At 39.4% G+C, this 288358-nt stretch overlaps 2 protein-coding genes across 6 annotated transcripts; one reads left to right on the top strand and one right to left on the bottom strand.

The window, feature by feature from the left end:
• Positions 1 to 59253: 59253 nt before the first annotated feature.
• Positions 59254 to 219777, bottom strand: LOC149205184 (putative sugar phosphate/phosphate translocator At3g17430). 5 transcript variants are annotated; one of them, XM_089394934.1, is made up of 12 exons: positions 219302 to 219777; positions 215914 to 216062; positions 215351 to 215708; positions 172127 to 172234; positions 91118 to 91149; positions 90961 to 91011; positions 90587 to 90648; positions 90184 to 90445; positions 88724 to 88989; positions 88515 to 88621; positions 59705 to 59837; positions 59254 to 59493 (listed from the first exon to the last, which is right to left on the bottom strand). In XM_089394934.1, exons 3-12 carry the CDS (start codon positions 215435 to 215437, stop codon positions 59372 to 59374), a joined length of 1230 nt encoding a protein of 409 aa, XP_089251060.1. In that variant the 5' UTR covers positions 215438 to 215708; positions 215914 to 216062; positions 219302 to 219777; the 3' UTR covers positions 59254 to 59371. The 5 variants fall into 5 exon arrangements, with proteins under 5 accessions (XP_089251060.1, XP_089251061.1, XP_089251059.1 ...); XM_089394935.1 differs by having other exon boundaries at positions 215914 to 216056; XM_089394933.1 differs by lacking the exon at positions 215914 to 216062.
• On the top strand, positions 134007 to 135347 carry LOC149205185 (uncharacterized). The gene is made up of 2 exons (XM_089393426.1): positions 134007 to 134554; positions 134679 to 135347. Exons 1-2 carry the CDS (start codon positions 134427 to 134429, stop codon positions 135172 to 135174), a joined length of 624 nt encoding a protein of 207 aa, XP_089249552.1. The 5' UTR covers positions 134007 to 134426; the 3' UTR covers positions 135175 to 135347.
• Positions 219778 to 288358: the final 68581 nt, after the last annotated feature.

The following is a 288358-nucleotide window of genomic DNA, read 5'->3' as shown; positions in this document are numbered from 1 at the left end:
AAATAGTCAGACCATCAAATATCTATCATTGAGATGGGCGGTAAGCTTGGTGATCAAGTTATTTCTATTTTGATTGACCCTGGATCTAATTATAGCTATGTTAGTCCTGACTTGGTGGATAAGTGTGGTTTGAGCAAGGAATTGCATGCAGAATCTTGGTTAGTTTATTGGCTACAAGTACAAAGAATCAAGTTCATCATTGGGTAAGAGCTTGTGCATTTGATTTGAATGGTATGCCTACCGCAACACATTTGAATGTATTGTCGTTGGGGTCATAGAGTACGTTGTTGGGCATGGATTGGTTGTATCTTCATAGAACCATGGTAGATTGTTATCAAAATTCCATTGAGTATGTTGATGACAATGGGGAACCAAGAGTATTATAGGGAAAGAAGAAAACCACATCAGTTAGGATGGTCACAACTATGTAGGCAAAGCATAGTCACAGGAAAGGGTGTATGTTATTTGCAATGCACATTTCTAGTGAAAAAGGTAAGGAAGTTGAGGATGCAGATGTTTTGAAAAGATACCAAGTTCTACAATAGTTCAAGGATGCATTTCCTGAGGACATTTCAAAGTTTTCACCTCATAGGGAGGTAGACTTTTCTATTGAGTTAATGTCAGGGACAGCTCCAACATCAAAAGCACCTTACAGGATGAGCACACCTGAGTTGGTTAAGTTGAAGTTGCATTTGAAGGAAATGTTGGACAAAGAATATATTATACCAAGAGTATCACCTTAGGGCACACTGGTATTATTTGTGAAGAAGAAAGATGGAACTCTCATATTTTTCATTGACTATAAGAAGTTGAACAAACTGACTATCAAGAATAGGCACTCATTACTGAGGATTGATGACTTGTTCGATCAGTTGAAGGGAGTAGCAGTGTTATCAAACATTGATTTGATATCCAGATATCACCATGCACGCATCAAAGAGGAGGACATTTACAAGACATCTTTTCAGACCAGGTATGGGCATTATGAGTTTGTTGTTGTTCCATTTGGTTTGACTAATGCTCCAGCTACATTTATGTGCTTGATTAATAGTGTGTTGCATCCATATTTGGATAGGTTTGTTATTATGTTCATTGATGACATATTGGTATATTCTAAAAATGAGGAAGAGAATGTTGAACATTTAGCAGCAGTGTTGAGGTTGTTGAGAGAGAATCAGTTGTATGCTAAGCTCAGCAAGTGTAGTTTCTTTCAGACTGAGGTACACTACTTGGGACATGTTGTCTCCAAGGAGGGCATTGCAGTAGATCCAAAAAATATAAGGGCCATCATGGAGTGGGTAGATACTAAGAATGTAGATGAGATGAGTTTTTTCATGGGGTTGGCAGGTTATTATAGGAGGTTCATCGGGAACTTCTCACAGATCACTTATCCTATTACATCATTGTGGAGGAAAGGTAAGAAGTTTGAATGGAAAGAGGTGTGTGAGGCTAGTGTTGAGCAGCTTAAGCAGTTGTTGACACATGCACCAATGCTACAGATTGCAGATTCAGACAAAGAATTTGTAGTATGCATAGATACTTACAAGAGGGGATTTGGTGGAGTCCCTATGCAGGATGGACAAGTGGTATGCTATGAGTCACGAAAACTAAACAAACACGAGCAAAACTACCCGACACATGATTTAGAGTTAGCATTGATCATACATGCATTTAATATGTGGAGGCATTATCTTCTTGGCAAGAGGTTTGTGCTGATGAGTGATCACATTGGGTTGAGGTATTTGTTTGACAAGCCGGCTGAACGCCAGGTAGGCTAGATGGTTGGCCATGATCAATGAGTTTGACTTCGATATCAAGTACATCAAAGGTAAAGAGAACAGGGTGGTAGATTCTCTCAGTAGGTAGATAAAGGTAAATCAATAAGCAGCTATGAGCTCCTATTGGATAGACTTACAAGATATGATCTTTTGGGTAGGTCAGCAGGATGTTAGGTATATGGAGTTTGTGCACAGGTTGCAGCAGAGTACAGGTATAGGTACAGGTAGTAGTACAGGTACTTGTATAGGTACAGGTAGTAGTACAGGCACAGGTATAGGTACATGTGAAGATGCACAGGATGTGGATTAAGTCTTGTAATGGATGGATTGGTCAGATTCAGAGACAACATATATGTGTCAGATAGCAGTGAGCTCAAGAAGGTGATCTTTAGGGAGTTTCATTTGAAACCATATTTAGGTCACCCAAGTTATCAAAAGACATTGACTGCAATGAAGAAATTTTATTATTGGCCGAACCTGAAAAAGGATGTAGCAGAGTATGTGGCTAAGTGTTTTTATTGTCATCATGTGAAAGCAGAGTGTAAGCATCCAGGTGGACTACTACACCCGATTGTGATTCCAGAGTGGAAATGTGAGGTCATTTCCATGGAATTTATCACAGATTTGTTGAGGAAAGTGAGATAGCATGATTCCATCATGGTTGTTGTGGACAGGTTGATAAAGGTTTCACACTTCATTCCAGTGAATTCTACATTCTCAGCTAGCAATGTAGCATAGGTATTCATCAGAGATGTGGTTAGATTGCATGGTTTTCCAAAGAAGATTGTATTAGACAAGGATGTGAAGTTCACTTCCAAGTTTTCGAAGGAGTTATTTGCATGTTTTGGCACAGAGTTGGCCTTCAATACATCTTATCATCCACAGACAAATGGACAGATAGAGAGGGTCAAAAGGATATTGGAGGACATGTTGATGATGTTGGTGATGCATGAGCAGTGAAAGTGGTAAGAGTATCTTCCACTGGTAGAGTTCACTTATAACAATGGGTACCAGGAATATTTGAAGATGGGATTATTTGAGGCATTATTTGGTCATAGTTGCAATACTCACATCAGTTGGAGCGATCCAGTTAATAAGGTGTTGATTGAACCAGACATGTTGGTAGACATGGAACAGGAAATGCAGGTTATAAATAAGAATCTAAAGGAAGCACAGGATAGGAAGAAGAACTATGCATATTAGAACAAGTTGTTCAAGGATTTCCAGGTTAGGTAATAGGTGTACTTGTGCATCAAACCAAAGAAGAGCTCCTTATGGATTGGATCATGTGCCAAGTTGGCACCATGTTTTTGTGGACCCTTCAGTATTATCGAGAGGATTGGGCTAGTAGCCTATCGACTTGTATTGCCTCCGAAAGTGAAATTCCATGATGTTTCCCACGTTTCATTGCTTAAGAAGTATGTTAAAGATGTTGGGGACATCATAGTACTCCCCGCCCAGATTGTTAATCCTCAAGGAATTTCAACTCAGGATGTTTGAGCACTTGTTCACCTTCCTAGGTGACATCTTCCGCAAGTAAATCCTTCCACTTTACCAAGTACTCCTTAGTTGTACTATTCTACAAATTATTCTCCCTTGTTTATAAGATCTTTTCTGGAACCAAGATCAACTCTCCTTCCTCGTCCAATGGTGGGAATTATGTGGAAGTAAAAACATGTTTCCCTAAGGCATTTTTAAGGTACGATAGATGAAATATGTTATGAATTTTAAATCCTTCAGTAAGCTCAAGTTCATAGGCCACTTCTCCCACTCATCTCAAAATTTTAAATGGCCCATAAAACCTGGGCTTCAGCTTTTTCGCCCATTTTTTTTAGTGATGACTATCTATGTTGCTGAAGACAAACATACACCATATCTCTCGCTTCAAAGTTGCACTCCACCTTGTGCTTGTCTGCATACAATTTATGTTGAATCTGATCCATGTGTAAATTGTCCTTGAGGACTTTTAAATAATATTGCCTCTCTTAAATCCAGTCCCTGGCCAAAGGTGCCCAACTATCACCAAATATATTTTCTGAAATGTTGGGGCATTCTACTCATATAATTATTTGAAGAAATTCATGCTAATGGACATGTGGAAAGTGGTATTGTAACAATGCTCTCCCAGATGCAACCATTTTACCCATGCCTTTTGTTGGTCGATTACATAATTCCTAAGATGGCCTTCCAACCACTTGTTGACTCTCTTGGTCTGCCCATCAGCCTATGGGTAGTATTTGGTACTCGGAGTTAGCTCAATCCCCACAAGTTTGAAAATCTCCTGCCATAACCCACCCACGAACCTATTGTCTCTGTCACTGACAATGGTCTTCGACTACCCATGTAATTTGAAGACCTCCCTGAAAAACAGCTCGGCCACCTTTGACGTTTAATACTTCGAGGATATGGAAAATAAATGAGAAAATTGTGTGAGTTGATCTACCACCACATATATGCAATCTTTGAACTATGCCAGACGTAAGCCAGTGATAAAGTCCATGCAAAACACTCTCCCACTTTTGCTCTAGGATAGGGAGTGGTTTGAGTAAGCCTGTTGGATGAGTGTTCTCTGCCTTTTTCTTCTAGCAAGTGTTATACTCCCTCACAAACCTCAAAACATTCATCTTGACGCCTTTCCAAGTGAACCTCTCCCTAATCTTCTTGTATGTATTTACATACCATAGTTTTCCTACTAAAGGTGAGTTGTGAGCTACCTGCATAATTTTATCTTTCAGTTTTTATTTGGACACCAAATAGATCCAATCTGTATAGTAAATAATGTCATTCATAACCTAGTACCTGTCATCATGAATCAATCCCTCCAGAATCTGACAATAAAATTTATTCTTTGAATACTCCACCGACAACATGACATCCAATATTTTGTAATCTCTATGAGTGAGAAGGTGGGTGGTATCCTTGAAAGAGTATTGGCCACTATGTTATTCTTTCCCTTGGAATACTCCTTCTTGAAGTCATAATCCTGAAACTTACTAATCCACTTTTGTTTCCTCTCACTAAGATCCTTCTACTCCATGAGGAACCTCAAGCTGTTATGGTCAGTTTCTTCTTTAAATATGTTCCCCACCAGGTACTGCCTAAATTTGGCCAATGCATTCATTATGGCCAACATCTCCTTATCATAGATCAAATAATGCAATTCATAATCTCTTAGCTTGCAAATTTCGAATTTTATGGGATGTTTATTCTGCATAAGAACCGCTCGTATCCCTATCCCTGAAGCATTGCATTCCAACACAAATGGTTGGGTGAAATATGGTATTACAAGCACAAAGCACATACTCATCACTTCCTTCACTCTCTTGAATGTTTCATGTTCTTTCTCTAACCATTTTAAGGTTCCCTTCTTAGTGAGGTTTGTAAGAGGAGTTTTTAGTTGTGAGAACCGCTTAACAAACTTATTCTAATAAGTGGAGAGACCAAGGAAGCTCTTTAGTTTTGTAACGTTCTTTAGGTTATGCCACTCAATGATTGCCCAAATTTTCTCCTGGTGTACTTGGACCCCATCATGTCCAATCACATGCTCTAAGTAGAGCATTGTTTTCATGCCAACTTCACACTTGTAATATTTCACATATAAATCCTCCTCCAGAATCTCCAACACCTCATCCAAGTGCCTCAAGTGGTCTTCCTATGCCTTGTTTTAGACCAATATGTCATCGAAGAAAACCAGCAAGTACTTCTACAATTGCTATTGAACACATGGTTCATATGGATTGGAAAGGTGCAGGAGCGTTGGTTAGCCGAAATGGCATAACCAAAAACTCGTAGTGCCCATAGTGGCACCTAAAAGTTGTCTTCGAGATGTCTTACTCCCGAACCCGAATCTGATGATAGCCAAAACGAAGATCAATCTTCAAAAAATATTTTTCCCTTTTCAATTCATCCATCAACTCATCGATACTAGGAATAGGATACTAGTTCTTGATTGTCCTCTTATTGAGATTTTGTTATTTTATGCACATGTGCAAGGTGACATCCTTATTCTTAGCTATCACTACCGAAAAAGAGAACAAACTAAAGCTAGGTCGAATATGGTCCAACTTTAATAGCTCCTTTATGGCCTTCTATATATCATCTTTGTATACCTTGGGATGCCAATAAGGATTTGTTATCACCACCTAAATGTGATATGAGTCTTGTCGTGGTTGCTATGATTGCTTGTTGTCTATAATAAGGCACTCGACTACCCACTCAACATTGTCTCACCTCAATATTGCCTCCATGTAATTGGATGATACTAGCTTCGGCGGATACTGATACATGGCCCTAAACACTACCCTTTTGCCATCTATTGGGTCTTTGAATTCCATTCCCATGTTCCTCTGGTCCGTGATGTATGTCCCGATGTAGTAAAGCCACTTACAACCCAACACTACATTAGTGTTTAGTACATCCACCACAAAGAATTCTTTTGTCATTGTATAGTGCCCCATGGTGAGTTGTAGTTTGGGGATGTATCTACTATAGTCCATCTGATTTTTTCTTGGTATTACAACTAAAAACCATCAAACTCCTCAATAGGAATTTCTCTTTGTTCCACCATGTTTGTATCTATGAAATTGTGGGAAGCCCCACTATTAATCAATATTGTCGCCTTGAGCCTGGCTAGAACCCCTCTCACTCTAAAAGTGTGATATATATGGAATTCTAACATAGAGGCAATAGTAGGAGTGTTTCCCTTTTCATGTGAGGACTCACCTCCAACTGTTTGGTGCATTTTTCCTTGTACGTGTCCATGTATTAGCTCCTCATCCCCGTCATCATTGTCACTCTCTAAGTACACCTCAATATAGTTAGCCTTTCTCACCTTGTCCTTAACAGCACACTTGTGCTTGGGTGCTCATGCTGCCTAGCAATTGAAACGGGTTTTCTTATTTCAAATCTCCTTACGAGGCTCCTCATCCATCTTCGACTTCTCGATCCACTCCTTCTAAAAGGGCTTGACTTCTTTACCTTTTCGAAAGAAAGAAGGTTTAGGAGTGAATTTATTTTTAGAGGAAGCATCCTGCAAGTCCCTAGTCTTGTTGATTGTCACATGAAGAGTGGTGGGTACAAAGCCTTTGACCCATCCACATAGACGTTCTGTCAACCCCTCTACAAATAGCATCATCAATCTGGCATATGAGATGTTTATAACCATGACCACTAGTCTCTGAAACTCAAAAAGATAAACCTTCGGACTACCTATCTGCTTGAGTTGTGCCAACTCTCTAAAATGAAGCTTTACGTCATTCTTTTAAAACTTCTCAATGAGTCTCTAAGTGAACTCAGTGTATGAGGTGATGCTCATGTGACCCATATTCACCAACCCATGAAACCATCGCTCGTGGACCTCACCATCCAAGTATAATTTGGCTAGTTTAATAGCCTCCTCGTGTGTCATCTCATGCAACTGGAAATAGGTATCCATATTTTGAACCCACAATTGAGCTGGGCACTTGGATGATCCATCAAAGGGATTGTCAACTTCCCCAACGTTTTTTTCAACTCTTAATTCTACCTCATAGTCCTCTGAAATGGTTTAGGTCTATTATTCAACTAAAGGTGGCAGAAATCAGGGAAACTTATGGCACTCTAGAACTCTCATCCCAATGCTCTATACTCCATGTAATTTGCATAAGGAATTGTTTGACTAGGTTTGTCTCTCAAATCCTCTATTGTCTCATGCAAAAACTGAGGTATATTGGGTCTGGGTGTTTTACTAAATGAGTGTGAATGGTTTTTTTTTGGCATTATGAGCGTGACTACCCTCTGTATTTTTGGACTGTTCTCCATTCATAAGTTCCTTTCCAGTGGAAATCCCTTTTTTTTTCATTCCTTACATCAGGTCTAGCATCTCCTTTTGTCCCTTAGCCAAGTCATTTATAGCTCTAAAAAATTTGTTAAAGGTTCGTTCCTCATTGTCCCCCATATCTAGCCCTTCTATTTTAGGTGTTTGCTCTATCTCTTTTCCCTTTTTTGGTGTCTCTTCCCTTTCAGTGTTTGGGATATCTTATTTGTAAGTGGAGTGGGTTCTCTGTAGATACACCTCCTTCTATAAATAATCCTTGTAAAAGGACTTTCCTCTGTCATGTAACCATTTTCAAGTTTCCCTCATACCACACAGTTGTCTAAGAACATGCTCTGATACCATTGTAAGATTCCCACTTTAAAAAAAATCCTCAATCTTTTAATGAAATTCTGAGTTTATAATTAAATATTTCGTTGGTGTCTTTTTTCAAACAATTTTACTACACACTGTTGTAGGTGATAAATATTCAATGACGCCAAAATATGCGCACAGTGATATACATATATAAAGAAACCACCCTATAACCGGGACTAATATTTCATTTAGACTCAAAAATAAGTGCTAGTCATGGCATATATTATCAAAAGGGAGGCTTTTCAGTACATTGAGATCAAAACCATCGAATAGAAAACCAAGAAATTGCAAATATGTAACAACAGTTCACTCTTCAAGTCTTAAATAGCTTGGAATTCATAGAACATACAGAGAGAGAGAGAACTTGGGATAACTACATGGATATACTTGTAGTTTTTTATTCTGCTATAAGAGGTGTCAGGCTTCAGTTAGTTTTTGTTCCACTACAGGAAGAGTTTTCTTCCCTTTATCAGTAGTTACCCTTGACTAAAATCACACCAACAACAAATCGCACTTCCCATAGTCACAAATAGACTCAAAAGCTCGACCCACTCAAAATAATATACAACCACACACTTAGTCTCTATAATGGCTTCTAGACTAAGATAAACTCATCCTAGTGAGGCAAAAATCGACCCAGAATACCAATAGACCAACCAATGGAAAATATTAGGGAACGCATCCCCTTTCTTTTCAGAAAAAACTCGTCCATATGGTGGGAAACCTGAACACCAATAAAGAGGAAAACTTGTGCTCAATATTCTTCAGAGACTCGGCCTCTTTGGGTGTAACTACGACCTCTTACAACCACAAAATATGTAAGCTTTGAATCGGTTGAAGGAAGAAAGGTAACTTGTCCTCCAAAATAGGGAAACTTATGCTAACAAACTCTTGAACTCATCCCTGCTCCTTGTCCTTCAAACACAACTTTTACTCCAAAGAATTCGACCAACAAAAAGAAGAAAAACTTGTTTTTCATCATCACAAAGCATAGCTTTAGTTTGGACTTGGATCTTTGGCTCCCATACATTTGTCTTCAACCTAAAATATGTTAAATGAAGAACAATAAATCAAATATCAACCGATAATACCTCTTCCAACTCAAAATCTCATGCAAATCTTGTACTCCATTAAAGTGTAGTGGTGAAATTTGTGTGATTTCACTATTTTGACCAATTAGAGTGTATAGTTTCAACACTCAAACCAGCTATGTTGGCTATGATTTCCAAACCCTAAGCTTTTCCTCAAGAAAACCCTCCAATATCTCTTTTCTCCAAAACTCAAAATGCATGAATGAGGAGAGTCTCCTCATTTTCCTTCTTTTATAGACTTATTACCACTTTTTCCACCATTTTACCATTTTAACTTTTATAAAATCACTTTATAAAGTTAAAGTGACTTTTCACTTGCCTATGAAATGTCCTATTTTCACCTCTTAGACTTTTATAATGTTTCCATAGGCAAATTAAGTCCCCCTTAATAAATATTTTCCCGCTTTGGCCTTTGGGAACCACATTAGGCTAGAAGACTCTATCATAAGCTTCATAAGTGGTCTGGGACATCACATTCTCACCTTAAATTTCTACTGCAATTGGAACTCCCTTTTCCCATTTCCTTTCCAAAGCCTCTCCTTGCATGAAGGATGGTTTTAGTTCAATTCCCTAAGCCATGTATATGGGAGCATGTATGTGTATTTTCGTTGCATGTATAAAATTATTGGCCTCTACATCTATTTTCTAGTGGATTTTCTTTGGGATTCTTTTTGTTTCATTATCTAGTGTCTTACTTTTTGGATGGATAATTATGCCCTACTTATGTGTTATTATTTTCAGCATTCATTGGAATATTATTGGCTTGTATTTCGTGCAAATTCCCCCTGACCTTTAGCACAAATTGATATGTCTCTTCCACTTTATGTAACATATGTAAACTAATTTCAACTTGAATAATAAACTTTAATCCATTCAAATTCGCCAATATTGGTTCATCTTTACCTTCACATATCCCTAAAATGATAACCTCATAAAATTATGTATACAATGATTTATGCTCTTTGTCTCAAGGTTTGCAGCGACTTGAACAATTTTTGAGTGTATATTATAACCAAAATATTTTCTCTCAATGTCAAGATCATCTTACTATGGTCTTAACCCTCTAAATCTTAGTCCTCTCACACTATGCAATGTTGAAAAAGGTAACTAGGTTCGGTCTTCATAATGACAGGTAATTATGATTTTTTGTAAAAGATGTCAAGAAGAAAAATAAAATTAATGTAATGCTTCCATCATGGGTTTCATGAGCAAGACATTTTATTTTTATTTAAGGCTCCCATTGTGAGCTCTTAGGGATTTTTCAATCTAGTCATAAAATTCTAAAGTCATTGTCATATATTGAAGGCATGTTACACTTTGTAAAAGGTCAAATTTATTTTGTAATTCACCCTCCAATACCTTGTCACTAGCCCTCACTCAAGTCATCCTACAATGAAAGGATAATTCGGGAAGGATGAAGTCAGCCTACCCCTTGTGATCATGTCATCCTAACTATCATGAACCAACCAATATATATAGTAATGCTTGGCCTCATTTGGAGGACATCAATTAGGTGAAGAAAGTCTCTAACATCAAGTGCGCAAATCATCTTAGAAGAAGCATTAAAGTCAATCAGGGAAGAAGGATAACGAAGGAAAGAGTCATCATTGTGGACTGTTTTTGGGCCAGTGTATCCTCACATGTGCGAAGATTGCAGGTCCGATGTTAGAAAGGATGGATCGAAGATTGCAGTCACATAAAGGTGATGTTGTTTGGGTGAAGGAATTCGTTGAAGGAAGCCAAGTAAGAGAGAGAAAAGAGTCTCACTCTTGAGGAGACTATTCAAGAAGAAAAATTAATCTAGTGTTTCTGTTGTGAAGAAGGGAGTTGCAGACCCACAAGGAAAGACAAAAATTTTGAAGGAATCCCAAAAGAGGAAGAGGAAGAGCAACGTTGATCTAAGGGTGAAGAGGAGGCTTGTGACTTGGTCTTGGAAGGCCTCATAAAATTATTATATACAATGATTTATGTTGTTTGTCTCAAGGTTTGTAGCGACTTGAACAATTTTTTAGTGTATATTATAACCAAAAGATTTTCTCTCACTGTCAAGATCATCTTACTATGGTCTTAACCCTCTAAATCTTAATCCTCTCACACTATGCAATGTTGAAAAGTGTCACTAGGTTCGATATTCATAATGACAAGTAATTATGATTCTATGTAAAATATGTAAAGAAGAAAAATAAAATTATTTTAATGCATGCATCATGGGTTTCATGAGCAAGAGATTTTAGTTTTAGCTAAAGCTCCCATTGTGAGCTCTTAGGGATTTTTTCGTCTAGTCATAAAATTCTAAAGAAATTGTCATATATTGAAGGCATGTTACACTTTGTAAAAGGTCAAATTTGTTTTGTAAGTCACCCTCCAAGACCTCGTCACTAGCCCTCACTCAAGTCAGCCTACAATGAAAGGATAATTGAGAAGGATGAAGTTGGCCTACCCCTTTTGATTATGTCGGCCTAACTGTCATGAACCAGCTACTATATAGCAGTGCTCAGCCTCATTTGGAGGACATCAATTTGATGAAGAAAGTCTCTAACATCAAGTCAGCGAGGGAAGAAGGAAGGATATCGAAGGAAAAAGTCTGTTGGGTTGTGTTATATTCTTTCCACGACTAGCCCCAGTAGTTAAGCCAGGGGGTTAGAGGGGGGGCGGAGCCCCCCCTTCATTGTGCCAAGTGCAACGGAGGGGTCACAGGGGGGGTGGGAAACCCCCCCTGTCAGGGAGTTTGAGGGGGGTAGTAGCCCCCCTCTACGTGGGTTTGGGGCAACACCCCATGAAAAAAATTGGACCCTATATTAGGTGGGTGGACCTACCTATGGTTTTGTGCATGGTTTTCGCACATGGTTTTGGGCGCGATGGTTTTCAGTCCATGGTGTTTTGTAGATCCAGTCAAGGGAACTGCAATTATGTTCTAATCCAGGGTTAACGAATTGGGGTTTATAGATGCTTCGGCATGTATATATATGTATTTTAACATTGAAAGGAAAATAATGAAAAATCAATCTAGTAGTCTTGGTTTTTGGATCCAGGGGAAAATCTCTGTGTATGTTTGTTTTATGTGTTATGCTCTTACCATTGTTTATTTTATGTTTTTAGAATTTGTATGCAGGCAATTTCTATATGGGGTTAAAACCTACATTTGGTATCAAAGTTGTTTTGGCTTCAAGGGCATGCATTTGCTACTGAGGGGTTTTGCTCAGTCTTGTGGTAGACCCAGTTCAGTGGGAGATCTGTGGGATTGATTCTTGTGGTGAAATAAGATGGTGAGTAGTGGAAAGATAGAGATCGATAAATTTAATGGTTAGAGTTTTTAGTTGTGGAAACTCAATATGGAGAATGTACTAGTGGATCGCAGTAGTCCGGGTACTAAACCAATGGCAATGTCCGATGAAGACTGGAAGAAGTTGGATCGGAAGGAAAAAGGCACAATACGATTATGTGTCTTAGATTCAGTATTGCTGAATGTATCAAGGAAGCTATGGCGAAGGCTTTGTGGGACAAGTTAGGGAATTTGTACCAATCTAAGTCTTTGATGAATAAATTGTTCCTACGAGAAAAGCTGTATAACCTAAGGATGAAAGATGGAGTCTTGGTGACAGAGCATCTGAACACATTTAATACTGTGGTAAGACAGTTGTTATTTGTTGATATTAAAATTTCAGATGAAGATAAGTGCATCAGTTTGTTGTGTTCTCTACCAGATTCGTGGGATAGTCTGGTTGTTGCAATAGGTAGCAATGCAACTGCCTTGCAGTTTGATGAAATAGTCTCATCCTTGCTGACAGAGGAGATGAGATGGAAAAATATGGAGAGCCAGAATGGTGATGCCTTTTCTGTATGAGGACGATCCCAGAACAGAAACAAAAATAAGTCCTCTAATGGGAGATCTAAATCTAGAGGGAGATCTAAATCTCCAGGAAAACATATAAAGGTGTGCTGGAAATGCGGAAAGGAACGGAACTACAAAAGGGATTGTAAATCTAAAGCTCCTGAGAAAGGAAAGGGATCTTATGATGCTCCTTCTGCAGAGGTGAAAACCACCACAGATGAAGGTGGGGATGTGTACTTGGCTTCTTCTTCAAGTACACATGTAGATCATGAGGCATGGTTGATTGACTCAAGTGCATCCTTTCACTTCACTCTCCCTAGAGAGTGGTTTTGAGAGTATGAGAAATATGATGGTGGTGATGTCTTCTTGGGGGATGATAGGAAGGCTAGAAAGGTCGCGGAAAAGTCAAGTTGAATTTGCAAGGTGGAAGGATTAGAACACTTCTAGGTGTTCTGCATATTCTTGCATTAGCCTCGGATTTTTGTAAGCAAGCTAGATGATGCGGGTGTAAAAACAGTGTTCAAGAAAGATTCATGCAAGATGGTTCGGGGAGCACTATTATTGATGCGGGGAGTTCGGATAGTAAATTTTAAAAGTGCATCTTTATTGGGTATAAGTATGGTTTAAAAGGTTATAAGCTTTGGAACCCAGTAACAAGGAAGGTTGTGTTTACCGAGATGTGGTGTTTAGAGAGGTGAAATATGTTATTAAACATGAATTCCTACCAAAGGAACCTAAGAAGATAGAGTTTGAGCTAAAGGAGGAAGAATCAGACTCTACAACAGAAGAGGAATCAAAAGATGAAGAGCCATAAGCTTTGGTTGTGAGAAGATCAGTTCGAGAAAGAAGGCAGCCAGAAAGGTATAGTCGATCTACTTTCTATCCAAATTTTTCTTTAATTATTACTGATGATGATCCCAGAACTGTGAAGGAAGCAGTAGATTCAGAGGATGGAAAACTCTGGAAAGAAGCCATGGTTGATGAAATGGCATCTTTGCACAAAAATGAGGCTTGGGATATGGTGGAGTTGTCGGCTGGAAGGAAACCCATTGGTAGAAAATGGGTGTTCAAGAAGAAGATGGATGCAGAAGGAAAGGTGGAGAAATACAAAGCTAGGTTGGTAGCAAAAGGTTATTCCCAGATTCTAGGAATTGATTTTGGTGATATTTTTTCTCCTGTTACCAAGGTAGATTCTATTAGATTACTTTTATTTGTTGCTGCTACTTTTGATTTTGAGGTAAAACAGATGGATGTGAAGACAGCATTTCTTCACGAGGATCTAGAAGAAGAGATCTATATGAAGCAACTTGAAGGATTTACGGTGAAGGGTAAGAAATCACTGGTATGCAAGTTAAAAAGGTCTTTGTATGGGTTAAAACAATCACCAAGGACGTGGTATCAGAAATTTGATACATCTATATGGGGACTTGGCTTCACCAGAAATCACTGTGTGTATTTTAAATTAATTGGTGACCATGTTATTTATCTGGTCTTGTATGTGGATGATATGTTGCTCGTTTGAAATGACAAAGAAATTATCCAGGATTTGAATACCCAATTGTCCTCAAAATTATACATGAAAGATCTTTGTGCTACAAACTATATTTTGGGCATGGAAATTAAGCAGGATCGGGCAAAGAGGAAGCTTTGGTTTTGTGAAGAAGAAGTATGTTGAAACAATATTGTAGAGGTTTAATATGCAGGATAGCAAACCGGTGAAGGTTCCTATTCCTGTAGGTGTAAAGTTATCTGTTGAATAGTGTCCCAAGGCATAAGAAGAGGAAGAGGACATGTCCTGTGTTCCATATGCAAGTGCAGTCAGTAGTCTGATGTATGCAATGGTATGTACTAAACCATAAATTGCACATGCAATGAGAGTATCGAGCAGGTTTATGTCAAAACCACGGAAGGAGCATTGGATAGTAGTGAAGCGATTTTTCAGGTATTTGCATGGCACTAGTGATTATGGTTTGTGCTACCAAGGAAGACCATGATTGGATAGAGTTTCGGACATTCGTGGTTTTGTTGATGCAGACTAGGCTGGAGATTTGAATCAAAGAAGATCTACAAGTGGGTATGTGTTTAACCTATTTGGAGGTGCAGTCAGTTGGATGAGTAAGAGACAATCTATAGGGGAACTGTGAACTACAGAGGCAGAATACATGGCAGCCACTCATGCAAGCAAGGAAGCAGTTTGGTTGCAGAGATTGTGTTCACGTATGGAGTTAGTACAGCGAGCTATAAGGATAGACTGTGACAACCAAAGTGCAATTTTCTTGGAAAAGAACCTTTCTTATCAATCAAATACAAATCACATTGATGTTCAGTATCAAAGTAGAAGACAAAAAGGTGGTGTTGGAATGACAAAGAAATTATCCAGGATTTTAATACCCAATTATCCTCCAAATTATACATGAAAGATCTTTGTGCTACAAACTATATTTTGGGCATTCAAAATTAAGCGAGATCGGGCAAAGAGGAAGCTTTGGTTTTGTGTCAGGTGCAGCGAGGGTGTCACAGGGGGAGGCAACCACCCCTATTGGGGGGTTTGAGGGGGGCGGTAGCCCCCCTCTACGGGGTCTGGGGCAGCAACCCATGAAAAAAAAATTGGACCCTATATTAAGTGGGCGGACCTACCTATGGTTTTGTTCATGGTTTTGGGCGCAGTGGTTTTCAATCCATGGTATTTTGTAGATCTGATCAAGGGAACTACGATTATGTTCTAATCCAAGGTTAATGGATTGGGGTTTATGGATGCTTCGGCATTCATATATATGTATTGTAACATTGAAAGAAAAATAATGAAAAATCAATCTGGTAGTCCCGGTTTTGAGATCCAGGGGAGAATCTTTGTGTCTGTTTTTTAATGTGTTATGCTCTCGCCATTGTTTATTTTATGTTTTCAAAATTTGTATGCAGGTAATTTCTATACGGGGTTAAAAGCTACAGAGTCATCATTGTGGATTGTTTTTGGGCCAATTTATCCTCACACATGCGAAGATTGCAGATTCAAAGTTGGAAAGGATAGATGAAGATTGCAGTCACATAAAGGTGATCTTGTTTGGGTGAACAACTTCGCTGAAGGAAGCCGAGTAAGAGAGAGAAAAGAGTCTCCCTCTTGAGGAGACTATTCAAGAATAAAAATTAATCTAGGGTTTCTGTTGTGAAGAATGGAGTTTTAGAACTACAACGAAAGACCAAAATTCTGAAGGAAGTTGAGAAGAGGAAGAGGAAGAGCAGTGTTGATCTAAGGGTGAAGAGTAGGCTTGTGACTTGGTATTGGAAGGGATCTAGTGTCAAGGGTTTTTGTCATGGTCTTGGTATTCGCCAATTGAAGATTCTATAAGAATAATCTGTATGGTTTTTCCTATCAAAGAGTGAGAGGTTTTGGCCCTGGCTGACAGCCTAAAAATCATCTCTCTTATCTCTTTATTGTTCATGAATTGGTAATTGTCTTGATGAAAAGAACACAATAATAACATAATCAAGAGAAGATCATAATCAAGAAGCAAAAGACACACAATAAATCACCATAGTAGATAAATTGCCTAACTATTGATGCCCTGGATTTCTCAACATGGTATCAGAGCTAAGGTGACAAAGTCGAGGAGGGGCATCTAATCAAAGGGACACACAAAGATCAAGTTTCAAGAAAGGGATCAAAGAGAGTCGAAGATTATCAAATCTAAATTTCAAGATCTACATCATACTGAAACCCTAGATCGAAGAAATCTACTTCAGCCAAAGTATTGGAATCATCATCAAGGAGGAAGTAGAAAGAAAGACCAAAACCCTAGAAGCATTCCTGAGATCATCACTCAACCATCATCTAAGGAGTGAAATATTTTTCAAAGATTAAAGAAGGCTAAATCGAAGAACATTGTCATTATCTTCAAAAGGGTTTGTAAAGAAAGCTCTCTCATTAAAGAGAAGCTTTGCCCTTTGAAGAACTTCATCAAAGTGATCTCTCTACCAAAGGGGAAAAGGATTACTCTTGTGGAAAGAATCTATCAAGGAGTATTCTTCTATTATCTATATCACTATCAAGTTAAAGGAGGAAGCAAGTGGAGAAAGAAGCATCTACACAATTAAGTATATTTATGACTTCATTTGAATCTATCAAAATGTCTTTTTGCAAGAAGAGCAACAAATAGGTTGGGGCTTCAAATTTCCTTGCATGGAAGAAAAGAACAGATCTAAGCCTTATTGAGAATCAAGTCAAGGAACACATCAAGGGGTCAATAACCCAACCTCTTAAAGAAGATGCTCAAGCACTTGTTACATGAAAGGGGAAGTGAGAGCCCAGAGGATTCTCATAGAATCCATCAAGGAATCCCTCATCCCATATGTATCAAAATTAAACACTTCAAAAGAAATATATGACAAATTGGTAGAGTTTTTTTTTCCGTAAGTATTGCAGGAGAAGTTATATCTCTAAGGAAGAATTCTACAAGTTGAAGATTTCAAAGGAAGAAGGAATGGCCTCATATTTCATAAAGATTTCAGAAATAAGAGATCAATTTCAAGATCTGGGTGAAATAATGTCTGACAGAGAAATTACCAATGTAGTATTAAATTCACTACCAGAGAAATGGGGCAACTTCACTTCAATTACTTATGGGAAGAAAGAAACCACTCCTTTCTAGGATCTATGGTCATTATGAAAGATTGAGGAAACCGGTTTGAAGGAAAAAAACCGACGTAGGATTAAATGAAAAAAGTCAAGCATATGCTGCTATGAAAAAGAGAAAAGGAAAATTTGGTAAATTTGGTCCTCAAAAAAAGAAGAACATGGCTAAGATTCAATGTTATGGATGTCAAAGATATGGGAACTATAGAAGAGAATGTCCTAAACTTAAAATGTACAAAAACAAGATAAATAAGAAAGAAGCTCATGTTACCAAAGAAGTGGAAGAACGTTAGATGAAGAAGTTGAGGAAGGAGGAAGTGAGAGATCTCTACTATGACCAAGATAATCTCCTCCACCAAAAATACTCTTCAGTTGTGTAAATTATAGCTATCTAGATAGGAAGCATTGGAAATAAGATAGGATAAGTCATATTAGAAAATGACATCATGGTAGAAGCATTAGAAGTAAGAGCTCATCACATCACCATAGGTAATATGAAGGAGGAACAAAATATATGGTAGTCAACTATGAAGGATATAGCTCTTGGAAACCTCATTGAAAGCTCAAATGACACTTATGGATAAAGGAAGAAGTCATCTAGGACAAGGCTCATCATACATCAATCAAAAGGGTAACATCTGCAAAATAAGATATGAAATATCCTCAAGATCCTCTAATGGGATCTTCATTGAAAGGTTCATTGATCATGAGGGGAAGCAAGTGTTTCATCAAGAATTCCAATCTTGTGGAATTCATTGGATGATGGTATGATGACATAACAATGAACTAGATCAAAGGGAATGAAGCTCCTTCATTCAAAGGAAGTTGTTGCAGGAAGTATGGATGACCCAAAGAAAGGATGAGGTATGTATGGTTACATTTGATATTATGGAAGTCATGTCATATGGTTGCAAGTAACATGAATCACTGCTCTATCTTAAGAGCATGAAAAAAAGAAAGGATCTCCTCCCTAAAAGGTATGCAAGAAGGCATGAGTCACATATTCACTAGATTAAATCAACATAATATGTCCTCATATGAAGTATGAGGTGGTTGACTACAATTGAGGAACTATGATTGGAAGCTCCGAGGAATGAAATGTGTGAACAAAGGAAGGAAGATATAGTGGAATATGAAACAATGGTAAAGGAAATAAACATTCAAAATAACAAGAATATTTTGACTATGATATCTCCCAGAAAGACATGAAGGCTTTGATGAAAGTCTTGGAAAGATGGAGACCCTTGAGAATACATATATTTAGGAGATGCGTCAACATGTATGCAGGATGTTGATGCCTACAAGGAGATGTCATGATGAAAGACCATCACAAAGGTAATTGTGATTTAAGTATTCATTTCTTATTTTTGAACAAGTATTTGGATGGGCTTATGCAGGACTATCAAAGGAAGAATTGTGGATGTCTTCCCAGAGGACCATGTAGAAGGATGTAATATCCTTCCAAAGAATATAGCATGAAGAAGGCAGCATGACATGAAGCAAGGCCAAATGTAGACTGATGGATCGGTTTCTGATGAAAGGAATGGTGGCATGACTAACTCGTGAATGAAAGTGATGGATGGTTTGTGCTCTACGGAGAAGTCCCAAAAAATGAAGACTTTGTAACAAATAAGAAATTCATGACATTGAAGGAAAAATCTCTTCAAGCAGTTGGTTGTGTTTTCATCTCCACCTGAGGAGTTGTTGTAGGTCCCTAATTAAGAGGGAGCCTAGAAGCAAGTTTCTTATTTGGAATAAAATTGGAAATTCCTAATCCAAGAGGGAGCTTAGCTACATTTCTTCTGTAGGAATGAGTACATTCCTTTATTGGAATAGATATATCCTTCCTAAATTGAGAGGGAGAGGTAGAAACATCATTCTAGTTTTCACTTGGGAAGACAGCAGGGAGGATTGGGTAATAATTTGGCATCTAATGCTCTTTGAGGATGAGATAGGGCATCCAAGATAAGAGTATTTGTTGTGGAGGTAAATCCCCTCTGCGGACAGAGGCGATCCCTACTAGTCCAAACAAGGTCTAGCAACAATCAAACAGCGCTAACACGCAGGTTCCTAATTACAAATAAAAGACCAATGATGAAGGCCTACCTGGATTCCAATGCTAATACTTGTAGAAGAGTTGATGCTCCCGTTCCTTTGCCCTGGCTGGTCACAATCCTCACGATCCTCGTGCACAGACACCTGCACATGCAAAGAATGATACAAAGACAAGCATAAAATCCAGTAGATGTAACTATATATCAGTCAGAAAGGATATAACTCAAATACCATCATAAAGACAATAAGAGTGGAACCATAATGATAGTCGTCTATTATTAATAAACAAAGAAGAATACAACCATAGTTCTGACGTCAAATTCTTCTCAAGAGGGTCCAGCCAGCAAGTCTCTCAAGCATTCACCCTTGAAGGTAAACCTCCCAAGACAAAAGCTCTCTCTCACACAAGTTTACACAAGAAAGAAACACTTCACAACCTTCCTCAAGCTCTCTAGCAATCCCACACTTGTCACACCAACTATCTATCAAGCTCACACACTAGCAGCAACACTCCAAGCACTATCAATTCCCAACTAGCAGCTCATAGCAATGGTGGAGGCTTAAATAGGAGAAGGAGTCTCCATAAATGGTGGGAGGATGAGCTTATCTCCAAAGAAGGTGGCTTAAATGACGAAACAGACATGCCAGAGAGGGGAGGGCGACATTTACAAGGCCAACAACCAGGTCTGGAGTCAGCTGGAAGGTCGGCTGTTAGAACAAAATCGCCCAGACTGGATCAGCGCGGGTTCATAACTGCACTGGAGCGTTGTCATCGCTACTGAATAACAAAGAAAGTCATATCAGCGCGATAAAATATAGATAACAGACGCGCTGTCTCATGAAATTCGACCAGCGCGGGAATCACGTGTACTTCCGCGCTAGCAGTGCATTAGGTCTGTTTTGCAGCGCTCATCAGCGTGCTTATTTTGACAACAGTCGCGATGATAGCAAAAACTTCGGCAAAGTGGGTCATTTGGCAACATTAGAGAGCATGAGCCTGGAGGATTTGGACTCATGACACAGTAGAAAGAGTGGTAGGAAGACAATGACAAATTACTGTGTAACAGATGGCCCCTAAAGCATGAAGCCCGAGAGAGTGGGAGGGGTGAAATGCTTTACGAAACTGGCTACACTGGAAAACCACCAGGAAGAACCTGCACGTATGTACAACTGATATCTCTGATAATCAATTACATGTAGTCTAGGCATGGGCGCAGCCATCCAAAAGACATACGAAAGAGGTCTGTGGTATGGACGGAGCCACCCAGCTAAAGAGACCACGATGATAATAAAGGTATGGCCGCAGCCATCCATGAAGACTCAGGTATGGATGCAGCGATCCATCAATGAGTCATGTAATGATCATAATAACCCACAAAATCTTAGCCTGGATTTCAATAGACAAGACCCAGGGTCTTGCGCTCCATCTCGACCCGAAAAAAGTACAAGTCTAAGCATGTGAATATATGAGTTGAATTCGAACATGCATGAACATCGTCTGATTACCAGTCAATGATGAAAACTGTTAACAGACGCGAGAGGTACCACCAATAATGACAATGGCCCTCAAGGTACTATAGGTACAATCTACGGCATGCGAATGAGTGAACTGGCGTCGAACACCCGTAGAATCATTCGATCGGAGGCCAATGATGAAAACCCCTCGTCAAACATGAAGAACCTGCCATTGAGGCATGCAGGCTCCAAGGCACCTGAAGGGAGTCCCTAGGTCAACTTCCTGGATAATGAGCTGAAGTCGACAGGAAGTGACCTTGATCAAAGGTGGGCCATAATGTTTCCCACATCATCGACACAAGACAGATAAGGATAAGATATTTTGTGTGAGGTATCAGAGCGAGGTTGAGTATTATTGCAGAGGTCAACTTCTCTTGAACATATCGGCGGCACAATAGTGGACTTGGCAGTATTGATATTCAAATGATCAAGGGTCATGGTGACAAGTCAATGAGCAGATGAAAAGTCAAACAGGATAACTCAAACCCACGGAAGCCAGTGTAAAACAAGATGAGAGGTTCCCACCCAGACACGAATGCATACAAGTGCCATGTTCAAGAGCGACATACTGCCGACACGACAATGATTATGATGCCATTTTCCCCACCATTTCCGGCGAGTACCCCGATTATTTTTTGATGACAAGCTTGACGGGGATAGCATATGCTTGGAAAGCGTCATTTTGACAGAATCCGATGTCATTAAGTTTTAACGAGTCTGACGAAGGAAGAACTCAGCTTCTTTTCCTGTTTAGAGAGTCTGAAAAGACAGCAGAAAAGTAAACTCCAGGGGGGTCCTTTTCCGTAAAGTTGTGTCTCTCGAGCCCGAAAAAGTATAAAAGCGGTTAGAAGCACGTCGTTTTGGAGCCGGTAACGAGTTCGAAACGACAAAAAACCCGGCAATCTTTTTGAGTTTAAACGGTCGGAAAAAGAGCTTTAAAGGTGACCGCCTCTCACTTTTTTTTAACGAGTCGAGAGGGAGACTCGGCTATCTTTTCTTATTTCACGTCGAAAAAGAGCTTAAAGACAACGTTTCGGGACCAAGTGTGTGTAGAACCATCGTAATCCCACCGGCATGAAAATTTGCACAAGAAACACCACACGCGTAAACCTGTTCGAAATAATATGGACCACATGCATAAAAACATAGTAAAACTATATTGGCACCAAGCACATGGTAAAAATTATCAAAAAATCCCACATTTATGAAAAATAATATTTAATTATGAAATTTTACCATAAATAGAGGGGTAAATAAAGTTTTTTACCATTGTTACCATTTGGAGCTTTGGAGGACGTCTGGAGTTGTGAGGTTGACGAGCCGAATTCCACTCCGTACGCGCATCAACCATCCTGCAGTCTGTTCCAGGTAGATTCACCCTCCTCTACACTCCGTTTTGAAGTATTTTAGCTGCATTTTAACGGTGGGGAGTGATAGTTTGGGCAGATTTTTTGAAATTCAATCCACTCTCGGTCAGCGCGGATGTCCTTATCGGGTCCGCGCTGATCGAAAAATATTTACACTGACCACCCCCGCATCAGCGCGGAAGAGTGATGTACTTCCGCGCTGACCCAGAAAAAATATCAAAGGGCGCCATGATCAACGCGACTATTTTGAAAACAGTCGCGCTGACGCCGCGCAACAAGTTTTTTAACAAATTGAACGTATGAAACTTTATGGACAGGGCCCTAATGAATTTTTTTGATCATGCAGGGTAAAATGGCATTCGTTTGGCAGGAGCAAGCTCATGATAACAAGGACATAGCGGCATTTTCCGATGCTGGGTGCCGTAATGCAATGCGGGCGTGCAGGTTGCTCAAATTCTTCCTAACTCCACGCCTGCGAGCACAGCCTGACCTTCTTGAATTCTTGATCAGAGCCTGGAATCCCACTGATGGGAAATGTGTGATCTGAGGTCGAGACATTGATTTTGACTATACAGATATCTATTTTTTGACCAGGTTATCACGTCGAGGTGAGATGCCCATTCTGGAGGGGCAGCGACCCGGAGGTGATACTCTGGATATGTTGATGGCCCAGGTGTGCCCACAGGCACGCAACTCGTGGAGTGGGAAAGTAGCTATTCCTACGGTGGAGGACATCGTCCTTCGAACTATACGCTTCATGGTGACTTGGGCAGCAGGCTCCCTGGCCAATCACGAGGCCTCGAAGGCCCATCTCCGATTGGCTCTCGAATGCTTGAATCCTACCAGATTCAACTGGGCAGCGGCAGTAACAACCAGTATGAAGAGACAGCTGACCAACTGTCGACGTGGTGAGTCGAAGTATTTTGGCTATGGGTCGATTTTAGTCCCGCTCATGCTGGAGCGGGTATCGGCATTACAGCTGCAGGACATGGTCATGGATCCACCTAGAGGCCCCCGAGAGACGAGGGCCACATGATGGGGCCATGTCATGCCACGAGGAGGTGGCGGTCAACCAGTAGCATGGGGAGTGTACTTCCGAGAGTGACTGGATAGGCAGACTATTTTTGTGGAGGACTGGCCATATGCTGGCATAGACTTCCGTCGAGACCCAGACATGCCGTTGCCTGCTGGAGAGCAGTGGGACGATGGTGGTAAGCCACTTGATCTCTTTTTTGATTTTTTATTTTTGTAATGTTTTTTATTTTTTATGTACATGTCTTAACGATGAATGCTATGGTATGCAGATGTTGTAGGAATTTACAGGGTAAGTTTCACAGAAAGAATACCAAAAGGACACCGCTCACAACCAGATCTCAAATCAATACACCAGTATTTTTGACGTGGTTAAAACCCTCAGAGTGCAAGGAGGGAAACAGTCCACGGCCTGTCCCAACGTGGGTACTACAGGCAATTTATTAATCAAAGAATGAAAATTTACATAAGCTTCTCTCATGCACGGATTACCTGAACAATGACCCTCCATGCGCTTTAAATAGAACTCATGGACCAATCGGGTGTCAAGCCACGGATCAAGTGTCGGTAATACCGAGGTGAGAGTGAACCGTCGGATCACTACATATCGTGACCGTCGGATTGTAAGTTACAAAATGTACAACGGTAAAGAAACACACTTTACCTAACTCTAACCTAACTCTATACTAGACCAAGTTGAACTTAACTATATCCTATGTGTCGGAATATCCTAACATCCCCCCTTAAGAACAACTTGGGATAGGATTGAAGGATTTACAAATATGACACAATAGGAGAAGGAGGCACTAGAGCCTATCCCCCCTTAGTGACAACTTCCTGAACTCCAAGCATATATCGAAGTTTAGTGAACTTCACCTCTGTGAGAGCCTTTGTGAAGATGTCTGCAACCTGATCATCTGTTGGACAATATTGGACTTCAAGAACATGGTCATGAATGAGCTTTCTGATGAAGTGCATGTGTAGTTCAATGTGTTTGCTGCGCTGATGCTGGACTGGATCTTTGCATAGCTGAATGGCACTTTGATTATCACACCAAAGTGTGGTTGGATGTTGCTGCTCAAAGCCAAACTCTGATAGGATCTGACGAAGCCACAAGGCTTCCTTACTAGCTTCCACGGCACCACGATACTCTGCTTCTGCTGACGAAAGAGAAATGGCAGCCTGTTTCTTACAAGCCCATGTAATAGGTCCTGAACCAAGAGTGAAGACATAACCGGCAGTAGACTTCCGATCATCAGGGTCACCAGCCCAATCAGAATCAGTGAAACCAACTAACAGAGGAGCTGCTTTGGCACTGTAATGAATCCCAAACTGTATTGTACCTCGAACATAACGTAGTATTCTTTTAGCTGCTTTCCAATGACTTTCACGGGGGTTTTGCATAAAACGAGCAACAAGGCCAACAGCAAAGGAAAGATCAGGACGAGTATGGGTTAAATACAAGAGTTTTCTGACAAGTTGACGGTATAGGGTAGCATCAACTTCAGGAGAAGTACAAGAGACTGAAAGTTTGACTCCAGACTGAAAGGGAGAAGGGGCTGGCTTACAGTCTTCCATGTGAAAATGACGAAGAATATCACAAGCATACTTGGACTGGGAAAGGAAAATACCCTCTTGGGATTGCAAGACTTGAAGACCGAGAAAATAGTGTAAATGTCCTAAGTCTGTCATTTCAAATTTCTTTTTAAGGCTGGACTTCACATGGTTTATAAGGTTGGGATCACTACCAGTAAGAATAAGATCATCAACATAAAGAACAAGGATGATAAGAGAGTTGCCCACTTTCTTGGTGTAGACAGTATTGTCAGAATGACACCTAGAAAAGCCAGATTCTAAAAGAAAGTTATCCATTTTGGCATACCAAGCCCAAGGAGCTTGCTTGAGGCCATAAAGGGATTTCTTAAGTCGACAAACAAGGCTGGAGTCTGTTTGTATGAAGCCAATGGGTTGTTCCATATAGATTTCTTCCTGCAAGTCCCCATGCAAGAAGGCAGATTTAACATCCATCTGATGGACTTCCCATTTTAAAGAGGCGACAAGGGAAAGAACAAGGCGGATAGAGTTCATTTTGGCAACAGGGGAGAAGGTTTCAGTGTAGTCAATGCCTTCAACCTGTGAAAAGCCCTTAGCAACGAGACGAGCTTTATGTTTATCAACTTTCCCATCTGGTCCATACTTGGTTCTGTAAACCCATTTACATCTAACAAGTTTGCGTCCCTTTGGTAGAGGAACAAGATCCCATGTATCATTTGTCATTAATGAATGATATTCTTCATTCATAGCTGCTTCCCAATGTGGATGGCCTGAAGCTTCTGCAAAAGTGTCAGGATCATGATTTACTGGAGCTTGAGCCAGTAAAGAAGAGGCTCTTTCAAACTGAGAACGTGTACGTCGTTGATCTGTAGGATCACCGGCAAGATCACCTGCTGCATCCCGAGTAGCACGGACCCATCTTGGAAGTTGAGGATCCTGAGAAGGTGGGGGAGGATTATCATCCTCGCTTTCATCATCTGAAGAAGAAAGGTTTTCAAAAGTAGAAGAGATAGGAAGAGGTGGCACATCCGCCGGACTAGGCTCGCAGGCCGATTTATTTTCATCAAATTTTACATCTCTTCTAATGATAACATTTTTGGACTTAAATGGAATAAGTCTATAACCTTTTACATCTTCAGAATATCCAACAAAAGTACATTTCTCACTCTTAGGTTCTAAAGCTTTATGCTTTTCATCTGGAATATGGGCCCATGCTTCACTTCCAAACACACGAAAGTGACTTACATCTGGTTTAATGGAACTCCAAGCTTCTTCTGGAGTGATATTCTCTAGAACCTTAGTAGGAGTGCGATTGATTATATAATTTGCACAATTAATTGCTTCGGCCCAAAAACTAAGACTGAGTCCTTTAGATTGCAGCATACAATTAGCCATTTCCTTTAAGGTGCGATTTTTCCTTTCAGCTACACCATTTTGTTGTGGAGTGTATGGAACAGTATGTTGCATTTGAATTCCATTTTCGGTGCAAAAGTTGATGAATGTGTTTTTAACATATTCTCCACCATTATCAGTTCTTAGCTTAAGAATTTGATGTCCAGATTGTTTTTCAACAAAGGCTTTGAAGGCCAAAAAAGTGTTAAATACTTCGCTCTTGAGTTTTAAGAAGTATACCCAAGTGCGTCTGGAGAAATCATCAATGAAAGTTAAGAAGTACTTGCAGCCAGAGAATGAAGCAACAGGAAGAGGACCACATAAATCACTGTGCACAAGCTGTAAAGGGGCTGAGGCGTGCCAAGAGGCACGTTTGTCAAAACTGTCCCGATGATGTTTTCCGAGTACACATCCGGAACAAACACCATCTCTGCAAGATACCATAGGAAGACCTGTCACCATATTTTCTTTACATAGATGCTGAAGGGAGCGATAGTTTAAGTGACCAAATCGCTCATGCCAAAGTTTGCTCACTTCATCATTATGAGCAACAAATACTGAGGGAAGATTGGATGACCCAAAGTTGTGAAACTTATACAACCTTTTGGAATCATCAGCAAGACCAGTAGCTAGAATCTGTTTAGGATCTTTTAGATCCTTGATTACAACATCATGAGGTGAAAATTCAACAATTTTACCTTCACCTGAGTGAGTTATCTGATAGACAGATAGAAGGTTGCAGGATAAGGTTGGAACACATAATACATCATTAAACTGACCATTGTCTAGATGAACAGTTCCAGTCCCTACAACATTAAGAGATCTATCATCACCAATATATATATTTTTGGTGTTACAATCATTTAAAGAAGAAAACATGGCTTGGTTTTTGGCCATGTGACAAGAGGCTCCAGAATCAATGAGCCACTCATGAGAATGAGAAGAAGAAGAAGATACATTTAATGCATAACCAGACTGAGATGATTGACAATGAGATGCAGAAAGTGCCATTCCGGAAGTTGAAGTTGAAGTAGGCTCCACATGGATGTTATGTTTCTTCATTGTGGCTTCCAAGGCTTCCATCTTCTTAAAGCATTTAGATTCTAAGTGGCCATCTCGATTACAAAAGTTACAATGTCTATCAGTCTTCTTCCATTTGTTTTTATTGGTCTTATCATTTTGCTGAAATGATCTTTCATTTTGAGGCTGAGATGGTTTAGGACCATTCTTTTGAGGATATGACTTCTTAGGATTCTTTGAATTTGGTTGCTGCTGGGTGGCTAATGCTTTCGTGGAAGAGTTTCCAAGATTAAGAAGACCAAGGTGTAAGAGTTTTTCTTGTTCTCTTATTAAGGAATCACAAAAGGAGTCAAAGGAAGGGGCCTTGTAGTCTTGTCCTTGACAAATGAAAGCTTCCCTTGTAGAATGGAAAGTGGAAACAAATACAGAGTAGGCTGGTCCCAACTTAGTAAGGATGGAATAAATAAGGTTACCATCTTCTTTCTTAACTTTAACGCCTTCCAAGAGATATCTAAGGGTCTTGAATTTGGACAAGAAATCTTCAATGCAAGAAAAATTATTAGGATCCAAAGTAAGCAGCTCATTTTCAAGTTGATGGGCTCTAATTTCATTTTTAATCCCAAAAACTTTAGCAAGTTTTTCTAATGCTTCATGAGGAGTCTCAAGTCCTGCAATGTGGAATCTAAGATCAGGAGAAATAGACATCCCTATCAAACCACGTGCTTGATCTTGTCTATTTTCCCATTTTGCCGCCTTGTCTTCATCTTTTGGTTTCTTCTCTTGGTTTGTGGCTATTCTGAAGAGACCTTTACTTCTAAGTAAATCTTCCATGTATTCTACCCATTGGAAGTAGTTAGTGCTGTCAAGAATGACTTGGCATGGACTTTCCATTTTAAAAAAAACTGAAGCTGAAGACGCTGAAAGTAAGTGTTCCAACGGATAGATCTCGAAAAAATAGGCAGTTTTAAAAAAAAAGGCTCTGAAAAAGGCTTCCGGATGAAGAAGTTATGGCTTTTTGAAAAAAAATTGTTGACGTTGCCGGCAAAGTGCGCGAATGTGCGGGAATGAAAAAATCCGCCCCCACAAAATGGAGACTTGAACCCAAGACCTCTACTCTCTTAAAATAGCTTTGAACCAATTGATCTATACAAAAAATTTGAGAGAGAGAGAGAGAGAGAGAAGGGGGGGGGGCCTTGGTTTGCGTGCTTGCCTTGAGAAAGCTCTTTTTCCCTACAAAACACAAAACACAAAACCCAACATGAATATGCAAAGAAAAACGAACCTTGCGGCTCGAAGTTACCTTTAGCCAAAAACCTAGAAATTTTTTTAAAAAAAATCTCAAAGTTAGCTTTAGCCAAAAAACTAAATATTTTTCTCAATGTTTCTGATTTTCCGAGATCACACTAAGGTGCAGGGAAAAGAGCATACGCATGAGAAAAATCCTTCCTTTCTGTTTCTGATTTGCCCAGATCGCACAGAGTCGCAGGGCAAAGAGCATACGCAGAAATGAAAGGTATAGATCCGGTTAAAAAAAAAGGCTAAATAAACTGAGACCGAAATAAGCAGAGAGAAAATAACAGTAAACTGCAAAAGAAACACTGTATACCTCCCGATCTGAAAAATGACGCAGCTAGGGCTACCGGAAACCTTTTCGCGTGAAACGAAAGGGGTTCCTCACTGGAACAGATGCTCCGAACGCAACAGAGCAGTCCTCTCGGCCCGAAAGCAGTCAGAAACAGCAGATCTAGGAAACGACAGCCGCATGCAGTTCTACCGGCTTCATATTTGGATCACCAACGGACGCGGCCCTCAAATAGCTCTGATACCATGTAGGAATTTACAGGGTAAGTTCCACAGAAAGAATACCAAAAGGACACCGCTCACAACCAGATCTCAAATCAATACACCAGTATTTTTGACGTGATTAAAACCCTCAGAGTGCAAGGAGGGAAACAGTCCACGGCCTGTCCCAACGTGGGTACTACAGGCAATTTATTAATCAAAGAATGAAAATTTACATAAGCTTCTCTCATGCACGGATTACCCGAACAATGACCCTCCATGAGCTTTAAATAGAACTCATGGACCAATCGGGTGTCAAGCCATGGATCAAGTGTCGGTAATACCGAGGTGAGAGTGAACCGTCGGATCACTACATATCGTGACCGTCGGATTGTAAGTTACAAAATGTACAATGGTAAAGAAACACACTTTACCTAACTCTATACTAGACCAAGTTGAACTTAACTATATCCTATGTGTCGGAATATCCTAACAGATGTAGGACCGACGAGACCCCTCGGCTTGGCCCCAGAGGCGCGGAGGGATGCACAGGGCATTGGAGCTCTGGCCCTGGCTCCTCTAGGAGTCGATACGATGGAGACCATGATACGTAACCTCGAGGGCTTACTGTCAGGGATTCCAGATTACCAGGGGATAGAGGAGGTCCCCATAGCATCTCAGATCCATACAGTGGGGGTAGAACCTAGGATGCACCGCCTTTTGAGGTGGGTGGCACGAGCAGCTGCAGATTATAGAGAGCATAACCCACCACAGTAGATATCTAGGTCATTATTTCCTACTGATGGTTTTTTGAGAGACATGTGTCTCAGATGTACCGGGAACACAGGCCTTATCTAGACATATACACTTATTTTTTGAGCACCTTGGTGCGCCACACATATATATATATATATATATATATATATATATATATATATATATATATATATATATATATATATATATATACTATGGTTTATTATTGTGCTTTTATGTGCTTGCTTGAATGATGTTTTGATTATAAATTACGCAAATGTCTATCTAATACATGATTAGCCAATGCATCAGATAATGTGTTTAATCGTCGTGGAATATGTTGATATGTGATAAAGTCAAAATTCCTTTCTAACAATTTAACACGTAAGTACAACCTTAAAATGTGACGGTCTCTGACGGAATATCGCCCATTGAGCTGATGGACGACAAGTTGAGAGTCTAGGTTAACAACCAATGTACGAATATTGAGATTAATCGCCTCGGCTAATAATTCAATAACAGCACTATATTCAGTGACATTGTTTGTAGTACAACCTAAACACACACCCTGAAGATCTATCAACTCACCGTGAGGACCGTAGATCACCCATGCCGCAGAGGACAAATTGCGAGTGCCACGGCAGGCACCATCAGCGAAACCAACATAAGGTGCACTTGACATCTGCACAAGAAGCAAAAACACAATAAGGGACAATCACGCCTACACACCAAGCCAAAAACATGAAAACACACACACACACACACACACACACGCATGTACAAATCGAAGTGCATGAATCATGCATAGTACTTTTTCAAGTACAGCCCATTGCGGGGCTTATCAAGAGGATTACCTTCGTAGTCAACTAGCTCATATGCCCCTTTCTGCAACACTCTCTTTACAATATAAGGGCCTAGCCACATGGGCTCGAGTTTGCCTGCCCCCAGCTTGTCATTTGCTTGGTCGTATAGCAGGACTAGATCTCCCTCAACAAAGGAACGAGGATGGATGGTATGGTCAAAGTGAGTTTTAACTCTCTTCTTTTGAGCTTCGATAGCTAGAGAGGCTAGGCGACGGGTCTCGTCCAACTGTTCTAGGAAAAGAAGCCATTCCTCTACCGGAGTAGTGTTGGGAAGCAACTCGACGGCTATTTTTAACGAAGGTATTTCGCATTCTATAGGAAGGGTAGCCTCCAGTCCGTAAACTAGTTGAAATGGAGAGAAACTGGTGGCGTCCTTCACAGAGGTTCGGTAGGCCCACAAGGTGGGAAACAACATCAGATGCCAATTAGACTTATGCATGTCAACAGTACGTTGAAGCATCGTAACCAAGATCTTTTTAACAGCTTCAACCTGGCCATTGGACTGAGGATAGTACGGGGTCGAACTATCATGTCGTAAGCCTAGTTGGGTTGTCAGTTCGATCATCATGTGATTACGAAAATGTTTCCAGTGATCCGTGACGATGGCCTGCGAAACTCTGAACCGTGTAATAACACGATTGAACAAAAACTGTGTCGTTGTGTGACCGTCTTCAGTTAATGTGGGCATCGCCTCGGCCCATTTTGTAAAGTAATCGACGGCAACGATAATAAACCCATGCCCCCCGGCCGAGCGAGGCTTACAGGTCGTATAATCAATGCCCCATTTTGCAAAAGGGCCAACGGTCACTATAGGGTGCAGCGGAGCTGGTGGCGCACGCATCTTCCGCTGGTATATCTGGCATGCATGACACGAACGGATGGCAAGTATGCAATCCTTAAAAATGGAGGGCCAGAAATAACCAACGCGAAGGATTTTTTGAGCTGTGGCATATCCGGACATGTGACCACCACAGGCGCCAAAGTGGCAGTCATTCAGGACTCTCTCAGCTTCCTCGAGGGTTAGACATCGGCGGAGGACGGAGTCAACGCCGAGACGGTACAGGGTGTCCCCGATGATACGATAGGGTTGAGATTGATGACGGATCCGCCGCCGAGCATCTTTGGATACAGCGGGGCGGAAAGAGGACATCTGCAAATATACAATAATATCCCCGTACCAAGGATCGAGGGTGCTGATCAAAAAAAGAGTTTCGTCCGGGATATGATCCTCTGAGTGAGGAGGTGCAGAAGGAGATGGCAAAGAACAAAGTAACTCAGCAAAGACCAGGGACTTCTTAGACTTGGCAGCAGTAAATTCCAAGTCAAACTCTTGGAGGATGACGATCCACTTTGAGTATTTGCCCCCCAGCAACTGACGTGACAAAATGTACGTCATCGGGTTGCAGTCAGAAATCACGGTCGTGGTGCGCAACAAGATATAATGCCGGAAGCGTTGGACGGCACAAACGGCGGCCAATGCCAACTTCTCGATGTAAGCGTATCGAGTTTCCGTATCCAAGAGGTTGCGGCTGAGGTAATATATGATGTGCTCATTGCCATCATCATCGTCTTGCACGAGAACCATGTCGATAGTGGTATCGGCGGCGGCCATATACAGAGTATAATCACGGTGGTAATTCGAAGGTCGCAATAATGGAGCAGAAACAAAGAGACCCTTGAGGCGCTCGAAAGACTCCTGAGCGATATCATCCCAATGAAAGGGTGTATCTCGCTTCAATAACTGTGTAAAACCTTTAGCCACCTCAACATAGTTCGGAACGAATCGTCTTAGGAAAATTGCTTTGCCCTGCAAGCTCTGCAAATGTTGCAAAGAAGTAGGGGGAGGAAGATTCAGAATAGCCTCGACTTTGAGGGGATCCAGACGGATGCCCTCTTGGGAGACGATAAACCCGAGTAGTCAGCCTGATTCAACGCAGAAGACACATTTATGAGGATTGAGCCTGATACGGTAGTGTCGACAGCGAAGAAAGATTTCACGAAGATGGGAAGGATGGTCCTTATGTTTGACTGAATGAGCTGGAAGATCATCCAGATACGGCTGTACAATGTGACGGATGTCATGAAAAGCATAGGACATTGCACGCTGGAAGGTAGCACCGGCATTCTTCAAACCGAAAGGGAGCTTCTTGTAGGCAAAAGTGCCCCAAGGACAGATAAAGGCTGTCTTATGCTGATCAGTGGGCGCAATATTGATCTGGTTATACCCAGAAAAACCGTCCATAAACGAGTAGATTTCGCTTCCGGCACACTCATCAATAAGCTGATCGATGAAGGGTGTGGGGAAGTTATCCTTAGGACAGGCGCGGTTAATGTCATGGTAATCAACACAGACTCGAATGGTGCCCTGCTTTTTGTTCACAGGGACTATATTAGAAACCCAATCCGTAAGTGGAATGGGGTAAATGAAACCAGCCTTGAGAAGCTTTTCGACTTCTGCTTTAATGGTTGCAGCCTTTCGGTGGTGCACGGGGCGTAGGCGTTGACGAACGGGCTTAGCACTCGGATACGTAGGTATCTCATGCACCACTATGCTAGGGTCAATGCTGGGCATCTCTTCGTAGGACCAAGAGAAGACATCACGAAATTCGTGAAAAAGATCGTGTAGAGTTGAACTTTCTCTGGAGTGCAAGTGACTCCAATGTGAATGTGCTCGACAATCCCTGGTTTCACAGAGATGTCGATGGGTTGGGTCTGCGTAATGTTTCCCATATTTCCTTCAGAATACACTTGATAAATTTGAATAGGTGTTTGAAGGGGCTGGAATGGGATACAAGAAGCAAACCGTTCGAGACAGGCGATCATTTCCTGATGGGCAGGGAGGAACGAGGAACGGTGGTGATAATCAGACCAAGGAGGTTCCTCAAGAGACATGGTCTCTATAATGGCTTCATCGGAAGGAAATATTTCCTTTAATGGATCTGAAGTAGCATCATCTCCAAGCCAAGGGGAATGAACATACGAGTCAGGAATGCTGCTCGAAGGAGCAGGTTCGGGAGGGGGAGCCGATGCAGCAACGATTTCGACATAGTTGAGCTCGGCGGGACTCAACGACATCATATCGCCCCAAGATTCTATCTGATCGGTGGGAGGAAGGACCCACGGATCAGAGCACACGGAAATCATGTTAATAGGAGCGAGATTAGGAGGTGGGAGGGGAAAGACACCCATCAAGGCGGGATCTTTAAAGAGTCCGGCTCCCACACTCTCACACGATTTGGAGGTATGCTCCACGAAAGGCACATTGCCTTCGGAAGAGGAGGCGAAGAAGGAGAGCTGGTCCACAGTGACAATCTTCCCCTGATGAGGGAAACGAATGACACGGAAAAGAGAGGAGGCCATGGCTTGCATGGCGTATGTCCAGCTACGTCCGAGGAGGAGGTTGTAGGTAAGATTGGCATCGACAACTTCGACCTCCACTTCTACCGTCTTCCCTTCCAAAGAGATGGGCAACCGTTGGAGGATACCATAAGGACGGGACTCTCTTCCGTCAAAGGCTTCCAATGTCGTAGGAGACTGACTCAGCGTCGGAGAACCAATAGCTTTCCAACAGGCAACAGACATGATGCAAGTTGAGGCACCTTCATCAATGACTGTACGATGAATCGTTTTAGTATTGATAATGACCTGTATGAGGAAAGCGACTTGGTGAGGCAGTCTCAGCGTATGGCCCTCGAGGTCAAAAGAAATCAGATCCGAGTCAGCCAGGTCTATGCCACCGATGGCCGATAGCAAGGACTTCCTCTGGGAGGGGCAACTCTGGAGCACTTCTAGAGCGGACATAGCAGACGGGGCCAGAGCTAAGTCCTCAACAATGTTGTAGTGCTGGGCGGCACGAGCATTAGGGTTGTAAGAAGACTTCCAGAGTACACCTTTTGGAGGGGGTCGGATAGTCGTCTCAGTGCTAGGTCTCTCGATGTGGAGCGGACCAGAACTGGACGGAGGAGCGCTATAGGGGACCTCAGGCTTTTTCCCGGCATGAGATGGATATTCTTTTGCTCGAGTAGTGACATGGACGGGAATCGTCCCAGCCATAAATACTTGAGAGCCGAATGAAGAATAGGGTTGCGATGGATCTGCCACTATTTGAGTTTGTTGCGAAGTGAAAGGTTCTTTAAGCACAGCAGGGGTCCCAGGAGCACCTTTCAACAATCGACTAACTTCGGACCGCCTGGGGCAGTCCTTGGTATAGTGATCCTCGTCACAGATAAGACAAGGATACTTAGGTTTACGTTTGGCTCCTTCCTCGGGTGGAGGTTTAGAGGAGTCCTGTCTGGGTTGTTCAGATTTATTCTTGGCTTTCCCTTTCTTTTTCCCTTTCGAGGATTTATCCGCCGTGGTGGACTGGACGGCATTAACCTCGGAAGTGTTTCCAGAATTAGATTGACCCTGGGAAGTGTTTTCGCTAGAAGCATGCGGATTTTGCTTCCCAGGGTTCGCGGATGATTTCTTTGAAGATGCGTTTAAAGAGCCAATAACACCGGAAACAGATGGTTTTGGCGGAGCTTTGGATGTTTCGGGTCTCGGGGCGTCTGGAAAATAATCATATAAAGTACCTGACTGAGAATAGACTAAGTCGACGTACTGAGCACGCGCGATAGATTTCTCTTCAGTCACACAAGCTCCCATGGCAATGTCTTGCGCAATCACAGGGACAAAGGAGGTCGTGAACCAATCGGTTAGGAGCTGATCAGGAATCCAGAATTTGATCAAGCGACGACGCCGTCTCCATTCATGTATATGATTGGATATATGCGTGGTCGTGTCATGTTTGAGAGACGTAAGGAGATGTGTCCCTGTCTCATACCGAATGGGTAACTGAAAATGAGTTAGGAAAGCCATAGCCAACGAGTTGAAATCTTGAAATGTTCTGTGATTCAACTCAATATACCACTTAGCGGCCGAGCCGGTGAGATTCCTTTGGAAGAGGCGGAGCCGGATGGAGTCATCAAGCCATGAGTTGGATGAACACCAAAGGTGATAGGTCATGACGTGGGCTTGAGGGTCCTCGCCAGCTTTGCCATCGAATTTCGGGAAATCACCGGGTATCTTAGTCGGAACTGGTGGCCAATATGGATTATGAAGAATGGGATCATTTGTCAACTTTGACACATCTAGCAGTTCCAATGTCGCTAAGAAGGGTAACTGAGGATTAAAGGACATTTGTGGCCATGGAAGAGAGGTAGTACCAGGGTTCCAACCAAGTGGTGGTTGCCCCCATGGACTTTGTCCGGATGGGCCTGGCCCATAAGGGTTCTGCCCATAGGGATTTTGCCCATAGGGGTTTTGTCCATAAGCAGACAGCTGACCCTGGATCTGCCCCCCAGCACCCCATGGATTAGCAACTTGACTTGCAGGTGCAACATACTGTTGCTGATAATTCTGATAAGGGGTGACCTGCATTTGTTGATAATTTTGATAAGGGGTAAACTGAGTTTGCCCCTGGGGTTGCTGGTAACCATACGGTTGCTGAGCTCCATACTGAGCCTGGTAAGAAGGCTGCGCTTGGTAAGAAGGTTGGGATTGTAACCCACCTTGCATCTGATAACCAATTTGAGTTTGGGGCCCAGAAGGATGTCCTTGAACAAGTTGAGCTTGGACCATCTGGCCGGAAGGTTGTCCTGGTTGGGTTTGGGACGGACCCGTTTGCCCAGAAGGATGAGCTTGCTGGGTACCAGGTTGTCCTTGTGCAACCAAGGGTTGTCCTTGCGGAACAGATGGTTGAGCGGGCTGGACGGTTGGTTGACCTTGAGGTTGGCCAGCTTGTCCAGAAGGATGACTAGGCTGGGCAGTAGGTTGGCCCTACTATACGTAAGGCTGCCCCCCTTGCCCAGAAGGGTACCCCTGTTGGACTCCCGGTTGACCTTGTTGAATATAAGTTTGTCCTGCTTGTCCAGAGGGATAACCTTGCTGGACACTAGGTTGACCTTGTTGGATGTAAGGTTGTCCTGGTTTCCCAGACGGGTAACCTTGCTGGGTACCAGGTTGCCCCGGATAACCAGAAGGTTGATTCAGATAAGTAAAAGATGGACCACCAGCGGTCGAAGGTTGTCCTTGATAGGGTTGTCCTTGTGGGCCCCCAGGCTGTCCTAGGTAAGACTGGCCGTAATATTGCTGCCCTTGGGGGGTTGCATATAAGACGGCTGGCCTTGGTTAGGCAGTCCTTGAAGCTGTGCAGGCATTGCTTGGCCCCCATGGAAAGTGGTGGCATCCCAAGCAACGGATAATGGTACCGAAACCTCAACAATAGGTTGAGTAGGCAAGGGTCCAGAACGATAAAGGAACTGACCAGTAGAATTGTAATAATAGAAAGGACCTTGCGCGTTCGGATCCTGAACAGCTTGTCCATACCGATCATACGGCCCCCCTCCTAGAACGGGAGTAGAAGAGGGTGGTGCACTTTGTGCAGGGTGAACAACTTTGGGTGTGTGTGCCGGCTGGCCGCTACTCACTTGACCGTGAGGGGGACCAGCACCAGTGTCCAAAGCTGAAGACGATGTAGCGGCACTAATAACCGGAGTTGAATGTGCTACACAAACAGTTGGATTTGTCGGAACTGAAGTGACAGGTGTAGTGTGGACTTGTGAAACAAAAGATCCCGTGGTGGGAGTGATGTGGGGGTCCCACATACTCGAAGCAGGGGTCCTGGCACTTACCCTATCCCTCAACGACTAGTAGCGTGGGGGGAGCGGAGAAGTAGCTGGAATGGGAGTGTCGATATTCGACAAAACAGGTGTCTCACTCACTCTAGGAGATGTCTCATCCATGTGAGAGGTAGACATTGGAGACGAAACACCAGGGGGGGTAAAAGGAATATCGTCCTCTTCAGGCTCCCAGATGGGGTTCCAATGAATTTCGTAATCCTCGTCGTCTGGGGCACGAGAGTTGATCGGTTGGATACTCGGGATAACAGGAAGAGTATCACTCACAACCGGTACCTCAGGAGCAACGGAAGACGGAGACCCTTGATCACTTGGAACGGGAGTCGACGGTTCAGCCAGGATGACAAACTTCAAACAAGACCTAAGGGAATCTAACGATAAAGGACCCTACTCAAACTAACGCACACAAGATCTAACCAGGTAATGTTAATCGTGGCCAAATAAATTTTAAGATGCAAGGACACAACTTGACCTTTTCATGTTTTAAGAGTCGAGAAAAGGACAAAAAGGTGACTCTAGTCGCCTTCGAATGTTTTGTGAGCCCGAAGTGACAAACTGCTCAAGTGAGCCTTTTCTTTTAAGGAGTCCGAAAAGGATCAAAAGTGACTACTCTGGAGAGACTAGGCAAAGGGTTTACCAAACAAATCCGTAAAACTGCATATACACCTTGGCAGTCATATGAAAACCAAGGACTTCCCGTACGGCAATCAATCTTCCTGAATGCTGTGTTCGGTGCGTTACGGCTTGTAAGGCGGCAGACACAGCTTCCTGTGGATAAAGGATGATAACCTAGTGGGGTCTCCCCTATATACACGACGGTACGTGGGAGCTCAAGTCCGTGCTAGACCACTATCGAGTCACAAAAGGAGGAATCACCCAACCGTAATGTGAAACAACAGTGACTAGGTTTAACGACGCTGGAGCACGTCTCTAGCCTAGACCTCTAAATAGTGAGCGTTATGTTCCAATGCGTTTTTAAGTTCATTCAGTTCATTTTATGGTTGATCTTTGATTAGGTTCCGATTTCCAGGTCCTACCGTATGAAATTTCTCAAAAAATGCCTAAATGCAAACTATATGCCAAAATATGTCATTCCATTCGATGAATGCTAATTACAAGAGAGTTAGAAGGCTTTCATAAAAACGAGATGATCACAAAACAACAAACAGCTTCTCTAATGCAGCTAATGGAAATTCACAATCTTTTCTTTGAGATCACTAATCATTAATCAAAACGAAAAGCTTCTAGTTCTCATTAACCAATACAAAGCAAAAGAGATTTTTTTTGTTGATGGAAAAGTGCATTAAACAAACTTTTGGGAAATAATAACAAACAAATGTGAAAAGAACCGGTTGACCCCAAACAACTATGATCCGTGTCCGGGTAGTGAGAAGTAATCGAAACAATGTGAAGACTGGTTCAATAACAATCACCTAAACAACCAAGCAAAAGCAAGCAAAGAGGAGGGTTTCACAAAACCACAAGCAAGCAGCAAACGAACCTTTGTAAGCGAGTAACCAAGCAAAACTGATCCAAAGAAATTGGGATGAGAAAACTAGGTCACAAGACACAAAAAGTAAGATTCGCTCAACAATACTTCACAAGAAAGTGCTTCAATCCTCAAACAATGAAAATCAAGTCATAAACCAAGTGAAAACAGCAGGGGATAGCAAGACCAACAGGCTCAGGAGGCAGAATTGAAGAAATCCAATTCTACAGGTATCAGCGTGGGTGATACACAGCAACAAAGCGCTAATCAGAAACCATGCGTAGCAACAAAGCGCTGTCAACGCGCAAGTACATGGCCTAACCGCGCTGGTCCGATTTCCAGAACCATTGCGACTGTTCAGTGTATAAGCGCGATGATCAAGAAGTCAAAGAAACAGTTATGCGGTGGCAGCACGACTGTTTTATTATAAATCACGCTGAAGCTAAAAAATGGGCACAATCGAGCCAAAAACTCCCAAACCAAGACAATCAGTCTTTAAACAATCAAGGCATTTCCCAGACCGAACCAGGAAATTCGAAAACAGAGAACTAATCCCCAAACTTTGAAAAGAGAGCAAAAATCAAACTCAAGGAAAAATGACCACAAAAGGACAAAAGCCAGCTCCAAGCTATTCAGTTCATAAACCAAACCGGAGATGGACTGAAGTGGCTTTGATCTACTTCGCTAATGCAGAGCAATAGCGTTTCGAAGGCTATCTGGGCGTGCTTCAGGCTCCGTCTAAAGTTTACAAATCAAACAACAAGGTAAAAAACTCCCCAGCGGAGTCGCCAAATTGTTGTGGAGGTAAATCCCATCTGCGGACAGAGGCGATCCCTACTAGTCCAAACAAGGTCTAGCAACAATCAATCAACGCTAACACGCAGGTTCCTAATTACAAATAAAAGACCAATGATGAAGGCCTACCTGGATTCCAACGATAATACTTTGTATAAGAGTTGATGCTCCCGTTCCTTTGCCCTGGCTGGTCACAATCCTCACGATCCTTGTGCACGGACACCTGCACATGCAAAGAATGATACAAACACAAGTATAAAATCCAGTAGATGTAACTATATATCAGTCAGAAAGGATATAACTCAAATACCATCATAAATACAATAAGAGATGAACCATAATGATAGTCGTCTATTATTAATAAACAAAGAAGAATACAACCATAGTTCTGACGTCAAATTCTTCTCAAGAGGGTCCAACCAGCAAGTCTCTCAAGCATTCACCCTTGAAGGTAAATCTCCCAAGACAAAAGCTCTCTCTCACACAAGTTTACACAAGAAAGAAACACTTCACAACCTTCCTCAAGCTCTCTAGCAATCCCACACTTGTCACACCAACTACCTATCAAGCTCACACACTAGCAGCAACACTCCAAGCACTATCAATTCCCAACTAGCAGCTCATAGCAATGGTGGAGGCTTAAATAGGAGAAGTAGTCTCCATAAATGGTGGGAGGATGAGCTTATCTCCAAGGAAGGTGGCTTAAATGACGAAACAGACATGCCAAAGAGGGGAGGACGACATTTACAAGGCCAACAACCAGGTCTGGAGTCAGCTGGAAGGCCGGCTGTTAGAACAAACTCGCCCAGACTGGATCAGCGCGGGTTCATAACTGCACTCGAGCGCTGTCATCGCTGCTGAATAACAAAGAAATTCATATCAACGCGATAAAATATAGATAACAGACGCGTTGTCTCATGAAATTCGACCAGCGGGGGAATCACGTGTACTTCCGCGTTGGCAGCGCATTAGGTCTGTTTTGCAGCGCTCATCAACGCGCTTATTCTGACAACAGTCGCGATGATAGCAAAAACTTTGGCAAAGTGGGTCATTTGGCAACATTAGAGAGCATGAGCCTGGAGGATTTGGACTCATGACACAGTAGAAAGAGTGGTAGGAAGACAGTGACAAATTACTGTGTAACAGTATTCATAGAGGACCAATATTCTTTGAGGATTGGGAATCCAAGATAAGAATAGTCCTGATGGAAAGCACCCTAAGAACCCGGTTGGGGTATGTTCTGGGAGAGACAATGATGAGAGTATCTATAAATCATTGGCCTCACCAGCATTGAGCTCAGATCTTGTGGAGAGATAGAGTTGTTACTCAAGGCCTTTCTATGTGACAATGTTGGTTGATATGATGTTATACATATGAGTTACCAATATGATTCTTCTTATGAGAAATTCTTCAAATTGAGAATGACCAAGTACCATTATGAATACCTCCCTAGTTAAGAGGGAGTGTTGAAAAGTATAACTAGGTTCATTCTTCATAATGACAGGTAATTATGATTTTATGTAAAATATGTAAAGAAGAAAAATAAAATTATTGTAATGCTTACATCATCGTTTTCATGAGCAAGATATTTTATTTTTAATTAAGGCTCCCATTGTGAGCTCTTAGGGATTTTGACATCTAGTCATAAAATTTTAAAGAGTCATCGTCATATATTGAAGGCATGTTGCACTTTGTAAAAGGTCAAATTTGTTTTGTAACTCACCCTCCAATACCTTGTCACTAGCCCTCACTCAAGTCACCCTACAATGAAAGCATAATTCGAGAAGGATGAAGTCGGCCTACCCCTTGTGATCATGTCATCATAATTGTCATGAACCAACCATTATATATAGCAGTGATCAACCTCATTTGGAGGACATCAATTCGATCAAGCAAGTCTCTAACATCAAGTGTGCAAATCATCCTAGAAGGAGCCTTAAATGAATACCTCCCTAGTTAAGAGGGAGTGTTGAAAAGTATAACTAGGTTCATTCTTCATAATGACAGGTAATTATGATTTTATGTAAAATATGTAAAGAAGAAAAATAAAATTATTGTAATGCTTACATCATCGTTTTCATGAGCAAGATATTTTATTTTTAATTAAGGCTCCCATTGTGAGCTCTTAGGGATTTTGACATCTAGTCATAAAATTTTAAAGAGTCATCGTCATATATTGAAGGCATGTTGCACTTTGTAAAAGGTCAAATTTGTTTTGTAACTCACCCTCCAATACCTTGTCACTAGCCCTCACTCAAGTCACCCTACAATGAAAGCATAATTCGAGAAGGATGAAGTCGGCCTACCCCTTGTGATCATGTCATCATAATTGTCATGAACCAACCATTATATATAGCAGTGATCAACCTCATTTGGAGGACATCAATTCGATCAAGCAAGTCTCTAACATCAAGTGTGCAAATCATCCTAGAAGGAGCCTTAAATTCAGTGAGGGAAGAAGGAAGGGTAGTGAAGGAAAGAGTCATCATTGTGGATTGTTTTTGGTCCAGTTTATCCTCACACGTGCAAAGATTGCAGGTCCAAAGTTGGAAAGGATAGATAGAAGATTGTAGTCACATAAAGGTGATAATGTTTGGGTGAAGAACTTCGTTGAAGGAAGCCGAGTAAGAGAGAGAAAAGAGTCTCCCTCTTGAGGAGACTATTCAAGAAGCAAAATTGATCTAGGGTTTCTATTATGAAGAAGGGATTTGCATACCTACAAGGAAAGACCAACATTTTGAAGGAAGGTGAAAAGAGGAAGAGGAAGAGCAGCATTGATCTAAGGGTGAAGAGGAGTCTTGTGAATTGATCTTTGAAGGGCTCTAGTGTCAAGGGTCTTTGTCTTGGTCTTGGTATTCGTTAATGGAAGGTTCTATAAGAAGAATTTGTTTGGGTTTTACTCTCAAAGAGTGAGAGGTTCTGGCCCTGGTTGACAACCTACACATTGTGTCTCTTGTCTATTTATTGTTTATGAATTGGTAATTGTCATGATGAAAAGAGCACAATAATAACATAAGCAAGAGAACATCATAATCAAGAAGCAAAAGACACTCACAAGAAATTGTCATAGTAGAGAAATCGCCTAACTATTGATGCCCTATATTTCTCAACATGCAGAATCCCACCAAATGGTAGTATCCCTTCAACTTGCTTGCAATTTCATCATATGCCTTCCATCTTCTCAAATCAAAGTATCTTTCCATCTCACTAAGTCTGTCAATTCCTATGCCTTGAAGGTTCCACCAAAGCAAAAGGCTTTCAACATTTACAATTTCTTACTCTTCAACAATCTCACATCGGCCATGTGACATCTCTTTCCACTTTTCTTCTTAATTTAATTCACTCATTTCCACATCCAGTTTCTTTATTTTCCATATTTTGAGCGTCTTCTTTACTTTTGTGGTTATTTTTTTGTTATTATTTTTCTACTTCTTTGTCTCATTTATTCTCAAATACAACTTTTTCCATCCTCTAGGCCCCTCCTCTCAACTTAGTTCTCTCTCCACAAGAGATCAAACCTTCCCTTATTATCAAACTTGTACATATCCATATTAACCATGGATCTAGAAAGAGCCAAAAGGGATCAAATCTCTTGAGGTGCAAACCTCATTTAAAGTGCAAAACTTGAATAAAAAGTTTGCACCTTGACAAATTTGATCCCTTTGGAAGCTTGATAGATCTGTAATTAAGATTTGTGTGTGTGTCAACGAAGAGTAATTTCCATTTTTTAATTTGCATTTTTTAATGTATAAAATGGATTCAAGGTCTTCAAAATTTACTTGGGCATAAAACACTGAGACTGCTTAAAATGATTAAAAAAAAATGCTCTTTGTAATGTATATATAGTATTTTTATACTTTTAAGTACTTTATTTTTTAGAAGAATGTAACTAATGTCAATCTTCACAATTGTGATTGAGTCATGATGTAATGTATTTGTCAAAAGAAAGAAAAATGAATTTTATTCTTAAAAAATTTGACTTATTAAAGCATGGGTTTCATGCTTGGGTCAATTGTTTTTAGGTCAAAGCCTCCATTGTAGGCTTCTAAGGTTTATTTAAAGTGTTTGTGGCCATGTCATAAAGTAGTAGACCCTTCTTGGGCATTTTCAATCAGGAAACAAAATTATTTTTATCTAAATTAGGTCTTCTAGGCCTCCTCCACCAAGTCAGCCTAACTGAGGGGCAGAATCTCCTATATAAAGGCATTAACTCAACCTTATTTGGAGTACTCATTCATCAAGTTCAATCTGCAATTTCTAGGAAAAGAAAATTTGTGAAATTCAAGAGAAGAAAAGGAACGGGCTAGAAAAGAAGGAGGTCTCTATCAAGCATGAGAAGTCGAAATTTTCTCTCTTGCTTGTTGAGAATTAAATAGGGAAATGTGTATGTTAATTTTATTAACTTGATAATTATTTGTGTTACCATTTTACTTATTATCTTATATCTTTCTTATTCCAATATTCAATACATAAAACAACTACCAAAACAGTAAGAACAATGACACAATATATAGGTTGCAAGCCAAGGCCAAAACACCTCCTCTTAAGGGGAAAACCTGAAAATCTCTTCTTATCTTTTAGATCTTTCAATTGATGAATACCATGACCTAGACTCAGACAAATACCCTCGAAGATCAATTCTTCCTTGGCCTCCTTCTGAAATATCTTCGACCTTCCAGTAGATCTGAAATTCTGCTCCCCAACAACTGCTGCTACTCCTCTAGGAGACTTCGATCTCTCTCTAACTGCCTTCCCCTTGACCTCGCTTGCCTTTACTTGAGTCCTAGGGCTAGTAAGATTCCCTAAGAGACCTATGCTTGCCTTCCCTCTCTCTTGCTTCAAAAATCGAACCTTCAAAAATCGAACCTCCTTAGCAATTAGCACTTTTAAATCTTTTCAGAGCATTAGTTAATATTCAATTATTATTAATGTTTATGCAATAATAATAGTAAATAAAAGAACACAATAGACACAAGAATTTTAGGTGGAAAACCCCCTCCGGGTCAAAAACCACTGAACGTTTTTCTAATAAATTCTTTAATCTTCAGCCCCAACTGAAACGAAAGCAACAACTTCCTAGAATTATAGAAAAGCATTCTTCTCTAGCTCCCACTGGAAGGATGCCCCAACGCCCTGGTTTCTTCAATAGTCAACTGAATGTATGCCCCAACATCCTAGACCAACCTACCACCCTAAAGTGTTCACACGCTCCAACGTGTATGCAACTTCATGCACCTGCCTAGCACCTCTCTGCCACCCTATAATAACCAGAAACGAGACAAGAGTGTGGACTCCCGTACCAGGGACAATGATCCACGATACAATATGATTTACAATGATTTGTTTGTACTTGACTGAACACCAATCACACTATGACCCGCAACCCAACCATGACATCATCCCAACGGAGAATCCTATACCTCCCAATAATGCATTTTTTACTCTAGGCAAATTGACTCTTTTACAATAATGACTCTTCCAATGATGACACTTTTACAAATGACTCTTTTACAACTTTACAATGATGACTCTTTGCCTTGAAACTTCTTCACAATATACGGATGGTTTCCATGTCTTCAAAAGATGTCATGCTGCAATGCTTCCCTTGATTTGATCATTCTTCTCTTGAATTCTTGCTTGAATTTGTACTTGAATCTTCTTCTACTTGCATGCAAAATTTGCCAAGCGAAACCAATCACAAAACAAAACAAAATACCCTTCAACTTACCTCTGCCTAAAAAACACATGTAAGTGCATAATAATGAATAAATTAAAATTAAAATTACAATGTGTACCTGAAGTGTGCTTGTCACTTTTGTTGTTGACTTGTTGCAGCAGTAGACAAAGACTCCCACACTTGACATAGGCCTGGACTCTATGCAAGACTATATCCAAAATTGACCTATAGATATAAACAATAAAAATTGATGACAAACAAGTAGCATGAACTTACAACATCATATATATTTAGCAGACTCGGTGTAGCGTCAAGAATATGTAGCATCAAAAATGTGGTATCAAAACTAACTGACATATAGAGACATAGAGATATAACTGAAACACGGTATATACTTACGTTATCCTGCAAAAACATATGTCAAAGATGATACTCAAAATTCAAATGTAAACACTAATCATACATACCTTTTTGTAGGAGACTTACCCTTGACTGTTGATGTGTGGTCCTTACTGTAGCGATCCTTGAATGCATGCTTTTTCTTGCCTTCTAGGAGCTTGATATTGAATCTGTTGTATCTATGTAATTTTGGATATCCAGGGTTTGAAATTCCATCCTATGGTAGCCATTTGAGTCCTCTTTCTAACCCCACAGGTCTGATCAAGATTAGATTCTTCAAGAAAGAGCTATTCTCAATCTCCCACGATGGCTTGATTATAGACTAGATCAGTAGAGGGAACTTGTAAGAAGTGCCACGTGTCACTGTTATGACCTTTGACCCTGAAAACACTACTCAACAAACTACAATCTGTCCTATTTCTGTGACTATTTACAAAATTTGAATCCAATGCTCAGAGAGAAAGTTATGACGATTTTCCCAATGTGACATGCTTGACAGGGAATTCGGGAGCCTGTAAAAACCCTAACTTCCTCGAGTCATATCTCCGAACATGTAGCGAACCAAGATTTGAAATTCGTTCACGAGGTTCATCAATATTTCTGCTCAAATCGGTTTTAGTTTCAGCATCTGAAGCATCGCAGGAAAAAAATTATAGTGAAAATTCCATGATGCCCTGTTTGAAGCCACAAAATCCCATCCTAGAGGAGGATATGAGGGTGATTATTTATATGAATGTCTTGAGTTGAGAGGGTCCTCAACAAGTGAACATTGGAGGGATTTTAGGAGAAAAAAGAATTTATTAATTATTGACTATTCAATGACCACAACTAATTATGAGTGCCATGCCACAACCCCATAGGGATTTAGCCCACTAACTGGGGTTACTAACTTCAAACGCAAATAACTCTCGAACCGTGAAGAACTGGGAGGTATAAAATATATATCAATGGAAACATATCAATGAGTAGAATCCATCGAGAAGATCTTTTATGCAAAATAATATGAGTATTAAAGTCAAAATTCCCTTGCAATATCGGGGTAGCCCCTAGTGCTACTTGGGTTGACATCAATGGCAACCCCTGATCAACAACTTCCATCTTTGAGCCTTATAGATGATGATCCAATGCATTTCACTGGATAGATTTTTTTGTCTCCAATTTCCACAGAGTATGCGTATTTTCCTTTTGACAAGGTTTTCAATTGGTGGGAGTGACCAGTCATGTGCCTTGATGTGCTACTATCAATTACCCATATGTCTTCGTCTTGGAATGTCCCATAGAGAGCCGATAAGAATCCTTCATCACTTTCTTTGAGTGATACCTTCTTTGAAGAGAATATCAGACTCCGTACTTCCTTGATACCTTTCTTGAGATGGTTTGCAATCTTTGTTATGACCTTCTTCATTGTAGCGAAGATCTTCATGATGCCCTTAGAGAACCAAATCTCTGATACCATGTTCAGAATTCAATAGGGGAATGTGTATGTTAATTCTCTTAACTTGATAATTGTTTGTGTTGCCTTTTTACTTATTATCTTTGATATTTCTTATCACAATATGCAATACATCAAACAACTACCAAAATAGTAAGAACAATGACAAATTATATAGGCTGCAAGGCAGGGCCAAAACCCCTCCTCTTGAGGGGAAAACCCAAAAAAATCTTCTTATCTTTCAGATCTTTCAATTGATGAATACCATGCCCTAGACTCAGAAAAATACCCTCCATGATCAATTCTTCCTCGTCCTCCTGCTGAAATATCTTCGACCGCCCAATAGATCCGAAATTCTGCTCCCCGACAACAACTGCTACTCCTATAGGAGACTTCGATCTCCCCCTAAATGCCTTCCCCTTGAACTTGCTTGACTTTACTTGAGTCCTAGGGCTAGTAAGATGCCCCAAGATACCTTCGCTTGCCTTCCCTCTCTCTTGCTTCAAAAATCGAACCTCGAACTAGCCCAGTGCAGAAACCCTAACTTCGCACTTCCAGAAGAATGTAGAGAGACCCAACCAGTTCGACTTTCTTCGTCCTTCTTTTCTTCGTAATTCCTTCTTTGACCTCTTTCTTTTGCCTTCTTCGCATGAGAGATGATTGAATGAAAAAAATGATCCAAATGGAGGACGAGTTCCTCTTATATATAATCTCCTTAAAGTGTGGATGTGGCTCTTCATGTAGGTCGACTTGACAGCTCATTATGCCAACTTGATCTTGGAGGTATTTTGACAGTTTCAAGACAAAATAAATTTTTCTTTTACAATTTACGATGTACCCATAAGGTCATCCATATATGACAATGACTGTTATACCTAGGACAAACCCTAGAATCACTCAATGGGTGCTTGACCTATAAAATAAAATAACTTGAGCTTCAAACCCATGCTTCAATAATAATAATAATTTCTTTTTCACTTTACATTTACAAGAATACATTTCATACTAATGAAGACTGAACCTAGTTACACATTTTTCAACATCTCTCCCACATGTGAAGTTGTTGAACTGTTGGAAGGGTCGAAGTTACAGTACTATAGCTGGTTCGAAATTTAGGATTCGCTAGATGCCGAAATTCTAGATTTGTTGGATGCTGAAATTCTAGATTTGTTGGGTGCTGAAATTCTAGGTTGTTGTTGAGCTAAATTTGTTGGACAAGAAAAAACTATTGAAATTTGTTGAATCATATTGGGAGGTTGATTTGGTGGAGAAGCCAAAACCCCTCTTGAGGGGAAAACCCAAAAAAATCTTCTTATCTTTCAAATCTTTCAATTGATGAATACCATGCCCTAGACTCAGACAAATACCCTCCAAGATCAAGTCTTCCTCGTCCTCCTGTTGAAATATCTTCGACCTCCCAGTAGATCCGAAATTCTGCTCCCCAACATCTACTGCTACTCCTTTAGGAGACTTTGATCTCCCTCTAACTGCCTTCCCCTTGAACTTGCTTGTCTTTACTTGAGTCCTAGGGCTAGTAAGATTCGCTAAGAGACGTTCGCTTGCCTTCCCTCGCTCTTGCTTCAAAAATCGAACCTCGAACTAGCCCAATGCAGAAACCCTAACTTCGCACTTCCAGAAGAATGTAGAGAGACCCAACCATTTCGACTTTCTTCGTCCTTCTTTTCTTCATACTTCCTTCTTCGACCTCTTTCTTCTGCCTTCTTCGCATGAGAGATGAGTGAATGGAAAAAATGACCCAAATGGATGACGAGTTCCTCTTATATATAAGCTCCTTAAAGGGTGGATGTGGCTCTTCATGTAGGTCGACTTGACAGCTCATTAGGCTAACTTGATCTTGGAGGTATTTTGACACTATCAAGACAAAATAAATTTTTCTTTTACAATTTACAATGTGCCCATAAAGTCTTCCATATATGACAATGACTCTTATACTTAGGACAAACCCTAGAAGCACTCAATGGGTGCTTGAACTATAAAATAAAAAAACTTGAGCATGAAACCCATGCTTCAATAATAATAATAATTTCTTTTTCACTTTACATTTGTAAGAATACATTTCATACTAATGAATATTGAACCTAGTTACACTTTTTTCAACATCTATCCCACGTGTGAAGTTGTTGAACTGTTGGAAGGGTCGAAGTTACAGTACTATAGATGGTTCGAAATTTAGGATTTGCTGGGTGCCAGAATTCTAGATTCGTTGGATGCTGAAATTCTAGGTGGTTGTTGAGCTAAAGTTGTTTGACAAGAAAAAACTATTGAAATTTGTTGAATCGTATTGGGAGGTCGATTTGTTGGAGAAGGAAGGTATTTTGGTGAAAGTCTTAATTTATCTCAACTTGAATTTGTTAGTGGAAGAGTTTCACTGGGTTTTCCCCTATATAGGGGTTTTAGCCCTGGCAGAGTGCCTACGTCTGGTGTCTTTGATCTTCGTGTTTTGCTTTTGATAATTGTTTGATGAAACAAAGATAAAAGAAGAACATCATAAATTTAATAAGAACTCAAATATATCACAAGTAATTATCAACATAAGAAAATGTTTATGCCTTTCTAAGTTTCTAACATGGTTTCAGAGCTAAGGTGGAGAAGAATGCAAACGCAGATTGAAGAGCTATTGAAAAGAGAGATACAAGAAAAAGGTTTTCAAAGAAGGCCACAAGGAGTAGGAGATAACAATATGACCAAATCAATGATGGGAGAAAACAAACTAGGAGGAGCCTCCAACTACAGGACCTAGAAAAAGAGAATAAATCTTATTCTCGCTAAGCATAAAGTTTTGGACCTTGTTCAAGGAAAAGTCAAGAAGCCTACAGATGAAGCAGAGAAATATAAGTTTAGAGAAATTGAAATATTGACCATGAATCTAATATTATATGGAGTAAAGGATAACCTAATTCCATACATATCCAACATAAACTCTGATCAAGAAATGTATGAGGCTCTATCCAAATTATTCACCATCAAGAACATTGGTCAAATATCAAGCCTCAAGAATGAACTAAGGAAAATAAAGATGACAAGAGACGATATTGTATAATCATACTTTGTAAGGATGTCTAGAATAAGAGATGAACTCCAATTTGTTCTAAGGTCTTGGTCTATCTCAACTTGAATTTGCTAGTGGAAGAGTTTGACTGGATTTTCCCCTATAGAGAGATTTTAGCCTTGGTAGAGTGCCTACATCTGATGTCTTTGATCTTCGGGTTTTTCTTTTGATAATTTCTTTATGAAACAAAGATAAAAGAAGAACATAAGAAAGTTAATAAGAACTCAAATATATCACAAGTAATTATCAACATAAGCAAATATTTATGCCTTTCAGATTTTCTAACATGGATTCGGAGCTAAGGTGGAGAAGAATAAAAGGGCAGACTGAAGATCTATTGAAAAGAGAGATATAAGAAAAAGGTTTTCAAGGAAGGTCACAAAGAGTATGAGATAACAATATGACAAACTCAATAAAGGGAGAAAACAAACTAGGAGGAGCCTCCAACTATGGGGCTTGGAAAAAGATGATATATCTTATTCTTGCTAAGCAAAAAGTTTTGGACCTTGTTCAAGGAAAAGTCAAGAAGCCTATTGATGAAGCAAAGAAAGAGAAGTTTAGAGAAATCGAAATATTAGCCATGAATCTAATAGTAGATGGAGTAAAAAATAACTTGATTCCATACATATCCAACATAGACTCCGCTCAAGAAATGTGTGAGGCTCTCTCCTAATTATTCACCATCAAGAACAATGGTCAAATAGCAAGCCTCAAGAATGAACTAAGGACAATAAAGATGACAAAAGACGACATTGTATCACCATACTTTGTAAGGATATCTAGAATAAGAGATGAACTCCAAGCAATAGAGAAAGTTGTACCAGAAAAGAAGTTCGTAAATGTTGTTTTTCTAGGACTACGAAAATCTTGGAGTGCTTTTGCATCAAGAATTAGCAATTGGAAGGATACTCCAATCGAACAATTGTGGAATGCATGCAGTCAAGAAGAAGCCAGAATATCATTAGTAAACAACAAGGAGGATGAAGAAGAAAACACCTCTAATGTTGATTATGCTCATCACAAGAGGAAGGGAACCTTCAAGAAGTTCAAAGGACCAAAGAAGAAAATTGACATATCCAAGATTAAATGCTACAACTGTCATAAGATGGGTCATTACAAAAATCAATGTCCTAAGAATACAAAAAATAAGAAGAGAGATAGGGAACAAGCAAATATCATCGATGAAGCTCCACCTAAGAAGAACAAGACTGAAGTATCGGAAGTCAGACTTATACTACTAAGTCCTCTCTTACATATCCTTAGTCTTCTATTCTAAGTTTTGTATTATTTTCCTTTATGTTTTGATTTCTAGAGTTTGTAGGTATAACATGTCTTGTTAGAACATTTTTGAAATATTTTGATAAGTTGTAGGTATCCCTCAAAAGGATTGGATCAAGAAGGAGTTTTCACCATTTTACCAAAAGATAAGTATCTTGTTCCTTGTCTCCTCTTTTATGTTTTCTTTCTCTCTCATATCAAGATTTGTTTGTATTATATGCTAATAACCTTTTATATTTTCCTTGGTTAGGAAAGCTTGTTCAATGCTCAGAGGTTATGAAAGAGACTTCAAAAAATAGACTTGAAGCATGGAAGAAGTTTTGTTGCAAAGGAAACCTGTCAAGAGTTGATGTCTTACAAGGTTTGTTAAAGAACAATTTAAGGTATGTCTTAAACTACAAGCTTTGTTACAAAAAAAGGTATGTTCATTCTCTTTTGAAACTGCTTTACATTACTAACATCGTTATGTCTAGCGTTTTTAATCTTAAATATTCTTGTTAGGGTAATTAATCATTAGATTGATTTTTCTACCCTTGTTATATTGTCATTTTGATCATTCTCGTGAAACCCTAACTTTAGGGTTCACTGTAAAACTCTAGCCTCTTGATGCTAAGGGTATATCAATGTTAATTATGAAAACCCTAATCTTCTTAAAGGGTTTATTGATTGTCTATAACATATGATGGAATCATATTCTTTTGAAATTTAGGGTTTTGATAATGTCGTGGTAAAAACCCTAGATCCTTAGGGTTTGGTGATTTAGGGTTTATGAACAAAACCCTTGTAATAGCTATAATAAGATCCTAGGAATGAAGCCCTAGGTGTATGTTTGTATGTCTGATCAAAACCCTACTCTGGTCAAAATTGGTGTATATCTAATCTTGATATATTAATGTTTGTGTCTTGAGTTTATTTAGTAGGCATGGATATTGATGTGAAATGCTAATGTGTCCTAGATATGTATATGTGAGTGTGTTATCTTAATGTTTTAGTTTATGTAATCTAGGGTTTGTAACAAAACCCTCGTAGAGATTGATATTCTAGGACATCATGATATTGTTTCGATTATTGATATGATTTAGCTTCAATGATAAAATCTAGGGGTTTGCAACAAACCCTCGTAAAGTCTAACTTGTAATTCTAAAATCATATTGTTGAAACCTTAGATATGATTGAATACGTAGTGTTGACATCTAAGGCTTTGTCTCTCAAAGACGGAGTCTAGGGTTTATGACAAAACCCTAGCAATAAATTGAAGTATAGTATATGAAAAGATGTGATCTTTGTCAATTATAAACCTCACTAGGTTTAGGTATTTCATGTCTAATTTTTTGATGCTTCCATTGTAATGACTTGATTTTGATATAGTAAACTTCATACTTCTATATATTTGTATTTGGTTGTACTTGCTATTAAAGTTTTGCAAGTACATAATCTTCAAGATGTTGGAGATGTTCGTAATTGAAAATGATGAGCATGATGAAAGGAAGTTATAAGAATAATGATGATGATGATAACCTTGATGCCATAAGAAATAAATGAAGTCTTAAAAGGATGAAGTTTCTCCAATATCCCTAAATCGAGAGGGAGCTTAGATAGAAGAAACGATATATCTCCCCAGTTGAGAGGGAGGGCATATTATGACAATGAATACCTTGAAGTAAGAATGAAACCAAATAAATGAAAGTACTACAAATGAATATTCGTAATTCATGAAGTTGCAATCAAAAGACCTAAGAAGTACTAAGGTTGTTTTTGGTGTTGTTGAAGAAGTGAAAGAAGAAAGCTTCCGACAAGATGTATTTGGATAACTTGATGATGATATAAGTGGCATCTAAATGATTGCAGAGCCGGAAGATTTGTGTTTACTTGAATATGTCTTTAAAGATTTATTATTGATTGGGGTTGTGATTGTGCAGGATCTCTCCATAAAAGGTTGAAGGTTTAAGGCATGCTTGGATTGGTGGATATATTTCATTTAGTTGATTAGGAGAGATGAAGCATTTTATGGCAAGATGCTTGGGAGGACATTTAGTTGGCTTATGTGTTAATGTCTAGATCCCGAAGTAAGTAGGGTGGCATTGGTCATGGAGCTCTAACCTTGGATACGCACCTAGATCCTTGGGTTGGTGGTAGAGCTTAAAAGCTTGATGGTACCTAGAGTGGCTAAAGCTTGAGTCCATCTTAGTCCCACCCGATTAGAGTACCCTGGTCAAGTATCAAATTTGTAGCATTGTGTGCTATGACTCTTCATAGAGCATATCATTTTCAAATCTTCCATATACCTTTGTATATATGTAATTATGAATACATCTTTGGTAACAGGGAGTGTTGAAGAATGTATCTAGTGTCGGTCTTCATAATTGTACTTGAGTCATGATGTGATGTATTTGTTAAAGGATTAAAATATATATATATATAATTATTATTATTAAATAAACTGACTTATTAAAACATGGGTTTCATGTTTGGGTCAATTGTTTTTAGGTCAACACTGCCATTATAGGCTTCTAGGGTTATGTCAAGTGTTTGTGTCCATGTCATAATGTATTAGACTCTTCTTGGTCATTGTCAATCAAGAAACAAATTTTCTTTATGTAAATTAGGTCTTCTAGTCCTCCACCAAGTCGGCATCAAACTAGACAAGTTGGCCTAACTGAGGGGTAGAATCTCCTATATAAAAGCAACAACTCGACCTCATTTGGAGTATTCATTCATCAAGTTCGATCTACAATATCTGGGAAAAGAAAAGGTGTGAAATTCAAGGGAAGAAGAGAAAAGGGCTAGCGAAAAAAGAGGTCTCTATCACGCACAAGAAGTCGAAACTCTCTCTCTCACACACGTGTGACGTTGTTGAACTTTTGGAAGGATCGAAGTTACAATAATATAGCTAGGCCGAAATTCTGGATTTGTTAGGAGCCAAAATCCTGGGTTGTTTCTGGGTTGAAGTTGTTGGAGAAGAAGAGACTACTATAATTTGTCGAATCGTATTGGAAGGTTGACTTGGTGGAGGAAGGTATTTTGGTCTATGGTCTTCGTCTATCTCAACTTGAATTTGCTAGTGGAAAAGTCTCAACTTGAATTTGCTAGTGGAAGAGTTTCACTGGATTTTCCCATATAAATGGGGTTTATCCTTAGCAAAGTGCCTACATCTGGTGTCTTTGATCTTCGTGTTTTGCTTTTAATAATTGCTTGATGAAACAAAGATAAAAGAACATGAGAAAATTTATAAGAACCCAAAGATATTACAAGTAATTATCAACATAAGAAAATATTTGTCTTTGTGATTTTCTAACATATTTCTCTATAAAGTTGATACATGACTATGTTTTTCATATTGGCATTGAAATATTTTTTGGTTGAGTGAGGAATATTTTTACCACTGAAGGTGAGAGTATTGACTTCTATAATGATTTTAACTAAACAAACCAAACACCTATATTCATTTTTGTTTTTTTATTATATAACATTTTTTATTTAAAAAATATTTTATTTTTATTTTAAAAGGTAAACATTTAACTCCAAATTGAGTTAGGTTGTGAGGAATATTTTACCACTGAAAGTGAGGAGATTGACTTTATAATGCTTTTAACTAAACAAACCAAACCCATATATTCATCTATTCATTTTTGTTTTTTTATTCTATAACATTTTTTATTTAAAAAATATTTTATTTTTATTTTAAAAGGGAAACGTTTAACTCCAAATTGAGTAGGAACTAAATTACACATCTCCATCATATTAGGCTGTTTTGTTTTTTTATTATATAACAATTTTTATTTAAAAAATATTTTATTTTATTTTAAAAGGGAAACATTTAACTCCAAATTGATTATGAACGGAATTACACATCTCCATCATATTAGGCTATAGAGTGAGTCTCTCATCTCAATGATGCAATCTAATCATCCTGTCCCAATTCTCACCAAACTCATACACGCATGTCCTACAAGTGAATTGTAAAATTGAGCCATTGCTAATCACATCCAGCAATGTGAATTGTAAAATTGAGCCATTGCTAATCACATCCAGCAATGATGCAAACTGATCATCCTGTCCCAATTCTCACCAAACTCATACATGCATGCCCTACAAGTGAATTGTAAAATTGAGCCATTGCTAATCACATCCATCACACATGTATTCAGCCCACACCTCAAAACACCGCACAAGTATTTAGAACAATATCACTTTTCGTTAGTAACGCTCATAACAGAAGTAAAACACCACACAAGTATTGAGAACAATATCACTTTATCACTTTTCATTAGTAATGCACTTTTCATTAGTAATGCTAATAACAAAAGTATGTAATTTACAATCTTGCAGCTCTTAGTTCTCTTCCTCAAATGGAGTCTCTATTCACTCAACTCTACACTTTGCCTAGCTACTTTCAATGAAGTAATTCTACTCCCTCCTAGGATTTATTCAAATGACTCTTCACATTCCAACTCTTTGACTTCTTTTCTGCCTCTTCATATTTGTGCCTGATCATTCACCTTCCTTTGTATGCATATTCTTCTCCCTTGTGCACCAACCCATCTGCTCCACATTCCTGTCATTGTGTCTGCTCCTTAACACAAGAGTCTACACAATGCTATATGTCCCTATGTTGTGTCCATTTGACTTTTCTCTCAGCACACTTTCATTTCCCATGCTTGTCTTTTCAACTTGCCCCAAGCAGTTTTCTCTTTGTAGCGTCTTCTTTTCACATGACTTTTGTTGTTGTCTAAGCATCTCCTCTCAACTGATGATCCAAAATAGATCAGAATTAACTCTCCTGCAAACTTTGTAAAGTGGTTAAATTAATTAACTCTCCTGCAAATTTTGTAAAGTGGTTAAATTAATTAACTCTCCTGCAAACTTTGTAAAGTGGTTAAATCTCGGCAAGGTTTGACGTCAATGGTTCAATTTGAAAACCAAATTCCAAAGCTCTCATTTTAACCAAAATTCCGACACATCGTTTTGAATATACTCACCACTACTTAGACATTGCTAATTAGCTACACCTCAATTTCAGCCTTATTCTAATTCCTTGGACCATGAAATTGTTAATTGAATTACATTCCTTAATACCAGCTTTGTCTCGACATTATGCACGCTCTTTGAGCCCATACACATTTAACACACTTACAGCCATGCACAAGAGAGTTTATGGATATGTGTATCTTTAATGGATGTAATGACCATATTGGTATCGTGGAACGGTAGTTACAGCCATATGTTAGTCATGTAGCTGTGTGCGCTGAATTCAATAGCTAGAGATATTCATCATTAATTATCAATTAATTACCGCAGCACTAAAATTCCATTGCAGGCACAATATATTAGTAGCCACAGCACTAATACTCACTTTAGCGATTAACGCGAGGTAATGAATCTCTCTAATTAGATCGGTGGTGTGCCATATTTGTTTGAAATGCTCTGCAATAGCATGCTACAGCCATGTAATCCTCAATCCATGTGCTATCTACAGCCAAACAATTCAACTTCAACCCATATGCTGCCTGCTTACCAACGGCCCTATGCTTGGACATATCTATATTTACTCAATCAATGCTTTTTATTGTGAATGGGCAGAGGGATGGTTGTTAATAAAGAGCCGAGTTTTGCACATTCAATATTCAACTGACATAACAGATTTATAATTGATTTTTTTGCTGGATTGGTTCTTGAAGAAATCCAGAGTGTCCTGGTTGGTTGAGCATTGGCCTTGGAACTGCTATACAAATACACCACGTATTGAAACCGAGAGACTTCGGTTTATCTAACTGGCACTAAAAACAAGTAAATAGAACATTGAAACCAAATATGAACAGAGAACAAGAAACAAGATCTCAGCTTGTTTGTGAATGGCAGAGACATTGTAGTTTTAACAAACACAAGTGTTTTGAGCAACATCACTTCTCATTAATGTCAATAACCTAAGTACATAAGTTATTAGAGCTGCCAGTGCCTGGTCCTTGGTATACTCTACACTCATCTCTACTCTCTGAGTAGCTATTTTCTAAATAGACTCTACTCTCTCCTAACCATCTATTCAAATGGCTCTTCACATTCCAACTCTTTCCTTTCCTGTTATCACTTGGACTTCATTTTGCATGCACAATGAAGTCCCAGTTCTCACCGAACTCTTACACACAATTACACACAACAACCTAAAAGTGAATTGTCAAACAGAGACAATGCTAATCGCATCCATTGCACATGTTTTCAACGCGCACCTCAGAACATGCACACGAGTGTTTAGAGCAATATCACTTTCCATTGATGTACCAAAGTATATAGTTTACAATCTTAGAGCGCTCAGCGCTTGGTCCTTGTAAGACTCGATTCACTCAACTGTACACTAACTACTTGTTAATCGAACTAACTCTACTCGCTCTCCTAACTGGGTCCTTGGAAGACTCGATTCACTCAACTGTACACTAACTACTTGTTAATCGAACTAACTCTACTCGCTCTCCTAACTATTTATTCAAATGGCTCTTCGCATTTGAATTCTTTGACGACTTCATTGTCTATTTGACTTTCTTTGACTTCCTTATTGTCTCTATGACTTTCAATCGTAAAGAACATGCTTATATTACTCTATATCCAATCATGATAGATTGTTGGATGGGCAAGTGCAATTTATAACATTATTGCATTCTATACGTGCAACCCGAAACTTATGAGTCCCTCGGCTGGACAGAGATTTTTTTCCTTGAATTGTAATACAAGGTGAAACAACACAAACTTATAAGAAGAAAGGACATTTCATAAACTTAGCGAGAGGTTAGACAGACAACATGAGACCTGTTTATTATGGAGTATGTCTGCTCACTATCCACATACCTTAAGAGAATTTAGTGGTGAATAGTGATTAGACGAGATAATCCTTTCCTTTAGGTCTATATGCTATGATTATAGTAATGTATTTCACATATGTGTGTTTGACCTTTGGTGGGATTGTAGAGAATTAATTCATGAGCATTGACTACCTCATCTTATCTCAATATATGGTCCAGGAAATGAAGCTAACCAATCAAAGGCTGTGCTAATCAATCCAGTTTAGTGTTGTTATTATTATTATTATTAAGGCTTAATATCTAATTAAGACATGCACTAGATGTACATCAATTGGATCCTCTGGGCAATCAAAAGAATTAAATCGGTGATGGAATGGTGCACCAAAGGACTGCCAGAAATTTCAAATTTGCAGTTGTAGCAACAACAACTCTAATTAAGTTATGATATACCGATCAAACCATTTTTCGTTTGAAAGAACATATTATGCTTAAAACCAGTGAAAAAAATGTAATTCATACTCAGTTGCTTAACAGAAAAGAAATAAGGGAGTGACAAAGCATCTTTTATTACTGCTATAATGGCAAATGTTAAAATGAGGCAATGAAGCTTATCAAACGAGTGTATATAATATTAAATATTCAATGAAATGAATGCACCATGCTTGGAGGGTATAACACATCAACACAATGAGTGGCACTATGATCCGCATCATTCATGAGATAATCAAAATTTCTAAAAGCAGCTCAAATATATAATTCTGTACCGTATTTGTCAGTAATCCATAAGCAATATCTAAAGCTCAAGCTTACCAGAAAGTCACCAATTTTCTATTTCCAAATGAATTATATAAACCATTGAATTGGTAAGGTTGCAAGAGCTTACATGAGATTGATGTAAGCTTATACAAAGAGGCAATATCAATGTTACGATATTGGCATAAGCACAGATACAAGCAATGAGCTAACTACAGGATAAAAAGTGCTTCCTGGATAATATCCGGTAGGATAATGCCAGAAGTAAATACAGTTTGTCTTGTCTGGGTCATCTGCAAAAAATCATAAAGCTCTATCACATGGAAAAATGGAATGATCATGGATATATGATCTGCTTTGTATGCTCATTTGTGAGCACTGATCAGAATAAACAAAATGAGTGGAGGTATATCAGCCATGGGAATTTGGTTTGGGAAAATGTAAATACTGGGATTTTTAAATGAAGAGGAAATTAACCCCCAAGATTACTGGTTTGAGTCCGACCTATATGTGAAAGTCTAGAAGAAGGAACTAATGGAGCTTCTTCATCCACCTCAGGGGCTGCTGAATTGAGAACACTTCCATTGTTTCCATTGTCATCATAAACATCCGATGACTTCTTGTCAAACTTCCAATCCTGCAAAATGAGAAAAAGATAACATCAAACTTTGCATACATCCACAAGGCTAATTCCAATTTACAAAAATCATATTCACAGTTTTCCTCAATGCTAACCTTTCCTCTTTATTTTAATGATTTAGAACACGAACATATAATAAATTGTTCTTGGAAAGCAGATTCTGCATTCTCAGTAAAGATTAGAAATGAATGTGGTTTGAGATAGGAATTTGTTTATTCAATGATTATTTATGGCCATTGGATCTTTCTCTTGGGATGAGTTCATCTTGCAAATTGGATAAGAGAAGAGCATCAATACCTAACCATAGCTTTCTAGTAGACAAATCTGATAGTATTGTTTTCAATGATAATTTTATTATATCTCACTGTCCTGTAGTCTCCCGATCATTGGCCAGCATCTCCATTTCCAACAAATTAGATGCATTGCAAGAAAGCATTCCTAGTGTACTTAATTTGTGACCAGATACATGGATTCTCGCATCCCAATCCAACTGAGACTCCAACAATTTTATATTACCTGGTCATCCCTCTATCCCTCCCTTAAATGACACTCTGACCCCACCTTCCGTTGAATCACTCAGTTTGACCCCATTCAGGGCAATGCCCTACATTAATTTACTTTTCCACCAGTTTGCTCAATTTCCAGAAAACATGACAGATTGGTTTCTTCTTAGGTTATTGCGCAATTCCTGTGTCTTATCTAAAAGGTCAATTGGAATTTGGGACTCTTTGAATCTGGCGATTCTTGATTAGATACTCAATTGGACTCTAGGGCCTCAATCAAATCCCAGAAACCAGGCCTCATTATTTGAGGCCTTCCCAGCCTATGCTATACATTAGAATCACCCTGTCTTTCCTACAGTAAATCGCTTCCCGAATCCCCTTCTACTACTAACCCAGAAATCCTCTTGAACACTCTAGCAAATCTGAAAAATCTTTAGTAATTTAACTGCTTGCGACAAATACAAATTTATTACTAGAAACAAATCTAGATTGAATGCCAAATTCAATCACATGGCAAGAACACAATAAAATGTAAAGTTCAATTGCAATTACAAAGCAAGAAACTGTATCCAACTGATTTTGCATGGGGGAATATTACCAAGAGTATCACACGTAATTAATACAATTTACATTCAAGATAAAGACCACAGGTAAAATGGTTCTCTAGTGCTAGTATAAATCATGTTGAACACACAACAAACTTTCTCACTTAATTCCGTATATCATGGCAGCATGCTAATTGTTACAGCATAAATCATTCTCTCTTGAGTCTTGACAGCATTAACGAGAAGCCAAGTATAAATTTCTTTCAAATTGGAGACAGAGGATGCTTGTTCAATTGGTTCAGGCTTCATTAGAAGACCAGGAAATATGTTCAAATCGACCAATTAATGTTATTTCTATAAAAAAATTATTCAATGTTAAAAAATTATCTCCACACGTTTCTTTTCATTCTGTAGCTCACACCCTGCAACGTTTACTTTCTAATGTATCACGTACATTTTAAAAGTTCTCATTCTCTCCCAAATATATAAACCATAGTTTTAAAAAATGGAATTGGGTTTTGAACCGGGCCACCTATTGAACCAGGATTCAAACTGGAATCAAATCGAACCGGAATTGGAAAAAATACATAAAATAATTAACTTTTAATGAAAAAAGTTATTTTTAAGATTTCAAACCACGATCTTTGTAAGGCTGAAAGCTTAACAAATACCATTCTCCAACCTCAAATCTCTTTTTTTTCTGTGTTGGCCAACTTGTTTCATATAATTTCTTGCAATGTTTAGATTTTCTTTTAGTGTTTAAAATACGTTTTGGGTTTCTTTTAATTGATCTTTTATTGTTGGAAATTTGGTTTCATTAATGATGAATACTTCCATTTAGGTGGCTCATAACAGTAAAGAGCTTGGAATGGAGTCATGTTGGTTGAAGTGTGATAAGTAGAGTTGTATCACCATTCAACAAGGTGAACCTCTAAACATTTATTGACAAGTTCTGTTTGACTGTCTTTTGAGGATGATAAGTCGAACTCAGGTTGAGGTATGTTCCGATCTGTTTGAAAAATTCCTTCCAGAAATTCCCTTTAAATTTGGTTTTTCTATCCCTAACAATGACTTTTGAAAATTCGTGTATTTGTAAACAATTTTGCAAAATACTTCAGCAATTTGTTTTGCAGAGTCCGATTTCTTTTTTCCCATGAAGTGTTCATACTTCGTGAGTCTGTCAACTACTACTGAGAATTTTGTCTTTTCCATCCAACATGAGTAGCCCTTCAATAAAGTCCATCGATATTTCTTACCACTTTTGGTTTGGAATATTTAGGGGATGGAGCAATTTGGGGGTCATAATGTTCTCATTTTTTTTCTTTGCTACATATTTTTTAATATTGTCATTCATCCCTTTCCAAAAACAATGATTGATGTGCATTATAGTAGGTTTTAAAGAAACCCACATGTCCTATTGCTAGTGAATCATTGGACTTGAATGTTGAATTCGGGCTTACATAAATTCTTTCTTTATACCAAAGAATATCATTTTTCCATTTGAATTTTGAATTTTGAATTTTGAATTTTGAATAGGATTATTGATTATAGAGCATGTTTCTAGATCTTTTATATAATCACTTCGAATTTCATTGAGTCATTCTAATACTACACCTAAAATTGCAAGTGATGGTGACTCTTCGTCTTTTCGGGAGAAACAATTTACTGCTATGTCGTCCTTTCGTTTCTTATGTAACATCTCCATATCAAAAATGGCAATTTTTTTGATCCATTTATGGTGTTCTGTAGAAAGTGTTTTTTGCCGGAGAAGGTGCTGAAGACTATTATGATCTTGGTTTGTAGATTTATGTGGTGTGGTTTTTGAGAGACTGAATCGGATATTCCAGAGTGTTCATCTTTTATTCGTCGACGTTTCGAGTCTAGACCAAGACTCATCATCAAGAGTCAAAGGCAAAATCCTACTTCCCAAAAGATATTGTATCTATTTGGTTAATGCATGTATAATGATGAGCATTTCCTAGTCATATGTAGATTTTAGGCATTCTCTTTTATTGAGCTTCTTGCTTTCAAATGTTATAGGATGGTCATCTTGTTGATTTTCAAGTGCAATATATATATATATATATATATATATATATATATACTTCTACTGATATAGTTCTTCTTTTAACAATTCCAATTTATCATTAAACAATTACACTAGAGAAATTCAACCATAAACCATAAGAACAGTAAAGATCACAATGCACAAAAGAGAACACAAGATTTACAATAAGAAAACGCACCTAGGAGAAAAACCCAACAACCTTTTTCTTAAAGAGATTCTTCCATTCAACAAGAAATACATCTAATGCTACCAGGCAAACTATATGCCAACAAGCTAATGGTCAAACCTCGTCTCCATCTCTCAATTCAAGTCAAAGCCAAGTCAAACTTCTGCTCCACAGAATTTCGTCCTTCTAGATCTGCCCAGAATTTTAGCTTGCCTAGATTATGTTGCCCAGATGCTGCCCAGAATTTTGGCCTGACCAAAAAACTACCCAGAAAAAGTCACATGTGCAGAATCTGAGAGAGAGATGCGAGATAGAGAGAGATCTTTGTCCTTTCTTTTGACCTTCGCTTAGATGCCCATAAGCGATCTTCTTGTGATGAGGTTGAATCGTGCTCTTGTGGAGGAGGTTGAATGCATTTATATAGATGTCATGCCTTCCCAAATGAGTGTGTCTCTTCATTGGGGCTGACCTGACTTGAGGGAGGGCCAACTTGACTATGTTGGAGCTAAATATTCAAATTTCAAATTTCAAATTTCAAAAATTTCTCTTTTAAATTCGACATGAAGAACACGTCTTCTATAAATTCTTTCAAGGGCTAAATAATCAAAAGGATATGAAGAACATGTCTTACAAATTCTTTTACATTACATGAGCAAAAATATAATTATGAACACCGACCATAGCTGCAAAAATTCAACACATCCTACATCAACACTGCCCCTATTCCAAAACATGAGGTGCCACATTCGATTAAAAAAGGTTTTGAAAAATCTGGAATTGATAGTATCGGTGTAGTGGGCATAATTTCCTTAAGGTTTCATAGTAAACAAACAATAATTTGTTTGATATTGAAGAAGAAATATATTTGTAATAAATGTCTTGATAGATTTATAATTGACAGAATGGTAGAATTACAATGAAGGGCCCCATTATAAACACTAGGCGAGATGCCCTTTCATATGAAAAGATGTATCTTTTTGAAAGACACACTTTTACATCTTTTCATTTATTATTATTTATTATTATCTATGTTGCCAGGAAACGTGGGTGCGGGGACGGGGACGGCATTTTTGGAAACAGGGTGCGTGGGTTTGTCGGGTAATATAATAATATTAAATTTTAATAATTATATTTTATAAATTATAAATTTATAATTTATAATTAATAATATATATGAAATTTGAATTTGTATGTTTTTTCAACTTTAAATTTTAAACAAGAAAACTTAAATGATAATCATTTAAACATGCATATTATTAATTAATATTTCATATATATATATATATATATATATATATATATATATATATAATTAATAATATATATGAAATATATTAAAGTTGAAAAAATACAATTAATAATATATATGAAATTTGAATTTGTATATTTTTTCGAAACCCATTCTGATAATGCATAAATGGACCTGCTTACCATTTTCATCTGATGGCAGTCTGGCACATGCCTTCAGAATAATAGTGAAGATCACCTGGTTTGGATTTATGCCAAACCAAAGCATTCTGCCACAAATTGGAAAGCATCCATGCAACAGTTGTGGTCAGCATATCCTGCTGTCATTGAGTTCCACAAAACCGCATACCACGCAAGCATCCTATCAAATACAGTTTTGCAGGTCAAACTTGTTCCCTAACTCTATATTGCCATATTAACATTGCAGGCATCATTGTTTGTCTGATCACACTGCTATAATGTCCATCCTTTTCCATGCTTCCAATTTCTCTTCCTATGCTTATCTTTCATTTTATTTTGAAATTTTCCAAATCCAACAGAATTTCAGATCTTTCTCAATTGTTATGTTACCTGTTTGACCCTCAAACACAAGTCCCCAGTATTAGCTACCATAAAAAAGAGTGAAGATATTAACTATTGTTTTATCCAGACAAGCATAACATCTGTTGCTTGATGCAATTAACTTATTCAATTTAGAGCTGCACCATATTTTCATCCAAAATGAAACACATGAAATCAGTACAAAGTCAATTATACAGCTTGCTGGCAAGCGTCTTTTGTCAAGCCAACATATGGAATAATACATTACAGCTATAAACTATAATTCTTGTGTGCATCTCTCTATGTCCATTAATGTCTGTTCTCTCTATGTCCATTAATGTCTGTCTATGTGTATGCATCGATTTGTGTGCATACATCTACATCTTATATGTATTTATGTGAGATTTGAATTTCAACACTTCTCATCATGAGCAAAAATAGAACAAGAGTGTCTCTGAAAATGCCTTTACTGCTATTTATAAGTCATTACCTGAAGCTCCAAGGAAAAAAAAGGTCTCTAACTGAAGCTCGATCCCTATTCTGCCCAGACAAGCTCTCTGCAATCATATATCCAAGGAGGTCGACAGTCCACTCACATCTTTTGTTCACTTGAATATCTTGATGTAACTTCAACCTAAAAATTTTGAAAATACCCATGCTACTTCAAACTTGTTGTATGGGCTCTTGTCCTTGAGAAATGCCCTAGGGAGATATAGCCTTTGGCATGATACATGAAAAGAGTGAACAGTCCTCAAACCTCCACTCCCTTTGTAGAGACACCAACAGAATAATATAGCACTTCCAGCTAACTTATTTTACTTAAGCCTCAATATAAATCCCAAAAAAACAGAGTTGAGGAAATAATGAAGTGGATTAAATCACTCAGGATGGTTTCCTACATGGTGACCTCATTTATGAACTTGGCAGAATAGTGGCAATTACGACATATGCACTTCTTGCGCTTTTGATGAGACTTCAGTGGTCTTTACAACTTGTTGAAAAGTACAAACAAAATATAAGATTCTTCCTCTTGTAAAAAACTGCAGATTCCCACCACTCCTATTGCACATCATGTGATGATCACTACCACCTGCTCCTGTTTCTTATCATGCAGCATAAAGTGCACATCAGGTACATCCCCTGCTTCCTTCATCAACCCTGTCAGTCACTGCAATTCTGCATAGATCTCCTCTGTGTGTGGGTGTGATCTATCTCCTACAACAAATGTATGCACTTTGTTCTTAACCTCAATCCAACTATATATTATTAATTATATCTTTAATATAGTTTTTTTATGAAGAACCCAAAGAACCCGAAGAACCCAAAGAACCCAAAGAACCCAAGAACCCAAGCACCCGAAGAACCCAAGAACCCGTTAAAGGAAAAGAACCCAATTTTTTTTTGAAGAACCCGGTTCTTCTGGGTTCGTCTGGGAAGAACCCGTACCCGAATCCGGTACTTGGGTGCGGGAACCCGAGACGGGTTCGAGAACCCCACCCCCGGGTGCGCGTACCCGTGCAACTATATTTGTTACATTGTTGCCCTCTTAAGGAAGGCTTTGTCCTCAAAGCATAATGAACAAGATTCTCCTTGGATACACAGGTCGCTTGTTTATTTTTATAGATTAACTTCAGCACATTGACGTTAATCTTCTTGCCTGTGGACCCCTCTACTTCTTTTATTTATTTATTTATTTACTTATATTCATTATTATTATTGTAATTATATATTAATAAAGTAACTATATGTCACCTTCTCGAGATTCATTAGAATGCCCAAAATCTATGAGCTTAATGTTCCATGAGGCAAAGAATTCAGATTATTCAAATCCCGATGCAGTAATATATTTTCAGATTTTATGTTTTCATTGACAATATTGTTGGTGTGTATGTACTCGAGAGCCTATATCTGAGATTTGAAATTTTGGTGGATTCTCTCACAATGAAAACCCTTCTGCTCAATCACAATAGACAAATCTCTACCACTAAAAAGCTCCATAATCATGTAAATAAATTGTTCATATTTGCATACAAATATGAGGTCGAGGACTCCCGGATGGTTTGATACCTTCCCTTTCCAACCAAATTTCATTCCCTCCTTATCCACAGTACTCACTCTCTGACACTAAATGCACTGGCCCTCGCAAGCTTGTCAAACTTGGATATAATGACTGAAACTAGCTGCTTCATCATGAATCACAATACCCTTCTTGAATCCCCGAATAAAGGACCAAGATCTAGTCGTTTCCCCCAAGAAGCCAGTAACTGAAGGCATTGAGGAAAGGGGGATTCGGCTCACTCTCCATATTTATGAAGGCCAAATCTACATCCAAAGGGCATGAGTTGTCGATATGATCTTTATGATGCAATGATATATTATACTCATCGAAGCCCTTTCTGAACCAGGGTAGCTCCGTGATCTCAAGAAGTGTGATCCACGTGTTGGGGTCAGGATCAAACATTCAAGAAAGACGCTCACAAAGTTCACCTGAGAAGCAGAGCCTCCGACAACTGTAATCCATGTTAATCACTCAGCCATATTCAGTCTTGATGTCTTTGTGGTAAATTCCCTTCCTCTGGCAGAAATCTACAACGTTGATGAGCTATTGGAAATATCTCCTCAAAGTATGCCCTCGGTCACTCCATTTTGTACGGATAGCGAACTTTATTTTATTCAATAGGGTTCAACCGTTAACATACTCCATCACAAAATATATATTTTCTTTGTTAGCCATGACTTTGTAGAGTTACACAATGTTGGGATACTTTATTGTATTTGAAATAATGAGGGGGTGAAAACCCTTCAGGGAGAAAAACCATCGAACGCTTTTTAATATAGTTCTTTAATGATTACATCAATAGGAAGCTCCAACTTCCAAGGTTCTCCAACAACAACTGGAAGGAGGCTCGAACCCCTTGATTTATCAACTCCAATTGGAAGGATGCTCCAACACACTGATTTACCAACTCCAACTGGAAGGAAACTCCAATGCCCTAGTTTTATCAGCTCTAACTAAAAGGATGCTACAGCACCCTACACAGGCTCCAACCTGCCCTAACACCACCTTGCCGCCCTGAAGTGTTCTCAGGCTCCAACCTGAAGGAGACTCCAATCTCAGCCTTGCACCACCCAACTACCCTGCTCAGCAAGCCACTACTTTCCCTAAACGCTTCGACCTTCAATTCAAACATAAACAATATGTTGATTCTGTCAATATACAATACTGTCATAAGGTCATTAGCAACAAAATCACAAAACCCTAGTTGATCAATCACATCCACTACTACTCAACATGTTTATCCTATAACAAACCCTAGCAGCATAGAAACACAAACTCACTATATTCCATTGTCCATAAACTACCTCTAAAACAATATATCAGGACAGTTCTGCAACTAAAACCCTACCTCAACAATCAGCAACATTCTCTGCTCAATAATACACTTCATTGTCATACCTTGGCAGCGTCAATATGTTCCAACAAGGCATTCTTTAATGGGTGGGACTAATTTATAAACTCAAATCAACAACCTGTAAAGCAATCCTGGAGCTTTTGGCCATAATTAGCAACAAACCCTAACTACTTCAACTCAAGCAACAACATATTACATCAACTGCAATATAATATCGTCATTGTAATTGCAGCATATATCAATCAAACAACCAATCTAATTTGAATCTTCTGCTTAGGAATATATGTCTTTGTTATAGCTAGCAGTAACATATATCAACAATAACACACAGTATAATATAGCAATACTTTGTTTCCTAGCTCAACAATTCATGGCATTCTCTTACAATTTATGTTTCAACAAGGATCAATAGCCTTATCTAGGAGCAGCCTACAAACTCTGGCATACAAATGTTGTCAAAACCCTAGCGATTTGTAATACCATCACAAGATACTCTTGTTATTCAACGGTGCATCACCTCTATCTATATAGAATAGTGGTCTGAGATAGATCGAAATCAAAACAAGTCAATCACGTTTGATGATGTCACTGATGTCTTTATTAAAGAGGTTTGAACTTTACCTCTACTACAATTGCTCCTTAACCATGACTTCAACCTTCCCTTGAAACTGTCTCAAATCTAGCCTAAAAGGAATTGTTATTCTGCCTTAGACCTTTGTACATGAATTCCCCTTAGTTCCAAAATATGTGCCACAAAAAGGTTGTCATGGATTAGTGAAGTTATGGCCAAAATCCATCAACATGAAGAGTCTTCAAGAATGGAAACAATGTGCCTCATAAATCTTCTTCCAAATGTATCCTTTACGTAGATAAAATGCCCTTTATAAGATGCTCTAGAAAGTTGACCTCAGAATTTGTTAGCCTTCAAAAGGGGCCTTGGAATAGTACAAAAGGAACGTTTAGATTCAACACAGATTAGACCATAAAACTGGCAATTTACCCAACAAAATAGCCTCACAAATTTCATCTGTCAATCTCGGATTAGGGCTCAAAAACTTCAACAAAATTTGCCTTAGAAAAGAGCTTGGATTACGGCTTAGGCAGGTTTGCAGAATACCTCGGGAAGACATTGCTTGTCGTGTCACAAAATGCTTCAAATTGTGTCTTGGAAATGTCCCAAACAAGATCCTGAAGTTGGGTTGAAATGTCTTAAAGATAGCCTTTCAAAAGGGAAGTTCAAATCTCAAATAATTCTTCAACATGATCTCTGCCCTAGTTCAAAAATAGCCCTTAGATCAACTTGACCATAACAAAGTCTATCTTCAAAGTTCAAACAATGCCTTAGGACTGCTTCAAAATTTTCTCTAAGATCTGCCCACAAGAACTACAAACTAGAATTCAAATTAGGCCTCAGGAAGCATGTCCGAACTTCAAAGTAGATCCAAAATCTGCCTTGAACATTCGTGAATTTACTTTGAACTAACCTCAAATAGGTGCCATGTCTGCTCTAGGACAGGCCCTAAAAGAGGCCTCAATAAACTTTGAAATGTTGCAAAATAAAAGCCAAATATTATCCTTGAAATTGATCCACAGATTACTTGAAATAAGTGTGAATAGATACTTCAGATATGGCCTAGTAAAGGTTGAGACGAGCCTCAGAACATGTCTACAGAAGTTTTCCAAATGGGTTGAATAGGTCTCAACACTCTGCCACAAGAGATCTATCGATTTGTCCTTAAAACCACAGCAAAATGCCTTAGAAACCATGAAATTTTCTCTTTCTCTACAGCTGAAATTTCGGCATCAAGACTTGTGGCTCGGCCAAAAAATGTGTAGACTCTGAGAGAACCAAAATTCGGCCTCTGAGGTAACCTAAAAACACAAAGACGAGCCTCAGAAGCAAGCCCCTAGAGGAGTCGAAAATACCACAAACATCAACAAAAGTTACAATAAAACCCAAGAGAAACAAAAGCCAAAATACAAGAAAAATAGATCCAAAACCCACTCCAAACTCAACCTCCTTCAGATGGGTGTGAGTACACAAGGCCACAAAAGAATCATAAAAAAAATAGGTGTTAGTTTTGTGTGTTTTTGAGGGAAAACAAGTCCCTTTTATATTAAGATCATGGAGGCTTCTACGAGGGTGTTGACATGTTCAAAAAATTATGGAGCCAACCCTCCAAAAGCTAACTTTGAATTTCAATTTGAAATATTTTTGGAGCCAAAAATTACTTTCCGTTTGAGGTAGAGAATTTAACAAGTAGGGTAATAGTATTTTAGATCATATTTTGGAGCTAATTAGGGTTAAGTAATCCCTATTTGGTGGGCAAATAAAACTACACATAATAAACAAAATTATTTCAACATTTTGTCCAATCATCAAGTTGACTTTCAATATTAATTTGGGGCTCCTTGACCACACATTTGGGACACAAACTTTGATCAGGCATATCTTCCCAACCTACCATTGGAATTGGCATGACAACGACCATTACATGAAAATAATCTTGAGCCCAAGAACATTGCTTGTGAAAATTCTTGAATCTAACACATCAAAAACCGATATTGCAATGTCTAGTTTACTATCTCCTACTTCTTCTTTACATTAACAAGTTATTTAATTGCATAAACATCGAAGTAAACACAAATGCAGCCTTCACAGATATACAGATCATGCATTGAAATAAACTAAGACAAACACACAAGGGACACCGTTATTTTTGGACAATCGTCCCCAGAAAAACCCAATGCGAGAAAACTGGTGCAGCATACAGAGGGTTTGTATTATTAAGCAGATTTCTGAATACAACTAGGGTGCTAGAAATGACTCACCCAACAAAGAATGTCCTCGGCAGTAGTACCTCTATCCGGAGACAGATATTCCGGCAAATCAGCAACCGGATGAGCAATCCCACAGTGACTCTTGTTGTTCCTTGTGCTGCACAGTGAAAGTTGCTCCAAGCACTGCTCTAAAACTGTGCCACCCTCTCTCGGCTCTGCGTTAGCTGATCTGCTCCCAGTTTGCCCTACAAAATCTCCCAGCGCTGCCTCTAAAGCCCTCTACGACTTCTGTGTCAGCCTTTGGGGCTTCTGCGTCCTCTACGTTGGCTCCTACGACCTCTGTGTCAGCCCACCAAGGCCTGCGCTATCTCTCCCGGCACTTCGTTGCCTCTCTACTATGTATTCTTTGGCCTCTTGTTGAACTACCCCTCACTGCAACTGATCACTTGCTCGATTTCCTCAGCAAACCTCGCCCTAGAAAATCGAACTGACTGAACTCTCTTGGTGTGTCTCCAACTGACCCTCAAGCCTCCTCTTACACTTTTCCTGTTGATGATTCAACGGCCGAGATTAAGTCCCTCATCAACGGCTAAGATTAGAACTAGCTTGATCCTCGTCACTTAGAAATTTCTCACCCATTTTATATTAATACACATTAATATTTTTATTTTCCTAAGTTTTAGACTTAGGAACCCATTAAAAATATTAATTATTTTAATATCTCCTCATTCGAGTGGAATTTCTCCAAACTATTTCTAAGTCTTGGAGATCTCATGTGCCTTAGCCTCTCCACCAAATTTCATGGCTAGAGCACATCCGATGCTACCAAAAATCAACACTCCCTCTTAGTAAGGAATGTGCTCTAGCAATGCTTCATCATAGAAGCATCACACTGATCCTCCGCATTGGTCCTCTGTGTTGATGCTTGGCCTGTTGCCCCACATCCATTGCACTATTGCTTCCTGTATTGTTGTCCATGACATTGCCACTGTCACTGCTACATCTGTACTGAAACTCCCTCTCAACATGTTATATCATGTTGCCCATAGCACTGCCACCGCTAACTGCTACAATGCAACTCAGTTACCGAGAAGTAAGTAACTCACTTCACCCAAACACTAACATCCTGGCCAGTCTGGAAGCCTTGTGATGCTGAAGCTACCTCTGTTGTTATCCTGTGCTTCCTCTGTTGCCACTACGCTGCTGCAAACTGCTTTGTTCCTCTCACACTACTACAGCATCCACTGCGTTGCCTCAGACTTTGGCACTCTAACGATGCCATTGTTGCTCCATCACACCTTGCTCCGACCGACACCTATCATCATGCTATTGCCTTTAGGGGCTCCCGTAGCTGGATGTGATCCAAGAGTTTGGGCACCTCAAGGATCCTGCCCTAAGTTTTGTAGTCCCTTTGACTACAGCTCTATGTCTCCCCACCTCTTCTTTAGAGGCACATGAGCACTCATGGCAAAATCGTCATCAGTCTCGTCATCCTTCTCCGCCTTTGTTGGAGCAGCCTTTGAGCCGAAAGCTTATCCCTTGTCATTCTTCCTAGGGCACTGAGAGGCATAATGTCCCAGCTCCCCACAGTTGAAGCGCTTGACCTTGGAGATATCTTTCTTCTTCCTCTTCTGAACCCCCTGTTGTCCTGCAGATGCTATAGCTCCATCCTCCTCTTTCTTGATCCAAACTCCCTTACCACTACTCCCCGCCTTAGTCAACCTCCTGATCTCTTCCTGTCGAAGAGCTGCCCACATCTCCTCCCAATTGGGGAGAGTCGCTCTGCCCAAAATGCTTTTGGACAAACATCTCCCAGTCCTCTAAGACTGCATTCAAAGCAGTCCAGACCATGAATTCTGGATCCGGTGTAGACCCCACAGAAGTAAGTTGGTCGCAAATTCCATGCAACCTGAGAAGGAACGGATCTATCTCCTCTCCTTTTTGCATTTGATATGACCTCAGCTAATTTTCCAATAACATCTTTTGTTGCACGAAAGAGCCCTGGTATAAGGTGGTCAGCGTCTACCACATCTCCCTTGTGTTCTTCTCAGCAATATGTGTTATGACATGATCCTTGACCTCGTCTAGAATAATGCATTTCACCTTCGCCTTGGCCTCCTCATCCTTCTCATTTGCATGGGTCAACTAGGACAACTATGGTTTTCAAGGCATAGTCCTTGATGCAATGTTTATCTAGGATTGTCAGGATCCTGGCCTTCCAGATGACAAAATTGGAAGCCCTATCCAATCTATCCTGATCCCTCAATCCGTTGACTACCATCTTTGCTCCTCTTCTCTAGACTCCCTCTAAGTCCTGGGAAATTCCCCGGCCAACTGTCGAATCACACCTCTCCAATCCTCCTTTGCCGCTGCAACCCAGATCTAGATTTCTTGGCTAGAAATCTATCGAGGTAGTGCTTCCCTCTACCTTGGTTCAGTCTCCTTAGACATTGTTTTGTACTGACAGAAACAGCATCCCACCAGCTCCTCAAATCAAAATCTGCACAGCTCCCTTAGCCCCGACAACTAAAGAATATGAGCCCCTTTGGCTCTGCGCAATCACAGTGAGAGCTGGATCAGCTCCTCCTAGCCACAACGTCAATCCTTCTTGGCTGAGAAAGATGACTTGGCACTGCGTAGGCCTGATCTGCCCTCCTCTGCCTCTGCGCTGGCCTAGACAGCTGACGCAGCTATTGCGTGGGCTCCTCCCAGCTACTGCGTCTTCCTCTCTTGGCTCAGAATGCTGACGCAGGCACTGTGTGAACCTCTGCGTCACCTTCTCTGCACTACGTCACTCTTCCTTCTGCGTCTCTGGCTCTGGAACAGAGTCGTCTCTCGGGACAACTGCTTCTCTGCTGCAAACTCTCAGATTTCCCAGCGAATGCCTTCAGTCGCCTATGATTTGCAATCGCTCTGATACCATGTGAAAATTCCTGAATCTAACACATCAGAAACCCCTACTGCAATGTCTGGTTTACTATCTCCTACTAGTTCTTTACATTAACAAGTTATTTAATTGCATAAAGATCGAAGTAAACACAAATGCAGCCTTCACAGATATACAGATCATGCACTGAAATAAACTAAGGCAACCACACAAGGGACACCGTTATTTTTGGACAATCGTCCCCGGAAAAACCCAATGCGGGAAAACCATTGCAGCATATAGAAGGTTTGTATTATTAAGCAAATTTCTGAATACAACTAGGGTGCCAGAAATGGCTCACCCAAAAAAGAATGTCCTCGACAGTAGTACCTCTATCCGAAGACAGATATTCCGGCAAATCAGCAACCGGATGATCAATCCCACAATGACTCCGATTGTTCCTTGTGCTGGACAACGAAAGCTGCTCCAAGCACTGCTCTGGAACTCCGTCACCCTGTCTCGGCTCTGCATTAGATGATCTGCTCCTAGTCTACCCCATAGAATCTCTCAGCGCTGCCTCTGAAGCCCTCTACGACTTCTGCGTCAACCTGTGCGGCTATTGTGTCAACCTCTGCATCCTTTGTGTCAGCCTCTACGGCTTCTATGTCAGCCTCTACGGCCCTATGCATCCTCTGCGCTGGCTCCTACAGCCTTTGTGTCAGCCCTTCTAGGCCTGTGTTGTCTCTCCCGGCACTTCATTGCCTCTCTGCTACATATTCTTCAGCGTCTTGTTGAACTGTCCCTCATTGCAACTGATCACTTGCTCGATTTCCTCAGCAAACCTCGCCCCAGAAAATCAAATTGACTGATCTCTCTTGGTGTGTCTCCAACTGACCCTCAAGCCTCCTCTTATACTTTTCTTGTTGACAATTCAACGGCCAGGATTAAGTCCCTAATCAATGGCTAAAATATTAGAACTAGCTTGATCCTTGTCACGTAGAACTTTCTCACCCATTTTATATTAATACACATTCTTATTTTTATTTTCCTAAGTTTACACTTAGTAACCCATTAAAAATATTAATTATTTTAATATCTCCTCATCCAGGTGGAATTTTTCCAAACGATTTTTGGGCCTTGGAGATCTCATGTGTCTTAGCCTCTCCACCAAATTTCATGGCTAGAGCACATCCGATGCCACCAAAAATCAACACTTTTCCCATCCAGGCTCTTCATCCAAGGCGGAGCATCATGGCTGCACCGAAGCACCACCTCAACCTTCCAAGTTTTCCTGACCAATGGAACTTCCAATTAATGCAATCCATACACGAATATTAAGATTGTTCAAGGACTATGTTGGCATCAATGACAACACAGTCAACAATTTCCCCCTTTGTCATTGATGGCAACACACATACTCCCCATTTGATTTCTCTCCCCTTTGACATCAATGGCAAAGGGTTACTCCCCCTGACAAAATATCTTCATCTGGATTCTTCCTTTAACTACTTCTCCCCCCCTAACATGCTATGCCTCTCACAACTTGCCATGGTTGATTTCACCTGTCAATATGCATTACCGAAAAGATTTACCTCTATGACAAAAACCATGAGCCCTACAACAATTTTATCCATAACTTTGCTTTCCAAATCCGCTATTCCACTAAACACAAAGCTGACTAATCTTCCCACAATGTTGATGACTGCTCGACAATTTCACATCTGCCATCTAACAAACTATGAAAGGATAAATCTTCAAATTTGCAACCATTACTACATAGACTCCCCCTCTTCAACATTCACAGGAGAGGGAGTCATCAAGCTAGATCCTTCAAAATAATGTATGAACTAGCTTTGCAGCCATATCATCATGAACCTTGACATCTTCCATAGTACCTGTAGATTCATCATGGTCTTGCGACTTTACAAATCCTAAGCATGATTGCTAAGATTTTTCATTCACCTAACTTCTTGCTTTTGTTTTCTTCTCCAAACCTTCTTGTACCTAATATTAGAGTTCTCCTTCATGGAAGATTCCATCATATATTTACAATCACGAGATGTATGGCCATAGTTATGACATTTGAAGCATTCTACATGATACCGGAATGATGAAGCGAATAAAAGATACTTTATGCTAATGAAGCCATTTGGATATCTATCTTTATTCGTGCAACCTTGCTTCTAGGGTTTTGATAATGTCCTTGACAATCATCCCAGTCATAAGCTTTGCAATCCCTAGCCTTATTCCCAAAGTTAGTAAATCAAAAACAATACCCATAAAATATACTAGGGTACCTAGATGAAACGGCTTGCCTTGATGTTTAGCCCTTTGGTTTTTCCCAACATCTTTTCAATCTCCTTTTAGCTTCCACTCTGATTTGACCTTTGAAGGATGATGACAAGCGTTTCCTCAATATTGCTCTTTGGGGGCTCAGAACTTGTGCCTTCAAGTTGGGTCTGCAAGGTGATGCTCTATTCTTCAAGTTTTGTTTCCTATTGACTGAAATCAACTTAAAGCTTGCTCAAGTTCTCAGACTTTTCTTTGAGATGACTTGTCAAAATACCTTCTCTTATTTCTGCTTCTTGTAGCTTAATACTTAACCGATCCACTTCTTATTCCTTTTCATTAATGACATGATCCTTCTTTTCAATATTGTGCAACTGCTCTTTGAGCCTATTTATTTCAGTTAGAGTTGCATCAAGATCCTTTTACTTTTGAATAACTTCCACATCCAGTATTTGGTTTTGCTTTCTCGTTTTGCTAAGATTGCTTTAAGGTGTTGATCAATTCACCCTCCATGTCCACTTTTGCTTCTTCATCATCATCAGATTCTTTGACTAGGGTATTTGCTCTATATGAATCACAATCAACATCATCATCTTCATTTTGACTTGCATGCTTCTTCAAGTGAAGATTTTGAAGCTTCTCCCAAAGATGTTTGGATGATGAGCATTGACCCACTTTGGCATTCATAGAATCTAGCAGGATGCTTAGAATGGCATTCAATGCTTTTGAATTGTACCTTCTTGATTCATTGGTAGATGTGCCTCCAAAAATGACAAAATACCATACATCATATCCAAGGACTCCCAAATAGGATTTTGGCAAAATTAACTCAGATTATTTAGTGAAAAATATAGAAGATGATTACAATTTGAGGGAGGCCCCCAGCTTTATACCGCCCTGGGTGCCTCTTAGTGAATGGGCATGATCATGCCCTTTGCGTAATAACTACTTAACTAATTAATTTTATATAACATTGCGTTCCTCCCATAAAATGCTTTGTCCTCAAAGCATACGTAACGACAGATGTTGTTGACGAAATGCTTCAGTCTCCTAAGAAGCTTCTTCTTCTAGTAAGTTCTTCCACTTGATCAAGTATTCCTTGATTACATGAGATCGAAGCTTCTTTTCTCTGGTGGATATGATACCTTCTAGTTCTACAATGACCCTACCTTCATCATCTAAGGATGGAAGCGTTGTTTGTGCTGATTAATGGTCGCCCAATACCCTTTTAAGGCACGATACATGGAAGACGTTGTGAACATGGCTTTGATCTAGAAGGCTTAAACTATATGCACCTTGGCTGATCTTTTTGTTGATCTAGTATGGTCCACAGAACTTCGATGCCAATTTATTTTTCCTTTTTATTTCAAGGACAACTGCTCATATAGTTGGAGCTTGACAAATACCCATTCTCCAACTTCAAATTCTCTTTTGGTTCTGGTTCGATCAGCGTGTTGCTTCAAACAATTTCTTCCATTATTTAAATTTTCTTTTAGGGTTTGGACGATTTTTTGGGTTTCTTCTAGTTGGTTTTTAACAACTAGTAGATTTGTCTGCACAGTAGCTAGATCCTTCCATTTTGGAGGTTCGTACCCATACAAAGCTTGGAATGGAGTCATTTTTGCTGACGTATGATAAGTATAATTATACCACCATTTAGCGAGATGCAACAACTAAGCCCACTTATTTTGTTTTTCTATAGCGGTATAATGTGCCCTAGCTTCCTCACACGTGGAGAAAAACTAACCCAAACAAATTCAGAAATTGGCTCTTTTATTCTCTTCCTTCGTCTTCCTCGACGTATGATAAGTATAATTATACCACCATTTAGCGAGATGCAACAACTAAGCCCACTTATTTTGTTTTTCTATAGCGGTATAATGTGCCCTAGCTTCCTCACACGTGGAGAAAAACTAACCCAAACAAATTCAGAAATTGGCTCTTTTATTCTCTTCCTTCGTCTTCCTCTTCTTCGCTCCTTTTTCCTTTCTTGTGATCGAGTATCAAGTGAGAGAAGTGTGTCCTTGAGAGAGCTTGAGTTCCTCCTTATATAGGCTTCTTGTCCATGATTTGAGGCCGACTTATCATTGACTCTAGGCCGACTTGATCTTGGTGTAGGTTGATTGCTTCGTTTTGAGGTCGACTTGCTAGTAGCACTTGGACTTGATCTTGCAGGGTCTTTTGACTCTTACAATGACCCAAATAATTTCTCTTTTACAATATGTAAAATGCACAAATGGGTCTCCAATACATGACAAAGACTCAATTGACTTTATGACTCAATGACCAATCCTAAGAGCTCACAATGGGAGCTTGATCTATAACAATAAAATTCCTTGAGCGTGAAACCCATGTCTCAAGCATAACAAAAATAGATTTTTCCTTCTTTACATTAATACCATAAAATCGTGATTACACATGTCAATATGAAGACCGAACCTAGTTACATATTTCAACAACATGTCCTTTCATTATAGTACTTATCATTAATTATTATTAATTATTTGTGAATTATTCATTTCTATGATTTATATGTTTATGTTCATAACCTTATCTTTTATTATCTTAAATTTATTATTTGTTATGTAACTTCAAGAAGCATCCACAAGTGCTAGTTGGCCTCTGAACTGATCAAGTTGGGTTGACCTATAGAGGCACCCTTTCGAACCTCCAGTGGACTGTAAAAGGAGTCTATTCGTCATCCTTGAAGATAGTTCAATCACACTCAACACATAGATCTGTTCTCTCATGCAAAGAAGTTACAAGGAAGATTTCAAGGGCTAGAATCAAGTCTATTCTCTATTGACAAGATCTGTACTAATCGGAGTCTTTCACAGAAGATACGGAGTCTGAAGTCTATCTGAAATTTGAAGTCTCAAACTTTTATTATCTCATACGAAGAAGAAGTATTCAAGGAGACATTACGAGAAGTTTGTTTGTATAAATCTGAGCTCATCTGAAGTCTGTAAAGATATCTGAACTTATCCAACGAAGATTATATGAATTTCACCAGAAATCTGGAAGGAAGTCCAAAATCTGTTGAGGCATCCTAAGTTGTAGAAAACTCAGTAAGAAGTCTATTGAGGTATCCGAAATTATAAGCACAGTGAGAAGCCTGTTGAGAAGTTGTTTGAACCACAGTAAAAATCAAGGTCTGTAATAGTCTAAAGAACAAAGGTCAGATCACAAATATCCGAAATATCTTTTGCAGAGGCCTATTGTATTTCAGGGATTCAAAGTATCAAAGGAAGTGATAAACAGAGAAAGAGGTACGAAGTATTTAAGTACTGTCTTCAAGGAATTGTAAAAGAAATATCCTCTTGATAATCTTGGTGGATAAGGAACTGAATAAATAAAAGAATCTGGCTTAGCCCTTGTGGAGGGCTACATTGACTTTGATTTCTCTTGAAGATTTCTTTAAGAAGAACGTTGCTGGGTTTTTCCCCACAAGGTGTTTTCCTAGGATAATTTGTTGTCCCTTTTCGTGTGTACTACTTTTGTGGTAATTGCTTGATGACAAAAAATTAAAACAAGAACATAATATTCACAAGTAATTATCTAGTTAAGGAATGTCAACATCTTCCTTGAAATTCCAACATGGTATCAGAGCTTACAGTTGAAAAGCCTTGAAGGAGGGGACAGCAGGATCAAGTTTGATCTTTCTTGGGAACTAAATATTTATAAAAGAGACACTTATACTCTAATCTGATTTATACTAATGGCATCCTCACTGAAGTCAGAAAACATATTACAAGGAGTATCAAATTTTAGAGCCCAGAAGACAAGGATGGACCGTATCCTTGCAAGAAACAAAGTGTTGGACATTGTCAAAGGTGTTGACCACTCTGTATCAACTATCCTATAGCAGTACACATTTTCACAAAAGAATTCCATCATGCTTGAGCATTCAGATCATCCTAGATTCATCATCATCATTTGTCAATTCATCAGAATTGTAAAGCCAAATTCTGCAAGTTTATTGTAAATGACTAGTATGATCGTTTGATTATGTAACAACACCTAGGCAAGCCTTTGATTTGGATGATGAATTTCATCCTAGGAGGATTTCCGTCTCACCGAATTATGTGTGTTTTTAAACAAGGATACTCGGCAAAGTTTTTCCCTCCAGCTTAAACCCCAAAGCTAGGGTGGAATTTGTCGTCAAGATCTTAGGTGAACCCTATTGTTTTAGTAGAGTCTTTTGTAAAAGTAATTTGGGAATAATTTAAGCTAATTGGCTAAATTATTCTATTACAAAGCACTTGGTCTACTAGATCATATTGAGTCGTGGAATTGGGTATTATATTGAGAGTCTATAACGAACAGGGGTTCCCCCTTTGAGGGTTGAAATTGTAATATCTTGATGTAAAAAGATATTTGATGTGTGGTCCCTCATATTTAGACACCGTGGCAAAAAAAAATTAAGGGTGAAAAAAATTTATTAATACCCTTTAGTGTCAATTAATTAATTTTTCTAGCCAAAATAAATAAAAACCCTAAGCCATAAAATTAATTAATTTTGAGTCAAAAATGATTATTTTTTATTTTTGGTTTTCTCACAAAAAGCGGCAAAAATAATGGCTAGAAAATGGTCAGAAAATAAAAACAAGAGAAGAATAAATTTTTCCCAGTGAAAAATATTAAAAAATCAAATGTTAACTTTCTAAGAAGAGAATCTCCACAAATCAAGCAAGAAAAAATTCAAGGAAATGTTTTTTTTGGACGAAGAAAAAAGGCTTCATCAAGGAATTCGAATTTTTTCTCAAGCAATCAACGGGGGAGATTATTTCGACATGGATCAAGCATTTAAACAACCGAGATCAAGTCAAATTTGTGCACCTTCATGGATCTAGTCGTTTTTCACTTGGAAGAGTCTCTAGAGCTCTCATTTTTTCTATATAAGGAAGCATATGCTCATCATTGTAACATCATCTAATCTTTGGACAGTGTACTGGCTTTGAAGCTCTGTAATTTGTGTTTTCTGCAATAAAAGCAAAAACTTTGGGTTTATACTACGGTGTCTTCTCAGTTTATTATGGTAATGTGTATCATCATGTGCTTATAATTTCTACCTGATGTTAAATGCTTGTTGAATTCAATAGCTATTTTGAGCTATCGTTGCTTGTTTGCATCTATATTTGAAATTGAGCATTGTTGATTGGTTAAACCTAGTGAGTTCTTGTTTGAATCGCTAATGCTTTCTATCACTGTGTGAATTATTCATTTTGAGTTTTAACAAGTTATGTTGAAATTGTTTTGGTAGAAATATTTTTCTGAGCAGATATCGATGACTTGGGGAAATTCTTGCTTGAATCAACCAAGTAATCAAGCTAGGCATTTGGGGAAGTTCTTGCTTGAACCACCCATTTACTTAGCACGTAATGACTGAGAACTCGTGGTGGATATCTTGAGGGCTTGATCATTCGTAAAATTTTAAAAGGGAGCTTTTTTACCTCTTATTCTAATAAAGATCATTCATTTAAAATAATATATTTCAAATTTTTTAATTTATTGAGCTTTAAAATATCTATTTGCTATTTCTAGAGCTACTTTATCTGATCCATGGGTGGAGGTGTCCTCATACCCATAGATTAGATTTGTAGATTAGACTTGTAAATATTTATGAAAAATATTTTGTAAATATTTTATTTTAAAATTGTATGAATATAATTTTTCAATATTTTGTTTTAAATATATTTTGAATATACCGGTAAAACCTTGTAAATAAAAATATTTTTTAAAAGTTGTGAATATAATAGTTGAAATGTATTTTATTTAAACCTTGTAAATAATATCTGAAATATTTTATTTTAGATTTTGTAAATATTTTAATTGTTTTTTAAACTTTGTAAATATAAATTTTGTAAATGTTTTATTTTAAATTTTAATAATTGTAAATATTTTCAATTTTTCAATTATACTTGGCAAGTAATTCGTGTTTCCTATGTGATTCTTATGTCCATAATTCTTTCCATATATTTGTGAGGATATCATTTTGATCTTTGCAGGTCTAAAAGGGCATAGGGTTTTCAAAGTTATTTCGTTTTGCAGGTTGGATTGTAACAAAATGTAAGCGAGGACGGCTTAGCCCTCGCATTACCCACATCTCAGGGTTTGAACCCCACATTATTAGCAACAGAAATTTCTGAAAGCAAGTAACAATTTTAATTTTTTCGGGAAAACGACTGGGGTTTGAAAAAAAAAGAGCAAATTCTCAAGAGCTCTGAAGGAGTCGTAAGCATTTTGAACATAAATTTCTCTAAAGCCGCAAATATTTCTAAGGCTTGGATCTAGTTCTAAAAACGAATTCACTCCATAGGGTCTAAGTTACACTTATTTTTTTTTAGAATTGGATATTTAGCATTTTTTTTGCAAGGCTGAGGACGTTATACATTCCCTCATTATTTAAATTAAAGAAGCTTTCCATAAATATTTTTCATAGTCGCAAGGGCTTTTTTGAGATTGAATTTGATTTCAGAAATTTTTTGGAGAATTGAAGGCTATTTTTAGCCCTGAAACAGAAACCCATTAAGATCTCGAATCATTTTTGGCAAAGGTTTGTTACTAAAAACTTTGGCAGCAAAATTAGTTTTCAACTATTGTAATTGGAGACCATTCTCCTCTCTATCGTAAGCTTAGAAAGGACTGAAACCTCTTTCAAACCTGAGCGTATTGCGAAATTCAAACCTGAGCGTATTGCGAAATTACCCATTTTTTTAAAAGCCACAGTTTACATATAATATCTTGTTGTTGGTGCATAGGTCTTGGTACATCTAATTTTTAGCGATTCTAGGCTAAATTTTTAGAATTCTAGCAAAACGAATTATTTAGGTGTATTTGCTTAACCACAAATTAATTCTGGAGCGTATGTCCCTTTCTGGGCAGAAAATCAATTTGCTTTGGAAAAAATTTCACAATTGTAAAATCATTATTTTTTCCTCTGTAATACTTTGGAGAAAGGGTATTTAAATTCTATTTGCAAAACCTCTTCAAAAGTTTCAAAACCTTTGCCTAATTTATTTTCCCTTAAGCATATAGCAGATTAAACGAATATTTGGTAAGGGAGGGTAAATTACTTGAAAATCAATTTCCCCATTTATTGAGAGAATTATTCTCATTTTAACTTTTTATACACATTTTAAAGATACTTATCAATATCTTTGAGGCAGGATATTTTAATTTTATATTTATAAGCCCTCTTTAAAGAAAACCCCTTCATTTGTCTAAGGGTGATCTTTTGTAATAAAATTATTTTCCAGAGGGTGCTAGGGGTTCCACCCCTTGATATCCCTATCTCTTGACTTGCACCATTTGGTTCTAATTTTATTTGCATTTGCCTAAGCACTTCAATTAATTATCATTTATTTTATTTAATTAGCCTTGGTTTACATACAACAATATTTGTTTGGCTAATAGATTTAAATTGATTAAAGTTGCTTATATCATTAAATAATCACTCGTGCTTTTTTCATTTCATCCATTTTCTCTTCAAACATTCTTAAAGAGACATCTTAACTGGAGTGACATTTGCTAATTTAATTCATTTCACATAAGAGCAGATTCCATTGAGAGCACTTGAATTATTTAGATCTAATTGGCTTTGTGAACAACCTTAATGCTTCATTAATCTTGTCATTTTAGATTTAAAAGTATTTAGCATAATCATTTCACCCCTTGAAGCATATTGCATCTCATCTTACATTTTATCATTATAACTAGAATTCTGGGCTTATTTTGTAATTGCAAGATTGTTCTACTTTGTAAATCAAAATTACTTGCAAGTTGTTCTTGAATTGTTTAATGCTCATATTTCTGGTTGTCTTGATCTATCTTACTAACATTTCCTTGCAGCATTACTTATCTTGTGGGTTGAGGTATATTGCATCATTGAACAAGTTCTTTAATTTATTTGAGCATTGTATCCCGGCACTGGTCCCTTGTGATTTCATCTCAAGTGTCAGAATATTTTACCTGAAGTTATCTATCTCACATTGCCCAATTTAATAACTTGCCCTCTAATCTTAATTCAAGCTACCTAGAGAAGTAATTCCCTTGCCTCAAATCACCTAGAACTTGTTGTTCCGACAAGTTCCCCCTTTCAATCTACCCTTACTACACCCCTTGACTTAGCTAGGAGAGAGTCTAAATGGAGTGAGTAGGGATCAGTGTGACAGCCCCTACTTTGAGTGTTGCGCCTTAGGTGTACACTTCGGCGACAACAAAATGTAAAATCACAAAACCATCAGAAGATGTAGGGAAAGGAAAGTTCAAGGACAATGGCATTATTGCCATGAGCCTCACTGTGGATTCAGTCAAAGACAATAAGTCCCTATATCTCCAACTTAGATACTTCAAAGAAGATGTATGAGGCTCTCTCTAAACTATTTACAATCAAAAACATTGCTCAAGTAGCAAGCTTGAATAATCAACTTTGAACTATCAAGATGACAAAAGATGATGCCATGTCTTCATATTTTGTAAGAATCTCACGTTTAAGAGATGAACTACAAGCAATTGATGAGATCATCCCTAATAAAGAACTTGTAGTTTCAGCACTTTTGGGATTATCTAGATCCCAAAATGCTTTAGCAGCCAGAATAAATAGTTGAAAAGAGGTTGCATCTTTTGAAGAGTCTTGGACTGCTTGCTCTCAAGAAGAAGCCAGACTTACACTAATGCAAGGAAAAGCACAAGAAGAAGAAGAAAATTCTTTTTCCAAAGCTTATAAGCTCGCCTCAAGAAGAAAGGAGAAAGTAAGAAATTTGTTTCTCAAAACAAAGGCTCAAATAAAAATCAACAAAGGAAAACAGATCTATAAAAATCAATGTTTCCATTGTCACAAATATGGTCATTATAGAAGCTAACGTCCTAAGAGAGAAAAGAAAGAGATCAAGTTGTTGTTATTAACACTAACGAACCATGAAAAAAGGCCAAAACAGATGAATCTAATGTCAGAGATTTACACTATTAAATATACGAAGGTTTAGGGTTTTAAGACGAAACCCTAGTGTAAAATTATATTTAAGAGTTTGAATCATATACATAATTGACTTTGGGGTTTGAAAAAAGAACATTTAGGGTTTTACAATTTTTTTAATTTCTAGGGCTTGCTAGTTTAGATTGTTTGATAAGAGAATTTGTAGGGTTTGAATAAAAACGCTAGGATGAGTTGTTGAATTAAAGAAAATCCTTATAATGACTAGATCAATGACGACAAGAAATTCAAGATCAAGAGGGAGCAGTTGTTGTTCATAAAAGATAAGTACATTATATTCTTTTACTATTATTGATTTCTTTAGTAAAATTAATCTCTTGCTTTATTTTCATTACTTAACTATTCTTTTGTGATCTCTTTGAAGAAAATTGCAAGTACATGCTAAAAGACTGAAAGAAAATATAATATCAAAAAAAAATTCTGTAACAAGCTATGGATTCAGAGGGAGCTTTGAATCTTGAAAGGGTTGTGGATTCAGAAGAAGCTTTGAATACTAAAAGAACTATGAATTTAAAACAAACCTTGTTTCAGAGGGAGCAATTTAACTCTCAAGTTTTGAGACTGAAAGAAAATATAATATCAAAAAAAAAATTCTGTAACAAGCTATGGATTCAGAGGGAGCTTTGAATCTTGAAAGGGTTGTGGATTCAGAAGAAGCTTTGAATCCTAAAAGAACTATGAATTTAAAACAAACCTTGTTTCAGAGGGAGCAATTTAACTCTCAAGTTTTGAGGTATGTTTTTAAGAATTATTAGTATTATTATTATTATTGTTATTATATAACCAAAGTTGTAATAGGCCTATGATGTTAGGGTTTGACCAAAATAATGGCAACCCTGTAATGTAAGAATCCTTTAGGATTTTGACCCTATATAGTATAAAAAGTTGAAATGTCCTCTAGGGTTTGGCCTACCTTGTATAGTTGGAAAATAGTTATTCCATAAAGTTTGACTTTGATGATGACAAACTTGTACAAGTTTGCATACCATGAAGTTAAAGCACCAACCAGATCACGATGACTAGTTATTGTACCTTGGGTTGGATATCTTGTATGATGGTATGTAGGGTTGGTACCTTGGCAATAGCCTAGATGGTACCTAGATCCCTGACACGAAGGGTTGATACCTTGGCAGTAGCCTAGATGGTATCTAGATCCCTGAAACAATATTTGATACCTTGGCAGTAGCCTAGATGGTATCTAGATGGATCTAGGTGCCGATATAATACCTAGATCCCTAGATCAACATATCTTTTGGATTGGTGTCTTGGCAATAGCCTAGATAGCACCAACAATCCTAGAGAAAGAATGTTTGTTGGGTTGGAACCTTGGCTAGAGGGCTATTAACATTGTTAAAAGGCAATTAAGGAGGCAGCTCAGATCAGCGAGGTTCCTCCCCGTGTCTTGCTCAGGACTCTTTTGAGTTTGTTTAGTATCAAGCCTAGGATAAGGCCTTTGAAATCTCACCTAGACTATGTATGGAGACTAGTTGTTTGATGCTGAACCATGATCTTAATTATATTGTAGTACCATAGAATAATGGTACTACGAAGTGTGTAACCTTATTATTCTTAAAGAAATATTTTTAACAAAGAATATCTAAAATAGTCATTATGAATGCCTCCCTAGCTAAGAGGGAGTGTTGGAGAATGTAGCTATGGTCGGTCTTCATAAAATCATTATTGTCATTGTAATTGGAAAGACATATTATTATTTTTATTTCTAGCAAGTTATCCATGCTTGCATTGATCAAAACTTCTATTTTATAAATCATGTTCTTCATGACATTAAAGGAAGAAATTTATTATTTGTTATGTGACTTCCAGAAGCCTCCACAAGTGCTAGTTGGCCTCTGAACTGATCAAGTCGGCTTGACCTATTGATACACCCTTTCGGGCCTCCAGTTGATTGTAAAAAAAGACAATTCATCATCCTTGAAGATATTTCGATCGCACTCAACACAGAGATCTGTTCTCTCATGCAAAGAAGTTACAAGGAAGATTTCAAGGGCTAGAATCAAGTCTATTCTCTATGGACAAGATCTGTACTAATCAGAGTCTTTCACAGAAGATGCGAAGTCTGAAGTCTATCTGAAATCTGAAGTCTCAAACTTTTATTATCTCATAGCATGAAGAAGTATTGAAGGAGACATTACGAGAACTTTGTTTGTATAAATCTGAGCTTATCTGAAGTCTGTAAAGATATCCGAATTTATCCAGCGAATGAAATCTGAAGTTCACCCGAAATCTGGAAGGAAGTCCAAAATCTGTTGCGGCATCCTAAGTTGTAGAAAACTCAGTAAGAAGCCTGTTGAGGTATCTGAAATTATAAGCACAGTGAGAAGCCTGTTGAGAAGCTGTTTGAAGCACAGTAAGAATCGAGGTCTGTAATAGTGTAAAGAACAGAGGTCAGATCACAGATATCCGAAATATATTTTGCAGAGGCCTGTTGTATTACAGGGATTCAAAGTATTAAAGGAAGTGATTCAAAGAACAGAGAAAGAGGTACGAAGTGTTTAAGTATTGTCTTCAAGGAATTGTAAAAGGAATATCCTCTTGATAATCTTGGTGGACAAGGAACTGAATAAATAAAAGTATCTGGCTTAGAAGTAGAAGAAGGTTGCTGGGTTTTTCCCCACAAGGTGTTTTCCCAAGATAAATCGTTGTCTCTTTTCATGTGTACTACTTTTGTGGTAATTGCTTGGTGAAGAAAAATTAAAATAAGAACATAATATTCACAAGTAATTATCTAGTTAAGGAATTTCAACATCTTGCTTGAAATTCCAACATCACACATGTAGTGAATCAGGTACAATCCTGTTATTCTCTGGTATACATTACCAGAATGCTAGGTGCAAAAACTTAGTTGTTTCGCAAGAATATGAGAAGTACGGTTTTTAGTCAGAATTCTTTCTTTTGGCACTACAGATAAACTCCAAAAACACACAGAAGTGACAGCTTTAGTATTTTGCTACACACTAATCATATTTTGTAACATCACATGAAGGCTGCAAGAGCTGATCTCAGCTTTCAGCACCATATGACCTGAGATTAACTAAAATCACTTCTTATACAAAATTCTGAAAATTTTCCTGTTTCTTATAGTCACAGGAAGAGAAATTTCAGTGCACATTAACGATGAAGCATGTTAATCGTCCCTAAATTTGCTTTTGTAACTCTGTACTTAAATGCTAGCAGTACCAAGAGGTTTAGCATACACAATCTTTTAGAAATAGCATGAGCTCATACATATAAAAGCATACCTTAATTGATGATTTTGTCTTTTCTGTAGCGGCATCAACGGGCAATTGATTGATGGCACGTCCATCCTTCACCTTCAAGTAGTTATACATTACCACACCACAAAGAGCTGCAACCAAAAAGTGGTATTCCACCATAAGGCGCACAATCAAACAAAATTACATCTACGAAAACAATTGTCTAAATTTTTGTGATGGAGTGTATATATTACCAATAGCATATCCAATGATGTTGAGGCCTGTGATTGCTGACTCTGGGAATACTACTGTTGAAAGAGCAATCAATATCCAATCCTTTAGAACACCAGCCACTCTAACAGTGACTGCTCCAGTTCTACCAATTACGAGAAAAATGGAGAAGTTTAGTGCCAATGCACAAAGAGCATTCGAGAAAAAAATCCAAAAATTGAACTGCAACTGCTGAACCTCCATTGCTGGTTGCTCCAACAAATACCAAGGGACAAAAAGAAATAGGAAACTGCAAAACACAAACATCAAGTTAAGATGTGGCAGGGAACAATATTAATTTAAAAAAAAAAATTTTAAGGGAAATAAACAGGACAACAGTGTCAAGAGTTTTGTCATTTACTAATGCATACCAAAGACGACTGAAAATGAGACAGAAAACTATTATGTAATGAGTACCAGCTAGGAAAGGGAACTTCTAACCTCCACCTGAAAAAGAGGAAGATGCATCAAGGTATAACTAAGAAGCATTTAGCAAAATGCATGCGGATTAAGTTCTTTGCATATTGATGATTTAAAATTTCTATGTTTTTTCCAAAAAAAACACCTCATGGAAAATCCTCCAAGTACTTCCCCTTGATCCATGGATGGTAGATGGGGTAAACCGGCATCCCCAATTACTGAGCCTAACCCTGAGGGAATCAAGAGAGTTGAACCTATGGCTTTAAAATTTCTACATAGGTTTATGGGAATCAAGAGAGTTGAACCTATCGATTTAAAATTTCTACATGTATGACAGATGGGTTTATTAATAGTAAATGGTTGACAAATTTAAATTATTACTTTTAAGTACATGCAGAACTTAAAACAAATATGGGAATACTAGGATGATGCCCTAAGCTCAACATCTGAAGCCTTGAGCACCTCTGTGGATGCATCAAACACCTTGAGGTAAATTTGCTAAGTTTGTTATACCTCCTAAAAGGTTATTTGAGTTCTATCAACATCTCTGAAGACTGATATTCCAGACTGATGATAACTATTCTGCATGAGAACAAGGACCATGATATGAGCCTAGATAGACATCCCAAACAAACAACAAATGATATCCAAGGGCCAAGGCATAAAGCCAGATGGTAGGAGTCACATAAGCAGGTGGAAACAAACAGCACCACAATATCAGCAGATGAAAATTTATCACAACAGCACATACGTTGATATCATTGTTTTTAATAAAAACTTTAAAAGGTTTAAATTGGAAATGGCAGTCCTGTGGTTTGTAGATCATAAATAACATAAGCACATCACATGCAGTTACTTGCTTTTAGAGAATATGTTTCCTTAATTGACTATTTTATTTCATGTGATTATAGCAGAACTTAAAAAAACACGAAACAACAAAAAAAAAACAACAACAACAACATTTTTCCAAGTGGCAAACAGATAAAAATCTTCATACTTGAATTGTCAGTGGCAAACACAATACCTGCAAGGAGCTATGTAATACAAACTAGTGATTGGATTTAAGCTCAACCCCTTTTTCTGAAGGAGGACTTGAGTTAGCACCAATCGAAGAGCTTCAGCAAATATGCCTGTAACCTGGTAAACCGTTCCAACTATGTTGAAATGAATCTCTCCATATGAAGAAACAGCAACTCCAATACTGACTACTAGCATGTTGAGGAATAAATCACATCTCAGTTTATCAGTACCACAGATAACGGCCATCAGGAAAGTTGCAACTGGCACTGCAAAGATGTAAATTAAAGACTTTCAGATAGAATTTTGATAAATTACATTGAGGTGAGAGAAATTGCAAGGGTAAATCAAAGCATTTAATTTTCAAAATAGAAGACGGTGACAGGCCAAAACATGAGTTGGATACATACTCAGGGCTTTGAGCATTTGAATGAAGGCCACTGAAATATGAAGATATGCAGTATTGCCAAACCTGGCAATAGCAACGGAAATAAGGTCAGAAACTATAGAAATGTATACACTTTTTAATGACTGCCTAATGTATTGCTCCAAATTCTATGCAGCAACTTCCTCTCCAGTTAGGCCTAAACCAAATTGCACCAAAACACATTTAGAGAAAACCTCCTAAACCAATTTGCACCTAAAAGACATTTAGAGAAAACATGGATTTTATTAGTAGTGTAAATATCTACCAAGATGACATTGAAGTCGTGAAATTTTTTATAAAGAGTTTTCATTCTATTTTGGCAGAATCATAAAATTTGTATCATTTAAAAACGCTCACCAGAGGCTTGATGCAAAGAAAGCGCTAATTGGAACAACACACGTTGCATATCTGAAATAAGCAATGAAAGTAAACTTTATGGAATAAAAAAGGACAGATGCTAAATATTACATAAATCAAAAATAATAAATGAGCCTGACTTTGTAGAAATTCTTACATTTCAAATGTCATCTTGACTGGAGCTACAACCTGCACATTTAACAACTACTAAATTAGGTCCCAACCTAGGAAAAAATCACAAATAATTAATAAATGATTCAAGTGCCCTAACAACTCCTAAATACAATTCAAAAACATTCAACCACAATTACCTACTGAACATAGGAAACTCATTACAATAAAAATACTATTTATTTTTTCAGTACACAATTTGCTATAGAGCTAAGTCACACTGATTTCAAAACAAGATTAGATGTAATGTCACCGACCACTTAGGAAGCATATGACGGAGTCCGCAAATAGGCTACGGCATGGAAAATTTAATAAGGCGACTTGATTCGCCTAGGGAAACATTATAAATGTCTAAGGGGTTAAAAGGGATGCACTTCCTAGACATGTGTAAAGTCAATTTAATTTTATAAAGTGGCTTTATAAAACTTAAAAGGGTAAAATGACAGCAAAAGTGGCCATAAGTTTAAAAAATAAAAAAGTGAGGAAACTCCCCTCATTCTTTCATTTGCATTTTAAGAATATGAGCTCTTGAAGAGTTTTTGGGCAATAAGGATAGGATTTGAGAAACCCTAGCTGCCATAGCTAGCTTCGGTGCTGAAACTAGACACCCTAGTTGATTCCAACAGTGAAATCACTCAGATTTCACCATTGTGCTTTCATGGAAAAAAATATCTGCAGGAGATATTGGGCTTGAAGAGGTTTTATCAGTTGATTTCTTTCCTGTGTTTGTAATTTCTATATTTCTTCTCACGGGTCGAGACTCAAGCTAAATCTATGGGAGCCATTGCCAAAGAAGAGACCCAAGCTCAGCCATCTTTCTATGGATCGAAGTTCAAGCATTCAAGGACGAGTTTCTACAGCCAAAGAAATTGAGAGTTCTGTGATCATTTGAAATCGAAGTTCTGCTCTCAAGAGGACGAATCTCCTTCTCTGTTTAAAGGGACGAGTTATCCTCACGATTTGCTGGCCAAATTTCTTTGTGTCCCGTGTCCCTGGTCAAGTTCACTACCAAAGAGAGAGGACAACTTTATATATTAATCCATTGGCTCAAGGCACACTGCCGAGAGGGGACAAGTCGCTGAACCTCAAGGTCAAGTTTTGCTGTAGATAAAGAGGCTGAGTTCTGAGTATACAGTGACTGAGTTTACTCATAAAGAGGGGTCAAATCTCCATTGTTGTTGCTGACCAAGAGTGTTGGGAAGCGACACTAAAGAAGAAAAAATTTCTCCCTGTGCATACACGTGTTGTCGCATGTCCTGCTTCTAGAGCTGCGTACCATGTCAAAGATAATTTTTGGGCTGTATGGTTGAAAGTACTATGGCTGAACTTAAAGAGAATGCTAGCCTGATAAACCAAGCTTATAAATCAGGTGCTACTGCACCATTCTCATTGTAAACCCAGCTGCAAATTAATTCAAAGACTGTGTACCTTCCAGAACTCATTTCCTTGTGATATTGAGTTAATATTATTGCTATTAATGATTATTTTCACCACTGTTCAGACTTGTATCAGCATTTAGTGCATTTCCAGGCTTAATATAAACTAGACATAGTTGTTATGAATCACTTTCATGGTTGTGATAGTCATTGTCTGTGTTATTTGGATTAAAGTGCATCTACAACAGTGTGTCTCCCAAGTGTTTGACAGAAATCCCCACTGAAGATTTTATTGAACAACTCAGAAATTTGTTGAAACTTTAAGGTAATTCCAGGGAGGTATCTTACAGTGGTATGACAGCATGTTCTTGGACAGCTGTGGGGTCTAAGGGAAGCTTGTTAGTGCTGTCATGATAGAGGAGAGTCCTTTCCACGGGATAACTTACAGGAGGAAGCACACACACACAGAGCCCACTCGTAATAGAGAAGAAGATATTCCAGATAGTGAGAGTGAAGAAAAACTGGAGAAAGGAAAAAGGGTAGAAGAAACACCTAAAATAAAAGAGCCAGATATGGGAGATAACGAGACACAAGCCTTTAACAGTTTGCTGAGTGCAATAAATGATTTGGCTAGAGGCCAAAAGAAGGTGAGGACCTGATGAGAGGGATGATAAAGAAAGGAACTTCCACTGAAAAAGAACCAATAAATGGGGAAGGGTCTAATAGTGCAGAGGGCAGTCATGCCCATACTACTACACAGAGCCATTCATGCTCATTTAGCAAAACACCTAGACCCAACATGCCTCAGTTGTTACATGAGACAGCAGAGGACCAGACAGAGCAGTCTAGTCAAGGGATTCCTTATGCAAATTATTTTGAGTATAGAGCATTGGGATGGGAGTTTCAAGTTGTCACGAATTTCACTGATTTCTGCCACCTTCAGTTGAAGAGCAATCCCAAACCATTTCAGAAAGTTTTGAGGCAGAATCATGAGTGGTGGTACCATGAGTTCGTGACTATGGGTCACAGCAACATCACCTCATATACTAAGTTCACTCAGAGGCTCATTGAGCAGTTTGACAAGAAGTACCCGGAGCTTCATTTCAGAGAAATGGCACAAGCTCAGGCAGATAGGCAGTCTGGACGCTTATGTTTCAAAGTTTCAGATACTAGCAGTTATAGTCACAGGTATCTCAGAGGCCAGATTGGTGATGCTATTTGTATAGGGGTTGTCAGAGCGCCCACGTGGATGGGTCAAAAGCTTTGAACCCACTATTCTTCGGGCAGCAATTAACAAGACCAGGGATATGCAAGATGTCGTTTCAAAACACAAATTCACTCCTAAACCCTCATTCCCTCAGAAGAGTAAAGAGGTCAAGCCCTTTCAGAAGGAGTGGACCGGGAAACCAAAGATGGATGAGGAGACCCAGAAGGAGCTAAGAAAGAATATTTGTTTCATCTATCAAGAGATGTGGGCACCAAGGCACAGGTGCGCAAGTAAGGAGAAGGTGGGCAAGGCTCACTATATTGAACTGTACTCTGAGAGCGACAATGATGATGGAGATGAAGAGACGTTGCAAGGACAAGCATAGGGACATATACGCCAAATACTTGGGGATGAGACTTCACATGCAGAGGGAAAAGCCCCTATAGTTGCATCCATGTCAAGGTTACCCAGATATCATACATTCAGAGTCAGAAGGGTTCAAGCAAGACATAAGTCGACAATATTGATCGATAGTGGAGCTTCCCACAATTTCATAGATGCGGCCATGGTAGAGCGAAGAGGGATTCCTACTGAGAAGTTTGATGATTTTGTGGTTGCCATACCTAGTAATCATCAGATGGACTCCAATAGATACGTCCCAAGTTGCAGCTAACTATTGGGAACTACACAGTGACTGGCGACTTCTTCGTGGTGGGATGTGTCGGACACCAATGTGGTGTTAGGATGCTAATGGCTCTACTACATCGAGAAGAATACTAAATATCTACGGAACATAGAGATGGAATTCAAAGATCCAATAGATGGCAGGGGGGTAGTTTCGAAGGCCATACATAAGTACCCACCGATGCTAGTATCATCCAACTGCATGGAAGCAATACTAAGGCGGGGCGATATTGAGTGAACGATTGAGTGCTTTATCACAGATAACAGACAGTCAGACCAGGCACGACAGCGTCCCAACGATATTCAAGTATTGCTTCTTAAACACCACACAAAAAAAAAAAAGATTGACATTCCTCTAAGTAGACCACCGGACAAAGGTTTTGAGAATGTTATAGAATTGGAGGAGGGTGTACGGGAAATGATTACCAAGCCCTACCGACATCCCAAGGTTTACAAAGATGAAATTGAGAAGGCCATCAAGGAGTTGTTGATGTTGGGTCACCTATGGCCTAACTCCAGTCCTTTCACTTCTTCAATAATCATGGCTAAGAAGAAGGACGGTACCTTGTGGATGTGTATTGATTATCAGGCTCTTAACAAGAGAACAATCAAAAACCGATATCCTATCCCTAGGATAGATGAGTTAATGGATGAACTAAGGGGAGCCAAATATTTTTCGAAGATTGGCGTTCACCCAAGTTACCATTAGATTCGAGTTCAGGAGCAAGACATCCCAAAGATAGCTTTCAGGTGCCACCACTACAAGTTCTTAGTTATGCCATTTGGGTTAACCAACGCCCCCGCAACTTTCCAGTCATGCATGCACCATGTGTTTAATAAACAGTTGCAAAAGTACTTGTTCCTTTTCTTTGATGATATATTGATCTACAGCGAGACTTTGGAAGACCATCTAATGCAGTTGGATGAGGTGTTGGGGATTCTGGAGGAGCTGGACTATATGCAAGGGAGTCCAAATGTGAGTTTGGCATGACACAGATGTTATCATTTACTACAAGAAGTGGATCTATCTAGTGCCAAAATCATGGCTCAAGGAGAAATTTATGCAAGGAGCTCACAGCGCACCTTAGCAAGGCACCCGTGGTATGTAAAGACCTTGAGACAAATTAGGAAGAGGATCACTTGGAAGGGCCTCAAGATAGGTATGTTGAGTTTCATGAAGGAATGCAGCACTTGCCATCAGAACAAAACAAAACACACTCAACCATCAAGTTTATGGCAACCACTCCTTATCCCAGAGCAGAAATTGGAGAGCATTTCCATGGACTTTATCACTAGGCTACCGTTGGCACAAGGCAAAGACTAGATATATGTAGTAGTAGGACAGCTCACAAAATTCGCTCATTACTTTGTCATACCTTCAAAATACTCGGCAGTGCAGGTGGTTGAGTTGTTCTTCAAGGAGGTCTTCAGATTACCATCCTCAATGAAAGGGATAGTAGGTTCATGGGTGGCTTCTAGCAGGAGCTATTCAAACTTGTGGGAACCGAGCTGACACCAAGCACCAGCTACCACCCATAGACTAATGGATAGACAAAGATAGTCAATAAATGGTTGGAGGGCTATCTCCAGAATTATGTAACCGGCCAACAAAAGGCATGGGTAAAGTGGTTGCATCTAGGGGAGCATTGCTACAACACCACTTTCCACATGTCCATCGGCATGACACCCTTCAAAGCATTATATGGGTATGACACCCCAACATTTGTAGATAGAATATTTGGGGATAGTCGGGCACCTCTGGCCAAGATATTTTAAAAGTCCTCAAGGACATGTTACCCACCACCCGTAGGTAATATCCATAAGAGAAAATTTTCTCCTTGATGGTCCTCAGCCGGCAGCCACCAAATAGCTTGATGTGCCACTATCTCCGCCACCTGAGCCAGCCATGTGGTCCCTCGCCCATCTGTTATGATCGTATGTTTGAAGGTCGACCTCTCGACCCCGAAGGTATGGTTGTTCATTGGTGTAATTGGGTGACTTTTGGGCATGGATTGGTGGGGAGATTCGGCGAAACGAGTGGGCTAGGTTTGTACTCTTGTCTCCTCTGCACAATTTGATTGTGAGCCTTGTATCTTAGTCTCGTGGGATCTCCTTTACCGGCTACTATCTTTAGGGCTAACACTACATGGGAAATCTCGATTTTGGTTGTGGTCCCGCTTCCCATCACCATATACATCACTCCCCTCTACTCATTTTGACCCCATTTATCACTTTTCCCATCTGAGTCCATATTTGTCCATTAGGTCAGGAGGAGTTATCCTACCCATCCCCTTGTCCACACTTTGGGTCGGGCCTAGAACGATGCCTCGGAGGTTGATGCAACTAAAAGAAAAGAAAAAACATAATTTAACCACTCTCAACAGGAAATGTACCATAAAATGCAAAAGATAGCTGAGACATACACATTTAGTACATGGGAGAGAACCAAGCATGAGCTCTACCCTATCATTATGGCCATCACCCTAGTTCTTAGGGCACCTCATATTAGCCCCTTATATCATTAAGGAACCCATGATTGTCCCAACCTCTGGTGGGCAATGAACTGCCCACCTTAAGGGGGTAATCACTATTATATCCCACACATCACGCTCTCATCCCATGGAGTCTCGAGCAATTATAAAAGAAAATCAATAAAAGGCAAAAGGCATATGAAGAAGGGTGGAAAAACAAGGGTCGGGGTAACTCATATACCATGATTGCTTCCTCCTACATTCATGCACCCAAGTGTGGGCTTCCCTTATTATGGCTACCCTTGTACTATGGCATGTGGCTTGGAGCCTTCCCCTAATACCCCAATCTGTTCTACCATTATATCACATGCTACCTACCAATTGACGAATGTACCATGGGCATGTCAACCCCTTTAGAGGTAGAAACCACCTAATAGGGCCCTTGGTTAACCCCCTTATTGAGCTTAGAAACACCTGTGCATGCTAAAGCCCACTATGGAAGGGCATGACACCATGAAGTGTCCATTTGATTCCATGATTTATAAGTTCTTTTACTCGAATACTCTAATGATTTGTTGTACTGGAGGGCAAGGGAGCACATTGGATCTTATAAAATATTGCAGGTGGGTCTCCATGTGGGGTTTAGTCTCCCTATATGGGGTCCAAGCCTTCCAGAGGCGCATATTGGCATTTGTAGAGCGCTCATTGAGAGCCATGGGCCTCCACCATCGCAGAGAGCAAATTGCCACTTCATGAATCCCTCAATGCCATTCATTGATTGCCCGTGTTCCACCTTTTGGATAAGGATGATGCACCTAGACCACCCTGCCCAGTCAACTTCACAATAGCACCATGCATTTGGCAGATGTTTCGGGTATTAGATGAGGATGTGTCTCATCATGGGAGATAGAGGGACAGCTTATGTCATTATTATATCCCTTACAAATGGTATACAGGTATTAACGATCCACCTAGAAACCCATGAGGATGTCATTGTGCCCCCTCACCCACTTGGGGACACCACGTTGAATTTGCTTGAGTATCAAGGGGCCACCCCCTTGATCCCTATGTTTAGAGCCTATTCTCTCACATTGGAGCATTTTGGACTCCAATGGGCCTCCTCAATTGCCCAACAACTCATTATGTCTACTATTTGCCCTCTTCGGAGGCTTCATCTTTGTATTATTGAGCTATCTTGGTGAGCTTGTCATGAAGTCATGTTACTATTGTACATTATTTTATTGTTTGGGGCTTGATTAGGCCATTTAGCCTATTCAAACTCCCTTATGGGTTGTATAATTAGATGAGAGGCTCGTTCATTCCTCTCATCATCACTTGGAATCAATTAGCATCTCTTTGAGATATTTTGCACTTTTCTTGGACAAAATTTTTGGAGATTCTTGATGCACTATGATATTTGTATTTTCGCTATTGTCTTTGGAGCTTCTTTCTAATGCAAAGTTGATCAATGGATATACTCTCTCTCTCTTGGAAGTCAAATTTAATGCTATTATTTATTATTTTACTTGTATAATGCATGGAATTGTTATCATTATTCTTGTATGGGCTAAATAATGTGAAATTCTTCTCAAAACCTTGAATAAGTGATTTAATGCATGTGTTGCTCTTCGAGGGACTAGGTGAATGTTTCTAGAGGCACCTCAGAGGTTGAAAGACCTCAAAACTTCAACTCTTTGTGAATTTGAAGTATAAATCCCTAATAACCTAGCTGTTGCACTTGGAAATGCTAGCTAAGGTCAATTAGGGCTCCTTAGCATAAGAAAATCTTTGATCTAGGTGTATCTCGACTCCATTAAGACCAAGAAGCAAGGTTGTAATGAACAAGGTTCGTATGCTCAAAGGAATGCTTTGATACTAATGTAACAAACAAAGTTTGTATACGCAACAAACTACTTCAAAAGATCTAAAATATATAAATATCCATGATAGGACAGTAATATTATATAAGAAATGTTTGAATACAAGTGAGATGATGATTACAAATGAGGGTGAGGGTCTGCTTATATACCTAGGCAAGTACCTCTTCACAAATGGTCATGTCCTTAGAGCATGCTTCTTCAATACTAACTATTAGTTAATTAATCATTTTTTATTACTATTATTATTTATATTATTTGTATTTTATATATATATATATATATATATATATATATATATATATATATATATATATAGATAGATAGATAGATAGATATATATATATATATATATATTATTCATAACATTGTCTTCCTCTTCAAAAAGCTTTGTCCTCAAAGCTTATTGCTGACAAGGCATGTCATTTGTTCCTTTGTCTTGAGATGTATTTGTATCTTTCATTGTTCTTCGAGTTGTCATCTTTGTTGATATATGATGATAAGTTCCTTGGAGTGATAAATAAAATTGTTGAACTAAAAAGGGATCTGACCATCCTAAAAAAATTGTGGAATCTTACGATCATTGGAAATTTGTGATGAATTGTTATAACAGGACTGCATTGTGCAAATTTCAATATTATTTGGAACATAAGTTTGTTGTTTATGTTCTGAGTGATACAGATTCATAGATTGATTGAGTTGTTTGTTCTTGTGATTCAGATATAGATAACAAGTTCTTTTTATTTGTCTTTGCCTTATCATGTGTGTGGTAATATTCTAATTTACTTCGAGTCCTGATGTCGTCGAGTTGGTTACAAAATCTTCACGTGGAAGTTTCATCGTCTCAACTGCAACATCTGAGTGTGTTTTTTTACTTTAATTGGCTTGTCTTCTTCTTGAGTTGTGATATTCACAAGATCAGTAATCATACCATTCTCTTCAACTTGAATCTCTTCATTTGAAAATTTCGATGTTTCCTTCTCAATAAGTTGTTGTACCTTGTTTTCCAATGACTTCTTGTTCTTCTTAAGCTTCTTAATTTGTGTTAGTAATTTTTCACTATGGTCCTTGTTTTCCAATGACTTCTTGTTCTTCTTAAGCTTCTTCTTTTTGTCAACAGTGTTTTTTTCAACTTCGCTTTGCATATTTTGTATTGCCTTTTTACTTTCTTGAAAAATTACTTTTGAGATATCTATTATGTCTTCTGGTGTTACTAAATCTAGCTTCAATGTAACATCCTGGAGTGTTATTTTCTTCTTCCTGTAGGAAAATGTAAAAAACTACTTATTCGTATTTAGGATAAAGGATCCTAGTGTTTCCATCCAAGGTGATCCCAGAATAATATCACTTTCATCATTCCATAGGGATTGAAGAAGAATTGTGATATAAATGTATAATCCCCAATGTTTGATTGTAAATCAGTTATTTCGTATTGTTTTTTGTCCAAGAAGTCTAATTTTTCAATTATATTTGACTCGGGAATCACCAATTGGTTTGCAAGTTTAGGGTTTATATAAATTTTACTTTCAATAGGAGAGATAGAAATAGTAACATCTTTTCCTGCGACAGTTTCGTTAATTCTAAATAGCACCTTAGCATAATTGAGTGGGGTTTCTAAAAATCTTCCACTACTAATCTCCATTTTTTCTCTTCAGAGATTGACTCTATTCTACTTTCATTAACCAGTTGCACCTTTCTTTTTAACTATATTCCTTGATATATTCCCTTTTTTTAAACCACTTTTCTTTCTCTTTCTTTTTTTTTAACTTTTTATTTTATATATATATATATATATATATATATTTTATATTTTTTAAATAATTTTGTTTTTTAATATTTTTTCTGACCTTTTTTAACTTTTTTTTTACCTTTTTTTGTCTTCTTTGCTTTTCAACTATTTAATTTTTTTAATATTTTTTTCTTTTATTCTTTCTTTTATTTTATTTTTTTAATATTTCTTTCTTTTATTCTTTCTTTTATTTCATTTTTTTAACGGCCAAAGGCCTGACGGTGAGCCCAGCAGAATGGAAAACCTCCAACTATGTAGCAAAACGCTTGAACTGCAACGATAACAAGGTTGACAAAAACTAATGGCGAAAAGCCAAATCAAATTGGCTCTATGCAACAGTTAAGCGACAAGACGATCCAATAGCTTTGATGCCAATGTTATGAACAAGGTTCGTATGCTCAAAGGAATGCTCTGATACTAATGTAACGAACAAAGTTCGTATATAAGAAATGCTTCAATACAAGTGAGATGATGATTACAAATGAGTGTGAGGGCCTGCTTATATACCAAGGCAAGTACCTCTTCACAAACGGTCATGTCCTTAAAACATGCCTCTTCAATACTAACTATAAGTTAATTAATCAATGTTTATGACTGTTATTATTTATATTATTTGTATTATTTTTTATATATATTTTATTCATAACAAAGGCATTGATCCTCGCATCCCTTTGGTGGTAAAAATAACCTTTCTTTTCTTAATCTCTCCCAATTCTAGGCGTAACCCTAGAAGCTCTCCTAGGGCATCAAGCGAAACCTTTTGTAAGCATCCAAAACACTTGAAAATCGGTCCAGAACTACAATGGGGTCTTCTCAAGGGGTCCTCCAATTTTGAGTTTGATCCAACGGTGGAATCCCAAGATATTGCAAGGCCTAGCTCAAGGACCATTCCCCTCCCTAGGTTGCTTTGGGTTAATGTCGTCATTTGGATTATTGTACTTGAATTTCAAAAGAAATTTATTCCTTTGAACCTATTCTCCTTGTAAACCTAGTCAAGCCCCTCAATTGTTGATCAACTCCACACCTTTGACCTAGTTTGGGTTTGTTACCGCTCAAACTTGCAGGGGGTCCTAGAGGGGCACTTGCTAGGTCAAGATCAACAATGAAGCTAAAGCCCATTGTCACCACACTTAAAGCTTCCTACTCTTTACAGACTTTCACCGATGGGAGGAGACCCAATATATAGAGAATCACTTATCAAGGATAGATCAACTAAGATGGATGTGGAGTGACCTCGGGAATCCTTTCTTAGGGGAGGCTCAAGAATGAGACTTGCTTGCTTCTTAAGCAAAGTACAAGGCTTTCTAGGAGAACGGGATTTAGGGGCTAGATTTAAGGAGTGTGAATTGTAAGGATCTTCCAAAACCCTAAAATCCTTGTTGAACTTGTTTTCCCAAGAGGTTTTTAAAGAGTGACTTTGACAAGGTATGGGACCACACGGGACCAAGTGGACCCAGTTAGGTCAAGAGGAAGGAGTTTAGCAACCAATGATAGATTTGACCTAAATAAGGTGAAGAAGAGGATCAAAGAAGTGATTTTCACTCAAAGAACACCATCTTGGAATATGAATATAGGTGGTTGACAACCTGCAATTAAATGAGCAAGAAGAAAGAATGGGAAAGAGTAGGAGAAGGAGGAGAAAAATACAAAAAACAATGACAAAAAAATGAGGGAGTTTGGGGTTTGCACTTACCTCTTTAGCTCTGGTATATGGAAGCCCTTCTTTACTCCTCCAAGCTCCACCTCCTTCTCCTAGCTCCTCCTTCTTCACTCCTCCAACATCTCATCAAGTCTCTCCTCTCTTCTCAAAGCTCTCCAAAAATACAAGAGTGAGCAAATGAGAGGAGAAAGAGGTTTGTAATCTCTCCAATCCCTTCCCTAAGCCATCTTAGACCCACCCCCAACCACAAGTTAACAAAAAATAAATAAATAAATAAGCAATTTAGTAGGGCCTCACGGCGAAACCGGACGATGGCACACGAAACCAATCACCATCCACCTGGAGTCCGCCCCGATCTTTGGCGGATCCACCAGGTGATCCACCCCCCGAAATGTGTCCCGGAAATTTCGAAACGTGGATCGGGTCAAACGGTTCCCATAGGCCGAAATTGTTTTTTCCAGCCCGATCCACGTTTCGGAATTCCAGGACGCATTTCGAGGAGCGGATCACCTGCGGATCCATACGGATCGTGTTTCCAAGTTTTTATCCAAGGGCCAGGGGGGTGTTTCGTGCAACACTAGTTGACCCTGCACTGGGAGCACCAGGGTCTTCTGGGCAGCGAAGAGTCCCTTACAACATGCCCTTATTGATCATAATTGTAACAGTGGATCGAGCCTCTGCCTCTTGTTTTCACCCCCTTGTTGCTCCACCTCCTCACCCTCGAAGAGCTTCATCGATTCTGTAAGCAGAACGGTCTAACCAATTAGCTAAGGCATCCAATGCGATCAATAGAGTAGCTTAGCTTGTTAATGGCATCTTTAAATCTTTGCATCATCTCCCATGGGGTTTCACCCTACCTCTGCTTAATTTCCCATAGTTTTGATAGCCCTTGTTGGGTAATCTAAGGGAGTTTAAACTCTTGGACAAACTCCAATTGGACCTCATCTATTGTTGGAGTCTGTTGTAGTGTAAACCACTTGATGAACCATCTCTGGGTTCTGTCTCGTAAAGTGGTTTGGAATTCAATAAGATTTGTGGCATCTGGAGTATGGTTAGCTCTTCAGATGGCCTCGCACACATATCAATGTTGTTCAACATCTTCATTCCCATTTCCCAGAGAATTGAGGATATCTAGTAAAGGATCTCGCCATGTTACCATCCATACACGATTGAACTTATGGAACAAGTACTAATCCTTGGGAACTCAGTGGTGACGATCAATGTTTTAAAACTCCGACTCCGACTCCGACTCGGTATCGACTCGGCCGGCTCGATTTCAATGACTCGGTCCTTGTGAAAAAAACATTAAATATTTATTTTTTATAAAAACACATAATTTTAAAGATTTTCATTCATGTTTCCAAACACACAGCATTAGAATATAGATAGAAGACAACATATGATCAAAGTAGGCTCATGAATATATCCATTATATCAAAATGGCACCTAGTACATTGTCCAATACATACACGATGATGATATAGAGATCAAAACAAAAACACATAACCAAGGAGGCTATAAATGGCCTCTACAACAAAACTCTATGACCAGTACTACTGGCTACTGCTAGAGTTGCCAACATCATCTGGCTCAGTGTTACTTGGGAGCAGGAGCAAAAGTGGGGAGCGAGAGCGAAAACGAGAGCGGGAGCGACATTTTGAAAAGCTCTTGGTTTGGGAGCGAATCCCAAGGAGTTCGACAACCAATGTCACTAACATCAAGGTACATAGAGGGATTGGTGCTCTTGATTAAATACGAGTTCCAGAATCCATACCCTAATACATGACAAAATTCAATGGAAACATTGCAATCCTCCAATCCTGAAACCCTGAAAAACTGATAAGTCTGTGGATTTTGAATGAAATCTAAAATTCTACTTTCTCCATATGAAATCCAATGAGACCGAAACCACTCTCAAACATCCTGAGTCATTTCATGGTAATGTTAAAAATTTAAGTAAAAGGATGAAAATGAAGATTAAGGAGAATGTCACTTTTACTTTAAGAATTTAACATTACCATGAAAATTTATAACTGCTTGGAGTCCAAACCAACCAAAAAACAATTTAAAAATCCATTAAAATTTTATTAAATCGCAGTTTGACATGATGCTGGGCGCTTTTTTGTGACTCGGCCAAGTCATAACGGAAACGGCCGAGTTGGCCGAGTCAGCCATGACTCGGCCGAGTTGGCCGACTCGGGCCGAGTCATGGCTGACTCGGCCAGTTGAACCGTTCCAAAGGCCGGGTCATAGAAAAAGGTATTGGCTCGGATCAACCCGGCCGTTTCGGTTTCGAAACGGCCATTTCTTAAAGCAATGGTGACGATCCTTGGGGGCCCAAACTGCAATTACTATTTCTACCAATAGAGGGACCATCCTTGTAGGTAGTGTGTACACTATAGACTTTAATAACTTTAACTAGATTAGACAAAAATTGACCAGGGTTGTTATAAAGTACCAGGGGAAGGTTGGGAGATGTACTACCTGAGTTTTTGGGCAATGAATCGCTATCCGCAGGATACATCATTCTTGGAAAATAACCTTCTCATAGTAAAATGCATATCATCCTCTAGGCTCACCTCAAAGCCTGTAGGGCCCGATCCATCTGGCATTCTCGTCTATGTTGGCGGGGCAAAATATCTATTGCCTTTTTGAACCTTTGTGATTGTGGCAATCTTGGCCTCTCCTATTGGACCAGGTTTCACTCTATCGTCAACCCCATCGAACCATCTGAATTCCTTCTCTTTCTCATACCTCTGCACTTCTCAACACCACTCCTACTTGGTGTAGCTCCTTTCGCCGTCTATAGATCTCTTGCAAAGCTTTCTCCCACCATTCTTCAGATATATGCGCTATCCTTTGGGCTCTCAGATCTCTAGCCTTCCAGAAGTCATGCCCATTCATTTCTCCAATATTTTCATAGCTCTCGGCCAAGTAACATTCCTCCCTTTAGGCCCTTCCTTCATTACCGGGGTTTTAAGCTACCATAGGTGGCTTCTGGAACACCAACAAGTTCGCTTCTACCATTAGAACTTTAATCCACAATTGGATTTCCTTCAATCGCTCGCAACCCTGACTTGAACATAGCCTCGGCCTTAGAAAAGGACTGATGACCCTTTGCAACAAACTCAATACCCCTCTAGAGTGCTCAGCACCCAGAAATCGATAGCTCGCGCCAAATCTATGTCAAGCCGATGTAATTCAACAAGATTAGCTTCAGTCCAAGTACAAGGATATCGTCTTTGGCCACCGGTCCTTTCTTTTATCTGCAACCTCTGCAAACAATTGTAGAGCTCCTTTAGGAACTTGCACCAGAAGATCTTGTATTGATTGTTTGAAAGTTCCGCATACAGAATCTCTTCCTTCAACCTCTTCGCACTCCGGTGACTGAGTTGAGTCTGTTGAGAAGCAAATCGCTCTACTTGTTCATGCCACCAATCTTGCAAATCCTTCTTAAAGATCCTCGACACCATATTCCAGACCCCTTTGGAAATTTCCAAGTCCTAGCAACGAAACCATTTGTTGGCGGAAAAATGAGAAACAGGTTGAGACCCTAGGTTTGGGCGCAGGAGCCAACAAAGGCTTTGTCGTAGTCTAGCATAAAGCTGGCATTTTCACCTTACTCAAAAAAAATAAGGCATCTCACCCGAGGAACGCAGCGATCTTACTTAGTTAAGGGGCTAGAACCAATCATCAAAAGAAATCACATGAAACTATTAATACTCATTAAACCTAGAACCAAGACATCGGAGATAAAATCATAACAGCTTAAGCATTCAAAAGGAACATGTACTATGCATATGCATTCATAACAAAAAATTTAAAAGGGGCACATAAAATCACACAAGAAGACTCTCATATATCCTTGCAACTTCCTCTTTCATTAGTTTTGGCAGCACTACATCAATACATTCGGCTTAAAAGCCCCATCGACAGAACAGAGATTAGCAATACAAGATACTACATGACCAGGACAGTATAGAATAGTTGGGGCTCAATAGGCTCTGCGACAGCATTTCAGTACACTTCTCCCTTGTTCTCCCTGTCTCGCTTTTAATTCAGCCTTTTTAAACACTCCACTCGCTTGGAATGTTGCTTCTCCCTCGGATGCTCCGCCATTTCCTTTTCAATTGCCTCTCTTGCTCGGTTGCGTCTGCTTCCTCCGCTGTCAGCAAACATTCCAGCTCGGTTGCCACTGCATGTGCCTTGATTTCTTTGGTCGATCTCCCGCAACTGCCAAACTTCCCCAGAGTCTTTCTCCTTCCTCAGTTGCCTTCTCTGCGACTTCCTGTCGATCAACTTTGGTCAAAATTTGGTCAACTATCAAAACTTAACAAAACTCAATTTCCAAAACAAAGTACCCAACAGGTTCTTTGTGGTCCCAAAACTTTGTGACACACTCCACAAGGATTACATAGAAGCCATTCCTCCTTTAGGATTCTTATGTCTAGGATACCTCTTTTTAAGGGATATTCTCCAACCCTAGGTCTAGGTATCCTCATAGCCCTTCTTAGAGAGTTGATCACCTTGCTTTCAAAGCAAGAAAGCCAATTATTTGAGCCTCTCTTGTGAAGAGGCTTTAGGAATCAGACATATCGTATCATTTATCCATCTATTCTTTTTTATTCCTCTCATACCCAGACTCCTCCCATCGGTGAAACTCTGTAAAGAGCAAGGAGTTTTAGCTGAGGTGACAGTGGGTTATCACTCCATTGTTGCCCCTTGACCTAGTAGTTGCTCGATAGGAACCCCTCCTAGGATCCTTGCTAGTTTGAGCAGTAATAGGACAATTAGCAGATGACTCTAAATCATCAGAAATTATACACAAACAGGCACAGAATGGAGTGCAACTTTGAAGTGGGAAATATTGTATACCTCCGTCTTTAGCCCCACAGGCAGTCATCACTCAAAATGAAGGGGGAGGAAAAGTTGAAACCCAAGTTCTACGTGCCATAAAAAATCGTGAGACGAGTACAAGAAGTGGCTTATGAGATTGAACTTCCTGAAGGATGTAAGATTCACAAAAAAAATATGTCTCATTCCTTAAAAAGGCCCTAGGGCAACATGTTGTCACTTCCACAAAACTCCCACCGTTGGACGAGAAAGGAGAGTTGATCTCAGTTCCAGAAAAGATCCTAGAGACAAGGGAGAGGAAGCTGCAAAGTAGGACAGTGAAGGAGTACCTGGTAAAATGGAAGGACTTACCCATAGAGGATGCCACCTGGGAAGGTGAGCAGGTGCTCAAACATCCTGAGTTAAAATTGCTTGAGGACAAGCAATCTTGGGCGGGGAGGACTGTAATGTCCCCAACCACTTAGGAAGCATATGATGGAGTCCGCTAGCCTAACATGGTTCCCGTAAGCTAAGGTGGGGAAAAATTAATAAGGGGACTTGATTCTCCTGGGGAAACATTATAAAAGTCTAAGCGCTGAAAAGGGATGCACTTCCTAGGCAAGTGAAAAGTCACTTTGAAGCGTAAAACTTCTCGATACACAGAAAATATATATATAAATATTTTATTAAAAAGATGAATTGATAGATGATGTCGTTTACAATGGGGTTTCCTGGCTTATATACTGCCATGGGCACCCTTTGGGGAAAGGGCATGATCTTATGATCGTGCCCTTTTATCTAATTTAACCTAAAATTAAATAATAAACCTAAATTTAAATACTACCTAATTTTTTACATAACATTGCCTTCCTCTCGAAAGAATGCTTTGTCCTCAAAGCATAAGTAACGACGGATGTTGTTGAAGAATGATTTATTTTCCCAGAAAGCGTCTTCTTCGGGTAAATCCTTCCACTTGATCAAATATTCCAACATGATCAAAGTCCCACACTTTAAAAGGTCTTGAATTAATCTCTCAATTTCCATTTTTTGGTGATGTGGATATCGGTATGGCTTTTTTATAGGTCGGTCTTGAAATACTTTTTCATGCTTCCGAATTAGATCTTGTACCTCTGGGACTCTTCACTGGTCATATTTACAGATAACATTTCTAATTGGTGACATTGTACTACATAAGCAAGTGCTCCTTTTTGACTCAGCTTCATCATCTGAGATGATACAACTTGATTTTCTGGTGCTTGGAATCCGTGTAGTTTGTACTTCTAACCTCCCCATTTGAATTTTATAAATTGTACTTGATGGTTAGCGGCATAAGTACCTAAAGTTCATAGCCATTGGATACCTAAGACTACATCTACTCCTCCTAACGGTACCGTGAAGAACGGAGATTCTAGATTAAAGTCTTGAATCTGCAAATTGACCTTATGGCATTTCCCCACCTTTTCAATCTTCTTACCGTTAGCTACCATCACTTTCATGTTTGGCAAGGGGAATGAAAAGATATTGAGTCTCTTTGCCACGGTTGCATCTAAAAAATTGTGTGCTTCCAGAGTCGATGAGAACCACTACATTGTTCTTTTTTATGTGTCCCTTTAACTTTAAGGTTTGAGGTTGTGATATACCTGTCATCGCTGATAATGACACTAGCGGAATACTCTCGTCATCTAATTCTGGTGAGAATTCTGGGGCATCTTCTATTTCTTCTATGTCAAAACCTTCACAGTTTGAATCATTGGTTGCTTCACAATTATATAGGTTCTTTGGTTCTTTTCCTTTAGCACATCTATGTTTGGGGTCCCACTTCTCACCACAGCGTTTACATTTACCCTCTTTTATCCTTTGTATTTCCACATTAGATTTTTCATCTTCACGACGATGTGGTGGAACATATCTTGTATTATTTGAGTCCAAATACTGGGGTATCCTTCGTCTTCAATATGTTTTTTCTGCGTTTGACCAAAATATTGGTTCGGATTTCTTCTCAGCTGTTTTTGCTTTCCGTCGTGCTACTTCTATTGATGTAATGTCATGCATCTCAAGTTCTGCTTGTAAATGGGTTTTGAGTCCTGAGACGTATGATTGAATCAGACGAGATTCTGATAACCCAGGTACTCGTGTTACTAAGGTCTCCCATTCTTGAGCGTATTCGTCCACACTTCCTTTTTGTCGTAATTTGATGAGTTTTGAAAAGAATGTTAAAATTGGACAACTAGGTCCAAACTCCATGTTCTGATGCTCAGATTAAGAGGCTAATATTTTTGTTGGATTCCTCTTTCTGAGAGGTGTAAAATCCATATAAAAATAGTCTTAATCCGATGAGCAGAACTTATATTTTGAATTTATTATTCTTAGTAAATTATATGTGCAAGGTCAGCCAGTTTTGTAATGTAGGCTCACATGCCCAACAGATGTGTCACACACCCTCATTGATGGATATATATACAGGAAAAGTTGGAGAGAATTTGAAGACAACTCAACTCACATCTTCCTCTCTCATCCTAAAAGTACGAGCTACCAGGAGGGTTGTTGTGACACATGCTGGGCTGGCTGACCAAAGGAGACTTTGCTGGTTGAAGCATCCTGTTGACCGCCGAAACGAACACATTCATTTTTTTTCTTGTTTCTGATTTGTCTTCTGTAAGATCTGCTTATATGTTCTATCTGCATTTCGCTTATCTACTTGTATGATTGCTGTGAGAAAAGTGAAATCGCTCTTAGCATAGAACATCTACAAAACTTTACATGGTATCAGAGCTGAGGTGAAGACAAACTCTATCTATAGCAATCATCATCGAAGAACAGGTATTCTTGAGGTGATCTCCTATCCACGTCTGGGTTTTTGGAAGGAGAGAACCAACAGATACGCTGGCCCAAGGGTGATGCCCTAACCGCAGGAAGCCGCAGTCATATAAGGAAAAACCGCAGTAAGGTTAAAGGTTAACGTGTGTTCATATAAGGGACAACCGCAGTAAGGCTAACGTAGCTGCAGTCAAGCCGCAGTCATGTCTTACAAGGAGGTCTGGACGCAGTGCAAAAGGAGACCTGTAGCTGTCAAGAGGAGTACTAATACGCAGTTGAAGAAATAATGAAGCCGCATATAAGTAAACACAGGACATAAAGAACAGTTATGATACGCTGTTCATATACCCAATATTGTTTATGTTGTATACGCAATATGGAACCACTTTATACGCTGGGAATGGTTATACATATATACGCTGGAATAATGAAGCCGCAGTCCATACAATATATACGCTGGAATAATGAAGCCGCAGTCTATATATATATACGCACAATTAATGAAGCCGCAATCTTTGGAATGAAGACGCAGTCCATACATATATACGCACAGTTAATGAAGCCGCAGTGAAAACCTATGTGCAGTCACGGAGACAGTCATATGAACTCCGATACTTCTGATATTTTGAAGAACAGTTACATGATAAATGTCGGAACTCTGTCCACTATAATAATCATACTATTAAGGGAATGAAGCAGTAGTGGAGCCGCAGTCTAGAACGCAGAAATCACACATGCTAGATCTCGCATGGAGAAGCTGGATCTGACTGCACCTCGGTTAGGGTATGAGGTGCATTCATGACCAGAACTCGAAGGTATGATGAGGACGCAGAATTGATCCATGAACTGGGCTAAATATTCTCTCGGCATACCTCTGAATTAAAGGCACAAAACTCGGATGGATAAGGAAATGAAGATCTCGGATAAGGACACTGCAATGAGGTCTGAGCTATATAGATTCTCAACAGAGACCTAATCCTTATAATGAAAGTCTCTGCATTACATGAATAGATTGATATGACAATCTCAGCATAAAGATATCTCCGCTCTTTCAGAGATATTCCTGTATCAGTCTCGGCATATAATCTCGTTGAAGAGAATTTCAATAATGACTGTGTCTACTGCAATCTGAGCAGTGACAATCAAATCAAGAGCTGCAGTCTCGAAGGGAGCAGTGATGGATCTACTCTCTCGGATCAACGAAGGTCATTTTGAATATTATCTCTATTTCATATATATTACTGTCTCAGCATAACCAGATTAATGAAGTATGTTTCGGTGATGACATTGATTCTTGGCATCCCTGAAAAAGGAGATATACCATATCAATAGTCTCCATTGTATTCGGATCTAGTGATCTCGACATGAATATGATCTCAGAAGCAGTCACAATGACAAGGATCACAAGAAGTAATAACATGATTATTACAATTTAAGTATAATGAAAGAAGCAGTACAGCGTAGTGTTGTCGTAGTCTTTATGGTGCAGAGATCCTAAGGGCAACCATAGCGTAAAAATGATACACTAAAAGATATTGCGACAACTATGAAGTTCTTGGTGATGCAATGATGTTAGAGGAGCAGCAAGATGGTGATCTCAGCAGTGCTCAAGAAAGAGACTCATAATCCGCAGCTTCAGAAGGCCTGAATCCGCAGTCTGTTGACCCTATACACAGTATAAGGAGGTCTGGAAGGACAGTGTTTCGATTGCTATAAATAAAAGAAGCATGGTGACAGCACATTGATAAGGGCTGTTCCTTAGGACTGTTTCAAGGTTGATAAGTCACTGTCATCAGATCAGCATATGTTATTAGTTGCTGACTGTTTGAGGATCATAGGCCTATCTTGCTGCTGGGCTAGGCCGCAGGCCATAGCGAGCAGCATAGGTTGTTCTATCAGTCTTGGACTGCGTGGCCTACTGCAGACTTGAAGGCCTTCATTATTGATGAAAAGGATAACTGCTGAAGCAGTGTCAATTAGTACAGCAAGAAGATCACAGTGTTCTGGAAATTATATTGAGTCAAGGTTTGACTATGTTCGACACAGTTTGATGAGCTTCCTATTGATGCCACCTGAATGGACATCAAATGAGTTCAAAGACTTTTGCAGAGAAGCTGGCATTAAGAGGGAGACTACCACTGCATATACTCCTGAGCAGAATGGTGTTGCTGAACGCAAAAATAGGACTATTGTGGAAGCTGCCCGTGCCATGCTATGTGACCAGGGTCTTCCAAAGTTTCTGTGGGGAGAAGCTGCAAATACTGCTGTGTACATTCAAAACCGATGCCCTCATTCCGCTTTGGACTCCAAAACTCCCGAAGAGTTTTTCTCTGGTAAGAAACCTGATGTCTCACATTTTAGAATTTTTGGATGTCCTGTCTATTTTCATGTGCCGAAAGAAAAGAGAAGTAAGCTGGATGCTACTGGGAAGAAAGGAATGTTTGTGGGCTACAGTGAGACTTCTAAGGCATATAGAGTCTATGTACCTGATCAAAGGGAAGTAGAGATAAGCCATGATGTCACTTTTGACGAAGATGCTTCCCTGAAGAAAGTAGTAGATCTTCCTAGATCTGAAGAAAACCATGAAGAAAGACCTGGAAATCTGGAAGAACCCCAGGCTGAGACTATGCCTGATGTTGAAGGGCCAATGGACCCTATTGATCCTTCCCCTTCTCTAGGAAAGAGGCCATCATGGCTCAGGGACACCCTCGAAGATGCTGAGGGTCATGCTGCCCCAAGGGGAACATTCCGAGAAAGCAAGAAGCCGTGTAGATACCAAGGGTATCTAGCTGCCATGAGTACTATTATACAATCTGAACCTGGATCTTTTGAGGAAGCCATCAAGCATCAAGTCTGGAAGGATGCTATGAGGCTATTATGAAGAATGATGTCTGGGATGTGGTCCCGAGACCGAAGGACAAATCTGTTGTCACCGCTAAATGGCTCTACAAGATTAAACATGGATCTGATGGGAGTGCTGAAGAGTTTAAGGCAAGATTTGTTGCCCGTGGCTTCTCTCAAAAGGAAGGAATTGACTATGACAATATATTTGCACCTGTGGCTCGATATACCACCATCCGATCCATCATAGCCCTTGCTGCTACGCAAGGATGGAGTCTTCATCAGATGGATGTCAAGACCGCTTTTCTGCATGGTGCAATAAAGGAAGAGGTGTATGTAGAACAACCTCTGGGATTTGAAGTTCAAGATCAAGACACTTATGTCTGCAGGCTGAAGAAAGCCCTCTATGGGTTAAAGCAAGCACCCAGAGCTTGGTATGAGAGGATGGATAGTTACTTGATGAAGCTGGGCTTCACTCGAAGCAATGCTGATCCAAACCTTTACTTTAAGGTTGAGGAAGGAAAGCCTCTCATTCTAGTGCTGTATGTGGACGACCTCTTCCTGACAGATGATGACCCTCTCATTCATCAATGTAAGAGGGAGCTTGCTGCTGAGTTCGAGATGAAAGACCTAGGACTGATGCACTATTTCCTAGGCCTGGAGGTCTGGCAGAGACCTGGAGAGATTCTCCTTTCTCAAGGAAAGTATATTGTGAAGCTTCTGGAAAGATTTGGGATGGTGGACTGTAAGTCCATGTCGACACCAATGGAACTCAACTTTAAGAAGTTGAGTGGCAGCGCTGCAGGGCCTATCTTGGCCAATCCTACTGAGTATCGTCAACTCATAGGAGCTTTGATGTTCTTAGTGAACACCCGTCCGGACATATGTTTTGCAGTGAATACTTTGAGTCAACAGATGGTTGAGCCTCATCATTTTCACTGGGTTGGTGCCAAGAATCTTTTGAGATATCTTCGGGGCACGATAAACCATGGGCTGAGATACACTGCCGAGAGTGTGATACTCCGGGGATATACTGATGCCGATTGGGCTGGCAGTGTGGTGGATCGTAAGAGCACATCTGGATGTTGTTTCAATCTTGGTTCTGCTTCGACCTCATGGATGAGCAGGAAGCAGAAGTCGGTGGCTTTGAGCACCGCGGAGGCCGAATACATTGCTGCTAGTATGGCCTGTTGTGAAGCAGTTTGGTTGAGGAAGCTCTTTAGTGAGCTGTTCCAACATGTGCTAGATACCACTGTAATACTCTGTGATAATCAGAGTGGGATTCGTATGACTGAGAATCCTGTGTTCCACGACCGATCCAAGCATATTGATATCAGGTACCACTTTATCCGGGATATGGTACAGCGAGGCGCCGTAAGGCTCGATCATATAGGAACTGATGAGCAGGTCGCGGATACTCTCACTAAGCCCCTAGGGAAGGTCAAGTTCCTAACCTTCCGTGAGAGTCTTGGTGTCGTGGAAAGACCCTATGATATGGGTCCTGTTGGACGATGAGCTCTGGGAGCTCTGGGGGGCTTTGGGGATAGCTTCTCGGAGCTATAAGCACTCATAATGCTTCTGCCCCACCCTTGTGATTATTGAGCTGGTTCGCCACTCATTTAATCTGTGCCCCGTATGCATCCTACCCATTGAGTTCAGGGCTCATGGGAAGTACCTCTCATTTGGCCAATGAGGTGTGGAAAAGCTAGAGACTATTAGCAAAGACTGATGGACGCATCAGAGATTGCCGTACTCTCTATCTAGGATGGCATGGTCCAACCACTTGATCTGGGATCAAGATTTGTGAGGTCTGGGACCTCTAGACTGATTATGTCAGTCGGGGAATGATGTCTTTATAACTGACCCACTTCTGTTCTAAAATAAAGAAGCCAGCAAAGCAAGTTTCGGCGGGATGACTCATGATGTTAATTGCACTAATAGATGGAGTTCTCCCTAGTTGAGAGGGAGTGTTAAAATTGGACAACTAGGTCCAAACTCCATGTTCTGATGCTCAGATTAAGAGGCTAATATTTTTGTTGGATTCCTCTTTCTGAGAGGTGTAAAATCCATATAAAAATAGTCTTAATCCGATGAGCAGAACTTATATTTTGAATTTATTATTCTTAATAAATTATATGTGCAAGGTCAGCCAGTTTTGTAATGTAGGCTCACATGCCCAACAGATGTGTCACACACCCTCATTGATGGATATATATACAGGAAAAGTTGGAGAGAATTTGAAGACAACTCAACTCACATCTTCCTCTCTCATCCTAAAAGTACGAGCTACCAGGAGGGTTGTTGTGACACATGCTGGGCTGGCTGACCAAAGGAGACTTTGCTGGTTGAAGCATCCTGTTGACCGCCGAAACGAACACATTCATTTTTTTCTTGTTTCTGATTTGTCTTCTGTAAGATCTGCTTATATGTTCTATCTGCATTTCGCTTATCTACTTGTATGATTGCTGTGAGAAAAGTGAAATCGCTCTTAGCATAGAACATCTACAAAACTTTACATCTTCTTTTACACCTTGGAATCTTTTAAAGAAGGCATCTTTAAATTTTCTCCAGCTAATGACATGTGTTGTTTTTTTCCACCACATATACCAGTTATATGCTTCTTCTTCCATTTTCATGGATGCATGCCTGAGCTTTTCGTCATCGTCATTGATGTCATATATCTCAAAGTATTCCTCTGCTTCAACATTGTTTTTTCATTTCCATCGAATTTAGGCATCTCAACCTTTGCCCTTCGCTGGTATGTTGCTAAGGGTTGAGCGAAAAAGGGTGTTGATTGGTAAAGGTATCCCAGAGTTGCTTGTTTGTAAAGGTTGTGTTACTCACTTCTGGGTGGGGTGTCGCTAATTTTTTTGGGGATTCAACTTTGTCATGAGAGTCTATTGACTTTGTTGAATCTGATGAGATGTGTTCTTGATTCTCTTCATTTTCTTTTAGTAGTTGTTCGGGTGTACAATTCGCCTTTTTACACAGAATTTTCAGCATTGTTAAGATCTCTCTGATGTTTACTTCTGTTTGGACATGTTGATTTTCCATCCTTATTTCTATTCGATTTGTCGTATCCTGAAGATTTTTTATTTGGTCACCCTGTCCCTCAAGCTTGATCTTGAATTCATCTAATCTTTACTGACCTCATCGTGGTTGCTATTTATCTTATGCTCCGAGTCCAACAATTTTTTTTGGAAATCCGCCATTGTCATTGTCGACATCGAGCGGGTTTGCGGGGGCGTGTATTTATCTGCCAGCTTAATTTTTTTTAATAATTAAATTAAATTAATTAATTTAATTATATGACATAAGTTTTGTTTTTTTTGTTTTTTTTTTTTTTTTATATATATATATATATATATATATTCTCTCTCCTCTTTTTTTTTCTCTTTTTATATAATTTCTCTTTTAATTTTATATATATATATATAGCTAGCTCTTTTTTCTTTTCTTTTTTTTACTTCACTTGAAACTTTAAGAAAGTCTCCCTCTTTAATATATATATATATATATATATTAAACAACTTCTTATAACTTCTCAAACTTTTATGAAATTTATTTTATTTCTATTGCTTCCGCTTGTAATTATGATATATGAACTCTTAATTTCTAAATAGTAACGCTTTGAATTTTATTTGGAACTTCCTTTTATAACCTTATATATATATATATATATATATATATATATATATATATATATTTTAAATAGCCTTTAAAGCTGTTCTTAAGCTCTTAAACCTTTATTTATTTAGTGTAAAAGTAACTTCGTGTATATAACCTTTTAATTTTATCTTTGTTTTATTTAAGTGTAGTCACCATTAATGAATCTGAAAAGATCCAATTTGAAAGGTCACAACTTATTGATTTTCGAGGGGTGGGTTTTATGTTTTCGTGTTCCCTTTTCTATTATCAATAAAAACGAAGACAATGGTTATGTAAAACTTAAAGCGGACCACCAATTTTTCATATATTACAGTTTTATGAACCTTTACGAACAGGTTTGCAAAACTGACACTACACTACGGTTTGAATTGAATTGTAATTATAGCGATTCTGATTTGAAATTGTCTACAAGGATAGTCGACCGAGAATACAATAGCAGTGGTGAAGCTCAACTGTTTTGGACGGTTGCAGACCAACGGTGGTTTAACCGAATCGTACGGCTGATAAGGGAATAGCGATATTACTTCTGTGGACGGTGGCAGCTGCACGATGAGAGGATGGACAGCAGGTTCTGACGGAGGCAGCGGAACGATGAGCAGATAACCGATGAGCGGATGCACGATGAGCTGATGCTGACGGAGGTAGGGACACGATGGCTGCAAAAAAAAATGACTGGCGGAAGGCTGGAGCGTGTGGCGGACAGGTAAGACTGGACAGCAGATTGCAGTGGACGGGGGTTTTAACGCATGCGCAGGAGCAGTGTGGGGCGTGAGTGAATGCGAGGGGCAAAGAAATTGATGTACAGTGAATCGGGAAGACGAGTGAGCCTAGTATGATAGGCACAGTGAGCTGTGCGGCAATTGCCAAGAAAAAAACTGCTCTAATACCAATGAAGCGTAAAACTTCTCGATACACAGAAATATATATATAAATATTTTATTAAAAAGATGAATTGATAGAAGATGCCGTTTACAATGGGGTTTCCTGGCTTATACACTGCCATGGGCACCCTTTGGGGAAAGGGCATGATCTTATGATCGTGCCCTTTCATCTAATTTAACATAAAATTAAATAATAAACCTAAATTTAAATACTAACTAATTTTTTACATAACACACTTTAATTTTATAAAGTGAAAAGATTATAAAGTGACTTTATAGAAGTTAAAAGGGTAAAATAGCCACAAAAGTGGCCACAAGTTTGTAAAAGAGAAAAAGTGAAGAGAATCCCCTCATTCTTTCACTTACATTTTGAGAATATGAGCTCTTGAAGAGTTTTTGGGAGAGAAGCTTAGAGTTTGAGAAACTCTACCTGTCATAGCTAGCTTTGGAGCTGAAACTAGACACCCTACTTGGTTTCAAGAGTGAAATCACTCAGATTTCACCACTGTGCTTTCATGGAAAAAAAGATTTGCAGGAGATATTGGGATTGAAGAGGTTTTATCAGTTGATTTTCTTTCCTGAGTTTGTAATTTATATATTTCTTCTCACAGGTGGGACTCGAGCTAAATCTAAGGGACCATTGCCCAAAAGAGGCCCAGGCTCAGCCATCGTTATATGGGTCGAAGTTCAGCCATTCAGGGACAAGTCTTTACAGCCAAAGAAATTGTGCGCTCTGTGATCATTTGAAATCAAAGCTCTGCTCTCAAGAGGACGAATCTTCTTCTATTTAAAGGGCCGAGTTATCCTCACCATTTGTTGGCCGAATATCTTTGGGTCCCTGGTCAAGTTCACTGCCACAGAGAGAGGACAAATTTATATATTAATCCACTGGCTCAAGGCACTGTGGAGAGGGGATGAGTAGCTGAACCTCGAGGTCGAGTTTTGCTGTAGCTAAAGAGGCCAGGTTCTGAGTATACAGTGACCTAGTTTACCCACAAAGAGGAGTCTGTTCCTGTCCCAGAGTGCTGGGAAGAGGCACTAAAGGAGGAAAGATTACTCCCTGTGTATACAGGTCCTGTTGCATGTCTTGCTTCTGGAGCTGCGTACCATGTCAAAGCTAATTTCTGGGCTGTATGGTTGAAAGTACTACGGCAGAATTTAAAGAGAATGCTGGAGTGATAAACCAAGCTTATAAATCAGGTGCTACTGCCCCATTCGCATTGTAAGCCCAGCTGCTAATTAATTCAAAGACCGTACTTTCCAGAACTCATTTCCTTGTGATATTGAGTTAATATTATTGCTGTTCATGATTATTTTCACCATTGTTCAGACTTGTATCAGCATTAAGTGGATTTCTGGGCTCAATATAAACTAGACATAGTTGTTATGCATCACTTTCATGCTTGTGATAATTGCTGTTATTTGGATTAAACTGCATCTACATCACTGTGTCTCCCAACTGTCTGACGGAAATCCCCAGTGAAGATTTTATTGACCAACTCAGAAATTTGTTGAAAATTTAAGGTACTTCCAGCGAGGTACCTTACATTAGATTTCTATTTAAAGATGGATCACGTAATGTTGACAAAGACTGAGATTATGTGTTCTTGATTCTTAAGGGGCAGCAAAAGTATGAATAATTTAAATTAGAGGGAGAAAGGGAATCTCTCCCTTATCACATATCCAGTCTTTCATGGTCCAGTCTTATTGATGGTCCTTGAAACCTATGATCCTGAAATCTTCATTATGCAAAAATATATAAGATGTTGCTTTAAAGTTTAATTTTATCGGCAGTTGGAACTTGGGAGTTCCCATATCCAGATTATTGCTCACCTAAACACTTTTTGATACCTTGCGATATTCATTTTCTAAGGATAGTTATAGACTCAGTGAATGAGAATGAGAGAGGGGCCCATGCCTAATATCCAATGTCTAGCGTTTTGTCATTTACCTTCAATACTTAACTGTATAAGACAATGCTCAACCAACTTGCCAGAATGTGAGAGCTGCAAAACACACATGGGGATCATGTGGGCACACCCCCCAAATATTAGGGAAATTCACAGGGAACTGGGTGGCAGGGACACATAGGGTCCGCTAAGCATAGGGGGGCCTGTCTCTCAAATTATTTAAAAACCAAATAACGAAATAAGCTTACCAAAACTTTATTAAAAAAAACCAAAAACAAAAAGTTATAAAAAAGATGGATAATTAAACCCCCCAAAAAAAAAACAGCATAACATTTCACCCTATGTAAATTCATCATTATGCAATGCAAATAGTTTACTAAACTTGAAATGGCAAAGTGATACAAAGTTACAAACACGGATTACAATTCATCAATCACCATTGTTACTATGATTTATAATTTATAAAAATTTGACATTTCACACTGAACCAATAATGCATGCACATCTTTCAAATTTATAATTTATAACAAAATCATAAATGAAATACATTGCTTCAGATTCATCATTCTAAATAGTACCAAGTAAAAATTAATTACTAAATATTAAGTTGTTCATACTTTCAGTCTAAAATAGTAAATTAAAAATACTCAAAATAGTAAAGAGTGACAAGTCAAAGACTTGATATGAGGTCCTTCGTATCTAAAGTTAAACTGAGAAGTAACAACAGGCAATGAACACTGGAAATGAATGTAGCTAAATTAAATCAACCTCAAATAAGCATCAAGAAGACAATTCAATTCAATCCATTGCATTAAGTCATCAAGACCATCAATGGGAGTGCTGCTAAGCCAGAGTCACTGTCATGAGTAATCAATCACACACCAACCAAACCTTGCAACAACTCATCTAGTCCATCATTTATCTGTGCATCATCGTTTGGATCCACATCCCATCATGTTGCTGATCCCTCCCAACGCTATGGAATCTTCCTATGTTCAAGAAGTAGTGCATCGTGTACTGCAAATCAGTGTTTTAAAAGCCGGCCCGCTCGGAACCGACTCAGCCAAGTTGGTCTGAGCCGGTAAAAAAATTTGAGACTCGGCCGAGTCCGTATCAACTCGGCCAGGTCACTTCATGCGGCCAATAAACCCCAAAATCGCAATTTTTTTTTTTTTTTTTATGTTTTTTCCAAGTGTGGGGGACTCCAAATGGTTTTATTAATTGGTTTTTTGGTCTTTGGGGTCCATTCCCTCTCCTAGTATTGAATCTTGATATGCTATTCAAATTTCATGGTAATGTTAAATTCTTAAAGTAAAAGTGAAAATAAGTGACATTCTCCTTAATCTTCATTTTCATCCTTTTCACTTTTACTTAAATTTTTAACATTACCATGAAATGACTCAAGATGTTTGAGAGTGGTTCCGGCCTCATTGGATCTCATATGGAGAAAGTAGAATTTTAGATTTCATTCAAAATCCAACGGACTTCTCAGTTTTTCAGGAATTCAGGATTGGGGGATTGCAATGTTTCCATTGAATTTTGTCATGTATTAGGGTATGGAATTCATATTTAATCAAGAGCACCAATCCCTCTATGTATCTTGATGTCAGTGACATTGGTTGCCGAACTCCTCCGAGATTCGCTCCCAAACCGGGAGCTTCTGAAAATGTCGCTCCCGCTCCCGCTCCCGTTTTCGCTCTCGCTCCCCACTTTCACTCCCACTCCCAAGTAACACTGAGCCAGATGACGTTGGCAACTCTAGTAGTAACCAGTAGTACTGGTCACAGACTATTGTTGTAGAGGTCATTTATAGCCTCCTTGGTTATGTGTTTTTGTTTTGATCTCTATATCATCATCGTGTATGTATTGGACAGTGCACTAGGTGCCATTTTGATATAATGGATATATTCATGAGCCTACTTTGATCATATGTTGTCTTCTATCTATATTCTAATGTTGTGTGTTTGGAAACATGAATGAAAATCTTTAAAATTATGTGTGTTTATAAAAAATAAATATTTAATGTATTTTTTACAACGACCGAGTCATTGAAATCGAGCTGGCCGAGTCGATACGAAGTCAGAGTTGGAGTCGACCCTCGGCCGAGTCGGAGTCGGAGTCGGAGTCGGAGTCGGAGTCGGAGTCGGAGTTTTAAAACATTGTTGCAAATAGTTTCTCTATTGTCCTAGATGCAAGTTGGTTCCTCTTGATAGAGTGAATGAATCTATATTTCGACCAATTCTTCTTTGTTACAAAGGAACTAGCAATCTGATGGAATAAACGAATAGCAAGATATTGGATCTATGGAGCATCATCCCCATGCATCCTCCACCAACCAATGGGGTCATCCTAGCCTAAGTCATTTCAATCTTCCTTCACATCAAGCTTACTAAAGCGACCATTAAGACCTGCAAACTGAATCCGCTATCTCCACAGTCTTCTTCCTTTATCTCCATTTTACATATTTGTAATGGCAACTCGAAATCCCTTCTTGATCTATGGATCATCAATGGAAGGAATTCTAACAGGCTTTTCCATATACCATATGCAGCCATGTGCCAAGGTGTGTTCAGTCGATCCCACCTAAGTTGGGTAATGGGTTGAATCTAGTTTACATAGTACCCCAAGGACTGTTTCTCATGAATGGTTACCTTTACTTGATCCAACATGCTATCAAGCATCTTAGATTTCTCCAAAGACTAGGAGAATATGTGTCTCTATACCGAATGACCTCAACTACAAGGCATAATAATGACACAAATATCTTCAATTTGTCCACCAACCTTGTCACAATACCCAAAGCTTGATCTTCTTCCCCTTATCTGTCTCAAATTTTATCTATTTGTTCCAATTCAAAGTCTCAAACATGACTTGCAATGTTGATTGCACCTCTATAATGTCCCCAATTTTTGGATTACCTTGTGATGTGGTTAGGAGAGATTTCCAGCGCTTGTGTCAACAAGGTAATAGAAGTGGGATTACACCATTGGTGGGCCCGTAGGGTTTGGAGAAGTTCTATGTGGTTCAACTAGGATCGCCTGCCATATTTCATCATCAGGATCAATTCCACATAGTTTGATCTTGGTACCGTCGCATTTTGATGATTCTCGTAAAACAAGGTTATTATCGGGCATATTCTCATTATTTATGCTTAAGGTGGTATTTTGGGTTGATTATCTGGAGGAACATCTTAGTGTAATATCTTGTTGGAATCAAGACAAAAAGATTTAGAAGGCAAGACGATGAAAAGGGGATTTTGGGTGACCAATGTGATCATGGTGGCCAATTAAGCATTTTCCAAGGTTAAAAGTGACTTTAATTACTTAATAAAAAGTCACTTTATTAAATAATACGAGAAAAATGCTTTTTATTATTTAATTGGAGAAAAGGCCAAAAAGGGGCAAAAGTCACTTGGAAAAAATAAGAAAAACTCACTTAGTGACTTTATCAATTAAAAATAAGAATAATAAGGTGCTTCTAGAAGGATGGAGAAAGATCTAGCAAATCTTTAAAAAGGGAGAGCAGGTCACTTCTCAATCATCTATTTTGTCTATCATTTTTGGAACACTGATTTGGCTCAAGCAAGTCTGGTGCAACGGTTTCAACCAAAACTCTTCAGCTGATTTCGGTGGACTTAGAATGCCACTGTAGTTGGCTCTTCAACTAATTTCAGTGGACCTAGGGTGCCAGCATAGCTGGCTTGTGGGGGCGTCACTTAGAGATTCCATTTGTGTTTAAAGATTGCAAGTGATTTTGGAGCAATTTGTAGAAGGCAGAATTTATCTTCATTTCCTAGAGGTCGAATTGTTGTTGTTGGGCCGAATTACATTTGCCATCATTTTCAAAACGTAAATTTGCTATTGGAGGTCGAGTTCATTTACTAGAAGTAAGAGCAATTGCCAATGTCATTTGTTGGAGATTGAGTTCATTTGTCAGAGATTTGATCAATTACTAGAAGTTGAATCCCATTGGTTAGAATTGAGTATAATTGTTGATGGTTGAGTCTATTTGCAACAAAAAGGTCGAATACATCATTTGTGGAGGTCACTTATTGAAGACCAAATACATCATTTAAGGAGGTCGATTATTGAAGGCCAAATTGCTCATCATCCTTGGGCGTGAGTTCATCATTTTGGAGGCCGAATTACTCATTATTCTTGTAGGTCGAGTTCACCTGCTAGAGAAGGTCGAGTTCCGTTGTTGGGTCGAATATTTGTTAGAGGCGGCTGAGTTATTTGTTGAGGGCCATGTTATTTCTCTGAGGCCCAAGTTATATTGTTGCCATGTCGAGTTTGCTTGATGAGGCCGACTTCTTTTTTTAGAGGGTCGAGATCATCCTTATTGAAGGTCAAGTTATTCTAGATATTTGTCAGAGTTATATGACATGCTCACATATTGATAATTGGCAAGGAAACCCCTTGACCAAGTTAATAAAATCATGGTTGTGCCTTAAAAATATCTCTATTATGAATTGTTCGTTTATTTTGCATACAAAGTGTTCGAAAAAAAACTTGCACACAAAGTGTTTGTCAAAATTCCTAAAAGAGAAATTTAATCTTTTTACGAGTTGTCCTAGCATATCAGAGATGGTTTTCCTGCCACCCTGAAGGGTTTATTTGAAAATGCTTCATTGTCGATTGTAGCAAAAAAAAATTGGCTGCGACATTTTATTCAAAACTTTGAAGAATACAACAAAAACAACACAAAGGTGATAGAGCAAACTGAAGCATGGGCATTATTAAAGGAAGCAAAGGGAAACGCAAGTTATGGAAAAGCAGTTAAGGGCCGAGAAGCAAAGATTGAAGTGAGCCCTAAGACAGCCTTTGATACACCATTAGAACTATCATATGAGGGTGTCAGGGACACTTAGATCTACCTTGTGGTATTTATTACTCATCTCTATTGGAGATCTCGTTGAAGGCTCAAGTTGGGAGGTGCTTGAGAGAGTTGAGCATCCATCTTTGGAGCCAGACATTGATGAGGTGCAAGTAGATGCAAACACATCTAGCAAGGCCACAAATTTTTTGTGACCGAAAAAATTGTATGCAGAATTTTTTTCAAAAAATTGAAGACTACAACAAAAACTTCACATAGGTGATAGAGTAAATTGAAGCATGGGCATTATTAAAGGAAGCAAAGGGAAAAGCAAGTTTTGGAAAAGCAGTTAAAGGTCAGGAAGCAAAGACTGAAGTGATCCCTAAGACAGCCTTTGATACACCATTAGAGCTATCATATGAGGCTCATAACACTCGTTGTGTGAGGGACACTTAGATTTGCCTCATGAGATTTATGACTCTTCTTAGTTGGAGAATTCGTTGAAGGCTCAAGCTAGGGAGGTGCTCGAGAGAGTTGAGCATCCATCTTTGGAGCCAGCCATTGATGAGGTGCAAGTAGATGTAGAGACATCTAGCAAGGCCACGGGGCTTTCAAACATGAGCCACCAAAGAGAGTTTAAGCATCTGAAGGAAGGCCTTCTAGTGATAACGAAGAAGACCCCGGCACTTCGAGGCACCATATTGCAGCAATAGGTGAGCTTGAGGACCTTGGAGTGGTATGTGTCGTGTCAGCGACCAAGCTAACTAACATTGGGGAACAGCTAAAGTCCCTAACAAGGCAGCAAGGGGAGCATATGTTGGAGTTTCAACACAACACTCTTAAGGAGTACATCGACAAGGCTTACAACACTAGTATCCCACCTCTGTGCATCGGAAAGAGAGAATCAGAGTTTCCTAGACAAATCTTATGGGTTGACTAGGTCAAGAGACAGAGCGACATAAGTTGAGCATGGCACAGAATTAGCGTGGAGGGTTTGTTCCAAGTACAAGTGTTTATGCACTTGATCCCTCTCTCAAGGTTGGATGGCGAGAGATCTCGAGTTGGTACCTGGAGGAGTGGGCTACACTTGTGGAGATAGTCGTAGTCAGAGGTATAGCTTAGCAGGAGCTTTCAGGCATGGGGGATATTGGAGGCCCAGGTTAGCATTGGGTCCAGGTGGGGTTTTCTATCATAATACCAAAGGTGTAGGACGACTATGGCATTGATGGGGTGGTTAACCCAAGGACCAAGCAAACACATTCCTTCACATTTCCATTGAATTTTCAGTCAGTGCTAGCGGCGAGTTGGTTTGACAGAAGAATGCGCAAACTCCAGTTGGTTGTAAAATGTAACTAGGTTCGGTTTTCATAATGACATGTAATTGTGACTTTTGTAAATGATGAAATGAAGAAAATAAAATTATTATTGTAAGCCTTGCTTCATGGGTTTCATGAGCAAGTGATTTTATTTTAGATGGCTCCCATTGAGAGCCTTAGGATTTGTCAAAGAGTCAATGTCATGTCAAATGTAATCTAGTAAAATAGCCCTCCAACGACTAGCACACAGTCCTCTTCCTATGTCGGCCTCAAGATGAATAAAGGAACTCATGTCGGCTCACTCAAGAAGACACACCTATTTGAAGTATCATGTTAGTTTATTAATATGCACCAAAAACTATAAATAGCAACCTCAGCCCAATCCACAGAGATAGAATTTCGATCATATCTCTCGGAAGTTTTCAGTGGTAACAGAGGTTCAGACTTCGCATATCTCTGAGAATTCACAAGAACAGAAGTTTGGATTATCCTCTGCATTCGGATGCGCAGTCACAGTATATAGTTCGGATGATAGTGCAAAAGAAAGTTCAAGGAATGTACAGCAACGAATAGGTGAGGAGCTGATCTCAGTGAACAGAATTCGGATCTCTCTCTCTGTATTTCAAATGGACACATGAGATAACAGTTTGGAATAACAAAGTGTTGAAGGGAAATCAGGTCCCTCTAAAAAGGCAACAAAGCTCAGATCATAGTGACAGTAATCTATGAAATGGATATAATCACAGTATAGACGTTACCTTACAGTATCTCTATCTTAGTGTTATATCAAGTGTAGTTAGGTATTTTTTATGACATGACAGTTCGTTGTCATGAGAAGAGATGATCTCATTTTATGCTATGAATAAGGTCGAAGTGGAAGAGAAGACGAGAAGATGGAAAAAGGACGTGTGTCTTGGTCTTGGAGAGGCTACTAGGTCAAGGGTCTTGGTCTTGGTATTCGTCAATTGGAATCTCTATAAGAAGAATTTGTGTGGGTTTTCCTCTCAAAGAGTGAGAGGTTTTGGCCGTGGCTCATAGCCTACATGTTGTGTCTCTTGTCTATTTATGTTTATGCATTGGTTATTGTTTGATGAAGAAGAACACTAATAACCTAACATGAAGAAGATCCTAATCTAAACAAGTGAAAAGCATTCACAAAAAATCACTAATGGAAGAGAAATCACCTTATGCTAATGCCCTATATTTCTCAACATGGTATCATAGCTAAGGTGTTGAAGTCAAAGGAAGGGCATCTAATCAAAAAGACAATCAAGGATTACGTTTCAAGAAAGGCATCAAAGCAAGGCGAAGGTTATCAAAGCAAAAAGATCGAGATCTACATTAAAGAATCAAACCCTAGATCGAAGAAGTAGCCTACAACAGCAAAAGTTTTGGATCCTCTAGTTGTCATCAAAAGACCACAAAGACCCTCATCAAGTTATCTACAAAGCAAGGTAGCTCGAAGTACTTTAAAATTGAAGATTACATCATCTTGGAGAGAATCGAAATCCTGGAAGCATTTCTGATCTACACTACAAGATAAGTCGAAGTATCTTGAAGGTGAGAAGGCATTATCATCATCTTCAAAGCTATGAGGCAAGCTCCCTATCATTGCAGCAAGGATCCCCTCCTTATCCTTGTAGAAGATCATTCGATGACGCAGCAAATCATCCTCATCTATCACCATCAACAAAAAAAAGCTTGATCTAAAGACATTGTCATCATAAAAGGAGCAATCACCTCTCACTGAAGAAGGGTTTTTCATTTGGAAGAATATCATCCAAAAGGAGCACTAATACATCTTCTTCAACCATCATCAAAGTGATCAAGTTGAAGATTTCATCTTCACTTGTCATGTAAGTACCTTTCATTCTTTAATCAATTTGGTAAAATGACTTCGTGTTTGCAAGGAGATCTATAAGTTGGTTCGGTCATCGAAATTCCTTGCATGGAAAAGGAGAATAAACATAGTTCTCGAAGAAAATGAAGTCATTGAACATATCAATGGAAAGGTCTCCTCGTAATACATGGAAAGGGATCAAAGGGCTCAAGGGATTCTTATGTCATCAGTCAAAGATCCCTCATCCCTATATACCAATATTGGATACATCAAAGGGATATATATCACAAGTTGATAGAGCTATTCTCTGAAGATGCGATAAATATCACACCACTTAGATTTGATCTACGCAAATTGAAGGTATCAAAGGATAAAGAGCTACCTTCATAAGATCTCAACTAGGAGAGATCATAAGAAGATAATCATCATTGTTCTAAACACACTAACTGATGAACAAGGTAACAAATATCCATGGGGATAAGAAAGTTACCTCATTCGACAACTTGTGGTTTCTATGCAAGATAGAAGAAGACAAGTTGAGGGCAAAAGTGTTGAAGGTTAAAGAACTCAAACATTTGGAGCAAGGTAAGGGAAGTTTGGAAAATTTGTTCCTCAGAAAAGAAAGAAGAGCATAGCTGAGATTCAATGCTATAAAGATTGTCCTAAGGAGACAATATCAAAAGAGGAAGAGAAGAAGCCCATATCACCGAAGAAGTGGAGTCGAAGAGAAGAAGTCCAAGAAAAGGGGAAGTAAGAGATCTCTACTATGCTGAGATAGTCTCCCTCACAAAAGGTCTTGTCATAGCTCCTAAATCTTTTGTTATAGGATATGGCTATAATAAATAATAAGATGCATCGTGGCATCATGGAAGCATTAGAAACAAGAGCTCGTGACATCACCATAGGGAATCATGAAGGACAGACAGAACAAAATCCATGGCAGTCAAATATGAAGGATATAGATCTTGGGAACCTCATTGCAAACTTAAGGAAAGGAAGAAGTCATCCAGGACAAGGCTCATCATACATCAAGTAAAAAAGGAAACATTTGTCGAATAGGGATATACAAGATCCTCAAGATTCTCTGATGGAATCCTCATCGAAGGGTTCACTGATCTAGAAAGGAAGCAAGTGTTTCATCAGGGACTCCAACTTGTGGAGTTCATGGGATGATGGTATGATGACATAAGAGATGTAGCAGATAAAGGGGTTGAAGATCTTTTCAATCAAGGAAGTTGTTGAAAGAAGCCTAGATGACCTAAAGGTAAATGAGGTATGTATGCTTGTATTTAATATTATAATGTCATGTCGTATGGTTGCAGGTAACATGGATCACTACTTCTATCTTGAGAAGCATGATCAAGGGAAAAAGATCTCTTCCTCTAAAAGGATGCAGGAAGGCATAGGTCACACTATATGAAATTAACATAATATGTCCTTATATGAAGTATGAGGTGGTTGACTACAATTAAGGAACTCTAATTGGAAGCTCCTAGGAATGAAATGTGTGAAGAAAGGAAGGAAGAGATCGTGAGATATGCAACCATGGTAAAGGCAACCAACATCCAAAAGACCAAGAAAGATTTGACTAGGAAATCTCCCGGAAAGATATGAAGACTTTGAAGGAAGTCTACAAAAGATGGAGACCCTTGACAATGAATATCTTTGGGAGATGTGTCAACATGCAGGATGTTGATGCACACTAGAAGATGTCATGATGAAAGACCATCATAAAGGTAAATTTGATTTAAGTGTTCATTTCTTATTTTTGAACATATATCTAGATGGGCTTATCCAGGACTGCCAAAGTGAAGAACTGTGGATGACTTCCAAGAGGACCATATATAAGGATGTAAGATCCTTCCTAAAATATGGCATGAAGAAAGCAGCATGACATGAAGCAAGGCCAAATGAAGATTGATGGATCACTTTCTAATGAAAGGAATGATGACATGACTGACTCATGGATGAAAGTGATGGATGGTCTGTGCCCTATGTAGAAGCCACAAAAGATGAAGACTCTTGGACAAAGAAATTCATGACATCGAAGGAAGGAGCTCTTCAAGTAGCTGGTCGAGGAGCTATTGTAGGTCCCTAATTAAGAGGGAGCCTAAAAGCAAGTTTCTTACTTGGAAGAAACTTGGAAATTCCTAAGCCAAGAGGGAGCTTAGGTACATTCCTTCCATAGGAATGAGTACATTCCGTTATTGGAATTGATATGTCCTCCCTAATTGAGAGGGAGAGATAGACACATCATTCTGGTCTTCACCTGGGAAGATAGAATGGAGGATTGGGTAATCATCTGGCATCCGATACTCTTTGAGGATGAGATAGGGCATCCAAGATAAGAGTAGTCATGGATCGATATTCTTTGAGGACTAGCTATCCAAGATAAGAATAGTCTAAAGAAGGTCATACTCTGTGAACACCTCGGTGGAGTATGTACCTTGAGAGACAATGATTTTGGTGTCTATGAATCATTAGTGTCAACAACATTGTGCTCTGATCATGTGGATAGAGTTGTTAGTCAATGTCTTACTATGTGACAATGTTGGTTGATATGATGCTAGACAAATCGGTTACCAATCTGATTCTTCTTATGAGAAATTCTTCAAATTGACAATGACCAAGTACCATTATGAACACCTCCCTAGTTAAGAGGGAGTGTTGTAAAATGTAACTAGGTCCAGTCTTCATAATGACATGTAATTGTGACTTTTGTTAATGATGTGATGAAGAAAATAAAATTATTATTGTAAGCCTTGCTTCATGGGTTTCATGAGCAAGAGATTTTATTTTAGATGGCTCCCATTGAGAGCCTTAGGATTTTTTAAAGAGTCATGTCATTTCAAATGTAATCTAGTAAAACAGCCCTCCAACGATTAACACATAGTCCTCTTCCTATGTCGACCTCAAGATGAATAAAGGAACTCATGTCGACTCACTCAAGAAGACACATCTATTCAAAGTATCATGTCGACTTATTAATATGCACCAACAACTATAAATAGCAACCTCGGCCCAGTCCATAGAGATAGAATTTCGGTCATATCTCTATGAATTTTTCGGTGGTAACAGAAGTTCAGACTTCGCATAACTCCGAGAATTTGCAAGAACCGAAGTTCGAATGATAGTGCAAAAGAAAGTTAGAGGAAGGTACAGCAATGAAGAAGCGAGGAGCTTATCTCAGTCAACAGAATTCAGATCTCTCTCTCTATTTCGGATGGGCAGTGACACATGAGATATCAATTTGGAATAACAAAGTGTTGAAGGGAAATCGGATCCCTTCAAAGAGGCAGCAAAGCTCGGATCACAGTGATAGTAATCTATCAAATGGATATAATCACAGTACAAATGTTACCTTACAGTACCTCTGTCTCGGTGTTATATCAAGTGCAATAACGTATTTTTGATGACATGACAATTCATTGTCATGAGAAGAAATGATCTTAGTTTATGCTATGAAGAAGGTTGAAGTGGAAGAGAAGATGAGAAGATGGAAAAAGGACGTGTGTCGTCTTGGAGAGGCTACTAGGTCAAGGGTCTTGGTCTTGGTATTCGTCAATTGGAATCTCCATAAAAAGAATTTGTGTGGGTTTTCCTCTCAAAGAGTTAGAGGTTTTGGCCTTGGCTCATAGCCTACATGTTGTGTCTCTTGTCTATTTATGTTTATGCATTAGTTATTGTTTGATGAAGAAGAACACTAATAATCTAACATGAAGAAGATCATAATCTAAACAAGTAAAAAGCATTCACAAACCGTCACTAATGGAAGAGAAATCACCTAATGCTAATGCCCTAGATTTCTCAACAATGTCCTGGCACATTGCCTGTGTATAGGGCTGCAAGGTAGCCAGCATGACTTGGCGGGAGTCATTCAAATGGAATAGCATTGGTGTGCCGCCAAGTAGGGCATGATATGGAGACGATGTTCTTCCATTGATGTGTTGGGCACAAGGGCCACAAAGGATCAGCAAAGTAGTGACACCCCCACTGGCATGTGTTAAGTTATGCCATTTAGATTTATCAGTGCAAATTAGGAGTGGTGATCCAGATCGCAATGGATTCGCTAGTGGAGTGATGGATACAATGGCACATGCAGGATACCAAACAATACAGGGTGGCAAAGCAACAAGCGTTGGTATCCAATGGTGTACAGAGATATGTTGTAGTGTATAGTGGTATGCAAAGGAATACACAAATACATGGTTGTGTGCAGTGGTGTATGGTGTTGCACAGCGAGATATTAGAGCATTGCCTCCAAAGAGACCTCTTGACAAGGACATCAAATATACCATTAGGATTGGCTTACCCATGATCAGTGAGGGGGCAGATGAGCATCTGGCAGCATCGTGTTCACCAAAGAGTGATCTTTGATTGACATATCAGCAGATCAGAGGTGGAGAGAGGGACATTCACAGGGCTAGCCATGGGTATCCATATGGACTTTTGATCATACCCTTGGGGACCCACACACCTATCACTTTCCAATATTTCTTACAATCGTAGAGGGTTTGGTTGTTGCCACTTGATGCTCTCACCACGAGCAACAAGACACGGGAGGCTCACCTGAGATAGTTGGATGAGACTGTGCATCGTGGATAGGAAAAAGACTTCCCAGTTGAAACATATGGTCGATGTGCAAGTTGACGAATAAAAACTTAGGAATGGTATGATCTACTACAAAGGTAGTGTTGCACTCATTTTTGTCAAAGTTCTAAGGAAACAGATCTACCAATTTTTTAAAAGATCAAGATCGTCAAGACATCGGTTTATTGAGTCACTATAAACCAGTGTTGCACACATCGCGATAAAATCGCGATTAAATCGTAAAATCGCGATTTTTTAAAATCGCCGATTCAAAGCGCGATTTTTATCCAAAAAATCGCCTCTTTTTTTTTATAGCGATTTTTATCGAAAAAATCGCGATTTTTTCGCTTAAAATCGCGAGGGCGCGCGGCAGCGGGGTTTTATATGGAAAAAACGAATTTTTTTTTATTCATTCAGCAGTCCGCCGCGGAGGAGAAGGAGAAGAAGTGAGGGAGAGGGTTGCCGTCGGTTGTGGGAGCGAATCGAAGCGATTTTAGGAGGAATCCAAGCCAAGATCGCCAATTTGTCCATAAACCAGGTATGTAGATTAATTTTTTTTTGTTTTGGTTCTATAAAAACTTTGTTTTTCATTGTTTTTAAAGAATTTTTGGAAATTTTTCATTGATTTGGGATGGGTTATTTGTTATGACTATGAGAACCAATTTTTGATTTTTATTTTCTCATTTTCTTTAAACATTGTTTATTTTTTTTTATTTTTCATTGTTTTTTGGCATTTGGTTGGGTAACTTGGGTTTAGAAATTGGGATTTTGGAAATAATTAGCTTGTAATTTTGCAAATGCTAAATTGTAATTTGTATTTACTATTATCATTTATGTAATCCTAAATTCCTATTTCCTAATCCTTATTTTTCCATAGGTTTGCAAATTCAAAATTCAAAAACAAACATGCCAAGGAAATTGGATCCTTTCTGGGAATATGGTGACCCTAAAACTCCGAATGATAGACAAAACTTGTATTGCAAGTTGTGTGGAAAGGAAATATTCGGGGGGGTGTACAGGTTGAAGTTCCACCTTGCACAAATCCCTGGACGTGATGTGGGGCCCTGTCTAAAGACAAATGCTGAAATTATCCAAAAAGCCATGAGAGCATTGGGAGAATTAGAGCACACTAGAGACGCCAAAGAAGAACTCAAAAGGCAACTAAAAAGGTCAGTTGAAGGAAGTGGGCCAAGTGGCACAGGTTCTACTGCAGCGTCAGTCAATCCGGTAGCTGCATCATCATATTTTGTTCCTCGAACCACACCTGGTTCACAACCAACTATTGGTTCAATGCTAAAAAGAACTGAAAAAGAAAAAGCTGACAAGTTGATGACAAAATTTCTCCTCTGGAGTGATATTCCTTTCAGCATTATAAGGAATAATCCATTTTTCCAACCTACTCTTGATGCTGTTGCCAGTGTTGGCCCGGGGTACAAACTCCCTTCTCTTCATGATTTCAGAGGCCGGCTTCTTCAAGATGAAAAGCGTGACTGCACCCAAAGATTGGAGGATTTTAGGGCATCATGGGCACAAACAGGATGCACTGTTATGTCAGATGGTTGGACTGACCAAAAGGGGAGAACCCTTATAAACTTCTTGGTTAGTTGTCCCTTGGGGACTATGTTTATCAAATCTGTTGATGCAACTCATCAAATGAAAGATGCAAAAACTTTATGTGATTTGCTGGATGTGTTTATTTTGGAGGTGGGTGCAGAAAATGTTGTCCAAGTCATAACGGACAATGCTGCAAATTATGTTGCTGCTGGTAGAATGCTTATGGACAGGCATCCTACTTTATTTTGGACACCTTGTGCTGCCCATTGTATTGATTTGATGTTAGAGGACATTGGGAAAATTCCCTTTGTCAAAGAGGTTGTTGACTCATCAAAAAGCATCACAAAATTTATTTACAATCACACATCTGTGCTTAGCTTGATGAGAAAATGCACCAACAACAAAGAGTTGGTGCGCCCCGCCATTACACGGTTTGCGACGAGTTTCATATCTCTTCAATCCCTCTTGAATTCTATGTGGGATTTGAAGAGAATGTTTCTTTCAGAGGAGTGGCGTGCTTCGTCAATGAGCCGCAAACCAGAAGGAGAGGCCGTCTGCAGACTAGTTTCATACCAGGAGGACTTCTGGGCGGGAGTGCAGGAGGTGTGCGCTGTTACAGAACCTTTGGTAAAGGTTCTTCGGTTGGTTGATGGTGAGAAGCCCGCAATGGGCTATTTGTATGAAGCCATGGATAGGGCCAAAGAAGCCATTCGGTCCTACTATGATGACAAGGGAGATGATTGGTTCCAGAGACAACTCCTTCTATGGAAGGTCATTGATGAGCGATGGAACAACACACTCCATCGTCCCATTCATGCTGCTGGCCTTTTCCTGAACCCTGCATTTTCTTATGCATGTGGGTTTAATTTTGATGTTGAGGTCGTGGAAGGATTATTAACCTGTGTCCAGAAGATGGTGAGAACTTCAGAAGAACGTATGGAGGTCTCTAGACAAATTGAGCAATATAAGTTGTCAGCTGGCACATTTGGCTTTGAGATGGCTGTCATTGATAGGACGGTTAAAATGCCAGGTATTTTTTAGTTTGTACTATGTAGTATGTACTTTGTAACTTTGTTTCAAATTTCATTGTTTCTTCAAATTCCATTTTTTTCTTATGTTTATTTAAAATTTTCTTTGTAATTTTGTTGTAGACGCATGGTGGAAGATGTATGGTGGCAGAGTCCCCCTTTTGCAAAATCTTGCCGTGCGGATCCTCAGCCAAACATGCAGCTCCTCGGGATGTGAGCGCAATTGGAGTGTATTTGAAAAAATACACAACAAGAAGCGCAATAGGTTAACACTTAAACATTTAAAATATTGCAAATTTCCAAATAAATTTTTGAATTCATTAAAGTTTTAAACAATATTTTTTTTATAATATTAATTATTAATTTATTATTTCATGAACTTTGTACAGGTTGGAGTCCCATAGACTTAATGACATGGTCTATGTCTACTACAATCTTCGATTGTGGGTGAAACAACTAGAGAAGACACCTGATACGGAAGCCATCTCATTGGATGGGATTGACACCACTGCTGAATGGAGGGTTGAGACCGAGAGGCCTCTCATGGATCCCACTGAGGATTGGTTAGTGCAGGATGAGGGGGAGGAGGAGGGGGAGGAGGAGGAGGAGGAGGAGCAGGAGCAGGAGCAGGAGGAGGAGGAGTTGGAGGAGCAGGAGGAGGAGGTGACACCGCCTACCCGGGCTACCCGGGCTACCACTACCACCAGTAGAGGACGTGGTCTCCGTCCACCTCAGCCTCCTGTAGCTGCTACTACTAGTTCTTCAGCTTCTAGAGCACGTCAGACTCCACTGCCATTTCCACCACCACAGGCACCAGCTTCTACATCTAGAGGGAAAGAGAAAGTTGTGCCATTTTCTCGCAAGAGGGGCAGAGGAAATCAATAGGATTAGACTTTCATTTTATTGTATATGACATTATGACATGATGAGATACATTATCATATTTTTTGTTGATATTTTGAGGCTGAGTTGGACTTGGGACTCAGGACTTACTATTCAGGACATGATTCAATGTTATGTGTGATTTTAGCGCTAGAAATGATATTGAACATCTTATATATTAGTTTTTTTATCATATTTATGTGTCAATGTATTTATTTTATGTTGTAGATGGTTTAGATATTAAAAAAATTGAAAAAAAATGAATATTTTTGTGCCAAACGATTTTTTCCCGCTTTTTTCCGATTTTTTCCCGATTTTAACGATTTTTTCCGCTTTTTTCCCGGCGCCGATTAAATCCCGATCGCGATGTGTGCAACATTGCTATAAACCCATTCTGCAAAAAAATTAATGTAAATGATGCTAGTAAGATCGTGTATGTATGTAACAACCTAGGCAAGCCTATTATTTTGGTGACGAATTTCATGCTAGGAGGTTTTTCGTCTCACTGATTCATTTGTGTTTCTAAACACAAATGATCGACAGGCTTTGGGATGGAATTTAGTGTCAAAGTCTTAGGTGAATGCTAGTGTTATAGTCGAGTCTTCTGTAAAAGTGATTTGGGAAGAATTAAAGCTAATTGGCTAAATTATTTTATTACAAGTCACTTGATCTACTAAATCATAGTATCGCAGAATTGAGTGTGTAATTTGAGGGTTTATACCAAACGGTGTTCCCCCTTGGAGGGTTGAAAATGTACCTATCTTATGTAAAAAATATTTTAGTGCATGGTCCCTCACCATGGTTAAAATATTAGAGGGCTGAACAAATATTTAATCCCCTCAAGTGTCAATTAATTAATTTTTCTCGCAAAAAATAAATTAATCTTAAGCTAGAAAATTAATTAATTAGAGTCAAATTTAGAGTCATAGAGAAATTAAATTCTCCAAGTGAAAAATTTTGTAGGTATCAATGAAATTAAATTTTGGAGGTCTCCCACCAAGGGAATATTGGAAATTTCAAGAAAATTTGGGCCCTTCGACCTTGGTGGTCAAGTCAAAGTTAATTTTTTGAGGAAATTAGCTCAAAATAATTAATTTTGAGCTAATAAAAAATGGGATAAATGAGAAATTCGAAAATTCCTCAAAAATAAATATTTTCAACGGTGGAGATTAAAAGATGATTAAATATTTTTCGACGAACGAAATTATTTTGACAATGATCAAACCAACTAGCCGTTATTTTTCCACTTGGATGATTTATTTATAAACTGAGAGTCATTTGTGTCTCAAGCCATCTGATGTTTGGCTAATGTAACTCTATGACGCTGATGTAAAGCTATTGTCCCACTGGCAACGTTTTGAAGAATCATAACAAAGGCTTTGTGGTGCAGTTCATGGTGTCTCTGATCTATTGATTTGTGGTATGTGCTGGGTACGAGCATTCCTATATTGTGCTTTATAATTTTTATTGAATCGTTATTTCATTGTAGGTGATAGGAACATTCTATTGGTAAGTTGTGGACTTATCTTAAGTGATCCAATTCACTGTGTGTTCTAACAATTTATCCTTCATAAAATATATAGTGTTTGCAAGTTCCCCAACCCTTGGGCTCCAAGTTCACAAATTGTGGGCACAGGCTAACTATGTTTGGATACTTAATATTTTTATGGTTTTCTAACTTCGCTAAGGTTATGGTTTGGCATATTTATCTTTTGAAATACATTTAACCATTTATCAAAGAATTTACAAAAAATTATCTCAAAATTTCTTCAAGCCTTATACACATGTATATTTTGTAAATATGTTTGTAAAATAAAATTTTGTAAATAATTTTCTAACCCTTGTTTGCAGCTGGAGGTTTTGGGGTTTCTGGGATTTATTTTAAATTCTTGTATATATTGGGGTTTTGGGCTCTTGTAATTTTATTTGTGCAGGTAAGCTTCAAGCTAGATCTGAAGAATTTCAAGGGTTTCAAGGGCTTCAGCTTTGGAATATTTTTGTGAAAGTTTCGAGAGGGGGTTCTAGATCTAAAAAGGCAAAATCCCCCATCTTTTGTCTCTCCAAGCTCAACATTCAAGCCCAAGGAGAAGAGGCATCAACCCTCAGAGGAAATTTTTGTCTCATTTTTTGGCAAATTTTGGAAGTCTGAAGCAAAAATAAAATTTATGTTGGGGTTTGAATTTTTTTGGAGCTCCCTAGGTTGAGTTTACCACAATAGCAGGCCTTTATTGGCCCCCTCCTCCTCCTTCAGCTCATCTTCAGGCCTGCCGCAACCCCTTTAGCCCTTTTCCTGCCCTCACCTCCCTCCTTGCCTTTCCATCCAGCCTCCTATCCCTTCTGTTGTCCCTTATCTCCCCTTTTCATCCCTTTCCTTCCCCTCTATTAACCCTTTTCCTCTTTGTCATGGCCTTACCTTTCTTCCTAGCCCTCTCCCAACCTTCCGCTCTCCCTCCTATCCTTTTTGTCCTGCGCTTTCTTCCCTTGGCTCCCCTCTTTCTTCCTTCATCCCCTCACGGGAGCCCTCACCTCTCCTCCTAACCCTCTCCCTTGCCTCAATCCTCTTCATCCCTTCCTACCTGCCCCCTCTTCCGCTCTACGTCAAACCCTTATCCCTCAACCACATGATGGAAATACTGAGGAGGGGGGGTGAATCAGTATTTCTTTTCAATTGTTCTTTTTATCACCAAAAAAACATTTATATATGGAACATAGAAATAGATAGCTGGAATAAATGATTTTATTAATATAATATGTGCAATGAAATAGATACAATATATAAATGGTTGCAATCAGTTGCCAAGCACCAACTTGGACTTTTGTGAGGCTCCAACCTCCAGAGCACCAACTCTGTTTTTCCAAGGCAACAGTCCTGGACTTAGGAGCACCAACTCCCAAGGACTCCAATCCTTTCAGTTCTGAGGCTCCAACCCCGCAGGCTCCAACCCTTTATTATAAATTGTTATAATCTGTGTTGTTGTAGTTCTCTGCTCCCAAGCCTGCTGAGCTTATGCTTCACTTCTATTCTCCTGCTTCTCCTGCCTCTGCCTGAACTTCAACTTCCTCTAACTCTGATTATTCACACGTGCACTACCCTTTCCTTGTTTTTCCTATTTTATGTATTCCTGATGCCTCTGACTGTTGGTTTCCGCTTTTCGCTAGCTCTTCGGCTTCCTCAACGCTCGCTTCAACTTCCTCTGCGCTTGCTTGCCTCTTTGGCTTCCCGATTCTTCATGTCGCTTTGGCTTCCTCTGCACTGGCTTGTCCTTCGGCTTCCCAGCTTTCGGCTTCCTCTGTCTCTTCGAGTTCACCAACACTCCAGGGACACGTAAATTCAAAAGAGAGGACCGAAATACACAAAGAAAAAATGTTGCATATTAAAAACTGTAACAAAGCCCCTTTTTCAATAATAATATGCATACACAGGACTTTATTGTTTTACGGAGAGACTGTACCAATCAGGAGGCCCCACCTGCCACGTCACAATCGCAATCGCAATCGCAATCGCCATCGTTCAGGCCTACTGAACTATCGGAACCGTTATTTATGCATTTTGGCCTTCAAAACCCCGGGCAATACAATTATTTGAAATACACAGGAATATATGGAAAAAAACCTGACCGAAACGCTTAAGGCCAGACTTCAAATTCATTACACCTGCATCTATAATTGCATCGGGTCCGCTCCTCCACAACGTTATCGCAATCGGCAATCGTGGCTTCCGAAGGTCTTTTATAAGTCGAGCCCATGACAATGTTGATGGCCAATGACCGATTCCCCTACGAATGCGATATGATGTTAAGTTGTAGTTGATAACCCTTCGGGTCCGTGTGTAATCGCAATCGCAGTTTATATTGCCATCCCTTTATAACTTGCAATGGATAACTCCCGACATGGCGGACGCGATATAGCATTAAGTCAAACTGTAATGTTGCAGCGGGTCCGCAACATATCACAATTCGCATGTTTTAATGGGGCAAGGCTTAGAGCCCAAATATAACGATACATATGAAATACACTTAAAACCCGCTTTGAAGCACTTACCCAGACTTCCGTTGTTTATACACCCAGACATATATGTCTCGTCGGGTCCGCACATGTATATCGTTGTCGGGGGTTTCGGGTAGTGGCTCATAATAGAACCCGTTGATTATAATTTCTCCGATATATATATATATATATATATATATATATATATATATATATATATATATATATTTCCGCTTCCAATCTATATATTTTCCGCCTCCGATTCCAATCTATATATTTTATATATATATATATATATATATATATTTAGCCTCCGATAGTGTATATTGCATATATATTATATGTTGCTCCGCCTCTGCCTTTAGCCTTTATGTCTTCCACTCTTCCTCTATGCTCCTCTGATCGATCTTCCTTTGGATTCTGATAGTTCTTCTATGGCATATATTACCCCCGATACTCCCGATATGCCTCCTCCTCTAGCTCCGATAGCTCTGTTTTGCTCCTCCGATAGCTCTACTTTGCTCCTCCAATATGCTCTGCTTTTATTTTCTGCAATACTCCTCTTTTGATGAATTCCTCCGCCTCCAACGGCTTGACTGCCTTGGCTTTCCTCTGGCTCCTAGAATATTGCCATATTGACATCAATGACAATCTATGTCAACACCGCAGGCCTATTCAAGCTCTTCTTTCTGTGCGGCAAGCCTATTCAAGCTTTTCCTTGTCATCAGCAGGCTTCTTAGGCCTCTTTCCTCCTTTGTTGTGAGGTCTCATTAGCCTCTCTCCCAAGTAAGATTATAACTCGTTGACAAGTACTTATTGATATAACGCATAATCAAACCATAACTAAGTACTTAAACAACCTAAGCAATCTTAACTTGAGAAACACTCATAATCCTTGCATATCATCCTAAGTTAGTCTTGCATTTAATAATAATTTACCTTCAAGCATAAGCTTAGTTGATAGACATTTAGGGCCACCCTTTCTCAATTTAGCTTGAGGAACTTAGACCCTCTTTCGTGGTTAACACAGTGACCTTGCATTCGTCAAAGCCACCATCTTTGCAGTGCCGAAGGAATCGAGCGGTTGGAACACGAGGGGGGTATCGTTAATAAAGCCTATGCTTGCTTCTCGTTGGATTCCATCCCATAACCTACTCTAGAGACTAGTTCCTAAACAGTTAAGAGGGAGGTTCCACTTAAAGTAGGCATATAACTTAAAAGTGACCAAGATCTTTCCATTTCATCTAGATCCTAAGATTTGCATCTCATATAGGTTAGTGCAACATCTAAGAAACGATTGTTCATCTGGCTACTTGGTCTTAAATTATAATAAGCAAGAATTTTGACTCCATAAGGCACTAGTCTCATATCTGAATCTAATCTAATATTTGAATCTTGCTAAATTTAACCAAGAAGCTAGGACACTCAATTGTGTTTCTCGGGCTTGTTGGTTGCCAACTTGCTTTCCACCTTCACATTTTCATAGCCTGTTGTTGGGAGAGAGCTAGAACGGAGTGGGCGAGGATCGGTGTGACAGCCCCCACCTTGAGTCATTGTCGCGGTGGCTGTACAATCTGAGCGACATCAGGTAGCATATGTTTTGCCCCTAAATTCACACTTAGGGAAATGATCATGGGAGACTTGCATGATACACCATCAGCGGGGCATTCTGGGGCATTATATGAGCATGAGGTACAGTGGATGGTAAACCTCCTTTACAAGAGGGTGTTTAGGCTCAAGGCAGTATCTAGGTACATCATCAAGAGGTGTGATAGCAGATTTCGCTATGTGATCTAGCAAGAACAGTGCGGTTTAGCATGCACCGGGTTGATTCTTAATCCCTGGTGTCCATTTATTGATTGCATACAGGGATCAGAAATGAGGCACAGATGGGTTCCAACACTTATCAGTACTACGTAGAAGCAGATAACAAGGGTTGGGAGTTGTGAACTTCCGACTATGGGAACCAATTGATGGATGGATCACTCCACTTCTTGATCAGCAAGGTTATGACAGCAAGTGATCTAGTTCATTCTTGGGGGATCATTGAGGCCTTCACCATATGGCAAGGCAGCTTTCCCTTGTTTTTGCCTAGCATCAAGACTAGCCATGGGTTGGTAAGTGTTATGAATTTAAAATTCATAAAAATTAAATATTTAAATATTATTTTTAATTAAGGAAATAATAAGACATAAATAAATAAATTTGCAATTATTAAGTTAGATTTGCTTAAACGAAGAGACAGCAAGCCCAACGGACATGTCTCTTTAAATGGGCATGGTCAGTCAACTCCTATTTATGGAGCACCACCACAGCCTTGTAATCATCCATCCAATTATTTAATTAAATATATATACATATTTACATTTCAATGAAATTGTAAGTTCAGTCTTCAGCGCATAGTTTTCTTCTCATATTACTCTAGTGTTATCAGAGCCAAATTCTTCGGGCAACACCCCCACGTCGCCCTGCTGGCCGTCAGGCCCTACAACCCTCCCATACCTCCGCTGCTATCTCCCGACATCACTGCATCCTCTGTCTTCTGTTGTCCCATTGTGCCCTCTGCTGTTGTCTTTTCCTGTCTCCACTGTGTCCATCGCTCCTCGTAGACCCCTCCCACCTGCCTACGTCCCAAATCTCTGCCTCCTCCCACACCCCTGGCTCCACGCCCGTCGTTGTCCCCTATGCTGCAGACTCTCGTGCCCACTGCAATGTTGACAGCTTGTTTGTTCCCCGTCTGATGTTGTCCTCCTGTCGGCTTGACCATGTAGAATTATTTGTGCCTCTCTGCGTTGTTATTAGCTGATCGTATCGTCATATTGCACGATAAATATTTCGTCAAACATTGCGTCTTCCGATTGAAAGGCGTGGTCATAAACATTAACATAAACATTATAGGTTAATAATTATATAGTTCATAAGGTTATATAGTTACGGTTAGATATATTTACATAATAATAAATCAATTATATAAATTAATTGATTTAACTATATTAAAAGATAGATATAAACAAAAACAATTATAAAATTTAAAATTTAAAAAAAAAATTGGGTCCACTAGGAAGAAAAAGAACAAAATGAGCCATGACGATAATTCAAAAAAAATTCAAGAACAACTCGACAAGCTGCGGAAACGCCTTGACGATGTCGAAAGGAAGCAAGACAATTTTGGGAAGACTCAAAAGGACATGGCATAGAATATCTGAGTTATAAAAGACATGGTGAGCCAGTCTAATAAGGAGCCAATCCACCCTCAACCATGCGAGACCCCGAACACTGGAAGACAAAAATTCCCCAAATACGGGATTTTTGGGGCACGAACAGCCAAGAATATCGCAACTACACTTCGAAGGAAGCCAGTGTTATACTAAGCCTTCAGAAAGAAACCGTCTTAAAATTAAGAAAGGAATTACCTAAGTATGATGGTAAGGACCATAAAGGCATTGTAGCATGGGTAAATAAGATGGACGTAGTTTTTTTAGCAAACCCACCACTCAGAGAACAAGAAAGGGTCATGACTACATCCAACTACCTAGAAGCAGAAGCGTATGATTGGCTTTTGTGGTGGTCTTCTAAATGTAAAGGTTGCTCGTTCAATTGGCAAAACTTTAAAAATGCCCTACTGAAAAGATTTCATGACAAGGAAGAGAATGATATATACGATAGATTCGTTCACCTCAAACGGAAAGGGACAGTGAGTGAATACACTCACAAATGGGAAGTGTTGGCAGTAAGGCAAAGAGGATTTTCAGATGAAGAATTGTTGTGGACTTAAAGATTATATTCGGGAAGAATTAAAATTACATAAACCCAAGACCACTGAAGATGCCAGACACGCAGCTATAATTATCGAACGAAAATATAAACTCCATAAGGCACCATATGCCAATAACGACAAAACAAACAACTACTCCAAGGGGAAGTCAGGTAAACCAACGTCGGGGAACACTAGCAAGTACGTTCCACCACCAATGCGCAATGAAGGGAAACAATAGTCTAGTGTTGAAAGAAAAAAGGATGGAAAATGTTGGAAATGCGAAGACAAGTATTATGTAGGACACAAATGCACAACACAAAAACTTTACCACTACAAAGCTGAACAAGAAGAAGAATCTTCAAAAGATAGCTCTGATGAAGATAACAATGAAGAAAATGAAAACCCTAATCCAGAATTAGAAGAGGATATGACAAGAATTTCTCTGGAAACCAGCACAGGGATAGCTCAGTTGCAGACACTAAAGCTCAAGGGTCACATCAAGAAGCAAAACATTATCGTTCTAATAGACTCAGGGAATGCACAACTTCGTGGATGACAATGTTGCAAAAAGACAAAACATTGTTGCTTACCCTGTAGCAGATTTAAAAGTTATGGTAGCAGATGGGAAACGTATAGATGAAATAGGTAAGTTCCATAAAGTTAAATTGCAATTAAGCAAATACGAAATGGAATCCAATTTTTATACAATCCCCCTAGAACGAGTAGACGTCTTTCTAGGGATACAATGGTTTACAAACAGTAGGCACGTATTCAGCGAATCACCAAAAGCAATTCATTAAGTTCAAGTGGGATGGAAGGAAGTATAAGATGTTTGGGTTCCAAGCTCCACCCACTTAAGTCATCTCTGCTCAACAAATGAAAAAACTTATTCGCAAGCGGGCCCCAGCATTTTTTGCACAATGTCAGTAGTTGGAGTTATTATCCATAGAAGGGGCTCACCGGCCATCGGAAATTTCATCCCTAATCCAAAAATACGAGAAGGTTTTTCAAGATCTACCAATGAAATTACCCCCTGAAGGGAAAATTGAACACATCATCGAAGTCAAACCAGACTTGACACCAATAAATATTCAGTCATATCGTTATCCCCATCACCACAAGACAGAAATAGAACAATTGATACAAGACATGCTAAAGCATGGAATCATTACGAAAAGTAAAAGTCTTTATGCTGCACCCGTAGTATTGGTCAAGAAGAAGGATGGATCTTTCCAATTATGTATAGATTACAGAGGGTTAAGCAAAATCACTATCAAACATAAGTTTTTGATTTCGTTCATTGATGAAATGTTAGATGAACTACATAGTTAACATGGACATGGAAAGAACACCTCAAGCATCTGGAAAAAGTATTATCTGTATTGGAGAAGAATCAACTCTATGCTAAATTATCAAAGTGTACCTTTGGGCAAAAGGAAGTTGAATATCTAGGACATGTCATATCAAGGGAAGGAGTCAAAGTGGATCCCAACAAAATCAAGGCAATCAAAGAATGGCCCAAACCCAAGAATGTATCCAAGCTAAGAGGATTTTTTGGTCTAATCGAGTATTGCAAAAGATTTATAAAGAACCATGTGCATTTGACAGCACCCCTGACCAATTTGTTAAAGAAGAATGCTTTTCAATGGAATGACCAAGCAGACAAGTGTTTCAAGAATCTAAAGGAAGTAATGTCAACCACACCAATGTTAGCGACTCCTCACTTCTCCAAACCGTTTGTGGTCGAATGTGATGCTTCGTGATTTGGAATTGGAGTTGTATTAATGCAGGATAACCACCCGATACCGTTTGAAAGCAGGAAACTTAATAAACGAGAAGGCTTGAAATCAATATACCAAAAGGAGATGCTCGCCATCATACATGCTTTAACAAAGTGGCCCCGATACTTGCTTGGGAGTAAATTTTCAATCTGAACCGACCACAACAATCTTCAATTCTTACTTCAACAAAAGACATTATCGACTGAACAACGGAAGTGGATGTAGAAGTTGTCAGCTTTTGACCTAGAAATATTGCACAAGAAAGGGAATGAGTATATCGTAGTTGATGCACTCTCACGTAAGGATGACGACAACACAACATGTGTCGCCATGATAGTTGTTTCGGAATGGTTGGATGAAATACGAGCCGAATATGCCAAGGATGAGGATTGTGACTTTATGATTAAAAACATGAATCAATATACCAATTTCGAGTGCAAGAATGACATAATATGGTACAAAAGTAGAATTTACCTAACACCATCATCCAAATTTAAGATGAAGATTTTAAAAGAATCTCACAATTCGCCCGCGGCCGGATACGTCGAATTCTTCAAGACTTACTACAACATCTGACAATCATTCTATTGGAAGAGCTGCAGAGCATGAGCAATGAAATTCATAAATATGTTACAGAATGTGATGTGTGTCAAAGGAATAAGAGTGAAAATATACCAACCCTAGGGTTGTTACACCCGCTACACATATTCCAAATCAGAAATGGGAAGAGATTCAATGGACTTCATTGAAGGACTACCTGCATTTAACGGTAAGGATAAGATATTTGTCGTAGTCGACAGACTCACTAAATATGCCCATTTTGTGGCCATAAAAAAAATTAACACCACTAAGCAAATTGTGGAAATGTTTTGTAAAACATATACAAACTACATGGGTTTCCCAAAGCTATAGTAAGTGATAGAGACACAAAGTTCAAAGGTTTTTTTTGGAAGGAATTTTGCCACCAGGCAAGAATATCCCTCAACATGAGTTCAGCTTATCACCCCCAGACAGATGGTCAAACTAAGGTCGTGAATAAATGCTTGGAAACATATCTTCGTTGCTTCGTCACTGATAAACAGAATAAGTGCAATCAATGGCTACACCTGGCAGAATGGTGGTATAACACCACCTGCCATACGTCGGCTAAAATGACACCCTTCCAAGCTCTCTATGGTTATGAACCACCCAAATGGAAGGACTTTGCACTATTTGATTCTAGGGTTCCAACAGTGAAAAACCACTTAAAAGAAAACCAAAGAATCATTAACTTATTAAAAGAGAATCTAATTATGGCACGTAATAGAATGAAACAAGAAGTTGATTGACATCGAACTAAACGAGAGTTCGAAGGAGGAGATTGGGTCTTTGTCAGACTGCAACCTGATAAGCAATTATCATTAAAAACAACAAGGGAAAATTAAACTATCACCTAAATATTATGGATTGTACGAGATAATCGAAAAAATAAGTAGCGTAGTCTATGGATTGAAGCTGCCAAATGAATCCATAACACCTTCCATGTATCAAATCTCAAAAAAGTACTAGGGAAAAACCAAATAGCTCAACTGAGATATCGTAGACTGATGAAGAAGGAAGATTCATCTTACAACCTGAAGGTATACTTGCCACCAAAGAGAAAGCACTATGATCCAAGACAATAAAGGAGTACCTCATCAAATGGAAGAAATTACCAGAGGCAGGTTCGCCCTAGGAGTCAGAACGTTTTCTTCAGCAACACCTAGCGTTAGCCATGCTTTGTGGACAAAGCACTTTTAAGGGGAAGGCAATGTTATGAATTTAAAATTCATAAAAAATAGATATTTAAATATAATTTTTAATTAAGGAAATAATAAGACATAAATAAATTAATTTGCAATTATTAAGTTAGAATTGCTTAAACAAAGAGACAGCAAGCCCAACGGACATGTCTCTTTAAATGGGCATGGCCAGTCAACTCCTATTTATGGAGCATCGCCACAGTCTTGTAATTATCCATCCAATTATTTAATAATAATAATATACATATACATATATATATATATATATATATATACATTTCAATGAAATTGCAAGTTCAATCTTCAGGGCACAGTTTTCTTCTCATATTACTCCAGTAGGCTCTAACATCACTGAGTTGCATTACCAATATGGGCTCCATGGGCGCGGGCTGCACTCCTTACCAGTATTGTGGTCGAGAGTTACAAGAAAGGTTGATTTAGTATGGGCATAGTAGACAGATAATTATGATCATAGGAGCACATTATTCGCATGGTGGTTTCTATTGGAAACTAGTGTGGGAAGCTGGGGTACAGGACTGGGCGGTTCAGCTACCGTTAGGGATGAGTTGGTCTTTACAAGTGAAGATCACTCACATCTTCCATTAGACCTCAATTTTACGTAGAGCGTTTAACTTCTTAGTGATTCATTGATGTTATGGGGCGCCTCACTAGTATGGCAGCATGATCAACAAGAGGAGGTTGTGGTTAGCCTCATGTGAGGATCTTTTTTGCAGGGGTTGGAATGTACCCTCAGGAGCTCACTCTTAAGGTACATAGGATTGGTTCCATGGTAGGGTAACTTCTTGAGGAGTTGATTGGGGTTTTGCACTATTGAGATGCTTTACTTACTGGTGATATGCGGAGGGCCTCTGGTGCCTACAACTTCTTGGAGAGTGAGTGGAGCGAGGAATGCTTCACATTGATCAGGATGAATTATTATCAAGGATTCATTCATGTTGGGGTATTACAGTGGCTTGGAGTGGCTCAATGGCACATTTGGGACCCTAGTAATAGTTTCAGGCTTCAGCTTGAGTTAGCCTACAAAGCGACATCTTGTGATAGCATTGCTCGAGGACAAGCAATTTTGGAGAGGGAGGACTGTAATGTCCCCAATTTTTGGATAACCATGTGATGTGGTTAGGGGATATGTCCAGAGCTTGTGTCAGTCAGGTAATAGAAGCGGGATTACACAATCGGTGGGCGCGGAGGGTTAGGAGAAGTTTTATGGGGTCTGACTGGGATCGCTTGCGATACTTCATCATCAGGATTAGTTCTGCATAGTTTGATCTTGCTTTCATTGCATTCTGATAATTTCCCTAAAATTGGGTTATTCTCAAGCATATTTTAATTATTTATGCTTAAGGTGTTATTTTGGGTTGATTTGGAGGAACGCCTTACTGTAATAGTTCATTGGAATCGGGATGAAAAGATCTACAAGGCAGAATGATAAACAAGGGCTTTTGGGTGCCCAATGTGATCATGGTAGCAAATTAAGCATTTTCTGAGGTTAAAAGTGACTTTAATTAGTTAATAAAAAGTCACTTTATTAAATAAAAGAGGGGAAAAGTGTTTTTTATTATTTAATTGGAGAAAAGGCAAAAAAGGGGCAAAAGTCACTAGGAGAAAACAAGAAAAACTCAATTAGTAAGTGAATTTATCAATTAAAAATAAAAATAATAAGGTGCTTCATCATAGAAAACTAATACAAACTTCCATAAGTATGGATGAAAAAGCTCATCCATAGTCGTTTGGAATGTAGTTGGGGCATTTGTTAATCCGAATGGCATCACCTTGAATTCGTAATGCCCTTCATGAGTTTTGAACATAGTCTTCTCGATATCTTCTAGCCTTACTCATACCTGATAATAATCTGACCTCAGATTTATCTTTGAGAACTACTCTACGGCATGGAGTTTGTCTAACAACTCATCTATGAACGAAATGGGAAATTTGTTTATTATAGTTATCTTGTTTAACCCTTGATAGTTTATAAATAGTTAATAAAATCCATCCCTCTTTCGAACCAATACCATTGGATCTACATACGAGCCTCTGCTTTCTTTAATAACTCCACATTTTAGCAAATTTTGATTTAGCCCCCTATTTATGTTTTTCGATGATGAGGATTGCGGTATGGTTTGATATTAACAAGTGCCATATCTAGATTAACTTCTATAATGTGTTCTATCTTCCTTTATGGTGGTAACTTCCGAAATATTTGGTCATACCTTTGGACTAGGGTTGCGATCTCTCGTTATTGTGATTGAACTACATTTGTAGTTAATAATTCTATTTGTTGACATTGTCTAATATATATCGGAGCTCCCTTTCAAATAAGTTTTTTATTTGTTGTGCAGATACCATTTGAGTAGAAGGTTGTAGAAATCCAAACAATTTATATCTTCTACCAGCGCATTTGAACTCAATAAATTGCTTCTAATGATTTGTGGAGTACGTTCCCAATGTCTGTAGCCATTATATCCCCAAAACAATGTCTACTCCTCCCAAGGGTACCACGTAGAAACTAGATTCCAATTCATAACAGCTTAATTGTAATTTAGCCTTGTGACGTTTGCCAACTCCATCTATTCTTTTGTCATCTGCCACCATGACTTACATTTGTTGTTGGGTACAAAAATAAATTTAGTTTCCTTGCAACATTTACATCTACAAAATTATGACCGCTTCCTATGTCTACTAACACAATGACATTTTCTCTCTTTTATGAGCCCTATTACTTTCAGTGTTGTGGTTGCGTTATTCCTGTGATTGCAATAAGAGAAATTTTAGGCATGGTTGCTTCTTTTGGTGCTATGCTTCAGGTTTCAATTCCCTCATTAGTCTCTTCATCTGAGTCACGTTGAGTCTTCCTCATGTTCTGCTTCACAAGTGTAGATTTTTTGTGTGCTTCACGTATGATTTGTCGCATACTTGCTTCCACATCCAGTATTTGCCTTCCTTCTTCTTCGTTGGGTTTGGGTAGAAGACACCTTCTTCTCGTAATTCCGGTGGTATATACATGTTAGATTTATCTAAGAAAATTTTACTTGATTTTTCTTTTGAATATTTGTTTGATTTCTTAAAACTTGTGAATGATGTCTTATTGAATCTGTTTTTTTGTTCAATAAGCCTTGTCGGTATCTAGTATCTTTGGGTGTTGGGTTTCCATTATTTATCTTTGTACAGAAACAATCTTTTAGTCTACATATATATATTTTAAGTAATTGTTCTTAAGTGAATCTACTTTTTCATATCGCCAACACGTCCCATTCATGGGTATAACCACTTACAAATCATTTATGCTTGATGTGTATAAACTTGTTGTACAAATATGTTAGAAATACTAAGAGGAGGGGTGGATCAGTATTTCATGATAATTCAACTTTTATTTTTACCCTAATTTTAATCTTCTTTTCAAGCCATTAACTGTACTAGTGATTAATTAGCACATATCATGAGCAACTTTATAGAAACATCCATATAAACATTATCAAACATGAACCATGAGTTGCAACACAACAAGCAAACATCAACAGACACATGAGATTATCATCAAGCATACATAGACACTGGATATTAGGCGCAAAACCCAATTGAGAAAAAGTGTTGTTGTTGTCTTTGTCTTTTTCTTATTGATATTAAAGATCTTTTACATCATACTCTAGCTAATACCAATGCACAGGCCCCTACCTGCTGGAGGCCACTACCTCTAATAGTTTCTTCAGTTGCCATTGTAAGGAAGCCACCACTCCCTAATCAAGTTCTTTGGCCACAACCAAGAGGAAGCTACTACTCCCTGATCAAGTTCTACAACCACCATCGGAAGGAAGCTACCACTCCGTTATCAAGTTCTCCGGCCACCACCAAAAAGAAGCTACTACTCCCTGATCAAGTCCTCCAACCACCACTAGAAGGAAGCTACCACTCCCTCACTAAAGGCTCCAACACTCAGACTCTTATGGACCTTGTTTTAGAATATTTCACACTAGATCCACCTGCAACAAGCTCAAAATATTGTAATTCCATGTTTCGTCCATTTTCATACTAGACCCACTTAGACTTTATCACTCAATACAATACACAAAGAAAAATTGCAATATAACTTTTTTTTCATCAATCACATCAAGTTGTTTGCAATATGTCAATTCTATCATCATTAACCAATAACGAATTTTGATCTTTGTAGCATAGATAATACACCATATAACATCAAGTCCTAGTAGCAACATAACAATTTATTTGATCTCAACTTGAAGAACAAACTTTATCAAACAATCAATATTCTGAGCCATACACAAAATCATATATCAACTCTCTCTCCTCATCAATCTTAGTAGTAAATATGATAGTCATAATAACAAAACATCAAGCGCATCAAGACAAATATTTTCCCCACCAACATAACAGTGTAATCAAGTAATGAAGCAGCAGGACTTCGTCAATAATCTATCATCAATCTTTGCCTAGCAACATCAAATACTCTGCCCAAACATCAGCAACACTTTACAACTAATCTCTACCCGCAAAATGACAAAGTAGCAGCGAACTCTGATCAAGACAAGTTTCCAAATGTAAGTAGCACTCAAACCCATTGACAACTTCTCTCTCATCAAAATACCTCACTCTCAATTGGACAAGACAACAATTCCATATCATAGAGAACATCATACTAGATCTTTGTCAACACAACAACATAAACCCTAGCACCATATCAAAATGCTTTCACAAACCTATAATTCAATAAGTAGCACCTCAAATTTCGACTATATATTGATAGCTGTAGTATACATGCATCTCTAGCGCATACAATTTACTAACCAGTGATTCAAGCAGCTCTCAATTATCATAGCGCACACACCCAAGACAATAGTATTTATATAATAACTATAGCAGCATTATCAATTTACTGACCAACTCTCAATTATCATAATGCACACAATAATGTTGTTGTAGTTCACTAATTGGCGCTAGTATTATCTCAGAAGTTTGGAGCAGACTACGTGCGTTGGTGCCAGATCTAACCCCTCAAAATGCACACATCAGATGGAAAAAGCATTGTGAATTTATAGCTCTTGGCCCAATGGTTACTATGGGCACAAACCAACTTTATTATTTGATGTTTTCCCAAGCCGACCTTGGAATGTGTTCAAACCATTCTTCATGAACCAAGTTAATCAAAGTGTCAATTAACCATGGAAGCTCGCGCCTTAATCAATGGACCAAAGGACCAGATCGAACAAAAACGCTAACTAACTCGGCCCAAAACGAGTTGAATAGTGCTCTAACTCCACCACTAATTGTTAAGGCATTCACACCCTTTAACCGGTTAACTATTAGTAACCAACTCAATGAGCTCATAACTGATTTGACTTGATCCGACATAGCAATTGTGCTCATATTAATTTCATGGTCCAAATCAACGTGGGCAATCACTTGGACATTAATCCATTCAATCTTCATTGATTACCAAATCATTCTAACGTTGAAGGACGAATTCAAACTTATCAAATGATGATCAGATTAATGTCATTAATTTGACAATCAATTAATCAATGTGTTCCTTAACCACTTCAATGATCATTGGGTAATTGCGTTCAACCAAAAGCAAATGCAAATTCACGTCGAGGAATGAACCTTCTTGGAAAATCCATGGACAAATTCTATGGTTTAAGTCTTGTGATAATCATTTTTGCATCTATAGGAGCAAACCTCTATAGCCTCTAAAACCTGTGCAACACACCAGATCAGGAGCACGAGGCTTGCTGACATCAATGCCAATCTCAAATGGTTGACTATCTCCCAAGGTTGACATCAATGCCAACACCATGCTACCAACATTCTCCCCCTTTAGCATTGATGTCAACATACAACCACAAACACCAAACTGACTTACTTCTTTGCAAGCTGACTAATCGTCATTCTTCATTTTCGGTGAGTGGTTGTGTCAAGATCATCATCCACTTTGGCACGAAATCTTTTTATTAATGTTGGCGTGAACCCTTGTCGATGAAAAGAACGAACGTCACACTTCTTTGTCCACTAGAGGAACCAATCATAAGCTTCACCTTCTAAGATGTTAGAAGCAATCATTATCTCCTCTTTCCCCTAACGAGGGATTTGCTCCAAAAATTCCTTCCATCTTGTGGATCTAGGTAATTGCTCCTTTATGATCTTTACCATCATATTTTGGGAATTCATTCTTAATTCATTGATGTTTCCTTTCTGGAATTCTAGTGTGATATTAACTGCCTGAAAAGTATATCTCAGGATGTTCTTGATAGTCATGTTCACTTTCATTTTGTGGGCTAAATGTCAGCCTTTGATCAAAAAGATCTTGTATTGCTAATGAATCCAGCTTCTCCATTAATTGATTAATTTGTTCGCTATGTTCGTTAAGCCTTTTGGTGGTTTCGTTGATTTTGTCATCTCTCTGTACTATTTTTTCCATCTTCTCTGTCAACTATTTTTGTCCTTCGTTTAAATCTGCTTGCGACTTTTCCAACATGTCGAGACGATATCACACGCTACTAACTCCGTCTCTACAACAATTTATGTAGGCTTGTAGCTCGTCATCGTTCACAAGTTTGGTCTTATTCTTCTTGGTGGAACCCACTTCTTCCTTCTTCATTTTATTATTATTATTATTATATGTGTGTGTATGTATTTATTTTATTATTATTATTATATATGTAATGTCCCCATTTTTGTTGAAGTTGTAACTAGAGTCAGTCTTCATAATGTAACATAAATTTATTATTGATGTATTTATTATATTCATTATTATATTTTATTTTTGGTCAAAGCACATTCTCCATGCTTAGAGAGTCATAAAAGTCAAAAGGAATTTATTATGAGACAAAAGAAAAATTATTCGAGTCATGTCCCATTTGGACATTTGTAATAAAATGAAATTTGAATTTTTTCTTCGAGTCATAAGTCCACCAAATGTACAATTCGGCCTAGTCCTCCAAGAGCCACCTATTCGACCTCATGGATAGATATATATAGAAGATAGATTTGACCTATTTGGGGCACACATTCACACACATATAAGAAGCATTTTTCTGAACCAGCAAAGAAGAAAAGTCGTTGAATTAATGGTGAGAAAAGGAAAGTCTACACAAGAAGAATCTAGCACAAGTGGAAGAAGAATTATGTGAAGACGAGTTTTTCTAAGGCAACTATAGACCTGTTTTTGATCCCTCTGTTGCAGGCCCGAAATTTCGAGACATTGACCAAAAGAGGACCGAAATTTCAAGAATAAGACCATATTTGACATGTGTTGACTTTGATTCTTGGAGGTGACTTGGAGGAGGGTTGGACTTGATGTTTTGGTGGCAATTTTTGGATATCTCATTTTGATCTGATTCTATAAAAGAAGATTGTTGGGTTTTCCCCCTTATGGAGTTTTGCCCTAGCTTGGAGCCTAATTTTGTTCTCTTGTCTCTTTATTTTCTTGGAACACTGAACATTTGTATAGTTACTTGATGGACACTTAAGAAGTAATAAGAAGACATTAAAAATTCACAAGTAATTATCAAGAAAGAGAAATCAAACATAATATACTACACTTGATTTCTCAACAATTTTCAATTTCCCTTATGATGCAGCTAGGGATGGATTTCCAGGGTTGGTGATAGCTTGGTTATGGGAGCAAGATTTCATTATCAGTGGCCTTGGAGAGTTTTGGAGGAGCTTCATGGGTTCCAACACGGATCACTCACAACATTTCATCATCAAGGCCAATTCCGCACAGTTTATTCTTGGTTTCACTGCATTCTGACAATTCTCGTAAAACAGGTTTATTATTGAGCATATTTTAATTAAATATGCTTAAGGTGTCATTTTGGGAAGAATATTTGATGAAACACCTTAGTGTAATAGCTCGTTGGAGGTGAGACAGGAGAAACCCTAGTGGAAAATTTAAGTCCAGCGGGCCTCCATTACTGGTTTTCTATGTGATTTCCTTCCTCCTCTTCTATTATTACATTTGTTTTGTTTTCCCCTCTTTCACAGGTGGTTTTTTTGCATGGAGTAGAGGGCAGGGAGGTTGGATCCCTAGCCACCCTCGCTCCCTAGTCCATGCTTCACAATTTTTTTATGGAGTCGGTGGTCCTACGTCTTCTCCAGTGGCCATCTTTGTTTTTGCAGGTCTTCATTAGCGGTGTGAATGTTGATTCTCGGGTAGACATGGTGTCTTGCTCACTATCGTCCTCATTTCTACTTCGCTCTGGTCTTACACAGCAGATTCGCTTTCCATGTTCGTCTTTGATTAGTGCCAACTACTTTCCTTGGGCCATGTGGCCTCTTTCTTTTGTTGTTGGTGGTTCGGTTTTTCGGCTCGTATTGCAGGCTCCTCGTCTCAGTGGCTCAACTCTGTCCCTGGAGGGTTACATTTTGGTTGTCGTGATCTTCCTTTGGGCTAAGCGGCTCATTTTCTTTTTTGTTTTTTTCTCTGACGACTTCCCTCAGATACTGGCAATGGGGTTTGCCAATATTTCCTTGGGTGTTGTCGCTTATATTTCTTCGATGCATTACCTCTTTTGGGGCTTTCATCTGGTTTGCTTATCAGCCCATTGTTTGTTGGGTTTGTTGACAAGTTTTTTAAATGTAATGGCTGCCTATTGTTAGGCTTCTTGTGGTGCCTTTTCCTGGGTATTTCAGTGAGCCTGCATGCCCTGTATATTGATTTTTGTGTCGGACATTTTTGGATCAGGATTGCATACGCACATCGTGTGTCTACAGAGTGTAATTTTTATTTTCACTAATAAAAATTATGGTCTTTTCTCTCTAGAAAAAAAAAGTAATAGCTCGTTTAAACTAGAACGAAGAGATCTAGAGGATGGGGTGGTGAAAAGTGACTTTCAATGGCCTAAGAGATCGTAGAGGCAGATTTACCATTTTCCTAGATTAAAAGTGACTTTAATTAGTCACTTAATTAAATAAAAAGGGCCAAGTGACTAAAATGAAATAAAATAAAGTCACTTAAGAGAAGGATAAGAGGAGAAGCTTCTAGAGAGGGATTCATCAGATCTATGAAAGGAGGCGAAGCAAATCATTTGGGACATCTTGGAGTTGTCATAACTTCTTGTTGGAGTTTTGGAAACGTGGTTCTCAACTTCAGTAAGCCCCAAGACGAAAACCTTTGGGGTTCCTATTGTGAGTTGGACGAAAACCCAACCCACTGTTGAGGGGATTTCATGATGAAATCTCACAGAGCTTCAGCGGTGTTATTGGAGATCAGATCTAGAGCAGATATGAGAAGATTGGAGTGAGGATCATCCAGATTCTCAAGTTGAGCTATATTTGCAATCCAATTTAGGAGGTCAAATCTAGTGTCGCAATAAATTATTTTGAGACCAGATCCAATTTGCAGTAGTTTGGAAAGTTCTATCTCAGCTACACATCAGTTATTTGTATGGGCATGTAATTTCAGTATTTATACTAATATAATAAAGCTGAGATTTGTTGCATTGTGATTGCCATAATTTTATTTCCAATTTGCGGGAGTAGCAACATCATTCGTTTCTGGGTTTTTAATGTTATCAATTTCTCTGGCATGAATTGATGAATTTTCATGCTAATTTTGAACAAAAATTCACAGCATATTTTTCAAAAGAAAATTGTCATAAATTTAATGAAAATATCCAAAAGGGATATTACAGTGGTATCAGAGTAGGATTCTGGCCATAATTTTCCTGAAGAATAAAGGAGCCAAGTTCGTGGGTTAAATTCTTAAACTATTTTCCAGAGAATAATTGTTTCAGGTGATTTTTCTCCAAGTGCCGAAGAGGGAATCTATTTGCTGGAGAAATAATATTGTTTGCAGGTATTAGAGTTGGGAATCGGCTGACTCTATTTCCAATTGGAGGTGGAAATCATTCTCGGAAAAAACAGAGCATCATCTTTTAGAAAGCCAAACTTGCTAAAGAAGCATAAATTCCCATGGCACCAAGAGTCAAGCCTGTCAGGTTCTCCATTGAATTTGCATTGTAAAAATTTCCACTCAAGTTGATATAAGCTAATGATTTGCCCTCACTTCTCTTGTTGAGGTGTTTGCATCAAAAAGTTTGACGAACTGTCTGCACACTAATTGTTTGAAAAAATATCTCAAAGAAATTTGCTTATTAATCGTTAGGTTGCAAGCAAGCAGCTTGGCAGGCAGAGTGCATTCAATTCGGGAGGCCGAGTGCCTTGTCTTATTGGCAAGCCAAGTGCATAAATCCTAAAGGCTGAGAGCCTAATTGTTGAGAAGGCCAAGAGCAAAAGTTTAGAGACCAAGATCTGCAGCATTTGTACACTGATCTACCTCATTCTGGAGGCCACTTACTGCTGAGATTATTAGCATATTTCAGAAGACGAAATTGCCATTTGGAGGACCAAGATTCTCTGCAAGTGCATATCTTTCCACAGGCCAAAGGCATACACCTGTTAAGGGTTGAAATTAAGTTTGAAATATCATCTTTTCAGGAGACCGAATCAGAACTGTGTTATTCTTGATGCGGTTGACTTCCAAGTATTATTTGGCTGTAGAATATTCAAAAATCCAGATCTGATCTGATTAACAGAATTGGTACATTTTCCCTGAAGTTTTAATTCTGCTATAGTATTTATTAATTTATACTCGAGTATTTGGAGAAATGACTATTCATAATCTGTTTGATGAAAAGCATCAAAGAGGTTCGAAAAATCATGTTGGAGCTATTTAGCAAAATTCAGCAGGTCAAATACATCCTTGGTGGCTGTGTCTGTTCATTGTGGAGATCATAATGTCTTGTGCTCCGAATGTTCTTGTGACAAGATCTATCATTCTTCAGCTGGAAGCAAATATAATATTATATGAGCCAAAAATTAATTACAGAGGGAGGCCGAAATTGTTAACCTTCAGAGGCTGAATTGGCAATCACATTATGGCTGAATATGTCACTGAAAAAAGACATAATTGTATTTGATTTAGGCCAAATTTGTCATCAATTCCGTTTTGTGGCTAAGGGCTTTTCGCAGAAGGAAGGGATCGATTATGATGATACCTTCGCTCCGGTAGCCAAATACTCATCCATAAGGGTTATCATTTCTATAGCAACACAAATGAGTTGGATGATTCCCCAAATGGTGATGCAGGAGCATCCGGCACTCTTAATTAAACAAGGAATCCAACGAGGAGCAAGGAGGACGATGTGGACCATCGGAGCAAACCAGGGAAATTCTGTTACAAGTAGAGCTAGTTTGATGGAAGCGATAAGTCTCTAGAAGACTTAATTAAATGTAATCTGCCATATGTATACGAATAGAGAGATTTAGGGGTTGTTGAGGAAATCAAGGAGAGGATTGATCGGATCCTTTTAGTGATCCGATCCAATATTCCTGTAACGATGAACTTGCGTGTTCTATATATATATCGTGAGATAGATATAGAGCAATAGACAGAAAAATTGTGTTTTAGAGTGTGGCAGATCCGTGTTAATTACAGAGATCCATCAATGCGCAGAGGATCAACGGCGTAGGCATAAAAGAATGGGAACCGTCAGATTGGTTAGATCGACGGACAGTAATGGCGAAACCTGAAAGACCCATCAGAACCGTTCGATGGAAGAAATCAACGGTCATTGTATGGTGGAAGAGCGCGGAAGATAACCAGCAAAGAAGTGGTTTCGCAACAAGTAGTAGTATCTCGGGCGAGGTCTGAGTGGTAAGTGGTATTGAAGGGTAGTCACCCGATTCCACTAACCGAGCGACACGTAGTAGTGAGGAGGAGAGAGGAAACCGCTTTTTCGAGCGGTTAATCCCCTTTCAAGTTGTGCACTTGAAATCTCTGATAGTCGTTGGATCTAACATGAGTTGATTGATCACAGCGGAGATAACAAAGGACAGCGGGAAGGAGATGGACCGATCTGCGGACCCAACGATTTATGAACACAGGTTCATTCTTTTTGAGATCCGGCTTAAGTGTTTCGTGTCGGGTTTTCCGTGTTTTTCCTCTGTTTCCTGTATCTCGATAGTTGAATGGTCTCAGAGTTTAAAGCCAATAAACGCTTCCGATAGGGTTTGTGGGCCATAAGCCACAGGCCTCAAGATCGAAATTTATAAAGAAAGGGGAAATTGGTATACCCCACAATCTCCTTTCATCATTTGGTATCAAAGCAAGGAAAGGTTAAGGGAAAGGTTTTCCTACGAGAGGAAGAAAGAGTGCAAGCAAAAGGAGGAGGTACAGTTGTTTAAAGTTGGAGAGTTTGTGGTCTTACTATCGTGCAGATAGCGGCAGTGGAAGGTGAGAAGACTTGCAGCAACCTAGAGCAAGGAGTGCTCAATTGGTTCTAGAGAAGAGAACCAGAAGGATGCCAAAAGACTAAGCTCAGAGGAGAAAGCTTGGTGAGGTATCGTGTAGCAGAGGAAGACTGTTACTGCAAAGGTTGGTTGCAGCTCACAGAAGATCATGAAGGCAATTCCACTGAGAAGTGGGTAGAATTGCTAAGGACAAGGAGAATCATATGACGAGGAGATCATAAATTTTTGTGCCTCAGGAGTCTGATGCAGGAACATCCAGCATTCTTAATTAAACGAAGAATCCAAAGCAGAGCAAGGAGGACAACATGGACCATCGAAGCAAACCAGGGAAATTCTGTTATAAATAGAGCTAGTTTGATGGAAGCGATAAGTCTCTAGAAGACTTAATTAAATGTAATCTGCCATATGTATACGAATAGAGAGATTTAGGGGATTGATCGGATCCTTTCAGTGATCCGATCCAATATTCCTGTAACGATGAACCTGCATGTTCTATACATATATCGTGAGATAGATATAGAGCAATAGACAGAAAAAACTGTGTTTTTAGAGTGTGGCAGATCCGTGTTAAGTGCAGAGATCCATCAATATGCAGAGGATCAATGGCGTAGGCAGAAAAGAATGGGAACCGTCAAATCGGTTAGATCGACGGACAGTAATGGCGGAACCTGAAGGAACCATCAAAACCGTCCAATGGAAGAAATCAACGGTCATCGTATGGTGGAAGAGCGCAGAAGATAATCAACGAAGAAGAGGTTTCGCAACAGGAAGTAGTATCTCAGGGCGAGGTCTGAGTGGTAAGTGGTATTGAAGGGTAGTCACCCGATTCCACTAACCGAGCAACACGTAGCAGTGAGGAGGAAACTGCTTTTTCAGGCGATTAATCCCCGTGCAAGTTGTGCACCCGAAATTTCTGATAGTCGTTGGATCTAACGCAAGTTGATCGGTGATGGAGGATTGTCGTGCAAGTTGCCCGATCGGAGATCGGAAATAACAAAGGACAGCGAGAAGGAGATGGACAGAATGTGTGGACCCGACGATTTATGAATGCGGGTTCATTCTTTTTGAGATCCGGCTTAAGTGTTCCGGGTCGGGTTTTCCGTGCTTTTCCTGTGTTTCCTGTATCTCGATAGTTGAATGGTCTCAGAGTTTAAAGCCGATAAACGCTTCCGATAGGGTTTGTGGGCCATAAGCCACAGGCCTCAGGATCGAAATTTATAAAGAAAGGGGAAATTGGTATACCCCAAAATCTCTTTTCATCATTTGGTATCAGAGCAAGGAAAGGTTAAGCGGAAGGTTTTCCTACGAGAAGAAGAAAGAGTGCAAGCAGAAGGAGAAGGAGGTATAGTTGTTTAAAGTTGGAGAGTGTGTGGTCTTACTGTCGTGCAGATAGCAGCAGCGGAAGGTGAGAAGACTTGCAGAGACCTAGAGCAAGGAGTGCTCAATTGGTTCCAGAGAAGAGAACCAGAAGGATGCCAAAAGACTAAGCTCAGAGAAGAAAGCTTGGTGAGGTATCGTGTAGCAGAGGAAGATTGTTACTGCAGAGGTTGGTTGCCGCTCACAGAAGATCATGAAGGCAATTCCACTGAGAAGTGGGTAGAATTGCTAAGGACAAGGAGAAGCATATAACCAAGAGATCATAAATTTTTGTGCCTCGGGAGTCTGATGCAGGAGCATCCGGCACTCTTCACTAAAGAAGGAATCCAAAATGGAGCAAGGAGGACATGGACCATCGGAGCAAAATAGGGGACAAATTTCTGTTATAATAGAGCTAGTTTGATGGAAGCGTTAAGTCTCTAGAAGACTTCATTAAATGTCTGCCATATGTATGCATATAGAGAGATTAGTTGAGAGATTTGAGGAAAGGATGTGATCAAATCCTTCACAGTGATCCGATCCTGTGTTTCCTTATATATATATATATATATATATATATATATATGATGAACTTGAGTGTTCAATAGGAGACGAGACAGAGAGAAAATAATAGGAATTGTGTAACAGGGATAGATACAATGTAGTCGATAGGGAGTTTGTTCTAAGGCTGAAATGCCTTAGCTTGTAATCATCTGTGTATAATAGAAAAGTGTGTTTCAGTGTTGAATTGTGCGCCTGTGTTTTACTGTATAGATAGCCTGTGTGTATTTCATATATAGAGTTAGTCCTGTGTTGCGATATTGTTGATCGACCATCGATCACTATATGGATCGATGGCGATCTAAAATGTCAATTATATGAATGTCGTGTGTTTTCAGAGTGTGGCAGATCCGTGTTAAGTGCAGAGATCCATCAATACGCAGAGGATCAACGACGTAGGCAGAAAAGAATGGGAATCGTCAGATCGGTTAGATCGACAGACAGTAATGGCGGAACCTGAAGGAACCATCAGAACCGTCCGATGGAAGAAATCAACGGTCATCGTATGGTGGAAGAGCGCGGAAGATAATCAGCGAAGAAGTGGTTTCACAACAGGAAGTAGTATCTCGAGCGAGGTCTGAGTGGTAAGTGGTATTGAAGGGTAGTCACCTGATTCCACTAACCGAGCGACACGTAGCAGTGAGGAGGAGAGAGGAAACCACTTTTTCGGGCGGTTAATCCCCGTGCAAGTTGTGCACCCGAAATCTATAATAGTCGTTGGATCTAACGCGAGTTGATCAACGACTGAGGATTGTCGTGCAAGTTGCCCGATCGGAGATCGGAGATAACGAACGACAACGGGAAGGAGATGGACCGAATGTGGGGACCTGACGATTTTGAACGTCGGTTCATTCTTTTTGAGATCCGACTTAAGTGTTTCGGGTTGGATTTTCCGTGTTTTTCCTGTGTTTCTTGTATCCTAATAGTTGAATGGTCTCAGAGTTTAAAGCCGATAAACGATTCCGATAAGGTTTGTGGGCCATAATCCACAGGCCTCAGGATCGAAATTTATAAAGAAAGGGGAAATTGGTATACCCCAAAATCTCCTTTCATTAAATGGACATGAAGACAGCCTTCCTCAACGGTATAACTGAGAAAGAAAACTGCATAGAGCAACCGAAGGGTTTTGAGGAGCATGGGAAGGATTCCCATATGTACAAGTTGAAGAGAGCACCGTATGGGCTTAAGCAGGCTCTCAAGGAGTGGTATGCAACAATGTTATCAGAATCGGAACGGTCATCGAACTAGTAGCCCCCCAAATCGGGAACTGGTCAGAACTAGTAAAAAAACCGGAACAAAAAATCAGTCAACCAAAAAGACATAAAATATTCAAATTTTAAAGAAAAACATATATATTCATGTGCACCAATATGAATCCAAGCCATTTATACACAAATATGCAAAAGTTCTCATTGATATAGCATGTAAGGGTACAAATAACCAAAATAGCATCAAGTGCAATCCATCTATAAACCAAAAATACATCAATAAACATGCTCCAGATGGCCTCTAGCATCCAAAAAAAAATCATGCTACAAGAAATACCTACATATCATCAAAATCATTGCCTGTATTGGGATCTTCGTCATCAATATCACCCTCTAAGTATTAAAATAAGATGGAAAAAATGTAGCATGTCAAGTCAATATTTTGTTAAAGTGGTGTATTTTTTTAGTAGGGTCATGATAAAGCAGTTTGACAACCAATGCCACTAACATCAAGGTACATAGAGGGTTTGGTTCTCTTGATTAAATTCTAGTTCCATACACTCATACATGACAAAATCCAAAGGAAACATTGCAATCCCCCCAATCCTAAAATCTTGGAAAACTGTGAAGTCCACTGGATTTTGGGTGAGATCTAAAATTCAACTTTCTCCATATGAAATCTAATCACGTCAAAATCACTCGCAAACATTTTTAGTCAATTTATGGTAATGTTAAAAATTTAAGTAAAAGGATGAAAATGGAAGATAAAGGAGAATGTCACTTTTATTCTTAACATTACCATGAATTGCATATCATTAGTAAGGTAATCTAGTCAAATACTATGCTTCCTTTGTCATAAATCATTGCTTTTTTGAAGTATCTCCTATGGTAGTTTATTAATGAATTTCCTAAGTCAAGACTTTAAATGGCAACTTAATTTAATTGTTGGGTATTTTTTATAAAAAAGGGAAAAGAAGTCAATGACAAATTAGGTCGTAGTCGTTGATCTCAATAAAGTGAGATCTAAACTCAACCGTTGAGATTAGGTATTTCACGAGTGATTAGGGTTTGATCTTTTAAACAAGAGGCTTGAGCCAAAGGAGATGTACATTCAATTTGGTCCAAGTTGGGATTCAGTGGAGCACAGTGTTTAGCAACGAAGAGAGAAAAAGCTAGATGCAGCTAGCTAGAGCAAGATCAAGGTAAGCAAGATCAGTAGAGAGGCCAAGTTTCTTTTTACGCAGAAGTTTTATGATAGGTTGCGCAAGTGGGTCGTACAAGAGCAGAGTGACAGAAAAAGGGCTAAGATCTTTTGTTGGGGATTTTTGAAGAAAATTCTTGCGTAACTGTGGTAAGAAAACATTTCTCATGACGTTGAATAAGAAGCCCAACATTTGTTGGTTTTTCCTCACACTACAGCTTCCAGGGTATATCTGTGATATTCTCTATAGCATGTGATTGGTTTCGAGCTTTTTTGCTTTTGTTGTTTATTTGGTTAAAAACACAAAATATTTATTGTTGCAAATCATATTTGAAAGCTTTGTTTATTTCAGATCTATGAATATCTGTTGAAACAATAAATCTGTAACTGGGTTTAAGAAATTAACAGGGTGACAGTTAACCATAACTCTTAAACTAAATAAGTTCATTGCCTTAGACGGTAACACCTTGGGATTGTAGAGAGGAGCCCTAGTAAGAGAATTGATAATCCCCTTTAATATCTTCTCTTGCAATAGAAAAATTCAGCAAATCTAATATGGACTCTACACATTGTCCAAGTTTTCAGAACAAGGAATACAATTATGACACACAACCTAAGCTAACGTTTTCCTCTAGATACTTACAATAAACATGCAATGGCTCGAAAGGTCATTCATGTTGCTCAGATGGTATAAATGTGCTTTTGTTCATATGAAATAATCTTCCAAACAATGCCTCTCATTATGCCAAACTATTGAGTTTGAACAGGCCATATTAAAAGCCTTCAAGTCAAAGTTTCTCTTTTACCAACAACATTTCTGTTAATTTTAGGTATGTTCTATGCTTAGAGCAATTTATTTCAATTTTCACAATTAGCTCCATATCTTTTCTAGATTAGAAATCACATCAGCATTAAAGTAAACTGCAGATAGAACATAAACATAAATCGCAGAAGACAAGCGAAGACAAGAGGATACAAGATGTGGCGCTAGCCAGGGACAAACCCCAATGTGGGGAAACCCTTGATCAATTCTTCTTATATGTTCTTCAATAGTTCAGCAGAGAGAGAGATAGTATGTTTACAACAGAAGTCAACACTTTGACTTATCTAGATAAATGCATAGATCATCTCTAAGAAGATGATACATGAGATCAGTTGAAGACAAGTTGCTTCAACTGATTCTCCAAGGTGACTCCTTCACCTATCGTTGTGCTGCGTTTCGTCATCATGTTGCACCTCACCGCGCTGCACCATGCTGCACCCATCATCACTATGTTGCATCTCATCATGCTTCATTAATCATGATTGTACCCATCACTGTATTGCATTATGTGCCATTGTTGCACCATATTGCCATTCTGACCTATGTGTTGGTTGCACCTTGCTTTCTTGTTGTCCCTTGCTTGCTTGCTTGTTATCCCTAGCATGATTGTTGTCCTTAGCATGCTTGTTGTTGCATGCTAGTTGTCCCTTGCATGCTAGCTATAACATTGCATGCTTGGTGTATTTGTTGCTAAGTACCATACAACTGTCCCAATGTTAGTTAGTTGTCCCTTTCATGCTACTCTCCTTCGGAGACAGATGCTCCAGCAATTCCAATTGTTCCTGACAGTTCCGATTGTTCCCGGCAGTCCCAGTAGTTCCGGCTTTACCGACTTTTCCGACAATTCCAGCTTTTCCGACATTCCCGGCTTTCCGGGCAATTCCGATAGTTCCAGCTTTTCCGACAATTCTGGCTTTTCCGGCTTTTCCAACTTTTCCGGCTATCCCGACGTTTCCAACTTTCTGCACTTTGGATCAGGGCAACGTCATTCCTTAGGATCTCTCCTCCTACTAAAACTCAAAGACAAGTAGAGAGAGGAAGAGATCCCAAGTGTGTTGAAATGACTTGAAGGCACTGTCACCTGACACGGGGATTCGGGACACGTAGGATTCGAGATTCGTGGTGTCGGATTCGGACACGCTAACCCCCCCGGAACAGGACACGTAGGATTCGAGATTCGTGGTGTCGGATTCGGACACGCTGACCCCCCCGGAACAGGACACGTTAGGACACGTTATATATTATTTTATTAAATATATATATATATTAAAAATTAGATATTATAATATTTCTTACACAAATTTTAATTAATGATACAAATTTATTGATTTCAAACATAGATCTTCATCTATAGCTATTAGCATGCATAGTACATACAAAATTCAAATACATGTCAGTGGTACTGGTCACATAAATGATAAATCTATTAAAAATTTAAATCATGATTCATAATTCATAACTGAAAGACAACTTACAACTACAAGATAGTAAGATAAACACACTGACAATTATAGTTTTCTCATTAAGTCATCAAATCAAAATGTGTTACATAGGTAGTGTTGGTGCAATGCCAATGGAAAATAGAAATAGAAAATATAAAACAACTACAAGTATACAAGCCTCAAGGCATCAATCAGCATCAGAATTAGCATCACTGTCCCCATCATCATGGTCCCCACTGCTCTCCTCTGCATCCTCCTCCTCCCCTGTATCCATAGTCGCCTCTGCATCTGTTGGTATGGAGGTTGACCCCTCTAAGTCATCAAATCTAACAGGCTCTAGCACTGGATCCATGTTGGCCAATGCCAACTCAACAGTGGTGTCCAGACCCTTATCATCAGGAACAGTGTTACTTGGGAGCGGGAGCGAAAACGGGAGCGGGAGCGACATATTCAGAAGCTCTCGATTTGGTGCTCTTGATTAAATACGAGTTCCATACCCTAATACATGACAAAATTCAATGGAAACATTGCAATCCCCCAATCCTAAAATCCTGAAAAACTAATAAGTTTGCTGGATTTTGAATGAAATCCAAAATTCTACTTTCTCCATATGAAATCCAATGAGGCCGAAACCACTCTCAAACATCCTGAGTCATTTCATGGTAATGTTAAAAATTTAAGTAAAAGGATGAAAATGAAGATTAAGGAGAATGTCACTTTTACTTTAAGAATTTAACATTACCATGAATAGCATATCAATACTAGGGCCTAGACTTGATCATGAAGCTGCCAAAATGCTCTACTCCTTGCTGCAACAGCACAAATCACTTGCCAACAGCACAAATCACTTGCCAAATGAAAATATTAATGAGCAAACACACCTTTTTCTTTCCCGCACTGAGCTTAGCGAGTCCTGGAAACAGGACACGTGTCCCAAAATCGCGACACGCTTTTGAAAATCGTGACACGACCTCGGACACGACGTGTCGGAAACGGACACGACGTGTCATATGATTTGGACACGAATCCGGACCGAATCGTGTCGGATTCGCTGGATTCGGGATTCGTAGGGGGTTTAGGACGAATCCGATGACTTAGCTTGAAGGCCACCTCTATTTATACTAAAACATTGAGCACATGTGGGGTTTATTTGGTTGCTAGCTGACCTTGACGAATTGTCTTATAACGCAAATAAATTCATAACTCCATGAATATTTATCGAAATCGGATGATCTTTAGATCAATCCTACACCTCCCCATGAGAGGGATCCAAGAAAAATATCAGCTGCCATAAATAAGATGACCCAAATGGAGTTTGGCCCTAGTTGCCAATTTTAACACTCTCTCTCAACTAGGGAGAACTCCATCCTTTGATCCATATGTCCGACTATACTATCTCTGCCATCAGTGCCCTGCACTACTCTTCTCTGCTCTGATCTGCTGAGCTCTGCTCTGCTCTTCTTTGATCTGCTGAGCTTTGCTCTGCTCTGCTTTGTTGAACCATGAAGAAGAAGAATTGATCGAGAATGTCTCATACCATTCTCTACTGACCCGAAGTCAATTTCATCTGAAGAGAGTGTGTCACATCACTCTTACTGACCCGAAGTCAGCTTTATTGATCCCATATCAATATCACAAGAAAGTGTCTCAAACCACTCATACTGATCCCAGATATATGTCACAAGAGAGTGTCTCAAACCACTCATATTGATCCCAAATCAATGGAGGTCACCCTAGCATAGGGAGTAGGGTAGATACAGCGATGTGTCCATCGATAGTACTACTATGGTCCCTATCCTCATTTCCTTGCTCATTGATCAAATGAGAGGTACTTCCCATGAGTCCCAGACTGCATGGGTAGGATTCCTTGACAGGAGAACTAATCATCCTATCCACAGGAGAACGAATCATCCTGTCAGTGGATGCCATGGAGAACTAATCATCCTGGCCCACAGGAGAACTAATCATCCAATTCCACAATCGCCACGGAGAACAAATCATCTTGGCCCACAGAAGAACTAATCATGTTCCATAGTCGCCACGGAGAACAAATCATCCTGGCCCACAAGAGAACTAATCATCTTGTTCCACAGTTGCCACGGGAGAACTAATCATCCCGGCCCACAGAAGAACTAATCATCCTGTTCATATTGCACCATCAAGGGAGGGTGAGTCGCCCTGTGGTCGTATGTTGCTCCAATAAGTACCCCAAGCCCCCCAGAGCTCCCAGAGCTCAATGCATGCAATATGCAGGACCCTTATAACAAGGTCTCTCAACAACTCCAAGTCGTTCAGGAAAGCCACAGATTTGACCTTTCCCCGAGGCTTTTACAAAATGTCTGCGACCTGTACATCAGTCTCAATGCGATGGAGCCTACTCGCTCATCGACTTACCATATCGCAAATAAGGTAGTATCTGATGTCTATCTGTTGGAGCAATCATCGAATACGAGATTCCTCAATAATCGAATCCCCCCTCTGGTTGTCACGGAGAATCACAGCGGTATTCATCATGTGTACAAACAGCTTACTTAAGAGCTTTTGCAACCATGTAGCTTCACACGAGATCATACTTGTAGCTTATATTCGGTCTCAGCGGTGCTTATCGCAACCGACTTCTGCTTCCTACTCATCCATGATATCAAAGCAGAAACCAAAGAGAACTAACACTGGGAAGTGCTCTAGTGATCCTCCACACTGCCTACCCAGTTAGCATTCGAATAATCATGCAGTTTCATATTTCCGGCAATGTATCTCAATCCATGAGAGATTGTGCCCCGAAGATATCTCAGAAGAATCTTGGCACCAGTCCAGTGAGGCTCAAGAAAATATGAGCTCACCATGCTAACTGCAAAACATATGTTCGGACGGAAGTTCACCAAGAACATCAACGCGAGTTTATGAAACTCAGAGGCATTTCCCAAATCTAGTTCGACATCACTACCATATAACTTTTGAAAGTTAAGATCCTAGAGGTAGTCACAGGCTTGCAGTTTATCATTCCAAATCTGGAATCCAACTCCCTCTTACTTTTGCAAATGAGAGGGTCTGCACCTGTCAGAAATAGGTTGTCCTCATAAGGTGCCGGTATGAGAGGTCTATCATCCACAACCTTCGGGTAATGGCTTGGATCGGTTTCACTCCTAGAGAATCTCAGCTTCATCAGACAGCTATCAATCCTCTCATACTATGCCCAGGGTGTTTTGCTTCAAGCCATAAAGGGCTTTCTTCCACCTGTATACATGAGATTCCTGATCATGAATCTCAAACTCCTCGAGTTGTTCCGAACCTGTGGACCTGCTACATGAGGGGAATGGTCCCCTTATAAGATTTTCCTTCGGTACATCTCAGACATGTACCTTCATGCACTACTTGAATTCAGACATCCCTATCACCATTTGACTCACATCAGGTAGGGCCCCCTAGGTAGACCTCCGGTGTTATAAATGCGATATGTCAATTGACATGATCCCCAATGGACCATCCTGCAACTAAATAAGCTCATTGCCTTAGACGGTAACACCTTGGGATTGTAGAGAGGAACCCTAGTAAGACAATTGATAATCCCCTTTAATATCTTCTCTTGCAATAGAAAAATTCAGCAAATCTAATATGGACTCTACACATTGTCCAAGTGTGCAGAACAAGGCATACAATTATGACACACAACCTAAGCTAACGTTTTCCTCTAGATACTAACAATAAACATGCAATGGCTCGGAAGGTCATTCATGTTGCTCAGATGGTATAAATGTGATTTTGTTCATATGACATAATCTTCCAAACAATGCCAAACTATTGAGTTTTAACAGGCCATATTAAAAGCCTTCAAGTCAAAGTTTCTCTTTTACCAACAACATTTATTTACCTAAAATAAAATTTAACAACTCATTTAGTATTTGACAAAGGCACCTCAAGATGTCACACCACAACACTTCAAGATGTCATGCAAACAATCACAAGCCATATGTCTGACGATTCATCATGTGCCATGCACAATATTTTTTCAATCTTCGTTGAAATAATTATCTATGAATTGTGGGACTTTCTACCTAACAATGGAGGTTGGCCAAGTAAAATTATGTAGTGCAGCCATGACCCATTTCCCACATCATCCCATGGATCAAGCTTGGTGATGCTTGCTCTACAAATGTGCATCGCTGTCTACAAGCCTGAAATTGCAAACATATCCTCATTGTTCGTCCCTCGTATACATATAGACATTTGATGTACTTGCTCAAGATCCCCCTCTGTTATTTTCCAGAAGGATCTCACAAACTTTGGATTCAGACCAACCACCATATCCATGGCCAGAGGATCCACTTTCTGCTAGTATCGCAACCAAATATGCCTAGCTTACTTCATGAGAGAGATACATAGCCATACATCTTTATTCCTTCAAGCCCCAACTTGCCCTGTGACAACTAGGAGAATCACCTCATACTTTGAAGTTGCCCCATCACATCAAAAGACTACCCATAGATCATCAAAGTACTTCACACCAAAGGACTGTGAGATCTTGTGTCACTCACACCCCCTGGTAAGGTGAAAGAACAAGTTTACAATCAAAATCGGTCAATCATCCAAATCACCCCTTTATCCTTGTTAGAATGCCCAAAACATTAAGTAAAAGCCCTTGATTGCAAAATGGTAAACTACCTACCAAGGCTGACCTACTTTCCTTCAAGAGGAATGCCAGATGGTTAGAGGCGTATGACCCATGCAAATGGCAAAGGAATGTGGCATATCATCATAACTGAGCATTATATAGGGTTGCTGGCTAGAGGGTTGTCTAAGATAGGAGAAAATATTCTCCAAAGGGGTTAACCCACTTTCGGTAGGTAACAGGGCCCATGCAATGTCTTTGGTTCTTGGAGCCATGAGAGGGATGAGCTAAGTTACCAGCATTCAAATATGGATCCGCCAGTTTTTTGAAAAGCCAGAATCCAGAAACGGCAAGTACAAGCAAATATAAAATATTATATAGTTTTTAAAATTTAAATTTATATATATATATATATATATATATATATATATATATATATATATAAATAAAAACATAAGCTAATTTTTAAATATATAAATTTTATATACAATAAATAATTATTATCTAAATAGTTCCAGACTTAACGTATCATTTATAAATATTAATTAAATTTATATAAAAATAAAAAATATATATGAATTTCTAAATATATAACTTCAATATAATACTTTAAAAATAATTATTAAGTTAATCATAATAGAATTAATGCATCATTTATAGATATTTAAACATTAATTATTAGTTTTATTTATATTAAGCAAATTATTAAACATATTTTCGAAAAACTACCTTTTAAACTTGAAAAGAAACTTTAAAATATCTAAACAAATATGGGTGGATTATAATCTTCTTGTCACATGCATTAAAGTTTATAATATATCTTGTATTAAAGTTTATAATATGGTCAACATAAAAATAAAAAATTGTCACCCGCCAACTCCCTAGTTTATTTTCGCAGACAAATTCATTAATCCATTTCTTATCATTCGTTCATTGACTTGCGACTGGATGGTTGAATTTTCCATTTTGGAACTTTGTGCTGACATTTGCTTCAGATTAGTGCGTTGACATTGACGGTTTTTTACCCACGGAGAGAAGCTGGGCAGATCTCTGCACATCCGGATCCAAATCCGTCTCCGATCCGGGGATCCGTGGATCCAGCCATTAGGCCTAACAGATCCGGTAACATAGGGGGTGAGGCAAACAGGATGGGGAAGATTCTCTTTATAGCAAATTAAGAGGGTATACGAAATGAAAATTCCATTTGTTCATCAAAAACAGCTTGGAAAAATTTTTGGGGTCCACACATGTTGGTTCAAATTGAGAGAAGCTGCTTAGTGTCGATTCGGTACCTAACCAGTACAAACCAGCCCTTAGTCCAGTTCATGGACCAGTTAGCACCTGCACCCTGCCCAACCAACCAATTTGACTGGTTCCGGTTCAAACCAGGCCAGTTTTTAAAAACACTGGTTTGGACACCGCCTATCCAAATCACCCACCAATATGGCACCAATTCATCAAAGAAAAATATTCGCTTATTAGTTTCACATTCAAACCGTAACAAATTTTATCTATGCAGTGTGTTCAATAATACTACGCAGTATGCTTCTGTAATGGGGGATAATCACAACAGTTTTCCACTCCCATGTTTGGCAGGTTTCTTTACCCTATACGTTTTCTAATTTTTTTATATTTTTTTAGTATTTTAAATCACCCAGATATCTGGGGGCACCTTCCAGAAATCCCCTCCTGCCACATCCCCAATACTTTGTTCAGCATAAGTTTGCCCTAACACCCACCCCTTAAGACAAATTTGTAGCACTTCCATCTTCAGGAACATAAGGACCTAAACACAGAAAACATGTCTGAACTATGAAGGTCCATGTTGACAGAGATAAGAATTCTGAAGCATTCAAATATCTATAAATACTTGTGATAGGCCTTAGATGGGCAGAGAAACATATCGATGCCAGAACCATGTTTTGAAAATAAATATGAACACATACGAAGATGACAGAATACCACACATAAAAATGACCATGGTATACCTTTCTACAAATCACTACTATCATTCAGACCCAAAATATCTTGGATTTAAATGGTGAAAAGTGACCTTTTCAAGTTATTATGCAATTAATCACAGAATTACAAAGAATTATTCTCAGTGTCAAGTATATTTAAAAACAGAAACTTAGCAGTAAGCAGAAACCTGGGAAACAAGTCTTACCTTCAGAACACGAACGAGAATAAATGCAACTACTCCAGAAAAACCCATATGAATCATGGTGAGAGTTATGGGAAATGGAAAATTGAAGTGCTTTGTCGATAGAACCCACTGCAGAAACAAACAAAACATTGAAACTCATTAGAAGAAAATTTGTGTATTTGTTTTGAAACCAAGCAGGGTAGGTAAACATAAAGATTGAAATATGAATTAAAGCAATACTAAAAAGATTTTAGTCAATTAAAAATCATAAGCATCACTTCAATTTTCAACAATGGCCTGTTCAAAACAAGTCTCAAGCATAAACATAAAATCTAAGCCACAAAATAAGATAATTAATCCACGAAAGAATTTTTTTCGAAAAATGTCTCTATATTTATAGAAAAATATTTACAAACAGCAATGCAAAATGTGGGAGGACATAGACAATGAACATCATAACCTCTCCCGTAAAGCAGGAGGACATATAAAATGACAATCATAACCTATCCCGTAAAGCAACTAAGTCTGAAATAAATTCAAAATAAGCTGTGGGATCAAGAGATTGGGAATCTTTGATCAACAAGCAACCTTAACCAAGTACGGACAGTGAATCTCATCCCACCACAAAGAACAAAAGGAGGACAGTGTGACCTATGCTCATTTTAAAAAACAGACTTACTCCTAACTTTCAAAAGGACGAACAAAGCTGAAATCCATAAGTACTGCCATATCTCAGAGAAGGCAGTATGAACAAGGAAACAGCCATTTTCAAATTCTACAGCATGTCAATGTAACCTGTCCTAAAAATGAGTGGAATACTAGTTCTCAAAATAACTCCGGCAAATTTTGACAAACAAATACTCCCGAATACGCTTCACAATCTCCAAGTGGTGACAAACAAGGAATAGCCCATCTGAAAGCCCGCTCTTAACCAATTGAACCTTGGATGGAATACCCCTCATGAATCACCAAGCAAGCAAAAACCCACAAAACTTATAAGAAAGTTGAACAGACGACACACTATGAAGTTGATGCACCCATCTATCCTCTCCCCATCAGTAGGCACCCATCTTGCACTAAGGACTGGGAATAATGGTTTCACTGATGACACACCAAATGCAAACACTAGAAGTCATAGTAGAGAAGCGAGCTACATCAATGGGCATCCATCTTGCATTGAGGACCAGGGATAACGGATGTTGCTAATGAAGAACCAAATATAAACATTGAGCATCATACTGGAAAAGTGAAACCAAAACTCCATCTCCAATCTGTCCAAAAAAGCTTAGGCATACCAATATTCATTTTGAACAACTCAAACTCCAAAATAAGGTTCCTCAATTCCACAAAAGGAGGATGGTCAGGGGCAATCAACCCAAACTCCTCGGCAACAGAACACGAGTCTTTCCAACGACAAGAGGAAGAATTTCACATAGGCTGCCAAAAGAAAATGCTTGTCTTGCTCAATCTGCAAATCTAAAAACAAGGCATCTCTACATGACAGGACCTTTAGATATGCTCCTCCCCAAATGGGTTGACTAGATAGATCCAACCCAGTTGCACTGGCCTTCCAATTCCAATGGACCAGGCCCGCGACATCAATCCAAGCTGACCAAATACTCCCAAACATAAAGGAACCAAAGATCTTAAACAAGCTGGTGTCATACAACTTGAAAGCCCCTCTGGTCCAACCAATATGCTGAGCAGTCATCAGCTGGTGCCAAAACAAAAACTGCTAAGGAGTGGAACCCTATAAACATCTCACTACCCATTTGGATGCAATGATATTGCCCAGTCACAACATCAATCAGACCAAGCCCCGCACTCTTATTTAGGCATAATATAAACATCCCAAGGCACCAACAAAAAAACCCCTCAGCACCATACATGGACCACATGTGTGATCGTAGAATCTGATCTAATCAATCATCACTGAGTCCTGCCAGAGAAGCAACAAGAGGCATAATAAACATGAGAAGTTTGAAGAATGTGTCTAGCCACAATCAACTTCTCAACAAAGGGGAGGTCATTATGATGCCAGGCATTCAACTTGCTTTCAGTCCTCTAAAGATACCAATCCTACATAGCTACTAGCAACAAACCAATCCCAAAAAGGATACCAAAATAGTAAATACCTCAAAATGACCCCAAGTCATATATGAACCCAATCTGCAGGAATCCAATCCAACAATGCATCCAACCCAACCAACAAATAGTCTTTCTTGTTAGCACTAACTGCAGAACCTAAAGTGGAACACAATGTATCCATGCAAGCAAGGGCAACATCTATCGATCCTTGGTTAGGGATCACAAAGAGGAGAGTCCGTTCGAATGGAGAACTCACTTCCCAAAAGATATTGTCAGAATATTGGCAACCTGCTCATCAGTCCCAATGTGATGGAGCCTTATTACTCCTCGTTGTACCAAATCACGGATAAAGTGGTCCCTGACATCTATATGCTTGGAGCGATCATGAAACACGGGATTCTCTGATAATCGGATCCCACTTAGGTTTTCGCAGAGGATCACGGTGGTATCCAGCACATGTCTAAAGAACTCACTGAAGAGCTTCCTCAACCAGACATCTTCACAGGAGGCCATACTAGCAATTATGTATTCGGCCTCGGCAGTGCTCAAGGCAATTGATTTTTGCTTCCTGCTCATCTAGGATATCAAAGCAGAACCCAAAGAAAAACAACATCCAAAAGTGCTCTTGCGATCCACCACACTGCCAGCCCAATCAACATCAGAATAACCATGTAGCCTCACATCTTCGGCAGTATATCTCTATCCATGATTGATTGTGCCCCGAAGATATCTCAGAAGATTCTTGGCACCAGTCCAATGTATATGATGAGGCTCAACCATATATTGGCTCAATGTGTTAAGTTTTAACTGCAAAACATATGTTTGGATGGGAGTTCACCAAGAACATCAGTGCTCATTTGAATTAACGATACTCAGAAGCATTTCCCAATTTAGGTATGGCAGCACTACCACATAACTTCTTAAAGTTAAGTTCCATCGGAGTAGTCACAGGCTTGCAGTCCACCATCCCAAATCTTTCCAATATCTTCACAACATATTTTCCTTGAGAGAGGAAAATTTCACCTGGCTTTTGCGAAACCTCCAACCCTAGGAAATAGTGCATCGGTCCTGAGTCTTTTATCTCAAATTCAGAAGCCAACTCCCTCTTACATTTGTGAATGAGAGGGTTTGCACTTCCATCAGCTCCATGCTTGATTTTGTAGAGCCACTTAGAGGTGACAACTGATTTGTCCTGGAGTCTAGGGACTACATCCCAGACATCATTCTTCATAACTGACTCGTATTCTTCATTCATAGCATCCTTCCATATTGGATGCTTCATGGCTTCTTCGAATGATGAAGGCTCATTTTGAATGATAGTGCTCATGGAGGTCAAATATCCTTGATACATGTTCGGCTTCTTGCTTTCATGGAAAGTCCCCCTTGGTGCAATGTGTCTCTCGACATCTTCGAGAGTCTCCCTAAGCCATGAGGGTCTCCTTTTGGAGGAGGAGGGCTCATGAGGAGGACGATCAACAGGATCCATAGGTTTATCAACATCAGGCATCGTTTCATCTTTTTTTTCACCCTGATTTTCGGTGTCAGCTTCTTTGTCCTTCCTTAGGATAGGAAGGTTGTTGATCTTCTGGAGGGCCATATCTTCGTCAAAGATGACATCATGACTTATCTCAAATTCCTTTTGACCAGCCACATAAATTCTATATCCCTTAGAATATTCACTATAGCCCACAAAGATTCCTTTCTTCCCAAATGCATCCAATTTGCTTCTTTTCTCTTTCGGCACATGAAAATATACAGGACTTCCAAAAATTCTAAAATCAGAGACATCAGGATTCTTACCCGTGAACATTTCTTCAGGAGTCTTGGAGTCCAATTCTTGATGAGGGCATTGGTTTTGCACATGCACGGCGATATTTGCAGCTTCGCCCATAGGAACTTCGGAAGGCCTTGATCATGAAGCATGGCACAAACTGCTTCTACAATAGTGCGATTCTTCCTTTCAGCTATACCATTCTGCTCAAGAGTGTATGGTGTTGTAGTCTCCCTCTTAATGCCAGCTTCTCAGCAATAATCTTGGAATTCATTGGATTTGTACTCGATCCCATTATCAATCCTCAATATCTTGATTTTCTTCTCAGATTGTTTTACGATCAAGACTTTGAAGTGACGGAATCAAGTGAACACTTCATCCTTCTTCTTCAAGAAGTAGATCCAGGCCTTGCGAGAATAATCATCTGTAAAGGTGAGATAATATAAGTATCCTCCCAAAGAGTTTACGGGCATCATACCAGATGTGTCAAGACTCAAGAGTGGATCAATTGCAATATATTTGTGGTTTGGCTATTACTTGAGGGGAATGATCCCCTTGTAAGTTTTCATGTGGCACATCCTGGACATACACCTTCATGCTCTACTTTGAACTCGGGCATACCTGTCACCATCTGTCTCACATCAGGTAAGGCCTTATCATGAAGATGGGCAAACCTCCGGTGCTATAGTTTAGATTGTAGAAATGTGCCGCAAGACATAGCTCCCAATGGACTTCCTCCAACTTATTACAAAGTGTCAACCATAAACCCAAGAGTAAAAGCATCTTTAAAATTTCTTTTCCAAACACGTACCTTTCCATCGATGAATGCCACCTTAAATCCTTTGTCCTCCATGGCTAAAATGGACACTAGGTTCTTCTTGAGATTAGGTACATATAGTGCTTCTTGCAAATGAATAGTGTTACCTTGATAAGGGTAGCATTCCCTACTCCCTTCACGGAATAGGTGGCATCGTCTCCAAGGACGATCTCCAAGTTTGTCTCCTTTTCTATCAGATTAGAGAGGGCTTCCTTATATCCAGTGAAGTGCCTTAAGGCACCACTATCAATCAGCCAATTTCCCAAAGTGTCCAGAGCTAAGTTGCACGAAACGGGGAAACGGGTACGAGTTTCCGAAACGGGAAGCGATACGAAACGCGACCTCCCCAAATTTTGGAAACGGGGAAACGCGAATATATATATATATATAGAAAATATTTAAATATATATGTGTGTGTGTGTGTGAGTGTGCAATCATAAAGCATAAATGATACATTATAATTTATTACACTTAAACATTAAGATTTAATTTACATCACATTTACTCATGAATGATCACATAATGAAAATAAAAATATCGGAATATCCAAAAGCAACCTTTATTAGATATCCAAATCTCAAAATCAGCCTTTATTTATATTAATATATGAGGCTGCAAGTACAATAAAGACTATAAGGCTACAAGAGAGAGATCCGAATCAGGATTTTCTGCATCCACATCCCATTCTTTAGAAGGACCACTGTTGTATTGGGAGTCTCCTCCTACATAGTCGAACGACCTTAGTGCTCTTGATTAAATACACGTTTCATACCCTAGTACCCTACATGATCTTGATTATTGGGAGTTTCTCCTGCATAGAGGGCTTGGTTATCTTGATTAAGTACAAGTTCCATACCCTAGTAAATGATAAAATCCAATGGAAACATTGCAATCCCCCCAATCCTGAAATCCTGAAAAACAAATAAGTCTGCTGGATTTTTAGTGAGATCTAAATTTCTACTTTCTCCATATGAAATCCAATGAGGGCGAAACCACTCTCAAACATCCTGAGTCATTTCATGGTAATGTTAAAAATTTAAGTAAAAGGGTGAAAATGAAAAATAAAGGAGAATATCACTTTTACTTTAAGAATTTAACATTACCATGAACTGCATATCAACACTAGGGCAAAAATTCACTTTTATAACTTTAGACACATCTAGAAAATTAAAAAACAAATTTGAAAAAATAAAAAATAAAAACACAATTCAATTGGGAAACGCGGGCTGTATGGCCACGAAACGCGTTTCCGGCCGTACTGCCACGTTTCCATTTCGAGAAACGTGGCAGTACGGCCGGAAACGCGTTTCCGCGTTTCGTCCCAGTTTCCAGCCGGAAACGGGCCCCCCCCCCACGTTTCCTGCAACATAGGTCCAGAGGAGAGGCAGTGGAGAGGGCCGATATAAGATAGTACTATTTTTGCTTATTGTTAACAACATTTGATTTTTCATACCTTGAGTTCCTTGATTTCTTGGAAAGTCGACCATTTCCTTGATGTCCTGCATTCCTTTTTCCTTTGCCATTGGACCTGCCAGTCCTTTGATCGTTGTTGTTGAAGTTGCCCCTGGAATGATTGTGATCATCATCATGTGATGTGTCCCTTCTATTTGGACACACCCTTGCATAGTGGCCAAACTTATTGCAAACAAAACACCTGCCCTTCCTTCCTCCTTTAGATCCAAGCTTTCCATGGAAATGACCTTTAGACCTTGCATTATTTCTCATTTTGGCATGAGCGAAGAATGCAGTGGTGTTGCTTCTATTAGAAGGCATTTCTTGCTTCGCCATTTTCGTTTCTTCTTGAATGCTTCTCGACATCAATTCTTCAAACCCTAGAATTCGATAATTGTTGAGGACGGTGGTTCTATATACATACCACTCAGGTGGGAGTCCTCCAAGGGTGGTGAGAGTAAGTTCCCTGTTAAGCATGACTTCTCCAATCGAGAGTAGATCATTCTTGATCTCAGTAATCCTCAAGAAATAGGATTGAATATCTTTGTCCTTACCCTTCTTAATATCCTTCAACTTATTCTTGAGAAGTAGAATTTGATTAGCATTACTAACCTTGAACATGTCAACCAACCTGTCGTAGATCTCCTTGGAGGTCTTCAATTCGGAGATGTAGGCCACCAGATGCTTGTCAATGGAATCCCTGATAATCTTCTTTGCTTTGACTTCAGCCCTATTGTACTTGGTCTTCACAACAACTGGTGCATTTGAAGGAGGTTCAAGGGTTTTACCCAGCACATAATCCATCACTTCTTTTTCTTCCAAGGTCAAATCAAGAGACATCTTCCATCCATGATAGTCAGATTTATCATGGAGCTTGTCTTCAGCCGAGAAGTAGGATGAGGAACCCATTGAACCTTTTGTCCTTGTCCAACTGTCTTTGGTGATTGCTCTTTCACTCTTGCTTGGGCTTTGTCTTCACCTCACCTCCGATACCATGTTAATTTTAGGCAATAATGGTATGTAGAGCAATTTTACTTCAATTTCTTTATTAGCCCAATATCAATATTCAGATTAGCAATCACATCAACATGATAGTAAAATGCAGAATAGAACATAAACATAAACAGTAGAAGACAAGCCAAGACAAGAGGACACAAGATGTGGCACCAGCGAGGGACAAACCCCAATGTGGGGAAACCCTTGACCAAATCTTCTTTTAGTCTTCAATAGTTCAACAGAGAGAGTACAATTTACAAATCTGATAATTTATAACCACAGCAAAAGAGCCCTAAACAGAAAAGTCCACGTTGGTCAACAAGGCAGATTTGACCCTCAGCAAATCGGTCAACTTCAGTCAACTTCAGCCTCCAAACAGCAAGATAAAATAGCCCTCAAAACAGTCAAAGTCTGGTCAAACAGCCCACCTGCGGTCAGCCCTAGCTACATTCAACATTGGTCAATAGTCAACGTTTAGCCTCAATTTTTGTGCCCAGAAATGCGGCCTGCCCAAATAGAGATAGCCCTCACAAAACGCATTCAAAGGAGGTCAACCTGTGTTGGTCAATGCTTGGTCAAACTATCCAAAAATTCGGTCTCCTGAAATTTTGGCCTCCTGAAATTTCGCCCTCTTGAAATTTCGCCCTTCCGAAATTTCGCTCTCTTGAAATTTTGGCCTCCGAAAATTTCGGCCCCTTGAAATTCCGCTCTCCTGAAATTTCGAACGTGCGGAGAGAGAGAGAGGCCCAAAAATCCGTACACAATCAATGAGGAGAGAGAGAGAGAGAGAAGTGTGAAGATGAGTGTGTCCAAATGAGGCTAAGTCACTTTCTATTTATATGCAATGTTGAGGATGAATAGACGTGACTGTTGGGCTTCTGAGCCTACATAAGTTTGTTGGCCGACCTTGACAATTTGACCATAATCAAAATAAATTCATAACTTCACTGTACATGTCAGAATCGGATGATCTTTAGATCAATCCTACACCTCTCGGAGAGAGGAATCCAAGAAAAATACCAGCGTTCATAAATAAGATGACCCATGTGGATTTTGGCCCTAGTTGCCAATTTTAACATTTTAGGAAAAAGTGGCACTCTTAATCCAACTCTATTATATGGCTATGGGGGGGGCAGGGGTTTAACATCATCATAACTCCAAACTTCAGAATTGGTTGCTTGGTCACTCAAGACATTTTTAGGGGCAGCTTTTGCAGTTGCAAATATTTGTGGGGGCAATGAATATGGAGAAGAACAAGGGACTGTTACATCACTTGTTTTGAATAAAGGTGGATGGTTTGAAATTGATGAGAGAAAGGGATATGAATCATTTGAGAGGTCCTCATTCTTAAAAAATAGGAGGACAAATTGTGCAGCACCCAAACTTGCAATTGCTTGAGGGCAAGCAATTTCGTGAAGCGTAGACTGTAATGTCCTCTACTAACAAATTTCCCAGGGGGGAACGAAGTAGCCTATCCAACCCCATAGGCTATAGTCAATTATAAAGGGGGCAACCCATTATTCAATGTTTTTGGGCCAACATTGGTAAATTAGGGTAATTGCAAGAAAACTTGTGAAGAAAGCAAGAATTGGGGCATAAGTATAGGGAAACTTGTTAGACCCTCAAATTAAAATTAGGAGAAGGGCCCCAAAGGGCGTCTATAAATAGAAGCGGAGAATCATTTTTATCATCATGGTTGTTGGATATTTATGTTTTGTGAGTTGAGGTTCCTAAGCGTTTTAAGACCCATTTTATTTTTATTGGTTTTGGTGGTTAAAGATCCCACCCTAGCCAATCCCTCACTCTATTATGCTTGGCTTAATTGGAATTGGGGCAGCAACGAATTAAGTTCAGACCTCTATTTGATGCAGTGACCTTCATTCTAACCTTTGTTTGTGGCACCATGGCCCGACGAAGAGCAAATCTAGGGTAGCAAAGTTCATTCTGTGGTACCGCAACCTGGCTGAGGCAACTCTATGGCAATGAAACCCTTACCTTAGCAACAAATAGATTGTTATGTGGCATTAAGTATTGGTTGGGGCAATTCTAGGGCAAGAGAGCCCCTCATTTTGACAACAGCAAGTTTAATTAAGGAACAAAATTGGCAGCAGAGCTCTTCAGGGTCCTTATCTGAGGCAGCAAGGACCTTTGATGATGTTCTTCCTGTAGCAGCGAGATCAATTAAAATTGACCTTGCAACGAAAGTTGACTTGGTGATTGCAAGCCACTTCTGAAGGATTTGTAGTGGCAGCGACCTCTCATCGCAACAACACTTGAGGCAGCGAACAACAACTTGGTCATTAGGGTTCACAGAAAGGAAGCAGAATTATGCAAGAAAATAGAGCAGTAACAGAAAAAACTTGTAATCCAATAGTTGTGCTACTAATTAGTATTGTATTCCATGCAAGGAGTGCTAGTGTTCTTAATTGTTGAGCGTAGTGACAGCTCTAGGAAGTGAATCTGTGTAGATTGTAAGCTATTGTGTATTATTGTTATTAATGTTGCACGAAGCAGGGACGAAGAGGGGACGTTTTGTCGAAGCGGGGACGCGGAAGCATCATTTTCAAAAAATCAAGGAAGCAAAGCGTCTACTATATATATATATATATATATATATATATTGCATTTATATTCAAAACAAACATCCCAAATACCAAATTAGTTGTAGAAGACATGAAAACATGCATATTTTTACATAAATCAAGATAGATATGGCATCCATGATTCCATTGTACATCGATGATTGATTATTCGAGCATCAACCATCTATATTCTAGCAACAATTACAAACATATATAAAAAATTTAATGATATTATAAAACATAGAACATTTAAGCATATTATAAAACATAAAGCATATTATCTAGCCAGTGAACAACTATCAACATTAGTCATGTCCAAAATTCAAATAATAATGTTTACAAAATAGGCCACTTGGCCACCACCAAGACAAAAAAGTTCAAATTCACAATAAGCCTACAAGTCTAATTGGGCTCCTCTGGATTCCTGTCCCAAACCTTAAGGTCTTTATTAGTCTTTGCATCGTCACAATAATGGGACAAAAATCACAAGTTGTAATGAACATAAACCAAGCTCTTTGCCCAATGTACACTCAACCTATTCCTTTTAACACTGTGGATGAAAGAATAAGAACTCCAACACCTCTCTGCAGAAGAAGTGCTTACCACGCAATGCCAAAACCTGTAAAAGTGGAGTAGCACATCCATGCATGTTCCACCACTCAAGAGAAGAAAAAGTCTCTTGATCTCTAATTGCATACATGCTCCCAAATGGACCAGTGCTAAGCGTATAGTTGCTCAACTGTTTCTGTACCATGGCAGCCTCCTCCTCATCAGGGACTAATTTATCCAATGCAATCATATATTTTTCTAGAACCTCTGGATCTATGTGTGGTTTTCTCCTGCTCCCCCCCAGGTATTGGTGTTGAAAGCCATGATGGATGATAGTATTTAGGTGTCAAAATGGCACCTAGTGCATTGTCCAATACATGTAATATATAGAGATCAAAACAAAAACAAATAACCAAGGAGGTTCTAAATGGCCTCGACAACAAAAGAATACAATTGTAGGACTACAAGTCACTAATACATAATACTATCTAGTGATCACTATTGTTAGACAAGGCAACATCATCTAGCTCAGACTCTGAATCAACATCAACATCAATATCAATATCCTCGTCAAGATCAAACTCTGTTGGTTGAGTATCCACTACCCAATCTAAGCTTAGATCAATATCTTCCAACAACATAAAATTTGTATAAGGGCTTTTGTTCAACAATTGGTTGCATCTTAGCCAAATGTTGTATTGGCCAAAGACAAGATCATTTAATCGTTTTTGTTCTAAACGGTTTCTCTTCTTCGTGTGAATCCTCTCAAAGACGGACCAATTGCGCTCACACCCAGAAGCATTGCATGTTTGACTCAAAAAATTCAGATTGCAAACTTTTGCAATTAAGGACACTAGCTACCATATGCCTCCCACTAGTGCGCTGCAAAAAACATAGTTGCATAATGAGTTAGTTCAACAAATTATATCCAACTTTCAAATATAAACATTTTAACAAAATAAGAATTTGAAAATTGAAATTGTTTGCATGGCTCATCTGCTTCCCTTGCAATCCTTGCTAGGATTTTGCCAAAGGTACCTGTGGCTCTACTGAAACATGTAATCTGTCAATGTATCTCCAGTTGCTCACTGTCATCAGGGGCCATGCGCTTAAGGTTAAGGCATTCATACAATCCATCTTTCACTTCCCCAGTCAAATCTTCTTCCAGATGAGCTTTATAATGATACCTTGGGTTCAAGAAATACCCAGTTGCATGTATAGGACGATGGAGTTGATTGCTCCATCTTTGATCATTGATCTCCCAAATAGGCCCATACTTAGCCACTCTATCCTTGTATGTTGCCTTTATTTGCTCCTTTGCTTGATCCATAGCCTCATAAATGAAACTCATAGCCAATCTTTCCCCATCCACCAACATCAACCCCTTAACTAGTGGCTCAGCAATTTTCACAATCTCTACTGCCTTTTTCCAAAATGTGTCATCATTAACTTTCTTTCTTACATCTTTTCCATCTTGTTTGTGGGCAAATTAACATCCATTCCATTCATCACCGGAAAAAATCTTCTGCAAGTTTTTATGTTGGGAAAGCATAGATTGCAATGTCAAAAAGTGAGTTGCAAATCTAGTGATGGCAAGCCTAACAAGATCCTTTTCCCCTATGTTTTTCCTCATCAGGTTCAAAATCCATGAGTGATTGTAGATATACTTTGTTATGCTTTTGGCATGCTCTACAGTGTTCTTGATCCAATCTATTTTACCAATATCCACAAGCATGTGGTTTATGCAATGTGTACTTGTAGTACATGGGGTCCAAAAGATGGTTTTGTGGTTTTCCTCTAACATTTTACCAGCAAGAACATAGTTAGAATCATTATCTTTGATGATCTGAACAACATTAGCCACCCCCACCTCTTCAACCACCTCATCCAAAAGTTGAAAAAACAAGTGTGCATCTTTCACCTTATTAGATGCATCCACTAATTTTAGAAACATGGTTCCCTGTGGGCAAAAGATAAGAAAGTTTATGATGGTATGGTTTTTTTTACCAGTCCATCCATCTGACATGATGGTACATCCTGTTTTCACCCATGAGCTTTTATAATCTTTCAGATATTCCTCAATGGACATAACCTCTTTATGCAAAAGAGATCCCCCTGAGTCATTCATACTAAGGCCTTTGAAGCCCTTACCAGCAGCGATGATGGCATCAAACATAGGTTCATAATACAGCGAATGGGCAACATTGAAGAGGATATCAGCATCATACCACCATCTAGCTATGTAATCACAGGCAGTTTCTCTCAATTCCTTCCTCCAATGGTCATCTAAAGTAGGTTGGATTTGACTTCGATGAGCTTGAGGACCATGTGCACTATTAGAGGGAGAGGAGGGCAAGAAATAACTTTTGATACCAACCTTCTTTTTACCTTTACCCTTTTTTTGAATAGACTCCAAAGAGGGAGGAGAAAAGAAAAAGGGGTTGGAAGCATCATTACAAGGGATCGATGAAGCACCCTCAAATCAAAATTGGGGTTGGCCACCATCATTTGTTTAATACTCCTCTTCCTCCCTATTTCAGCCTCTATTGCATTTTGCCTAACTTTGCCTTCCTCAAACTTCTCAAATTTTTCTAACAACTCCTTTCTAATTTCCCCAATCTTCTCTATTGGTGTTACGCATGGGACAATTTGGCCTTTAATATCGGCCAAGTGTTGTTTCAACTTGTGAATGCCCCCTCTGCCTCCATTAATTTTTTAATGACAAAATTTGCAATACATTTTATTGTCAATCATCTCAGCATATGCCCAAGCAGTGCCTTTCACTCTCAGAGCCATTTTTTGATAATTGGAATTGGAAATGAAAGGGCAAAAGTCTGAAAATGAAAGGAAAAGAAAACAACTCTTAATCTTTTCTAGAAAATTTACTCATTTCAATTTCCATATCTTAAAAAAAAAAAAAAACAAGGGCAAATTTGAAAAGTGAAAAAAACATACCTGTAGCCTCCTCAATGTTGCTCCAAAAACCAACTCCTCAATGTTGCTCCAAAGCCCAAGAACCTTAATGTTGCTCCAAAAACTAACTCCCACTGCTCACAAACTCCTCACAAATGCAATGATATAGTTGCGAAGAAATATGAGGGGGTTGGGTCACCTTTATAGGCGTGGGAGTGGGATAGAGGGGCTAGGAGTTAGTTAAACATAAAAAATAAAAAAATATATAAATGATTTGGAGTCCGCTCAACTCGCCTTTTTTTCCCGCCACTGAGCCAGCCAATTTATATCGGGCACGACCGGTCCATTACCAAACCAACCGAGTCAGTGACCAACTTGGTTGGTTCATAAACAAACAGGTCGTCAAACCTGCTAATTGACCAAATCGGTCTAGGCAAGGGTATGAACCGGTTAACCAGGTCGAGTCTAAGTCAGACTGGCTTGGTTTAAAGACATTGCCTGGAAGGAGGGGTTTTGACCGTGATCATGTTCACTCACCTTAAATCGGGGGTTATAATCTTTCATCCTAGTCCAATCGAACCTCCCCTAATAACCCCGTGCATATAAGCGAGGCTGTTAATTTTAGGTATGTTCTATGCTTAGAGCAATTTATTTCAATTTTCATAGTTAGCTCAATATCTTTTCCAGATTAGCAATCACATCAGCATTAAAGTAAACTGCAAATAGAACATAAACATAAATCGCAAAAGACAAGCCAAGATAAGAGGACATAAGATGTGGCGCTAGCTAGGGACAAAACCCAATGTGGGGAAACCCTTGATCAATTCTTCTTATATGTTCTTCAATAGTTCAGCAGAGAGAGAGAGAGATAGTACAGTTACAACAGAAGTCGACACTTTGACTTATCTGGATAAGAGCATAGATCATCTCTAAGAAGATGATACATGAGATCAGTTGAAGACATGTTGCTTCAACTAATTCTCCAAGGTGACTCCTTCACCTATAATTGTGTTGCATCTCGTCATCATGCTGCACCTCACTGTGCTACACCCATCATCACAATGTTATACCTCATGACTGTTGCACCTTATGTTGCATTGTTGTCTCATGTGCCATTGTTGAACCATGTTGTCATACAGCATGTCTCATGTGCTTGCAGCACCATGCTTGCCATTGTTATCCATGATGTCTGCGCTTGCCATGCTTGTTGCTGTCATGTCACAATTGTTATCCCACTTTGCTTTAGCATCCCTTTGTTATCCCATTTACTAGCACATTGTACCTTGTTGCTGTCTAATGAATTTGCAGCACCATACTTGGTTGTTGTCCCATTTGCAGCCTTGTTATACCATGCTAGCCGTCCATTGTTGCTCCTATGAGTGCTTGTTGTCCCACTGTTTGCTGCACCAAGCATCATGCCTAGTTGTCCCATTTATCTTAGCATATCTTCTTGTCCCATTTATTATGCAGTTGTCCCTTACCACTGCTGCCTAGATATATGTTGTAGTTGTTGTCCCTAACAGTCATACTATACCTTGTTGTTGTCCCCTTGCTGTTGTCCCCTTTGCCTTGCCATCTCTTGTTGTTGTCCCATGTGTCTTAGCATATCTTGTTGTCCCATTTATTATGCAGTTGTCCTGGGCATGTTTGAGTCCTCAAACTCTCATGTTGCCCCTGTTTTGAGGGTCACCTACTACTCACCTTTTCAGCTGTATTAGGCTTGCATCTAGGACACCGTAGGTTAGCGTTAGAGCTCCCTTTAGACTGCGTTTAGGGCTACCATTAGACAACGTTGAGGGCTGTCGTTAGACAACGTTTAGGGCTGCCCTTAGACTGCATTTAGGGCTTCCTTTTGGACAGCATTTAGGGCTCCCTTTAGACAACGTTTAGGGCTCCCTTTAACCAACGTTGAGGGCTAACTTTTGGACAGCATTTAGGGCTCCCTTTAGACAGTGTTTAGGGTTGCCCTTAGACTGCGTTTAGGGCTCCCCTTAGACTGCGTTTAGGGTTGCCTTTTGGATAGCGTTAGGGCCTCTCTTAGCTTTGATAAGATTCCTCCAAGACTGCGGCTAGGGCATGCTTCCTTGACAATGTCTAGGGCTAGGGCATCTCCTCTAGGGCAACTCCCTTGGTCTTCTTTCCTCCAACGTCTAGGGCTTCCACTCCTAGATTTCTCTTCCACTAAAACCCAAGACAAGTGGAGAGAAATCAAGATAGAAGTGTGTGTAAGAAATGACTCTCAAGTCATCTCCTTTTATACTAAAACGTTGAGCACATGTGTGGTTTATTTGGTTGCTCGCCGATCTTGACGAATTGTCTAATAACACAAATAAATTCATAACTCCATGAATACATATTGAAATCAGATGATCTTTAAATCAATCCTACACCTCTCGATGAGAGGGATCCAAGAAAAATATCAGCTGCCATAAATAAGATGACCCACATGGAGTTTGGCCCTAGTTGCCAATTTTAACACTCCCTCTCAACTAGGGAGAACTCCATTCGCTGATCCATATGTCCGACTGTACTATCTCTGCCATCAGTGCCTTGCATTGTTGAGCTCTGCTATGCTCTACTATGTTCTGCTGAGCTCTGTTCTGCTCTACTGAACCATGAAGAAGAAGAATTGATCGAGAATGCCTCATACCATTCTCTATTGAGCCGAAGTCAGTTTTATTGATCCGAGATCAATATCATTAGAGAGTGTCTCAAACCACTCATATTGATCCCAGATTAGTTCCATTGATCCTAGATCAATTTCATTGATCCCAAATCAATGGAGGTCATCCTAGCATAGGGAGTATGGTAGATACAATGATGCATCCATCGATAATACTACTATGATCCCTAACCCCATTTCCCTGCTCATTGATCAAATGAAAGGTACTTCCCATGAGTCCCAGACTGCATGGGTAGGATGCCTCGACAGGAGAACTAATCATCATGTCCCTAAGTCGCCTCGAGGTATCACAAGCAAAGGCTGAGCCATTCACCCTGTACACAAGCACCATTAGGGGAGGGTGAGTCGCCCTATGGTCGTGTGTTGCTCCAGTAGTACCCCAAGCCCCCCGGAGCTCCCAGAGCTCAATGCATGCAACATACAGGACCCTTATAAGAAGGTCTCTCAACAACTCCAAGTCATTCGGGAAAGTCACAAATTTGACCTTTCCTCGAGGCTTTGACAGAATGTCTAGGACCTATACATCAACCTCAATGTGATGGAGCCTCCTCGCTCATCGACGTACCATATCCCAGATAAGGTAGTATCTGATGTTTATATGCTGGAGCAATTATAGAATACAAGATTCCTCAACAATCGAATCCCCCCTGGTTGACATAGAAGATCACGGTGGTATCCATCATGTGTACAAACAGCTCACTGAAGAGCTTCCACAAGCAGGCAGCTTCATACAAGATCATACTCGTAGCTATGTATTTGGTCTCGGCGATGCTTTTAGCAACCGACTTTTGGTTCATGCTCATCCATGATATCGAAGCAGAATCCAAAGAGAACTAGCACTCATAAGTGCTCTTGCGATCCTCCACACTGCCTTCCTAGTCAGCGTTCGAATACTGATGCAGCTTTACATTTCCGGCAGTGTATCTCAATTCATGAGAGATTGTGCGCCGAAGATATCTTAGAAGATACTTGGCACCAATCCAGTGAGGCTCAACCATATATGAGCTCATCATGCTAACTGCAAAACATATATCGAGACGGAAGTTCACCAAAAACATCAACGCGAATGAGTTTATGAAACTCAGAGGCATTTCTCAAATCTGGTCCGACATCACTACCATATAACTTCTTGAAAGTTAAGATCCTCGAGGTAGTCACGGGCTTGCAATATTCCGTTCCACATCCGGAATCCAACTCCCTCTTACTTCTGCAAATGAGAGGGTCTGCACCTGTTAGAAATAGGTCGTCCTTAGAAGGTGCCAGTATGAGAGGTCTATCATCCACAACCTTCGAGCAATGGTTTGGATCGATTTCACTCCTAGTGAATCTCAGCTTCATCAGACAGCTATCAATCCTCTCATACTATGCCCGAGGTGTTTTGCTTCAAGCCATAGAGGGCTTTCTTCCACCTTATTGATGGGAGTGAGATTTTGGGGGTTAATCAAAATCCCATTTCCTTAACAAATTGATTCTGAGGCCTATGGGTTATGGCCAACAAAGCCTATCAGAAGCACACTTGAGGCTAATAGCCTTTTAAACCATGGACTTAGACCCGAATCCATATAACATATTGGGCCTTTATAACATATCAGGAGCTTAGCACATAGGCGTTGAAGCCTTAAAACCTCGATCCATACATATATCGGAATATAAGAATACCTGGGAAACCATAGGAATTCCGCCTGAACACGGACTTCAAACATTATAGACCCGGCCCTATAAATATCTGCGAGTCCGCCCTTATCACCCCAGGGCAATGCTCCGATGCCGACATCCGACTGCCGACACCTCCGATCACCGATTATCTTTTCGGCGATATTGCTATCGCTCTATCGCAATCGCACATTCCATTGTCACGGTCCTTTGGCCTTACCGACATGCGATCATCGATCGCATTAGGGCCGTCGATCTGGACTCGGGATCCAACGGTTGTCGCTTCATTGCATAGTCACAGTCGCATTGTTACAAGGGCCGGTTCCGATATCACCCGAGAGGCTCCGCCGATGCGATAAGGATCTGGACCATTGATCTTAAGAGATCTAACGGTTCTTGGGCATTCCGACAAAGTTTCACTTTAACTTGGGTTTCCACCATTTGAAGGATTTCTGCATTAAACGCAGTTCTACCACAATCTCTGCCATTCACCAGTTCATGCGCAACATTCATATACATAACAGTTACGCTATATCTTGGATCGCCATCGATCCTACTGTGATCGATGGTCGATCTCATGCATGCAATCCGGGACTTAAACCATTCGCGCAACCATATACGAAACAGAGTTAAAAAGAGACATAACACAAACATGTTGTAAACACACAACACATATTTATTACAATAAACGCAGCATAATTGCATCTAAGGCATTTCAACCTTAGAACAGAGTTCTCCTCTGGCTACATTGTAACACTCAGGTTTACAAAGCTTTATCTATCACTCTGTCTCTCCCCTCTTCTCCTTGAACACGCAGATTCGTATACATATATATAAGAAGTGTTAGATCATATCACTATGAAGGATCCAATCCCATCCCCTCCTTGATTTACTCAACAAAAGCCCTCCATAATGCATGCATGGCAGATAACAATGGTAAGTCTCCTCGAGAGACTTATGCATATTTTCCCACTTTAAATCTGTTTTAAAGCAAATTTTCCCTGTTTTTCTCCCCTGGTCCACGTCTTCCTCTTCCTTCGCTTCGGATTCCTCCCTTTGTCTAAGGGTGTTGGATGCTCCTGCATGACTTATACATGAGATTCTCAATCATGAATCTCAAACTCCTCGGGTTGTTCCAAACTTGTGGACCTACTACATAAGGGGAATTGTCCGCTTGTAATATTTTCATTCGATACATTTTAGACATGTACCTTCATTCTCTTCTTGAATTCAGGCATCCCTGTCACCATCTAACTCACATCGAGTAGGGCCCCATAAGTAGACCTCCAGTGTTATAGATGAGATATGTCAATTGACATGATCCCCAATGGACCATCCTGCAACTTGATACAAATTGCCAACCCTGAACCCATGAGTAAAAGCATCTTTGAAAAATTCATTTTCAAACATGTACCTTTCCATCGATGAATGCCACCCTGTAGCCTTTGACTTCCATTGCCGAAATGGACACTGGGTTCTTCTTGTGATCAGGTACATAAAAGAGATTTTCTAGATGAATCGAATTACCCTCATTCAATTGAGGGGTAACATTTCCTACACCCTTTCCGGGATAGGTGGCATCGGCTCCAAGTATAATCCCACGATTGTTTCCATCTCTACCAAATTAGAGAAAGCAACCTTCTATTTGTTGAAGTGCTTTGGAGCACTACAATCAATAAGCCAGATTCCCAAAGACTCTGAAGGAGAGGGCCAATACAAGATAACGCTTCCTTATCTTATCAGAAACAACATTTGATTCTTCATACCTGGGGTTCCTTGCTTTCTTTGAAGAGCCGACTCTTACCTTGATGACCTACATTACCTGTCATTCCTCTGATCATAGAATATGTCCCTAGAGTGATTGTTATCATCATCAAGTGATGTGTCCCTGCCATTCGGACACTCCTCCACAAAATGGCCGAACTTATTACAAACAAGGCATCTGCCTTTCTTTCCATCCTAAGAACCAGACTTCCCATTGAAGTGATCTGTAGGCCATCAGAAACTTTCGTTGCGCCATTCTGATAATATTCTCTGCTTCGATTTCACCCTTGGTGAATTAGAAGAGGGATGAGGAATCCATTGATCCTTTTGTCCTTTCCCAACTGTCTTCGGTGATTGCTCTTTCACTCTTGCTTGGGCTTTGTCTTCACCTCAGCTCTGATACCATGTTAATTTTAGGTATGTTCTATGCTTAGAGCAATTTATTTCAATTTTCATAGTTAGCTCAATATCTTTTCCAGATTAGCAATCACATCAGCATTAAAGTAAACCGCAAATAGAACATAAACATAAATCGCAGAAGACAAGCCAACACAAGATGTGGCGCTAGCCAGGGACAAACCCCAATGTGGGGAAACCCTTGATCAATTCTTCTTATATGTTCTTCAATAGTTCGACAGAAAGGGAGAGATAGTACATTTACAACAGAAATCAACACTTTGACTTATCTAGATAAGAGCATAGATCATCTCTAAGAAGATGATACATGAGATCAGTTGAAGACGTGTTGCTTCAACTAATTCTCCAAGATGATGACTCCTTCACCTATCATTATGTTGCATCTCGTCATCATGTTGCACCTCACCATGCTGCACCCATCATCACAATGTTGCACCATATGCTGCGTTGTTGTCCCATGTGCCATTGTTGAAACATGTTGTCATTCAGCATGTCTCATGGGCTTGCAGCACTCATGCTTGCCACTGCTATCCATGTTGTCTACGCTTGCCATGCTTGTTGTTGTCCATCCTTACTGCTGTCATGTCACAACTGCTATCCCACTTTGCTTTAGCATCCCTTTGTTGTCCCATTTACTAGCACACTGTACCTTGTTGCTGTCTAATGAATTTGCAGCACCAATCTTGGTTGTTTTCCCATTTGCAGCCTTGCTGTAACATGCTTGCCGTCCATTGCTGCTCCTATGAGTGCTTGTTGTCACACTGTTTGTTGCACCAAGCATCATGCCTAGCTGTCCCATTTATCTTAGCATATCTTGTTGTCCCATTTATTATGCAGTTTTCCCTTGCCATTGCTGCCTAGATATATGTTGTAGTTGTTGTCCCTAACAGTCATACTATACCTTGCTGCTGTCCCCTTGTTGTTGCCCCCTTTGCCTTGTCATCTCTTGCTGCTGTCCCATGTGTCTTAGCATATCTTGCTGTCCCATTTATTATGCAGTTGTCCCTTGCCATTGCTGCCTAGATATATGTTGTAGTTGCTGTCCCTAACAGTCATACTATACCTTGCTGCTGTCCCCTTGTTGCTGTCCCCTTTGCTTTGCCATCTCTTGCTGTTGTCCCATGTAACATTTCCTAGGGAGGGAACACCATTTCCTAGGGAGGGAACACCATTTCCTAGGGTTGTCCTTTAGCCACTCCTACCTAGGGAGGGAACACATTACATGTTCAAAGCCTCAATTTTGGAAGGGAAGCCTTATTTGAAGTGTTAAATAGCACTTTACATTCAAGCTTGGTTCACTTAGATGCAAAAACGATTATTGTACCTAATGATTGGTTGCTTGCACTAGACTTTATGTTGTGATTGTAAGGTGGTTCCACAACCATGACCTGGGCACCTCAGCCACAAGTACCCAGGCCTCCAAAGAAGCATACTGATACCCACATATGAAGTGTTGAGAGCCATGGGACTACAATCAACGACAAAGCATCACACACACCCTTGGGCACCTCCAACACCCAAAGCATTCTAGCACTTTGCCCTACATTTGATGACCCTTTAGGATGATGCACCTAGACCCAACATGCCCCCAGTTGGCCTTAGCACTTTGTGACGTATGGCAGTTGATCCAAGGCCCAAATGAAGATGGTCTCACCCCTTGAGAGATGGGAGGGCTAGCACTACCTTGGAAGCCCTCAACGTTAGAGCAAAGACTGACATTGTAACTATTTGGAGACCCATGAGAACGCCTTTGGTGACACAAGTTGGATTTTGGGGTCCATGAAGGAGTATTGACAGAGACCTGAGGGCCAACCCTCGGGGGATGATTTTTAGAGGCTTCTACACCTTGTTTGGTACTCAAAAGCCTCAATGCATGCCAATTAGAGCTCAATAAATGGATAAATTCAACATTTTTAGCCCTACGGCTCACATGTGTGGGCAAATCATGTGATTTTTGGTTTAAGCTAGTGGGTTGGCTTGTAACATCATTGTGACCTTACTTGTTTTCCTAGGGGCTTTTAGGCTAATTAGACATTATGCCTCCTCATATAAATAGAAGGGGGGATCATTTGTGAATTCATCATCACTTGGACTTGTGAATTCGGCCTCTTGTTCTAATGTGAAAGATGTGATCTATGGAGCAAAATTTGTCTTGAGCATTTGTTCTTATCTCTAGAGAAGTCGCTTTGGATCAATAATTGGATCGTTTCATGCATGTTGCCTTGTAAGTGCCATGTTAATTGCAAATTTCTGATTTCATGTCTAATGTATGGAATGAATTAATAATCTAGGTTAAATTTTGTGCCCTAATTTTGTTGAATATCAATTGAATAAGATCTAGGTGATATTATTTTGCATGCATTACTCATAGTATGATATGCAAATGGCAATCCCCTTAGTGACCTCATATTTGCCCTCCCAAGTGATCTTTGATCCCCCACAAAGGTGATAGTTAGGGTTTTGATGTTAGGACATCAAAGTATCCTTACTTCTTTGCAAGATTAAGTTAATTTTAAGATCCCATAGACTCCATTGAACCTAGGGCTAGGCACTGGCCTTCCTTGTTGGTGATCATTTCAACTTTTTATCCACAAATGTTCTCCCTCTCTCTTGACCTAATTCGGTCCCTTTAAGGCCAACAAGACAAACTAGGGCTTGGTATAATTTCCTAGGGAAGAGGGATTTTCAGTATCGGAGAATCTAAACATCAAGAGGATAGTGGTTCCCACAAAATCCTTCCTTTTGGTGGGATTTCACTTCAATTTCGTCCATAAATTTCTTTGTCCTAGTTGCTTTCCCTAAGGTAATCCCTAGTTTGGTTTGAGATTCAACTTAGGGGATTTTTTAGGGTTTCATGTACCTTATCCTTGTTCAAAAACATTGTGGGAAACCCTTTCTTCTCACCTTGACCTTTGGCCATCCCAACTATGAACTTATCTAACAAGCCCTAGGTCATGTGTTGTACAAAATTGGCCTATCCAAGGAAAGTGAATAGCCTTCATTCTCTGATTGGATCCTTGCACTTGAGTCTTTCTCCTAGAAGCCCTTTGGTCATCCTAATACTCGTATTCTTATAATATTCTTCATATGTGACCTTATATTGGGACTCCTCCCATTAGTGAAAGTCCATAAATAGCAAGAGGTTTCGGTAGTGGCGACAATGGACCATTACCCCATTGTTGTCACTTGGCCTAGTAATAGCCTTGTAGGGAACCCCTCTCCAAGGCCTACTAGATTTTGCGGCAACATTTTTGGTGTTGTTGTCGGGGACGAAGTGAGTCTATCTCCCCCTAATTAGAAGCCTTGGCCTAAGGCCATAAATTCTCTACAGCTATTATAGTGGTATTAGAGTTGTGCAACCTATTAGCCTATGAGCATATGAGTTTTGTATGTTTCCAAAAGATATACAAACGTTACAATCAGGAGGAAGAGGGTTACCCACAATTCAGCCATGGAAGACAAGGAAGAACAAGAGAACCCCTTTGGCATCTTGAATGATGTTATATAGGGGGCAACAATAGATAATCCAAGGGCAACAGCAAACAACCCAACTATTAGCACCAGGGCAGCAACAGATAGCCCAAGGACAACAGCAAATGGCCCAATTTTTTTGGCCAAGTCATGGGAGATCTAAACATCGCAGGTAACAACACTGCTAATGGACCTAATTATGGTAACAAGAATTTTACATAAGGGAGCAATAGCCATAATCATGGCTCCTTCAACATCTTTCACAAGCAAACACCAAGGCAACTAGGAGTAGAAACTATATGCCTCTAAAACCCCAATTTCTAAATGGTAAAGGAGAAGTAACCCAAGGAGTAGCATAACAAAATGAAATCTTTACTGAAAACTTTCTAGAGTATGCAGCACTAGGGGAAGATGTACAGGTAGCCATGACTTTTCATGAGTTGAGTAGCATCAAGTACAAAAAAGCCTAGGGCAGAGCAAAATCATGATCTAATGTGCAAAGGTGCGAAACTATCTATTCCCTATTTCTATGGATCATCCAAGTTCTCAGCAAGGGCTTGGGTACAAAAGTTGGGCACCTACTTCCAACTTAAACCAATGTTGGAAGCAAATGCTATCAAATTTGTCACATTATATTTGGAAGGGGAAGCCCGTGAATGGTGGTACCATGGATTGGTCACTTTGGGATATTCCAGCATCACCTCTTACGAGGATCCTGATATGCACTTCAAAGAGCTAGCACAGCTCAAGCAAAACAAGACACCAGGGTTCTACATTTCATAATTCCAGCAGTTAGTAGTCATGGTGACAGACATATTGGAGCAGAGGTTGGTCATGCTCATCATAGAAGATTTAGCCGAACCACTGCATGGTTGGGTCAAGGCTTTCAAACCTATCACATTGCATGATGCCATCACCAAGACACAAGATATGGGAGATGTAGCACCAAGGGTGAAATTTTCATCCAAACCAATAACCCCTCCAAAGGACAAAGATAAGAAGCCATTTCAAAAAGATGGAATCAATAAGGATAGATTGGATGAGGAGACTTGGAGCAAGTTGAGGAGGAAGAAAATTTGTTTTACTTGCAAGGAACCATGCGAACCCAGTCATAGATGTTTGGGAAAAGGGAAGATCCACTATATTGAAGTAGTGTCGACAATGACAATGAAGGTGATACAACGCTAGCTCCAAGCAAGGTACCTAGTAGTCTCAAAGAAGAATAGTCCCCTGAGAAGGCTAAAGGAGACAAGAAGCCCCGTACAGTAATCAAAGGTGGTACTATTACGTCTCTCCCTAGAGTCCCTAAATATTACACCTTTGGGATAAAGGGTGTTATACAAGGGCAACGAATCACTGCTTTGGTTGATAGTGGAGCTATGCACAATTTCATTGATGCATCTGTGGTGGCAAGGAGAGGTAATTCCCATAGAATAATTTGAGGGCTTCAATGTGAGGGCAGCTGATGGGTACAACATGACATGCACACAAGTGGTCCCACGTTTGAGCATGACACTGGGTAATTACATATTCACCAATGATTCTTATGTAATAGAACTCGCAAATACCAATGTTGTGTTAGGAGTACAGTGGTTATACTCGATAGGAAATTCTCAATGAACTACCATGTGATGGAAATGAAATTTTGGGCCTCGAATGGCAGCAAGGTAGTGTTTAGAGGTATGTCCAATGGTGGTCCTCAAATTATATCAACAGCAAATGGAGGCAGTATATAAGCATGAAGATGTAGCTTTGTATAGCAGAATATTTAATAATGAATCAAGAATCAACAAGTAGTAACCAACAGTGTTTTGGTGCTAAGTACAACAAGAACATGGAGGTTGATGCACTTTCCAAGAGACCAGCCGCATGTGCACTCAAGGAAATCACCAGAGATTGGAAAGCCCACCTACTGGTAGAATAGTCCAAAAATAAGCTTGCCTGTGAATTAATGGACAGTCTCATCCAGGATGACAAGTACGGAATAGAGGATGAGGTCATTTTATATAAGGATAGGATATATCTGATTCTTAAATTTACACTCAAGGAGATCTTGAAGGTTGTACATGACTTGCCTCTAGCAAGACACCAAGGACTCTTTGAAACATACAGGCAGACCAGAGAAAGGCTCTCTTGGGAGGACTTCAAGGATGATGTGTTGAGGCACATAAAGGGATGCATAACTTATCAATAGAACAAGCCCAACCACACTCGTACACTCGTATAGGACTGCTACAGCCTGGTGAGAATACCAAAGGGAAGGTAGTGCTTGGATTATCCAGAAACGAGGAGAAGTGAGTCTGCAGCAGACAGTTATCATGGAGTGATTGCAAATGATCTTTACAGACAGTTGGGGAATATTGGGAGGTCTTCTACTACTAGACATCCGTCTAAACCAGCAAACCGCACTACTATTAATGACGAAGTTGATCCCATTATCACTACTGAGGGGCAGGTTGCAAACATGCATCATGAAATGACTGGTGTAGAAAGCTTGCGATCTAGCTCAACAATGCCACTGGCAAGAGTACGAAGTCTTGGTGCCCAATCTTCTCATGCTTTTGCCTCATCTCTAGGTGCTTCTCTATCAAGAAACCAAACTCTGGATCCTGAGCACGTGATGACAAGGTCTCCTAGCCCCTGCCTTGCTGGAATGGGAGGAAGATTTGGTGTGGCTGATAAGAAAAACATTGTTTGTTCCAACTCATTCAATGGGGTTTCTTCAAATGTGAGTGAATCTGCAGAAAATGTTGTTGCTTTGTCGGGCATGAACCTATCAATGGAGTAATGGAAGAATAAAAACATGTACAATCACAATCGCAACAAGATATGTCAAAACATCAAAATTATCCTCTCCATCTCCAAAGTAATCAGAACCAAAATCAGCAGCATTCACAACTTGGAAAGCCTCAAGTTGAATCTATACAAACACCCATTTAACACAATCAATGCAACAGTCACGTAGTGTCCTTAATCAAAGAAACAGGTCGCTAACAAATTCTAATGTGTCCTCTATCACTTCTCAAGTGCAACATGACAGCATTTGATCTTCGCAACAAATAGGATCTCTTGCTCGTGATTTGTCCTCAAAACCAATGGAATAAGCAACAATTGTTGATGTTATCTCTAATATAATAGGATCAAGTGGACCCTGCTGCAATGCAAAAGTTTCTAATATGTGTGCTCCAAATTATAGTATGAATGGGTATCCAATTAACTCATTGATACCATCCATGATGTTTGGATACTTTGCTCCAAGTAATCTACATCCTACATTTGATAATGGTGTTGCTAGCATGGACTCAAGAAATACAACAGGCACCCAACTTGGAGGAACATTCCAAGGCATTAAAGATTTGCAGTCTCTATAGATTAACTGCACAAGCGGGGACTGGACTTCAAATGCCAGTTGACCCGTTGTATCTTCAGTATTTGCAGAGGACAGCAGTTGAATATGCTACACAAATGGTTGTAGGCTTGAGTAATCTTTACATAGCAAGGACTTACATGGGACGACATTATGTTGATATGCTTGAACCTCAGAAAGCATATTTGGGGCCATTAATTGCTCAACAGAAGTCACGATATGGTCTAACTTATTTAGGAAAAGGTGCCACTCTTAATGCAGCGCTATTATATGGTTATGGGGGTTTTAACATCATCATCACCTCAGACTTTAGTTTTGGTCGCTTGGTAATTTCATGGCATTTAGGGGCAGTTTTTGCAGTTGCAAATATTCGTGGTGGTAGTGAATATGGAGAAGAGCCAGGGACTATTACATAACTTGTTTTGAATGAAGGTGGACGGTTTTAAAGTGATCAGACGAAGGGATATGAATCATTTGAGTGTAGGAATTTACAGGGTAAGTTCCTCAGACAGAACACCAAAGGACACCGCTCACAAACAGATCACAAATCAATACACCAGTACTTTTGACGTGGTTAAAACCCTCAAAGAGGGAAATAGTCCACGGTCTGAGCCAACGCGGCCACTTCAGGCAATTTATTAATAAAAAATGAAAATTTACATAAGCTTCTCTCATGGACGGGTTAACCTACAAATGACCCTCCATGCTCTTTAAATAGAGATCATGGACCAATCGGGTGTTAAGCCACGGATCAAGTGTCAATAATACCGAGGAAAGAATGAACCGTCGGATCACTACATATCGTGACCGTCGGATTGTAAGTTACAAAATGTACATAGTAAAGAAACACACTTTACCTAACTCTATACTAGACCAAGTTATACTTAACTATTTCCTATGTGTCGGAATATCCTAACATCCCCCCTTAAGAACAACTTGGGATAGGATTGAAGGATTTACAAATATGACACAATAGGAGAAGGAAGGAGGCAATAGAGCCTATCCCCCCTTAGTGACAACTTCCTGAACTCCAACCATAAATCGAAGTTTAGTGAACTTCGCCTCTGTGAGAGCCTTTGTAAAGATGTCTGCAACTTGATCATCTGTTGAACAATAGTGCACTCCAAGAACATGGTCGTGAATGAGCTTTCTGATGAAGTGCATGTGCAGTTCAATGTGTTTGTTGCGCTGATGTTGGACTGGATCTTTGCATAGTTGAATGGCACTTTGATTATCACACCAAAGTGTAGTCGGATGCTGCTGCTGAAAGCCAAACTCTGATAGGATCTGATGAAGCCACAAGGCTTCCTTACTGGCTTCTACAGCACCACGATACTCTGCTTCTGCTGAAGAAAGACAAATTGCACCTTGTTTCTTGCAAGCCCATGTAATAGGTCCTGAACCAAGAGTGAACACATAACCTGCAGTAGACTTCCGATCATCAGGGTCACCAGCCCAATCGGAATCAGTGAAACCAACCAATAGAGGAGATGCTTCGGCACTGTAATGAATCCCAAACTGAACTGTACCTCGAACATAACGAAGTATTCTTTTAGCTGCTTTCCAATGACTTTCACGTGGGTTTTGCATAAACCGAGCAACAAGGCCAACAGCAAAGGAAAGGTCAGGACGAGTATGGGTTAGATACAAAAGTTTTCCTACAAGTTGACGGTATAAGGTAGCATCAACTTCAGGAGACGTACAAGTGACTGAAAGTTTGACTCCAGACTGAAAGGGAGAAGGGGCTGGCTTACAGTCTTCCATGTGAAAATGGCGTAGAATATCACAGGGATACTTGGACTGGGAAAGGGAAATACCTTCCTTAGATTGCAAGACTTGAAGACCAAGAAAATAATGTAAGTGTCCTAAGTCTGTCATTTCAAACTTCCTTTTAAGGCTAGACTTCACATGGTTTATAAGGTTGGGAACACTACCAGTCAGGATAAGATCATCAACATAAAGAACAAGAATGATAAGAGACTTGCCCACTTTCTTGGTGTAGACAGTATTGTCAGAATGACACCTAGAAAAGCCATTTTCTAAAAGAAAGTTATCCATTTTGGCATACCAAGCTCGAGGAGCTTGCTTGAGACCATAAAGGGATTTCTTAAGCCGACATACAAGGCTAGAGTCTGTTTGTATAAAGCCAATAGGTTGTTCCATATAGATTTCTTCATGCAAGTCCCCATGCAAGAAGGCAGATTTAACATCCATCTGATGGACTTCCCATTTGAAAGAGGCAGCAAGGGAAAGAACAAGGCGAATAGAGTTCATTTTGGCAACAGGGGAGAAGGTTTCAGTGTAGTCAATGCCTTCAACTTGTTGAAAACCCTTAGCAACAAGACGAGCTTTATGTTTATCAACTTTCCCATCTGGTCCATACTTGGTTCTGTAAACCCATTTGCATCTAACAAGTTTTCGTCCCTTTGGTAGAGGAACAAGATCCCATGTATTATTTGCCAATAATGAATGATATTCTTCATTCATAGCTGCTTCCCAATCTGGATGGCCTGAAGCTTATAAAAAGGTGTCAAGATCATAATTCACTGAAGCTTGAGCCAGTAAAGAAGAGGCTCTATCAAACTGAGAACGTGTACGTCGCTGATCTATAGGATCACCGGCAAGATCACCTGCTGCATCCCGAGTAGCACGGACACATTTTGGAAGCTCAGGCGCTGAAGGAGGATCTTGAGAAGGTGGGGGAGGATTTTCATCCTTGCTTTCATCATCTAAAGAAGAAATATTTTCAAAAGTAGAAGAGATAGGGAGAGGTGGCACATCCGCCGAACTAGGCTCGTAGGCCAATATATTTTCAACAAACTTTACATCTCTTCTAATGATAACATTTTTGGACTTAAGTGGAATAAGTCTATATCCTTTGACATCTTCAGAATATCCAACAAAAATACATTTTTCACTCTTAGGTTCTAAAGCTTTATGTTTCTCATCTGGAATATGGGCCCATGCTTCACTTCCAAAAACACGAAAGTGACTTACATTTGGTTTAATTGAGCTCCATGCTTCTTCTGGAGTGATATTTTTTAAAACCTTAGTAGGAGTGCGATTTATTATGTAATTTGCACAGTTAATTGCTTCTGCCCAATAATTAAGACTAAGTCCTTTAGATTGAAGCATACAATTAGCCATTTCCTTTAAGGTGCGATTTTTCCTTTCAGCTACACCATTTTGTTGTGGAGTATATGGAACAGTATGTTGCATTTGAATTCCATTCTCAGGGCAAAAGTTGATGAATTTGTTGTTAACATATTCTCCGCCATTATCAAATCTTAGCTTAAGAATTTGATGTCCAGATTGTTTTTCAACGAAGGCCTTAAAGGCCAAGAACATGTTAAATACTTCACTCTTGAGTTTTAAGAAGTATACCCAAGTGCGTCTGAAGAAATCATCAATGAAAGTTAAGAAATACTTGTAGCCAGAGAATGAAACAACTAGAAGTGGACCACATAAATCACTATGCACGAGTTGTAAAGGGGCTGAGGCGTGCCAAGAGGCACGTTTTTCAAAACTATCCCGATGATGTTTTCCAAGTACACATCCGGAACAAACACCATCTCTGTAAGATACCATTAGAAGACATGTCACCATATTTTCTTTACATAGATTCTGAAGGGAGCGATAGTTTAAGTGACCAAATCACTCATGCCAAAGTTTGCTCACTTCATCGTTATGAGCAACAAATACTGAGAGAAGATTTGATGACCCAAAGTTGTGAAACTTATACAACCTTGTAGAATCATCAGCAATGCCAGTAGCTAAAATCTGTCTAGGATCTCTTAGGTCCTTAATTACAACATCGTGAGGTGAAAATTCAACGATTTTACCTTCACCTGAATGATTTATCTGATATACAGATAAAAGGTTGCAGGATAAGGTTGGAACACATAATACATCATTAAACTGACCATTGTCTATATGAACAGTTCCAGTCCCTACAACACTAAGAGATCTATCATCACCAAGATATATATTTTTGGTGTTACAATCATTTAAAGAAGAAAACATGGCTTTGTTTTTGGCCATGTGATAAGAAGCTCCAGAATCAATGAGCCACTCATGAGAATGAGAAGAAGAAGATACATTTAGTGCATAGCCAGACCGAGATGCTTGACAACCACATGCAGAAAGTGCCATTCCTGAAGATGAAGTTGAAGTTGAAGAGTGTTCCAAATGGATGTTATGCTTCTTCATTGTTGCTTCCAAGGCTTCCATCTTCTTAAAGCATTTGGATTCTAAGTGGCCATCTCGATTACAAAAGTTGCAATGTCTATCAGTCTTCTTCCCTTTGTTTTTATTTGTCTTATCATTTTGTTGAAATGATTTTTCATTTTGAGGCTGAGATTGCTTAGGACCCTTGTTTGGTTTAGGACCATTCCTTTTAGGATACAACTTCTTAAGATTCTTTGGATTTGGTTGTTGTTGGGCGACTAACGCTTTCTTGGAAGAGTTTCCAAAATTAAGAAGACCAAGGTGTAAGAGTTTTTCTTGTTCTCTTATTAAAGAATCACAAAAAGAATCGAAGGAAAGGGACTTGTAGTCTTGTCCTTGAGAAATGAAGGCTTCTCTTGTAGAATGGAAGGTGGAAACAAACACAGAGTAGGCTGGTCCCAATTTAGTAAGAATAGAATAGATAAGGTTACTATCTTCTTTCTTAACCTTAACACCTTCCAAGAGAAGTCTAAGGGTCTTGAACTTGGACAAAAAATCTTCAATGCAAAAAAAATTATTGGGGTCCACTGTAAGCAACTCATTTTCAAGTTGATGGGCTCTAAGTTCATTTTTTATTCCAAAAACTTTAGTAATCTGTTTCAATGCTTTATCAAGAGTATCAAGTTCTGCAATATGGAATCTAAGATCTGGAGAAATAGACATCCCTATCAACCCACGTGCTTGATCTTGTCTATTTTCCCATTTAGCTGCCTTATCTTCATATTTCGGTTTGGTTTCTTGGCCTGAGGCTATTCTGTAGAGACCTTTACTTCTAAGTAAATCCACAATGTAGGACCACCATTGGAAGTAGTTGGTGCTGTCAAAAATAAATTGGCATGGACTTTCCATTTTAACAGAAATTGAAGCTATAGATGCTGAAACTAAGTGTTCCAATGGAAATATCTCGAAAAATTAGGCTGTTTCAAAAAAAACGGTTCTGAAAACGGCTTCCGGATGAAGAAGTTATGGCTTTTTGAAGAAAATTTGATGAAGATGCCGACGAAGTGCGGGAATGTGCGGAAATAAAAAATCCGCCCCCACAAAAAGGAGACTTGAACTCAAGACCTCTACTCTCATAAATTAGCTTTGGACCAAGTGAGCTATACAAAAAGTTTGAGAGAGGGGGGGGGAGCTTTGGGTTGCGTGCTTGCTTTGAGAAAGCTCTTTTTCCCTACAAAACAAAAAACACAAACCCAACACAGACATACAAAAAAAAACGAACCTTGCGGCTCAAAGTTAGCTTTAGCCGGAAACTAAATATTTTCCTCAATGTCTCTGATTTTTCGAGATCACACTAAGGCGCAGCGGAAAAGAGCATACGCATGAGAAAAATCCTTCCTTTCTGTTTCTGATTTGCCCAGATCGCACAGAGTCGCGGGGCAAAGAGCATACACAGAAATGAAAGGTATAGATCCGGTAATAGAAAAGGCTAAATAAACCGAAACCGAAATAAACAAAGAGAAAATCACTGTAAACTGCAAATAAACATTGTATACCTCCAGATCTTAAAAATGACGTAGCTAGGGCTACCGGAAACCTTTTCGCGTGAAACGAAAGGGGTTCCACACTGGAACAGATGCTCCCAACACAATAGAGCAGTCCTCTCGGCCCGAAAGTAGTCAGAAACAGTAGATCTAGGAAACAACAGTCGGATGCAGTTCTACCGGCTTCAGATTTGGATCACCAACGGACGCGGCCCTCAAATAGTTCTGATACCATGTAGGAATTTACAGGGTAAGTTCCTCAGACAGAACACCAAAGGACACCGCTCACAAACAGATCACAGATCAATACACCAGTACTTTTGACGTGGTTAAAACCCTCAAAGAGGGAAACAGTCCACGACTTGAGCCAACGCGGCCACTTCAGGCAATTTATTAATAAAAGAATGAAAATTTACATAAGCTTCTCTCATGGACGGGTTAACCTACAAATGACCCTCCATGCTCTTTAAATAGAGATCATGGACCAATCGGGTGCTAAGCCACGGATCAAGTGTCGATAATACCAAGGAGAGAATGAACCGTCGGATCACTACATATCGTGACCGTCGGATTGTAAATTACAAAATGTACATAGTAAAGAAACACACTTTACCTAACTCTATACTAGACCAAGTTATACTTAACTATTTCCTATGTGTCGGAATATCCTAACATTGAGAGGTCCTCATCTTTTTAAATAGGACAAATTTTGCAACACCCAAACATGAAATTGCTTGAGGGCAAGCAATATCAAGAAGGGGACTGCAATGTCCTCTACTAATTAATTGCCCAGGGGAGAACGAAGTAGCCTATCCAACCCTGTAGGTTATAGTCAATTATAAGGGGGGGAACCCATTATTCACTTGTTTTGAATAAAGGTGGATGGTTTGAAAGTGATCAGACGAAGGGATATGAATCATTTGAGAGGTCCTCATTTTTGAAAATAGGAGGACAAAATTTTGCAACACTTGAACTTGCAATTGCTTGAGGGCAAACAATATCGAGAAGGGAGACTGTAATGTCCTCTACTAATTAATTGTCCAAGGGAGAACAAAGTAGCCTATGCAACCCTATAGGCTATAGTCAATTATAAAGGGGGAAACCCATTATTCAATGTTTTTGGGGCAACATTGGGTAAATTTGGGTAATTGGAGGAAAACTTGTGAAGGAAGCAAGAATTGGGGCTAAGTGGAAAATAACTTGTTAGCCCCTCAAATTAAAATTAGGAGAAGAGCCCCAAAGGGAGTCTATAAATAAGAGAGGAGAATCATTTTTATCATCATGGGTGTTGGATATTTTTGTTTTGTGAGCTAAGGCTCCTGATGGTTTTAAGAACCCTTTTATTTCTATTGGTTTCAATGGTGAAATATCCCACCCTAGCCAAACCCTATCTCTACTCTGTTTGGCATAATTTCCTGAGGAAGCTTTCATATAGTTTTGGCAAACTAAGGAGGATTTTTGTCGATTATTTGGCTTGAGGAGGAACTTCGTGGCATTCCCCATATATTTTGTGGCTCATGTGGCATAAGTCTATGACACTGAGGCAATTGGAGGAGCAACGAATTAAGTTCAGACCCCTATTTGATGCAGCAGACTTCATTCTAACCCTTGTTTGTGGCACCATGGATTGAATAAGAGCAAATCTAGGGCAACAAAGTTCACTCTGTAACATCGTAGCCTAGCTGAGGCAACTCTAGGGCAGAGAAGCTCTTCTTTCAGCAACAGATAGATCGTTATGTGGTATTAAGTACTGGCTAGGGCAGTTCTAGGGTAGGGGAGCCCTCATTTTGACAGCAGAAAGGTTAATTAAGGAACAAATTTGGCAGCGGAGCTCTTCAGTGACCCTATCTGAGGCAGCCAGGACCTTTGATGTTGTTCTTCCTGTAGCAGTGAGGACAATTATAGTTGATCTGGCAGCGAAAGTTGTAGTGACAACGGCCTCTCATCGCAACAACACTTGAGGCAACAGATAGCAACGTGATTGTTAGGGTTCTCTATTAATAATAGGAAGGAAGAAAGCGAAATTGTGCAGGCAAACAGAGCAGTAACCGAAAGAGCTTGTAAGTCGGTAGTTGTGCTGCTAATTACTATTGTATTCTCTGTAAGGAGTGCTATTGTTCTTAATCGTTGAGTGTTGTGACAGCTCTAGGAAGTGAATCTGTGGAGATTCTAAAGTGATGTGTACTGTTGGAATTGCCAAAATATTCATTTGCCTGTTTATTGTTGTGTATTCAATGTCATTTATGTTGAGTGGAAAAAAGAGACTGTGATATTGATGCAATATCAGATATCAGATAGGCGTTTGTGTGAAATATCAGATATTTCCAACAGTTTTGGTGAAATATCAGATATTTCCATCAGTCCTTGTTTGAATTTAATTGAAGAAAACATGGCAATGTACTGATCCAAGCCCTTGGTTTAGTCCCTTCATCTACCCCATAAAACTTGGGCATCGAAATTCTGTTAGGCAGCCACTGATCAATATGATTTATATCTTCATTACCTTGATTTCCATCATTCCCATGAAAGGCCCATCCTCCTATTAATGTTCCCTGCAAAAGGAGTTTTATTACCACGTCAATTTGTCTCTCTTCTGATATTAATCCTCATTACTATTCTTGTCTCCCCATCCCTTCTGTCCATTGTCGCAATTAATTATGCAGAGTTTGATTCATTTCTTCCATGGCATCCCTCATCCCCTCTAAGGGAGTCCTTATGGCTTCTTCCACAATAATGCAACATTTAACTTCTAGTTATCTAACCCATGAGAAGCTGAAAAAAAGCCATTGTTGGTGACCACCCTCAAGGCCAAGAAAGTGGCTCAGATATCATAGGGCACCAACAACAGCAACAGCGGCAATAACTGTACCAGCAACAGCAAATTCAGTACTAACAATAGAAACATCAAATCAGATTATACAACACTAGCAGCCGGACATCACTCTCGGCCTAAGTAGTCTGTTCCAGGTTACCCACAATATCACCCATTTCCAGACCCCTTCTCTAATGCCCAAGAGTCTTTGTTTATAGCCGATTTACATACTAAGGAAATCCAAGAAAAAAGAAGTTGGAATCCTCGACAATTGAAATTTATGAACAGAGTTATAAAACACAAACCATAAGGCGTTACAAAGGATGTCTTGAGTGACGCATTAAATGTAAGCATGCATAATAGCTACCTTTAATGTGAACATGCATAATGTTATGCATTAAGGTGAACATGCACTAGTAACTATTATGCTAAGTAAAGAAAAAATGATGCTCTAGGCATAACTATTATCACTAACAAAGTGGGTTATCTTTTAATATTGTAACAGAGACCATTTACCTTATTTTCCAGCCTATATATACAAATAGAGTCAAGCAGAGCTACAACAGTTACAAACTCAAATAGTGGCAGATCTGTGAGGTAGTGCTACCTCGTACAAGTGACCACAAGGCCACCCTGATTTACTAGTTCTCACTCCCATCATAGAGGGGAAGCTACCATTCCCCACACAAAAGTCATGCAAAAAATGCACATCGCCAGTTTTCTTTCTTCCTCAAGACTCATCGGCCTCCTATGACAGGAAAGCCACAACACAGAGTTCCCACGCCCACAGGATTACAAAATTGGGCCCTCTTAGCCCAAATCACTCCTCAAAGGACATTGTTGTGTTTTCAATGTCATTTATGTTGAGTGGGAAAAAGATACTGTGATATTGATGCAATATCAGATATCAGATAGGCGTTTGGGTGAAATATCAGATATTTCCAACAGTCGATGGGATTTAATTGAAGAAAACATGGCAATGTACTGATCCAAGCCCTTGGTTTAGTCTCTTCATCTACCCCATAAAACTGGGCATCAAAATTCTGTTAAGAAGCCACTGATCAATATGATTTATATCTTCATTACCTTGATTTCCATCATTCCCATGAAAGGCCCATCCTCCTATTAATGTTCCCTGCAAAAGGAGTTTTATTACCACGTCAATTTGTATCTCTTCTGATATTAATCCTCATTACTATTCCTGTCTCCCCGTCCCTTCTGTCAATTGTCGCAATTAATAATGCAGAGTTTGATTCATTCCTTCCATGGCATCCCTCATCCCCTCTAAGGGAGTCCTTATGGCTTCTTCCACAATAATGCAACATTTAACTTCTAGTTACCTAACCCATGAGAAGCTGAAAAAAAGCCATTGTTGGTGACCACCGTCAAGGCCAAGAAAGTGGCTCAGATATCATAGGGCACCAACAACAGCAACAGCTGCAATAACTGTACCAGCAACAGCAAATTCAGTACCAACAATAGAAACGTCAAATCAGATTATACAGCAATAGCAGCCTGACATCACTCTCGGTCTAAGTAGTCTGTTCCAGGTTACCCACAATATCACCCATTTCCAGACCCCTTCTCTAATGCCCAAGAGTATTTGTTTATAGCCGATTTATATACTAAGGAAATCCAAGAAAAAAGTTGGAATCCTCGACAATTGACATTTATGAACAGAGTTATAAAACACAAACCATAAGGCGTTACAAAGGATGTCTTGAGTGACGCATTAAATGTAAGCATGCATAATAGCTACCTTTAATGTGAACATGCATAATAGTTATGCATTAAGGTGAACATGCACTAGTAACTATTATGCTAAGTAAAGAAAAAATGATGCTCTAGGCATAACTATTATCACTAACAAAGCGGGTTATCTTTTAATATTGTAACAGAGACCATTTACCTTATTTTCCAGCCTATATATACAAATAGAGTCAAGCAGAGCTACAACAGTTACAAACTCAAATAGTGGCAGATCTGTGAGGTAGTGCTACCTCGTACAAGTGACCACAAGGCCACCCTGATTTACTAGTTCTCACTCCCATCATAGAGGGGAAGCTACCATTCCCCACACAAAAGTCATGCAAAAAATGCACATCGCCAGTTTTCTTTCTTCCTCAAGACTCATCGGCCTCCTATGCCAGGAAAGCCACAACACAGAGTTTCCATGCCCCCAGGATTACAAAATTGGGCCCTCTTAGCCCAAATCGCTCCTCAAAGGATATTGTTGTGTATTCAATGTCATTTATGTTGAGTGGAAAAAAGATACTGTGATATTGATGCAATATCAGATATCAGATAGGCGTTTGGGTTAAATTCAGATATTTCCAACAGTTCTCGATGGGCTTTAATTGAAGAAAACATGGCAATGTACTGATCCAAGCCCTTGGTTTAGTCTCTTCATCTACCCCATAAAACTTGGGCATCGAAATTCTGTTAAGCAGCCACTGATCAATATGATTTATATCTTCATTCCCTCGATTTCCATGATTCCCATGAAATATCCCACCCTAGCCAAACCCTATCTCTACTCTGTTTGGCATAATTTCCTAAGGAAGCTTTCATATAGTGGTGGCAAACTAAGGAGGATTTTTGTGGATTATTTGGCTTGAGGAGGAACTTTGTGGCATTCGCCATATATTTTGTGGCTCATGTGGCATAAGTCTATGACACTGAGGCAGTTTGAGGCAATTGGGGGAGCAACGAATTAAGTTCAGACCCCTATTTGATGCAGCAGACTTCATTCTAACCCTTGTTTGTGGCACCATGGATTGAATAAGAGCAAATCTAGGGCAACAAAGTTCACTCTGTGGCAACTCTAGGGCAGAGAGGCTCTTCTTTGAGCAACAGATAGATCGTTATGTGGTATTACGTACTGGCTAGGGCAGTTCAAGGGTAGCGGAGCCCTCATTTCGACAACAGAAAGGTTAATTAAGGAACAAATTTGGCAGCGGAGCTCTTCAGTGACCCTATCTGAGGCAGCGAGGACCTTTGATGTTGTTCTTCCTGTAGCAGTGAGGCCAATTATAGTCGATCTGGCAGCGAAAGTTGTAATGAAAATGGCCTCTCATCGCAACAACACTTGAGGCAGCAGATAGCAACGTCGTTGTTAGGGTTCTCTATTAATAACAGGAAACAAGAAAGTGAAATTGTGCAGGCAAACAGAGCAGTAACAGAAAGAACTTGTAAGTCGGTAGTTGTGTTGCTAATTAGTATTGTATTCTCTGTAAGGAGTGCTATTGTTCTGAATCGTTGAGTGTTGTGACAGCTCTAGGAAGTGAATCTGTAAAGATTCTAAAGTGATGTGTACTGTTGGTATTGCCAAAATATTCATTTGCCTGTTTATTGTTGTGTATTCAATGTCATTTATGTTGAGTGGAAAAAAGAGACTGTGATATTGATGCAAAATCAGATATCAGATAGGCGTTTGGGTGAAATATCAGATATTTCCAACAGTCCTCGATGGGATTTAATTGAAGAAAACATGGCAATGTACTGATCCAAGCCCTTTGTTTAGTCTCTTCATCTACCCCATAAAACTTGGGCATCAAAATTCTGTTAAGCAGCCACTGATCAATATGATTTATATCTTCATTACCTTGATTTCCATGATTCCCATGAAAGGCCCATCCTCCTATTAATGTTCCCTGCAAAAGGAGTTTTATTACCACGTCAATTTGTCTCTCTTCTGATATTAATCCTCAATACTATTCCTGTCTCCCCATCCCTTCTGTCCATCGTTGCAATTAATTATGCAGAGTTTGATTAATTTCTTCCATGGCATCCCTCATCCCCTCTAAGGAAGTCCTTATGGGTTCTTCCACAATAATGCAACATTTAACTTCTAGTTATCTAACCCATGAGAAGCTGAAAAAAAGCCATTGTTGGTGACCACCCTCAAGGCCAAGAAAGTGACTCAGATATCATAGGGCACCAGCAACAGCAAATTAAGTACTAACAATAGAAACGTCAAATCAGATTCTACAGCACTAGAAGCCGGATATCACTCTTGGCCTAAGTAGTCTGTTCCAAGCTACCCACAATATCACCCATTTCCAGACCCCTTCTCTAATGCACAAGAGTCTTTGTTTATAGCCGATTTACATACTAAGGAAATCCAAGAAAAAAGAAGTTAAATTCCTCGACAATTGACATTTATGAACAGAGTTATAAAACACAAACCATAAGGCGTTACAAAGGATGTCTTGAGTGACGCATTAAATGTAAGCACGCATAATAGCTACCTTTAATGTGAACATGCATAATGCTATGCATTAAGGTGAACATGCACTAGTAACTATTATGCTAGGTAAAGAAAAAATGATGCTCTAGGCATAACTATTATCACTAACAAAGTGAGTTATCTTTTAATATTGGAACAGAGACCATTTACCTTATTTTCCAGCCTATATATACAAATAGAGTCAAGCAGAGCTACAACAGTTACAAAGATCTGTGAGGTAGTGCTACCTCGTACAAGTGACCACAAGGCCACCCTGATTTACTAGTTCTCACTCCCATCGTAGAGGGGAAGCTACCATTCCGCACACAAACATCATGCACAAAATGCACATCGCTAGTTTTCTTTCTTCCTCAAGACTCATCGGCCTCCTATGCCAGGAAAGCCACAACACAGAGTTCCCACGCCCACAGGATTACAAAATTGGGGCCTCTTAGCCTAAATCACTCCTCAAAGGACATTGTTGTGTTTTCAATGTCATTTATGTTGAGTGGAAAAAAGATACTGTGATATTGATGCAATATCAGATATCAGATAGGCGTTTGGGTGAAATATCAGATATTTCCAACAGTCCTCGATGGGATTTAATTGAAGAAAACGTGGCAATGTACTGATCCAAGCCCTTGGTGTAGTCTCTTCATCTACCCCATAAAACTTGGGCATCAAAATTCTGTTAAGAATCCACTGATCAATATGATTTATATCTTCATTACCTTGATTTCCATGATTCCCATGAAAGGCCCATCCTCCTATTAATGTTCCCTGCAAAAGGAGGTTTATTACCACATCAATTTGTCTCTCTTCTGATATTAATCCTCATTACTATTCCTGTCTCCCCATCCCTTCTGTCCATTGTCGCAATTAATTATGCAGAGTTTGATGCATTTCTTCCATGGCATCCCTCATCCCCTCTAAGGGAGTCCTTATGGCTTCTTCCACAATAATGCAACATTTAACTTCTAGTTATCTAACCCATGAGAAGCTGAAAAAAAGCCATTGTTGGTGACCACCCTCAAGGCCATGAAAGTGGCTCAGATATCATAGGGCACCAACAACAGCAACAGCGGCAATAACTGTACCAGCAACAGCAAATTCAGTACTAACAATAGAAACGTCAAATCAGATTATACAGCACTAGCAGCCGGACATCACTCTCGGCCTAAGTAGTCTGTTCCAGGTTACCCACAATATCACCCATTTCCAGACCCCTTCTCTAATGCCCAAGAGTCTTTGTTTATAGCCGATTTACATACTTAGGAAATCCAAGAAAAAAGTTGGAATCCTCGACAATTGACATTTATGAACAGAGTTATAAAACACAAACCATAAGGCGTTACAAAGGATGTCTTGAGTGACGCATTAAATGTAATCATGCATAATAGCTACCTTTAATGTGAACATGCATAATGCTATGCATTAAGGTGAACATGCACTAGTAACTATTATGCTAAGTAAAGAAAAAATGATGCTCTAGGCATAACTATTATCACTAACAAAGTGGGTTATCTTTTAATATTGTAACAGAGACCATTTACCTTATTTTCCAGCCTATATATACAAATAGAGTCAAGCAGAGCTACAACAATTACAAACTCAAATAGTGGCAGATCTGTGAGGTCGTGCTACCTCGTACACGTGACCACAAGGCCACCCTGATTTACTAGTTCTCACTCCCATCGTAGAGGGGAAGCTACCATTCCCCACACAAACGTCATGCACAAAGTGCACATCGCTAGTTTTCTTTCTTCCTCAAGACTCATCGGCCTCCTATGCCAGGAAAGCCACAACACAGAGTTCCCATGCCCCCAGGATTACAAAATTGGGCCCTCTTAGCCCAAATCACTCCTCAAAGGACATTGTTGTGTACTCAATGTCATTTATGTTGAGTGGAAAAAAGATACTGTGATATTGATGCAATATCAGATATCAGATAGGCGTTTGGGTGAAATATCGGATATTTCCAACAGTCCTCGACGGGATTTAATTGAAGAAAACATGGCAATGTACTGATTCAATCCCTTGGTTTAGTCTCTTCATCTACCCCATAAAACTTGGGCATCAAAATTCTGTTAAGAATCCACTGATCAACACGATTTATATCTTCATTACCTTGATTTCCATCATTCCCATGAAAGGCCCATCCTCCTATTAATGTTCCCTGCAAAAGGAGTTTTATTACCACGTCAATTTGTCTCTCTTCTGATATTAATCCTCATTACTATTCCTGTCTCCCCATCCCTTCTGTCCATTGTCGCAATTAATTATGCAGAGTTTGATTCATTTCTTCCATGGCATCCCTCATCCCCTCTAAGGGAGTCCTTATGGCTTCTTCCACAATAATGCAACATTTAACTCCTAGTTATCTAACCCATGAGAAGCTGAAAAAAAGCCATTGTTGGTGACCACCCTCAAGGCCAAGAAAGTGGCTCAGATATCATAGGGCACCAACAACAGCAACAGCGGCAATAACTGTACCAGCAACAGCAAATTCAGTACTAACAATAGAAACGTCAAATCAGATTATACAGCACTAGCAGCCTGACATCACTCTCGGCCTAAGTAGTCTGTTCCAGGTTACCCACAATATCACCCATTTCCAGACCCCTCCTCTAATGCCCAAGAGTCTTTGTTTATAGCTGATTTACATACTAAGGAAATCCAAGAAAAAAGAAGTTGGAATCCTCGACAATTGACATTTATGAACAGAGTTATAAAACACAAACCATAAGGCGTTACAAAGGATGTCTTGAGTGACGCATTAAATGTAAGCATGCATAATAGCTACATTTAATGTGAACATGCATAATGCTATGCATAAAGGTGAATATGCACTAGTAACTATTATGCTAAGTAAAGAAAAAATGATGCTCTAGGCATAACTATTATCACTAACAAAGTGGGTTATCTTTTAATATTGTAACAGAGACCATTTACCTTATTTTCCAGCCTATATATACAAATAGAGTCAAGCAGAGCTACAACAGTTACAAACTCATATAGTGGCAGATCTGTGAGGTCGTGCTACCTCGCACACGTGACCACAGGGCCACCCTGATTTACTAGTTCTCACTCCCATCGTAGAGGGGAAGCTACCATTCCCCACACAAACGTCATGCACAAAATGCACATCGCTAGTTTTCTTTCTTCCTCAAGACTCATCGGCCTCCTATGCCAGGAAAGCCACAACACAGAGTTCCCACGCCCCCAGGATTACAAAATTGGGCCCTCTTAGCCCAAATCACTCCTCAAAGGACATTAACAGGGTTAGCATTGGTGCTCTCGTGGTGAGAGACAGAGATGCTGACACATCCTCTATTTTGGACACTAGCTAGGGTCTTGCCACCCCTGATTCTCAACTAACCCTGGCTACAAGGTATGTCAACTTCCCTTGCTAAAAGATGCATTTCTTCTTATAGCTTTATCTCTACTACAATTTCTTGGGTTCAACCTCTTGGATCCACCCCTTTATTAGGTTATTTCTTTTGATCTTTGTTGTTTTCAGAGATGCCCTAGGGACTTCCACGTTGTTTATTAGTAATTACTTGATATGCTTTTTAGTCCCTTAAACCTTCTTTGGTCCCTCGTGAATATCGACATAAATTTTTTCTTTCTTGTTGGCCCATGATAGATCACATTCTATTTTAAAAAGCTCAAGTGGAAAAAAAAAAGCAACATTCACCAATTCCTATTTGAACTTTGAAAATTTCAATTTGACCTTGTCCTGATAATACAGGAAACTGCCAAGTATAGATTTTAGAATACAATTAACAGAGAATAAAGACAATAATGACTCTCTTTCCCCCTAACTAATCACCAATATTTCTATTTTAACTATGTTATTCAGCAATCTTCATTGTCAAAAGGATTACAAAAGATTGACCATTTTGCCAACCAGATTGGATTGCATTAAGTAATGTTCAAGAAGGAATGGAAACGTCAAGAAGAAAAGGTACCTTATTGTAGAGAATAACACCTGAAGACAGTGAAATGTATATCAGCAGGTACAGATAGGTTAGTACAAGTGACTTGTTGATCAACATTGTTGCCCTTGTTTACTCAGAAACAATGCAACTCTGCTAATTTTTTGTTGTGAAAATCTCCTAAATCACAAGTAACATCCCCAATACTGAGGAATATCCCAAGTTTCGTTCACTGGAAAGAAAGTTGGAAATTAAAGGTATGTCCTCACAGCAGCAGACTGAAGCACATTGCTAGAAAACCCATGCCACTGCGGGATAGAATCATCAACATCCCCTTTATATAACTAAGTCCATACTCTGAATGGCAACCAATAAATGCAAGAAAATAGACCTGCAATATAAGACCAGAGTAAATCATTAATTCACAGCCAAACATGTGACATAATATCAGTTTAACTCTACAGACCTATAAATAATTATTTTAACCAAGTTCTAAGACTTTGAAATAACTGTTGCATAGTTAGATCAATTTTAAACCTTGAATCTTGGCTTGTTCAACTGCAACTATACAAATGTAATAAATCAATATGCCTTACTAGTGAAAAAAGGATTTTTCCCACCAACACCTAACCATTCAATGCCAAACGATCAGGTATATTATTCTTCAGAAGGATTCCAACTATACAGATGATGAAGCCAATCACAATGCCTAAGCTCACTTCAGCCAGTACAAAGATATCTGATCCTTTACAATCGAAATGGTGGATCAGTAAATGGGCATTTTGATTGTAAGAAAAGTAAATTAAGATGTAGATGACATTAAGGAAAAGAAAAACGTCCGACTATGCAAAAGGAAACCTGAAATGTGTGTTCTGCTCCCTAAAATGAAAGGAATTAAAAGTAAGCGAAACACTAAACTTATTCAAAACTTCCAAACACAGAGGCATATAAACGCTTGGCAAAAACTAGTTCTTGTAACTGGAGGCTAAGTACAAGCTTTATACCGGACACATTTTTAATTAGTATCTATTGGATTTGCATGGCTATCAGTCAATGAGAAGTTGAAAGTACATAAAATTAGCACATTTGCACTTAAACACTAAAATGACCGCTCAAGATTACAAACTGTACAAGATACACATTTCACAAAACAACTAAACGAATCAATTTTAAAAATAAATGCATATGAAATTATGAAGTGCCTAAATTATATAGCAAGGAATGGTGCGATGATCCAAGGGAAACACATGCATAAGAATAAATGACGTGAAGAACCAAAATCATGGTCGTTACACCACCTATTTATAGTATATTATTACATTTGCATTATAGGAGTATTATGATGATATATACTCAGATAATTACATCCCTCCATTTTGTAAAATAAGAGCTCAAGTACAACGGTCTCACAAGTTTGAGATGCATACACATATATGTCAATATTTTTTTATAATAACAAAAGAGTGTGCATACAAGATTGCCAAGGGACAGAACAGGAAGACTATGATTATACCAGTGTTACTTGGAGCGGGAGTGACATTTTCAGAAGCTACAGGTTTGGGAGCGCGAGCGTTTTTATATATTTTTTATATTTTGATACATATATGTCAACAAAAACATGTAGAATGATGAATTAGATATAAAAAACATAAAAAAACATAGATTGAACCATATAACAACAATCATCTAGAAGTTATAATCTTCATCAACCACGTCCACAAGTTAGTTACATAGTAACATACAACATATTGAGTCTCATGATTCATCAATCTTAAAGTTTCAAGCTTTCAAAATTCAATATATAACAGTTATCATCATTGATCACCAAAGTTGTACTTGTAAGCTAATTGTAACCATTACAACAAATAATATCTAACATGAAATGAAATGAAACAACTTTCAACTTTCATGAAGCATCATATTCATAATTCATTACTAATGAGTTATAATTGCCAACTTCAAACTTAAATTGTCATATATTGTTTAAAAAAATATCATAATAAATATGAAAGAGTCAATAGTTATAAAAACTACTAGAAACTAGAAAAGACAAGTAAATCTAATATCTATTTCTTATGCTTAGGCCTCTTGCCACCACGAAAAATGTCTAATTTTTTAGTCTTGTTGGAAAATCAGGATCTTTGTTATTAATACCATGCTCTAAGCATTAATATCCAGAGGTATCTTTGTCATTACCTCTGTATCTATATAGGGATCTTTGTCATTAATATCACCCTCTAAGCATTAACATAAGATAGAAAAAGCATAGCATGTCAAGTCAAGATTTTGTTTGAGTGATGTGTACATTTTTAGGGGGGTCATGACAGAGAATTCAACAACCAATGTCACTAACATCAATGTACATAGAGGGATTGGCGCTCTTGATTAAATACGAGTTTCATACCCTAATACATGACAGAATTCAATGGAAACATTGCAAACCCCAATCCTGAAATCCTGAAAAACTGATAAGTCTGTTGGATTTTAAATGAAATCTAAAATTCTACTTTCTCCATATGAAATCCAATGAGGTCGGAACCACTCTCAAACACCCTGAATCATTTCATGGTAATGTTAAAAATTTAAGTAAAAGTGACATTCTCCTTAATCTTCAGAATTTAACATTACCATGAATTGCATATCAATACTAGGGCCATAGGCTTGATCATTAAGCTGCCCCTCTCAAAACTTATTTGTTTCTTTGAAAAAAAATTGCAAAAAAGGCTAAACGCTCCCGAAAAGGCAGGGAGCGCAAATTTTTTTAGGGAGCACACTCCCGACCCGCTCCCGAGTCGCTCCCGCCCGGAAAGCGGATTGGGAGCGGGATCGAGGGGTGGTGCTCCCCCACAACACTGGGTTATACAAATGAAGCAAGCTAATCAGCTTTCCCTACTCAGCAAACTTACCATGCATGTTGAAAAATCCTGATTCCATGGCAAGCAACAACTATTATTTATTGTATTCAGTTGGACTGAAGAACTCGACAACTCAGTACATCCCCGAAGAAAAGTAGTTGTAAGTTTGTAACAATACGGATGATAAAGGTACCATAACATCAAATAAAACTAATATGTTGCTTTCCAAGTATATTGATGTCAATGACAAGTGCCATATTGCTTCTAAAACGATGATGATAAAATCATCTAAACAATGCCATCGGCTATGCATTATGTTCAGATACAATCAACCCCTCAAGTAGGTACCCACTATACGTCTTGCTCGAAACCAAGATCCCAAAATGCCTTATCACCCACTATTCTCAGAAGCCAGAGAATTCCAGTGTCGACAGCAATACCAATTTGGGTAACAGTTGTAAACACGGCCCGGAACACAGTATTTGACTGGAATGCCAAGATGTACGAGATTTGAATTTATCGATGTTAGAGGATCGGTAAACCTTAACAGCCTCCGAGGCTAGCAAAATTTAGTGCAAACCACCTCCTATAACTTGTACCAGACTCTGGGATGTGGGAAATTTCATGCAAACCAACCCCCACAGCTTAAATCAGAACAACCGCCGCAAATAGAAAGCAAGAAATAAATAACACCAGCGTAGAGGTGGGGCACAACAAAATGTTACCAATGATTACCAGAAGGTAACTTTCCCGCTAAGCAAACTAACCAGATATTTGTAATACCACATTGCTTTATAAAGTAATAATGGTCGGGTTGGTTTTCTTCCACGGTTTATTGTTTAGTGTGACTGGTATGGGTAATTTTCAATGAAATTTAATTAAAAAAACAACTTTGTAAGCATGCCATGTTATAACTGAAATCCCATGCAGATCTAGACCTTGGAAACACAGATCCCAGCTTCAAGATCGCAAAATTCAAACATTATAACATTTATTTAAAACTTCAGAAAAGGAATGCCAATATTCAGATTGATGTTTTGGGCAATTTCATACTGATAAGGAATGGGAGACGAAAGTAGAAGGCAAAAAATAAAAATTAAAAAATTGGTTTTGTAAAAAGGCTAATTACCGAATTGTCTGCAGTTGGGCACCACTACCATCGAAAGAAGAATCGAGGCAGAAATAAATCTACGGCCTTGACCTCGTCCCTACCCCAACTGCCACAGAAAATCGAAGGACACGCGAATAGAACCCTAGAATTACTTGGTCGACATGTGTAAAAATGCCCTTCGAAGAAAGAAAGAGTTTGCTGGATCAATATCTTCTCTGTCAATGGGGGTACGCAGTTTAGGCGTCCGCGTACAAAATGGCGGACAGCAGCGAGCGTCTTGCCCTAACTATATAGTCACTGTGTATACTGATGGATGCAGGTATATATATATATATTATATATACCAGTGAGGAAATGTAGTGTGAAATCCGCGTAGTTCACTTTTCTTGGGATGGGACTCGGGAGAAGAGCACAGGCCGCATCAAAAATCGCTATGATGCCAAGATTGTCCGTCTGTCCGGTCGATAGTTTTGCGGTGCCCAAGATGATGACGAAGCGCCATTCAAAGCAAATAATTTGAATGATAATAATTACGTGGATAAATGTGTTTATTTGGGAAATGGGATGGAGTGCGTAAGATTAAAGTGAGATGTATTTAAAAAAAATTATTAATCAATCATTTATTTAGTTAGATAAATGTTTAATTGGGGAAATGGGATGGACTGCTCAAGATTAAAGTGAGAAGTATTTAAAAAAGAATATTAATCACTAATTTATTTAGTTAGATAGATGTTTTATTAAAGTGACATGTATTAAATTTTATTAATTATTTAAATTATTAAATTTTAAAAGTTTATACCATTACCCAATCAAAAAATAATTGAAGATGTATATACGATTTGCAGTTTAGCGGATGGTAACCCCGTTCTTGTTCACTATTCGTTAGTCATTTGCAATTCACTCATAATTATCTCAAATGCATTTACTATATTAGAGGGCTAGAGTATTTTTACTATATTATTTTATTAAATATTTTCTCATGTTATATTACCATGTTATTAGTCGCTGCCGTCCTGACATGGACTATAGTAATCGAAACAAAGAGAGATAGCATTATTTGAGCTATTTTTAGTTTGGGCTCAATAGTTATGAACAAAGTTTTTTGAAAAATTTGGTCTCTTCCCAAGGACCAAAGCTGAACCGAACCTAAAACAATCGGTTATATTTTTATTAGTCCTGATATTTTCAAACTTGTAAATAGTACAACCTAAACTAATGTTAGCATTAATTCAAAACATTAAATGTTATGTGAATGTTTTGCAAAGCCAAGCAGAGTGTTTAGTCGGTTGGGTTGGGTGAGTGTCTAAGTCATTTAGAGTGGTTGTCGCCACCTTTGAATGCATGTTGCTTCCGTGTCGGGAGACGGAAGTTGAAGCTGGTGAGAACAACACGGAAGTTGAAGCTGGTGAGAACAGGACTAAGGGAATAAGGGAGATGAGGGAACAAGTGAGATTTCACGGCAGCTACGTCCGACCAGGGAGGCATGAAGAGCATTTGTTCTAGAAATTCCTCCATGTTCTGATGAGGCTGGTTCGTTTGGTCGAATTGCGAAGAAAAATGTTGTTGTTGGTTATTTATTTGTTGTTGTTGGCTGTGCATTTGTTCCTGGAGGCTGACTTGAGGGTTGTTGCTTAAACAAGCAGTGACACTGCTCACGCCCTGCACTGGTCTAGTACCTAGCATAGAAGTCGATGGCTGCATATCAACGAGGAAATTGATGAGGCTAGCCAGGATGTCTAGTCTTCAGGAAATTAGTCCATGACGTACAATTTCACAGTCCCTCGATTCAACACCGGCAGGTTCCTTCAAAAGCTTGAAACTCTTAAATTTTGACGCTGCTTGAGCAGATATGAGATAATAGGGGCGTTGAACGGATGCTTCAGGTTTACATTAAAACCTGCAAACAAAATTTAATAGTGAGAACAAATTTCTTTGAAGTTATATAAAGGTCATTAGATGCTCGCGTTGTAAATCGTTTTGCGACAATTACTAGCCAGAGAATAAAGACGTCTGGACAATAATATTGGAAACAATATAATATGTCGAAGGCTGTTATATGTTATAATATCATCCGCACAGCCTGTAGCACTCCTGTGTGTGTGTAGATTTCTGTAGCAATAATTTCGAATTTTAATCCAAGATGAACAAGTAGAACAAAGAAATTTATCAAACAGGCATATAATATTCCCTAACAGTAAGGACAGTTAGCATGTGCTAAGTTTATGAGAGAGGGCATGGATGTTCTCTGTAGTTGACAATGTTGTGTCTTTTCTATTAAAGATACAAAGTCTTCTAGCATTTTCAGATAAATATGGATTAAAAAATTAACAGCAAGCAATACACAGTTTGAGCAACATTTTCTGGAAAAGATGTATCAATAAACTATAAGGCCTGACCTCGCAGATTGATCCAAAAAATTTCAAAACAAAAGTAGTAGTTTATGGCAATACTTGAATTGATAGCTTCTACATTATTCTGGGCATTGCTGAGACAGAAAACTTGCTACAGCAGCATATTTGAAGACGCAAATAGGGTTGATTTGTTCAAATGGAAATATTTGAATTGATAGCTTCTACATTTTCAATCAAAGTTGAGACTCAGATCACGCAAACAACTTCGGAGCTAAGCGAGAGTTCCACTTAGACTTGGACAATGGAGGGCTGGTCAAAGGCCGCCGGCAGCCACAGGGCCAGAGGAGGGCCAAATTTCAGTTCTGTTCAGCCCAAATTCTGGGCATTGCTGAGACAGCGAACCTGCTACAGCAGCATATTTGAAGACACAAATAGGGTCTGTTTGAACGTTGATCAAGTAACCCCATCCAAGAATAGAATTTGGGACAGTGAAAACCAGTAACCAAGATCCTAGGCTTAAGACCTTCTTGAGAACCACTGAATACAGATGCAAAACTAACTTCAAAGACAGACAAAAAAACAATAACAAATCACAGTATAGTATATGATACAAGCATACAACAGAAGAAAGGAGAGAGTGAGACATACCGTCTCCAAAACTGTGTTTGTATTGGCCATGAATGCATACTGTTCTACAATGTCCTCGTGAGCCTTGTGTAGAGCCTTGAACCTGTACCTCCTTACACACCCTCTCAGCCTTCTTTTCCCATTCATTTCCTCCTTTTTCCCACTCATTTCATCCACCAAGTTGATTAAATCATTGTATTTTAGGACTTTTTACATGGTTTTCTAACTACGCTGATGACTGTTGTTTGGTTTAGAATTTTGGTTCAGAGTGCTGCGTTTCCCCAGCCAACACAGGTTTTCGCAGCTGATCCAGGTTTCTGCAGCCAGCACAAGATTCCGCAGCTGTTTTATTAAATGATATGTTACAGGTGTCCTCCGAGAAGATGAACCACATGGGCAAGTTCCAGGAGTCAAGGACATGGGACGTGTCCCTCCAGATCACCCAGAACAGCCACAAAAGCCCGCGGTCAACGAGGAGGCAAATACCGGTCAACAGAAGTGTTCAGCGGTGGCACAGCTCTGTGTTGCTCTATTTTTGGGCACGTGAAGCTAGGTGGCATCATCCTCAGCCACGGAGACAATCTAGAAGCACGAATCCAACAGCCATACTCTCCAAATTGAATGAACACGATGATAGTTACCTAGATCTGGGGACGCAGAGGATTCACGTGTTTTTAAACAGCTGGTTGAATAGCATAGATCTCATTAAAGTAGTTTGCTTTCTCCTTATAAATAAAGCGTCCTGGAACGTTGTAGAGTTAATCGTTTTGTAATCGTTTTTAATGTAATTTTGAGATCCCCACTGTACTTTTACATTTGCTGTCAATACATGAGAAGACTGTTTTGCATTTAAGCGTATAACTGCTCCTTGAACCGGCTGAAGTAGGCAGAGGGCCCCTGTTTGCTGAAGCCCTGTACAGTAACCTTTAATTTCTTGCATTTCTTTTTCTTGTTTCATGTATATTAGCTGTACAGATGTCTTTTAAATTGCTGCGTTTTTATTTCTTTTCAACATGTATATTAGCTGTACATAAACTTTGATTTCTGTTGATTTACATTTCTGCACTTTTATGTTCATGACTGATCAGTGTGTTATGCAGGTTTCTTAGCCAAGCCCGTGACAGTTTTCCTTCTTTTCTTTTCATAACTAGTGGCATGCGTGATCATCTTGTCTATGTTGCTGACCTTCATTGTTTTGCAGTTTTGATTTTCCTTACTGTCATTTCTTTAACTTGCATATTTACTTTCTGCTCTTAGATATCAAGTTGTTCATCTATTGATGGTTCCTTTTCCATAATCAAATAACTTTATTGGGAGCCAAAATATCACTTGGTATAGCTTGATTTAGTTGCTTTAGAACTCACATTACTTGACTTATTCATAACTGTTTCTTACATGATAAATTCAGCTGAAAGGCAAAAGGTTAAGAGAAAGTTAAAGTATTGTGACTAGTCTCTTTTATGTAGTTTCACTTAGATTTCACATTGCTTAACATTTCATGATATATTTTCATAGAGAAGATTAAGTTGAAGAGTTGAAATAGTGTGAGATAGTTGTTCTTAATTTTAGTTGGATTTAATATAGATTTCATTTTCATTTTCATTCAGCAGCAGAGATACTGGGCCGATGTCATTAGTCCTTTATTTGATGTCTTTATTTTCCTTTAAGAGTTGATTTTATTGCAATTGTTGTTCAAGCTTTCTTGTAGAATACTTTTTAAGTTTTGAGAAATCACTTAGAGATCACCACAATCATCCACATTTCACTTGCTTTATTACATTTCCATCACATCACAGTAGGAAAGATACATTTGAAAACAAACTTAAAAAAGCTAAAAACGACAAAAGACTAAGAAAACGATTACCTAAGTACATATAGTACACCTCACTTCATCAGCTTACGAGCCCCGGGTTGACATTTAAAAGTTGTAATTTAGACATCACTAAATTGACCAAACATTTTGGCATCGTTGCCGGGGAAGTGAAATTAGGTAGCCAATTTCTAAAAAAAAAAATTAAGAAAATTTCAAGGAAGGAAAATTGATAACCTCTCAAAGTATGCTCTCCTCTTGCACCTAGAGTGATCTGGAGGATCAGAAAAGAGAAAGTTATTGGTTTAATAGTTTCTTGAGTATGATCTCTTCTTGCACCTAGAGTGACCTCGAAGATCAGAAAGAGAATTATTAGCCTGACTTGAAGAAAAAATGACATGCATAGAGCAAGAGATTCTAGGGGAAGGTTTTTAGCTAGAGCCAAGAGTTCGATTTTTACAAGTCCATCTACTTCAAGGAATAGACAAGAGACACCTCCATCATCTCCAACTTACACTCCTAGCCCTAGGATTCCTGGAATTCAAGAGGCAGGAGTCGACTCTCCCACACCTTCCATCGAATTTGAATTAGAAAGAGATCCTTTCCTTCCTTCTACAGAAAGACAAATTGTAATTGAAGAAGTAGAATCATCTGAAGAAGAAGAGGGAGAAATTCTTTCTCGTTCACCCTTTGTAGAAGAACCTAAAGTCTCTGAAGTCTCTAGGGAAACTACTATGACAGAGGAAGGAGCAACTGGATTTGGTAGAGGTAGAGGTAGAGGAGGAGGAGGAGGAAACAATGGAGGAGGTAGAGGTAACATTGGGGGAAATAGGGATGGAGATAACTCATTTGGATTTCCTATAGTCGATGAGGACTCCCGAGCCACCATGAAAAACATCTCACCATCTGTCCTCCCAAACTTCCATGGGTTAAGGAATGAGGACCCTGAAACATTTCTATTTGAGTTTGAAGTCGTGTGTCGAACTTATGATTATCTGGAAGACTCTCAAAAACTCAAATTGTTTCCTTCAACATTGAAAGGAGCAGCCTTGAAATGGTTCATGGGATTACTCACTCAATCCATTAGGTCTTGGAATGATATGAAACAAACATTTTTGGATAGGTACCTGGACTATTGTATGCCCACCAATCACAAGGATGAGGTATTCAAAATGGTGCAAAGAAAAGATGAAAACTTGGAGGATTTACTTGAAAGATTTCAATACAACCTGAAAAGAGCAAAAATGAGTAACTTAGATGAGGAGACCTTGAAAGCCCTTCTATTAAAAGCCATTAGAGATGAATGGATAGATATTTTGAACATGATGGGGAAGGGAGATATATCTCAACTTTCACTCAATGGTATAGCAGAGCTATGTGTCCATCTCTCAAGGGGGAAATCTAAAACTCAAAAAGGGCCTAGAGATCCTTCTCTCATCAGAGCAAACAAATCTGCAACTGGATCAGTAAGTAGGGCTGAGATTGGCAACATGCTTGATGAATTCAAAACTGACATCTTAGGGAGTCTTAGTGAACAACTAGACACCCTTAAGATTCACAATAAACAGAAAGCAGAAGCTGAGGCTTTGGCCATCTTTTGCCCAAAATGTAGGAAGAAACATGCTCTAAGGGAATGTCCCTTGGATGCAAAAGTTGTAGAAACATGTGTAATTTGTTCAGAGAATCATGAGACCAAGGATTGTCCTTCAATTCCTGGGCTCAAAGCTGTCTTTCAAGAAGATCCAAATACAATCGAATCTCTCTATTTTGTTGCAAGGAGACCTTGGCAGGGGCAACAAAATCAAGGGTTTAGCAACTCTATGAATTTTCAACCCCCACCAAATTGGAATCCTTGGCAACAACCTTGGTCCTAACCTCAAAATCCTTTTCAATCATGGGTACAAGGTATGCAAAATCCTTATGAGAGATTTGCTCAATTTTACCAATATCCTCCATCTTTTCAAAACCAACAAGCTCCACAACTTCCAAATCAAAATCCACAACTATCATTGCCATTTCCACAACAACAACCTTCTCAACAGAATCCAAATTCTCAACTCTTGCTTCCATTCCAACAGAAGTCAAATCAACTTCCTTCTCAGCCATTGCCAAACCCCAATAATAAAAACCCTCAAAATGCTTACATGATGGAAGGTCAACAATTTCCTACCTATATGATTGTTCCTCTCAATGAAGTACAACTCAGATCAGGTAGAGTCCTAGATAAACCTTCTATAAATGCTCAAAAGCAAAGCATTTTTGAGGAAGAGTCTCTTGAAGCCAATAAGGGTTCTGAAGCATCTCTTCAAAACCCAAACACTCAAAAAGAAAAAGAAAAAGAATTAACCCCCACAACTCCCATAGTTGAGCAACCTGCATCTTTATCCACACCTCCTTTTCCTGAAAGATTACAAATTGACAAAGGAGTGGAAAAACAAATTTGGTTGCCTGACTATAATTTTCTAGATGAATTGAAGAATGTCTGTATCAAGATTCCCTTGTTACAAGCCATTAAAGAGATTCCTATTCTAGCAAAAACAATAAAGGAGTTAAGTCTTAAAAGACCAGGAAGGAAACCAAGAGATACCAGAAGGATCCACCTGGTAGGGAAAATTGCAGATATCATGATGGGAAAAATTACTATGCAGAAATATGTAGATCTCGGTAGTCCAATTGTCAAAACACATATCAATGGGGTAGAAATACCAAATACTTTGATTGATTTAGGGGCTGCTATCAACATCATGAGTAGACAGACTATGGAACAGCTAAAACTTCCTAATCTTCTTTTTACACCTACTTTATTGCAACTTGCAGATCGATCAATTATTAAACCAGATGGTGTATTAGAAGACATTCCATTCTCCTTAGACTCTTGGGAATATCCAATAGATTTCATGATTTTAACTCCCAAGAGTAATTTAGGAGGACATCCTCTTATTTTAGGAAGACCTTGGCTAGCCACAGCTGATGCTTTCATAAGTTGTAGGTCTGGGGATATGTATATTTCTGATGGTAATTCGACAAAGAAGTTCAATCTGTATCCTCCAGCAAAAACAATTACAGAAATAGGAGATAATGAGTGGGTTGATGATGAAGATACTATACAACATGTCTTTACCATTTCTGAGATTAGTGAAGATAGTCAAATTCTGAACACATTAGAAAACTTTGAACCATCTTCAGAATATGACCACACACAATTTCAATTGGATTCTGACATTGAGTGTCTATCATCTAGACAAATGTCTCTTTTCTCTATGGAAGAGTTTGGTAGTTCTGCCATTGAGATTTTTCCAGGAAAAACATTGAATATCAACAGAAACTTGGAAAAATCACAACAGGGGGAGCTAACCAAAATCTTGCAAAAACATTCTACTGCATTTGCATGGGAGTATACTGATATGAAAGGTATAGACCCTAAGACTTGCATTCATCACATCTACATTGAGGAAGATAGTAGACCAATCAGACAACCTCAAAGAAGGATGAATCCAAACCTTAGGGAGATAGTGAAAGAAGAGCTCCAAAAGTTACTTAATGTAAACTTCATTTACCCCATTTCAAATAGCCGGTGGGTTTCTCCTTTGGATATAGTACCTAAAAAGAATGGTAAATGGAGGGTTTGCATTGATTACAGAGAATTGAACAAAGCAACTTTGAAGGATCACTTTCCTTTGCCCTTTATTGATCAAGTATTAGATACCTTAGCAGGCAAAAAGTATTTCTCATTTTTGGATGGTTTTAGTGGTTACAATCAAATTCAGGTAGCACCTGAAGATCAGGACAAGACCACATTTACCTGTCCATGGGGAACTTTTGCTTACCGAGTACTTCCTTTTGGATTATGTAATGCACCCGCCACATTTCAAATGGCAGTACTAGGAATCTTTTCTGATCTAATTCATGATTGTGTAGAGGTCTATATGGATGATTTTACAGTTTATGGTAATTCATTTGAAGAGGCATTAGAAAATTTGGAAAAAGTTCTTATAAGATGTAAAGAAACAAATCTTTCATTAAGTCATGAAAAATGTTTTATGATGTTTACTGAAGGGATTGTTTTAGGACATCATATTTCGGGAGATGGGATTAAAGTTGATAGATCAAAAGTTGAAGTCATCTCCAAGTTACCTATTCCAAATTGTCAAAAAGATGTTAGAAGTTTTCTTGGATTTACTGGATATTATAGAAGATTTATTGAAAACTTCACCAAGATAGCATCTCCGCTCTTCAAATTACTTACAAAAGACTATGAATTCAATTGGGATCCTGACTGTCAATCTGCATTTGAAACTTTGAAAACAAGAATATCTGAAGCACCCATTTTGAGAGGGCCAAATTGGAAACTTCCTTTCCATATTTCTACAGATGCTTCAGATACAGCTCTAGGAGCTGTGTTGGGTCAAAAGGATTTAGTTCCTTATGCCATTTACTACACCAGTAAAAATTTGACTCCTACTGAGTTAAATTATACTGTGTCTGAAAAACAGTTCTTAGCTATTGTTCATGCAATCAACAAGTTTAGACATTATATAACAGGCTATGAAACTTTTGTCCATACTGATCATTCTGTAATTAGATATCTCATGAACAAACCTGTTACTAATGGCAGAGTTACAAGATGGCTTTTACTTTTACAAGAATTCAATATTACTGTGTTAGATAGACCAGGGAAACTGATCCAGGTGGATATTGGTGGCCACCTGCCAAGTCCACCTGGACCCCCACCATTGTCTTTCTTAGCATTTTCAGTTTCCTTAATTGTAGCACAACTTACTATTTTTAGCAGTTTTTCGGGTCCTGAACTTCCGGAGCCGTTTTGAGGCCCTAAACGACGTTTTTTGGGGAATCCGGAGGCAACATGGGTCCATGGGGCAGAATGGACCAATGTTGCCCGTTCCAACAATGGTAGTACTCGGATAGATCTTTCTAACGAGCTATTGTATGCGTCAAACGGAGATCATATGCCAAAGTTACGACCCCGGGAAGTTGATGTACCAATTTAGGGCTTGAACTGGTTGAACCTTTGCAAGACCAGTCTCGCAAATCCTGACGGCCTCCCATGGCGGACGAAAAGAAAGACGAGGGGGCAGGAGATCCCATCAAAATCTTGCTCGAAGAAGCCCTCGAGCGACAACGGAACGCGATGATGGACAGCTTTGCCCAAATCCTTCAGCGGCTACCCAGAAGCGATGCATCGGCTTCCAACAGCTACTCTGGAAACGCCACACCCTTTAAGGTACAAGTTAATTTTGAAATCCCCATATTCGAGGGTCAGATAGACGCAGATGCCGTAGATAAATGGTTAAATCTGCTAGAGGGTTATTTTTCTGTTCATGAATTTTCGAGTCAGGAAAAGATTGTTTTTGCTCTCCTCAAAGCAGCCCCCCACGTCAAGGACTGGTGGGAAACCTACTGCGAGCAGAAGGATGAAAGTACTGGCTCACTATTTTCAGCCGCACCCACCTGGGATTCGTTCTGGGATGCCGTCAAGGAGCAGTACTACCCTGTTGGAAGCTATGAGGATGAATACATAAAGTGGACCACGCTGCGGCAGGGAAGGGACCAAGACGTGCCGGAGTTCACCAATCTTTTCCATACCCTTCGCACAAAGTTGGGTATCAAGGATTCGGAGCAACATTTGATACTCAAATACCGTGGCTGCCTGCACAAGTACATCCAGGAAGAAATACAATTCCTAAACATCCCCTCGCTCGGCGCGGCATACCGATATGCCGTCAAGGTCAAGCAGAAGTTTAAACAAAAGAAGCGAGACTTTGGATCTGCGAATCCAAAGCAGGGAAAGGTGCCCCGAAACCACAGAACAAAGGACAAAGCCAAGGCGGGACAGCCCAAGACAACCAGCCGAAGCTGCAAGCAAAGAACAGCGCCGCGAAGCCGAGAAAGGACACTGGAAAATGGTGCGAGTTCCATAAGAGCTCCACTCACAACACAAGTGAGTGTCGGGCCAAGCAGTCACTGGTGGCTGAGCTAAAGGTTTCAGAATCAGATGCATGTTCCGACTCTGAGTCAGAACCCGATAAGGGGTATGAAAAAGGGAAGCAGATCATTGATGCGGATCCCAGCGCCACTGTTGCTACCGCAAAGATCCAGAAAAATGAACCCGAAGATCTAGAGGAGGAGGAGCGTCTCTTCCACTCTCAGATGTGGGTAAAGGGCTCCCTGATACAGTTCATTGTTGATAGCGGGAGTCAAAAGAACCTCATTTCGGCAGAGGTCATGAAGCGGTTGGGCTTATCGACCACAACACATCCACAACCATACACCATTGGGTGGCTTCACCAAGGACGAGATCTTCGCGTGAGCCAGCAGTGTCGCCTTCCATACAACATCAAGCCCTTCACGGATTAGGTATTGTGTGACATTGCTCCCCTGGAAGTTTGTGATGTATTACTAGGACAACCATACTTGTGGAAGTGACATGCTATGTATGAATCAAGACCCCGTGCTGTTATTATTACATTGGGAAATAAGTTGTTCAGGATACCAGAGGTAGCACCACCTGCCGCCATCTCTTTGATTACTGCAAAACAATGCAGTAAGATCATTTCCAAAACCAGAAAATTTGTTTTCCTGATGATACGCCCTTAAGGAAAGAAGAAGACAGTGGCCGCGGCCTCCAGACGGGGTCCCTCTGCACGACAACTACATATGGACAAGATTGTGGAGGAGTACGAGGACATCTTCACCTCCCCGGCACGGGTTCCTCTGCACTGTCAAGTCAAGCACTCCATCGATCTGACCCCAGGTGCGCTGCTACCCAATGGACCAATTTATCGGCGCTCCGTTCTGGAGAACAATGAAATCAAGAGGCAGATTCAGGAGCTCCTGCAGAAAGGTCACATCCGTCCGAGTTCATCGCCCTGTGGGAGCCCGATCGTGTTGGTACAGAAGAAGGATGGGACGTGGAGACTCTGTATTGACTATCGGGCACTGAACAAGATCACTGTTCGTAATAGGTACCCGATCCCGCGGATTGATGACCTCCTAGACCAACTAAAGGGGGCAAAATATTTCAGCAAGATCGATCTGAAGTCAAGATATCACCAGGTACCAATCGAACCCTCTGATGTGTGGAAGACTGCCTTCAAATCCAAGGAGGGCCTCTTCGAATGGTTGGTCATGCCCTTCGGATTAACGAATGCTCCTGTAACCTTTATGAGGCTAATGGATGACATCTTGCGGCCATTCACCAACTCCTTTGTAGTAGTATACTTGGATGACATTCTGATCTTCAGCCAGAGTTGGGAAGAGCACCTCCACCACATCCGACAGGTTCTCCAAACACTGCGGCAACACAGGCTATGTGCCAATTTGGAGAAATGCACTTTTGGCATGACCCAGGTTCAGTATCTGGGATACATCATTGATGAACAGGGGGTGCATGTCGATCCAGCCAAGATCCAAGTCATTCGGGATTGGCCCTCTCCAACCACTCTAACAGAGCTCCGCAGCTTTCTAGGTCTTGCCAACTTCTACCGCAGGTTTGTGTTGGGGTTTTCTCATATTTCTTGGCCCTTGAGTCAGGTCACCAAGGGAGTGGCGAAAGCAAAATTCTTTTGGTCTGAATCTCAACAGAAGGCATTCATGGAGTTGAAGGATCGCCTCTGCACGGCACCAATGCTCGCGTTACCAGATTTACAACAACCATTTGAGGTCGAGACAGATGCCTCTGACTATGCTATTGGGGCAGTCCTTACTCAACATGGACATCCAGTGGCATATCACAGTGAAACACTTTCAGACACAGTCGGAAGTACCCCACTTATGATAAAGAGATGTATTCCATTGTACAGGCCTGCCGACAATGGAAGCATTACATTTTGGGGAAGGAAACGGTCATCCACATAGACCACCGACCCCTGCAGTTCATGCAGACCCAAGGGAAATTGCAGAATTATCGCCATCAGAAGTGGTCTACATACCTGCAATAGTTCCACTTAAATATCAAGTATAAGAAGGGTAGCACCAATAATGTTGCAGATTGCCTCAGTCGACCACCGATCATGGCGTTAACCACCGTGCTCAACTCTTGTGGGCACGAGACTTCTGATTGGCCACTTCTCTACAAAAGCGACCCAGAATTCGGCCACACATACCAGACACTCGTGGAAGGTCGGTGTGTTGCAGATTTTCACCTCCAGGATGCCCTATTATGCCACCTCGGTCACCTTTGTGTTCCTTCAAGCGAGCGTGCCAAGATGATTTGGGAAGCACACTACAGTCGGGCTGTTGGGCATTTCGGGGTCGAGAAAACAGTGGCAGTACTGCAACATTATTTCTATTGGCCGAATCTTCGACATGATGTTGGGAAGTACATCAGATCATGTACTGCCTGTGCCATTGCCAAACCGACCATTAAGAAGCATGGCCTCTATACCCCGTTGCCTACCCCTAGTCGACCTTGGGAATCCATCTCCATGGATTACATCTCAGGCCTTCCTTCCACTAAGCATGGAAATGACTGTGTTTTTGTGGTCGTCGACAGGTTCTCGAAGATGGCCATTATGGTGGCCCGCAAGAAGAATATCACAGCAGAAGCCACTGCTAAACTCTTCTTTGAACGAGTGTGGGTGCACTTTGGGATCCCACAGTCTATCATCTCAGATCGGGACAGTCGGTTTCTCAGCACATTTTGGTCCAGTCTCTGGTCAATGCTGGACACCAAACTCACGAAGTCCACAGCCTTCCATCCTCAAACTGATGGCCAGACAGAGGTTGTCAATAGGATGATTGTGCACATTCTGCGCATGTATAACTCAAAGCATCCACGCACATGGGACGAGAGCCTCCCCTATGTTCAGCACAGCTACAACCGAGCTCTTCACAACTCCACTGGCCATAGCCCTTTTCAGGTGGGTTTGGGATTCCAGCCACTATGCCCCATTGATGTGGCCATGCCACTTGCAGCTACTCACATGAATTTAGCTCATGTCCAGTCCGAAGCAGATAAGGCCACCAGCTTCATTGAGCGCATCCAACATATTCGCCAGCAGGTCCATGACATTCTTGAGAAATCAAATGCCAAGTACAAGCAGCGACATGATCAACATCGGGTGCCACACAAGTTTCAGGTGGGCGACAAAGTCTGGTTGCATTTGCAAAAGGAACGCCTTACTGGAGCCTATCGGAAATTGAGACCACTCCGATATGGTCCTTACACCATTACTAAGGCTATGGGAGACAATGCATTTGAGCTCAGCATTCCCCCATTCCTTGGCCTGCACCCAGTGTTCAATGTGGACCGCCTTCGGCCATACTTTCCACCATTGCTAGACACATCCGACATTGCAGAACAGCTCAAGCCCACAGAATTAAATCCAGATTGCATGGAACAAGCTGCAACTGATCGGATCATGGACACACAGATCAAGAACACTCGCCAACAGAATATCCAACTGTATCGAGTTGTCAAAGCAGGCCAACTCCTTCAGCAGGGCAAGTGGCTCACCAGGGAACAGGTTCAGCAAAAGTTTCCTCATCTCATGGAGGAGCTCAACGCAATGGGGACCATTGCTTCCTAAGGGGGGAGGAATGATCCAGGTGGATATTGGTGGCCACCTGCCAAGTCCACCTGGACCCCACCATTGTCTTTCTCAGCATTTTCAGTTTCCTTAATTGTAGCACAACTTACTATTTTTAGCAGTTTTTCGGGTCCTGAACTTCCGGAGCCGTTTTGAGGCCCTAAACGACGTTTTTTGGGGAATCCGGGGGATGGACCGATGTTGCCCATTCCAACAATGGTAGTACTCGGATAGATCTTTCTAACGAGCTATTGTATGCGTCAAACGGAGATCATATGCCAAAGTTACGACCCCGGGAAGTTGATGTACCAATTTACCCCAAACGGGGCCCACAGTTTGGCGTTTCATCTCCTAGGGTTAGGTTTTGGAATGTTAAGGGTTTTCCATTGTTTCTCAACAATAAATAGGCCTTCGAGCCTCATTGTAACACAGTTCAGAGGCATGTAGCCATCACATCTCTTCTCAGAGATAAGCTACCATCGCCCTAGCTGGTTTATTTCCATTTCTGGTTGTAAGCATATTTCAGTATTTTCCATTAATGAAATGAAGTATTATTTCCGTTGCATCTTTATGTATATGGTTATCTCTGTAATTTGTTGCGTTCCTGTTTAAATCCGGATCAGAAACAAAATACAGTAGCTGATTTCTTGTCTAGAATCCAAAATACTAACGAAGATTCTCCTGTAGAGGATAAGTTTCCAGATGAATATTTGTTTGTAGTAACTACTAAAACTCCTTGGTATGCAGATATTGCTAACTATTTGGTTACAGGGAAGCTACCTCCACACTTATTTCCTAATGAGAAAAGGAAAATTATTCAGGAGAGTTCAAATTATTCATGGATTTCTAATGAATTGTTCAAAACAGGGCTAGATTGCGTGATCAGAAGATGTGTTCGGGAAGATGAAATGCCTGACATCCTTAAGGCATGTCATGATGAACCCTGCGGTGGACACTTTGTTGACAAGAGGACGGCCTATAAAATCCTTTCTTTAGGATATTACTGGCCTTCTCTCTTGAAAGATGCAAAACAATATGTTAGAAGGTGTGACAGCTGCCAAAGAGTTGGTCTCATCGAACCCTTTGAAAAATGGGCTTTAGATTTTATTGGACCTATTAATCCACCATCTAGACAAAAGAAGTATATATTGGTTTGCACTGATTATGTTACTAAATGGGTAGAAGCCAAGGCATTACCTTCTGCCACTGAAAATTCGGTTGTTCAATTTCTTTTTGAGGATATTTTTACTCGTTTTGGTGTCCCAAGAGAAATTGTGACAGATCAGGGAAGTCAATTTACATCTAACTTGATGGAGAAGCTGATGGAAGAATACAAAATCAAGCACAGAAAATCTACTCCATACCATCCGCAAGCAAATGGTCAAGTGGAATCTACAAACAAAGTTCTTGAGAGCATCATCACCAAAACTGTTCATCTCCACAGAAGAGATTGGGCAGAAAGGCTTCCTGAAGCCTTATGGGCCTATAGAACTACATGGAGGAACACAACAGGACATTCTCCCTATGAACTTGTTTATGGGAAAGAAGTCCTGCTCCCCATTGAGTTTCAAGTCAAGACCTTCAAGATGGCAGTTCAGTTGGGGATGAATCTATCAGAAGCCCAAAAGCACAGAATGGAGCAGCTGAATGAGCTAGATGAAATAAGACAAGATGCAATTTTAAGGACTGATCTAGTTCAGCACCAAAGAACTAAGTGGCATGACAGATATATCAAAGAGAAAAAGTTTCAAAAGGGAGATTGGGCGTTACTATTTGATTCCAAGTTTAAAGACTTCAGAGGGAAATTTCAGACTCATTGGCTTGGACCATATGAGATTGATGAAGTCTTTAGCAATGGAGCAGTTCGAGTCAAGACTATTGATGAGTTTCAAACTCCTCTCATTGTGAATGGCCACCGATTGAAAATTTATCATAAGCCACTCTCAAAAGAGGACTTTGTCAAAATGTTTCAAGAAAATTCTGCAATGAGGCTGGTGGGGAAGAGTCCTTCTCCTCCATCAGCCTAGTCTTTGTTTCTTTCAGTTAAAAAAAAAAAAAAAAAAAAATCTTTTGTATAAGCCTGAAAATCAATCATGGATTGGTAGTCTTATACAAAAAATGTAGAGTGAAAATCAGGGGCACCTGACACTCTATATTTTCCCAAAAAAAATCTCTCTTTCTTTCCACCTCCATCTCATTTTCACTTGTCATTCCACTTCACTCCATCTCATTTTCATCTCCATTCCACTTCACTCCACTTCATTTCCATCTCATTCCACCCATTTCATCTCATTCCATCAATAAAAGTCCCTCTCAGGACTATTTTATTCAGTTGGTTATTCTCTAACTATCTTTGTGCAGTTAAAGGGGTGTTGTCTTAGTTTCCGCAGCTGGAAACCGTTTCCGCAGCTAGCACCAGTTTCCGCAGCCAGAAACGATTTCCACAGCCAGCATCACTCTGTCTCTACAGCCAGCAGCACTTTGTTTTCAAAAAAATCACAGTCAAAGGTTAGCATCATCATCACCAAAGGCAGCAAAGATATGAGGCATCTGCAAGATCAAAGAGCAATAATCGGTCAGGAGCCTTAATCAACAAATGGCAAACTTCCAAAGGTATGATCAAAATCTCTACCAAATAACAATTTAATGTCATTGTATGCATAGTTATTAGATCATGGAAATTCCACTAAATACAATGATTTGATACGGCAAGATCCATATCACTCCTCTTCCATGATGATTATCCATCCACCTCATTCCTTTCTAACGGTCCCATAATCACTATTAATTCAAACTCGAAATGGGACTGCTCTTCCATTTATTGGCCATACTTTGAGACGTGACCTACTGTACTACGGCTCTCCTCCACCATAATTTCCGCAGCCAACGTTGAGACGTGGCGTAAGTCATCCGATCCCAAAAGGACTCAGCCATTATTCTGCCATTATCACTCCACTCCCGCATGCATTGAACTCGTTTCTGTTATTTATCCTTTACTCCCTCGTACTCATACTATTTCCTACTCTCCATTTCCGCTGCAACCTCCATAGCTTTGCTCTAAACCCTGATTACAGTCACTGCATACGCTTTGCATTTCGATTACGGCCACTCCACTTACCTTAAGAATCCCGTAATCAGCTCGTTTTTCCCTTGAACGTCCACACACAGTAAAATTTTCAGCCGGGGTTGAAAGCCGAGAATGGGAAAGTTACTCAGAGCTGAACCTGAGGGCCCAAAATACCTGGAGGGGTATCCGCAGACGAAGGAGTCATTGAAGAAAGCAAAGTGGCTGAAATTTATTCAAAAGTTCAGAGGTTATAATAAGGAAGTGACTAAAGCTTTTGCCAGGTCCTTTAATGGACACGTAGTGGAGGTAGGGGATTTGAAATTTACAATAACAGAGGCCACAATAGCAGCAGCAACCAGTTTACCACAAGAAGGAGACAGATGGTTTAAAAACAGAGGTCTGGATGATCAAGGATGGAAAGTCATGCTAAAAAACCCAGGTATGGATACTTCTATATTTACTAAAGGAATTCCTGTGCATGTAATCAAAGAAGAATGGTCTACGCTGTTATTACTTGTTCAGAAGTTTATTACATGCGAGGGTCGTTTTGGCACCATGTACATGTATCATGCAAGGATTATGATGAATTTTATGGAAGGCCATGCCCTTAATTTACCTTACTTTCTGTTAGCAAGCCTGAAGAAAATGAGCTCTACTGTTCAGAAACATGTAGGCCATATTGAATCCCACCTTTACCATCACGGGCTCATCAGAATTCTCATTGAAGATCAATTGAAAAATAATAACGATACTTGGGAAAAGTTTTTGATCAGAAATCACTTCCAAGAAGTGACTGAAGCCTCTGCCAGTAGTTCCCCAAAAATCCCAAAAAGAAGTAGGAGGAAAGAAAGAAATGTTACAGCCCAGGACCTTCGTACAGTAGACACTCGGGAAACTGTTCAGGAGGAAGAAGAGGAGGGAGCTAGAAACAAAAAGCAGAAAAAGGACAAAGGTAAAATAACTTTTCAAGAGACATATCCATCCCCTGAACCATCTGTAGAAGAAGAGTCTCAAACTCTGGCCGATAGATTAGCACATCTTCATGCTGCTGCCATCAAAAAGAGAAAACAAAAAGAAAAACAGAGTGCCCAGAAAGAGAGCACTAGTCCATATCTGAGAAGGAGCACTAGGCTAAAAGGGAAGGGGAATAAAACCAAAGAAAAACAGTCTCATTTTATTGATTTGGATAAAGAGACACTTGAGAAATCTCCAACTCAGCCAATCATTGAGCCAAGTCCTCCACGTGAGGAAAGCCCTTTTCAGCGGGAAAGAGAAAACAGTCCTCCTTCACCAGAATTTGAGTTCAGGCCGAGAAAAACACCTGAGGTAGATTCCAACCAGCAAGAAGCATATAACTACCTAGAGTCCTTGGAACAATCAGCTGCAGGACCAAGCACCATCTTGCCACTTGATGCACAAGTGCAGTCTTTAAAACAGGAAGTGTTTGAGCTAGAAGTCCTAAACAGGCATATTAAACAAGAAAACGAAGCATTAAAAGAACAGAGTAAGGTAGACAAGATTGTCCATGACAATACTATGCTCCACTTAGGACTGTGGCAAAATAAGAATAGAAAGCTGAAGAAAAAGTGTAAGAAGCTGAGCAGGGCATTGATTAATTTGAAGTTCAGATGTCTAGTCAAGAAACCAAGGACCATTTTGGCATCAAGGAGAAAGAGAAGAAGGCTGGATGTTCTTGTAGAAGCATCAGAGCACATGGATTGAGGAAAAGAACTAAGTTTTGGTTGCATGAGGACATGCAACACCTTCACAGTGGGGGTATGTAGAGCCTTGAACCTGTACCTCCTTACACACCCTCTCAGCCTTCTTTTCCCATTCATTTCCTCCTTTTTCCCACTCATTTCATCCACCAAGTTGATTAAATCATTGTATTTTAGGACTTTTTACATGGTTTTCTAACTACGCTGATGACTGTTGTTTGGTTTAGAATTTTGGTTCAGAGTGCTGCGTTTCCCCAGCCAACACAGGTTTTCGCAGCTGATCCAGGTTTCTGCAGCCAGCACAGGATTCCGCAGCTGTTTTATTAAATGATATGTTACAGGTGTCCTCCGAGAAGATGAACCACATGGGCAAGTTCCAGGAGTCAAGGACATGGGATGTGTCCCTCCAGATCACCCAGAACAGCCATAAAAGCCCGCGGTCAACGAGGAGGCAAATACCGGTCAACAGAAGTGTTCAGCGGTGGCACGGCTCTGCGTTGCTCTGTTTTTGGGCACGTGAAGCTAGGTGGCATCATCCTCAGCCACAGAGACAATCTAGAAGCACGAATCCAATAGCCATACTCTCCAGATTGAATGAACACGATGACAGTTACCTAGATCTGGGGACGCAGAGGATTCACGTGTTTTTAAACAGCTGGTTGAATAGCATAGATCTCGTTAAAGTAGTTTGCTTTCTCCTTATAAATAAAGCGTCCTTTAACGCTGTAGAGTTAATCGTTTTGTAATCGTTTTTAATGTAATTTTGAGCTCCCCACTGTACTTTTACATTTGCTGTCAATACATGAGAAGACTGTTTTGCATTTAAGCATATAACTGCTCCTTGAACCCGCTGAAGTAGGCAGAGGGCCCCTGTTCGCTGAAGCCCTGTACAGTAACCTTTAATTTCTTGCATTTCTTTTTCTTGTTTCATGTATATTAGCTGTATAGATGTCTTTTAAATTGCTGCATTTTTATTTCTTTTCAACATGTATATTAGCTGTACATAAACTTTGATTTCTGTTGATTTACATTTCTGCACTTTTATGTTCATGACTGATCAGTGTGTTATGCAGGTTTCTTAGCCAAGACCGGGACAATTTTCCTTCTTTTCTTTTCATAACTAGTGGCATGCGTGATCATCTTGTCTATGTTGCTGACCTTCATTGTTTTGCAGTTTTGATTTTCCTTACTGTCATTTCTTTAACTTGCATATTTACTTTCTGCTCTTAGATATCAAGTTGTTCATCTATTGATGGTTCCTTTTCCGTAATCAAATAACTTTATTGGGAACCAAAATATCACTTAGTATAGCTTGATTTAGTTGCTTTAGAACTCACATTACTTGACTTATTCATAACTGTTTCTTACATGATAAATTCAGCTGAAAGGCGAAAGGTTAAGAGAAAGTTAAAGTATTGTGACTAGTCTCTTTTATGTAGTTTCACTTAGATTTCACATTGCTTAACATTTCATGATATCTTTTCATAGAGAAGATTAAGTTGAAGAGTTGAAATAGTGTGAGATAGTTGTTCTTAATTTTAGTTGGATTTAATATAGATTTCATTTTCATTTTCATTCAGCAGCAGAGATACTGGGTCGATGTCATTAGTCCTTTATTTTCCTTTAAGAGTTGATTTTATTGCAGTTGTTGTTCAAGCTTTCTTGTAGAATACTTTTTAAGTTTTGAGAAATCACTTAGAGATCACCACAATCATCCACATTTCACTTGCTTTATTACATTTCCATCACATCACAGTAGGAAAGATACATTCGAAAACAAACTTAAAAAAGCTAAAAACGACAAAAGACTAAGAAAACGATTACCTAAGTACATATAGTACACCTCACTTCATCAGCTTACGAGCCCCGAGTTGACATTTAAAAGTTGCAATTTAGACATCACTAAATTGACCAAACATTTTGGCGCCGTTGCCGGGGACATGCAACACCTTCACAGTGGGGGTATGTAGAGCCTTGAACCTGTACCTCCTTACACACCCTCTCAGCCTTCTTTTCCCATTCATTTCCTCCTTTTTCCCACTCATTTCATCCACCAAGTTGATTAAATCATTGTATTTTAGGACTTTTTACATGATTTTCTAACTACGCTAATGACTGTTGTTTGGTTTAGAATTTTGGTTCAGAGTGCTGCGTTTCCGCAGCCAACACAGGTTTCCGCAGCTGATCCAGGTTTCTGCAGCCAGCACAGGATTCCGCAGCTGTTTTATTAAATGATATGTTACAGGTGTCCTCCAAGAAGATGAGCCACATGGGCAAGTTCCAGGAGTCAAGGACATGGGACGTGTCCCTCCAGATCACCCAGAACAGCCATAAAAGCCCGCTGTCAACGAGGAGGCAAATACCGGTCAACAGAAGTGTTCAGCGGTGGCACGGCTCTGCGTTGCTCTGTTTTTGGGCACGTGAAGCTAGGTGGCATCATCCTCAGCCACGGAAATCATCTAGAAGCACGAATCCAACAGCCATACTCTCTAGATTGAATGAACACGATGACAGTTACCTAGATCTGGGGACGCAGAGGATTCACGTGTTTTTAAACAGCTGGTTGAATAGCATAGATCTCGTTAAAGTAGTTTGCTTTCTCCTTATAAATAAAGCGTCCTTGAACGTTGTAGAGTTAATCATTTTGTAATCATTTTTAATGTAATTTTGAGATCCCCACTGTACTTTTACATTTGTTGTCAATACATGAGAAGACTGTTTTGAATTTAAGCGTATAACTGCTCCTTGAACCGGCTGAAGTAGGCAGAGGGCCCCTGTTTGCTGAAGCCCTGTACAGTAACCTTTAATTTCTTGCATTTCTTTTTCTTGTTTCATGTATATTAGCTGTACAGATGTCTTTTAAATTGCTGCGTTTTTATTTCTTTTCAACATGTATATTAGCTGTACATAAACTTTGATTTCTGTTGATTTACATTTCTGCACTTTTATGTTCATGACTGATTAGTGTGTTATGCAGGTTTCTTAGCCAAGCCCGGACAATTTTCCTTCTTTTCTTTTCATAACTAGTGGCATGCGTGATCATCTTGTCTATGTTGCTGACCTTCATTGTTTTGCAGTTTTGATTTTCCTTACTGTCATTTCTTTAACTTGCATATTTACTTTCTGCTCTTAGATATCAAGTTGTTCATCTATTGATGGTTCCTTTTCCATAATCAAATAACTTTATTGGGAGCCAAAATATCACTTAGTATAGCTTGATTTAGTTGCTTTAGAACTCACATTACTTGACTTATTCATAACTGTTTCTTACATGATAAATTCAGCTGAAAGGCAAAAGGTTAAGAGAAAGTTAAAGTATTGTGACTAGTCTCTTTTATGTAGTTTCACTTAGATTTCACATTGCTTAACATTTCATGATATCTTTTCATAGAGAAGATTAAGTTGAAGAGTTGAAATAGTGTGAGATAGTTGTTCTTAATTTTAGTTGGATTTAATATAGATTTCATTTTCATTTTCATTCAGCAGCAGAGATACTGGGCCGATGTCATTAGTCCTTTATTTTCCTTTAAGAGTTGATTTTATTGCAGTTGTTGTTCAAGCTTTCTTGTAGAATACTTTTTAAGTTTTGAGAAATCACTTAGAGATCACCACAATCATCCACATTTCACTTGCTTTATTACATTTCCATCACATCACAGTAGGAAAGATACATTCGAAAACAAACTTAAAAAAGCTAAAAACGACAAAAGACTAAGAAAACGATTACCTAAGTACATATAGTACACCTCACTTCATCAGCTTACGAGCCCCGGGTTGACATTTAAAAGTTGCAATTTAGACATCACTAAATTGACCAAACACCTTGAATGCATTCCTCCATTCTGCTATGGACCTTTGTTTTACAACAATTTTCACTTTTCTACTTTCTCTAACAACTGATCTTGTGCCTTGTGTAGTTTCTTCATTCGGTGGTTGACACCCTGCAAATCCATCCAGCCTAAATAAGGTTGGTAATCTCCAATATTAAATGTAACAGATAACTTTCTCTGACCATGGAATTGAAACCTTTTAGGTCTGTGTCCAAATACTTTTTACCAAATGCCATCCTACAGGTTATAGCCATAGTCAGGGATGCCACGACTTTCCTGATGTTTAAGGGACGAGAATCGTCTGAATTGATAATAGATCAAGTCATCGCTGAGAATTCCTCTTCTCTAAAAAACATAAGACAAAGATATTTCATTTTAAGCTGCTAGCTAGTGGTATTGGTTTGATTGCAGCGCACTGGTCCATCCATCCCGCTGAGCTCTAATTCAATTGAAAGCGATATGGATATGGATTGAAAGGCTCCCGTTATTTTTGTGTGTAGCTTTGGCAAGTTTTATAAACAATGCGGCTCAGGAACAATCGACGTTCGGAGGGACGGTTATCTTTAAACAAGGCTCAGGAACAATTATCTTTAAACAAGGCTCAAGAACAATCACAGTAAAGCATCATTCCTTTCCTTCCTGTTACCTCCATCGACATTCAATTCAAAGCATCCATATCCATCAGTCGGAAATACCATCGAATTGGCCATACACTTATTTGTTTCACCAAAAGTTTTACGATTTGGCCATACACACACTTGTTTCACCAAAAGTTTTACGATTTGGATGGAAATTTTGTTGAATTCCCATGAAAACTTGCTGGCAAAGCCCTAGGCATCCAGTGATTAACAAGAATCATTTACAGTCAACATTCTTTATTTAGAACCATTAAAAATTAGAGCCCGCAATTGGAAAAGTCCAACTCCAAGATTTGTAATATACAAGAAATTCTTTAAGCTGTTCCGTAATGGACAAGAAAAATACTAGACAACATACATATAACATATCCATAAATGAATATGGTGGACAACAACCATTACATAAATTTACACAGTGAGGGTTTTTTCATAATTCACCGACTCCGAAGCGTAGAACTTACGCATTTTCCTCCAGTCAGGGCCAAACGGAGAAAATGCGAAGTTTGCAAAATGAAAATTATTTTTCTGCAAAGACATACTATTCAACAAGCTTAATTTCCCAATCTCAGAAGGTATAACTCCAGTTAACTTGTTACCACTAACATCAATTTTTATCAACTGCAAAGCTTGCCCAATTTCTGCTGGCAAGTTTCCAGAGAACCCATTTCTCTGTAGATATAGCTCAGACAAATTCTTCGCATTCCCAATTGCTGGAACAATCTCCCCTTCAAAAGAGTTGAAGCTGTGATCTAGGATCGAAACATGTGGGAACTCCTAAATTCCCCTAGGAATTTTCCCTTTCAGTTTATTATTATTCACATGAAAATGCAACATACTCTTACAGTTCCCATACGATTTAGGGATTTTGCCTGTAAATTCGTTATCAAGAACAATAATATATTGAAACTTGCCTCCATTGCACAAATTTGAGGGAAGCGGGCCGCTGAGCATGGCCCAATATTATATGCAAGAAATTGGTAAAGAACTTCACTACAATCTGTTCAATCTTCGCCAACTCTACACTTTGAACCTTGACGACTATGGGCCTAGACTATGCACTACTCTCTGCAAAATTTCATGTTTTATGCCTTCACACTGATCTGGTTGTCACATTATTTGGTATGCATTCAGGTTGGCATTCATCGAACCTGACAGAGAAGGCTCCCAGATCTGGAAATTTGGTATGCATGCACCCGAGATCCGAAATAAGGCATATCCAGAATAATATGCAAGTAGGTTCGTGTTCATGGCATGAGAGATACGTGGTTGTGTGGAGGTTTGCTTATAAAACAAGTGTATTAGTGACCGTTTCATGTCGTTGTTTCACTGGACTAGTGATATTTCTTATCAATCAGAGCTCTAATACGGCCATACTTATATTAATTCATGAAAGCTCTCATGGGTAATAATTCAAGGTGTATTACACAGTTGCCTGGTATTTTCCCTTGATATAATGTTGCTTAGATATAACATGGCTTAGACTATGTGTAATCTGATACTCGTCACTAGTCATTGTAGTTTATTAAAGTGTATTACGAGCCTTAATACTAACCATATCGAAATCACCTAACTGGCTTAATTTACATGAATTGCTATACTTTTAGTTCATTCTTGAGCTGGACAACAAGTGCACGGTGTAAGTCAATGGCAGCTTAAAGAGAAATGTTAGGAATCAATGTCGTGCTTTCTTGGTGTACATGACTAAGCCAAACTAAGTACTCTTGAGCATACTTAATGGTTACCAGAATAATACACGTGATCTCGAGCATGATTAGCAGTTTGTTAACTATGTCAAGCATGTCATACTTGCAAAATTATATGTCAGCACTCTTGGGGAAGTGTAATACATGCAGATGAGGTCAGAGTTGGCAAACTGCGTGATCCACCCTCGCCACAAGTAAAAAAACATAATTTAAAACCTCGTTTGGGGTGGGTCCGAGTAGGTATGCTCCATCTGGGTTCTATCAACAGTCACTCGCCGCAATAACAAGTCTTTCATGGCAAGGACTTGCTGCCTCCGCAGCCGATCTTGTATTATTAAATATCTCCTAATGTTATATAGGTTAATAATTTAATTAAAGGCAGTGTTAATGAGGAAATTTTAACTGAACAAATAATTTTTTTGATTTTTTTACTTAATTTATAATTTTCATTTCCTATTACTAAATTTATATTAATTTTAAATATTTTATAATAGTTCTATTTTATATTTAGAAATTTTAATTTTAAAATTATATATTATTGTTGTTCTAAGAGACACTCTACAATTTAATATGCGGGAGATGTGTAGGCATTATATTTAATGTAAGAAAGATTGTATGTCAACATTTTTTAATGTCAATTCTACTTGTAACGCCTTCACCACACACTTGCCCATATTTACAAGCCCTCCAAGATAAACATGAGCTGAGTGTTACTATGATATGACCCGACCTCCCAGTTCCAGTTATGGAAGTGGGGTTGTCACGCCGACAACTCTATAAATGTCTCTCAAGGACTACAAACCACTCAAGAGTGTGCAAGCCACCCCAAGTGACCAATCCTTGAGCTCGAGCTCTTTTCACCAGAGAAACTGCCCAACTGCGTGCACAACACAACATCAATGCGGCTTAGGGGTCCCAACCGCATGCATAGACTTGCCTCCATGCGATTATGACCAAAATTTCCCAGTGCAGTGCCAGTGGTTTCGAGATCTGAGCCAATTTTTCAGGCTAGCCTCCATACCATTACCCATAACTTCATGTAACTTTTGAGAATGCATTCAAAGGTGTTGACAATGTTAATAAATCAAAACTCAAGCAAGAACTTGACCTAGACTTGCCTAATCCATGATAGGCATTTCGCCAGGCATATGGTAAACATGAAAGCTACAAGTCATGAATGCATATCTAATCATAAATTGATAATCTTCATCTTAGAATCACCAAGAACATTGTATGCCCTCTCTAGCTAGTTGCAACAACACTAGTTAGCCCATGCATTTATCAACCATTATATAACTTATCAAAATATGGCAAGAGCCATAGATAGAATACATCATATAACCAACATATAACCATAATAGAAACCATAACGAATCTGCCATAAGATCACCATCATAATCAATACGATTGCTCATACATCACAACAGGAAAATATCTCATATTAACATAAGAAAATTTCAACCAAGTCAAAGACTCCATGTATCACCCGACCATAGATTAGGTTGAACCAAATCTCTCTTTCAGTCAATTACCCCTGCACCATATTCTAAGCGTGAATGTGGGATCACAAGGGCTAAACCAAAACAAAACCAACCAAGGCTTCTAGAGGCCAGACCACCACAACCCCCAACCATGGTGATCTCACCTATAGGGTCCATAAAACACTAAAATCAATCAGATTAGTCTCTACCCAAGCTAACCAGGGCTCCAAGAACTAGTATCTCAACCCACAACTAGATCAGGGATTTGGAGCGTTTGTTCCAACTCGCGGCTCCAGGAACTAATAACTCAACCCACAAGACTACAAAGCATTTGTCCCAATATGTAGGCTCCAGGAACTAGTAAATCAATCCAAGCTATTTCCAAACTCCAGAGCATTTGTTCCAGGCCACAACCATTGGGAACCTAAGAACCAATCGGAAAAAATAATTGGGAAACCCACAACACCATGGTTATCCAGGAAATGGCAAGGCAAGGTTGAATCCACTATCAATCCAGGCAAATCTCCATGCCAATGACAACACACAACCAAGGAATTGCATGCATATACCATGCTTCCAAAAATTAGAAAGGAAATCACACATGCAACCTGTTACTTGCAAAGTATCCCTGTTGTAGTTGTTGATCCAATTGTTCCCTTTACATTCCCTTGTTTTCTTTCACTTTATTTCTCCAATCCAAATGAATTATAGGAGTGCTCCAATAATGCTCTAAGTGTGCAAGAGTATGGGAGAGAGAGAATAAACCAGAGCTCCACCACAAAAATTGTCAAAAAGCTAACATTGATCCAAAGATTGTCAAAAGTTGTAAATTGTTTCTCTGATGCCTTTTTATCATTGATTCCTCTATTTTCTTCATTATCCTCTAATTTCCCTTGCATGCAAATTTGTGTCTCTTCACTTTCCTTTTCTCCTATTTTCATAATTAGATGTCAATTATTGTCTCTTTGCCTTTGTCAATTTTCGTAGTCGTTATTAATCCACAAGTGATGCCCACTATAGTGTTTTGTCCACCATTCATCTTGGAATACATGTCACATGACCTTGTTCTTAGTTTATTTACATGGAAAAACAACCAGGGGTTGTTACAAACCCATCCACCTTGGGGAAACACTGTCCTCGGTGTTCAATGACGCTTGTAACCAACAAAACACATGTTTCCCATGGAGCTTTATAGCACAACTCGATGCAACATTTACATCATACCAAACTGTTGAAACCACAAACACCATACTACTTATTGGAGCTTTATAACACAACTTGATGCAGTACTTACAACATACTGCTTATTGGAGCTTTATAACACAGCTCATTGCAGTGTTTACATCATACGAAATTATTAAAACCATGAACACCATATTGCTTATTAGAGCTTTATAACACAACTCGATGCAGTATTTACAACATATTGCTTATTGGAGCTCTATAACACAACTCATTGCAGTATTTACAATACGCATATGCATGTACAAACATAAACCAAAACACATATACCAAACACATCTACTCAACCATTAAATAAGGAAGGATACATAGCCTACATTTGATCGACCATATCCCATGTAGCTTCACCAAGCCCAAAGTGCTTCCACTGCACTTTAACTTGCTCGATTGCTCTGATCCGAAGCATGAGTTATTTATAATGCATATGTATTGTGGTTCTAGTTGAAACTCTCCCTCTGGTTCCACCTACAATACAAACCAATCAATCACATGACCATCATCATGGACATGTCTCTTAAGCAATGAAACATGGAAACATCATGGACTTTCACTATTTGTGGTAGTGCAAGTTTGTAGGCCACTGCTTCAATCCTCTCAAGGATCTCAAAAGACCCACAATACCGAGGTGTCAACTTGGCATATGATACAATCATCAAGGAGCTCTTCTTAGGCTTGATGTGCAAGTACACATTTTCCCTAACCTGAAACTCCTTGAATGCTCTATGTTGATCTGCATAACTCTTCTGTCTATCCTGCGTATCAGCACCCTATTCACTAGACTACTCCAGCTAAAGGGAGTATTACAACTCCGCCCATAAAGAGCCTCAAATGGACTCATCCTCAAGTACTCCTGATACCCATTATTATATGCAAACTCAACCAGTGGAAGATACTCTTCTTGCTTCCTATGCTAACCACTTCTTATGTTGATGCATGATGTACATCCTCAACATGTCCTCAAGAATCCTATTAAACCTCTCTATGTGTCCATCTGTGTTATAGCACCATTTACCACCCTTAGTAGATCTAATGCTCTATGATATGGTCTAGGGAAACCCTTCCCTACCAAACTTGGTCCATTTTCTTAAAAAACAATGTTTTAAATCCCATACGTGATTTTGCCCTATCTAAAGAGCGTGTACACGCAGGTCAGTTTATACCCAACCCGCGTATATGTGTTAGAACATTAAAAATTATATAATCTCCCTTAATTCGGGCAGGGTTTACGGGTTTGACCTAATACCCACATACTATAACTCGTGGCCCAACTGTTTCCCAACTGAAAAAAAAAAAAAAACTAATTTGGAGAAGTATAAATAAACCTCCATGGGAAGGCCCAAGGGAAGGGGAAAAGTTTAGATATTGATATTATAGTTGATTACATCCTTGATCAAGTCTAAAGATATACTTGTGCCTTATGCACTCCCAAGTCATAGGAAACCCATGTTTCTTTCTTGTGATGTTCATCATCCCTTCATGACATCCTAGTGTATACTTATGGAGGAGGATTTCTAAGGCCTAGGCAGACGGTTTCGCTTGGAGCCAGCGGATGACTTAGGTTGTATTTCTTTCGTGTTTTCTTTAGCTTACATTAATAAAGACGCGATGTCTTGTTCTTGATGATTATGGTCTTTATGTATTAATTTATTTCACGATTTGCTTATAAAATCTCCCGTTAATGCTTATTTGCTTACATGCTTATATGATCTAACCTTGATATCATGAACATGCTTTCAGTTATTTTTGGTGTATATGCTTTTCCTTGAGTGAATTACATGTCTTAAAGTGCAAGGAAGAAGCAGAGGGTTTGGAGCCTATGGGAACGACCTCAAATGTAGGACCTACGGGTAAGATCTTCTGTACCGACTTTAACTGTTCAAGTATTAGGACTTCTTGTTTGTGTGTCTCTTTATGTTGTATGCCATCTACTTTGTTGGGGTTTCCAACCCAAGACCCTAGGGTGATTCTACCCGAAACATAATTGGCGACTCTGTTGGGGAAAGCATTTGTGTTTTTCCTAAATTGGGTTTTTTCTTCTTGATCAGGGTCTGCTTGATTAATTTCTTGCTTTTACAGTGTCTGTGACCTATTTGCTTCCTGGGCATCAAGTTTGATCTTTTGGATCAGACCTGAATTTTTGTTTTTTTTATTGAGCTTTATATATGTGTTTTTCAGAGGACACAGTAGCATATACAAGTTTGTTTCTTCAAAGAAACTCACGTATACGCGAGTTTCCTATGTTTCAGTCGCGTATACGCGAGTTTCCTTTGTTTCAGTCGCGTATACACAAGTTTCCTTTGTTTCAATCGCGTATACATGTTCCTTTGCCTTTACACAGTCGCGTATACCTTATTTTGAATAAATTTTTCAAAATCTTAGACTCAGTTAAGATTGTTGCCTGGTGGTTTTTGTTGTTTTCTGGTCATTCACTATCAGTAAAGCTCTACTTTCATGCAAGTTTTTAGTTTCTAACCTTCTTGTTGTTGAAAAACCTAGTCAACCTAGGGCTTTCCTTTTGAGTAAAGTTTCAATTTGGGCTTTGGGTTCAAGGCTTCTTATAGAAGTTCTTGGTTGTTTTGACTTTGCAGAACAAGAAACTGGTTGCAGTTTTGTTTATAACCCAACTTTCAGATTGCTTTGCTTTGCTTTCCTTTTTTGGTTAACCTATTTTGCTTTTCATGGTTTTTGAGTGCCTCTTTGGCGATCTTGAAAGTCTTTCTTGACATTATTTTGGTTTGTTGAAGTCCTTTATACTGTTGTTCATATTAATCTATGTAAGTATGTAGTCCTTTGTCGTTTCAAGTTTTATTATATTAATGATGTGCATAACTTGCGAATATTGAGACTCTTTATGCTTGTTTTTGGTCTTAGAATTTTAGTACTTTGTGTTCTCAAAAACTTCTCTGGGTTCTTTAAAAAAGAAAAAGACAAAAACATCGTTCTTGCCTTTCTTTTTCTTTTCAGCTTTTGTTTTTGGTTTCTTCATTGTTTTTTAGCAATTCTGAACTTTTTTCGAATGGTTTTACTTGGTTTCGAAGGAAGCTTATCATTGAATTTGTGCCCTCCTCGTAGTCAAGTTGGCCTATTGAGCTTGTGAAGGAACACATTTGCTTATTGTAGGAGCATCGATAGAATCTTGCACCATCATTATAGTTTGCATTGATTTTGTTTGAACTGTACGCATTTTAGTCTTTTGGTTAGATTTTGAGTGTGTGGAGTGTGTTTTTTCGATTAAAAAAAAAAACAACAACAACAACACACAAAAAAACAAAAAACAAAACAAAGCAAAAACAAAAACAAAAAATTGCTTTTACAAGTTTATTCGTAGAACCTTATAGAAATCTCTTTTTATTGAAGAAAAATAATTGCATTTGCATATAGCTAAGTTTCTATTGATTTCTTTTGCACCAAAACACCATAAGTTGCACTCTCATTTTATCCGTGACCTAAAGAACAACCTTTTAAAATAAAGCGATTAATTAAAAAGAACTAGAACATTTTTTTATTTGTCATTAATTACATCAACAAGTCTAGCTCTCTAGGGCCTTAGAATAGGTTAGTGGAGAGTTAACTCTCCAAGGCCACTCAAACTATTAAACATAGATGTTGAATAATGTGTGAAATCTAGTGTTGTTAGAAAGACCGGGAAAGCTCCGTTATTAGGAGTCAAGCACGAGGGAAAGTGAAGACAAAGAAAGAGAGATACCCCCTCTCCTACTTGTTGGATCCCTCCCCGAGACTGTTCCGCAAAAAAAAAATTGCTTTTACAAGTTTATTCATAGAACCTTATAGAAATCTCTTTTCATTGAAGAAAAATAATTGCATTTTCATGTAGCTAAGTTTATATTGATTTCTTTTGTGTCAAAACACCATAAGTTGCACTCTCATTTTACCCGTGACCTAAAGAACAACCTTTTAAAATAAAGCGATTAATTAAAAAGAACTGCAACATTTTTTGATTTGTCATTAATTACATCAACAAGTCTAGCTCTCTAGGGCCTTAGAATAGGTTAGTGGAGAGTTAACTCTCCAAGGCCACTCAAACTATTAAACATAGATGTTGAATAATGAGAGAAATCAAGTGTCATTAGAAAGACCAGGAAAGCTCCGTTATTGGGAGTCAAGCATGAGGGAGAGTGAAGACCGGAACACAAATACTTGGAAGTTGCTTGATTGACTATATCTTCTAAGGATTTTGTTAGAGAGTGCTCTTTGCTCCTCGTTGGCCATAGCTTTATAAATTCTTTGAGTCCTTAATTAGTTCTCTTAAAATAATTAAAAGTGGTTGATCGACCAGTTCGTCGGTCTAGGAGGCTTTGTGGGCTTTCACCTACGGGTGTTGAGCCTTCTTCCAGAAGGCGTAGGAGAAATTATGCCAGTGATTTCCAATCAATGGCGTGGATGTAACAGAGATTGATCCTATAGTTCAAGCTATTATTTCACAGAATAGACCTAGTGTAAGTCGAGATTTGTAGAGGAACACTCTAGTCCTTTCTAGAGTTCTCTTCTAATCAGAAGACATTAAAGAGGTTGAATAACTCCTCGAGTCTACTGTGACTCTTTCTTCTCCTCTCCCTCCCGATTATCTGAATATTCTATTATACGTCGAAACCCCGACCCACAGGTCTTCGAGCCCTAGTCTATATTGGTCTTTTCCTTTGATGGCCATTGTTGGGAGCATGGTTTCAACTATGAGTGCTACTAGTGTACATACTCTTTTCTCAGTACAAGAAGGAGGTACAATTTCCATACCTTCAATCACTCCTAGCACTATAATATTTGGCTCTACCTCCATTCCATCTTCGAGTGGGGGCACCCAAGCTTTTGCCTCCAACACTGGTTCTTTCCCCTTTGGAATGCCTACCAACACAATTCCTTTGGTTCCCTTAACTTTTCCATTCGTTGCTTCCACGTCTATGACTTCCATGGTGAGTGGGTTAGCTTCTTTTCAGGGTTTCCCTTTTGGGAGTGGTCATATACCACAGTCTAACCCATATCTAGGATCAATACACTTTCCCTCCACAGGTCAAAGTTATAATCCTTTCCAAGTATGGACTAATACAACTATTAGCAGCTTGGGAGTCGAGAATCAGTTCTCTTCTGGTCAATAAGGGAACATGTCGTACTCCTCCGTGAGTTCATTTTAGAGTTTTTTCTCCCTTTACTAATGCAAGGAACCCTTACCAAGGGCTCTCCGCTCCATTTAGCACCTAACTAGGGGGTCATTTCACTAGTTATGGCAATTTTTCGGCAGGAGTTCGACAAACTCCAAAGTTTTGAGCCACAAGGTTTTCTTTACGGTTCAGGTAATTCTACGAATCCCTTCAAGCAACCTGGTGCCTTCATAAATCTAGGATATTATTTTCAGAACATTGGGAATTCTGCCCAGAGCGGGTGGAATCCTTAAGGTCCTCCACGCTTACCTTTCCTGACAACTTTAAACTTTCCAGATTTATGAAAGTTGACTAACGATCCTATTCAATACAACCTGGTTTGGCCTCCGGTTCCAACCAAACTTCCATCGGACATACCCAAATTCGAAGGGAAGACTGGTGAAGATCCGAGCGACCATATAACCACTTTCCATTTATGGTGTTCGTCGAACTCCCTGATTGATGATTCAATCAGGTTGAGACTATTTCAATGCACCCTAACTGGGAATGCGGCTAAATGGTATATTGAGCTTCCAGGGGGCACCTTCACTTCATTTGGTGACTTGGCCACCATATTTTTAAACCATTTTCAGTTGCCCATTCGTTATGATGTTGGAACTGAGCTCTTAGCTAATTTCCATCAAGACTAGGCAACCCACATTTCTAATCATATCCAGGAATGGACGAGAAGGAAGAGGCTCATTAAAGTCGATATTCCACAAGAATTCCTTCTTGAATGGTTTCTCAAATATTTTCAGCCTGAAATTTCTAAGGATGTATCACTCTTTGGTGTATTCACTGAAGAATAGGTTATTTTTAGAGCCCAATAGCTAGAACTCATATATTCTTAATCTGGGATTCTAGAGAAAAATTTGCCTGATGCTCCTAGATCCGAGGTTGATCTAGCCAAGCTAAAGCAGGGTACCCATGTCGACAAGCTAGTCGGATCGATTGATAATAGCATGGCTAACCTGCTAAACCAATTGCAGCAATTGTCTTTGCAAACTACTTCTTCTATTCAGGCATCGCCATCAGTTCCCATGCCTTCTCAACCTTTGTCTATCAACATCGTTCAAACTTATAACCCAAAAGGAAATCAACAATTCGATGGGAAGAAGAAAGGACGTGGTAAGAAAAAGAATCAGGGTGGGAAGGGTAATGCAAATAAGCCTGGCAATGATACTGGGGAGGGTGAAAAAGAACCCAAGAGAGAAGTGAAGTTTCCATGCAAGTTATGAAATGGTGACCATTTGACTCATCTTTTCCTATGGATTCAGGACACTTACTGCTTGTTGGTTTAGCAAGGGTCTTCTAGCTCCCAGGCTGTGCTAACTAACCCTTTTCCCCAAGGGAAACAATTGTTAGCTTGCACAAATGCTAGTATTGGTACCCCCACTAGGGACAACTAAGAAGGGGAAATCCATCAAATGTTTATATGATGAGTTCACATGTTGATGTTTCTACACGGTCATGTGATTATGGTGAACCAGAATCATCTAAGGCCAAGAGTACTCCTGATGTTTCAGAGCCACTCGATATCGAGAGGCCCATAGTTGAGCTTATACTTTGGATGCCGAAAGCTCCACAAAGCGTTCGACAATCAACCCCAATGCCAAGGCAGCTTAGAACTACTCAATTGTAGAAGATTTGGCTTAGATTCCTTGTGCCATGTCAGCGTTAGAGGTACTCCAGTCGTGCCCAGCACAAAGGAATCCATTACTCAATGCCATCGGAGCGGTAGATCCAAAGAACTCTCTTATCCTTACATTCGACATGTCGAATATCAAGAAGAGACTCCCACATCATATGGATTTTCAAATCAAGTCTACATACCGAAAGACTAATATCTTTCGAACCGTAGTTGATGAGGGATCTTCCACATCCGTAATGTCTATATCACGTTGGAAGGCTATTGGATCACCTCAGGTTGTTCCGTCACCTACTCTCTTAACATCATTTGATGGTAATTCTCATAGGCCACATGGGATTATTCCAACATTTCCCTTATGTGTTGGGGGCAAGGTTGTAAATATCGAAGTAGAATAGTTGATGCAAATTTGGATTATAATCTCTTTTTTCGGAAGAAATTAGATTTACGAGATGGATGCTATTGTATCATCGTTATTCTGCATCCTCTGTTTTCCTCATGAAGGTAGAATTGTAACGATTAATCAAATGGATTATTCTCTGGGTGAATCCAATGCATCTTTTGAATCTATTGTTCCTCAGTGAACAATCCTAAGTAGCCTATTAAGAATCTAGGAGTTGGGATGTATTCTTCCTTAATGGGTACCTTTGATTTTCCTGCTCCTATTGCTCGAATGAATGTTATTTCATCTTCCAAGGCACCTGCTTGAAGAGAGTTCTTTAGAACTCATTATTTTTTGAATCCTTGGCCCTTACTCGCTTCTATCACCACATTAGATGAGGGGCAAGTGGGTGGAATGGCATTTCCTATGTCTACAGCTGAAATTTCTTATTAATATATAGTTAACACAGCAGACTCCGATCCTAATCCTTTTTCACCGGAGGAGTTAGATGGGGATGTGGCTCTGGCCTGGACTCTAGATTCAAATGGATTCCCTAGATACTGTTTTTCCATCCAAAGAAGCAATTCTAGAAGTAATGGTGGGTATTGAGAGGTTTTGGGATGATTTGCATCATCGATCATATTTCCTCCCCGATTTGCGAGAAGTAAAATCAAACTTGTCCAGTCCTTCGTCTACTGGTGATGTTCACGCAGTTTTAAATCCTTTGGCTCCAACACAATTTTCGACCGAAGGTAACATGTCTGTCATTTCAAAAATTGTTCTAGTGAACATCTCTAGGAATCCCAACGTTATCAAGAATGTCTTCATTGGAGCTGATTGTTCCCCTGAAGAAATTCGAATTTATACCGATCTCTTTAAAGAGTTTCGAGACGTGTTTGCTTGGTCTTATGAGGAAATGCATGGGATAGATCCATCTATAGTCCAACATGAGATCAAGACATATGAAAATGCAAAACCTATTCGCCAGAAGCTTCGACCAGTAAACCCTAGGAAAGCAGCAATTATCAAAGCTGAGGTTGAAAAGTTTCTTAAGGCGGGTTTCATTACTGTATTCCTTTAACTGAATGGGTCTCGAATCCAATCCCGGTTGACAAAAAGCAACGAACGATCCATGTGTGCATTGAATTTAGGGACTTGAATAAGGCTTGTCCTACAAATAATTACCTCACACCATTTATTGATAAGATTATCGATGAGTGTGTGGGTAATGAGATTTTCTCTTTTATGGACGAATTTTCCGATTATAATCAAATCATTATTCGTCCGGAAGATCAACATAAGACAACTTTTATTTGCGCCTGGGGTACCTTTGCATATAATAAGATGCCTTTTGGCCTTAATAATGTTGGAGCTACCTTTCAGTGGGCCATGCCATATGCTTTCCATGATATCAAGCATATTATCGAAGCCTACATGGATGACTTAGTTGCTCGTTCTCGAAAGAAAATTGATCATCCCAAGCATCTTCGATTAATTTTTGAGCAATGTCATTTCTACAAAATCCAGTTGAATTTGAATAAGTGTGTTTTCGTCGTCACGCCCAGTCGGTTGTTGGGATTCATCGTTTCTACAGAAGGGATTCCTGTAGATCCCTTCAAGGTGGAGGCAATACTTCAGTTGCCTCCCTCGTCCACTATTCGTTAACTTCAAAGTCTTCAAGGAAAAGACAATTTCTTAAGGAGATTTATCGCTAATTATGCCGAGATTACTACAGGATTTATGAGACTTCTCAAGAAAGGGGTCCCATTTCTATTGGACGATTTCGCACAACGCTCATTTGATGCTTTGAAAAAAGCATTAACCTCTGCTCCTTTATTGAGTCCACCTGATTATAGCAGAGACTTCCTTTTATATCTCGCTGCAGCAAAATCAACTATTGGTATGGTTCTGGTTTAGGAAGATAATGATTTCACTAAGCACGTAATCTATTATCTGAGTCGAGGCTTAGTGGGCCCTAAAATGCGATATTTTCCCATTGAGAAATTAGCTTTGGCAGTTGTCCATGTTGTCCAACGACTTAGACATTATATTCTGCTTAGAAAAACTTTTGTCTTAGTAGTTGTCAATCCATTTCAATTTTTTCTCAAAAAGCGAGTGTTTGGGGGCAAATACAATTGACGGATTGTCATTTGACAAGAGTTTGATCTCGAATTCAAGTCAGCCAAGTCTAAGAAGTCGTTAGTATTTGTAGAATTTATCTCAGAGTTGCCTTGTGATGAAGAAATAGTTTATAAGGAATCTTTTCCTAATGAACATATTTTCCTTATTTCCTTGCAAGATCCTTGATATGGAGATATCATTATATATCTCTAGACTTTGAAGTTTCCTCTCAATTTTTCGAAGGATGAACGTAGAAATTTACGTCAGCTGGCTAAAAGCTATATTATTATAGGTGACACTTTATATTGTTGCGGGGTTGATTCAATCCTTAGACGTTACTTAACCTTAGAAGAAGCCGAGTAATGATTTCCATAGTGGAGCTTGTGGTGGTCATCTATCTGGGCTTGAAACAACCCAAAAAATTTGCATGCAGCCTACTTTTGGCCCTCGATCTTCAAGGATTGTGTTGAAGTGGTCAAGAGATGCCACCCTTGTCAAGTTTATACTTGGAAAATGCATACGCATATAGCTCTGCTCTTTCTTGTGATTACTTTCGGTCCATTCACGAAGTGGGGTATTGATTTTACTACTTGCAATCCGCCTTCGACAGGAAATCATAAGTATATCATCGTAGTTGTCGACTACTTTACTAAGTGGGCCGAAGCTATGCCTACTTTCAAGAACGATGGTGAAACAACAACCCTATTTCTCTTCAACCAAGTCATTTCCCAATTTAGTATTCCCAAAGAGATTATCACTGACCATCGCAATCATTCTAGAACCGTATGATGTCTGAATTGGCTCTTAAGTTGGGTTTCCAATAGGAACATTTATCTCCTTATTATCCTTAGGCCAATGGGCAAGTTGAAGCCGTGAATAAATCCCTAAAAATCATCCTTCAAAGGACGATTAACAAAGCTCCGTATAATTGGCACATTATGTTATATCCGGCGCTTTGGGCATACTGAATGTCAGTCAAGATTGCTACAGGTTTTACTCCTTTTCAACTAGTTTATGGGTTGGAATCAATTTTCCTGTGGAATGTGAAATTCCTTCCCTTAAATTAGTTGTTGAACTTCTTCCAGATACTTCTAGTATTAAAGAACACCTCGTTCATTTGGAATAACTCGATGAGCAGTGTCGAGATGCTACCATAATCAACGAAGCTCATAAAAAGAGAGTAAAAGCTCAATATGATAAGGTTGTCCGTCCTAGGGTTTTCTCTGAAGGCGACCTTGTCTTGGTTTATGACCAAGACAAAGATGCCTTGGGGGCAAGCAAGTTCAAATCTATGTGGTACGGTCCCTTCATTGTTAAAAAGGTCTTGAAAAAGGGAGCTTATGAGTTGGTTGATTTTGAGGGAAACGAGTTGGCGAAGCCCAGAAATGGGCTTTATCTTAAAAATTATTTTTCTTAGGCTTCAACTTAGAATTTGATTGGTTGTAAATATTGTATATTTGTGCATATCTATCTATCAGTTTCATAGTGATGTCAATATTTTTTATCTGCTTTGGCAGGTATTGATGGATGATTTGATATATCTAGGGTTCGCCGATGGTGCTAGTAGACACACCCAAAACCTTGCTTCTGTGGCTTGGGTGATTTATTATCCATCCGGCCAGTTATTGGTTTCAAGATGCGTATGTATCGGTCCTACTTCAAACAATGTTGTTGAATATATTGTTGTCATTAATTTACTATCTGAGGCAATATCTCTTGGTATTGAATCATTAGTAGTATACTTGGATTCACGATTGGTGGTATCTCAATTAAACAACATATATCGTGTGAGAGATCCTTATTTATATCGCCAATTTTTGAGAGTGCGTTTATTACAAAGATCATTTATTTATATCACATTTATTCATATTCCACGATCAGAAAATTCATTTGCAGATTATATCGCTAATCAAGTATTATATTGGCACATAAATCATTCATCACATTAAAAATAAAAAATAATCGAAGAGTCATTTGTATATATATGATCATCACAGCGAAACCATCGATACATAGATAGAAGTTTTATGTTCAAAATAATATACAAAATTGGGACAAAATCGTCCAACAAAATTAGGGCTCATGCCCATAATCATGTCTAATCAGAAGATCTGATGATTCATAAGTTTATACCTATGGGTCTTGCTCAGGATGAGCATCACGAAAGAAGATGATGGCATTTTCCACTCATCGGAACAGTCGCACCCAATCACGTGGCACTCCTACCACGCGCCTCTGCATCTCTTCCGGAAGGTCTTCTATAGCTACCATAGGTACCTGGTGAGTCAGTATCACCAAGTTTCTTTGTACAACATGAAGGGTCCTTTCAGTCTCAGCTGCAACCCCCTCCGTGTCTCTTCCACGATGCCTGTGCCTAGGTAGACTCGCAAGTCTTACTGGTCCAATATCTATGTCATGATCAAAATAATTTTGTAAGTATTTGTCTCATCAAAAAGATTTTCAGTTTATACTTAAAATCTAAAAAAAATTAAAACATTTAAAAAATTAAAAACATTTTTACCTATGGCTCCCCATGCTGCATCCGGTGGCAACACCAGATTTGGGTCTCCTCTGAAATCCATGCCAACGTAGGGGTAGTCCTCAACAACTATGACTTGTTGTTCCCACCAGGAGAAGAACTCGTCATCGAAAGTGTTTCTAGGGACCTCACCGCCCCCTAGTCTCTTCATCAGATCAGCCCATTTGCCCATTCGAGGATCCCTCGGGCTGCTAATGGTGGACAATACCTTGGGTCGAAGCCCTAGTACTCTCTCAAAGAAAAAGGAGCACAAAATGGTTCCATATCCAAAGTTTTTTGTTTGACCTTTTCTGATGGATGTAAGTTGCTTTTTCATGTTGTTCAAGAGGGGTGTACACCAATCAAAAATTGTTGTAAGACACTCTACTGCTAGACTCATTGAAACTTGAGAATCCTGGTGCAAATAGGCTGACCCATTCACTCTAGCAATGGTAAAGAGAAGGATTCTCAAGGCTAAGCTCTCTACATGTTTAATTGGAATTTGAGTTCCAATCTTCTCTGTGTTCCCTAAGCAGTAGATACGTACATAATCATGTACACTGAGGCTCCCTCTTGTTCTTCCCATTGAATTGACCTTCTCTCCTCTTCGGGAAAGACCAGTGATGAAATAGGCATCCTCTATTTTTATTCTTGGAGGCATTTGATCAATGATGAAAGCATATTCTTCTAGATCCTAATAATGGATCAACATCTCTAGTAATCTAGTGTTTGCCTTCATATTTGGCATCTTGGAAAATTTTAATAAACCGCGTCCTCTTAAGGCATCTAGCGCCATTGGATCATCATTCACTTCATTATCAATTGCACTATGTTCCCTTTCTCTCCATGTGATCGACATTCTGCAAAACAAATGTTTTTGATCATTAGAAACTATGTTTTAAATTTTTGAACTGCACACACGTGGGTTCACTATATACACAGTTGTGTGTAGGCCCATTTTATATGCGAGTCTACTGTGTCCAACCCGCATGCACGTAGGGAGCAAATTTTAAACTATTTTTCTATAGTGAAATTTTCAAAAAAGACATTTGAAAAGCAATGTAATTTATCTAAGAATTATTTAGAAGATTACCTGGATAGTTGAGGGTTGAATTGGCGGATGAATCGGATGGATGAGGTTACTTTAGTTTTTGCTCTAGATCTCCTTCACTCACTTGTTCATATTACAAATGAATTTTTTATAGATAAAAAGGTCTTTATATTGGTTGACATGTAAAAATCATTTTTTCAAATGTTCATATTTTATTTGCAAAAATTTATGAACTGTGTGACATTTTTAGCTTGGAGTGTTGGGATGGGTCATTTGTTCAAGACTCTTTGGAGATTTTAAGAGATTGCTTCGATTCCATGACCGCAGACCCGTCATGGAAGGTATCATTTTTTCACTGGCATATAGGTTCGGGGATATCATTTTCCATTGCATTTTGCATACTAGCCTCGATACTGTGATATCTTGGCCATAGGGTCGACCCCATCATGTCTTGGTTCTTAAACCATTTTCACTCATCGAATTATAAAATCCTGACGTAATGGTAGAGCCAACCTTTACATGGGCATCTTAGTTAGATCCTCGCTAGCTTATGTTGCCCATGTTGCTATACTGTGTAGGCTCGAGAGTCCTCTTTAGTCCCGCCATGACTTGTGCGCTGAAGCTTCATTCCCTTACTTCTTCGTTATTTTTCTGCCTTTATACCCTAGAGGCTCCTTTATTTTGAGTTGTACCATTGCATTGCATGTTGACTATTTGCCTTTTTTTTTCCTTAAGTTAGCTTCACTTGGACTCGTGTATAAGCCACTTTTTGAGCATGTCTTTTTGCAAAATCAACCTTGTAATCACTTAGCCTCTGCAACTTGACACCTTTTTCCCGTGGAAAGAACATTCCTTTGAGTGCCATTGACCAGTTTTTTCACCTTGCATTAAGCATAGGAATGTTCCCCTCCCAGGAACTAGTGCATTTGTATATGGAAACTTGTTCTTTCTACTGTACCATATGCATTCTTTTAGTCTTTTTTCAGACTTTCTAAATATGAAAAAGACAAAAAAATTATTCCAAAAAAGAGCGGGAACGAGACAATACTTCCATGATTGATGGCAGCTAGAATCAGTTGTGTCGCCCTTAAACAAATCACTCAAAATTAAGCCTTTCCTCCATTGGGATGGGCTTTAGTTTGACTTAGGAGAGCCTTAACCTTGTTATTGAGTCAGTACTCCTCGGTTGGTTATCTCTTCCAATCATATGGAGAGTTTGTTTGTGCCTCTTGCATGACAAACTTATACAAAGTTATCATATGTTGCCATATTGTCACATTTGAGTCATGCTTTTGTTCAAGGGAAGTAAACCTGAGTCGGCCTTTCTATAGTGTCTCTTGACTTATTTTCAGTCGGCCATCCCTGGTTGTCAGAGTCATGTTCACTATCACATTAGCTATTTGGTCCTTTTCTCGTGCTGGTTTGAGAAGGTCTCCATTGACTTCTTGCTAGTGGGTCTTGCTCTTATTGACTACGACAAATTGCTCTAAGAGTAGACCTAGAGTTGCACACTGGCCCTATTTCCATCATTGATAGGTGACCTTGTTGTAGAAAATATGTGATAGGTTATCTCGATAACGCAATATAAATCAAAGCATCATACTATAACATACTTCTACTATCAATTTGCGGAAGCTTAAAGATCGAGCTAAACAATATAACTAGAAGAAGAAGAATCAATGGCACAATACACATGAAAATAATTTGGGGAAAGTCTCAAATAAAAACCCCACACTATTGTATTATCATACATGGTGGAAATACATAGGAAATATACAAAGCCTTAGCTGTCACAGCTAGCTAGCTCTTAGTACAATCCTCACAGATGCTCACAGGAAATCTTGGCTTCTCTCTAGCCTTCCTCTCTGCCCTCCAAGCTCCTATTTCCTTGCGTTGTTCCTTGTGGGTGATTAGCCTATTACCAAGTGGAAAAACAAACCTTCAAAATTGCGCAGTCCTCAAGGATGAATCCTTGACTGCATGCATGAGTTTTCTCCATGAGAAAACACATGCAACTGATAGTACACTGTCCTTGAACATTAATCTCAACTGGGTCTTTCTTAAAATAGACATTCATGAGTTTCTGATGAGGGAATCTTCAGTTAACTGGAGTAGCACTAGTTGAGTGCATTAATGCATCAACTGACTGTTAACTCACTATTAGTTCCTCAAATAGTTTGGAACTAATTTAATTGGACTTAACTCAGTAAATTGAGTTAACTAATTACAACACAAATATAACTCAATCTTATCTCATTAATTTTAAGGGATAACTCTTGCATGACTTCAGAAAGACTTCTAACTTGAATTTCTCCAACTAATTAATTTAAAATAAATTAATTAATTATTTCCAAGTAGCTGTTAAGACTAATTTGATTTTAATTCACAATTTAATTCAAGTACAAATTAAATTGGAATATTCTTGTTGCCATATTTCAACACTCCCTCTCAACAAGAAAGGGATTATCTACCACCCCGATCCTGTCTCTATGGAACTCGAATTTACACTTTGACAATGCCTTTGTCAAAATGTCAGCATCTTGCTCCTCTGTCGAAATATACTGCAACAACATGATCCTCCTCACTACACAATCTTTGAGATGATGATATCGGATGTTGATGTGCTTGGACCTATCATGAAATACTAGATTCTCATAGAGTTTGATACAACTTGATTATCACAATAGATCATAGTTGGATCCATCCTCTAATCAAACAAACCAACTAGGACTTTTTCGCATCTAGATGGCCTCACATGCTACCTGACTTGCAGCCATGTATTATGCCTCTGTCAAGCTGAGTGCAAATGACCTCCGTTTCCTGCTATACCAAGAAACTGTCGCTGACCCAAGGTTGAAAATCCTTCCTGATGTGCTCTTCCGATCTAATGGACTCCCTGCCCAATCTGCATTAGTGAAGCCCTGTAGCTTCACTCCCTCTGTCCATCTGTACCATAATACATACTGAGATGTGCCTCTAAGGTATCTCAATACATGTTTTGTCGCCTTCCAAAACATCTTGGTAGGTTGAACCATCGCTTGACTCAGCTGGTTCACCGCATAACACAAATCTGGTCATGTGTTCATTAAGTACATCAATGAACCCACAAGTTGCCTGTACACAATAGTTCTGTTCTTCCTCTCGGCCATCCCATTCTATTGTGGGTAATGAGGTGTAGTCAACTCTTGTGTAATTCCTTCCACTGCACAGAAGTCCTTAAACTCTTGAGAGACATATTCTCCACCGTTGTCACTTCTCAAGGCCTTGATCTTCTTCCCTGACTCTTTCTCGACCAAAGCTTTGAACTCATAAAACTTTGTGAAAGTTTGGTCCTTCTTCTGCATGAAATAAATCCAACATTTACGAGAATAGTCATCAATGAAAATCACATAATACCTTTGCTTCGCTGTGGATGTCGTCGAGAATAGTCCACACAATTCAGTATGAACTTGCTCTAAGATAGCCTCTGCTCGACTGTCTCAATCATGAAAGGAAGACTTGGTGTACTTTCCCAAGGTACAACCTTTGCATGTGTCAACTTGCTCAAGTTTACCTTTGGGAAGTCTTGTAGATATCTGTTGCATTATATTCAAAGCTCCATGATGCAAATGGCCCAACCGCCTATGCCACAACTCGCCAATGTCTTGGCTTTGGACCAATTCTACTTTCATACTCAATGCTACACAATCATCTACCTCTAGTTTATAGAGATCCTTCACCTGAATCCCTATCCTCTTGGTCTGAACCGTGGCTATGTGTCTTAGGAATGCCTTTCCTTTACTGAATACAACATCGTAGCCTTTGTCCTCCAACATCGCGACCAATACCAAGTTCTTCTTCAGTGCAGGCACATACATCACATCTGTCAAGGTGAGAGGAGCTCCATGCTCCCTTTGAAAAGCAATTGTGCCCACTCCTGAAACATTATACCTTCTGTCGTCACCCATCTCTATGCGCATCTTGAGGTCTTTCTCCTCCAAGGCACTGAATAAATTTTTATCACCGGTCATGTGGAATGAGGCTCCACTGTCAAGATACCAAACACAATCCATCATCGATGACACCATGCATGCGATGAGGGTAAAGCCCATTTCGAACTGAGAGGCTAATGCCTCACCTTCCGATCCTTCCGAGGATCCCTTCTTGGACTTCTTCGATGGGCAATTAGTCGCATAATGTCTCATCTTGTGACAATTAAAGCATCTAACTTTAGACATGTCACCCTTCTTCCCTCCATGAGAAGAATTTGGTTTGAAATGGGAAGCCTTCCCCTTCCCTTTCCTTTCCGTAATTGCTAAGGCCAGATTTTCTTCATCATCATTCTTGGATGAAGAACCATCTCGTGTGCTCCTTTTGATCTCCTCGTACATAAGATCCGACCACAGTCGTTCCCAATTCGGTAGTTTCTTCCTTCCATTCACAAAGTCCTCGTAGGTATTCCAACTCTTTAGAAGGCCAAGGAGAGGGAGGCTCACCATATCATCATCGGCAGTAGTTATTTCCACACTGCCAAGCTCGTCTCTGTAGGTGGTGATCTTGTTCAGATATGTGGAAATAGTATCGCCCTTCTCCATCTTGATTCTTCGAAACTTATCCTTGAGCGCCAATTTCCTTTGGTCGCTATTGTTCTGGTAGAGGTCCTTCAATGTCTTCCACATTGAAGATGGAGTATCCTTCCCATGGATACTCAAGACAATATGGTCTCGAACTCCCTCAAGGATGATCCGTCTTGCCTTCGCCACACACTTCTTCCACTCAGCCAACTTTTGTGCATTAGTTGAAGCTGGCTTTGGGATTTCTTGATCAATGAATTCCTTCAAGCCATTGTCTTCTAATATAGCCTCCATTATATCTTTCCATGCTATGTAATTCGAGCTACCTTCCAAGGCATACTTGAGTCTCAAGCCATAGAACGCCATTGGCCAACCTTGAAGTATGATATGAATTCGATTTTCACCTGCAAACCCAAACTTCAAACTTCGAATTCTCTTCTCAGTGTACTGTTCACAACTCTGATACCATGTAGAAAATCTGTGATAGCTTAACTCGATAATGCAATATAAGTCAAAGCAAAATACTGTAACCTACTTCTACTATCAATTTACGGAAGCTTAAAGATCGAGCTAAACAATATAACCAGAAGAAGAAGAATCAATGGCACAATACACATGAAAATACTTTGGCGAAAGTCTCAGATAAAAACCCCACACTATTGTATTATCATACATGGTGGAAATATATAGGAATCATACAAAGCCTTAGCCCTCACAGCTAGCCAGTTCTCAATACAATCCTCATAGATGCTCATAGGCAATCTTGGCTTCTCTCCAACCTTCCTCTCTACCCTCCAAGCTCCTATTTCCTTGCGTTGTTCCTTGTGGATGATTAGCCTATTACCAAGTGGAAAAACAAACCTTCAAAACTGTGTAATCCTCAAGGATGAATCCTTGACTGCATGCATGAGTTTTCTCCATGAGAAAACACATGCAACTGATAGTACATTGTCCTTGAACATTAATCTCAACTAGGTCTTTCTCATAATAGACATGCATGATTTTCTGATGAGGGAATCTTCAGTTAACTGGAGTAGCACTAGTTGAGTGCATTAATGCATCAACTGACTGTTAACTCACTATTAGTTCCTCAAACAGTTTGGAACTAATTTAACTGGACTTAACTCAATAAACTGAGTTAACTAATTACAACTCAAATATAACTCAATCTTATCTCCTTAATTTAAGGGATAGCTCTTGCATGACTTTAGAAAGACTTCTAACTTGAATTTCTCCAACTAATTAATTTAAAATAAATCAATTAATTATTTCCAAGTAGCTGTTAAGACTAAATTCGAATTTAATTCACAATTTAGTTCAAGGAAAAATTAAATTCGAATATTCTTCTTGCCATATTTCAATAATTGTGCTTAGCGTTGATTAGTATCATGTGTCTTTAACTGAGTGGTTTCCCTTGTGTTCGACGTAAGCTTTTATTATCACACATTGGGATTCATGCAATACCTTGGTTTCCATTTGACCCTATTGGTGGATTTCTCACCTATATGTCAGCTTTCATTATTGGTTGGTTCAAAGGATTTCTATCATGCACTAGCCACATCTTGTGTACGCCAGAAACGTGCTTCGGTTTGGTTACTACATCTTTTTTCGTCCAATTCCTTCCACATTATTGGCCTTTACACTCACGCCAGATTGATGAAGGATGCCTTAATGCCTTCCTTCCAACAGATCTTTTCCCATCGAATTCAACTCATTTCTCTGGGAACAAGGTCTAGAGTCCATTTGGCAGTACCTTAGGGTTTGCAGTCATCAATGGTAGATTCCTTTGCTATCAATAGTGGGAATACATCATTGTCTCCTGATTGATAGATTCTTCCAAGTGTTTGACTTCAGATCATTTATTCGCACTTGTTAGATTGTACTGGGTACCTTGGCTCTCATCATCATTATCAGTGAGTAGTTTCGCGTTTGTTAACGATATACATCAATGAACGGTAATCAAACGATTTCTCACATGGTCAACTTTAGATCATTTATTCCTATTGTGTAGAAATGTACCACGACAGTTGGTGAAGACCTCGAGTTTGCATCAACATTTGTTGGTTCACTTGCCAGTTCCTCCTGTTTCTGCTAGTGACACCATCTACCTTATATGTTGCAGTTCATCACAACAACATCCTATATGTTGGCACCTGAGTTGCGTGCAGTACCATTTGTTCCACTATTTGACGTGGTAATCTTTGGATCAACTTTATGACTTCAGTGATTAGCTTTCTACTTCAACATCATTGATCAGTTCTTTATATGTGATATTGTGACATGTACTTTTATGGATATGATAAGATGATCCACTATGTATTTTCAGTTATTTTATACTTGTATACATATTGGGTCCGCTTTTGTATTTGATATGCAGACATGCTTTATTATCTCTGAGCATGGGTATGCCCGCCTCAGACAACAACTTTATTTCTTATCTCTTCCATCGGATTGGCAGGCTGAAATCTGGTGAACTCCTCTCATGTCCTGGCATGATTCTTTCTATTCACTTAATACATTTCGACCATCATGTACCCCCTCTAACCTCATTTATTAGGGGGAATCTGTTATAGCACCATTTACCACCCTTGGTAGATTTGATGTTCTATGATATGGCCTAGGGAAACCCTTCCCTACCAGACTTGGTCCATTTTCTAAAAAAACAATGTTTTAAATCTCATACGTGATTTTTCCCTATCTAAAGTGCACGTACAAGCGGGTCAGTCTATACCCCACCCGCGTATATGTATTAAAACATTAAAAAATATATAATCTCCCTTCATTTGGGCGAGTTTTATGGGTTTGACGTGATACCCACCTACTATGCCCAACTATTAAAGAAAAAAAAAACAATATGTGTGCCTTCTTCACTCCTAAGTCATAGGAAACCCATGTTTCCTTCTTGAGATGTTCATCATCCCTTCATGACATCCTTGTGTATACTTATGGAGGAGGATTGCTGAGGCCTAGGCAAGACGGATCTAGAGAACGTTCTTCTTGGAGCCGACGGATGACTCAGGTTGTAGTTCTTCCATATTTTCTTTAGCTTACATTAATAAACCGACGTTGTCTTTTTCCTGATGATTATTGTATTTATGCATTAATTTAATGTCATGATTTGCTTATAAAATCTCACGCTAATGCTTATTTGCTTACATGATTATATAATCTAACCTTGATATCATGAACATGCTTTTAGTTATTTTTGGTGTATATGCTTTGCCTTGAGTAAATTGCAGGTATTATAGTGCAAGGAAGATGCAGAGGGTTTGGACCCTATGGGAACGACCTCAAACATAAGACCTATGGGTAAGACCTTTTGTACCAACTTTAATTGTTTAAGTATTAGGACTGCTTGTTTGTGTGTCTCTTTATGTTGTATTCCCTCCACTATGTTGGGGTTTCCAACCCAATACCCAGGGTGATTCTACCCAAAACAATCTGTCTGCGAATGATAAGTTGTACTAAAAGCTAACTCTGTCCCCAAACCTGCAAACAACTCCTTACAAAACCTGGAAGTGAACTTGGCTTCTATGTCTAATATGATCTTCTTGGGAACTCCATCCAACCTCACTATCTCCCTAATGAATATCTGAGCTACCTCACTAGCTGAATTAGTAGCCTTCATTGTAATGAAGTGAGCTACCTTACTCAACTTGTCAACCACAACCATGATGGAATTATGTTGCTTCGATTTCCTTGGAAAACCTGTAATGAAATCCATGGAAATGATTATCATTTCCATTCTAGAATCAAAATCGGCTACAACAAACCAGTTGGGTGCTACACCCTGTCTTCACCTATTGATAGTCCAAACATCTAGCAACAAACTCAGCCACCTTTTTTTTAGACTCGGACAATAGTATAACTTCTTAATAGTTTTCAAAGTCCTCTAATATCTTGGGTGGACTAAATATGGCTTGACATGAAACTCACTCAATATAAGCTTCTTCAACTCACTATTATTTGGTACATAAATCTTATTCCTGAATTTGATCAATCCATTTTTTGTGAGGTGATACTCCTTATCCCTATCACCTTTTCCCTGCTACTGCAATATATGCTTTAGTTATTGGTACATGTCATCATGTTTCCTTGCATGAAAGATCTGCTCCTGCAAATTTGTCCCACTTGAACTCATAGTTGGAATGTGATTCACGTGCACTCTCCTACTGAGAGCATTTGCAACCCTGTTCTCCTTACCCTTAATGCACTTTATCTCGAAATCAGACTCATTGAGAGTAGCAAAACGTCTAGCTTGACTGGAATTTAGATTGGGTTGGTCAAACAAGTACCTCAGTCCACTATGATCGCTTATCAGAACAAAAATCTTGCCAAGGAGATAATGTCTTCACATCTTCAATGCATGAATGATAGTTTCCAACTCAAGATCACGAGTCACATAGTTTCGCTTGTACTCATTGAACTTCCTTGACTCATAGCATACCACTTGCCTTTCCTGCATCAACACTCCTCCAAGTCCTTCCTTGCAAACATCTGTACATACCACAAACTCCTTATCAGTATCTACAATCTTCAAGACTTGAGCATTTGTAACAAATGCTTGAACTGCTCAAAGTTGGTTGCACACTCCTCGGTCCATTCAAACTTTTTCCATTTTCCCTACAAATATGTGATATAATAGCTAATCTTTGAGAAGTTCCTGATGAACCTCGTGTAATAACTAGCTAGTCCCATGAATGATCTAACCTCATCCATATTTCTAGGAGTAGGCCACTCCATGATAGCTTTAATATTTTTTGGGTCCATTACTATACCTTCCTTGGAAACAACATGTCCCAAGTAATGAACTTCAGTCTGAAATAAACAACACTTGTTGACCTTGGCATACAATTGATGTTCTCTCAACAATTTCAATATTGTTGTTAGGTGTTCTGCATGCTCTTCCTCATTCTTAAAATATATCAATGTCATCAATAAACACTATCACAAACTTGTCGAGATAAGGACACAACACATTATTCATTAAACACATGAAATTATCTAGAGCATTAGTAATACCAAAAGGAACCACCACAAACTCATAATTTCCATACTTCATGCAGAATGTAGTATGTAAATGTCTTCTTCTTTGATGTGCACCTGATGATATCCTGATCTCAAATCAATCTTTGAGAACATTGTTGCTCGCTTCAACTTATCAAACAAGTCATCAATATGCGGAAATGGATACATGTTCTTAATCATCACCTTGTTCAATTATTTGTAATCAATGCACAATCTAAGAGTACCATCCTTCTTCCTTGCAAAAAACACTGGTGCACGCCAAGGCAATACACTTGGCCTTGTGTATCCCTTATCAATCATTTCCTTAAGTTGCAACTCTAGTTCCACAAACTTTGGGGTAGTCATCTTGCAGGGTGTATTTGATGATGATGTTGCTCCTGGAATCAACTTGATAGAGAAATCCACTTCCCTATGAGGTTGTAACTTTGGGATCTCTGCGGGAAACACATCTTGAAACTGTTGCAAAATAGTATACCTCTTCGGGAATTCCTCATCATCAACATCCTTCCCTTTATCATTATAAATATGCATTGTAAACAATACACATCCTTTACGGAAACTGAGCTTTGTTGCATAGTTGTAACCATCCTCACTGATGTAGGCTTCTTCTTTCCCTTCAAGATTCTCCTTTCCACATCATCATTCAAGAACTCAATAGCCTTGTCATAGCAACCCAGTTTAGTCCTGTGAATGAACAATAGTCCATGCCCAAAAGCATACTATATGATCCAAAAGGAATCACATTTAAATGTGTTGATGTAGGCATACCATTTAGCTTGAATGCACAATATATTGCTGGAATATGAACTCTTCTCTTGGTCCATGTAGCCCACTGCACCAACCAAGATTCTGCGTGCACTTCTTTATTCAAGAAACACTTATCCACTAGGCCAGGACTAATATAACTATAGTTAATATTGAGGATCAATCAAAATAGAAACAACTTGATCATGAAGCTTACCTTCCATCTCAACAATGAATGTGTGATGACTAGTCTGCCTATTGTCCACCACTACATAAATCTGAGGAATACTTTGCCCAACATCCCCAACTGTTTGTGTCTCCTAAGCACTGTAAATATGAGGTATGCCACCCTAATTTCGTGGACAATCTCTCCTATGATGCTCTCCACCACAAGTCCAACACCTTAAAGTTTGTCTACCATAGCCTTTGTTCTACTCCTCAGCCTGGACTCCATGTCTTCTGTCAATTGCATTGAACTTCTTATAAGGTGTTGCATTCTCCTTATCACATGCATCCTGAGGTCTTCCTTGCTTCTTAGCCCACTTTCCTTTAATATTCTCCTGACCTTTCCAATCCTGCTAAGGCTCAGACTTGCGCTTAGACTGCTCATAGTAATGCTTCAAATTCCCAACGACTTTCTATAATGACTGAGGCTCATTTTACTCAATCTGATCTTTAAATGCTAAAGGCAATCCACTCATGAACCTTTAGACCTTTGTCTTATCATCCCTGAGGTAGGGAACATACCTCAACAACTCTAGAAACTTGGTTGTGTACTCTCCTTCTGTCATGGAATCCATCTTCAACTCATAGAACTCATTGGATTTTCCATCATAATATCTCTCCAACAAGTACTTTTTCCTGAAGAGTATTTTAAACTCATGCCAATTCATATCCTCTATCTTAATGCCTTTGACACGCTTCACATCTTCCCACCACATATCTTCTCTTCCCTTGAGGATGAAGATTATTATCTTCACTTTCATATTCTCTGAATAATCGTGCAATCCAAAGACCTTATTCATCCCAAGAATCCATGCTTCTGCATCTTCTAGTTTCTTCACATCCCCATCAAAGGTAGGAGGCTTGGATTTCATGAACTCCTTTGGAAAACATTGCATCTCACTTCTCTTATAAGGATGTTGGAGATAATGACAATGATGTCTCTTAGAACCAGAACTAAAATAGAATCCATGAGTGTTAGCCCACCTATTAAGTGTATCCAAAGACTTGCCACATTTGACTATGTCACGCCTGTCCAATCTGTATCCTGATCGAGACCTACTGCCATATGCCCCATTAGTCTTTTCCCCCTATCCATGACTGATCCTTAGTTATCTATGTATCTATAAATCTAAAAGACTCTGAAGGATGATTGCATTAACTTCTGCTTTCCTTTCTTGAGCTCTGGAAAGCCTTTCAGGTGCCTTAATCAACCTACTATTATCTACCTTTACAACTTTTGATTTATGCCTTTAAACTTCTCAATGTGTCTGATATATCAGGAGAATACTCATCTCCTTGCTGCTCAGTTGATATGTAAGGAGAGTCATGTGAACTATAATCCACCATTCTACTCGTCATCTCTGATCTTCTATCTCATGCAAACATGTCCTGTTAGATAAAACAAATAAAGACATAATCAAAATCATACCTCAATGTATCTCAGGGGAGGCTATCTCATTTGCACAATCAATCCAGATTAGCACGATATAAATACATAATGACATTAACATATCAATCATCTCAACATCATAACATGATGGCGCAAAATTGTAACACTAACTATATACATGGTGACCATAGTCAATAAAATGCATGCATATCAAAAACATATGCAGTTAACATGCATGCATTACAACATGCACTAGCCCATCCAGGCAAAGTGTTTGAACCTAGAAGCTCTAACACCACATTGTGGTATCAAATATCACCCAAAGAGAATGAAAGCTTGCTCTGATACCACCTTGTAACACTTCACCCCACATTTACCAATTTTTACAAGCCCTCAAGGGTAAACATGATCTAAGTGTCACTATGATATTACCTGACCTCCAAGTTCCAGTTATGGAAGTGGGGTCATCACACCGACAACTCTATAGACATCCCTCAAGGACTACATACAACTCAAGAGTCTACAAGCCACCCCAGGTGACCAATCCCTGAGTTGGAGCTCTTTTCACTAGAGAAACTCCCCAACTGCATGCACAACACAACATCATTGTGGTTATGAGGTTCCTATCACATGCATAGGCTTGCCCCCATGTGGTTATGATCGAGATTTCCCAGTTCATTGCCAACGGTTTTGAGCTTTAAGCCACCTTTTAAGGCTAGCCTCCAGACCATTGCCCAAAACTTCATGTAACTTTCCAGAATGCATTCAAAGGTGTTGACAATGTCAATCAAACAAAAATCAAGCAATAACTTTACCTAGAATTGCCTAATCCATGATAGACATTTTGTCAAACATGTGGTAAACATGAAAGCTACAGGTCATGAATGCATATATGATCATAAACTGATAATATTCATTTGAGAATCACCAAGAACACTTGTTAGCCCTCTCTAAGTAGTTGCAACAACACTAATTAGCCCATGTTCTCATCAACCATTCAGTAACTTATCAAAACATGACAAGAGCCATAAATAGAATACATCATATAACCAACACATAACTAGAATAAAAACCATGGAAAATCGCCATAAGATCACCATCATAATCAATACAATTGCACATAGATCACAATAGGAAAATATCTCATATTAACATATGAAAATGCCAACCAATTCAAGGACTTCCACGTACCACTCGACCATTGATTGTGCTGAACCAAATCACTCTTTCAACCAATCACCCTTGTGCCATATTCTATATATGAATGTGGGATCATAAGGGTTAAACCAAAACAAAACCAACTAGGGGTTCCAGAGGCCAAATCACCTCAACTCTCAACCACAATGATCTCACTTATACAATCTAGAAATCACTAAAATTAATCAGATCAGTCTCTACCCAAGTTGTCCAGGGCTCTAAGAACTAGTGACTCAGCCCATAGCTACATCAGGGCTCCAAAGAGTTTGTTCCAACCTGTGGCTCCAGGGACTAATAACTCAACCCACAAGGCTCCAAAGTATTTGTCCCAACCTGCAGGCTCCAAGAACTAGTAACTCAACCCAAGATGTTTCTGGGATCCAAAGCGTTTGTTCCAGCCCATAGCCATAGGGAACCTGAGAACCAATTGGAAAAACAAGCAAGAAACCCACAACACCATGACTATCTAGGAAATGGCAAGGCAAGGCTAAACCACTCTTAATCCAGGCAAATCTCCATGCTAATGAGAACACATAACCAAGGAACTGCATGCATATACCATGCATCCAAAAATCAATAATGAAATCACACATGTAACCTGTTACTTGCAAAGTATCCCTGTTGTAGTTGTTGATACAATAGTTCCCATTACCCTCCCTTTTTTTCCTCTGCTTTCTTTCTCCAATCCAAGTGAATTCTAGAGTGCCCCAAGAATTATCTAAGTGTGCAAGAGTATGAGAGTGAGAGAGAATGAACTATCAAAAAGCTAACACTAATTAAAAGGTTGTCAAAAGTAGTGAACTATTTCTCTGATGCCTTTTTTTATCACTAATGCCTCTATTTTTTTCATTTTCCTCTAATTCCCCTTGCATGCAAATTGTGTATCTTCACCTTCATTTTCTCCCATTTTCCTTTATTTTCATAATTACATGTCAATTATTGTCTCTTTTTCTTTTCCAATTTCCATAGCCATCATTAATCCACAAGTGATGCCCACTATAGTGTTTTTCCCACCATTCAGCTTGGAATACGAGTCCCATGACCTTGGTCTTATTTTATTTACATGGAAAATCAACCAAGGGTTGTTACACTACTATAACTAAACAACACAATTTAATTTTAGGTTCAACATCAAAAGTAAATATAAATAACAATTTCATTCCAAATTGAAAGGTTAGGAAACACGTGGCCTTCATAACCCATGTACCTTACACAACTCCTTTGACATTGAGGACTTGGAAGAAAAACCCTTTGCACCGAGAAACACACTAATTTTCCTTCTTTTTTTTGCTCTGCATGAGGTGATTGAGCATGCCTTGGTTATTGCTTCTATGGGTGTAACAAGGCTACCGACTCTAGATTTGTGTGAGAGGAGTTGACGGACAAGGGTTTACGATGAGGAGGAGTGCACCATCATGGCTTGTAAGCTTTTTTCGTTTCGATATCTAGGGTTACTACCTGGCACTATCACCATCATCACTCTACTCTCCCCACCCTCCTCAACTCCCCTACTCAAATATGTCAATCTTGCTCACATTTTAGGCATTTCTGGTTTAAAATGAGAAGGGGTGTGCCACCATGGCCTATAAGCTTATTTCCTTTTTATAATAGGGTTATTGTTTGGCATTTCCACCAACATCGCTACCTTCTCTCCACCATCCTCAACTCCTTGCTAATATTAGTGAGTCCTGCTCATGGTTTAGGGTTTTCTATTTCGCAATACCAAGGGCATGATCCTACTCATATCAGTGAGTCCTGCTCACAGTTTCGGGTTTTCCCTTTCACAGTTCTATGGGCACAATCTTTAAGGTTTGTGTTTTCGCAATTCCAAGTGCACGATCCTAAGGATTTTGCTTTCAAAATTCCAACGACACAATATTAACTCCATGGTTTTCTATCTTGTCATTCATCTCATTGCACTTTCTTCATAGACTAGGTGCTATCCATTTTGTTACAGACTCCATGTGCAGTGGTAAAGGCTCGTCTAACAACAACATAGGGTGGTAAGAGATCAACCCTTTCAATAGATATATAAATTATTTTAAAATGGACAATGTTGTCTCCAAGATGAAGCTAGAATTTGGAAACATCACTTACACAAAATTTGGCCATGAATTCTAATTTCTAATAAATTGAATATATTGAAAGTTTTTTATAATTACCATTTTCATTAGGAAATAACCCATTGTTGTAACTCCATTAAACATTCATTCAAAACTCTCAATTACACATTTATAATTGGTATATAAGCATTTGCACAAGCCTAGGCACTTGATTTTGACCATATCCAAGGCAATTGGATATTGCTCACAATCAACATAAGAACCATGCATAATATTGGTTACGTTTGTCTTTTTCTTTTGTCTATTTATTTTTATACATCAAAGGAGTCTGTCGTCATAAGGTATTGAACACAAGGAAATTTTACAAGTTTCATAACGAGTTGATCTAGATAATATCAAAGACATGGTATAAAATTCCTCATCCATAGGCTGCAAATTTCTTATTAAAAAATGAGGTACATTGGAGTTTTAACTAATTGCAAAATCCCTCATCACACTTACCATGTTAACTATAATCTTAAATTTTTGTTTTTATTTGGTTTCAAAATGTTTCTTTGACTATGGAATTTTATTCTTAATAAACTACATACATTCAATAATTGTTCTCATTTATTAATATATATAAAATAAATCCATGTGACAAGCCACCATTCTCTCTTAGGGAAAGGAAACAATTTTTTTAAGTGCATGTGGGGTTTTGGTTTTAGGTTTTTTTGGTTCCCTACATTTCATAGATAAATCGTTTGGCCTTTCATATAAATGCTAAGCAAACAGTGGCTATAATGAATGTTTATTATTATTTTTTTGGGTTTGTAAACCATATCAAAAATGTTATTGCATGGAGAGGCACATTCTACAACTTAGTATGAGGACGATGTGTGATTCCATATGTGCTTAACATGGATTTGACACTTGTACTTATAAAATAAATCTATTTACAGTAATGAACATATTTAAAAAATAACAAATAAGCCAACCTAGATCCATCTTAACTCTGGATCTATCATGCGCTGAGAGATCAAATCTCTCGATGTGAGAACCTCTTTTTTTAGTGTAAAACTTGAGGAAAGGTTTGCACTTTGAGAGATTTTGATCCTTCTCGGTGCTTGATAGATCCACAATTAAGATATATCTAGGAGATTTATATATTTTTTCGAGTATTTTTAGAAATATTACAATTTTGAATTTCACAATGATATAGAATAACAAGTATCTCAAGAATAAATATCTTTTTCTCTCCAAAATTAAAAGTTAGCATGGATACAATTATTTTCCAAAATGTAAAAAGTTTTATAGTCTTCACTTAATCTTTTGTCAACGTTATAGTTTCGGTTCAACTTTTGATGGATGATGATTCCAAAATATTTATAGGAAGATACTTCTTCTAAGTTGTAGTTTTATTTCCCAAAATATTTTAAGTTGTAGTTATCATAAATAGATTATATGAATAGACTTCTTCTAAGTTGTAGATTTTTTCCCATATTCTTTTAAGTCTTAGTTATCAATTCTAGGTATCTTACACATCTAAACTTGATTATCATTATCTTTGTTTTATAAGTGTTCATAGTAATATCAAAGTTTTTGTTTTTTTTTGTTTTTTTTTTTTTTTGTTTTTTGTTTTTTGTTTTGTTTTTTAAATCTAGGATAATCGGTAACTGGTGAGAGTTATCCTGAACAGACCCAGGATCAAATCTAACTGGCTGCCACTATAAACTTAGGCTACGTGCAACCGCCTGCAAGCCGCACAATAGCAGGAAACTTATGCCCCAACAAGAGCCGAGACGTCCGCTATGGGGTCGCCTACTCTTCTAGCCAAGACACAATAGGTCATATATATACTCAATGAGATTTGAACCTCATCTCGTGGGTTTCACCCAGCGAAACTTACCGTTAGTGCAAAAGATCTTTAAGAATTTTAAGTTGTTTTTCAAAGTGAGAAGGGTTCCTTGTTAAAATAATAATGGCATCTACATATAGTGTTGGAAACCACGATAATATTGAGAGGGAGGGGTGAATCAATATTATGACTAATTTTAACAATTATTATAAGTATACAATATTTCAATTTATTTAGTAATCAACCATGTAAGCAACTCATAAATTACACAACAACACCATAAACAAAATACATATATGAGACACTAATTTTTACATGGAAACCCATAAAGGGAGAAAACCGCCAACCTTCTTCTTAGTTCTTTATGCAAATGAAATCTCCAACCTGCTATTACATTATGTTTACTAACACCCACTAGAAGGAAGCAACCACTCCCTGGCTTGCAAGCATGGGTTCCATCTCCACGATGACTTAGCTTCAGTTTTTATCTTTCCTTGATATGGCCTTATCAATCTCAAACCTTGCACAAACTCGACTCTCCATCAGAACAACTTATATTTTCTTTCAAACCCTCAACTTTTGTCTCCTACATATTTGACTTTATTTTTATTTCCTTATTTTGGCCCTCTATCACAACCTCAAATTTCCAATAGGATCACCAAACCAAAAATTTTAATTAAAACACACTCTTTTTTTTCTTTTTTCTTTTTTCTATGTGCTTAAATTAGCATGGGCATTAAATTATAGTTTTTAATCCTCGTAAAATCCTTTATTGATTGTATCAATTGGACTGATTCCACATGTTAATATTGTTTGTGTTTAACTATCTTTAACTAAATTTGGCGCTCATAAAGCCAAATTTCATTAGTGACACACTTCAACCATCAATGCTCTTGTTCATAAGTGTTAGGGCCTTCATTTTTGAGGAATTAAAAAGTTTTGGCGATGAGAAAGAAGGCTGATGACAAGTGGCAGAGATGGTCATTGGAAAGTTGCGGGAGTAACATCCGGGAAAAAGGAAGGAACTCACGAAATACTGGCAGTTTCGGAGGATCGAAAGGAAGGGGCAGCCACAATCGAGCATGGAAAGAACAAGGACAACCGAGGAATAGAAACAATCGAGCAAGGAAGAAGGCAGAGAGCCAAAGAAAGAACTAACAATCCAGGTTTGCGTGCAAACATAGGGAAGGATGAGTGGAAAGGCAAAGAAGAGATAAAACTGGGGGTTGTTGTGAAGCTAGGAAAGTCGCTTTGTAACTGTTATTTCATATGATTTTGTAATAATTTGTCTTGAGTTTTTGTATGTTGGAAAATAGGCCCTTGAGCCTAATGTAATGATATTTCTACGCAAACTAATGATGAAGAATGCTATTGGAACATTTTTGTGTTAGTTTAAGGTTAATGTTGTTCTTTAATATTTTTATATAGTCATGTATTTAAGTAGTCTCTCCTTTATAAGCATGTATGACTTGTTGCGATCAAACTTCTGTGTGGAATGATTCAATGTTCTTTGACTCTTGGTTCTCTGATATGATTCCTCTTGATACTAGATTATGATCCCCATCTAACTAAGGCCTCGGCACGCCTCTGGTGAGCTTCCTTACCCATTTTGGGTAAGGTGAAAATTTCAACGTTATGTTAGACTACATTGGAGCTTTGTTGGCCCCTGCGCCCCAACTTGGGGTCTCAACCCTATTTTCTATTTCTGCGCCAACAAATAGTTTCGTTGTTGGGACCCTGGAATTTCAAAAAGGGGTTTGGAATATAGTGTCAAGGATCTTTAAGAAAGAGCTGCAAAACTGGTGGCATGAACAAGTGAACCTGTTTGTTTCTCATCAAGCTCAAATCCATCGATGAAGTATAAGGAAGTTGAAGGAAGAGATCATGTACTCAGAACTGGCTAGTGATCAATACGATATCTTTTGGTGTAAGTTTCTAGAAGAAATTTACAATTGGTTGCAAATATTGCAATTAAAAGGAAAGCCAAGTGGACAAAACCCATCTCGTGACACCTAGACTCAAGAAAAACTTGTCGAGCTACACCACCTTGACACAAATCTGACGCGAGACGCAGGTTTCTATGTACAAACCATGCTAGAGGGATACATTATTGAGTTTGCAGCAAAGCTTCATCCATTTTTTTTTTGAAATTTGAAGCCGTGTTCAGATCAAGATTGCCAAGGAAGCTACTAAAGGAGATTACTCCGTGGATTAAGGTTCTAATGGTGGTGTTGACGGTGTTGGACCCGCCAACATGTCACGGGATCTCCCCGGTAAGAATTCCCAATTAGACCTCAGACCATTTGGTGTAGGAGTCCCAGCAGTGGGTCGTACGTTAATGCCTTGACCGCGGTTTGGCACAAAGAAAAGTAAGATGTCCCTGTTGGTAGCAAGGGTGTGATAGCTGCGGTGAGTCAAGGAAGGTGCATGAGAGGTTCTAACGCATGGGGAGTGAGGTGAGTGCTGCAATTGGAAACCTGTAATAGTACTTGGATTGGAAGGGAACACACGAGAAAATATGCATCACCAGCTAGAAATAAAGATAGGGAGGAATCCAAAGTGATGTTCGAACCAACAACAAATCTGCAACAATATTCATACAATTGCATGCAAAATAATTCATACATAAATGCATAAGTTAAATAACATACATTGGTACAACAACCATAATAGTCCAACTAAAATAAAAACATATGCACGAAAATGTGCTAGCTCTATTATATTAAGAAGTGTAAGTTCTAGTCATACAATACATCCATGTACACCCGCTAGTTCCAATAGTGGAACGTTACAGCCATAATTGCGTGCTCCTCCAAAGAGATATACTAGCTCTGCGCAATGGAGAAGCCAAGGCGTGTTACAATACTGTCCAAGCTTTCTCTAAGATATCCTATTGAAGATTGGCTGACCAAAATCCTATACAATGAGTTATGAAGGACTATTTATAGCAAAGGGTGGGGTGGCCCTTGACATTCCGCTTTGTGACAATTCATCTACCCTCATGAATCTTCATCTACTCTATGACTGTTACATCCAACTATTGACACTTAAACTTACACTTGACAAGACGTTACATTACAATGCACATGTACCCATGTGAGACAAAATGGCTTGAGCAAGCCATGCAAGACATCACTATGACTCGAACAACTATGGGAAGTCTGACTCTTCGACATCCTCTCGATGATCGACAGTAGAGAAATGATGCCAAGATCGACAATCTGCAATGGTGTCTGTCTACTCCAAGGTGGCATCTTTCTGGAACCTGGCTCTTGCCTCCATAGCATTCGGGTACACTGCTCGAGCTCCTTTATCCAACTCGTCTGAAAGCATGTGCATCATTATCTTCAGCGCGACCGGACCAACAACATACTTGTGCATGATGTCTACACTGATTGGCAAGTCTGGGCTGGTGGCTATGCGCATCAACTCGTTAAAGTACAAGTCAAGCTCTAGCTAGACCCATATCTTTGTCTTCACCTGAGTGAGAGTCCCAATAGATGGAATCGCATGTGTGCGCACCACAACATCCATACTTTTGAATACACATGCATGGGAAGCCTATAGACTAGTAATGAGATGCGGGAGCTCTTCACAGTTCAGGATCTAACTTCGGATGCATACCTTCAGCTCGACCGCTTTGAAATTCATCATCTTAGGCAAGTGAAGTGGGGCTCCCTTGTATCTCATCGTCCATGTTTGCATGTAATCAACAACAACATGCACGCTCAACAAGATACGTGCTCTTAGCACATCACTACTGCCATCTGTTGATATGGACGACTGCCTTATGCATGGTACCAAACTTGGAATACAATGCCCGCATGACTGTTTCAAGGGACAACAATTCATCTAGTATTGGCTTCTTCAATTCTGCTCGGGCGGATGTTGTAACCAATTCTCCTCCCTGCTTGGTAGTCTGTAGTTCCTTCACCATTCACTCGTTCTCAGCTATCAAAAAGCGAACACTTGAGCTAGTGGCCTCGGCATAAGCTCTGGTAGCATCGGCCAATGCTGCTGGATGTTTGCGCACGTCAGACACGATCACTCATTCCTCATACTGCACAGGAGATGTGCGATCTTCTGCAATCAACAGTCTGCGAGACTGCACAACTCTATGTTGAGACTCATTGAATGAGATGTTGTGCATCCCTCCTTCCGGTTGATCTCCAAGGATCTTAGTGTCTCCTTGGTTGCTTATGACTTGCTCATCTTCTATATACGGTGAAGCTAGTGGGTCGAACTTTTGGTAGCGAGGCATGAGGTCGGTGTCTTGCTCTAATCTCTTTCGCTCCATATCAGTATCCATTTGTTCAAGTGTCCGCTCTATCTCCTGAGAAAATTCCTGCTCTTGCAATGGCTCACCCTATTTGCCTGATGCTAGTTGTTATGATGAGTCCACTACTTGTATGGGCATTGTTTCATCCGTCTGCACAAGTTGTGCCCCCTGCTATACCTGTTCTTGTTACGCCTCCTTCCCCTGTCTGTGCAACTCCTATTCCTTCCGGAGTTGCTCCTTCAACTCATGCCACTCCTTCTTCGTTTCCTCCATTCTTTGTTTCTCTCTCTGCCTCTGCGTGTTTCGCTTGTCGCGATGTTGCCTCTTCACCTTTATAGCCATATTTGATTTCTCCACAAGTGGATTTGCTCGGAACTTACAACTTTTCTCTTCCTCCATGCGATCGACAATCTTCCTCTTGCCCTTATCATGCACTGGTATGTTCACCTCTACTACTACTGCTGCTTCTGGTGCTCTCTGGGATGCTGTTTCACGTTGCTTTCGCTAACCATTCCACAGTGAAGTCGACCGGTTCATTGAGTCTGGAGGTGTTGCAACAATATCTCCATGGGTCATCCTTCACCCAATGACATGCCCCGTGGATCCAGTTGAATTGTACTCTCGTGTAGTGATCTTTCACAAGACAATGTGGGTCATACGGATTGTAACTTCGAAGGTCGGATGGATACTTATTCACCTTCTCTGCTTCAACATCCACATGCTTGAAACTCTAAATCTTGTATAACCCAATGTGCAATGGAAGAGTGGGCCAAGGTGCCTTCTTCTTTTGGTGCGGCCTAGCTATCAATTCTGCCGAGATGTGATATGCTACTTCTTGCATGACGAGTATGTCTAAGGAAAACTTCGGTAGAACATGCAGAGGCTTCTCCACGTTGTACGTCCATATGAAGGTGCTGGATGGTAAGCAACAATGTCTATTAGTGCCTGCATTGCTATCTTCAACATGCAGGGTGGATCATGTTCGAATATCATCTTGTAAACTGAGGTGACAAAATGATCATACAGTTGTGTGATAACTCCTCTGAAGCTGCATTCGGGTAACATCTTACAATAAGTGTTCACAATAGTCTTCGTCGATGTCCATGCCCATTTCAAGCTCGGGAACCCTTGTTGAGCACAGATTGCATCCAAGATGTAGGCGGACATGTAGATCTCTACTTACATACCTTTGGGTGGTTGTCAAACCCTTGTTACTTGTTCCTTCAGCTGATGGGCCAACATGTTGGACCAGTTACATGCTTTGCCCTCTCTGGCCAGTTGGTCCAATGTGATCACCCAACTTTGTGGGAAGGTTTTTGTGCTTTCTTGGCCATAGAGTTGACATGCAAAGATGATCAAGTATTGATACGCTTTCCGCAATATCTTCGTCTTGTATATCTGGTTGGGTGTCATCCTGATTTTAGCTGACTCCTTCACCCAGTTCTTCAAAATGTCTCTAGAGTTGGCATTGTTGTTGGGTAAGCTGAAGGGTGTCTCCATGATGGTCACAAGCTCTGTCATCTGATACATCTTATCATAATCCTGTGCCCTGAAGGTAGCAATCTTCGTCCCACTGACATTGCTCAATCTCATTGTCTCAGGATCGGTGTGCGAGACAATCCAATGTATCATGTCCGTGAATGGGAGGATGGTATACCTGCATGGAATCCAGTACAAGCTAGACTTGTGGATGTTCACGTAGACTTGACGGTCCTGGAGGTCTTCCCCAAATGTTCCTATGAAAGCATCATTGACCTCTTTCCATTTCAGCTTAATGTCCTTGTCTAGAATCATCTTAGTATCTTCATAGATCGGTAGACTTGCGGACACTCGTTCAACTGCTGCTCCAATTGCAATTTCGTCAGTGTCCTTTGATCCTGCTCTCTTGGAGGCCATTTATCCTGAACTGCAAAGAGGTGGACAAACACCTCTTGGATCTGGAGACAAAGCGACATGCATGGTAAGAAATTTGTTAGCGAAAACTAAAGAAAACTTGAGGAAAGACATGCAACATACCTGGGGATTAGGGTAAGGATTGCACAATTTCTTCTTGGAGGCTGGCTAATAGGCTGTCAGAACTGTGCAAAAGGCAGAGTGTTTTGTCTGGGGAGGTTAACTGACTGCTGGAATTGTGCAATGCGCAATTTTAGCTGGCAATGGTTGCAGGCCTAGTGACTGCATTGCGCAATTCTCTGGGCTAGCAGCCATTGTCCCTCAGAATTGCACAATGCAACACTGGAGGACAGATACTAGGCAAAAATGAACATTTCCTGAGAGGAAGACAGAGCCTTCCTTCTCAGGATTGTGCAATGTTGTCTTGGTGAGGCAGGGTTTGGGCCAAGGCTACCCAGACCTGCCGTCGAGAACCTGAAAGCAAATGTGAAGGTGAATGCATGGAAAAACTCAGTGTAAGAAGAAGCAAATGATTGTGCATGCAAACAGTGAATGAAAGATTCATAAATGGAATAACATGCATGTGGGTGAAGCGAGTCACCGAATCGACGGCCGTTCGTGCAAAACAGTTTCATGCATGAGACAACAGTGAGATGTTAAGGAAAACTGAAATGGTGCTAGTATAAGCTAGCATGCATGTAAACGACAACAAGCGTTCATAGAAATTAAGCAAAGAACACTCACATAAGCGAAAACACAAAAAGCGACCGAAATTCTAGAAAAGACGAGTTAAGACCTCTTACTCGTGAATAGCTAAGTTGGATGTGTCGAAGAGTCCTGGATGTGCTATGGGATTTCAAAGCTCCAAGATCGATGTGAAGAAATGATCTCTGAAGCGTTGAATAAATAATTTTGAATCTCAAGACGCGCATGCCACAAATCTAGGAAAAAGCGACACTTGGAGGAAAGATTCTAAAATGATATTTGCATGTAACCTCCAACTACTAAAAATAGGTCCCTAAAATCTAGGGATGCTTTTTTCATGTTTATTTTTCTATTCAGGGAAAAAGCAGCCCATGCATGCAAGTAAAGTTTCTTTGGTCCATGGTGGAACTAGTCAAACCAACTGCACATGCAAGAGCCTGCTCAATTGCTAGGAGAAAATACACATTTTTGGGAAGGAGCTGGGCTGGCTACCCAGGATATTTGCATAATTTCTGGGCAGAGCAGCTGACCGCTACCTGGGATTGCGTAATTCCTGGGCTGAGCAGCCCTACTGAGAGGAATTGCACAATTTTCTGAATGAAGCTTGACTGGCAGATTTGCACAATTCTGGAGCCCAACAGGCTACCAGACAGAATTGCACAATTTCTGGAGGGAAGGCTGGTTTCCCTCCAGAATTGCGCAATTTCTTGAGGGTGCTGCTCAACCTACAGCTTGACCAAGTCTAGGGAAACAACCTGTGAGGGGAATGCAACAAGCTTTGATGGATAGGCTGTATTTTTGCAAGAAAATCGCTGAAGCTTGTGTACTTGAAGAAGCAAGACATGCTGCTGTGAAGGGTTGGTAGGGACGCTCCAAAACGAAGCTAAGACAAAATTTTGGAGGGTGGTTGTAGCTGCTACAACAAGTGGAAGAGGGCTTGTTGATTTTCTAGAACCCAAGCATGGTAGCTTAAACACCTAGTACTGGGGGAAGGATCTAACAAGATGGATGATGTTGAGCGGGGAACTATGAAAGTGACACGAGAATTGACACAGATGACTCTCGGAAGGCCAGGGATTTGAGAGCGCAAAGGAGAGTGTGGATAACTGAGAAATGGTGGGAGAGGGCTATACAGGCGATTAAAAGGCGACATAAGAGTTTACACCAAGTAGGAGCGTTGTTAAGAGATCTGGAAGAGGAAGAAAGTGTGGAAGAAGGACCAATGGGAAGGACAGAGACGACTGCAACAACTATGTGTCCGGAAGGTGACAAGGATCCACCCCCGCCAGTAGGAATGGAAATGTTGGATGGAATGGGCCATCTAGGCTTGGAGGAAGGCCTGGATCATGACATGCGGTTTGCTATAAGGAGACTATTTGTTGAAGATGATGCATCCAAAGGAATCAACGATCTGCCTCGCCGAAGCTCGGGAAGTATCTCCCACAACCTTCCCCTATTACTTTATCATAATCCTTATAAATTCCTATCTAAGTTAATCAAAACTATAAGAGTTCACAGTGTGTGTGCTAATTACAAAGTTTGTGCTAGTAGCAGTGGAACTAGTAATAATGGTATGAATATGCAAGGATCATTACAGTCTGGGTTGTGGGGATTTGTAACCCTCTCACAAGTTTAGTCAAATATGACGAGATCATTCACAAGGTATCCTGAGTTCTCTGGTAAAGGGAACAATGATGTCGAGCAACATTAATATTTGTGTGAAGCCATTTGGAGGGCCCTCTAGACACCGGATGACATAGAATTAATTGAACTCCAAACCACTCTGAGAGAAATAGACTTGAGATGGTTCATAAAGTGGTCATATTACACCAGAATCCAACTGTAGATGATGTTATGAGGGAATTTGTGCAAGAATTTAATCTTCCTCAAACCAATCAGCAAGGATTGCTGGACTATGGGAAATAAAACAATGGGAAGGAGAAACTGCATGGGAGATGATGCAGATATTTAAGGATGCAATTGGTAAACTAAGCTACCCAATAAATCCAAATCATCAACGAGAATGGTTTATCAAAGCATTATCACCTCTCACCCATACACCATTTCTGCAACCGAAAATTGATATGCTACAAGATGCTCTGGAGCAAGCAAATCGGATTGAAGTTATGGCATGATACCCACATGAGTATCGAGGGGGGAGCAACACCTCGTGATCCGTCCATTTTAGGTCTACAACATCAAATTTTGAACCTAATAATAAGTTGAAGGATCTGCAACCAACACACCCAACGCGACCGAATGTATGGTGTACAAACTACTTAGTGGAAGGTCATCTTGTTATAGGATGCCCAAGGTTGTGGGGCCTAAATACTACCTCTACACGAGTAGGACCATTTGGATCTACACCTACTGCATGAGTTATGAAAATAGGGACGCAAGGATTATACACTAGGCATAACTAATTTAATGGATTCTTGAATCAACAAAGTTTAGCCCAACCAAAGTACTATGAGGTATGCAGGGGATATGGGCACCCCCCTTGTCTTTCCTCAATATTGAAAAAATACTCCAACATTCCAAACAACACCTATTGTGAATTATGTGCTTCAAAAACTCACCATATTGATCAGTGTAGGGCACTGGATGCTCTAGTTGATTGGTTGGACCGATTGACCTTCCTAATCAACGAGACTCCTCAAGGGTGAGGAGGAGGAGGAACAAGGTGAGGTAGGATAGGTGGCAGAGGCCCAATTCACTATTACAACTGTGATCAAGAAGGGCATGTTGCGTGATATTTCCCACTACCAAGAAGACCATGGTGCTTTTAGTGTAGGATCAACACGCATGCAATAAAGGATTGTCTAAAGCTAATTGCAAAATGGGAAGAGCGCAATCAACAGAGGGGAGAAAATTTGATTAATGCGGAGCTAAGGTTGCTAGAGGCATACCCCCTCTCAAATATCAACATAGTCACACGTGGAGGCAAAAAGGTCGGAGCTGACATAGGGTCCATGAAACAACCCAAGATCGTAAGATTGACCTCCCCAAAGTGCTCGTATGACCTTGAAAAACAAAAGCAGTATCACAAGGAAGCCACAGAGGTTTTAAACAATTTGGAAGTAGGTGGAGGGCCATAGAGGGAGAAATCAGGATCCCTCAAAGATAAAAGCCCGCAACTACCACAATCCAATGCCCGACCCATAGAAGAATGGTTAAGATTATTTCTACAAATCACGAATGACGACTAGATGTTGGGACAGTTGCAGAAAATTCTGAAAGTTGTTATACCAGACAGGGTGGTTGAGGGAGGAGTCATCTCTTCCAACCTACTTGAAAGACACTATATGAGGGTGCGGAGGAACAATAAGAGAATGGGAAGGGAGTTCTAGATTGACAATCAGATTGTGGTTTTCCAGATTAAGGACACCATTTTAGATCTAGGCTTAGATGTCAACTTTTTTCCAAGAAAGACACGAGAAGCCCTAGGAAGACCTAAGTTGATGTTTTCACCAATCCAACACAATATGTAAAATCAATATTATATCCTCCTGACTGGACGACTAGAAGATGTGGAAGTTGATATAGCAGGGATGAAGACCTATGAGAACTTTGTAGTCACTGACATCATGGAGGACAAGGACCCCCACCCAGCATTGCTCAGGACAAACTAGGCTTTTGAAAACTACGCCATAATTGATTTAAAGAAGGAACTGATGACTTTTGAAGTAGAAGGAGTTAGATTAATTCAACCTCTAGACCCCCATCAAGGACCAAGATTCACAGATTCGACAGATTACAAGGAAGAACCAAGATTGTTGGATTAATTGTATTGACTAACAATAGGAAGAAAGGAGGATTACATCAACCTAATGACTGAAGAGTCCATCAACTAGTGGAGCACTAAAAGCTCAGAATTTCACTTGGAAGTCACTTGGAATGATTGGTAGCAGGGTGGATACAAAACAACACTAGATGTTGCGCCACTATTTGTTGGATCAACTGGATTAGCATTAAGGTTAGAGACTTCCCTATTTTCAATGGTATAGATTCAACCAATTCTTTTATCAACAAAATTGACGCAATTGTTCTTGAAGAACACAAAGTACCTCCACTGAATGTCACATTACAAGTAATACTAACAAAGTGGTGGGGAGTTCATCGTAACTACCTTCGAGAATGGGAGAAGATTAAAATATCAATTGAAATAAGATTTTGACAAGTGGGGGAGTACTCTCAAGATTTTGAGTACATGGGGGACTCTATCCCTCGATAAAATTTGTAAAAATGTAATGATAGATGCAACAGGGAAGGA

This window comes from Pinus tabuliformis, chromosome 1_2 (genome assembly GCF_031772625.1).
Source record: "Pinus tabuliformis cultivar Carrire ecotype Pingquan chromosome 1_2, CPIR1, whole genome shotgun sequence".
Lineage (NCBI taxonomy): Eukaryota > Viridiplantae > Streptophyta > Pinopsida > Pinales > Pinaceae > Pinus > Pinus tabuliformis.
Note: the sequence above shows the minus strand (reverse complement) of the source record. Positions and strands in the feature narration are given on the sequence as shown.

Bases quoted from the DNA above. Each gene is read 5' to 3' on its own strand.
- LOC149205185 (XM_089393426.1), top strand. From the start codon at position 134,427: ATGTATGGTGGCAGAGTCCCCCTTTTGCAAAATCTTGCCGTGCGGATC. The intron at 134,555-134,678 runs GTTAACACTTAA...AACTTTGTACAG, and splicing joins CACAACAAGAAGCGCAATAG to GTTGGAGTCCCATAGACTTA.
- LOC149205184 (XM_089394934.1), bottom strand. From the start codon at position 215,437: ATGTTGATCAACAAGTCACTTGTACTAACCTATCTGTACCTGCTGATA. The intron at 88,990-90,183 runs GTATTGTGTTTG...TGTGTTTTGCAG, and splicing joins TATTACATAGCTCCTTGCAG to TTTCCTATTTCTTTTTGTCC. The intron at 59,838-88,514 runs GTATGCTTTTAT...CTCATTTTGCAG, and splicing joins AGACAAAATCATCAATTAAG to GATTGGAAGTTTGACAAGAA.